We start from the raw sequence: 285564 nt of genomic DNA on the forward strand, positions 1-285564 counted from the left end.
GAACATGTTATGCCTTATCTTAATATTAAATTGTTAGTAGTTGAACTTTAGTATTGTGTTTTCGTCCCTGTTGCATGATTAGTCCCAATTTATGCATGTTTAGCATGTTTCTCAGTGTTTGCATAAATTAAATGGCTTTCATCACCCTTCGGGTGTCGGCCAGCATGTGACCATCCTGATGTCCCAAAGACATCGGGATCGGGGTGTGTCAACACCCATCTTTACACACTTCGACACACTTCATTGAATTAAACTTGGATCGAGATCACATTTGGTGACGGCTTGGTCCATTGGCAACGACTTCTAGGACCTCATCGTTAACATTTAGGCAATCAACATCTTCACAACCTTAATCTTGGAGAGCATGTTCGGCGTTTCCCTGGTGGTCTGGTGATACAAAGAACAGCGAGGTCTGCCTTGACATAATAAGGTTATAACCGAGGTGCGTCTATTGTTGGTTGAAAACTATTTCCACACCCCATCTTAGGCCTTGATTAAGCCTTGTGCCTTTGAGAATTTGTGGAAGGGGTCTCTCTTCGGAGTAGGCCCTACTATAAAGAAAAAAAAAATTTCCATTGTGCAAAAAGGCATTTAGACAACTTTTTTTTAAAATTAATTATTAAACCCACATCAGCACATAACAAATTTTTTTTTTACAGAATTGTGGCGAAATGATCAATTGATTTGTAACACATATTTTCAGGGACTACATTGTTTGATTTTCAATTTCAGGGACCATATTGATGGTGTGAGTTAATTTCAGGGACTGTCTTGATGGTGGGTCAATTTCACTGACCATTTGTGATAAAACCCGTAAATCTTATGGGGCCCATTTATATGCCACATTAGTACTTAACGAACTTTTTAGCAGAATTGTGACCGAAAAACCACATTGATTTGCGACACCTATTTTTAAGGACTACATTGATTGATTTTTAATTTCAAGGACCATCTTGATGGTGAGGGTCACTTTCAGGGATCATTTGTGATAAAAACCCTTACGAGCTGTCCCTGATGGATTGGTTGTAGAACAGCCTAAGATTATGGATTTGGCGTGGATTTGCTTCAGACGTTGAAGGCTTGTGCAGGTCTCGATTAGAGTTAGGAAGGATTTGGGGATTTGAGATTTCATTGGGAATCAATATTGAGAGTGTTAGTACGAAATTTATGCACCGTCGTAAAAGGTGGAGATACTGAAATTTGTTTACTTATAACAGAACAAACAACTGTGAGTAAGCCAAAACTGGAGGCCGATCAAAGACTCTTCGACAATCAAGTTAGTAAGCAATATTAAAAATTAAGCAGTAAGCAACATAATAAATTTGCGAACTGTATTACTAGAAATGAATCCTAAAATGATATATTTATACTAGTCGAAAATAGAACATTTTAGAATAGTAGAATCACATAAAAAATCTTAGAAAATATCTAAAGTAGTTATTCCTACTCGTGCTCATCTAGGGTTATTCCCAGCCCATGATAATATAAATAGCCGGCTATAATAATTCACTTCACTCCCGTTCTCGTTCGACCCAACTTCTCTGTCTTTAGCCGATTCTCTCCAACTCTCTTGCGGATCGCCATGGCCATCACCTTCTCAGATCTCTACACCGAGGCCGGTCTCAAGTCCCTCGAGGAGTTCCTCGCCGGAAAATCTTACATCTCCGGGTAACAATTTCTTCTTTCTTCTTACTTTTTTTTCTGTTCGATATAATATATATATATATATATATATATATATATTTTTTTTTTTTTCCGCTTGGATTTTACTTTATTTTTGGTTTTTGGGTTTTTGGTATAAATAAATATAAAAATTTGACGAATAATTCACTTCTCATCCCAATCTCAGAGACAAGCTGACTTTCGATGACATCAAGGTGTACGCCGCCGTGCTGGAAAAGCCTGCCGGTTCATTTGACAATGTGAGCAAGTGGTACGACGGCATTTCAGCCCAACTCGCTGCAACCTTCCCCGGCAAGGCTGCCGGAGTGAGAGTCAGCAGCGGCAAGGCTGAGGCTGCTGCTCCTGCTGCCGCTGCTGGAGGCGATGACGATGACGATTTGGACCTTTTTGGAGATGAAACCGAGGAGGACAAGAAGGCCGAGGCGGAGATGGCGGCAGCCAAAAAGGCGTCTACCAAGAAGAAGGAGAGTGGGAAATCCTCTGTTCTTTTGGATGTCAAGCCTTGGGACGATGAGACTGACATGAAGAAGCTCGAGGAGGCTGTTCGGAGTGTCGAGAAGGAGGGTCTGTTCTGGGGCGCATCGAAATTGGTTGCTGTTGGTTATGGGATCAAGAAGTTGCAGATCATGCTCACCATTGTCGACGACCTTGTTTCCGTCGATGACCTCATCGAAGAGCAGCTTACCGCGGAGCCCCGCAACGAGTATATTCAGAGCTGCGACATTGTTGCCTTCAACAAAATTTAAGTCTACTACTTCGGTGAACTACTCTTCGTTATCATAATTACTTGTTCGACTTGGATTTGTGGTACAATTTTCGCAAGTCAATCCACTTTTGATCTTATATGGATTTACTTAGTGTTTCTAGTTGTTGGCTTGTGCTATTTTGACTTTTGTAATGCCGAAATTTTACCATTAACGTGGGGGGTTTTAACATGAATGCTTAATTTCTATCCAAATTTTACTTCTTGGTGAATAATTGCTCAAACTGTTTTTACTTTTCAATCGATTGTATATCCAATCAAGACGAAGTTGGAAGTCGGGTCTGCTCCTTTGTATTTAGTTTCACTCTGTTTGGATGAATAAATCCGTTGTCTAATTAAATGGTATTTGTGAATTGCCTGGGAAAATTATGGGATATATGCATCAAGTTCGCTCATTTTTGCGAATTGTTTCTTTGATCGCTTTCCAAGTCATGATTGTTAAGGGTGGAATTGCTTGCTGTTACTCCAAGTGTTCAGTTAAATCGGGTTATAGCTGAAAATTAACTAGGTTTTGTGGATAATGTTTTAAGTAACTTTGAAATATTAGGTCATTATGTCAGTTGGCTAGTGATGTATATCTCTTCTCTGCGTAGTCAATATTATCATTCGTTCTTTCCTCTCTCTCTCTCTCTCTCTCTCTCTCTCTCTCTCTCTCTCTCTCTCTCTCGCTCTTGTACTTGTTATTAGCGATTATTCTCGAAAGTCTTGTTTTTAACATCGTGGTGCTGCCATGCTTTAGACTGATGTTTCATTTATTACCCTGTTCATAATGTGCCTTCCGACCATGTTCTAGTCAATTGCTGGGTTTTTTATTCGAAGGTGATGGTGCATGTTTGTTCTCTAGCCGACTGCATCTGTCCAACGTCTCTGGAATGATTATCTTTGGTACCAGAATGCAACGAGGTTGTATTTTCTGTCATAGTGAGTTTATCATACATATTTTAGTGAGTTTTCCTGCTTAGCTCTACGTTTCAACTTCATTGTGCAAAGTCGATAGGAAGCTGGCAAGTTTCCTTATTTTGTTTTCTGCTCTCTGATAGATGCAAAAACTGTATGAAAACCCATGAACTAAAAAAATTGCGTAGAAGTAACGTCACCAAACCGAGTTTCTTGTGTTCTACATGGTGTTTCTTTCTGTTGTTTGTGCAACAGTTTGGGGCTCAAACTAGATTGTCTGAGAAGTGTTGCATCTTTGAGAAGGGAAGTGCAAAATTTGCCGTTTTGGAACATTTGCATCTTTTGACAAGTACTGTTATATGAGTATGGCTGCCCAGCGAGGCTGCTCGGTTCGGGTTCTTCTACCAATGACCGATTCCGAGGGTCGTCTCCACAGTCCTAGCGAAGAACTCTTGTTTAGGTGATGGCTACTTGTCCTTTTGTCGAATGGGAGCGTTTCAAAGCGCAACCAAGTACATTTCGCTTGATACATGTTATATATTATGTACATCATGGTTTAATTCTTTAATTAATTACTGTGAATAATTTATATGCATCCTGGTGCCAATTTGCCTTTTTATATTTAGATTTTATCTATTTCCATTTATTTTACAGTTTTAGAACCAAGCTCGGGTCTGTGTTTGGAAAAATGGCAGGTTCCATTTGATTAATTAGACTAATTGATGAAAGCTTAACAACTCTGATTTGAAGGGATGGTATCAATCGCCATCGATCGTATTTACTCTTTATACCTTCGACTTCCAGGGCGCAGGTTGGTCTAAAGAACGAGAGTCAAATTTTTTTTGAGTGACGTCACTATTTATTTTCTTTTTAAGAAAAATTAATATAAAGAACTTCTAATTTTTACATTTTTAATCAAATTAAATCATCTAATAATTTTATTTAATAATAAAAACAAGAGAATAAAAATATAAAAATAAAAAGACAAAAAAGAGCAAAGCCCGGCGCGAGCACACACCTCCTCCCGTCCAAACTGTTGGAAAACTTCAAACTACGATCTCAAACGTACCTAAATTTAAACACGAGATTTTATCCACCACATGAACCCTAGCGGGAAAACTAAGTCTTGATGGGGGAGAATTGAGCACATAGCCATGGAAGCTATCTTGAAACCTCACCTCACGGTTTTTCATTGTTGGGAGGGGAAGAAAGCACAAAATGGAATTGGAAGCAAAATGGGCTTTTACTTTATTTTATAATTTACTAGATTCAAATATAAAAGTTAAAAAAAATATATATGAAAAGGAGAAAAGTGGGAGAGAAATGATTTTATTTTATTTTATTTTTTTCTAAATTAAAATGCAAGGATGACGAGGTTTGAAAAAAAAAAAAAAGGCTCTTCAAACATTTTCGATTTTGTGCTAAAAGATTAATATCAAGGATTTAAAGAAAATCCCCCTTTTTGAGTGGCTTCACCTTGCTCCTTAATGTATTTTCATCCCAAGTTTGTTATAAAAAATTTTAAAAACTGTTATTAGCACTCCGAAAATTTCATTTTGCATTATTCACAAGAAGGGGTGCAACATGGGTTGAGTCAACCCAAATTCGCTCATGCCCAACCCGATTTCAAACCCGATCGAGAGGTTAGAATGAAGTAAAAACCCGCCCAAACCCAACCCAACCTCAAGTTAATTATTTATTAGGTTGTACGAGCGGGTTCGGTTCATTTCTGTTCGGTTTTTTTACCGAAGCCGAAAACCGAACCGAAGTTTCTATTCGGTTTGATTTTTCTTTCATTTTTTTAGTTCAGTTTGACTTAGGTTGGTTTTTGTCGGTTCAGTTTATATTCGGTTTTTTTTTTAATTTTTTTATATATCTTTTTCAATAAGTCTAACACCGTTGCTTGGTACACTATATCACTAATGTATGCATTGTTGAAACTTCAAGGGGAGGTCATATGCATATTTATTCCATTACCAAAAATAAGGGAAGATGCATATATTTCAGTACCAGAAATGATAAAACAATGTAAATAATTATATGCAATGGGAAATTAACATAGAATCCATTTCATACCGTGTATTAGTTAAGCAATTGTGACACACCCCGATCGAAATCAAGGCGTGACGGTCAGCACGCCTTGATTTCGGTCGAGGTTGGGGCCCAAAACAGACAATATCGTGCTACGATGGAGTCGAGCCTGGGATGTGGTTGGGGCCCGGACTGGGTTGTGACAATTGGCTCCTGCCAAAATCCATTTCATCTTTAAGCAGTTGGCAATAAAAAACAATAGCAAATCCTTAAACTAATTGCACATGTACACAGTGTAATGTATTTGTTAGTAAGGGTTAGTTAAATATCATAAAACTTGTTTAAATGGGTTTAGAATTCGGTTCAGTTTGATTTTTCTTCGGTTCGGTTTATTTCGGTTTCGATTTGGTGCTAAGTTCGGTTATTTTCAGTTTTCAGTCTTTCGAACCCACCCCTATTGGGTTGGGTTGATGATTTGCTCGTCCATGTCAACCCAAACCCAGTCAAATTTTTAACCCAAATTACTCATGCACATATTACCCATCTCACTTTGTATTAAATACGCTAGATACAAGTTTGGGATGGCTATACCTGAAATTTATTGTTTGCTTTTCATTTGAACAATGAACAATAGTGTTGCTTTTATGTTTCTTTTGGTTAAAACATTAGTATTGTCTTGTCATTTAATTTTAACTTTGTATGGTTGAAACTTTAGAAATGTGTCCCACTCTATTTGGTTTATTATTTTTATGGATGGTGATGTGTAAAATTGAATTTTAAATAGTTTTGCATTACTTGGTTCAGAATTTGAGATTTATCTTATAAAGTAATGTGTTAGAAGATTAAATTTGATAAAATTGGGCAAACGCGAACCCGAATAAATCCCCATGAAACCGAACTCAACCAAACCCGAATTAGAAAGGTTGGGTTAGGGTTGGGTTGACCATCTAACTTGCCCAATTTGCCCGAGTTGCGTCTCTACTCGTAAATGTATTTTTCTTAAATATAGAAAGTTTGGAGTGTACAGTGAGAATTTTGAATAGCTAATAACAATCCTTAAATTTTAAAAATTGTATTTAATAAGAACAAGCATGATGAAAGTTGTTAGGTGTGCTTAAAAGTGATGTACATATACCCGAACTTGGATTGTCTGCCCTTCCCATTTCATACCCTTCCTATCCCCTCCTATTTCTATGGTCACGGTTAAGCCACGTCAACATTTAACATTGATATTTTTTTTTTAATTTTTTTTTACAGAAATAATAAAATAAAAAGCAATTGGAATATTAAATGTTGACGTGGCTTAACCGTAATCACAAAATATAGGAGGGGATGAGAATGGTATGTGATGGGGAGGGCAGACAATCCAAGTCCCATATACCCTCACTTAATCACTGTCTCTAAAACCCGTGTTGGATTCCATCCGGATCCACTTTGTGTGTATCCTAGAGATACCCCACATTTTAGCAGTTCATTGTATATCGTACGGTCATAAATTATTTAATTTTTTTTAATTTAAAATTAAACACAAATAGTATCTGACGAAAATTGATCGTACAATATACGATGAATGGATAGGATATGGAGATCCCCACAAAGTGAATTCGAAAGGATGCTTTTCCACAAAAGTCTCCATCTCTAAACCCGCTTTCTTTCCGGAGAATCCAAGCGAAAGCAAAAGCACAACCATCACGATTAACTCAGAAGCCGAAAGGCTGGTGAGGAGGACGGACGGCCATGGTGGCCACTTTCCCTGCTGCCTAACAGCGAGAACATGAAAAATTATTCTTTGGGTTCACAATTTAATTTCTAATGTGTGCAATTTGAGCTCACAAATTTTGGGTTGTGCAACTGGCCTAGTTGGGTATATTTTGTTTTCGCTTTTAGTCGATTTTGTTCACGTCTTTTTAGCAAAACGACAATGTGAGCGAGATTTTGGGTAGGTTTCTCTGCTTGTGTAGTTACCACTCTATAATTACAAATGTTTTGGTATTTGATTGCTCAAGACTCCCAAAGCGATCTTTCTACCATATAGATTTGACTGTTTACGACGAAGCCAAAGTTGCGATTGTAAAAACCTGGAGAAAATGTGATTTAAGAAAAGAGACTCAACTGTGCCTTTATTTATAAACTTATAGGAGTACGGAAAGTAAAATTATTTATAATAGTAGGGAATGTAAATTCATTATCCTAATAGAGTTACAATTCTAATAAGATAAGATCCAGTCTAAGAGATATGATAAGATTTGCACGATCACATTCATAATCTAATAGGACTGCAACAAATGATAACATGTTTTCTTAGTTTTTTGTGCTCACCTGACATCCATGAAAATATTTTTATTTAAATACAACATTGTTTTTATCAACTTTACCCCGAGAGCATAGTTCAACTGTTAAAAATCTTCACGCAATTGTTTCTAGATCTATATTTTGGTGCAATCTTGTAAGCAATATATTCGTATGTTATCTTCTTTTCACTGGACTCAATCTGACCAATTTGTGTAAGCTCGAATCTAACTATCTACCGATTCATTATTTGTATTAATACAGAACCTTGTACCTTGTATCCCACATGGTACCTCCTGGTCTTCTCTTTCACCACTCAGTGAAGCCTGCTCAGGAAGGGATTTGACTGCTATACATGATATCCTAGAGAATATCGGCTATAAAGACGATGGATTGACAAATGAGGTCGTATTTTTGTTTAATTAATGGAGAAGTATCTAATAAGTTGTGTTGTATATATATTTAGCCTTCTCAATAGTTACGTTCCACTGCAGCTCTCGTTCCAAATGTGAACTGACCAAATGCAGGAATCATTAGATTCAAAGAAATGTGGGGATTCTGCTTTTAAGCACTAGGACTTCAGAACCACAATTGAGTGTTATTCACAGGTTAGGTTCTTATTATGATACTTGTGGGAAATTCTGAGTAGAGGTTTGATAAGAGTTGCTTTCATGTTCCTACCGATATCCGAATTTGGCCTTCAATAGGATGTTCTTTACCTGACCTGTTAAAATAAATTACTAAACGCAGCTTCGTACGGAATTTTGTTTGGCGTTAGATTTCCAGTTAGAATACGATCGTTACATTTTATCTTCTAATTCATGATTGGAAGAATTGAAGAAACAAAATCGGTAGTTTAAGGTATCTTAGAGTATCTGAACTTAGTAACTCTACTTGCATGACCAATAAAAACAACAAAACTGAAAGAAAAGAAAAATTAGTAAATCCTTAATTGCTGCTTTCTCTGCATGTTTTATCGTTGCTGACGGTTCTATTTCGCTTTCAGTTCATTGGTGTTGGAACGATGGTTTCTCCAACAATTTTTGCCCGCCATAGTTTGTCTTATCTCATGAGTGACAAAGCCTCAGGAAGCTACAAACGATGCAATGCAAGCACTAGTAGTTTCCCCAGTTTGGCCCATTGCATGTTATCTTAGGCTGTTGCCCTTTCGGCCCTTGGAATGGACATTGAAGCGTAAGCTGCACTTAAGGAGGTACTATGCTTGAATCCAAAAGGAGCACAGCAGCTGGACAGAAGTGAAAATCTAGGCCGCTCGACCAGGTGCCTAGTTTGCCACTTCTCTCGGTTTGGCTCTCAGCTTATGTATCCTTCGATCGATCATACGGTTTAAAACCACTGGAGCCAAAGCTTCATCATTTCCACGGTTTAGATTTTGTCATTTACCAGCAGTAAATATTGTATTTGAATTGTTTTATTTGAATTGATTTCCCATGCGTCAAATGATTCGAGCATATAAATTTCTTTGACAAAATGGAAAGGAAAAATAGAAAGTCGTAAAAAACGTTGGTAGGAAGGATGTCATTCAAAAGCTTGTAATTTGTGTACAGAAAGCATATAGGGTTCCTGGTGTATTATTTCTGATGAAAAAAATAATAATTAGTTTGTTGATCGTCGTCTGATCATTGATAGACATATGCCCAAGACTGCAACCAATCCCTTGAACTAAAATTTACGGCAAACAAAACAATCATATGCAATCCAGAATTAACTGAATTTCTTTAGTAAATATCATGATTCAAAACATATACTGCAGAAAGGTCTTGATAAAGTAAACGTAAACATAAACTTCGTACAAACAATTTATACTAACAAATCATCTGCCAAGGACATTTAGAAGTAAAGTTCCTTATTATGACAACTCAATACTTGAAAACTTAAAACAGATAAGGCCCGTGAAGCTCTTCCAGTGAAGTGAACCCTTTTGTGTTGTCTCAGAAGGCGCTGAAAATAAAAATAAAAAAGCATGCATAATTAAGTTTTGAAGAACACAACCAAATTAATCAGAAAGACCTTATGAAGACATGCATGCATATCACTTAATTTAAGAAAAATAAATAAATCACATTTACGTACCATTGCTTAATTGAAGTGCCGCTTGATCAAAATCACCCTCACATAAAACCAATCATTCAAGGTATTCAAGAACCTGAAGTACGAGTATCTCCATGGCCTGATAAAAATCAGACTGCCACAAACTCCCCAAAATCCAACAATAAAGCCAAGCGCCATGTTGACGTAAAATCCCCATGTTATAAGCTCATCCTTTTCTTCTTCGTTGCTTGAGATTGGAGTTTCCTGTTGATCACCACACATCTTTGGAAGTGGAGGTCCGCACAGCTGGGGATTTCCAGCATAATCAGAGGGATCAAAACTTTGGAGCTGAGTGCCTGTTGGAATTTTGCCAATAAAGTTGTTGCATGACAAGTCCAAGACACTAAGACCATATATCTGAGCAAGGCTTGTTGGAATTCTGCCATGTATCAGGTTTCTTGACAAATCAAGTGCATCCAATGATTGCAACTTTCCAATCTTTGCAGGTAACTCACCTGTCAATCCGTTTCTCGATAAGTTTAAAGAAACTAACCCAACAAGATCCGTGATTTCACTTGGAATCTCCCCCGTTAATCTATTGCTCGAGAAATCAATTCTCTTCACAAGTCCCAAAGTGTTTCTATACGAGTGCATTCTTCCCTTCCATACGAATGTTGCATCATCCATATAACCAACGCCATCAAAAAAATCATCTCTTTGGTACAAATGTTGAAGGATCGGAGATGAATTTCCTTTTTGTGCCAGAACAGTCAAATCGTTGAGGCATTTTGGTATTGTTCCAGAGATGTTGTTGTTAGACACATCCAAGTTTTGAATGTTTGTTAGACGGCATAGTTCAGACGGCATGCTTCCGTTGAAGTTATTAGAGGAAAGCATCAGGATAACCAAGTTCTGAAGGCTAACCCCTAACCATTTTGGTACGTGTCCTGATAATTTATTGTATCCAACATCAATAACCTGTAAACTGGTGCAGTTCTTGAAGGATGAAGGAAACTCTCCAACAAATCTGTTGCTTCTTAATTTCAACGTTTTCATTTGATATAGTGAGCCTACTGTGGATGGAATTTTCCCGGAAAAAGCATTGTAACTCAAATCAAGCATGACTAGATTGTCCAAATGTGTCAAGCATTCTGGAAGTTCTCCAGAGAGATTGTTGCTTGAGAGATTAAGAAACAATAATCCATTGTATGCTTCACACAAGATAGAAATCGACCCTGAAATTTTATTATTAGAGAGATCCAAACATGACGCACGTGCTAGAGTTGGGGGAATTGGACCTTCAATTTGGTTCGAACTCAGCTGTACTTTGGGGTGATATACGAAATCCACTGTCAAATTTGCAAACATTTCTCCAATCTGGTTATTGGATAGATTGATATATGTCACGTTACGAGTCATACCCCAAAACCAGCTTGGAAGGATATCCACAATTTCAGCGTCAGAAATATCGAGGTATGCATACTCGTTCTGAGTTCGAAGCCATTTTGGAAAATATGGACCCATTTTGCAAGACCTCAAACATATATGGACCAACTGAAAAGGAGGAATCCAATCGGAATGGAAGTTTAAAGCTAGCAAGTTAGAGGACAAAGCCAAATACCTTAATCTGGAGAGTTTAGAGAAATGAATTTCTGAAACCACACCTTCCAGAGCATTCATACTCAGGTCTATACGCTCCAGATTAGGCATTTGCCCAATGCTTTCAGGTATTGTTCCACTTAATTGATTGTACCAGAGAAGTAATTCTTTCAATGATGAATATTTTGTGAGATTAGGAATTGATCCAGAAAGATGATTGCTTGAAAGGCTTAGAATCTCCAATGAGTTTTGATCAGGACATGTAGACATTAATATTTGAACCAACCAGGAAAGCTGTCCACTCAGATTGTTGCCAGAGAGGTCCAATATTTGCAGATTACATAACTTGGAAAAAGATTGTGGAATCCCTCCTTCAATTTGGTTAGAAGAGAGATCAAGATGAACAAGGCTGGCATTGGTTTTGGATAACCATACAAATATGGAAGATGTGAGTTGGTTGAAACGGAGATCAACATGAGTAAGATATTTTGAAGAATTCATGTTAAAAAGAGTAGTGGAATGAATTGCAGGAGAAGGAAGACCACATTGATATAATGTCAAGTTTGTAAGTTTTGGGAGCTTGCTAACTATTTCCAGCCAGTCAGGAACATTACTGAGATTGTTCCAACTCAGGTCCAGATATGTTAAAGAAGAAAGATGAGGTAGCCATGAATTGAGATTTTCTGCGTTAGCAAAGTAATTGAAGCTGAGATCAAGATATTGCAAGTGGGTAAGGTTTCCAACTTGACTTGGAAATCGACCACCAAAAGAGGCAAAAGAGAGATCGAGGTGTCTTAAATTGGAAAGAGAACCAATGAAATCTGGATGTCGGGTCCCATTGAAGTTAATCCACGAAAGGTCCAAATATTTCAAATGATGCAACTCAATCAGTTTAGGACTCATCATCTTACCTTGAAAAGCATAAGTGATATACTGCGGGTGTCTTTTCTGTTGAAGTGACTGTGAGTAAGCTTCAGGCGAAGAAGACCATCCAAGATTAAGTTGAGTAACATGGTTGGTTCGGTTGCTGCAGTGGACGCCTGCCCATGTGCAACAATCTTGCTTGTGGACTTCTCTTCCCCATGAAGAGAGGAGATTGTAGTGATCCACGAGGCCCTGTTTGAAGGCAAGGAGTGCTTCTCTTTCCCTCTCAATGCACCTCATCACTCCTCCTGAAGAAATATTTTTGAATCCAAGGGAAAGGGAAGGGTTGACACATTGTAGTAAAGTTAGCCCCAGAATTAAAGCACGAAGGAGTTTGTTCAAGCACCTGATTCTGTCACCCTCCATCTTAGTTCAGCTAGGGTGGTTCAAATGGTTAGGACTCAGTGTGGTATGGAAAAACCCCCGACAGTTTGTAAGAATAATGTATGTTGGCTGTGAATAAAGCTTGGTAATGTGTTTGGTTAAATAATAAACCAAATCAAAATGTAATATACTATGACTTGCATACTTGTATTTGACGCGTTTTCACTGTTTTTGTTTCGATTGAATATGAGTTATGTTTTTTCATTTCGTTTATCATTTCGTCTCAATTATGTTACAAAGAAATGTTCACAGTCACGTAAATTACCAGTTGAGGCAACAAGTGACGAACAAAATCAATATTTCCAACAAATGGAAATGTATTAACTTGACTTAGTGATTTTTTGTCTTTCTATTTTTTTTAATAAACGATATTATCTACACTAGCCTAACCCTAGACTGTAGTACTAAATGACAGTGATTTTTTGTCTTTAAAATTGTTATATGTATATGCCTTAGCCTTTAGCATAAATATTTCATGTGCTGCTTCCGCAAAAGTCAAGACTCAAAAAGGCAGGCATGATCAGTGATATAATTACTCAAAACCGTGTTTTTTGTTTTCTTGTTTCTTTCGGTGTAAATAGGAATTTCGTTGAATTGGGAGATTTATCGTTGACAAGACTTGTGGAAATTTGGTATGGGAAGCAAGAACCAATTTGTGGGAGTGCATCAGGGTCAACATTATTGCTCACTTTTCCACGAAACTGACAGGACTTGTGGAAATTAGTACAGGAAGAAAGAATCAACGACTGATAGGACTCGTGGAAATTGGTATAGGAAGAAAGAGCCAATGCGCGGGAGTGCATCAAGGTTAATATTATTGCTTGCTTCTACTAGACTGACTTCTCTTTTCGGTGGAAAATTGTTTTTCATTTTCATTTTATTTTTTGTTTTTCAAACACACAATTTTACAAGATTTGAATTTAATATTTTCAACTTATAAGTGAAAAGAAATATCTCTGGTCTGTAATACTAACTGTCGTGGGAATTGTTAGTAAAAAACCGATCATGCCACAAACAATCTATGACATAGTATGTTTGGGTGAGAGATTTTCAAGCCATGGAATTGAAAAACAAATTATAAAGGAAACGATAACAAAATGAGAAAATTCTTCAATAGTGCGAAGTAGTGAATGATACGAGATGAATATCTAAGATGAAAATAAAATATCTAAAAGTTGTTGAAATTGAATTGAACGGCTAAAACTACTGTTCTAAAAATCCCCGCCTAAGCACTATGCGGCTAGCCACCGCCTCGATAAATCACTAGGCATTGGGAAGATTAAGATTGGGCGCCTAGACTCTCTAAGTAATGCACAACTCTAAGACCGTACTTGTTACAAAACTATGTAGGATATTTTGCTCACTTGTATTCTGCAATCTCAAAAACTCGGGCAGTTCCATCAGTAGATACTGAAACAAGAAACTCTTGGTTGGCAGAAACGGAAAGAGACTGTATAGTTTCGGTGTGGCCGCTGAAGGTTCTAACACAATCCCCAGAGCGACCGTCCCAGACTCGAACCTTTCCATCCCCACAACCTGTTGCTAGGTAATTTGATTGACCAAGCCATGTCAAGCATGTCACTCCATCCTGCCAACAAATAAGATTTTTCCATTAGACAGTTGCAGCAATTTAAAATCTACAATGATACTGGCTGGAAGCTAACATGCTTGTAACAACTCGGAATGTTAGAACGAACCGGAAAGGTACATATTATACAAGAAGAAACTCCAACAGACCTCATGTTCACATGTAGCACGGGCCGATGAAGAAGGCAAGTCCCAGATAACAAGCTTCTTATCCATGCCTCCTGTTGCAGCCCAAGGGGAACTGCCATACCCAATTTAATTTATGAGTATAGTGAAAGATTACTACATGCTTTAGAGTCACATTGATTGCAACTGCAAAGATATATACAACACAAAGTTTCCTTGTAATTTAGGACGAAGGAGGGAAATGATGGAGGTGAGAAGTCAACAAGTAATAGCTTTTTATCAATCCAAAATTGCAGCAGTCTATCATAATTAATTGCAGTTCAATCTGACTGTCCGAGAGGCTTGGATGTACCTTGGTGCAAGCCCGATGCATTCGACAGAATCTGAATGTGAAGCCAGGGAATTAACAACCTGTTGATGGGGAAAAAAGGAATTCTATTAAAAGCCTGATAATTCTAGATGTGAAACCAAGGAACTAACCAACTAAGGAATCGTAGTGTAACAAAATTACATCATACCTTTCCGGTAGTTATGTTGACGATACGGATAGAACCATCTTCAGCACCAGTATAAGCTAGAGTTGAATCAGAGCTTATTGCCAAACATGTTAAACCAGCAGTATGGTATGGGTGACCTAGAAGACAGAAAAGGTCAAAAGTTTACAACAAGAGGACAAACAAATACCGTTTTTGCGACAAGTTTCAAATAGACAAAACTGCTGAATATCAGAAAAAAAAACAGTTCAGTCTTTCATTTCCTGTTAACGTTACCAGCTTTTAGCAAGATAAATATGGCACTACTCACTAGCGTCAGATAAAAACGAGATATTGAGACCAGCATAAGATGACAGATTTAGTCTGCACAGTTTATGCAAAGAAGCTGAAAACTCAGGACTAGCATGCCGAGCTGCACAGGAACTAACTCGTGATACATAAGGATGATAGACGCTAGCACCATGATAGAAAAGGTACTTAAGTTAGCTGATAGAACTAAACGAAGATGAAGGTAATCAAATTTGGTGAAAGAATGAAAAGACAGAGCTTCAACCCAAGTTTCTGTGTTGACAGTGACACCTAATGAAAACTCAAATTTTGGCCAATATAACTCAAATTTCCGCCGATAAAACATGTATATTGGCCGAAATTCAGACCTTGTATGTGAATGTCATTCTTCTCAGATATAATACAACAAAACATCTGAGTATCATCCTTATCATTGTTTGGTTTAGGGGTTCTCTGCTCTCATATTATGGTTACGAACTGGTAGCTTCTTAATGAAGTTGGAACATTGCAACATCAATTGGTCACAGGTAGAGTAAGCAAACAGATCAAGCACATTCATATCTTCCTAGGTGTTTTCAAAAGTTAAAACAATCAAGGGTTCATACTACCCATTTTCTATATTGTTTTGCTCCAAAACTTCAACTAACTTGTAAGAGGAACAACATAGGAAGGTTATCAGATAACTACCTTGTATGACATGAATGTTTTCGCCACTTTTTGGATTCCATATTCTCAAAGTTGCATCAGCAGAACCAGTGCATATTGTTTTACCTTAAGCAAGCGGCAAAAGACAATAGTGACAGTTTAAACAACGTCGAAATGCTTTTTGAATCAGTTAAATAAATTAAATGCATGAGAATAGTTTACAAAAAATAGAGCAAGGGAGTGAGAGAGAAGCAGACAGATAGAAGTACAATGATGAAGAATAGTTACCATCAGGGGTAAAATCACCACAACTCACGTTACTACCATGGCCTGAAAACATATTAAGATAGGAACCACTGTCAGCATTCCACATCCAGACCGTGCAGTCCTCCGAACCAGCGAGGACCAGATGCCCTCTAGGATGCCACCTGACCCACTGTGAATCACAAAGTTCATATTAAATTTTAATAAAGTAAAGTATAATCACAGTAAGAAATAGAGCCTAAAAGTTTTACCTCGATGCCCCCTCCAGGACCTTCAAGAGTTCTTTTTCCAACTCCGTAAGCTACATCCCAAATTTGAATAGTTCCATCCAAGCTTCCGGATGCAAGCAACTTCCCATCAGTACTAAATGATAAACTAGAAACAGAATCCTTATGACCTGCAGAGTAGCGTAGATGAAGTTAAACTACGGCATAAGATCCAATGAGTACATAGTTTGGTACTTTTGAGCTAGGTTTCTAGTATAAAATTGGGTTCAGACAAAAGCATAAGAGCACGTAAAGTATGCAGACATTCTCTTGTACACCTACCTTGGAGCTCAAAAGCAAAATCTCCTACTCCAATTCTCCAAAGAAACCCTCTGTCATCTCCACCCCCGGTTGCAACAAAAGCAGGATCTGTTGGGCTGCACACAACTGTGTAAAGCTCACCTGTCCCAGAAAGGAAAGGAAAATAGTTGAAACCCTAAACCTTCAAGTAATCCAAGAAATAGAATTGCCCGACCTAAGTGGAAAAGCATCAAGCTAGATCCAAATCTAATACAGATTTTATTGAAGAAGTTGAGGTTCCACCATAAAACCAATAGGCAATAATGGGAGTAGCCCAACTATAAGCACAAGCAAGGTCAATCTTCTCATCAATGTGGGATTCATTCTCAACACGCCCACGCAAGTGTGGCGAATTTTCAAGCCTAACACGTGGACAATGCAAACTAGGGTGACGTGGACAACGCAACTTGGGTGACATTGAGCATGTGTGGCCATTGGGCTTCACACGGGGGACAACCTGTTCTAATACCATGAAAAAGTTGAGGTTCTACCATAAAACCAATTGGCAATATGGGGAGTAGCTCGACTACTTATAAGCACATGCAACGTCCCTCCTCTCATCAATGTGGAATTCATTCTCAACATTTATTTCCTAACCAACTCATGTGCAGATAAAATAAACAGCAACATATCATATATATTTTATTTCCTATTCCTAGCACAAGAAAGCAACTGTCAATAACTCCATCGAGGGGCAGAATAATCTACAGTCCCAAAATCAATGCGGCTAGAGAGTGAAATAAATGTTAACCCTTGCATCTCATCTCAGTGATGTCTACAACAATCACCTTAAGAAAATCCCTTCAATAGAAGATTCTGACATCCCTCCACAATAGTAAGTTATAAAAATGCAAAAATATAAAACATTTCTGCCTAAGGCTCTAACTATTTGCCGCTATCGCGGTTGAGTTTCACTCGAAGTGCTTTTTGAAAGGCGTACAATTTATATGCTTCTTGCAAGAAGCACTTCAAGTGTTTTTCCAAGATTCACTTGCATTTTTACTAAAGATTGGTCTCATAAGCACTTTCAAACACACCCATAATGTCTGTAGCAGCTGAAACGCCGAAAGAAGCACAACAACTGAGACACTTACCCGTATGGCCAGTAAACGTGTGAACGGAGTCATCGTCATCAGGCTCATCTGAAACCACCATAAAACATTCATACATACCATACCAAATCAATGGAATTAACCCACGAGGAAAAACAAAACCAAACCCATTTCACACAAATCATTAGTGTCGGAGACAATATCGGTTCTAGAGAAGTAAGCATACCAGCACTTTGATCATCTGCATCAGGAAGATCTGCAACCCACCACAAATTAACAAAAATTTCACATATTATTCTTTACACAAAATATATTAATGCATGCATACATACATTTACATATATATTATATATAGAAAGAGAGAGACGGGGATGAGGACCTTCGTCATCAACAGCGGATTCGCGGATTATGTCATCTTCATCAAGAAATATGTCCCCCTGGTCATCTTCTTCTTCATGAAAATCATGAGCTGGATCGTTCATCTTCGTCTCTAACACACAGACAAAGAGAAGCTAAATAGGGCTTGAACGTCTAGAAAATAGCAAGGCGGAGGAGGTTGGTGGAGTTGTCACGTCTGGGCTGCAGCGGCGGGGGCGCAGCAAGAGACGGAGAGAGAGAGAGTTGGAGGAGGAAGAGTTGTGTGGCCTTGAAAGTGAATGTTCCAAAGGCCTACATTCCTTCTTTCCAAACACCAGTTATATCCCGACACGTGTAAAATATTTCTTTTTTATTAACTTTCTATTTCAATGGCGGTTCAGGTTCTGGGCAATTTTCAGGTCTGCCATTTTTCTTCTATTTTTTCAATTTTTTTGCTCCGATTTTTGCTGGGAGCTGAAGCAAAACTCCAATTTCAAACCCCAATTTCAAAATTAGGGTTTTGCAGAATCATCATCTTCTTACTGTCTGTTGGTTGGAGAGATGCTGCCAGTGTTAAATATCAATTGAAATCCGCTCTCGTCAACCATGTCATGGTCTAGGGTTTGTAAGAGAGCTCTTCCCCTCTCACCCTACCTCAACAGCTCACACCTTTTCACTCTCCACTTCAGGTAAATATCTCCGTTGCTTAAAAGGACATGATTTCCGCACACCATTTTTCTCGTTCCGCAAGACCCTGTTTATTTCTGTCCCTTGATTCTCGATTGGATTATTCAATTAAATGGCAAGGATTAAATAGCAGTATGCAGAATCCGGGAAAAAAAAAGTGCGGAAATCGCTTCCGGGATTAAAATTGCAGTTGGTGAAGATAACTTGTGTGAATGCCATGTATCAAGTTTGAATCTTTTGCTGTTTCATTGATTTGATGATCCAGATGCATACCCAATTGTAATTTTAGTGGAGGTGGAAGTAGCATTAGTGCATATCAGAGGCATTTCAGCCATGGTGGTAAGAATATGTGGCAGCGCTTTGAATTAAGCTCGTTCAACCAGTGTGGCAGTCAACTCTCACCATTTGCATCTCAGTCTCTGTTGAGAAGGATCCAGAGACCCTATTCTTCTCTGGCTGCCACGCAACGAAAATCACGCAAGATGCTTTACTACTTGACGGGTTTGGTTTTTGCAATGGTGGCTGCCAGTTATGCAGCTGTTCCTCTCTACAGAAGATTCTGCCAAGCTACAGGGTATGGAGGCACTATCCAACGCCGTGAGGTCTGATTCTTTTCGATTTTTCGGGCTGTAATATGGGTTTCTTTCATTCCGAATTTGTTTGATTTAACAGTGGTTTGCTCCTTTGCTTTCTTTAGAGTGTTGAACAGAAGATTGCTCGGCATGCTAAGGATGGCACAGTCACAAATAGGTCCGCGTTCTGCTTCTAAAGTAACTGAGCTTTGTCCTCTTCTTATTTTTATGAAATTAGTAAATCCTTAAGTTTCATTTTGTTGTTGCTTTTTACCCTCCTGCAAAGCCTTAAGTATTCATAAATGAATTCTTTCGGTCACTACCCGTATCCCAATTACACACGAGTTTCACTCACTTTCAAAAAAATAATTATGAAAACCTTTGTTTCTTATTCTAGAATCATGAGTCGGAATTTCATTAGTGGATTCATCTTTGGAATGATGTTGTTCTCAAAGATGTGTAATTTTGTGACTTATGTTGAATAAATTTGCCAGCATTTAGATTTCTATATGACATCCTTTTGCAGGGAGATTGTGGTGCAGTTCAATGCTGATGTGGCTGATGGAATGCAATGGAAGTTTATTCCTACACAAAGAGAGGTTTTTCCTTTCACAATATATTTATTTATTCGTATATGCATTATTAATCTTCATAACATTTTTTTCAACGAAAAGGCTCACTTTACAATTTTGTTGCTTTACCGTAACCTTCTTGCTTTATTTCTGGAAGGTAAGGGTCAAACCTGGAGAAAGTGCACTTGCTTTCTATACTGCTGAAAATCGAAGTTCAACTCCAGTAGTTGGTGTCTCCACATATAATGTTACCCCTATGAAGGTACTGCTTGATAATCTATCTTTTAGTGCTTTGTCATGCTTGTTTGAATTGGATTTCTAGACTCTAGTATGAACAGTGTCTCAATTTATTATTCTTATTGGGTTCCATAAACCTTGATTATCTAGATCTTATGGAAATGAAGTTTTCACTTATTTTTACTTCTGATGTTGATTATCTTGAGAGGTTTGATGGTCTAAGCTTCTTGACTAAATTTAGATGGCACCTTTGGGGTAATTAAGCTGTTGAAATATGCTGTCATAAGAGGGTACCTGAAGGTTGAAGTGTGCTGTTGTTTTAGGATTTCTTGAAAATTACAACAGTTTGCAACCAGAGACAGGTGGTAACACAAAAAATGGTTTTTTTGGATGAGCTTGAGATAGCTCTATACAATGCATTGAAAGTTTCCATTTTCTTGGCTTTCAGAAGATAGTTTATTATATTGATGTAATTTCTTGACATAGAGAGTGGTCCGAGGATAGTGAAGGAACAAATAGAAACACTGTATGAAATCAATGCCAGCCTAACAAAACATTTGAAAGATGCCTTGACAAATTGTTGCTGTATCAATTGATAATATGTGTCAATGTGGCCTTAGAATTGAAAGCAGATTTGTGTGGGGAAAATGACTAGTCATGAGAAGCATCTCGTGAAATCAAGAGCACTTATGACAAGCCAAGGGATCATGGGTTTGTGCCAGTTTCCATCGAATATGCAGCTTTTGAAATCATGAGGAAGAAATTAGTTGGGTTGCACTTGATCCTGGTAGGGGCTAGTGAGAACCTGGTCCAGATGGTTTTCCCATGACAGTTTTCCAAGATTGTTGGGATGTGTTCAAGGGTGATTTCTCGACTCTTTGCCGGGATTTCTTTTCGGGATTGTTAATGCTTACAGTAATATCAGTTGTATTTGTTTGATTCCGGAGAAACCCCATCTTAGCAGTCCATCAGCTTGGTTATAAGTTTGTATAAGATTGTGGCAAATTTGCTGGTACAATGTGATTTAGGAGTCGTCTAGTGTAAACATATGTTCACTTTATTTCGGTTCCAAAATCATGCCTATTGTTTTGGTATTACATTTTTCAATAACCTTTCCGATCTGACAACTTAAAAGCCAGCTTCTAGGAGTTTCATGCACTTCACATTAGAATGTCTGGGTTCTGATAACGTAATGTTCCCTTTTCCCAGGCTGCAGTTTACTTCAATAAAATACAGTGCTTTTGCTTCGAGGAGCAGCGACTTCTTCCAGGGGAGCAGATTGACATGCCTGTAAGTAGTGTGCCTTAAAATACTAATTGCTTAGAAGCAAAATTGATGTACTGAAAGACACGTTACATTTTGCAGGTGTTCTTTTATATCGACCCTGAGTTCGAAACAGATCCGAGAATGGATGGCATCAATAACATAATTTTGTCCTATACATTTTTCAAGGTTTCAGAGGAATAAAGACGGTCTGCCGTCCGCCACTTCAATAACCGCGAACATGATTCGCATTAAGTTATAGAAACGACCAGACAACGACCAAACTCGAAATGTCGAGGAAGAATAGGGCAAAAAAGATCATTTATATCAGTTTTTGGTGTATTCTTTTCCATATTTAAATGCAGATCATGTTTCCTCAGCAGATTTCAATTTATTACATGAAATCTCATGACATCGACCAACCGAGGGCAGGGTTTTATTTGGATGAAAAGATTTAAAGGAAGGGGTCTTGGTTTACATGCCCTACATTGGTTATACATTCATTTGTTTCTTCTCACATTTCAAATACATTGTTAGTTTTATGAGCTATTTGTGCGTTATATTTAGGTCGAATAATGAAAATAGCTACCACTAATACCTCTTCGTTCTGTTTAAGTCAGTACATTTGCACGACAGCATACACCTGCAGTCGAGGTCCCTAATCCGATTCCCGCCTCCCCAAGTATTGCTTGTATGGTCCCCTAGAAAGAGGGATACCTGAGGCCCGATCTAACAAGTATTGCTTGTACAATGTGCCGTCTTTGAAACTCTTGATGAAGAGACGTCTCGTCTCGTCTCCCTCGTAAAAAGGATCTTTTGAATGCTCGACTTTGGAGGAGCGATGACTGATATTAACCTCTCTTAAGTCGGACTTGCCGTAGAAATGGCATTGCCTTTGGTGGCAATGACGGCCATCCGTTGATAAGGAGGAATGCCCTCGCTTGCCCTATTTTTGCATTAGCATAAGTGGTATAGTAAAGCATTTCCCAAACTCTTCCGTCCCAGAACATAAAAGTAGTGTTCAACATGAACAAAGATTAACAAATTAAACACCAACAAATACAACTAGCTTTTCTCACTTCACCACCCAAATCAACAAAATGCAAATGACAAATATACAGATTTTAGAGAAGGAAGGGGACTGTATTGGCGGACGCAATGAACACATGGCAGAGCTGAAAAAGGGAAAAACGGGTGGAAAAACTACAACCGCTATTTCGGGTTTACAAGACGCATCAGATAAACGGTGACTGCAATCTTTAACTTTCAAAAGATGCAGCAAACAACGTGACTCTTGCAAACACTACATGATATTGAACCTGCAGATATCTTGTATCTGTACATGCACCTCCAGAAACCCGCCAAACATGAGTCTTCTTGTAAGCTTGAGAACTATACACCCTACGGACCCTAAAATTGGGATTGACAGTTACTTCCACCACCAGAACTGTCTAAACAAGTATATTTTTCTCATCCGAGCATCGTATGTCATGAAAGCTCGAGCTTTGACAGGGTCAGCATTCAAATACTCAAATGCATACATCTGTTTAGCCTCTTCCAAACCATCAATCTCCATCACAGCCTGTAGTAGTTGAGAGGCATCAATAGGGTATTTGCTTTGCTCCATTGCATCAGCCAAGCAACGAATGCTTGATGCCACAGTCATCAGTGCATCCTGAAGGGCTTCTGAGTCGCGAGGGCGTTTTGGAAGTTGTCTAAGTGGCTGGACCAGAGGGGGGTCTTGACTACCATCTGGCAACTTGGTAAATTCTTCTTCTGGTCCACTATATGACTCGGTTCCGTCTGTCTCACTTAGGTCATCTGAGCTTGGAGAAAGAAATGAGGCAGAATCATCTTCAAAATTCTTCATCTCACTTGGATGGCCTCCATCCTTCATCTTAGCCCAGCGACTAGGGACTTGATAGTTTCCACAAACAATTTTGAGTTCATCAAACATCTCTATCGGCTTTCCTCGAAACCCTTTTGCATCAGGATGTGCCTATTTATGGAATTAACAATATCACCAATATGCAGACAATAAATATAAGCATGAACAATGAAAGAATAAAGAAGAAATCCGCTCACTGCAATGTATCTCTTCCAAAGTTCTTCATTGTCACACTCGATCATCTTTGTAGTGGGATTCCACCTGAACCCATCTTGACTCAGGATATCCTTCATTGCCTTATACCTCTTCTTTATGGTCTTAAGACGATTAATGACTTTTTGATTGTTTAAATTCAAGTTGAAACGAGAGTTCACAGCAATACAAGCAGCAGTGTAAGCATGTTCATTAAAGCTCTTGTCAATTTTGTTTCCATGTCTAGCTTGAATAGCAAGGCAATCAATTAAACACTTATCCATTGCAAGTGACCATACAACGTTTCTTCCAACATTTCTTCCTTTGTGCTTCAAATCCCTTCTCTGTCTATGCAGGTCGTAGTGATCCATCTTTAACTCCTAAAAGAAATTGATAACAAATAAATAAACCAATAACTAGTATGGTACTGTATGAAAAAAATACGGTGAACATAAACTTGCAGGTGGAAAGTAATTATATGAAATCCTGAGGAACTCAAGCATATCAACACAAGAAAGAAAGAAAAACAATGCATATTGGTTTTCGAGATCAACTACTACTTGCAGTTTTTCACCCACCTTTATAATCTCCCGAACTGGCCATCATGATGACCCTAGTATAAGATATAACAACTATAATATATATTTAATTCACAAGAAAACGACCAAAATATGTAAGATTTTCAATCACACGTCTGCCAGAGGTCATGATGGTCAGTCAAAGGGTTATATGTTCAGCAAATAGACTCTAGATTTTGATAACTCTAACCACTAAAAATCCACGTACGAATTAACAATTCCATGTAGGAGACCGGAAATGATACTGAACTATGTTCCCTAATCCATTGTATCGGGAAATAATTGTGCTATGAATCAAACTTTTACTTCTAAATCACATATATCTCCTACTATTGAAAGTGTATTTATTTATTAATGAGATATGAAATCATACAACAAATAATAAAATTACGCTCAGCATACAATGATGATAACTACTACTTACTGCTCCTACCCATACTCCTATTAGATTAATCTCACAGGTAATGATACTTTCACTCGAGATCAAGGGGAAAAAAAAAAAAAGAAAAAAAAAGATAGGGGCCAATTAACAAATGTGGAGGTGTCCCAGGGATTCATACACAATGGTAAACTTCCATCAAACATCTCATAGGAACTCATACGCAATGGTAAACTTCATCTAACATCTTGTACCACAGAAACCAAGTATTTACTATCAAAGACAAAATAAAAGAGAAAGAATGCACTTTTTTGGAACTGAAGAATGAAGATAAATGTACAGATAAAACGGAGGTCAAGGGACAAAGGAATTGTAAATGTACAGATATTTCTAGCCTCCCACCCTCCCACCCTCCCACCTCCCCCTAAAAAAAAAAAGCACTGGTCAATGAAAAGAAGAAAAGGGATGGGGAGACCTAAATAATCAACTACATTTTACAAAGTCCTAGTCTTTCGTCTACGTCCAGTATAAAATAACAATTCTTCAAACTACACAGACTACATTGAGAAAAGCAAGTAAGAGTTTGATTTCCTTACAGGAGAATTGCAGGTTGTAACTCAAAATTGGTCACAATTGCGTGTTTCCATTCTGCGAAAACGAAAGTAAAGTGCATATTCATATAGATTGGTGGTGACTTCAATCTTTTCACTGGAAAAAATTCATTACCTATTCATATGAAAATTTGCATATTATCTAAACAAGCTCCTAACTGCAAGCAATTAGAATAACAAGCTATATTATACACTCGCACACAGTGATATACTGTATGCATATATACAAATATACATCTATACATACAGAGAGAGAAAGGGAGAGATACCCTGGTCAATGGAGAGAGGAAGTAGCGGTCTCTGAAGTGGTGGAGCTCTCTCGCCGGTCAGATTGCCAATTCCCACTGCATATGATCGCCGGGAGATGCAGAGACGGCGTTAGGATGAGGAATGAGGACCGCTACCACACTTCATTTGGGAAATTAGGGTTTTCTGTTTGTAATTTTGGTTTTATTTTTCTCGAGAAAAGTTGGGAAAAATTTTCCCGAGTATTGACACTTTCTCGAAAGCCAAACGCTTACGTAAGAGTTTGTAGATTTGCAGGAAGGACTTATCATGAAGTGCCACGTATACAGGAAGATTTAGTTAAGGTCAGAATGATATTTTTCATGAGAAATATAAATGCATTAAAGAAAAAACTACAAATACAACCAGTAGTTAAGTGAAGAGGATTTATGTTTGATTTTTATTAGAGACGAGTTTGAATCATATTATTGTTAACACATTGTAACACTAAGTCCACCCCCTCCTTCTTAGCGTAAATAATATCGTTTGTTAAAAAAAAAAAGACTCTAAAGCAGGGAATAGTGCAACCCCAAAAATAAGAATTGGAGGTACCCATTTCTACATTAGTGACATCTGCAAGAAAATTGTCCTCCCGAAAGTTGTGACTCCACGTAATGTTTTGGAAGGAAGACATCAAGCTTCTAATGTACATAATGATAGATCGGATTCTCCATGGTATTTTGAATCTCCCTTCAACCACATTAATGACCTGTTTAGAATCTCCCTCCACGCAAATATTTTGAAAGCCTCTATTCCGAGCAATTATCAGAGCATCTGAAACTTTGTTTTATGTGAAAATCTCGAGTATATTCATATATTGGGGTATGTTTAATAAGCATGTGTTGTAGATCCAAAAATTTCAATAAACCTAATCCAAATTAGATTCGTTAAATTTAAGAATCTTGAGTTGGAGGTAAATTTTTCGTAGATTCATTAAATTTAATAAACCCAAGACGGTAGTAAACTAATATTTTCACAATAAACTTGTGTTGTAGGACATTTCTAAAGAATTGGCTTTTGCATCCTATATGTTTTTAAGAGGGCGAGTCTTAGCGTAACACATAAGTTGCTCCTTTGTGACTGAAAGATCACGAGTTTAAGTCGTGAAAACAGTCTCTTTGCAAAATAAAGATAAGACTGTGTACGATAGACATTCCCTGACCCTCGCAAAGAAGACAGCCTTGTTGGCTTGAGATCACCCTTATCATAAATGTTTTTTTTGAAAGAGTTTATCAAAAAAGTTATTAAGTAGTCCTTTTGCAATTGGGTGTTCTTAAAAGTTAAGACCATTTACTTCCCCAAGATGAATAGATGAGAATGCAAGATGCATAGCAAAGTGAAAAAATTTGATGAAAATGGGGAAAGATGAAGTATGAAAAAACTTGTGTAACTGCAAATTAATGGCTATTTGGTGGGGAGGAGTTGGCGGAGCGCACCATAGATCTTGAATCTCTCAAGATCAAAATGTTAGTGTTTCGAATGTGAACTCTTTTGGCACCACCCCGAATGAACTCACCAAAGGAAAAAGGAGCCGGTGTCAAAGCCATCCCGAATGAACACACCAAAAGAAAAAGGAGCCGGTGTCAAAGCCGTTGAGTGAGTATGGATAAAAAAAGCGTGTGAAAATCACTTCTCTTTTAAATTACTAACAAATCCTTCGAACCAACTTCTGTACAGTCTACGGCAGTTTTCTCGTCAAACTTTAATCAAACAGTTACGAATGGCCTTAATCAAATTTCTGGAACAACAAAATTCTCTTTTATAGAACTAAGAACCATACTCCTTGTGTACTGGTGATACCATGCGATTCTAAGCCTGCCTCGAATGCACTAAGACTCGTATATTACTATACCGTCGAAACAAACTTACTTTCGATTTTCTTCCTTGTCAAATGATTCTGAGGTGGCCAATTACTGGTTTCTCAGTCCGGGTTTGAAACTTTAAACTTTAAAGCATTTCAACAACATACTGTTCATCCTGCCAAAGAGGAGCAATGCAACAATATTAACTGATATCAAGTACAAAAGAGCAAATAGATTCACTGCAATTTTATTTTCCTCGTTAAGAATAAAAAGAACTGACCGAATAAGGGATTGCACGGGGCTCACTTTCTTCTTCCTCTAAGCTATACAAATGGAACATACCTGCCTTTGATCTCAACTCTTTTCAGTTTCCCGGCAGACTGAGGAAGAATCAAGTGCAAGAGAATATTGGATTAACAGTTATAATGTCAGTACTAATGAATGCATGCAAAGGTTCATGATGCTTAAACTTCCAAGGTAGTGAGCGAAATACTTCAAATACATGATTACTATGGAACCGGAAAGTACATGCTGACTTTACCAGTATGCTAGTACATGTCCAGCACAGTCAAAACATTTTTCACGCTTCGTTTGTTGTGGAATAAGCTGTTTAGAACGCCAACTGCGAACGCTTCAGCATGAGCTTTTTCTTCCTGCGTGACAATACAAGCAGTTGGAGGCCAATAAAAATAGTGAAATCCGGAGATATATAGATCATTTGTTGTATACTGCTGACTCCTGTATAGATGTCCGACCTTTTAATTCTTTACTTTATATTCAATTAAATGTTGGACTATAATCTAAAGATCGATGTAACATGAGAATAAGGGATAAAAGCATAAGCAAAACGAAGCTCTGTGATCTGGTAGGAAAGTTAGATCAGATAACTAGGGATTTTGATAAGTTGAAAAAGAGGACCATTCAGATGTCAAATACATATAACAGGATTAAAATGATAATGATTACTGATTTGTTAAAGGCTTGACATAATGACTATGAAACAGAGTACAGAATCTAACCGGTCTACAGCTTCTTTTCCATGCAAAGCTGCGGCCTTCGCAAGTTGATATATTCTGTTGAAATTTTTTCGATCCATGGCCTCTTTATCAAATATGGCATCTGATAAAACAACTGATGATGCTCCCTCAGCAATGTACTCCCCAACTACATCTGTATCAATCAGAAGAACAAAGTATCAGAATAATAAGCCAGGTGTCCTTTCTCAAATCCAATCATTTACTTCCGGAGGATGTTGAACAACACCTGAAATATGAGTAATAATTTCATAACTGGAACTAAATTCAGCTAAATATAATCCTGAAAGATTTCGATCTCTTTAAGTTATAAGTTTTAACTAACGTATACCCAAAAAACAGCTAACATGATGAAAGGCCTTCTTGTCATCTCCTAGGAACGTATGCTTTTCACATAAAAGAAAAAAGCTACCAGCCAGAGTGCTGGAACTACTGAATTTGCATTGATCAGATAGCTTTTAGGACCTTATGTTTCTTTCATATGACATAAGCTAAAGATTTTCCGAGTACTAACAGGACGTGATGGCCGCACTGAAGCTTTCAAAGAAACAGGAGAGTCAAATTACCAACCTATCTTTATGCCTTGAGAAGCAACCATTGAGATGTGAGGAAAAGGCTTTTTAATGGCTGATATATATTGTGTGCCACCTAATGCAGAAACAGGATATACCTGCTCACCAATATAAGACAGTTGATTCCACAAGTCTTATACAGAGCTGAACAAGCATGCATAAGAAATTGAACTTTATGGGGCAGTGCAATACACAATTTGCCATGAAAAGTTCACTACACTCTACAATTCATTTTTCAACTGAAAAGAAACATTTTGTTCACTAAGCTCAGTGAAGCTACTAAAAGATGCTTATAATTAACTTATGACCTCGGATGTTTAATTTGGTTTTGTTTTTTTTATTAAAGTTGTACCAGAATGTTGGTGGACATCTTTTTTGCTGAGTCTTTATACCGTGTTTTATAATGATTATTCACTAATATTTGGTTCTCATATTCCTAGTTTTTGTCTGAGGACTCCAAACCGATAGTCTATGATAAAGATGTCTGTCGTGAAGCAACTTCCATGTGAGAAAGATGAATGCAAAGAATTACCTTGACAATCTTGGCACCAATGTTATATGCAGACAATATCTGCAAGTAGCAAATTGGTTAAGGAAAAGTTGATCAGTCTTTGCAACGTCCATCACAATACCATGATATGTAAAATGCATTTAGATTTTCCGGTATAATTACAAGAGTAAAGATTTTAAAAATTAAAATAGGTCAAACAGGTTCAACTGTAAATCCATGAAGCTTCAGAGATTGAAGCAAGTTACAGTTTTAAGTATAAGAAATGGCTTTACCTCTGTTGGGGTCATAACACCAGGTATGTATAAAACTTCACTATACCGTAAATCATCCACAATATCCTGATGCAAATTTTTTGAGTTATTAAAACTGTTAACTGAAGCAGCCAGCCATTGTGGACTTAAGCAGCCATAGCAGCCAGCCATTGTAGACTTAAGAATTAGGAAATTAGACATGAGTTCCATTGTAATTAATAAAGTAGTTGTAAACAGTAAAGTTAGGTATAGGCAGTAGTGTTTTTATGACTTCTTGTACTGGTTTCATACCTGATCATCATTGCTTGTATTCCTATATAAATCCTCCAATTGGGAGATGAATACATCAAGAAATTAACTCTATTTTGGCATGGTATCAGAGCCATTCTGATCCAAAAGGAGTTTCTATTCTGATTAACCTACTGGCACTACTGCCATCTACCCCATAAGACCTGCAGAATAGCAGGCCTTCTACTTTCATACGAATCCGATCTCTCTTTGGCCATATCTGCCAACATCACTACCCATATTGAGCTTGTTAACCATATATATTCCGCTGCATCTCTACCTAAATACTACCCCATACCCTATAAACCATACCCGTTGGAATCACCCAACAAACCCGTGCCATTGCCTCTTCCTCCTTGCATTTTGTTCCTGCATCTCTCTCAGTGAGACTGACTCTCTATTGTTTCAATAAAGAGAATTCGTTGCAGTAGTAATGGGTGACTCCAAGACCACTGTTTCAGCCGCTGTTACACAAAATGATATGTCTCTGCATATCACCCCAGACAAGTTGGATGGGTCCAACTATTCCTCGTGGTCCCAAAGTGTCCGCATCTACATCACTGGCAGAGGCAAATGGTCTTATGTCAGTGGAAAAAAGAAGGCACCAGCAGAAGCCGATGCATCGTATGCTATATGGGAGGAAGAGAATGCCATGGTTCAATCTTGGCTTCTCAACTCCATGACTAGAGATTTGCGGGCCATTTTTCTCCGACTCTCTACTGCAAAAGATGTTTGGGATGCTGTTACCCAAACTTACTCAATTGAAAAAGATGCATCAAAATTATATGAACTTCGCCGTCAAGCACTGGCGACTCGCCAGAATGGTGAGCCTTTATCTGCATATTATGGTAAACTCCAGCAAACATGGCAAGAAATAGATTTCTTACGTCCTGGAAAATTGAAATGTGCTGATGATGTTGCTGCTCGAGAGATAGAAATTTCAGAAGAAAGATTGTATGATTTTCTGGCTGGCCTTGATCCTCATTTAGATCATGTTCGCAGTCAAGTTTTGACTCAAACACCTTTGCCATCTGTTCGTGCTGCTTATGCTCTTGTGAATGCTGAAGCAAGTAGGCAAACCATTATGTTGGTTGGCCCACAAGTGGAAGGATCAGCCATGGTAGCTGCTCCGTCTCGATTTCCCCGTGGAGTCTCGAATTCTCGATCAGGTGGATCTAAAGTTACTGATACAAGGAAGTGTACTTATTGTGACAAGGATAAGCATACTAGAGACACTTGTTTTAAGTTGCATGGATATCCTGATTGGTGGGTTCAAAAGAAGGAAAATCAAAAGAAAAGCATTGTTGGATCACAAGCACACCTGTCTACACCAACGCCTTCCGTGCCTCGAGTAGATCAATCTGCTCACTCAGTTTCTCCTACTACTGCTTCCACTTCCTTAGTCGACGCAGGTAACTTTGGTTTTGCCTTGAACACCACATTTGGTGCTCCAAATAAACCTTGGATCATTGATTCGGGGGCTTCTGACCATATGACCAATAACTCTTCATGGTTTGCTTCTCACACTACTCCACCTTTAAATACCGTTAAAGTTGCTAATGGTATTTCCACTCCAGTGCTTGGAGCAGGCTCCATCTCATTAACACCATGCCTATCTCTCTCATCTGTTTTACATGTTCCTAATCTTTCTCACAATTTGCTTTCTATTGGTAAACTCACAAATCAACTAAACTGTCTTGCCATCTTTTCTCCTACTCATTGTTGGTTTCAGGATATTCGAACGAAAGCGTTGATTGGTCATGGTAGAGAGAGGGGAGGTCTATACTACTTGGACTTACCACCAGATTGTGAGAAGACAAGTTACAGTTGTCAAGTGGAAGCTAAACAATTTGAAGCTTCTGAAAAAATTTGGTTATGGCACAAAAGATTGGGACATCCTTCCTTTCAGTACCTGCAATATCTATTCCCTTCTTTATTTTCTAAAGTCAAGGTTTCTAATTTCCATTGTGAAACTTGCATCTTTTCTAAAAATCATCGTGTCTCATTTCCTTTAAGCTCCAATAAAAGTGATGTTCCTTTCTCTCTTATTCATTCTGATGTTTGGGGACCATTTCATATTCCTACTCATACTGGTGCTAAATACTTTGTCTCTTTCATTGATGACTGCACTCGAGTTTCTTGGGTATACTTACTAAAAAATAAGAGTGAGGTTATGTCTGTTTTTCCAATATTTCATCAAATGATTCAAACCCAATTTAATGCTAAAATTCAAGTTGTTCGATCTGACAATGGGAAAGAGTATTTGAATTATGGACTTGGAACATTTTTTCAACAAGAAGGTATCATTCATCAAACATCTTGTCCACATACTCCTCAACAGAACGGTATAGCAGAACGTAAAAATCGTCACCTCTTGGATGTGGCTAGATCTTTATGTTTTGCTATGCATGTTCCTAAACGTTTTTGGGGTGATGCCATTCACACAGCTGTTTTTCTTATCAATCGCATGCCATCACGTGTTCTCCAATTTCAAACACCTATCCAAACCCTTTCCCAGTATCATTCTCTTCCTTCACTCCTTCATATTCCTCCAAAAGTGTTTGGTTGTGTCTGCTATGTTCATGTCCACATGCAAAATCGTGATAAGTTGGATCCTCGAGCCATCAAATGTATGTTTATTGGCTATTCTGCTACTCAGAAAGGGTATCGATGTTACTATCCTCCCAATGGGAAATTTTTTGTCTCTATGGATGTTACCTTTCAGGAACAAGAGGCTTATTTTTCAGACGGAGATTCGGTCACTTCTCTTCAGGGGGAGATGGGGAGTAAGGAGGAAGAGCAGTGGCCACTTGACATTGGTGGTATGCATTTTTCGGATGAACACTTGTCTGATGCCGGTGATGGTCCAAATTTGCCTAATGATGAGGCAAAGAGTGGAAAAATATTGAAGGTATATGAGAGGACAAGAAAAAGGGGAGATAAAGGAAAAGAAAAAGAAAAAGTGGCTGATGAGATAGACCACCCACATATAGATCCCCTCATTGACCAACTCTCTGACCAATCAGCTGCTACTCATACGAATTATCCTGAGGTAACCACTCATTCTCCTTCTCTTCAGCCTACTATATTTGATGAGTCCAATCATGAGATTTCATTAAGTGCTGATCCAAATGAACCACATCATGAGTCTGGTTCTCGTTATCCTATTCGAGAAAATCGAGGGATACCCCCTGTTCGTTATGGTTATTCTTCCACAAAGGGTATTCAATATCCTATATCTAATTTTGTTTCATCTCATCGCTTGTCAGACTCTTATATAGCTTTTGCAAACCAATTGTCATCAGTCTCAATTCCTAATAAGTTACAGGATGCTCTTAAAAATCCAAAATGGAAAAAAGCTATGATTGAAGAGATGGAAGCTCTTCGAAAAAACTCCACTTGGGAACTGGTTAAACTTCCTGAAGGCAAGAAATCTGTTGGGTGTAGATGGGTGTTCACAGTAAAGCATAAAGCTGATGGTTCAGTGGAGAGGTACAAGGCCAGATTGGTAGCCAAAGGTTATACTCAAACCTATGGCATTGATTATCAAGAGACATTTGCGCCAGTAGCAAAGATCAACACTATTAGGGTTCTTATGTCATTGGCAGCAAATCTGGGGTGGCCTCTACGACAGTTTGATGTGAAAAACGCATTTCTACATGGAGACTTGGATGAAGAGGTATACATGGATCTTCCTCCTGGATTCACTACCACTTGTGATATTGGCAAAGTATGCAGGTTGAGAAAGTCCTTGTATGGATTGAAGCAATCACCAAGGGCATGGTTTGGCAGGTTCACTCAATCCATGAGAAGTTATGGGTTCAAGCAAACTCAGGCTGACCATACCTTATTTCTTAAGCATGATAAAGGTAAACTTACAGCCTTAATTGTTTATGTGGATGATATGGTGGTTACAGGTAATGACGTCGAGGGAATTCAAAAACTTCAAATGTATCTAGCCAAGGAATTTGAAATGAAGGACTTGGGTACTTTGAAATATTTCTTGGGTATTGAAGTTGCAAGATCAAAGCATGGCATTTTTCTTTCTCAAAAGAAATATGTTATAGACTTATTAACTGAGACTGGGATGTTAGCTTGTAAACCTGCAGACACACCAATTGAGCAAAATCATAGATTAGGAGACTATCCTGATCAAGTTTCGGCTAACAAGGAAAGATACCAAAGATTAGTTGGGAGGTTGATTTATTTGTCTCATACACGACCTGACATAGCCTATGCTGTAAGTGTGGTGAGTCAATTTATGCATAGGCCAAGTGAAGCCCACATGGATGCTGTACAACGCATTCTCAGGTATTTGAAGTCTGCTCCTGGAAAAGGCTTGATGTTTTCCAATCATGGACATCAAGAAGTTGAAGGATACACTGATGCAGATTGGGCTGGGTCAGTAACTGATCGCAGATCGACTTCTGGATACTTTACATTTGTTGGAGGAAATCTAGTTACTTGGCGCAGTAAGAAGCAACATGTAGTGGCTAGATCCAGTGCTGAAGCTGAATTTAGAGGTATGGCACACGGCGTGCAAGAATTGTTATGGCTCAATATGTTGTTGAGAGAATTGGGTTTCAATTCTACAAAGCCATCAAATCTTTATTGTGATAACAAAGCCGCCATTAGCATTGCTCATAATCCAGTTCAACATGATCGTACTAAACATGTTGAAGTGGATAGGCACTTTATTAAGGAAAGGTTGGTTGATGGTAGCATTAACTTGCCTTATGTGAAGAGTGATGACCAGCTAGCAGATATGTTAACAAAGGCAGTGTCAAGTAGGATTTTCCATCTTGCACTCAGCAAGTTGGGCATTCGAGATATTTATGCACCAACTTGAGGGGGAGTGTTAACTGAAGCAGCCAGCCATTGTGGACTTAAGCAGCCATAGCAGCCAGCCATTGTAGACTTAAGAATTAGGAAATTAGACATGAGTTCCATTGTAATTAATAAAGTAGTTGTAAACAGTAAAGTTAGGTATAGGCAGTAGTGTTTTTATGACTTCTTGTACTGGTTTCATACCTGATCATCATTGCTTGTATTCCTATATAAATCCTCCAATTGGGAGATGAATACATCAAGAAATTAACTCTATTTTGGCAAAAACCAATATGAGATAGATATTTGAAGACATGAACATGGAATATAACTGATAATAAATGGAAATAGTTACAAGTTATACGATGGTAAGGAAAGCAGAGTGATTGGAGAAGAACAGAGAAAAGTGAAGGAGGCTTTTCTTGGCCAAGTATATCAGTATATGTATGCTATGCCAAAAGGAATGGACATGTCTACAAAGATAAGTTGGTAGTCTCGCACAACAATAAGTTACTCCTATGTACATCTGTGAGACAACGTCCTATAAGCCCTTGCAAGGCTTGTTAAGAATCCAATGTGGAACATTTATTTCCAAGAACTTAGTAGATAAGCTCTAATGTGAAGATAAAAGGTTCTTCATTGTTATGGGTCCGGTTACCCTCATTCCAAATTAGAAGTTAGATTAGATGAAGATAAGGCAAGTTGAGAGATACACTTGGTGGTTAATACCTATGAAGTTCAATATTAAGTAAAGAAAAAGCGTACAGAAACTTCTAAATGCTTACCTTCACCATAGCAGGACTCATAAGAAAGTTAGCTCCAGCTAGCATTGCCCTTTTGGCATCATCAACATTGAGTACAGTTCCTACCTGCAGGCCCCTTGGCAACTTCAGAGAAACTAATTTATGATGGTTCCAATTACAGTTTCTATTATGGGATACAATTTGATATTGTCATTTCTAGAAAAATACAGAATTTGCATTTCGAATGCTTAGCAGAAGATGTGACTGGAATTTAGAAAGAGAAGCTATCAAGGGTTAAAATCCAAATTTCCCATCTAGAGCATATATGCTACACAAGTCACATTTCAGATTACATCCAAGAAAAGGATAATGTATGACTCAGACTCACCCACATGAACCAATATTTGTGTTAGATGATGCGGACAAGGGAATAAGTGCGTAATTTTGTTTTTAAAGTTTTGGTGATCTATTGTGTCAAACACCATGACATAGAGTGCACAAGCAATTGAAAATGAAATGTCAAGATATCGAGGAGGAAGAAGATGATTACCCCCAGGAATCTTGTAGGATGGTCAAGTACTAGCTGCTGTAGAACCTGTGCAGGAAGGGTGAAAAAAAAAAGGCATGAGCACCAGAGCTAAGCAACCATTTTAATGAGGAAAAAAGAAAGTTCAAAACTTTAAACAACCTCAAAGACACCTGGGGTCGACATCACAATCTCCAGCTGCATATGAAAAGATAATAAACTATCAGCAACCCATCATTGGTGGTTATATAAAAAAAAAAATAACTATACTGTAGTCTTATAAACAATGCAAACATGCAGCAGATATTTTTCGTACAAGGGTGTTGCGCTCCCTTGGTGCTTTTTCGGTAAATGTCATGCTTAATGTCAAGTGAGCAAAAGAAAGAGAAGAGGGGGTTGATAGAAAATGCTTTGTCTCCCTAGCATAAGAAAACAACCATTATCTAACAAAAGCATATTTATGCAGAATAAGAAAACTATCGTTATTACTATATGAGAGACGTAACACTGGTGAAAAAAGGGGAATACGACAGGTATTTCTTCCGACCATATGAAGTTGGCAATAGTTCCCTAAATGCAAGGTACTTGAAGGATTGTAAAGAATTTAAAAAAACCACGACCAGGGAGCTTTAACCACCTGATACAAGTACTTGGCAGATATTCCACTGTGAGCTAGTAATATCTTTCAGACATTTGAAACTGATGCAACTGATTCGATTACTACACAAATATGAGAATATTATATCTCTAACTCATAGACTAAAACATTAAGTCAGCTATTTTTGAATTTTAACGTTTCTTAAAAGCTTGAGTTTTTCCCTAACATATTTAGGAGAAGATCTTGGACGGAAACCAGTTTCAACTTCATCTAAGAAATTTAAGGCAAAAATAGAAAAGTTACGAACAGAGAACTCACAACTGAAATGCCACCACGAAATGCAGCAGTAGCAGCTTCAAATGCCAGTTCTGCACTACACAAGGCGAAAAACAAAGAGTAAGTCTGAAAATCTGTTATAAAATTCACTCCTTTTCGACTAGAGAAAAAGTACACCAAAAGAAGTCAAATCGAATACTATTATCCCTTTAGATAAATAAGAAATATCATTCACAATGCAGAACAAGCAGGAAAGGTTGCATAGTAAATCCAGTAGCAGCTTTCCGTGCGCAAGAAGCATAACAGAAACTCAAAAACAAGCGAATCACAAGCTAAAACGTCAGCTGCGCACCCCTAAACCTCACAAATATTTGACTCTTGCTACTATATAATACACATTAAAAAGAGCCGCCCCCATTTGTTTCTTAGTCTTTCCAGTGCAAAGAAGTCATATGCTGCAGTTTCGGAGGAAGGTTGCCTTGTTTGGATTGCCGAAAATTTATAATCCGATTAGATTTGCTAGTGTTTGAATTTCCGGAAAATGGTATTTCTAAATCACTCCTGACTTTAAAAATCCCATATGAGACCCAATTGAGCATGCATAAAACTACATAGCAACACAGGCTGCGCTGTGATCGAAATTATTAACTTCTCTGGGGAAACTAGGGAGAATATCCCGTCAAAACCGTAACAGAAGCCTTCGTTATTTCGATCTTTATGCAAAATCTTACTTGTTTGGAGTTTATGCCGTAATTTGAAACTAGTTGTAGAGATATTTTGAACGTTATTATCTTGTTTATGAGGAGAGTGAGTCACCTGTTGGCGCGAAGGCAGGCGATGACACCAGAATTCTCAATCTCCGCCAAGGTTTTGTCAATAGAAATTGCACGAGACAAGCAACGAAGGCCGAGGCGGTGGGGTCGCCGCCACTGAGGTGGTGGTGGTAACGGTGGTGGTGGGATTTGAAGGCCAGGAGAAAACAAAGGCCGTATGATGTTTACACTCGCACTCGTGCTCGCCATATCCGCTGCTCCCTTCAACTGTGAAAACACACGAGTAGATAACTTTGGGCGGGACGTATTAATTAATAAAAGATAATACTTGTGTTCCCTGGTGGTAACATGATTAATGAATGTTTATTTAAACAGAAACTAGCATTTGCCTACACACTTTATATGTATGAACACATTTGTTTAGAAAATGAGGAGAGAGGGAGAGAGTGAGAACGTGGGGAAGTAGTGGGAGGTTTTTTTTTCTTTTTAAAATTTTTAATATTAAAGGTATTTTAACATCAGTTGTAAGTGATGCTTCAATAAAAAACAGTAAAATTTGAACCTGTAAAATTACATTATTGCCCATTATTTTTTTTGTGTGATAAAAGATTAAGTAGTATTTTCACCATCTTTTGGTTGGCAAAAAAAGGTTTTATTAATTAATAGAGATTAACACATTTATTTATTTTTATAATTTTATATTCCGTTAATTAACACATTTATTTTTTTTACTTTTGAATTTTTTTTATAGGATAAATTACACAAAACTATCTTAATTATGAATCCACGACAATCTCATCTTTTAAATATTGCAATATCATACATCGTCTTATGAATTTATTTCAATGTCAGACTTCTATTAAATTTTCTATTAAATTTGACATTTAAATGATGAAATGGTAAGTGCGGGACTCACATCCTCACCTATTCAAATTAAAAAATTAATTAATATTAATTAAATCACCTTCACTCCCCCCCCCCCCCCCCCCCAAAAAAAAAATCCTTCCGTCCCCCCTCCACCTCTCTCATTCCTTCACAACCAAAAACACAGATCCTACCCACGCCAACATTCCCCCACCCTCCCCGACCACCCATCCCACTCCCCCATTCTTCTCCTCTTTTCCCAAAAACCAAAAAAACCCATAATTTTTTTTTTTTTTTTTTTTTTTTTTTGCAGGTAATTGATTCACCCTCTTTAATCTCCAGATTTCGCCATCAATGGCTTAACTGGCCGATTCCACCGTCCTTCCTCACCCTCCCCCCCTCCACTGCACCTCAACGTCACCCCCTCCACCCATTTCGTACGATTCTCCTTTGACCTCCTGACCCTCATCTTTGTCTCTTGTCCCCGCGTGTCACACCCTGATCCTGACATACGACCAAGATCGACACGTGACGTCACTACATTCTTGTTTATCTATCATGTCTCGCCTCTAAGACAAGACCAAAGCACAACCAATGATTTAACCACACATTCATTTTCTTTTATTTCATGGTTGCATCTAACCTTAGGGTTAGATTGCCTACATACCCTGAGAAGGGATCAAGCCATTCGTAGTTCAACATTCACTAAACTCAGACATTTATCCCAGTGCGTTTTAACAGGAAGGCATAGTATTCCTCAATCAATTATTGGGACTTGACAAGCATGAATTACTAGATAGTGGGCTACATAACAAACCCAAATGGCAATCAAGATTTCAATTTCATCCATCATATAAATCACTATGTTTCAACATAATACCGCAATTTATAGCATGCAACATCTCAAAAAAAACAACCAATGAAGCACAATATTATTCTCTAGCCACATTGGTCAACGAATCTGATAATAGTAATAAAAGTCATATCCAACATCATTCCACAATCACTCCAATTAATCAATCCCAAGAATCAAAGATGCACGATATTAACATTTAACTACGTTAATCAATCAATAAGATCACATATCAATTCACAAAATTTAATAAAGGAAATCTACATAATTCCCTACCTGATTCCAAGTAATAACATGATAAATCTAATTTATAAACACAATGTCTACTGTGAGCAATTCCTATTCACTCGAATCTAGGGCTGGTGTTACACCCGCCCCTGCGTATAAAAGTAATTCTGTAATTCTCCCCAAAAAATTTATAGAATTTTCAATTTAGTCCTTATTCCTTCACCCAATTAGGATCTGGAAAAGAGATTTGTTGTCATCCTCAAACTGCCACGTGGCAGCACCCCAACTCACCTCTCTTTTCTCTTTCTGTCCCCTACTCGTGACTTCTTCTTTTTCTTTTCCTTTTTCTCTTTTTGTCTTTGCACTCTTTCTTCTCTCTTTCTCGAAAACTCTCATTTTTCTCTCTTCTCTCTTACACTGTGACCACGCACACACCCATAGTTGCACCTACTCGAGGAAATCATCACCATCATCGCCATCAAAACCTCGTCTTTCTCTCCCTTTCTCTCGTTGCAGTGAGGACAAAGGAACCCGAGAACTCTCCTACAAGTTTCCTTTATTTTTCCGGTTGGGTAAGCCTCAATTCTCTCTTTATCCGTATTAGATTGTTGTCTGGATGGGATTCTCTCTCTATTCGTATTAGATTGTTGTCTGGATGGGATTTACTAAGTTGTATCTCGTTATTTCCAAGGTTTTAGAGAAAGATCGGCTCGGGTGAAGGCACACCCATCTCCGGTGAGCCCGTTGTTGTCGAGGGGATTTCCGACCACCACCGGCCGTTTCACGGCGAATTAAAGGTATAAAAACACTCATCTCACCTTGTGCTTCCTTTTGGTACCTAGATCGGGGTTTAGAGTACACGTTTGCAGTTGACCGGAGCTGCAGAAGCTCCGACGTTCTCCTCCGGTTCACACCAGGCCCTTCAGGCCGTTTCCAAAACCCACGGGCCTTAAGCCCGTTTTGTTTCAGCCCAAAACCTTAACCCATTTCCTTTTTCATTTTATTTTAAAAACCTTAAAACCCAAAGGCCTTAGGGCTATATCAGTAAACCCAAAACCCTTTCTAAGTAGGCCCTCGGGTCGTGTGGGTCTGGGCCGAGCCCAGAGAGTTACTAACCCATTTCCAATACCCAAACCCTAGGGCCTAAACCGGACCTAATACCCAAACCCTAAATTGGGTTGACCCGGGTTGACTCTGACGGGTTGACTCATGACCCGCTGACTTTGACCGTTGACTCGGTCAATGGTCACCGTTGACTCGATCAATGGTCAGCGTTGACCTTAACTTTGACCCGTCAACGTTGACTTTGATCTGTCAACGGTCAACATTGACTTGATCGTTGACTTTGACCTTCAGGTTGACTTTTTGGGTTTTTTTGCGGGACTTCTTCTAGGCTAATTTCGACATTCTGGACCCGTTTTTGAAGTCTGTTTTCCCAAATTCAATCGTTTGAGTAGAGTTTGATTGAAGGCATCCTTTGTGTGAGTAGGTGCAAGTAATAGTAGTGATTCCGTTATTCCTTTTTGGTTCGGCTTTGCACCAACAGTGTACGGTGAGTGGACCCCTTCTAAAAATGAATATTTTGATAGTAGAAATGCATACATGAAAAGCATGCTTTGATGACTATGTTTTATGAAACGTTTTATGAGATAACATGCTTACTGAGGCTGGTTTGAATTATTACTATTTTTCCTATAACCTGTGTTCTTATAGAATATCCGATGGATGATGATATGATATTTAGAATATGTTTAGAACACCTCTTTATAGTATAGATGATGGATGACTTTATACTATGAAGTTGCTTTTCAATATGTATGTTCACTGGTTTTGTACTTACCTAGTGGTCCCTTCCTCTACGGGACGTAGGGATAGAGCCTATCCATCCAGGGCGACGATTTGGTGTTGGCATAGGGCCTGAAGTGTGTTACCTCTGGCTATTTAGCACATGGACGGGGAGTCGGCGTGGGGCCTAAAGTGTATTTTCCTCTGACTGTTTGCTCAGAGACGGGGAGCCGGCATGAGGCCTGGGGTGTTATCGAACATTCACTAGTGATTATTATATATACAAGTTATGATTTGAGACATTGCACGACATGCTAGGTTTCGGAAAACCTATGTTTATCATTATATATGTGTTTCATAAAACTTGGGGGTTAGTACGTTAATAACTGTTTTGTTATATATATATATCAACTTGGTCCACTCATGTTTGTTTTGCGCCCCCTTCAGGACCTATGAACAAGGAATTTGATATGAGCTACGAGGCATTTCCCTACCAGTGATTTTGTGCTATATTCTCTCTGCTTCAACATATTGTAATAGCACTTCTCTATCTTAATTTATGCTTGTACTCTGTAATAGACCTATGCTCTGGACATGTCATGTATTTTCCTAATTTTAATACTTGGTAGTTGAACTTTTATTTTGTGTAATTAGCACCTATTGCATGTTTTAGTTTATTTCTCAGCATTTGTGTACTTTAATTGGCTTCATCACCCTTCGGGTGTCGGCCAACACGTGACCATCTTGATGTCCCTAAGACATCAAGGTTGGGGCATGTCAGCTGGACTAACCTTATGGAAATGAGCAAGAGTAGGGATTCCGAACCACTTAACTGAATTTAACTAAAATATGGTCGCTTATCGAAATGTACCAAGTACAACTAATCCTCATCACTCCTAAAATGGGTATGGTCCCCCATTACAGATATACCAAGTAGAAACATAGGAATAATTTAATCGTGGAGGCAATGATCACCCATCGCGGATATACCAAGCATGATCACCCCTGAAATACATATGGTCCCCTATCACGAATATACCAAGCAGGAATAATTATAACAATCGACAACCGTTAGAGCGTTTTCACAGAAATGATGAAAATCATATGTGAAGTAGCCTGAAAACGCCTTAATTCGGCAAAAACCCTAGAAATGGTGAGCTTCGATTCGTCAAATTTGCAACTCTGCCACGCCCATACTTGTTTGGGGTTTGCTCATGGGTTCAAGGGAAGCATTTTGGTGGTGGTAGTCATCGAAATACCTTTCATAAACGGCGGATCGCCGCCGTGCACCCTACAAAGCCCTTGGCTTCAATTCTCATGAAATAGGACCAATTTGTATCAGATTTTTTATTAAAATGGAAGAGGGAAGGCTATGGAGTTGTCCCCAGGTGTTTTTTCACTGTGAATCACAGGAGAAACGCCGATGTTGGCATCAGAATCTATAGTTGCAGTCGGGTCGGGTCACTCAGGAAACGGGTCGAGGAGTTTTTATTTTTTATTTTTATTTTTTATCAAACGATAGATTTTGTTAGACTAGATATTAGATTAGTCACAAACAAAGTTTAAACCTACGCCGTCATATAAAAACTCAATACATTTTCACCACTATGATAAAATGTCACTTGCATAGTCATCTTTGATGATGTTGTGGTTTTGGTCTTATTATTGCGACGGCATTGAAGGCATGGAAGACTATTGCAAATGTTAGTTTTTGTTAAATTTCAAGCATGTATTAGGGTTTTTTTTTTTTCTTTTTTTTTTCTTATCTCGAAGTTTTGCTTCTATTGGTCTTCTTGGAGAAAGTTATTTTACTGAGGCCTGTATCACCAACGATTTTTTTCAGTTTGTTGTCTTTCTCAAAGTATATGCACTTACTTTTTTTTTGTTTGAATATGCACTTACGTTTAGTGGTACTGGTGTAAAAAATAAGTACGGCTTTTTCTCTGTGTGAATAGTCATGGATTGGAGTCTCCTTTCCTTAGACCATCTCTAATGGTTAGGCTAAAAGCTAAAATTTTTAGTCCAGAAATAATTTTTTTGTTCCAACCGTTCTAGTCTAAAATTTTAGCCCGGGATTATTAAAGAATGAACTTAGGCTCTTTTTTTCCTTAAATTAATTTAAAAAAAAAAATACATATGTAGACTATCGTAAATTAATTTTATGAACATTTTAATCTAAAAATATTTAAATTCCGATAAATATTGAAAAATCACTAAATTTTCACAAAGCAAGCCTTCAACTTTCAATTCACCAACCGTTCCGCCGCCATTGCAATTTTCTTGAAACTTTGCAATGATTTTATCCCACAAAACTTTCTTATTTTGATTTGTGCCAGCCACCATCTTCGCTAACAGAAACTCATGCCAAATATAAAGTAACATCTTCCTTACAGGTCAAATTACAACCTCTAATATGCTCTTTTGCCATATTGAACAATTTGGAAATGGTAGAAAGATAATTTGGAAGAATTGTAGGAGAAAATTGAGTTTTGTGTGGATGTTTGAACAAATATATAGATATTTATAGAGTTTTTTGAAGAATTTTGAGTTAAATAATTTTTTTTAATTATTTTAGCCGTTGGATTTAAATTTGGGTCGTTAGATCTTTTTTTTTTACTGTTAGATTTGATTATATTCAATCTTAACCGTTGAATTCAATGTATTTTAAAATAACATATTTAAAAAAAAAAAATTAAATTTGAATTTGGAAAGCAACCTATTAAAAAAAAAAAAAAAAAAAAAAAAAAAAAAAACGCGCTGTTGGCACTAAACGAGGAGAGGGAAACCTTCGAACCTTCCCTTCAATTTCTTGGATAAAGGAAGGAAACTTTCCTCCTCCTGCAAAACAAAACAAGTCTCCGTTTACCTGATCTCAAGACGATCAATCGCCTCACCCCGTCCGCATTTGATTCATTGCTTGATACGCACGCAACTCACTCAAACCCAGTTTCTACAAGTTTCCAGGTTTGATTTTAAATTTCAACATCTGTTTTTGCAATTCAAAACTTTTATAATTTTGTCTGAAGGTATGTATTTTACGGTTGCTGCTTAGAACAGAGCTGATGGATTCAGATAACGGGACGCCGCGGCCTCGGCCTCCTCAAGGTGATGGATTCAGAGCAGGCCAGGGCGATTGGAGGAGTCAATCTCTGCCGTGTTCACGACAAGAAATTGCCATCAAGATGTAAGTTGTTTTTTTTTGTTTGTTTGTTTATGGAGTTGAGATTGTAATTCGATAGATAATATTCTACTAAGTAATATTCGTTTACTTACATGAATTCCGTGAACGTGAATATACGTTCATACAACTGTACTTTAATTCGAATCTGTTGCATGTAAAGATTCGATACATTGAAGACGCATCTTTCCTCATCTGGCCAAGAGGAATTACCAGAACTCATGAAAATTGCTGCAGTCTTTGAGGAAAATGTTTATACTTCTGCCACAAGCCAGGTACTTGTGTAAATCTCCGGGTTACTTCTTCATGGTATAAATCTCGGGGTCCTACTTATCATGGATTTCATTTTTCAGTGGGATTATCTACAGAAGATTTCTACAAAGATGTTTACTGTGGAGGCCAAGTCTCCGAACACAATATTGGACACTTCTTTACAAGCTAACTCTTCTGGTAATCGAAACCACCCCCTTTGTCTTCCTGCTTGCATGCTTTTTGACATGGAGGTACTGTTATCTTTGTAAATAATGGGTTAAGGTCGAAAGACACATTTTTGATACACATTTTCAGCCTTGAGATTGAACACATATTAACCGTAGCGATTGAATCATTAGAACTATAATTAAACATTCATGTTGTTACGACGAAGGTAACATAAGTGCACAACTTACAGAAACAGACACTCTGTCTCTTCTTTAAATCGTAGGTTCCTCTCTTGCTGCTCAACTTTCTTCATAGTTCTTTTCCTCTGAAACTCTCTCTCATCAATTAATTATGGTATGTTTGGGTGACGGATTTTCAAATTCCAAGAGATTTAGACAAAGTGAATAAGAAATATGGATCACAGACAGTTAGATAGCAGGTATTAGAAATGTACCGCATGAGGATTACGAATGTATGTAAGAGAGATTTATAAATAACTCTTTTCAAGTAGTCATTTGCAAATCCTCTCACATGATTTTTGTAATGCTTATGTGATGCATTACTAATTCCTCATATCTAAACTTTTTGTGACCTATAACTTCTTCACTTTGCCTAAATTCCGTGGAATTTGGAAGTCCCTCACCAAACGTACGCTAAATCTAAAGAAACTGGAAGAAAAATCTTATCTGAAATGTCCATGCATGATCCTGGTTTCTTAAGCACTTGGGCACCCAGTGTGCGCTCAAAATTTTCATGTGAGTTAGATTGATTCTTTAAAACATTACATTGCATGTTTTTGCAGGATCATTATTGATACATTTGGTTCGCATTTTTCTTGACCAATGTTCCGAAGGTAAAGCTGTTCTGAAATTTTTTCATATGACCTACAATATTTTTGTATAACTTTTTACCGATTCTAGATTCCCCAGCACTGACAAGACATGCAAATGAGGCTGTTTGGCAGGGGGATGTCTATCAAAAGGTAAGCTGCTTTGACATGCCCCTAAATGGCTAGGATATGTAGAAGATGCTATTTTGGCCTTCCTCTCGGGTGGGGATTATATACTGGTGTTCATATGTGATGAAGGATTAAAAAGGAAACTAGAAACAGCCTTTTCAGGATTCATCCTGCTTTATCAGGAATGGTGACTACAGCTTGAACCAGACGACATGGTGCTAATACCGTAGGAATACATTATTCAATGGTTGAAGATGAAAGAATTCTATTATTTTCATAAGTTCGCATTGGTGTGTTCTATATTGCTTAAAGAACAGGCAATTGGTAGTAAACTAGGAATTTACTATGAACTTTATTAGTAATCGAAAATAAGTTTGAAAGCCCTGGCTACCGATCATCACGTGAAGCTTAACTGTGTTACATAAGTTATATGTGAATTCATGCTTTCTGGACGCATGGTGGCATGCACAAGCTCTTGATATTGGGTTGGTTTTTTATTTTTTATTTTTTATTTTTTTTATTTTTTATTTTAAATCAAGTAAAAGCTTTAATAGATGCGGTAAATGATGAGCTAGTAAGAAACAAAGAATCTTAGTGCTGCTATGGTGTTTGGAAACATGTATCTGTTTCTAATCATATTGGCTTGCTGTATCTGATTTGAAGATCAAAGACATGAAGGAGATGTACTTACCCGAACTGAGTGAAATGTATCAGAAGATTGCTAATAAAATTCAGCAGGTATGTAATCACTCCCTCATAATTTGTTGCTTTACTTTTGTAGTTTTACCCTTAAATAGTCTTTCCCTTCAAGGTTATCGTCGTGGTGGTTATGGTAGATGCCTTGTAATGACTGCTCTCCTTTTTAACTGTTGCTGCAGTGTGGAATGGCTACATGAAATTTTTTTAACATACCAAAAATGCCTTGTTACTTCTTATATTGCTTTTCTTTTGCTTACTTATGTCTTGTATTCTTTCTTATTTCGCATTGCATTATTTTCTGAAAGTCTTGTTACCATACCAGCACGAATATTGTCTTTCAACGCAACCAAAATCAGAGGAGCTTGAGAAGCTAAAAATGTTCAAGACGATGTTGGAGCGTGTTATATTAGTCTTGCAGGTTTCCAAAAGTAGCATTTCACCTAGTTTGAAGGACAAGTTGTGCTTATATGAGAAGCAAATTATAAACTTTATTAATACAAACAGACCAAGGAAGCCAGTTTTATCTCTGCAGCAAGGGCAGCTCTTCTCACCTCAAATACACGACATGCAGCCGTCACAATTTCACACTACTCAAGTCCATCTTGAAAATCAAATGAACCCATTGCTGCAGAACAACATGACTAGGTTGCAGCAAAATTCTGTGTCTTCTGTAGCTGGGGTTTCAAGGGCACAGAAGAACATGTTGACTGTGGGCATAAAACGAGACAGGGAAGAATGTCTTGAAGCATCATGTCAGGTATCAGGAACCACACTTCAACAACAAAATTCAAGGGATCAACAAAAGCAACTGCATCAATCACAAGGAGCCCTTCCTGAGACGCCATCAAGTATGTATTTGTTCTTTTTCTTTCTAATTTTTTACTTTTTTACAGTTATGCAGCTCGTGTTGTCCTTTTTATGCATCTGCTTTCACGTTATTCAGATTATCATGTATGAGTGTTTTGTAATTTTATTTTGCTTTTATATTACTTTTCAATTTGGGCCTGTTTTATCATATTACATTATGGTTAACGTTGTCATTGTTATATGAATTTATCTGGTTGTGTCAGTTGAACAGGCTACTTTATTTCTTATGCCTGCCTCATGTACATATGGCTGTAAACCGTCTGGAAAATAATCAAAGTTTGAATGTTATCTTCTCATAATTGGACTTCTGATATTAAACAACATTGACCTGAATTTGGCTTGGTGAACCGAATATCTTTCATTCCTTTTGATAGCGTGAAATATGGTTGTTTTATAGATAAAGCATTCCTAAAGGAGGCTTATTATTAGGCCGTTTTGATCAAGCGTTTGGTGGCCATTTACTAATGTAGTTTCCCATGACCATAACATTGACAATCTAGTGAATTTTTAGTCCTGTTCTGCTTTGGCCTGTGCAGTTTCTAGTTTGTCTGCATACTGCTCATATCTTTTATTTACAAAAGTACATTTTTAAATTCCGGCATGACAGTTTTCCATACATTTTCTCCCAGACTAATGCTCATTATGAAGTTTTTGTACAATCTTGTGTGCAAACATTGACGTATATTTCTGCAATTTATATGGACATCTCTAGATTGCAGGGTCCAGACTGGGAATGCAACTGTGGGTGATTGGCAAGAGGAGGTCTTTCAGAAAGTAAGACGTTTCGCTTGTTGTCCATACAACTATACTGATGCAAAATTGCCTTGAATAGTGATTTTCATTCTAGTCTTATTAAGTTGCCTATCATCGGCTGGGAATTTAACTAAAGCTCGCTTCTCCGGGCACTCTTGTTGATGCATTAAACAGAAAAACTTAGATTGATGCAGGAGTGAGCGACTAAGAAACCCAAAAATGTTGTGATATTATTATGCTGTCACCAAGCATGCAGCTGCAACAATGTTTCTAATCATCTTTGACTTGCTGAATTTGACATGCAGATCAAAGTCATGAAGGAAATGTACTTGCCCGAGCTAACTGGAATTCATCAGAAAATTATTACTAAACTTCAGCAGGTATGCAATTACTTTATCGTTTTTCCTCATCATTTGTTTCTCTACTTTTCCCATTAATTAGTAGCTTTCCATTCAAGGCTATCATGGCAATGCTTTGTGAATCTGTGATAGATCCCTTCGGTTGGATCTCCTTTTTAAGTATCGTCCCAATTTAGACTGTATATGGCATTGTCACCACACCATCAATGCTGAAAACATTATTTGCTACAAAGTCTTGTTACTTCTTATATTGCTGTTCTTTTGCTTACTCGTGTCTGTTCTCTCTGTTTGGCAGCTCGTTTCTGTTCCAGAATATTCAGAACGGAGTGATAAGCTAAAAATGTTCAAGACCATGATCGAGCGCCTCATATCAACCCTACAGATTTCCAAAAATTACATTACACCTGGTTTGAAAGACAAATGGGGCTTATATGAGAAGCAGATACTAAACGTCATTGATGCAAAAAGACCTAGGAAGCAGATCCCCTCGTCTGATTTGCACTCCACCCAGCAGCCATACTCTCAACGCCTTGCCGCAGAAGTAAAACTAGAGCAAATAGAAGGCGAGGGTTACTGAGCTATGTGCCGTGGTATGAATTTGCTACTACATCTGTAGAGAAGACAAATGTTGCTCCATCATTTTCGCCATCAAGAAGTGGCCTATCGAGCTTAGTATAATCTCTTGTTAATATGTAGTACATTTACAGCCCTATCTGGTGTTCCCCTCCTAAGGATAAGCAGTCTCTGGTTAGAAGCAATTTTTTTGTAGACAATGATGTAACACATGCATCCTTAGCTAGTGAAAAAATGATTTTTGAACTCTCATATTTCTCTTCTAGCGTTAAGGTTGAATATGATCAAAGGAAAATCAAGGAACAAAACAAGCTGAGGAGTGCAGAAGGAGAAAGCGATGTGAAAACAGTTGGATAAATTAGACGTAGGAAAAAGTGGTATCGTGAATTTACTAACAAAGGAAGAAAAATAATGAGATTTTTATGTAATTAAAATTTAAATTTTGAGTGCTAGTAGAGTACAAGCGGCATGAAAAGAATTGAGAAGGCTGAAATGAAAAGGTAAGTGAAAAGGTTGCTAGCATTTCTCATTACAAACATGTCAAAGGTTTGAGATGTGTAATTTGAAGGGATTCAACAGTTAAGCTAGATCCCTTGAAACTTAGAAAACGCTCGTCTAAACATAGCATAAGGGAAAAATCCCCAGCTGTCTAGAGCAAAAACCAAAGAAAAATTCTCTGCTACCGGCTCCCACTTTGGCTTTGGAGTCGGAAGCAATTATTTTGAAATCATTCTTAGTCTCTTCCCTCTCCCCTTCCATTTACTTCGGTGTAGAATTATCTCCATGAAACAATGTAGTTGCCATGATAGTCATCGTCTTTTGGCCCACGCACACAGTAAACACAAGGTTTGGATCCAATTATCATCCTCTATTTAGGGTTGAAGTTGGAAGCCATGAAACGGATTGCGTCGGAATTGGATTCAAGCCAGAATGACACTTTGAGTTTAGATTATCATGTTTTTGTTGTCCTTTTTATGAAAAGTGATTTTTGCATCCACATATTTCTCTTCAAACAAGTTTTTACAATTTGTAAACATACTTGGATGGTCAAAGATTTATAATGTGACAGAATCAGCAACACTTAATTTAAATTACCAAAAGGTAAAATGTCGAAAACACATGAAAAAAAGAAAGGAATCCTCATCAAGAACACAAATAAATAGATTACAAACATCCAGAATCTGCACACTTGGCCCAGAATCTGAACAGGCACAAAATTAATTGATCAAGCAGCACTCATACAGTCTTCCCACCCTCCATACTTGGAACTCAAGTTTCCTCCCCCATTCTGCTCTGCATATTCTGCGACAACCGCTCGCACACACATGTCCCACGTCCTTGCTATCTCCCCAAGTGACAAGGGTTCCGTCAGCCTCCGGAGCGACATATTCAGCTTTGATTTTACCTTTGCTGAAAGATCTTCTAGCTCATCACTGCCAGACCAACAATGGATTAAATCAAAAGGACAAATGGAAACTGTACCTTCTCTAAGTACTACAAGAACTGAAGAAACATGGCAATGTTATTGTGAACAACAAGAACCGAAAAAACATGGCAAATAATTAGCGGTAGGTTCTCATTCTAATAACTGTGCGCTGTATACATGGAGGATGATAGTTGGTTCGTCGCTGTATACATGGAGGATGATAGTTGGTTCGGGATGTAGAATGATACTTATAATAAACAGAACAAATACAAAGAAAAAGTCCTGATGTCTCACCCGACTTCCACTCTCAATTTGTCTAGAAATATGGGAGAGCACAATGGATAATTTGCAGGAACAAGCAATCGTAAAGGCTGGATTGGAAGCTGCATAGACATTAACAGCAAAATCAATACAGGAATAGAAAAATCACATGTATGGTTTCTCATTCACATCTAGACTAGTGTGTAAAAGTAAAGCATACCATTTGAGCTGAAGGGTGCTGTGACCTCAGATTGGGATTGATGGTCACGGGAATGAAGGAGCACCGGACAATGGTTCCTTGACCACCTCTAAATTGAGCTGAGACTACTGTTGGAGGGGTATCTTCGTCACTGACATCTAATACAGTGTCTATTAGTTGGTGGTTAATTGCTGTAATTTCTTCAAACAGGGTTTGATTCACCTGAAACATGTAATATACTGTAACTGTAAGGATCATTTGATTTGTTTACCGACTAATAAATTCAAAACTAAGACTTGCCCCAGTAACCCTACCGGGAGTCATACTTCATGAGTTGCACAAAGTAATCAACTCTCTCTGCCTCAACAATTATGAATCAATTTCAAAACATTATACCAATTGATATGCTGAGAAACCTATCACAAAATGCAACTTTCCTGGCTTGAATATGGAGAAAATATAATATGCCAATAATGTTGAGAACCGATACATATTTTACAAAGATGACCGGGAAAAAGAATCTCTAATCTACATTTCAAACATACATGGATAAGAGAGCGATTGTTAGAATCTAAGCTTAAGAACTATAACAGAACACATAAAATGTATATATGAACTTTAATACTTTTATGAAATTAGGTTAAGCTATGGGTTGCTATAATAAAAACAAACCTAAAGGAAATGTGAGATACGACGAGAGGTTTCCTGTCATAGAAGTCAGACAGTTATTGAAAATGAAAGAAAGAAAATAGAAGACAAAAGTATTTGGGTCCTTGAGTAGAAGACAAAGAGGGAGATGACTTTTTTTTTTTTATCAGAGGGTGAAGGCAATAATAATGACCGAACCCTAAAAACCAAAAGGATAACTCTGATGATAGTTTCTCAACTAAATTGATGTTCTGTTGAAACAGCATCCATGAGATGGCATTACTATTAGATAAAATTATAAGCTTCATAGGATTTAGAAAAGAAAAAGAAAACTCTCAGAGTAGCATCATACCTCAATCTTAGGCCTTTTGATATAAGATATTGCAGTTGATTCCAAGTCAAATATCTCCGTATCACTCAGCCTTGAACTACCATAGATACTTCCAGTTGCTGAGGCATCAACATTAATTGGTGACGTACTTCTGCAGCGTTTCATATTTTTTGTTCCAAAGGTCTTATCTTGCCATGCCAAATAACTCTTCTGCAAACGAGAATTAGTCATGCCCACAAAATCCTCACCAACCAAACCTCTAGATCCCGTAAGTGTTGCTGATCCTGATATCCTATCAGTTGTACAAACTACAGAGCCAATGTCCAAAATAGCAGCACTTAGTGCTTTAGATGACATCATGTTCACCTGAAATGGAAAAGAAAATAACATTTCATCTTATAATCCCAATTTTGATGTTATGCAGTAAATCCAACACTTTCTAAAAGACTAAAACAATCAAAGAGGAACTTGCAACAGTTCAAACTAACCACTTCAATTAAGCGCTGAATAGGCTGCTTAGAAGCACTTAACTCATCAGACATTATTGTAGATGTATTACAATGAATGTCGTTACTGGATTCTTCAAGTAAGAGTGAAGCAGATATCCCAGGAGTGCTGATGGCAACGGGTGATGTGGATTTTGGTGCACCATCTATTACATGATCTCCAATAGTTCTAGCATTCAATAGGGATGAAGTATCAGACATAGGTATCTCAAAATCTCCTGGGACAGACGATGAAGGCAAGGGAACCAAACAAGAAGTTTTAGTAGAGGGTGTGTTTATGGGATAGAAAGTGGTTCTAGCTTCTGTAAGAGGCACCAGAATATTTTTCTTGTCAATAGTAGAAAACCTAGGAACTTGTGAACAGGAAGAACCATGAGTTTTGGGCGAAGCAGTAGGAAATGAAGCTCTGGATTGAAACTTTAGCAGCCCGCTATGATGTTGCTCAATTTGCTTTTGTACTGACTGCTGCAGCATCTCATGCCAATCTTGAGGTTCTTGCTTCAGGGTCTGAGTCTGCACATCCCGCTCCTCTTTAGGTTGTTTCAGGTGCATCTCTTGGAGTGTATTACAACTTGACTCAAAAGCATTCACATTTGACTGTGGTCCATGCACCGAGCTATGTGACAACAAGGTCTTAACATTTGCTTGTTGGAGATTGGTTCTAGGAATATTTAAGGTTCCTGAGGAGACCTGCTGCACTACGTTAAATGAGTCTATCTTTCCTGAATATGTCTCAGTCGGCTGCAGGGTTGGGCACTCAGATACAGAATTAGAATCGTTAACCCAGTTTGTTGCATTGCTCCGCTGCATTGTTGTTGCAGAATCCTGTGAGTTCGCTGACTGAAATGTTGGCTTCTTTTTGTCTTGCTGTGTCTGAACTGGAGGAGTTTGAGAATGAAGTTGCACAAATTGACCGGTAGAGTTCACATCAGAAGAACATTGTGCATGCTGCTGTGAGGGACCAGAATTTCCCCTTCCACGTACGCTAAGAATAGAAGTAATGAACTTCTCATATACACCCAGGTTCTCCTTGGACGAAGGTACAACTTTGCTTTTAGGCAAATTTAGATTAGAAATGATTGACTTCACCCTATTCCTCAATGCATTAAGTTTCTCAATACTGACTGTTTCTGTCTGTTGAGAGACAGAGTTGAGCTGGAAAATTAAGAGAACTTTAAAAAAATAATCATAGAAATTTGTCATCTATGGAATTTTAATGTAAAAGAACAAAGCGATTGATCTCATGTTGGATACCTAAAGCAGAAAATTTGAAGTGAAGGATAATTTACCTGCTGGAGCCTACATGTTATTGTCTTATACATATCAGCCAGAGGTATTAAATACTTGCTTTTTAGACTTTGAAGCTGCAAAGTTACATTTCAGAAAATTATTCAGTCACAGCTTTAACTCTTTGATTAACTGCCCTACACAACAATGGGCAGATAGTAATTTTACTGACAAAATCAGGAAGAGAGAGAGAGAGAGAGATTACCATCTGATAGGCTTCCTCTTGCCCGTTATCTGTACATGAAACCCTTCCCTCAGATGTAGAAGTTAGCGTTCCTGTCAAACGAGTATATAAAAATGGCGAGCAAGTCAACTGAGAGTAGATCTGACAGGATGAAAGCGGAAATAAGGTGATGATGGGATGTAATTCTACAAAGGGTTTGCAGATAAATATCCATACAGAAAGATATATAGACATCCCAAGAAGTGAGCCCTTCTTCGTTTTAACTAACAATCAAGGATGATTTCCAAAATCCACAGAATTCCAGAAATTGGCAATGAGTTTAGAAAGACCGAGCTTGTAACATATCTTTATTGCAGATAAATATATTTCCTAGAAGCCAGCTAATATAGTTGGACATATTTTATGGTTTGTTAATAGATCATTCAAAAATTTCATAATAATATTGCAACTACAAACGCATAATCACATGAAGATGTATTATTGCGCTGCTAAAAGATATGAGAATCCAGAAAAACTGCAAGACAAATGAACCAACCAGGGCTCATACCGAAGAGAGAGTCATGTCAATCAATAGATAACAAAACCAATCAACAAAATAATAAGAAAAAAGGCAGTCAGAACATAATTTTCAAGTATCTATCCCAAATGTTACAACAAAGTTAGAACTAATTTTAACAACGAACTACATATGTTTGTGAGGTAATTTTGATAATCAGCTTGATTAGAACTAGCCTGTACCAGTTAGAAGTTCATCACACATCCGGAATAGGATCATAGAAACTAGCAACTCAATAATATATCAATGATGTATCTAGGAAGGTGTTTCTACTTATTTTCTTATTTAATAAATCTACTTTTTTTCTACTGAAACATGATTCAGTTTCACAGTAATTTTACCTGATGTTTGATATGCTTGCTGCTGATCTTGTGCTGATGGATTTGGCAATTGTTTCAACTTCTCTGGCTGTGTTTGAGTGTTCAGTCGTCTCTCAAGAGAGTGTGGTTGTGGTTCTTGATCTTTATTTGGTAGCCGTGAGCTTTGTTGTAGCACAGAAATATTGTTTCTTTTGCCCAATTGCTCGTGATGTGCACTTGAAAGATTTGTTTTCTGTACCTGAAACCATTGTTGTACATTATTCTGTTGGCATGGTGACCTGGACTGTTGCTGCTGCAAGTTAAGGACGCCATTTGGTTGCCCATCTAAGTGACTCTGTTGTGTATTAGTAGCAGTCAACTTTCTCTCTATCAAATGTGCTTGCATTTGTGATTGCATTAATGGGTTCTGTGAACTTGATGATACATTTTGATGAATATCCGGAATCACTTGTGATTGGTTTGTTTGCCTAAAGGCTATCTGTGACTGATTCTTAATCCTCGACTGTATTTTCTGATGGAAAGAAGACATCGGATCCTGCCAAATATCAGAAAGTGGAGAAACACATGTCTCAGAAGGGCACATGACAGGAGTTTGCAACATAGATTGTTGAGAGGTCTGCTGCTGAGTAGGGTTTAAGAGTTTCTGTTGGTAGTGGTGTTGCGGCTGTAGTTGCTTTTGCTGGGTTACATATGAGGGTGAGATATTTTCCTGCCAGACCTGCTTACAAAGATGAGGATTTTGCTGCTCATGGTTCTGCTGAGTAACAATCTGGGGTGAATTTTGTCTCCCTTGCTCCTGTCTCATATTATTGGCAGTAATATTATAAGGTTGCCCACGCCCTGATAAATTTAGTATAGACCTCTGTGAATTACCAAAGACATTCTGCGAATTGGAATTTTCACTAGCATTATTTGGCAAAGGAACCTGAGGCGTAACACTGACAGTGGGCTGTGCAGATGCTAAGTTAGTAAAACCTCCACCAGATGCAATGTTATCTCGAACACTAGGCAGTGAATGTTGTTCATGTGCTTGAGACGGAGCTGTGGATTGAACAGAAATTGATTGGCCTTGCGCACCACCTTGGGGATGAATACCATAAGATGTTATTATAAAATAAGGATCAAAATATCAAGACGAATTAATTGAAATTAGGTGAAGAGTACAAGAAATATATGTAAAAGATCCTGAAACGGAATCCTAGTAGTTACAACTTTCCATTGTAAGTTCGATTCCTGATGTTAGGCATTATAATGGTGGGTTGAAGCACACATGCGACAAGTATTAGAATATAAAATAATTATTGTCTCGTGTCGGAAAGCATAAGCTTCTGAGAATATGATGACCAACAAATTCATCAATATGTATCTGTCACTACTGGAAAATAGTATAACAAACGTGGAAAGCAAATGATGGGAATGTGTGTGTGTGTGTGTGTGTATAGTGCAAGCATAGACCAAACGAAAATGTTCATAGAAAGGATTTTGTAGCCACCAAAGATAAAAAAAAAACAGTTCTTAGATTTTCCCTACAAAAACCCATAAGTAATCTTCTGTTTTATGATTTTAAAAAGTTGATTATGCAGATAAGGAAGATGATATCATGTATATGTATATCCAACGAAGATATATAAAACGACAGAACAAGCTAACATCACACTACATGTTAACACCATTCCAGGTTTAAGAGAAAAATATAATGCACTTAAACAGTCAATTTAGAAGCAAAAAGTTGAAGAAGATGATATTGCTAAGCTCAATAATTTAGTTTCCAAAATAATGTCATACCTGGATTCAAGTTTTTTGACGAAGATTCCAATTCTTCCAACTTTGATTTGATCCGCAGTATATATTCTTGCTAAATTAAACAAGAAATGTTTATTTCAGACTGATAAAAAAAAAATTACTCAACTATGAAAATAAAAAAAGACGTCAGTGAACTGCAAAGATGACTTCTAGGTTTATTTCTAAATTAAAGAGAGGTTCTTAGGTTCAAGAAGGGCAATACTGTGAAGAAAAGAATAGAAATATAAGCTTGAGAAGAAGGCACTGATAACTTAAGGTACCTGGTCTCTGGAAACCATATAAACCTTTTCCTCGAAATTTACAGAAATCCTCTTGTAATCAGACATATGTTTCTCGTGCTCAGAAAATGGAACACGCTTCATTAAGGTATTTAAACTGCATGAGAAATTGTTCTAGAGTCAGAATGTATTGGCCATGCCTGATCAATTAATTTGGGAATTTTATTTGTAAACCAATTAGAACTGAAACAACAGTGGTAATACATATCCAGCCTATCAGAAGATAAGTTAAATATTTGCTTTCCAGGCTTGCCAATTGGTCATCCTGAAGCTCTCCCAAGTTCAGCCTTCATAAAGTGTAGCATGTCTAAATTGAATTTTCTCTCATTTTTTTAAGTACTAAAACAAATTTTAAAGTACTAATCCAAAAATGTAATAATAAGACAAAATCAAAGTAATAAAAAAAAAAAAGGACAATCCTAACGGGGGAATTCAAATGATGCTTTATATGAAATAATGAAATTCAACTTACACTTTATTCACAACTTTTTCTCGAGACTCTGCAGGAAATTTAGTTCTCCAATTGACTGGATCCATATTGAGTTCAGCTTGAGCGTGCCCTTAATAATGAGTATCCATAAACAACAGACATTGAGTTAGTTATAAAGCTATGTAAAGGACTTCACAAGCAATAACATTTAAAAGAACAAATAGCACATACAGAAATGCAAACACTAAGGAGAGCTAAATAAACTTTAAATAAAAAACCCTCCCAAATGACAAACTACAAGTTATTTATAGCACAATAAATACATGCCTTTGTCTCTGTTAAACATTTTTATCGGTTTCAGGTAATTAAAGCCATCTACAAAGCAAATTTATAGGAAGCATCTCCATTGACTAGAATTAAATAAAATCATTTGCACCTCCCTCAATCAAATGATAATTATAAAAGACCATGCTTAGGAAAGACAGGAGCCAAATTTATCTCCCTATACAATGGGAGACCAAAACTTAGAAGCAACTGGTTTTTATCTTCTCTAATTATAGAAGGCAGATAGTAATTCTTCATTTTAAAAAAAAAAATTAAGATAGTAGGTCTTACAAGATCGCATCCTATGTTTATGTTTTTTGTGATGAAATTTTACTTTTGTCCACGACTACATCATTTCAGGATCGCATTAGATTATTATATGGTTAACTGGTAAGTTTCTAACACTATTACATACTTTGTCTCATGGAACCACAGTGCATTTTAGGTTCAGGATGGAGTTATGACAAAATAAAGCATTACTACAAACAACTAAGGGGAAATATGAAAGATCATAGGAAAATTTTTTAGCAGTTTTTTAAAACGAACTTGAAGCTGCAGTGCTGCACTACATTAAAACCAAAACAATTCTGCAGAAGTGTCTCAGATTCTGCAATGTATTACCAATGATAGAATCCTAACATTCAACCTTGACTCATCTACTCAATAGCAGAATAATCAATCAATCAATATATTTCAACAACGAACTATTACATCGGCGTCACTAACTAACAAGTATGTTAGCAACAACTTAACAACTTGTTAGTTAGTGAATACCCACTAAAAAGAAGACACCTGCACAACCAATATGGCATGAATACCTGACAACCAATCTGCCAGTCCACAATAAACATCCTCTACTGTATTACTAGCTCTTTCTTCGACTTGTAACAAAAGTAATCTAATTCATACAAGCAGCAAGAGTTTTGTCGTTTAAATTCTATTAAGAGAAGCATTGGTGAATGGCTTTCCAACTATATCATATTACCATCATCCCAATTTAGTCTAAGGCCATAGATGAGCAACCAACACTAAACCTCCAAAGGGAGCTTTTTCCAAAATGCATTTTACCCTATTTTGAGTTTCACTTTGTTTTTTCTTTTTAAATCGTATAGACCCTCGACCCCCGCATCTGGATTACAGTCTCCTGAGTCTAAGGCCATAGGTAAGCAACCACCACTAAACCTCCAAACGGGAGCTTTTTCTAAAATGCATTTTACCCTATTTTGAGTTTCATTTTGTTTTTTCTTTTTAAAACGTAGAGACCCTCAACCCTGCATCTGGATTGCACTCCCTCAAGCTCTTCTTCTTCCTCTCCGCTTTCTGTTGTTGAATTAATAAATAAATAATTGGCAAACGGGTTGTGGCTTTGGATTTCCCCTTCTCCAAAACCCCAACAGTTTTCTGATTTTGAAAACCAAAACAAATAAAAAAACTCTAAAAACTGGACAAGTTGCCAAACGACATCTTGATACGTTTCATACTTCTGTTATATAAGCATGCTGCCTAAGGTCTAAAGGTACATTAACTTAAGTGATTTTTCTAATTGCAGGACAACATCGCAGGAAAAACTTTCAACAACAACAACTCTTACCCAAAAAAACAAAAAAATCAATTTAACTAGACTGATAGCAGCATTAACACGAACGGAAACATAGCATCCCAATAAAACCTCAAAACAAGAGCAGTAAAAATCCCAAAAAGAAAAACCCAAATTCAACCAATCGAATACATATTTTCAATATACACATAACCAATTCATAGAATCATCACCCAGAAAATCCCAGAAAAATTCACCAAATTAACAGAGACAAACGAAATCCCCATAGCCAGCCGCAGGTACCCAAATAAAAAGTTCAAAAAAAAAAAAAAAAAATACAGAATTAAAAATCTATAGAAAGATTTTATACCTTTTTAATCAGAAAAGGGTTTTGCGGAGGACTCGCGGCAGAGGAAAGGGCGACTGATCATCGACTGTGTGCTCAAAAGATTCTTTCCTTTCCCGCCGCTGTGTGAAGTGTACGAGTGTGTGCTTCTCATATATTAGAGGCTGTATACGTGCGTAGGTTGGTAAGCTTGACAAGCAAGGAATTAGTGTACGTGTAGATTTGTCACCGGTCATCGGTCAAGGTCATTAAATATAAATCCCCGCCAAGTGTGGATACCGTTCAAATATGGAAGTTGGGTCACATATTGGACATTTTCCCTTATTTGTTCTTTTTTTTAAGTACATTGCACATGTCCTAAGAACGTTTCGCATCTTTTCTGTCAGACGTTGTTTTGCGTTTCTAAATAACGTTAAGCATCTTTTTTGGTTGTATATTTCACATCTCGTATGAGCGTTACTTGTCTATTCTGTTTCATTGCACATTTTTTAAGAACATTAACCAGTCTGTCAAGGTTCCATGTAAATTATTTTTAAATGACTGAGTAATGGTAAGAACATCAATGGCGCAGATATACATCTTTTCGAATTGGGTACATGCACATGTACTAAGAGCATTATGCATCTGTTCTGTTAGGTTTCATTACACATCTACTAAGAGCGTTACGACCACTCGGTCAAATTTGTTTAAGGTAATATTCTAAACTATTCTAATTTAAAAAATGGACATGACATCCACCAAGTAGGGGTGCAACTTGAGCAGGTTGGACGGATTGGATGGTCAATCCAACCCTGCCCCAACCTTCACAATTCGAGTTTGGTTTGGGTTTGGATGCATACGAGTTTAGCGGTTCGGGCTTATTCAAGTTGGATTCTGGTCCGCACAAATTTATCGAGTTCAATCTTATAACATCTTATTTTGATTTTTCAAATTCTAAACCAAACAACGTCAATATTAGTTAAAATTTCATTTACACATCATCATCCGCACAAAAGTTAAAGCAAACTACTTGGTGACTATTTCTAATGTTTCAACCATGCAAATTTACAAGATGTATGCCAAAGCTTCAACCAAAAGAAATGCAAAAGTAACACTATCATTCATTATCCATATGAAAACCAATTATAGCTCCAAGTATAGTCATTCCTAAACTTATACATAACTTATGTAATGAAGTGAGATGGGTAATATGTGCATGAGGGAATTTGGGCTCAAGATCGGATTGGGTTTAGGTTGACATGGGCGGCCAAGGCATCAACCTAACCAAACCCAGTAAATGATTGGGTAGGTTCAAGTTGGATTTAGGCAGGATTTTTCTTTCATTTTAAACCGCCCAATTGGATTTCAAATCAGGTTGGGTATGGACAAATTTAGATTGATCAAACCCAAGTTGCACCTCTATCACTGAGTAGAGAACACATTATCTTTTAAAAAATTTGTACAGGTACCTTTTATTTTAATAAAGTTATATTATAACTGTCAAAGTTTGATTAATTAAAACGAATCACTTAGGTTAGTTGAATCACATTAGGGGTTCGATACCAATTATCTATACTGTGGATGAGAATGGTCGTATTAAATTGGAATTACAACTGTATAGGTTTTCCAATATATTCTATCTTATATGCATCTAGGCAAACTCATGATCAGTGAGGCCCTCGACAATAATTAGAATAGTTGTCAGTGAAAGGGTGAATTAAAAATATGTTTTAAATCATTCACTTCCTCGCGGATAAAAACATAATGGATTGCACACAAAAAATGATAGAGCAATAATTAATTTGATTAATTGGATAGATGTAGAAATTAATTGAAACAATTTCAATTAATTAATTTGACATTTACACGTTTAAAATAGGTCTCAGAATAGTTTTTGTATTGGCTGAGCACATAGGGCCCTAACCCATGGTGTTTAATTTGAGTTATAAGATGACTAAGTACAAAACGACCCAAAAGGCCCACTAACCCATTTTACCAAAAAGAGTTTTCTGGAGAGAAGTTCAAGCTCCGTCAAGCTTGAACTCAAAAGAGTAAAAGTCGAAGTCCTCGTTCCTGCTATCAAAGAAAGAGCGAACTCGCTTTAACTCCACCATTGGGTTTATCTTTCATCTCAAACACTAGGAGGTGTGGAAACTTTAGATAAATTTTTTAAGGGAGAATCTAAACAAATTGAAACCAAGTACTAGCTTTTGGGTGAGAGGCATTGGTAGAACACCTACCTATACAAAGTTGCTTCCACTTGCCATATCTAGCATTGCACGTTGATTTAATTGTTAGATTTTGTCATGCATGTTACATGTTAAATTTTGAAGTCTCAAGCATTGAAACTCCCTATGAGACACAGTAATTCTCATTTATGAGCGTCTTATAATTTGAATGAACGGCATAATTGATATGTCTCACTTTTATAGTATATTAATAAAAAGTAAATACAAGTGTGATACTTTAATTATAATATGAGTGGACAACATAGTTGAACACCGCCCTAATGAATTCCAAACAAAACATAATGCCTCCAAGATTTTGGACATAGTTGAAAGTTGAAGAAACTTGCAAGAGTTTGAAGCCTTCATATGTATAACAAATTAAGTCAAAAATAGATAAAATTATGTGTAGATTAACTACGAACTGCAAGAGTTTGATACAAGTTTCTTGCAGAACAATGAATGCTAAAAAGGATTGAGGAACATAATTTCTCTGCTCTCTCTCCCAATTTCAGCAATGACCCTCGTCCTGATTTTTAATTTTTGTGAGGACAACTGTTGATTCGATATAAATTAGTTGATCGTAGTGTATACTTCGTGCTTGTTTCGATTTTTGTACGAACGGGTGGAACTCTGTAATATGCTAGCATTGTTGCAGGAAAGAACATTTGTCTAACTCCTTCGGCTTTAATAATTGGGAATATGATTCCTGATGCACTCTGGAAAATGAAAACCAAAACGTTAGTTTCATTAAGTAGCAATTCATATTTGTATTATTTGTAATATGTCTTAAGTAACAAGCTTGCTGATGAGACAGTAATGGGAAGATCATCAGTAAACATACCAAGATCAATCTAGCCCCCAACCACAGGCGTTTTGGTGTAGGGAATGGAATCATTAAGCGGCCGACTCCATACACAGCAACAGCAAAGAAATGGAGAAACAGGCTGATTGGACGAGGATTAAGACCGGAGAGTAGAGATATTGGGCCGTTTGAACAGACCCCTCCAAGGCTCAAATAATCAAAACAAGCTTCACGCATTTCTTGTCTTGCGGGGTCAGGCGACGTACAAAACACCTTGTAAAGAGCACCGGCCAATGTGTTTATGGTAGATGACACAGGCTGCAATGAAAATTAACCAATTCCATCAGCCACATTTTTGAATGCTTGATAACAAGCTCTTGCCTAGATATATATATCTGACATGTTATATTGTTAGATTGAGAATCGATGCCTAATATAACAACATAACATGTCAGACTGTCATATAAGAGAAATTTTAATTTTCATATTGCAAATATGGCTATATACCTTACGCAGTGTGTAGAATGATTCGAGATAATCGCACAAAGCAGGTGCATCATTGAAATCACTTAGCGGTCTCAGAAGATCCCTTAGAAGAACAATGTCGGAAAGAGCGACAGTCATTCCTCCTCCAGTTAAAGGATGTCTCATGTTGAATGCATCCCCCAATAAAATTGCACCAGGTGTGGGTTGAGGAGCAGCAGGCATGCTTTTGTTTTGCATTGTTCTGATGATTCCTTTATCAACCGCTGCTAGAAAAGCCTTTAAGAGTTGATGGGGAACCTGAAACAACGAATTCCTCAGTTCAGTCCCTTTTGATCGAAATGACTGGAAATAGGAACATAATTGAGTCATGTAAAATAATAGATACCTGAGGAGCTACGACAGTTTTCAAATAGTGAGCCATTTCGCCGTTAGCTACTGAAGGTACTTTTGTGCCGGGTACATCTACCAAACAACGAACCTCAGTGGTACTAATAGGATAAAACAGGATAGGTGAAGGGTCTCCCAAGATCACATGTCCATGGTTTGCATGAGGAAGCTCATAGTTCTCCAAGATCAGCCCGACAAAGCAGGACGGATTTTCAATCTGCAGTATTCAGACAATTTAGTCTTGATCTCATGAAAGAGCAAATAAATCCATGCTAAAACTTTAAGGAAATGCTTGAGTTTCTAAAGACCGAATAAATTACATTTGGAGAAGAGATAGCGCGGCGCAGATTTGAAAAGCAGCCATCGCATACTATTGTTAGGGGAGCATATGTTCTCATCTCCTCTCCTGCCTTGTTCTTGTACATCACTCCTTGGATGGTGCCATTTTCTTCAAGAAGTGTGGTAACTGTTCCTTGTTCCAGTTTCACATTGTAGAGAAAACATTGTGATAAGTAAGAGGTACAAAACAGATTACATCAAAACAATCAAAACCAAGAAACATGGAAATGATCTTCACATCATTATATTCTGAAGGAAAATGGAAATTACGTACTTTGGAAGGGCTGCGGCCCTTTCGCGCATTCTTTGGATGAAACGCCCGTTGTGAAAACTTCTCCCTGCTATCTCTGAACTATATGTTTCCAAGGGATATGACAGTTTTGTGTTATTGCCATTTTTGTAAAGGGCATAGCCAAACACTTTCTGAGCATCAATGGAGTCATTAGCACAATCCTCAAGACCTAATTCAATCAACTTGAGATAGCCTCCAGGCTGCAAGAGTTCACCAACAATTCTGTTCGGCTCGCTCAAGTCTCTTTCGATCACATGTACCCGCCGTCCTTCCTACATATTTATCAAGAAGCAAAACTCCTGATTAACTTAAAAGGCCACATAATTACAACTTTGAGCTCCACCAGGACAACAAGATCCGAATGATTAATTAGCCAAACTAATGACAAATACAAACTGCCCCAAAACCAGAGTTTATCAGTGTGAACAAGATTAATATTGACTGCACTATTGGAATTAGCTCGCCATATTAGAGCCAAATCAAAAAGACAAAAAACAAATAAATTGGCTTTGACAAAATCATCTATTGACTGAATCCTCATTTGTGTGGTTTATTTAAAATGCTAATTAGTTTTACTCTCTTGGACAAATGTTAGTGAGAATCATTTAAAAGCGAGTTTAGGGTTAATAGTAAGATTTATTTATTTTTTCCATGGTTGAAAATGATGCTTCAAGTAATTTTAACTCTGAAATTAAGTTTTAATTAAGGAAAAAACTAACCTGCATGAGGCAATTAACTCTTTTGTAATTATTTTACTTAAAAACATTAATTAAAATTTGTATAATTTTTTCTCAAAAAATTTTTTTTATAATTTAAAAGAATGAAAAATTAAATTTAAAATTACAATAACTACCCAAAGTAGGAGTTGTGATATTTTTTTTTTTTTCAAAAAAAAAAAAAGGGAGACAACTGGTGGCAAGTCACGTTAATCCACCTCTTACGGGGATTGAGAAGACTCATAAAAGCATTTCAACCCTTGTGTTACTTTTAAGATTTCATTAAAATGTATTAATTTATTATTTTACCCTTTAATTCTTATGTCTTCTCCAACATGTATAAAAAAGAGGGACACTTTTTGGTATTACTGAAAGTTTCCCTAAATTGGTCTTCTTCCTATATTGAGATGAATCAACAAGAAATAAGAAAAACTAGTAAAAAATTATTTCTTATAGAATATTCAATCGTCTTAAAATAAAAAAAAAATAAAAAAAAATTAGAAAATGAAGATTATGAAGATAAAGAAAGTGAGAAATAATGATCACCTTCCCAAGAGTGTAAGCAAGAGCAGCACCAGCAACTCCGGCGCCGACAATGACAACATCCGTACTTTTCTCAATCTCCGGCGTCAGAAAAACACCGGTTGCTGAAACATTCGCGATGTCATTGTCCTTCTTGTCGCCGTAGGTGGTGTTTATGAAGACGAAGAAAACAGAACTCAACAAAGAAACCAAGACGCCAGCAAGAACATACTCATAAACCATCTTAATTTAAGTAATTAATCTCTACGATATAGTGTTTTTTTTACGTCTGGAATTTGGTTGTGAATATTTTGATTTGTGAATGTGAAGTGCTTAATGCTTATGATGGGCGCTGAAGGGCAATTATATAGGAATGGGATACTGCAGCTGGTAGGCAACTGCTGCGGTGTTTCGGGTGCTTTTTTTTATTGAATGAATTTTTGGTGCTTCGGGTGTTCTTTTATTGAATGTATTTTTGGTATTGTAGTGCTTCTTTTATTGAATGAATTTTTGGTAGTGTGCGGATTATGTGAAAATATTGTGGGATAGAGGACAATGATAGTCACTTTGGGACAATTTAATGGTGTCACACTCAATCATGCATTATTTTATATAAAAAATTTAGCCTTTATATTATATTAAATTGCATTCGGTTTGCATTTTGATTACGGCTAATCTTTTTGAATTTACATGTTCAAGTTTTATATAATCATTATATATATACATATATAAGGTCTGTATTAGGAGTTTACACATGTTTTGTTACATATTTTGTTTCTTGTAGTACTCATTTAGTAATTTTTTATTTTTTAAATTTGAATTGTCTATATTTCAATTCATCACTTATTTATAGTGAAAAAAAATAAATGAATACGATTATACAATGAAGGAAAGGGATCCTCTTTGGATCCCTTCCTCCTAATCCACCAAGTTCGGGGATTCGAACCGTTGAAATTTAATCCAACTTCTAAAATTATTATGACTTTTAAAGTGACCTCCTATTTGTACCTGTTGGATCAAATTTCAACGACCCGAACCTTCAGACTTGGTGGATTAGGAGGAAGGGATCCGGATCCCTTTCCTACAATGAAACATTAAATGACTACAATTTAATTTAACGATCATATCGTTTTGAATTTAAGTAAATTTTTATATAAATAATATTTGAAAGAAGACACACAAAGTAAACAATTAAGTCGTTAAAATACATGAAAATGTTCCGAACTTATTAAAATAACACATGAGTGGATTAAAGGTAACATATGACAATGACATAGCATGATGACTGGGTCAAAGAGTGTGGCATTGCCACTGAGACCGCTTGCTTGCACTCCCATTGAGACTAAGTTTGGTATGAGGGCATTAAGATGTCCGACGCATAAAAAATTACAAAGGAAAACTAATGAAAAGAACTTAAAAACTTTGAGTTTTAATGATAAGGACAAAATAAAGGGTAAAGTGAATTGTATTAGGATTGATTTTTTAAATCTTGCGTCTTTATTTATAGTAAACTAAGTAGAATTGTTTGTCATCCAAATAATACAATTCTGTAGAGAATGACTCTTCTAGTACCTTAAATACAAGCTACTATGCATGGACGGAAGGAGTTAAGGCCTAGGGGGCACATGCCTCACCCATTTTTTTTCATTAAAAATTACTTCATTAATCATATTAAAATAGTGAAAATTTCTCTTTTAGTTTTTAAATGCCCCTTCTTCTTTTTTTTTTCTCTCGTACTAATGTCTAAACTTTGTTGAGTTGCATAATTGGTTAATTAGTACGAATGAGCATTATATTATCAAAATAATAAACAAAAATAGAAAATAGAGTAATATAATTAGGCATTTTATAGCTATATTTTTCAGCATTTGTAAAAATACTATCTTTATCCAAAAAATGAGCTTAAATTTTTTAAAGTGTTCCCTTTTAATTAAATTTCTGGCTTTGTTCCTAGTAATATGCCACAGAAAAGATGAATTTTTTTAAGAAGGCAATGCTTGAGCAATAAGTATGATACACACACACGCACACTTTTATTTATGCATATGCACTACGTTCGATAATTTAAAATTTTGTACTTCAGGGTTGACTGTTGATGCATTTCCATAAAGATCCAAAATTTTGTGGTATATTTCTTTTTGAATGCACAAATACAGTTAGGTTGTACAATTTTCTGCTTTTTAGAACTTCTTTTTTATTTTTCAGGGTTTCTGTTTTTAATCCGCATCAGCTCAGGTAATTTACCATTCGCTCCTCCACCTCGCGTGTGTGGTCGCAGTCTCAGATCGAAGCTCTTACTCCAGGTAGTTGACCAGTCGCTCCTCCACTCTCTCCCCCTTTCTCTCTCTCTCTCTCTCTCTCTCTCTAGCCTTCTCTCTAGAATCAATTCAAAGTTGTACAAATCTCCTTTTGATTTTGGGTTTTTATTGAATTTTACTGTTTTACAATTGAAATTTTGTGTGGATTGTAAAGTTTAGAATTTTTTTAGGTAGGTGTTCGCCTTCCAAATTCGTCATGGGTCTTGTGGAAATTTACTTGAACAAAAAATTAATGATTGTGAGCGTGCCACTATTAGTTGCCGTTAGTAGACGGGATTTGAATGATTGAGATTGCACCTTGACTTCTAACCAAGAGATTGTAACGTTAAGTGGAAGTAGCCCAAATTAAGGTTCTTCCCTTGCCTTAATGATAAGGACTAGGGCTGGGTTCGGTTCAAATCGGTTTGATTCATTTTTTTTGCGATTCGGTTTTATTTCAGTTCGGTTTGGTTAAATTTCGGATTTTTTTTTTAGAAAAATGAAAAAAAATTGAAAATTGAAAATTATTTTTAAAAATCTAAATATTCACAAGCAGCGGCTGAGGGAAAGTTGAGAGTTCCCAAAGTTCTCTACCTATATACGAATATATGTGTGTGTGTGTGTATGCTTGTATGGCGCTTTATTGATTTGCAGAGGTGTATGCAATAGCACAAGGTGGAGCTTTTTGCCTTGCAAATGCCTATTGCCACAATTGCAGAAACTCTGGAAAACAATGGGATGGCTGGCTGTTGACAAAAATAAAAAATTAAAAAAATGACGACATTGGTTGTTGGTTTAAAGGATGATTCTAGCTAGAGAGTTAGTCCAAAAAGCCAAGTTGAAATCATCTCCAACCGAAGGGTCCAGATGTAACATCCCACATCGTCTAAGGGAGTGGATCCTCTATGCCTTATATGTATATTCCCATCTCTACTTAGCACGAGGCTTTTTGGAAGATCACTGGCTTCGGGTTCCATGAGAACTTCGAAGTTAAGCGAGTAGCGCGCTAGAGCACTCCCATGATGGGTGACCCACGAGGAAGTTCTCATGTGAGTTCCTAGAAATAAAACCATGAGGGCGTGGTAGGGGCCCAAAACAGACAATATCGTGCTACAGTGGAGTCAAGCCTGGGATGTGGGGGGGCTTGGGCCGGGATGTGACACCAGAGGTCCAAAGGGCCAATTTTGAAATCATCTCTAAATAGTCGAAAATCGTCTCCAACTAAGGGCTAGGCCAAAGGGCTCGTGGGCCCCATTGGACAAAAAAGGGCCAAAAGGCCAACCGACTGGCCCAACTTAGCCAGCTAGCTAGCCTGGGGCTGGCTAGAATTTTCATTAGACTATCTCCAATCGAAAGGTCTAGAAGTTCGAAAAACACCCAAAAATCGTCTCCAACCTAGGGCTAGGCCAGAGGGCTCGTGGGCCTCACGAAATCTAAAAAGGCTAAAGGCCCATAAGGCTAGCCCAAATAAGCTAGCCAGACCATGGTTGGGCCAGAAAACTCACCAATCCTGTTGATTATATTCGACAAGAATTCTAGGCCAAAATTCAAATGCAACGGCTAACTGACGTCAACTAGCCATTATTTTTTAATTTTTTTTATTTACAGTTTTTTTTAATGTTTTTTTTTTTACAAATTTTTTTTCCTATAACTTCATTTTTTAAATTCTATTTTTTTTCTATAACTTCCCATAACTTCTATTTCACAACATTTGTTTCATATTTTTTTTAAATTCTATTTTTTTCCTATAACTTCTATTTAACAAAATTTATTTCATATTTTTTTTAAATTCTATTTTTTTCCTATAACTTCTTGAGTCATTATACAACATTAAATTAACTTAAGTAACATGAAACAACATTATACAATATGAAACAACATTAAATGACATTAACCAACAAAAAATTTATACAACATAAAAAAAACATTTAACAACATAAAAATTATAGCCCAATATCCAACCTATTTATAGCAAAAAAAAATTCAAATCCAAATTCAAATCCAACGGTTAGCTGACGTCAGCATGACATCAACTACCAATGGCTAGCTAACGTTATGCTAACATTAATTAGCTGTTGGATTTGAATTTGAATTTTTTTGGGCCAAAATTTGTACAAAAATTCTCATTTTTTCCTACAAATTTAAGTTGTTGTAGTTTTTAAATTTAAGTTGTATTTTTAAACATAAGTTTTTAGTTTTTAAATTTAAGTTGTTGTAGTTTTTAAATTTAAATAATAAATTATGTTTTACCCTATGGTCCTTTGGCCCTTGGTTGAAGACGGTTTTTTGTGGCAAGGCTAAAACGAGCCCTATGGCCCATTGGCCCTTGGTTGGAGATGGAGGCAAATTTGACTATGTACTGTTCATTAAAATATTAATACTCGTTCAGTTGGAGATGGTCTTATTCATGTTGGTTATATTCGACAACATTGTACTTGTTTTTGGAAAATTCTAGTGTGAGTTCCTAGAAACAAAACCGTGAGGGAATGGTCGGGGCCCAAAGCGTACAATATTGTGCTACAGTGGAGTCGAGCCCGAGATCTGGTGGGGGCCCAGGCCGGGATGTGACAAATAGACTTCTAATGAAATAAAATTAAAGAACCAAAATTGTAGAGAAAATGTTTAATCAAATTTGCAAAAGGAATAGATGCTTAGTCTATAACATTTAAAAACGAGACATCTAATTCAAAACGTCCCTTTAAAATAGGTCTCAGAATAGTTTTTGTATTGGCTGAGCACATAGGGCACTAACCCATGGTGTTTAATTTGAGTTATAAGATGACTAAGTACAAAATGACCCAAAAGGCTTACTAACCCATTTTACCAAAAAGAGTTTTTCTACAGAGAAGTTCAAGCTCCATCAAGCTTGAACTCAAAAGAGTAAAATTCCAACTCCTCGTTCCTCCTATCAAAGAAAGAGTGAACTCGCTTTAACTCCACCATTGGGTTCATCTTTCATCTCAAACACTAGGAGGTGTGGAGACTTTTGATAAATTTTTTAAAGGACAATCTAAACAAATTGAAACCAAGTACTAGCTTTTGGGTGAGAAGCATTGGTAGAACACCTACATAGGCCTTAAACAAAGTTGCTTCCACTTGCCATATCTAGCATTGCACGTTGATTTAATTGTTAGATTTTGTCATGCATGTTACATGTTAAATTTTGAAGTTTCAAGCATTGAAACTCCCTATGAAACACAGTAATTCTCATTCATGAACTTGTTATAATATGAATGAATGACATAATTGATATGTCTCACTTCTATAGTAGATTAATAAAAAGCAAATACAAGTGTGATACTTTAATTATAATATGAGTGGACAACATAGTTGAACACCGCCCTAATGAATTCCAAACAAAACATAATGCCTCCAAGATTTTACCCAAGATTTTGTCCATAAGAAAAGTAGTTGAAAGTTGAAGAAACTTGCAAGAGTTGGAAGCCTTCATATGTATAACAAATTAAGTCAAAAATAGATAAAATTGTGTGTAGATTAACTACGAACTGCAAGAGTTTGATACAAGTTTCTTGCAGAACAATGAATGCTAAAAAGGATTGAGGAACATAATTTCTCTGCTTTCTCTCCTAATTTCAGCAATGACCCTCGTCTTGATTTTTAATTTTTGTGAGGACAACTGCTGATTCGATATAAATTAGTTGATCGTAGTGTATACTTCGTGCTTGTTTCGATTTTTGTACGAACGGGTGGAACTCTGTAATATGCTGGCATTGTTGCAGGAAAGAACATTTGTCTAAGTCCTTCAGCTTTAATAATTGGGAATATGATTCCTGATGCACTCTGGAAAATGAAAACCGAAACATTAGTTTCATTAAGTAGAAATTCATATTTGTGTCATTTGTAATATGTCTTAAGTAACAAGCTTGCTGATGAGACAATACTGGGAAGATCATCAGTAAACATACCAAAATCAATCGAGCCCCCAACCACAGGCGTTTTGGCGTAGGGAATGGAATCATTAAGCGGCCGACTCCATACACAGCAACAGCAAAGAAATGGAGAAACAGGCTGATTGGACGAGGATTAAGACCGGAGAGTAGAGATATTGGGCCGTTTGAACAGACGCCTCCAAGGCTCAAATAATCAAAACAAGCTTCACGCATTTCTTGTCTTGCAGGGTCAAGCGACGTACAAAACACCTTGTAAAGGGCACCGGCCAATGTGTTTATGGTAGACGACACAGGCTGCAATGAAATTAATCAATTCCATCAGACACATTTTTAAATGCTTGATAACATGTCAGACTGTCTCATAAGAGAAAAATTTAATTTCATATTGCAACTATGGTTATATACCTTACGCAATGTGTAGAATGATTCGAGATAATCGCACAAAGCAGGTGCATCATTGAAATCACTTAGCGGTCTTAGGAGATCCCTTAGAAGAACAATGTCGGAAAGAGCGACAGTCATTCCTCCTCCGGTTAAAGGATGTCTCATGTTGAATGCATCCCCCAATAAAATTGCACCAGGTGTGGGTTGAGGAGCAGCAGGCATGCTTTTATTTTGCATTGTTCTGATGATTCCTTTATCAACCGCTGCTAGAAAAGCCTTTAAGAGCTGATGGGGAACCTGAAATAAGAAATTCCTCAGATTAGTACCTTTTATTCGAATTGACTGGAAATAGGAACTTAATTAAGTCATGTAAAATAATAGATACCTGAGGAGCCACGACAGTTTTCAAATACTGAGCCATTTCGCCATTAGCTACTGAAGGTACTTTTGTGCCGGGTACATCTACCAAACAACGAACCTCGGTGCTACTAATAGGATAAAACAGGATAGGTGAAGGGTCTCCCAAGATCACATGTCCATGGTTTGCATGAGGAATCTCACAGTTCTCCAAGATCAACCCGACAAAGCAGGATGGATTTTCAATCTGCAGTATTTAGACAATTTAGTCTTGGTCTCATGAAAGAGCAAACAAATCCATGCTAAAACTTGAAGGAAATACTCGAGTTTCTAAAGACCGAATAAATTACATTTGGAGAAGAGATAGAGCGGCGCAGATTTGAAAAGCAGCCATCGCATACTATTGTTAGGGGAGCATATGTTCTCATCTCCTCTCCTGCCTTGTTCTTGTACATCACTCCTTGGATGGTGCCCTTTTCTTCAAGAAGTGTAGTAACTGTTCCTTGTTCCAGTTTCACACTGTAGAGAAAACATTGTGATAAGTAAGAGGTACAAAACAGATTACATCAAAACAATCAAAACCAAGAAACATGGAAATGATCTTCGCATCATTATATTCTAAAGGAAAATGGAAATTACGTACTTTGGAAGAGCTGCAGCCCTTTCGCGCATTCTTTGGATGAAACGCCCATTATGAAAACTTCTCCCTGCTATCTCTGAACTATATGTTTCCAAGGGATATGACAGTTTTGTGTCATTGCCATTTTTGTAAAGGGCATAGCCAAACACTTTCTGAGCATCAATGGAGTCATTAGCACAATCCTCAAGACCTAATTCAATCAACTTGAGATAGCCTCCAGGCTGCAAGAGTTCACCAACAATTCTGTCCGGTTCGCTCAAGTCTCTTTCGATCACATGTACCCGCCGTCCTTCCTACATATTTATCAAGAAGCAAAACTCCTGATCAACTTAAAAGGCCACATAATTACAACTTTGAGCTCCACCAGGACAACAAGATCCGAATGCTTAATTAGCCAAACTAATGACAAATACAAACTGCCCCAAAACCGAAGTTTATCAGTGTGAACAAGATTAATATTGACTGCACTATTGGAATTAGCTCGCCATATTAGAGCCAAATCAAAAAGACAAAAAATAAATAAATTGGCTTTGACAAAATCATCTAAAATCCTCATTTATGTAGTTTATTTAAAATGCTAATTAGTTTTACTCTCTTGGACAAATGTTGGTGAGAATCATTTAAAAGCGAGTTTAGGGCTAATAGTCAGATTTATTAATTTTTTTCCCCCGTTGAAAATGATGCTTCAAGTAATTTTAACTCTGAAATTAAGTTCTAATTAAGGAAAAAACTAACTTGTAGCCACAAGTTTACGCATGCGGCAATTAACTCTTTTGTAATTATTTTACTTAAAAATATTAATTAAAATTTGTATAATTTTTTCTCAAAAATAATTTGTATAATTTAAAAGAATGAAAAATTAATTTAAAATTACAATAACTACCCAAAGTAGGAGTTGTGTTACTTTTTTTTTTTTTTTTTAAAGGGGAGACAACTGATGGCAAGTCACGTTAATCCACCTCTTCCGGTGATCAAGAAGACTCACAAAAACATTTCAACATTTGTGTTACTTTTAAGATTTCATTAAATGTATTAATTTATTATTTTACCCTTTAATTCTTATGCCTTCTCCAACATGTTTAAAAAAGGACACTTTTTGGTATTACTGAAAGTTTCACTAAATTGTTCTTTTTCCGTTGTATAATGAGATGAATCAACAACAAATAAGAAAAACTAGTAAATAATTATTTCTTTTAGAATATTCAATCGTCTTAAAATAAACAAAAATAAATAAAAACTAGAAAATGAAGATTATGAAGATACATAAAGTGAGAAATAATGATCACCTTCCCAAGAGTGTAAGCAAGAGCAGCACCAGCAACTCCAGCACCGACAATGACAACATCCGTACTTTTCTCAATCTCCGGCGTCAGAAAAACACCGGTTGCTGAAACATTCGAGATGTCATCGTCCTTCTTGTCGCCGTGGGTGGTGTTTATGAAGACAAAGAAAACAGAACTCAAGAAAGAAACCAAGACGCCAGCAAGAACATACTCATAAACCATCTTAATTTAAGTTATTAATCTCTACAGTATAGTGCTTTTTTTACGGCTGGAATTTGGTTGTGAATATTTTGATTTGTGAGTGTGAAGTGCTTAATGCTTATGCTGGACGCTGAAGGGCAATTATATAGGAATGGGATACTGCAGTTGGTAGGCACCTGCTGCGGTGTTTCGGGTGCTTTTTTTTATTGAATGAATTTATGGTGCTTCGGGTGTTTTTTTATTGAATGTATTTTTGATACTGTAGTGCTTCTTTTATTGAATGAATTTTTGTTAGTGTGCGGATTATGTGAAAATATTGTGGGATAGAGGACGATGATAGTCACTTTGGGACAATTTAATGGTGTCACACTCAATCATGCATTATGTTATATAAAAAATTTAGCCTTTATATTATATTAAATTGCATTCGGATTGCAGTTTGATTACGGCTAATCTTTTTCAATTTACATGTTCAAGGTTTATATAATCATTATATATATACATATATAAGGTCTGTATTAGGAGTTTACACATGTTTTGTTACATATTTTGTTTCTTGTAGTTCTCATTTAGTAATTTTTTATTTTTTAAATGCGGATTGTCTATATTTCAATTCATCACTTATTTATAGTAAAAATAAATAAATGAATACGATTATACAATGAAGGAAAGGGATCCTCTCCGGATCTCTTCCTCCTAATCCACCAAGTTCGGGGATTCAAAATGTTGAAATTTAATCTAACTGCTAAAATTATTATAACTTTTAAAGTGACCCCTTGTTAGTACCTATGAGATCAAATTTCAACAGCTCGGACCTTCAGACTTGGTGGATTAGGAGGAAGGGATCCGAATCCCTTTCCTACAATGAAACATTAAATGACTACAATTTAATTTAAAGGTCATACCGTTTTGAATTTAAATAATTTTTTATATAAATAATATTTGAAAGAAGACACACAAAGTAAACAATTAGGTCGTTAAAATACATGAAATTCCGAACTTATTAAAATAACACATGAGTGGATTAAAGGCAACATATGACAATGACATAGCATGATGACTGGGTCAAAGTGTGGCATTGCCACTGAGACCGCTTGCTTGCACTCCCATTGAGACTAAGTTTGGCATGAGGGCATTAAGATGCCCGACACATAAAAAATTACAAATGAAAACTAAAAAAAAGTTTGAAAACTTTGAGTTTTAATGATAAGGACAAAATAAAGGATCAAGTGAATTCTACTAGGATTGAATTTTTAGTGTAAAAATGTGGTTTTTTGTTAAAGTGAACAGTACCGTGGACTTTTCTTAAAAACTCTCAAATTACAAACCATTTTTTTAATTTTTGATGGGAGAAGAATCTAGGAGCTGATTGAAGGCTGAGACAGTTATCAGAAAATAAATTAGTTATTTGTATTTGTATTTTTTTTTATTAATTCTGTTGCAGCCTATTTTATTAAAAGAATAAAAAAAGGATACAACATTAAGAGATGAAGAATGAATTGTGGAATCTTTTTACATCTTGTGTCTTTATTTATAGTAAACTAAGTAGAATTGTTTGTCATCCAAATAATACAATTCTGAAGAGAAAGACTCTTTAGTACCTTAAATACAAGCTACTATGCATGGACGGAAGGAGTTAAGGCCTAGGAGGCACAAGCCTCACCCTTTTTTTTCACTAAAAATGACTTCATTAATCATATTAAAATAGTGAAAATTTCTCTTTTAGTTTTTAAATGCCCCTCCTCCTTTTTTTTTCTCCTCATACTAATGTCTAAACCTTGTTGAGTTTCATAATTGTTTAATTAGTACGAATGAGCATTAGATTGTCAATATAATAAACAAAAATAGACAATAGAGTAATAAAATTAGGCATTTTGTAGCTATTTGTTTTCAGCATTTGTAAAAATACTATCTTTATCCAAAAAATGAGCTTAAATTTTCTAAAGTGCTACCTCTTAGTTAAATTTCTGGCTTTGTTCCTATGATTATGCCACATAAAAGCTGAATTTTTTTAAAAGGCAATGCTTGAGCAATAAGTATGATACACACACACACACTTTTATTTATGCATATGCACCACGTTTGATAATTAAAATTTTGTGCTTCAGGGTTGACTGTTGATGCATTTCCATAAAGATCCAAAATTGTATGGTATATTTCTTTTTGAATACACAAATACAGTTAGGTTGTACAATTTTCTGCTTTTTAGAACTTCTTTTTTCTTTTTCAGGGTTTCTGTTTTTAATCCGCATCACCTCATGTAATTTACCACTTGCTCCTCCACCTCGCGTGTGTGGTCGCTGTCTCAGATCGAAGCTCCTTCTTCCATGTAGTTGATCAGTTGCTCCTCCACTCTCTCTCTCTCTCTCTCTCTCTCTCTCTCTCTCTCTCTGTAGCCTTCTCTCTAGAATCAATTCAAAGTTGTACAAATCTCCTTTTGATTTTGGTTTTTTATTGAATTTTACTGTTTTACAATTGAAATTCTGTGTGGATTGTAAGGTCTAGAAATTTTTTAGGTAGGTGTTCGCCCTCCAAATTCACCATGGGTCTCATGGGAATTTACTTGAACAAGAAATTAATGATTATGAGCATGCCACTATTAGTTGCCGTTAGTAGACGGGATTTGAATGATTGAGATTGTACCTCGACTTCTAACCAAGAGATTGTAACGTTAAGTGGAAGTGGCCCAAATTAAGGTTCTTCCCTTGCCTTAATGATAAGGACTAGGGTTGGGTTCGGTTCAAATTCGATTCAATTCTATTTTGGTTCGGTTCGATTAAATTTTGGTTTTTTTTTTTTTTTTTTTTTTAGAAAAATGAAAAAAAATTGAAAATTATTTTTAAAAATCTAAATATTCACAAGCAGCGATTGAGGGAAAGTTGAGAGTTCTAAAAGTTATCTGCCTATATACGAATACATGTGTATATATATGCTTGTATGGTGCTTCATTGATTTGCAGAGGTGTATGCAATAGCACAAGTTGGAGCTCTCTGCTTTGTAAATGCCTATTGCCACAATTGCAGAAACTCTGGAAAACAATGGGATGGCTGGATGTTGACTAAAAAAAAAAAAAAAAAATCATGACATTGGTTGTTGGTTTAAAGGATGATTCTAGCTAAAGAGCTAGTCCAAAAAGCCAAGTTGAAATCATCTCCAATCGAAGGGTCCAGAGGTTCATAGGGCCAATTTGGAAATTATCTTTGAATAGCCCGAAAATCATCTCCAACTGAGGGCTAGGCCAAAGGACTCGTGGGCCCCATTGGACAAAAGAGAGCCAAAAGGTCAACCAGCTGGCCCAACTCAGCCAGCCAGCCAGCCTGGGGCTGGCCAGAATTTTCATTAGACTATCTCCAACCGAAGGGTCCATAGGGCCGAAAAACGGACAAAAACCGTCTCCAATCGAGGGTTAGGCCAGAGGGTTTGTAGGTCCCATAGAATCTGAAAGGGCTGGCCCAAATGAGCCAGCCAACTAGCCCCAGGCTGGGCCAGAAAACTCACCAATCCTGTCGGATATAACCGACAGGAATTCTAGACCAAAATTCAAATGTAACGGCTAACTAACGTTAGCTAGCCGTTATTTTTTAATTTTTTTTTTTTTTACAAATTTTTTTCCCTATAACTTCATTTTTTAAATTCTATTTTTTTTTTTCTATAACTTCTATTTTTGCATATATATTTTTTTAAATTCTATTTTTTTCCTAAGACTTCCTAAGCCATTATACAACATTAAATTAAATTAAGTAACATGAAACAACATTAAACAATATGAAACAACATTAAATAACATTAACCAACATTCAAATTATACAACATAAAAAAAACATTTAACAACATAAAAATTATAGCCTAATATCCAACCTATTTATAGCAAAAAAAAATTCAAATCCAACGGCTAGCTGACGTCAACTAGCCGTTGGATTTGAATTTGAATTTTTTTGGGCCAAAATTTGTAAAAAAAAATGTTTAAAAATTCTCATTTCTTTTCTACAAATTTAAGTTGTTGTAGTTTTTAAATTTAAATAATAAATTATGTTTGGCCCTATGGCCCTTTAGTTCTTGGTTGGAGACGGTTTTTTATGGTAGGGCTAAAACGAGCCCTATGGCCTTTGGTTGGAGATGGAGGTAAATATGGTCATGTACTGTTCATTAAAATATTACTATCTTGGAGGGCGAGAGGGCTAAAACAAGCCCTCTAGCCCTTGTTCGATTGGAGATGGTCTTATTCCTGTCGATTATATCCGATAACATTGTACTTATTCCTGTTGGTTATAGCCGATAGGAATGGTAGGCCTTTATATATATATATATATATAACGAAAGTTAAATTTTTTTTTTTAAATTCTATTTTTTTCTATAACTTCCTAAGCCATTATACAACATCAAATTAAATTAAGTAACATGAAACAAAATTAAATAATACGAAAACTAATGAAAAGAGCTTGAAAATTTTGAGTTTTAACGATAATGATAAAATAAAGGGTAAAGTGAATAGTACTAGGATTGATTTTTTAGTGAAAAAATATGGTTTTTCGTTAAAGTAAACAGTACCGAGAGCTTTTCGTTAAAGTTCCCTTAAATAACATTAAATTTAAATAATAAATTATGTTTGGCCCTTGGTTAGAGACCCTTTTTTGTGACAGGGTTAAAACGAGCCGTATGGCCATTTGATCCTTAGTTGGAGATGGAGGCAAATGTGGCCTTGTACTGTTCATTAAAATATTAACATCTTGGAGGGCCAGAGGGCTAAGCCCTCTGGCCCTCGTTCAATTGGAGATGGCCTGAGACAGAACATATTTTGGTCTAAAATTAAGCTGATGATTGACTTGAATTGGGTAGAGAAAATAAATACCTAACTTAAATAAGCAAATAAAATTAACATATATTTAAATCAGTTTCGTTCGATTTTTCAAACCACCAAAACCGAAACTAAACCAAAAGATTTTGATTCGGTTCAGTTTCGATTTTTTTTCGGTTTCGGTTCAGTTTTTTGTTTTTTGAACCCATCCCTAATAAGGACTTTATTCATGTGGAGAAATATAACAACACGTAAATTGCCAGTTTGTTGGAAGTGTAGATGACAGAGGAAATCAAAGAAAGTGAATCCCACCACCCATCCGTTAATCCCACTTGCAATGAATTAATATTTAAGAAGCAAGTTGGCTTCCTTCCTTCTTCTTTCTATCTCCCATGTTTGCCATCATCCCTACTTGCAATAAAGGCACCGTTTCAAACTTTGTGGACAAACATTCCCCGTGCAGTTTTTAGTATATTTTCACACTAATCTTCCAAAATGTCATATTTAGCTTTAAATACAAATAAGTAAAATTGTGCATATTTTAGGTGCAAATAATAGGTGATTAAATTTTTCTTGCATTTGACAAAATTTAATAAAATTGAAGTTGCTTTTAAGTGCTTATGTTTTAGACTGGATGTTATGGCTTAGAGAATATCTTTTTTCCTAATATTTAAATTCTTGATGCACTTGAAGCATCTGTCAATGAATTCAGCTTTCATATATCAAGTTAATCAAGTCCATCTTTTCTTAATCACTCAATCAATCAAGTTCTTAATTTTGTTTCGTTTTCAGATTAATTCACATAGTTTAGACAAATAATGACAGTACACGGAGCCTTCGATCACTGCTTCATGATTGAATTACGACTTTCATACATATTAAACCGAATTGATTTAAGCATGATTGATTTGATTGCTTTGAGTATGAATGGTTTTGAAAACATGGATTCATATAAGATTTAAAGCTTAGGGCCTTTTAATGCTTAGTTAAGGCAATATTTTTCAACTTATTTTCATTGTTATCATCCGTAGTTCAAACTACACATATTTTATTCGAAAAACATCTCAGTCCTGTTGATAAAAGTCAATAACTAAAAGCGTTAAGTGGTTAGACACCAAATAATTGTAAGGAAACCACCCACTTTTTGTTTTGGTACATATTACATGACAGTCGGATTCACAGAAGCATATGCAAGCAGCTCCTTATCGCAATCAAATTTGGCCATGTCTTCATCAGTCAAAGTCACCAATGCTTCTATGCCTTCCCCATCTCTTGTATCCGTAAACATAGCTACATTCTTCATTGTTATAGTCTGACAAACCCACAACGGCTTTCCCCATCCGAAATTGGCTTCGTAGAACGGAAATCTGCACCAACTGCTGCAGTGGTAGTTGTCTACCCTCTTAATGCGATCCCCAAAGTCTTTCATGAATCCACATGCTTCCTCCCCACTTACTCCATTCGCATATTTTTCTTTAAATTCCTCAATCCCTTTCCTCAGTTTAGCAACCACGCTTGGATAATCAATATCGACAACTTCACTTGCTTCAATTTTTACTACAAACATCCCCACAAGATTTCCCATTAAGTTTTCTGCCAAGGGCCGCTGCACTATTTTCCGTAAGCTGGCATTGGTAGACCACACAGATTGCCTTACAACACCTGAGTTTGATCTCGACGCTGCAGTGGCACACTTCCAAATCAGGGCTGACACTGATTCAAGGCGCGTTGGGTTTGGTACGGAGGCACTTACAGCCTTGGACTTAAGAGCAGCAAACTTTGAGGCCTCAAACACAAATCTTTTGCTTATGCACTTTTCTTCAACGAGCTCCATGGCAGGAGGAGGTGAGTTCAAGAAATCTAGTTGTGGGAAAAGGGAAACTGCAGCATCAAATTTAGGAGTAAGTAAAACATGATCACTACTAACAGTACTGGAGGCAAGGGCAACTGCAGCCCAGCTTCGAATGAATGTGCTGAGCGTATAGCCATCAATGATGATATGTGAACTGCTGACTGCAATCGCCAACCCGCCACATTCAAAGAAATTGGCCTGGATTAGCAGAAGATGGCCTGTATCTGCTTGTGAGGATCCTTGACTGGCTGGTAGCAGTTGTCTTAGGATCTCAAAATCTGGTTTTACCAAAATCTTCGACATGGGACAGTTAACTTGAGCCTGAAGAAATGCAACCCCATGGTCATCGCAAGAAATGGAAACATTATATTGGAATGTCCCTGCAAAGGGGTAGAAATGAGTAAGAGCTTCGGATAAGGATGCTTTCAGAATGTTCGATCTTTCAGCAACCGAAGAATGGTGATCAATACTATCAACGGCATCACTGTTAATGTTGCTGGGATAGAAGAGAAGTAGTGGGACAAAAACATCTGGAGCAAGTTGATCGAAAACAGAAAGCTGGGTGGTTTTGAGGTGTGGAGGAGTTGGAGAGGATGGTTTAATTGTTTCCTTGTAAATGACTTCAACCTTCATCTCTGTAGCCATCTTTTTCTGTTTTTCTCCTTGATAACAGTCACCCTTTCTTTACGAAAGGAGAATGGGATGAACGGAAACGGAATTCGGGAATCACACTGGGGAATTTCCCGGAATCAGATTCTCTAACAATTGGTGGTATTTGGATTCCTTGAACTGGTGTCCTCCAGGAATCAGACTTTTCTTCCAAAATTGCCCTCTCGTGTTCTCCAAATCCACCAGTTGGGAGGTCGTCAGAGATGGTAGGAGGACCTGTGAATACGGGAGGCGGTGGGAGGATTGAATATGGGAGATTGTGGGGGTTGGCGGAAGAAGAGGATATGAAGGGAAAGGGGGCTCTTGGACGACCTGTGAATATGAGAGGCGGTGGGAAGGGCTGGGATAGAAAAGAGGGAGGCGTGAGAGGGCTGTGAAAGGGGGAGGCGTCGAGGACTGTGAAGGTTGGGGAAGGAAAATGATTGGACAGGATGAGAGCCTACGAGGGAGATCGGGAAGAATTTAGTAAACATTACCATTCCAATTCCCGTTAGTTTAGTAAACATTTTAACAAGAATTTAATTCTGTTTTCTCCACAATATAATCCTTTATTAATTCAATTCTTAATTTGATTATGAATTAATAAACAAGTCATTAAATCTGTTGTCTTCCTCACACAACACAAACAGGTCATACCCAATCACTGTCAACTTAGTTGATTGATTGTCAACCATAAAATATAAAAAAAAACATGATGTGCCGCTTCAGGATTCCACTGGATAAATATCTTTAGTTACCCGAGTCGAATTCGTCTTAGTTTCTTCCTTTTTATTCAGCAAATTGGTGCAGTTTATTTGGTTATATTTTTGTCTTTTTTCTATATAAACAAATTACATAGAAAAGTCTTATGAAAATGAGGAATGGTATGTTGTGTTTGGCTCATATAAGTTGTTTATATTTTTGTATTTTTTTTTGTTCTATTATTGGAGTATGAGTATGAGATGGAAGAGTTTTAGGGCCGGCTATAAAGTATTCAATGTTGTTTTTGCCTCATATACTTATGAGTGGGCAGCAAGTTTGCATGTGTCACTTTGTGTATTCCACAAGGAAATGGCAGCAGCCATATGTGACTTTGTGTTTTCTTTGAGTCTTCGTCCAATAAAAGACTGATGACCGACACAAATAAAGGTGGAAGCAAGTCTTGACTTTTTGGCGTCGTTTGTTGAGAGGAGAAGATGAAATAGGAACATAGATAATCCTAGTCTCCTGAGGTTTGTTACTTTATATCTATTTCAGAAGATAAGTTAAATATTTCCTTCCCAGGCTTGCCAATTGGTGAACGTGAAGCTCACCCGAGTTCAGCCATCATAAAGCTTAGCATGTCTAAATTGATTTTTCTCTTATTTTTTCTAGTACTTAAAGTTTTAAAATACTAATCCAAAAATGTAATGATAAGACAAATTTCAAGTAATGAAAAAAAAACTAATGAAAATGGTTTGAAAAAAAAAAAAAAAAAACCTAATGAAAATGGCTTGAAAACTTTGAGTTTTAATGATAAGAACAAAATAAAGGGTAAACTGAATAGTACCATGATTGACTTTTTAGTGTAAAAATGTAGTTTTTCGTTAAAGTGAACAGTACCATGAGCTTTTTGTTAAAGTTAAAAAAAAAAAAAAAAAAAAAAAAAAAAAGAAAAAGAGAATCCTTACGGGGGAATTCAAATGGTGCTTTGATATGAAAAATGAAATTCAACTTGTTGGATCCAAATGAATCTCAGCCTTTGATCTTGGATTGGTGAGCAAGAAAGCATAGAAGTCTAATGACTAGTTTTCATTTAAATGAAAAAACTGGTTAGGTGATGAGTTTTGTCTTATAGCCACATGTAAGCCTTGGATTATTATGTGTTGTAAGGCATAGGCTGAATTAACAACTGTAAATGTGCATTTGTTGTATTGAATTATTTCAAACTGGATTAATTTTAAATTTCAATTGCTTAGACTAAACAGGATAAGAATGGTAAAATATTTAGCGCTGTATCAGATTATGTCCTAGACTAAATATCTTTTGCTCAAAAAAATAATTTCAATTTTCTTTTATTTTTTACCTTTCTCCATTTTGCCTACACACAGGTGCAGATCTTTCAATGGATCGCGGTGGTCCCAAAACCCTCCAAAATCTCGAAGAAGCACTTGTGATGACGTTTGAGAACCACTCGACGTTTTGGACAGTTCGTGGTTGTAGAACTCCATGGATTGCAGAGGTTTACCAAAGAAGATGAAGAAGATCTAATTTTTTTTTAATAACTTGGTGAAAACAGTGTTGCTTTGAGCTAGGCAATTTGAAAAAATAGTAATATTAGGGAAACTAAATTTGTAGACAAAATTTACAAACTAAATGATTTGTCACCAAGAAAAATGAGCACAGTTATCAACACTTTTGTCATAATTTTTTTTTGGTGCAACAATATATTTTTACACTAAGGCGATGAAGAGTTTGGCTAAGTCATACAATGAGCAACTTAATTTGGTATCAAATTTTCCATCCACGAGATTCGAACCTAAGACATCTCACTTATAAGTAAAGAGGAATACCACTAGACCGTAGTACTGAGTGGCAACACTTTTGTCATAATTTAATCGTTAACCCTTGTAAAAAAAGAAAGAAATCATCTCTAGATCTCTTCCATCAATACCATCGGATCAAATGATCTGGGCCTTTGAAATTTCATCCAATGATCAAAAATTATTATAGCTTTTAAGGGATCAAAACAAGTGAGCTGTTATATAAAATTTTAAAGGTTTGGATCACTTGATCCGGTAACTTTGATGAAAGAGATCCGAAAATGATCTATTTCATGGAAAAAAGAAAAAAAAAATAACTCTCTTTTGTTTACAAACCCGAGGCCCAAGTACCCTCATTAATTAACGCAAAGCCCTAAATCTATCCTTTCAAATTTCAATCCTAACCCAACGAAACCCTACCACCACTGGTCCACCTATGTCCACCATCACCTGACTACAATATTGAAATTCAAATAGATTTCAAAGTTGGTCTTATACGTATTAGATGATAGTTTTGATATGATTATGTCATATAGTTTATGGCTTTTTTATTTTATTTTTTATTTTATATTAATTTGATTAATTCGTATGTATATTTTTATTTCTTTGTTAGTCCATGTGATTGTTATTTTGATTAGATAAAACAATTTGATCGTGGATAATTTCGTTCTAAGTCCAAATACTTCCTTCACAATTTGGATTTGGGTTGGGTTTGGATGCATACGAGTTTAGTGGGGTTTAAATTTTAATTGAGTTCGGGCTTATTCAAGTTGGGTTCTTGTTTGCACAAATTTATTGAGTTTAATCTTGTAACACCTTATTTGATTTTTCAAATTCTGAAATGTAAAAGTAAAACTAGCAATAACTTCAAGTATAGTCATTCCTATACTTATACATAACTTATGCAATATGAAGTGAGATGAGTAATATGTGCATTAGAATTTGGGCTCAAATTCAGTTTGAGTTTGGGTCGACATAGGCGTGCAAGACATCAACCTAACTCAACCCAATAAAAGATCGGGTTGACTTAAGTTGGGTTTAGGAAGGTTTTTTCTTTCATTCTAAACCAGCCGATCAGTTATGAAATCGGTTTGGGCATGGACGAATTTAGGTTGACCCAACTCAAGTTGCACCTCATCACCAAGTAGAGAAATTCTACATTATCTTTTAAATTTGTATAGGTGCCCTTTATTTTAATAAAGTTATACTATAACTGTCAAAGTTTATCATCCAACATTACCTAATGATGATGAGGTTATCGAATGATATTGGCATTAAACTCCCAACATTGGTGTTACACCATAAACGGTTGGATGTATGACCTAAAAGTCAATCATGAGATGATAATTTTAGAAGAATTAATCTAAAAATGTTAAGTTAAGGAGAGCTTCTTTTTGCATGTATTTATCCTAAACTTTTCCCATCAAGGGATTATTAAGTGGATATTAATAATTCAATAGATCAGTACATTCTAAGTACGCTCAATTGGGAGGATGGTTTGTCTCAACCATTTGTTTAGTTGACAGTAAGACATAATCAAACAAGAGTTATTGCATAAATTTTTATCTACATATCAATAAAGAAACTCAAAATAATGCAGAATAAGCCGTAAGACTTAAGAGATCAAGATTGTCTTTTGGATGTCTTTGATTTTGGGACATGCGTCATGGCCAAGAGGCTTGTTCAGTGCATCGTCTAGGTCATTGGGCTACTCATGAAGTCATGTGAATGTAAACATTCAATATGAGAAGGTATAATACTGTAAGATGTGTGATTCGAAAATATTTGACTGAAGTATTAAGTACAGGAGAAATCTTCTTGATTAATTAAATCGAACCATATTAGGGTTCGATACCAATTATCATACCCTAATAATGTGATTAAATTTAAGGGTATTGTGATAGTACTAAATTGCAATTACAATTGTATAGGTTCTCTAATATATTCTTTATTAGCTTGGGAACCATGATATGCATCTAGGCGTATTCACTATCTGTGAGACCCTTGACAATAATTAGAATAGTTCTCATTGAAAGGGTGAATTAAACGTACACTGAAAGGATGAATTAAACGTATATTAAAGTGGTGAATTAAATGTATATTTTAAATCACTCGCTTCCTTGCCGATTAAAATAGAATGGATCTTGCACACACAAAATGATAGAGCAATTAATTAATTTGATTAATTGGATAGATGTAAAAAATAATTGAAATAATTTCAATTAATTAAACTGACATTTATACGTTTAAAGTTGGTCTCAAAATAGTTTTTGTAATAGCTGAGCACATAGGGCCCCAACCAATTGAGTTTAATTTGAGTTAAAAGGTGACTTAAAGTACAAAGATGACCCAAAAAGCCCATTAACCCATTTTTCATAGAGAAGTTCAAGCTCCATCAAGCCTGAACTTAAAAAAGAGTGAAATTCTGTGTCCTCGTTCACCATAAAACCAGCTCCTCCTATTGGAGAAGAGTGAGGTAGCTTTAACTCCACCTCTAGGTTCATCCTTCATCTCAAAAACTAGGAGGTGTGGAGCTTTAGAGAATTTTTATTAAAACAGAATCTAAACACAGAGGTTCCAAGCACTAGCTTTTGGGTGAGAGGCATTGGTAGAATACCTCCATAGGCCTTAACAAAGTTGCTTCCACTTGCCATATCTAGCTTTGCATGTTGATTTAATTGTTATATCTTGTCATGCATGTTAGATTAGATATTAAATTTTGAAGTTTCAAGTGTTGAAACTCTCTATGAGATAAGTAGTTCCCATTCATAAACGTGTTATAATATGAATGAACGACATAGTTGATATGTCTCACTTTTATAGTATATTAATTAAAAGAAAATACAAGTGTGATAATTTTAATTTTAATATGAGTGGACAACATGCTGGAACACAGCCCTAATGAACTCCAAACAAAACATAATGCCTCAAAGATTTTACCGAAGATTTTGCCCAAAAGAAAAGTAGTTGAAAGTTAAAGAACTTGTAAAGAGTTGGAAGCCTTCATGTGTATAACAAACTGAGTCAAAAATTGAAAAAATTATGTGTAGATTAACTACGAACTGCAAGAGTTTATACAAGTTTCTTGCAGAACAACGAATGCTAAAAAGATATTCCTTTCGGGGTCGAACAAATGCTAAAAGAATTGTGAAACATAATTTCTCTGTTTTCTCGCCTAATTTCAGCAATGACCCTGATCTTGATTTTTAATTTTTGAGAGACAACTGCTGATTCAATACAAATTAGTTGATCGTAGTGTATGCTTCGTGTTTGTTTCAATTCTTTATGAACAGGAGGAACTCTGTAATATGCTAGCATTGTTGCAGGAAAGAACATTTGTCCAACTCCTTCAACTTTAATAATTAGGAATACGATTCCTGATGCACTCTGGAAAATGAAAAACCAAAAGATTAGTATCATTAAGTAGCAATTCATGTTTGTATCGTTTGTAATGTCTTAAAGTAACAAGCTTGCTGATGAGAAAAATTGGGAAGATCATGAGTAAACATACCAAGATCAGTCTAACCCCCAACCACACGCGTTTGGTGTAGGGAACAGAATCATTAACCGACTAACTCCATAGATAGCCACAACAAAGAAATGGAGAAATAGGCTGATCGGACGAGGGTTAAGACTGGAGAGTAGAGATATTGGTCTGTTTGAACAAATGCCTCCGAGGCTGAAATAATCAAAACAAGCTTCACGCCTTTCTTGTCTTGCAGGGTCAGATGATGCACAGAACACCTTGTAAAGGGCACCGGCCAATGTGTTTATGGTAGATGACACAGGCTGCAAAGAAAATTAACCGATTCCATCACACATTTTTGAATGCTTGGCTCTTGCCAATATATATCTCTCTCTCTCTCTCTCTCTCTCTCTCTCTCTCTCTCTCTCTGTGGCATGTTATGTTGTTAGGTTGAGAATTAATGCCTAACGTAACAACATAACACATTAGATAAGAGAAAAATTACAAATGGCTATATACCTTACGCAATGTGTAGAATGATTTGAGATAATCGCACAAAGCAAGTGCATCATTGAAATCACTTAGGGGTCTTAGAAGATCCCTTAGAAGAACAATGTTGGAAAGAGCAACAGTCATTCCTCCTCCGGTTAAAGGATGTCTTATGTTGAATGTGAAAGATATTATTTCTGAATCTCAACTCAATAATTGAGTGAGCCAATTATCATTGATATATATAGGGTTACATAGTAATCCAGGAGAGAATCATCTGATCAGTTTGGATCCATTCACCATACAAAGGATTGACCTTGTCCGTAAATTTGCCGTTGTCATCAAGAAGGAAGGCGGACAGACATTTATTTTCACCGGTAACAAATGAGAGGAGTTTGCGGCTGCGCAACAAGGGGAGAAACTGAGCACGCCAGAGGGGATAGTTGTTGTGGTCTAGTTTGATGGTAAGAAAGTTTGTAACAGAGGGAGTAGCAGTAGCAAAAGAGGAGGAGGAGGACGCCATGACTGAAAAGAATCGAGAAAAAAAAAAAAAAAACTATGAACCTTTGTCGTGATACGCTGGCTCTTGATACCATGAAAGATATTGTTTCTGAATCTCAACTCAATGATTGAGTGAGCCAATTATCATTGATATATATATATATATATATATATAATTACAATTAGTATAGGAAAAGAACTACTAAACAATCTGGGACTAGGCTGCTGCTTTAGTATTACACAGAAAATCCAGCTTAGATAACATTAGATATGAACAGGTCTTAACTTTCAAGGTTGTGAGTTGATAAGTTCAAAAATTTAATCAAACGCTTGCAGATAAGTTCAAAAATTTAACTAGAGGTTCATGCATGCACAGTGAAAATTAGATGTTACTTGAGTAACGTTAGTATCACAAAAAGATATATAGTATTTTTCCTAAACCGTGTCAATAGTATTCATTGTAAACATGGAATTAAGATGCATGTATATCAACTTAAGTGGCATCCAATTTTGAAAGATAAACTGTCCATTTTGGTCTTTGAAATTTTGAAATTTCATCTATATTTCGAATGTTTGATTTAAAATTTCTATATTTTCTTAAAGAGAGTAATCAACTGAAAGAATTATTAGGCTGCTAAGAAAATGGAAGGGTTCCATACTAACATGGATTTAAAAAAAGAAAAAAAAATTACTTTGCCCGACGATGTTCAAATAAATAAATTAGTTTTAATTCTGTTAATCTCAAAAGAAATTAAAATATCAAAATATTTAGTTATATTAAAACTGAAATATTCATAGAAATTCATGTGAAATATCCTAAACTAAGTACTCCTAGAGTAGCTGCTGGGATGGCGGTTGAAGGTCGCTCAGAGGATCGATGATATGAATGCCAGAGGCTGCCATTGCATGCACCATATCTCAGATGTACGCTGACAGTCATCCTCCTGAAGGTGCCCAGCTTTTTCTTGAACTTCTTCTTACTGACGTGCAACTTTTTCGGAGTGGCGCATGGCCTTTAACTCTATCTCTAATTGTTGCAGTGCAAAAGATGTCATGCTTGCAGGCTAAGAGCTAGATGAAGAAGATCCCCTAATTGAGGTCCCAAACCAGACCCTCTCCTAGGTCGCGGATCTCTCAGCCTTCCCGTCGCCAAAACCCCTTCCATCAGCAATTGTAGAGACACATGTGGATAAGGTGGTTAGTTGCTCAAGTGGCATGTTCGGTTATTGCTAGGAAAGGTTGACGAGGTACTTGTCTTTCTTATGCAACACGTAAGTCCCAAAAAAAAAAAAAACATACTTACCTAGATCTTTGTCATCATCGCCTCTTTCACTTGAGGGGCGAGCTTCTTCCATGTAGGAGCTTTCACAACGCACTTTGTGCAGATGATTGCTCTCATGTCATGGGTCAACATGTTGTTGACTTTGACATCCACCCGTCGATATTATGGGTCATACATGATCACGATCATTACTTGCATTATCTGAGCGATCCCTCTCACTTTCACCTTCTTCACACCCTAAAAAGAAGATTTTTGTCTCGGCCCGGGGCATGGTCACCGATTTGGTATCGGCCTGTGGGGCATTAACAGGGACTGGGGCTGGCACAACGCCAAGTTGTTTCCAGGTGTGAATACGTTGACCAGATTGCACTCCCATACCTATAAAGCTGATGCAGTGGTGTAACGACCCAAAATTTCTAATTCGGAAGTAAATTAATCAGATAAGCCCCAAATTCATTTTCTTAGTAAATTTCACTAAAAGATTAATCTCAGGTATTTTATTATGGCTGCATCTAACTTTCTCGTTAGACTACCTACGTACCCTACGAAGGAATCAAGCCATTCATAGTTCACAAATTCAATTTCTAACTCATTTCCGAAAATCATTTAAGTGACTAACAATCACTAACTAGGTTCAACACATGAATCACACCAAATGCATATCAAATATGGTTTCAAAATATTGAAATTTTCTTTAAAAGACAACATCAGCTCACTAGCCACGCGCCGCTACATGCGCCATTGCGCATGGCAATCGGCCGTCCCGACTAGTCGGAAAATTTCAACTATTTTAAAAATTCTCAAAAATTACAGGGATAAAGATCTCAAATAGTAGAGCAAACTTTATACCTATGGCCAAGTCCAATTTGGCCAGGAAAAGCTCTAATCCCGCTCACACCTATAGGAAAGCATGGGTGTTTGTCAATTCGCCACCTCCGGTGCTCCGCCGCCCCTACAAGTAAATGGGCTTTGTTCTAGGCCTCATGGGGAGTCTAATGGTGGTGGTAATTGGTGGAAATAACTTCAGGATTTTAGGATTTTTCGCACAACCCGTCGCACACACCGACGGTTCTCCACCTGTTTACAACAAATTTTCTTCTAAATTGAGGGTGGAAAAGGTAGAGGAACGGGCTAGATGATGTTTGGGAGTGGTGGCTTGGTCTAATTCATGGGAAATCCGATGAAAAACCATCGGAAATCATGGAGGAACGGGTTGAAGGTACGGGTCGAAAGGAAACCCAGTTCTCCTTCCTTCTTCCCCCCTTCTCTCCTTTCCCTCCTTCCTTCTTTCTGATTGAGCAGTGCCCATCTTCCTTCCCCCACAGCCCTCCATGTGGCACCTCAAAATTATCTGGAGAAATCCAAATAATGGTTAAATGACCATTTCATCCCTAACTTTGATTGTTTATAACTTCTTCGTTATAATTCCGTTTCACGAACGATTTTCGCCTATGCGCTCATAGGATCAAACTCTATCCATATATGTCAAGAAATACAATAAAATATACGAGGATAAAATACATCCTCGTAAAATTACATTTAATCAATGAGGGGCATTTTCCACTTACCGATAATTTTTCTACATTTTCATATATTTTAAATTTTCTAGGGTATTACAAGTGGGCTCAGCTGCCAAGGTATAGCTAGTCCCCACCAATGGAAAATCAGCCATCTCCACCACAAAGTCATTATAACTCGAACTAGAGGCAAAGCAGGGGCCATTGGTGATCATTCGAGATGACATCTACGAAAAAAAGCACAATAAGAAACAATAATTTACAAAAATTCTTATTTCATAAAATTCATGATATTAGTAAAAAAATAAATAATAATTCTTAAGATTCCTATGAAGTTCTAATATATTTTTTTTTAATTTTAATATTCCAAAACTTCATATGAATATTTCTAATATATCTAATATTTTCTCAAATTTTTCTATGTTTAAAAAAATTTCCTAAGAATTTCTAATATTCCTAAAATTCTTAATATTCTTGAAAATGAATAATTTCTAAAAATCCTACAAATTTCTAATATTTCTAATATTTTCGAAAAATTTAAAGTATTTCTTCAAAATTCTAATGTATCTAATATTTCCTACAAATTTCTAATATTTCAAAATTTTCTTATATTTCTTATATTTCTTAAATTTTTAATATTTTGAAAATCCTAAAAAATATAATATTTCATAACAAATTAAAAAGAAAAAAAAAACAACAACAGAGCCCACCCAACCCCAGCACACCCACTGAGCCCAACCATCCTACCCACCCGAGCTTAGCCCGCCCCCATATCCACCCTACCCCACAGTCCCCTTCCCTGAGTCCCAACCCCTTCCCCCTACCTAAACCTTAAACCCACCCCACCCCACCCTCTTCCCTGCACCCACCTCAACTCACCCCACCCGCATAAATTCACAAATATTCATAGCATTTCACATGTAAATCAAAGCATTTCGTATTATAAAGTTTATAATATCAAACAAATTACATATGAAAAAGTTTTATATCATACTTCTATGAGAGCTTGAGAGTGAGAAGGTGTGAAAGAGACAGAGAGCAAAGATGACGAGTGACAGAGAGCTAAGAGGGGATGGGAGTTTGTAAAGGGGGAGGGGAATTTCAGAGAGAGATATGAGAGAAAAGGTGTAAGGAAGAAAGAAGAAGGCTCTCGATCCTGTTATAAAATCTCAGGACCTTTCCCCGACGAACCCATTCATCAAGCAAACCTAAAATATTCATCGGGCAATCATAAAATAATGTGACACTTATATTATGAACTTGATTTTTCGTCGAGCAAAATGACCAATTTATCTGACAAAGATTGCATCGAAATGTTCACCCAGTTTAATTTTTATCCTAAACAATAGTGGGAAAATAGATTTGCTCAACGAATTTCACAATATTTCGTCTGGCAAACCTTTTAATATGGGGGGAAAATTTGATTTGTTTAGAAGATAAAATGTGGGTGAAAGTTTGCCTGACAAATTTAGACTTCTTATGTATTTACCCTAAAGTTGTTCCCGATCAACGAATTGATAAATTTCAGAAAGATCGATAAACACTATGTTTGCATATAGGGAGGTGTATGGCTAGTCTCAAAGACCATTCGAGAGAAAGTACTAGACAAGTGTGTTGGGGCTCAATAGAGATTGAGTACACTGACCGTGATCAACTCAAGTACTTGCGTGCAATCTTGAATGTCAAGCAAGTAAACTCTTAGTTGAAATAATGCAAATTAATCATTTTAGGACTCAGTCACCTCTATGAACAAGAGACAGGTAGGCCTCAAAAGGAGTTTTGGGACTCATAAGGCCCATTGGGCCGAAGCCCACTTGATCCAACCTAAGTCATAGAGTTGACAAAATGTGAAAAGAGCCCAAAAGGGGGGCATTCCTGATTTTGGCGTTATGGATGCTAAGGTTTGGGTTTTGCAACACACCTTTATGGTCTATAAGATGCATGCACTCATGGTTCATCCTTCTCTAAGAAGGAGATGACCATTTCACAATGAGTTTGTGGGGAAGTTGCTCTTTAGAAAACAAAACTTGCATGTTAGAGTTTAAGAATATGTAAGAAACTTTCTATTGGGAGTTGTGTTCATCTTTCTGAAGAGATGAATGCATTCAAGCCTAGGAGAGCTTAGAAAACTCAAAAAGAAAAATTGAAACACCACCACAACCACCACCACCACCACCGCCACCCTTGTCGTCCCCTCCCCTCAAAAGAGACCAATAGAATAGTTCACGTCTCTCTTATCTCATCCACCACCATCTTCGTCTTCCAAATGTGTCAAAAGTTAGAGGGTTCCTAACTTGGAACCTAAGAGAACACATACAAGGAATATCAAGAGCTTGGAGCTTGGAGAGGAGGCTAGTGGCATGGAGCTTGTAGCTAGAAGCTTCGAAGAGCGTGAAGGAGGGCTCAGAAAGCACGCTACAAAGGTAAGCTTGGAAACCTTCTCTCTGTGTTGGTTTCAAGCATGCATGTAAGAAAATTAAAATGTTTCGACAACATTGATCAATCTTCAACCTTAGAAACCAAAAGAATGATATACATCAATTCATGCACTTTAAGATAAAAAGTCTTCTATTAATTGTTAATCCATTCTATATAAATTAAAATGTTTGAACTTGTTAGCTTATGCTTCATTTAGTGATTCCCATTTTAAGTAAATTTATTGATTCACCTCTGCGTGTAAGAAAATTTAAGCTACAAATAAGTACGTCGAGTTATCGACTGGAAACTATATTTTTCACAACACATTGTTTCTTCTTAACATTGTGGGGATACCCAAATGTGATGGGTAGACATTTTAGCTTTCCACATTCGTTTACCCCCCCCCCCCCATTGTACATAAACATTACCATATTGCAATTAGAGAGCACAAGAATCCAAAACCAAGTACTTGGCACATTACATTGTCAGGTTTCGAAAATGTCAAGAACGGATCGTAGAGAAGACCCCAAGAGCATTCACAAATGCTGTGCTTTTCTATCCATTGCAAAATTCTCATCCCTATCTCTATCACTTGATGACTAATCGTGACTGTTGGATATAAGTCAACAATCTGTGATAAAATTATATTGCTAATAAATAATAAATGCGAATAGGAAATTAACAGAGTATGAATAACGAAATAATATTGAACAGAAATATTGAAGATCGAGGCTTGCGTACCGCAATGTCCTTGAAACAGAAATTTCGTCCCTACTCAGTGTTTGTGGTTCTACGGACGTCTGCTTCACCAGGATTCAAAGATCAAGTCAAAATTCCAGCACCAGAAAAATTGACTTATGGCGAATTTCTATATGGTTCTCTCAGTAAGGATGTTTTGGATTATAGAAGAAGAATTGTTTTTTCTATTTCTAAATGTCATGCAGATGGATGTATATATAACATGATTATGCCTGTTCGCAACAAATATGAGGAATGATGCATCTGTTGGGAGACATCTTCTCAGAGGGGTGTTTTCTTTCTGCGCTTTTTCACACTTCAGACTTCATCCTGAAAAGATGAGTCTGTTGGTAAAAAAATAATTAATTAGTACATCCTAAAGCCCAACCCCAAGGGTAAGCCCAATTTTAGTCTCCAAGGCCTATCACTCCAATTACTTTTTATAATGGACAAAGTCTTACAAAGTGAGGAAACCTTTTGAGAATGACCAATATGGGACAATGAAATTTCTACTCAAAATTTCCAACAGTGACTAAGCTCATTTTTTACGACATCTGAAACTCTTCTGCGCTTGGCAGCACCAGCAGCCTTCAGTTCCATTTTCTTCTTTTTCAACAATTCCACTTTCTCCCTATATGCCCTACAAAACAAAAGGAGAACGAAGAAGGTAAACACTAACAACAAACACAATTGAGTTGCAAAAAAGAAAAGAATGTTTGCAAAGATAGCACATTATTGCTGCACTGCATTACCTTTGCTCCACTGATTCAGCCTCTTCTATCGTCTCAGCAGCATCAATATGCAACATAATTGCAACAACAAACGAATATATCAGTATGTGCAAGTCAACATCAATCTCAAATGCAATTGCAGTAAACCCTCACCTCCTTTTCTTCCATACAATTATCGACCTCCTTCAAGTCCTCTTGTATCAACTTCTCAAATTCTCTGTACCCATCTCTGCCATATTAAATCAATCAGCAGTTTTCATACTTAACTAGTGCACACTTCAACTTGAGCCCGTGGCAACATAAACCATGAGCACTATAAAAATAAAGAATAGCGAAGAAAACACAGGAAAATCCAGAGACAATAAAGGAGGGACGGCTACCATTAGGTCAATGGAAAACCATGTGAAAGATAAAATTAATTTTAGGGTTTCAATCTATATCACACTCTATTCTTCTCCCTCTTAGAGGTAATATATATATCAATCACATCTCTTGTAGTACAAATAATAATTAATGACTCCTAACCAAACTAGGAAATACAATAATAACAATTATATTCCTAATCATAACTAGGGCTCACGCCAACACTCCCCCTCAAGTTGGTGCATAAATATCACCTAAGCCCAACTTGCAAAGTGAGTCCTGAAATCTTCCTGCGGAAACTGCGTGTGTTAGAATATCTGATAATTGATGTTCCGTCCTTACAAACGGAATATCAACTAGCTTAATATCCAACTTTTCTTTTATGAAGTGTCTATCTACCTCAACATGCTTGGTCCTATCATGTTGTACCGGGTTGTTAGCTATCTCTTTTGCTGCTTAGTTATCACAGTACAACAACATAGGCTCCTTAGGCTTGAATCCTATTTAAGTAAGTAGAATCTAAAGCCACAAAAGCTCACAAATACCATGAGCCATGCCTCCGTATTTGGCCTTCGCTGATGATCTCGCTGCCATATTCTGTTTCTTACTCCTCCAGGTCACAAGATTACCAGCAACAAACGTAAAATAACCTTATGTAGACCGCCTATCAGTAATATTTCCAGCCCAATCTGCATCGGTATATCCTTTCACATCTATGTGTCCATGCTTTCTGTATATTAGCCATTTTCCAGGAACCCCTTTCAGGTAGCTGAGAATCCACATTACTACCGCCATGTGATCCTCACTCGGTGCATACATGAACTGACTTACTACACTTACCGCATAAGCAATATCAGGTCGTGTAAGTGACAAGTAAATCAATCTTCCAACTAACCTCTGGTACCTTTCTTTATTTGTCGGGACTTGATCCTGATATATTGCAAGATGATGATTCTGCACAATCAGGGTATCCGTCGGTTTAGAAGCTAGCATGCCAGTTTCTGATAACAAATCCAACACATACTTACGTTGTGATAAGTATATGCCTTCTCGAGACCTAGCAACTTCAATTCCTAGGAAGTATTTGAGTCCTCCTAGATCTTTCATTTCAAACTCGAAGGACAAGTACCCCTGTAATCGTTCAATCTCCTTTGTATCATCCCCTATGACAATCATATCATCCACATATATAATAAGTAAGGCCACTTTACCATCCTTACGCTTGATGAATAAAGTATGATCTGAGTTCCCTTGTCGGTACCCATACTTCTTCATAGCTTGAGTGAATTGCCCGAACCAAGCTCTATGCGATTGTTTCAACCCATATAATGCCTTTCGAAGTCTGCACACGTTTCCACTAGAGTTCTCAGTGCTATATCCTGGTCGAAAATCCATATATACTTCTTCCTTTAAATCTCCGTGCAAAAAGGCATTTTTCACATCACACTGTCTCAGTGGCCAATCTAGGTTAACAAGAAGAGATAACAGAACTCTGATTGTATTCATTTTGCAACTGGAGAAAATGTTTCTTGATAGTCAATACCAAAAGTTTGTGTATACCTTTTGGCTACCAATCTTGCCTTGTATCTATCGATCGTCCCATCCGCCTTATGTTTGATGGTATACACCCATTTGTATCCCACAGATTTCTTTCCATTGGGGAGTGTGACCACACTTTATGTTTTGTTCTTCTGTAATGCCTCCATCCCAATTTGCATTGCCTCTGTCCACCTCGGATCTCTCAATGCTTCTTCCACTTTGGTAGGTATTTTAATTGATTCCATTTGTTGAACGAGTGCACAGTATTTTGATGAAAGTCGATGAATGGATACAAAACTCACAATGGGGTACCGCACCTTTTCTTCTAGAGAGTACCTGTCTGGTGGTTTTCCTCGATTTTGTTGAGGAGGTAACACATAAGATGATTTAACAGTATCTAAGTGAGAACTTACCTCAGGGATATATGTTGGACCCTGGACGTGCACTTAAGGAGTATGAGAAGGGTTGACATGTTCTTCACTATTACTGCTCATTTGTTCATTTAATTGTGGAGCCGCAATCATCAAACCAGGCTCACTTAGGCCAACATCAATTATTCCCATATTTGGTGCAACCTCTGTCTCTAATCTAGGCCCATTTGGGCCGAAGCCCATTATCCCACTAGGTGCAACTGCATGCTGAAAATTTGCAGCAATGGTCGATTTATTAAGCCCACATGGGCCGTCACAATTTGAGCTCTCACAAGGCCCACGTGAGGTGGCAACAGGGCTGCTGCCTTCTGAGTTGCCAAGCCTACTTAGGTTGGCACGGTTTTCCTCACTTAGGTTGGCATAGTTTTCTACAGGGAAACTCCCCACTATACTGAACCCACCATAATCGTCACCTAAGGTTGTCTCCCCTTAAGAAGTATGGCTAAGAGGAAAAAATAGTTCGTCTTCAGAGAAGGTAACATCCATAGTGATGTACATATGTCGAGTGGATGGATGATAACATCAATAACCTTTGTTTTGTGGACTAAACCTAAAGAACACACATCGTACCGCACATGGATCAAGTTTGCTTCATTGATTTTTGTGGAGATGCACGTACGCCACAGACCCAAAAACTCGTGGTTCGAGATGAAGGGTGGAAGGAAGTGAAACATGATTAGCAAGCACAGCCAAAGGAGTTCTAAAAGAGAGAACAAGTCGGTTCATGAGATAAATGGCATAAGTTACAACGTCGGCCCAGTAAGTTTTAGGTGCACACGCACCAATGAGGAAGGAACGAGTAATCTCAAGTATGTGTCGATTCTTTCGCTCAGCTACACCATTTTGTTAAGGGATCTGAGGACAAGTAGTTTCGTGGAGAATACCCTTTTCTTTGAAAAACTGAGACAGGTCCTAATTAAGAAATTCACCACCATTGTCGAACCGAAGTACTTTGACTGATAGCGAATATTGAGTGTAAATAATATGATAAAACATTTTGAAGATGTCACCCACATCATTTTTATTTTTCATAAGATATAGTTAAGCCATCTTGGTGCAGTCATCAACGAATGTTACAAACCAACGCACTCCATGTTGAGTAGTAACTGGAGATGGTCCCCACACATCAAAATGAACTAACTCAAAAGGAACTACTCTTCTATCAGAACTTGGAGAATACGAAGTACGGTGACTTTTAGCTAATGTGCAAACATTACACTGTAGAGAAGAATATGAAATATTACCAAAACAATGACAGAAGTAATTTTCGTAAATAACCAAAGGAAGCATGACCAAGACGACAATGCCACAATTGAACAGTCTTAAACTTTTCACTATGACGACCTTGAACTTGATTAACACGGCCTTGTGCAACATCATCAACGTAGTACAACCCCCTCCTTTTAATAGCACTCCCAATGATCGCCTGAGTTCAGATATCTTAAAGTAAACAGAAAGACGGGAACATTAGCACAACACAATTTAATTGTTCGGTAACTTGTCCCACAGATAATAAATGACCAGAGAGTGTACAAAGATAATAAATGACTAGAGAGTGTAGGAACAAGTAAGCAGTTGTGTAAGGAGATAGTAGGAGTGAGTGCAATTGAACCCGCTCCTGTAACCTGGGCCACTCCGCCATTAGCAGTGACAATGCTATCTCGAGGTGGAGGTGTTGTAGAGTTAAAAAGGGACCGATCATAAGTCATATGATCAGTGGCTTCGGAGTCAATAATTCATCTTGTGTCAAGATCAACAGATGCAATTAAAGCTGTGCTCGTGCTACCTGGATCATTGGACTGCTCTTGAGAATTAATTAAATTTAAAAGGGACAGCTCCTGGCACAAACCGTCTGGATTGGGACCAATTGTACTGACTAAATTATGATAATTGTCTGCTGGTGGGCTCGACATGCCCATAATCCCTGCGATGGTGTTCCTAATGTCAGAAACTGACCCAGCATGTGTGTCAGCGTGCGCTGCTAATTGCCCCACTTGGGTTTGGGCTTGATAATCAGCCATGGAAGAGTGTCGGTACTTCGGAGTCCAGGTTGGCAGCGTCCCTTTGCTTCAAGAGAGTGGGCTTTTGTTTTCTTAGGTTTTGTTGCTTTCTAAACCTTTCGAAGCAGCAATGTCTCTTGCTTCGAGACACTTGCTAGAAAAAAAAGTTTCTTTTGAGTTTTAGAGATTTGCAGCAACGGTAAGGACAAATATTCAGGATCAGAACTGGCTCTGGTGTCAAGATAAAATTAATTTTAGGGTTTCAATCTATATCACACTCTATTCTTCTCTCTCTTGGAGGTAATATATATATATATATATATATATCAATCACATCTCTTATAGTACAAATAATAATTAATGACTTCTAACCAAATTAGGAAATACAATAATAACAATTATATTCCTAATCAAAACTAGGGCTCACGCCAACAGTGAAACCACTGACATGGAGAATTCAAGGGTAACTACTCTTATTTTTTTAATTAATCATAATAATTATGGCTTCTTTCACAGTAGAACTCACACACCTTGACCACGAGCAAAGGATTGCTTCCTTTTTGTGTAGGAAGTGAAGCAGAATCTTAATAAAACACTACTGTTACTATTCATTTTTAACGTTAAAAACATTTTTAACTTGAAAAGTTACTTCTTGTACTATTCATTTATACCTTTATTTTGTCCTTTTGATTACAACTAAAGTTTTTGAGGACTTTTCGTTAATTTTCCTAGAAGGGAATTGGCACTGGATTTTCATTTTTTCTGATGTATTTAACTATAAGCTCATATTAGGTGCAGAACCTCGAATGTGTACTATCTTCGAGGCAATGTCTTTATGTATAGCTCATTTACAAATAGCTCTGTTCCAATTTTCTCAAGTTCAAAACAGCCTATACCTTTGTCCTTCAGAAAATACCAGATAGTAATTTGGTGAAGCGAACTTGTGTCAACAGCTGAGGACTATTGGAAAGAGCCAAACCAAAATGAATTCCCAAGAATGAACCGGAGGCACATTTTCCATCCTCTCTATTAAATTGAAAATGCATCAAGAACAAAATGAAGGGAGCCTCTCTGTGAACCTTTCCAGCCCAACCGCCTCTCTTTCTCTCTCTGTGAACCTTTTCACCGTTATTTTATCCTGAACAAGTCTATCTAGAATGGCATTTGAACCATTGCAACGACCTCATACCAGGCTACAAAAATGAAAACGAAGAAGACAACTTTCAAGAAATAGCGCCTTACAATCTAGGAGTTAAGGAAAAATGTGCACTTATTTGACATCTGGCTTAACAGGCTTTATTCCCCGTGCTGATAAATCAGCTTCCTTGTTGTCCAAGAAGCCTTTCAGGAAGAGCTCCCTGATGTGTATTTAAAATAACCTAAATAATAGATTAATTTAAACCAAATTAAGCTCGCAAGCACACCAATCAATTGTAGTAATATATGCAAATACGAGGTCGATCCCACAAAGATTGCTTTTAATACCAATTCAACCAGTTGATTATGTGAAACTTAACTAGGAAACAAATGATTGATTAATTGATGATGAAAGATAATTAAAACTTCAACTTAAGATTAAACCAAGAATGTGAAAAACGAAAGCACACAACGAATGAAAGTTTAAAAGAAATTAATGTGATGAAAGCCTAAGGTTATGAATCCACCAATAACAATCCTATTCGCTTTTCTTCAAATTGATTACTATCCAATTACCATACCAATGTTTAAGGTTGTTCTTTCTAAAATATGAATTAATCCTTGGTCAGGCATCACTCGTGTGTCTCTATGTGGCAACTATATCCTATTGGTTAGGCATACAGTTAAACACACAAAAACCCCTTAAGCACTGAAGAATTATGTCAACCAAGTAGGACTAGTTTGATATTGGTTATCTTCACTAGTTTGTCTACTCTTCCCAATCTTAGTTCCAATAAATCTAATTGATATTGGTCATCCTTTTAGACTTATCTAAATATCTAGAAACAAGTTCATAATGATGGCCAGTCACAAGAACATTCAAAACTAGAATAGATTAAGCACAAAGATTAAGAACTAAACATGGCCTATAATCAAATAATAATCAACAAAATACTTTGGGAATAATCATGTCATGGCTTCATCATAAACCTTAGAAAAGTAATTTAGTTACACATAGTCATAATAAGAATCGCAAAAGAAGTCATGGAAAAAGATAAAACCCGGAAAAGAATGGTAAGAGCAGGCTAAGCTTTTCTCCTTCACTTTCGAAAAATCCTCTGTATTCCGTTCCCCCTTTAAGATCGCCTAAACTGCCCTATTTATTCTAACAAAATCCTAAAAAGTCTGATACAAAACTCTCCTAAAAGAGAACAACTTCCTAAATAATCAATGAAAAATAAAAGGAAAGAATCCTTCTTGACTTGGGAAACACGGCATCTGACTTGCACGCCAAATTTGAGGTTGATTTCTTTTTTGAAAAATTATGTAAAAATATGGGAAACGTAGCTTGATCTCTTATCTTTCCAAGCATATATCGCACACCACTAGGAAAAATTGGGAAAGCCTTCAAATCTTCATTCTCCTACAGCTGCGCAGTTCTGACCGGAAAACTACTCCTGCAGGATTAACTTTGAAAACTGGAACGTTTGGCTCCATAAAAAATTATGAAATTTGGATACAATGATCTTCCGCCTCTTAACTTCCTTCTCCAATTGGCGTTGCATCAAAACTCCTCTGGAAAGTCGAATTATCACTAAAAACGTCTTGCATGCACAGATTGGCTGAAACAGATAAAAGGAAAGTAATAAAGCTCTTTAAGACCAATTCCTTAACAAAACTTACGAATAATTAACATGAAAATGTGATAAATAATGCACCTGTCACTCCCTTTATTATTTGCTTGGCCTCTGAACTGGCAACTTGTGATGATGTCTGTGTAAGGTCCCTGGCAGGCTCAATATTTCTTGTCCGCACCTTTTCCCTTCCTAATATGATATTGTTAAGTCAGAAAGAATAATAGATATCATAAAAAGAAAACGATTGACAGTAGAGAAATTTTTCTTGCAAAAGTTGCATGTGAAAACCCTACTTCGGGGTTTTTTCCCATCACCACCACGCGGGTTCTCGTCTCTTGGCTCGTTGCGTTGAGATAATAACCCTAATTCCCCCGGGTTCGATGATGAACCCTGATTCAGAGGGTTGAACAGAACGAGTTCCTTCGAGGACAACACCCCTGACGAATGATCAGGGTCGTTGTTGGAAAGCTTCAGATCAAGCAAGGGACGAGAACTTGGTGTCGGTGATGAGGATGATCCGGCTGCCGGGGATGGTTGTTTGGGTTTGGGTTGTTCATCATCAGAATCATCGATAATTACTTTTTCTTTCATTTTCATCTTCATTTTTTGGTCAGGAAGATCAGGAGGAGGGAGAGGATGAGGGATATCTCTTTTTGGTGGTGGAGTGCCATCTGAGGCGGCTGAGATATTAAAGGCTTCAGAAGGGCTTTGATATTCTTCTGCCATCTCATGAACTAATTAGAAAAGAAATTTCGGGTTTGATGAAAATATTTCGAGACATCAACTCCATTTTATTAAGGGTTTGAGTTAATGCTTATCGTTCATGTTTGGGAAGAAATCTCATATCATAGTTGTAATATGCACTATAATAGCAAAAGATTAAAGTGGTGAGTAAGCTTTTGCTGAGATTTGGCTTCGAGGCCAAGACTTTGCCAGAAAAATAATTATATCGTTCAAACAAAATTTGCAAGTACAATGTAATTCCGGCTATTTATGCAGATATACATGTCAAGCTTCTATGCTGTTTTCATACGGGTGGCAATCAGTGCATCACTTTTTAAGTAGCTATATATACTGGATTTGAACAACCAAAAACCCTACTTGTTGCTTAATAAGTTACAACCATGCATGGAAAATAATAATAATATTAGAGAATCGGTAGGCTTTCCTTTTTAAGTCAATTGCATATACATCCATCTAGGTGTAAAATTGTACGGAGAAAATGCTAGCATCGGTCCTCCATGTGTACCACATCAATTAATAGACAATTTCTATTGAAAATCGTTCATGTGGCACACGATCGACTATAGGTGTTGAGAAAAAATAAACCTCCTCTTTATTAAACAGAGATAAAATAAAATAAAAAATTAAAAAATAACAAAATATAAAGTTCTTTAATGTTACTAAACTCAAATGGTATTACAAAAGAAATTATACTTGTCATTGTCACTAGACTCACATAATATTACAAAAGAAGAAAATAAATAACGGAGAAAGACCTGCAATTTATTTGTAAATTGTTCAATATCAATAAAAAGATATGTTGCATTTAACTATTAATTTACCCTTTCATTATAATTACCATTTTATATTTCCAGTCCAGAGTTTGAACTTTGAAGTCTACTCGTTTTTCCTTCTACCTAATTTGGCTTAGCAAAAATCATGCAACTTATTACAAGGAAAAAAATTCCGGCTTTGATAACATTAGATATGAACAGGTCTTAACTTTCAAGGTTGTGAGTTGATAATTAAGTTCAAAAATTTAATCAAACGCTTGCAGATAAGTTCAAAAATATAACTAGAGGTTCATGCATGCACAATGGAATATTAGTTGTCATTTGAGTAACGTTAGTATCCATAAAAGATATGTAGTATTTTTACTAAACCGTATCAATAATATTCATTGTAAACATGGAATTAAGATGCATGTTTATCAACTTAATTGGCATCCAATTCTGAAAGATAAACTGTCCTTTTTTGTGTTTGAAATTTTGAAATTTCACCATCACAAGTTGACTCTATTTCGAATGTTTGATTAAAAATTTCTATATTTTCTTAAAGAGAGTAATCAATTGAAAGAAATATTAGGCTGCTAAGAAAATGAAAGTGTTCCATATTACCATGGATTTTAAAAAAGTTGGGCTTTAAATCATTCTTTAATCAATGAATTTCGTATTTTTTCACAAACCATTTTTCTTATAACAAGTAATAATATATATTATGCGGGCCCCTTCTATAATGTGTTTCACCGATTCGAACCATATATCTATCTTTTAGGTCATTCTCTAAAATCATATGACCATTAGATTAGCGTTTCTTTGTAAAACCGTATTTGTTCATTTTCTTCACTATAAATGAAAGTCTATGGTTTTGGATTTGTCAAATTTTTTTTGCAAGGATGATCTATGAATTATGTTCTAAAAAATAGAAGATTCATATCGTTAATAGATTATGAAATGGGTTTTACAAAAATGTATGTTAAAAGTTCAAAAAAATTAGTGTCATAGATCCGTTCCCTATATATTTATAGTGAGTTAATTGTAGCCAGGTCCGTCTATATATGGGTTGCCTCTTCCGTTTGTATGTGCGTTATCCCATTATAAATTTCTTTTACAAATGTTGTATGACTTTTCATCAATGTTTTAAAAGGCTTGCCTCAGGGCGCACTTAGGCGCCCTTTGAGGCTGAGCTTGAGGGTTGCCGCCTCTGTTTTGAGGGAGTGGGCGTAAGGCATGCCTCAGGGCTTCTTTTTTTTTTTTTTAACTCCCAAACCCAAATTTTGGGTAGGGTTTTAACTGCCTCATACCTCTTCCTTGCACTGTCGTCTCTCTGCCTTTTTTTCTTATTTTTATTTTTTATATAATGGATGCGTGTTCTATCTACATGCATTGTTATATGTGTGTTCATTGTGTTTTTCAAACTCTATTTTATATATATATATATATATATATAATATATGTCTATATATGTATGTATATAGATTTATAATATATGTGTGTGCTCAAGGTGATTATTGGTTAGTAATCTTTTTTTTTTAATATAATATATATGTATACGCTTAGTGTATATATCAAAAAATTTAGGTCCAATGAGGCTTTGCCTCACTCCTAAGCCAGGCTATCCCTCAGACGCCTCGCCTACACCTCACACTTTTAATACAATGCTTTTCATTAAGAAAATAAATAAATTGCTGTAATGAAAGGGCAATCCTAGAAAAAAGGGAACAAACCAGTGCAAGAAGGGGAAATAAGTTTATGAACTCACGGATTGTAATATACAGAATCCTTGACACTGCCTAATCAGATTCCTTTCCTACATTTGTAGTCTGAGTTTAGATGTGCACTTGTCCTTACGCCTTACGGTATATTACTTTTCACAAGTTTTTATTCACTAATGAATATTTTCACCATTTTAAATATTGTTAGTTGTTTACATTTAATCAATAAAAATGTATTAAAAAGTTGGTTAAATTCATTTATGGATATTTAGGAGGAATTCCTGCCCACGTATATTTAATCAATAAAAATAAAATACACGTTGGTAGGAACTCCCCCCTACATTATAGTAATAGTTTCGTACTCTCTCATCTCCCCTTATAATAGTGAACTTATTTTTTTCGTAAAAAAAAAAAATACCTCCTTATTCATCATGAGGACAAAATGAATATCATCCTTCTATGAAAAAAAGAAAGAAGAAAGAATATGCTATAGGGTCAGCGTAAATTGATTTAAAATTGTATATTAATTAAGAGCCAGTGCGTTAATTTCCCAGTAGGAAATTAAATTTCTGGCCACAACTCAGTTAGAGTTGTTATGAATTACGTGAGAAACAACTTTCCATTTTAAGTTTAAACTACCAGTAATTATTTCTTTGTGAAATTAAGTGACAAACAACTTTCTGTTCTTAAGTACTTTTTGGTTAAACCCCTAAAAAATGGAATCGAGTCTGGGTTCGACAAAGTAATACTTGACTTGGAGCCTAATTCAAATCATTGTCAAAGCCTCTTGAATATCAGTTTGGACCTGATTGACCTCCTAGGTTGGAGATGACAATGAATAATAACTTTGTTTTCTGTGATTTAGGATAATCCCAACTAAGTAATTACCATATTGTTATATTAATTCATGGAAAAACAATGATAAAAGAATCACAACAAAGTGCTAGCTATATATGCACCTAAGAACTCAGGGTTATTATACAAAATGGTCCCTAACATTTGCATGATCAATAGAAATGGTCTCTGAGATTGAAAATTAATGGGAATGGTCCTTGAGATTGTCCACCATCCATGATTTTGGTCCTTCCGTTAAAAACTCTTTGGTCAATTTTCAAAGCTTTTTATAACTTAATCGATTCTTAACCAAATTCGACCCATAATATATCAAAATGAAGATAAAAAAGTGTAGAATAAGATTATACCTATTTGGAAGCCCAATGATTGCCGGATATGGCCGGAAAATAACCTGAAAGATGACTGGTCCGTGGGAAAACTGGAAAACTCGCCGGAAACTGGTTAAACTTTAAACATTCATAACTTCTTCAATACTCAACGAAATTGAATGATTCAAAAAGAAAAATCATACTTCTCAACGAGGCGAAGAGAATGGTACCTTTATTTACTACTAAATCGCCATTATTTGGCCAGAAAACTGCTCGAAAGTGGCTAACTCGAAAATGGTTAGCCACTTTTGAGCAGTTGTCCGACCAAACCATGACAAGTTAGCCTTCGAAAAAGGTATCATTCTCTTCGTCTCGTCAATAAGTATTATTTTCATTTTTAAATCACTCGATTTCGTTAAGTACGTATTGAAGAAGTTATGAACATTTAAAGTTTACCCAGTTTCCGGCGAGTTTTCCAATTTTTCCGCGGACCAGTCACCTTTTAGGCTATTTTCCGGTCATTTCCGGCAACCATTGGGCTTTCAAATAGGTATAATCTTATTCTACACTTCCTATCTTCATTTTGATATATTATGGGTCGAATTTGGTTAAGAAACGATTGAGTTACAAAGCTTTGAAAATTGCCCAAAATTGTTTTTAACGGAATGACCAAAATCATGGATAGTGGACAATCTCAGGGACCATTTCTGTTGATTTTCAATCTCATGGACCATTTCTATTGATCATACAAATCTCATGGACCATTTTGTATAATAACCCGAGAACTTATGATTTCATATGCAAGATTCAATGAATCAAAGGCTCACAAACAAGCATGTCAATCTTAGCTAGGTTTGTTTGTTGACTTCGCTCTGAACTCCACGTGTTTGTTTTACCGTCATTTCAATGTGCACATACACTCAAAAAAATCTCGTATCTATTAGGGTTTAGGCTTAATTAACCTTCTTAGGAAAAGGAAACAAGTTAGCTGATTATTTTGTTAAAGAAACATTAATTAGCCTTAGTTGTATGTGTGGGACACTTTTTTTCCCTACGTTCGGATTGAAATTTCTGGCAAAGTTTTTATCGAGACCCAATAAGCACCCTATCCTCATTTTGTACGTTTTTTTTTATCAATTTAATGAATATCATACTTTTTTCTAAGAAGAAGAAAAGGGAAAAAAAATAGCCAATCCACTTAGTTCATAAAACTTTTCATTATTAATTTGTAACGTTTCGTTGAGGACTAAATTTATTTAAGCTTATTAATAAAATTTCTTTATAAAAAAACATGATCAGCTTTAATCACATGATCTCAGTTTCGAAAGCCATAAACTTTTTAATGATCAAATGAATAATTGAATAAATAATTTCCAGGACATTAAATTTAAAAGATCAATATTATAAGTTTAAGAGAGGTTTATACTAATATAATAATTTTTGCAATAAATCGCATGATTATTTGAGTGCAATCAAAACGTACACACTGACACACAGACTCATGATCTATTCAAATCATTATGTGATAAAAGTTTTATCATGCCTGCATCTTCCTAAATCACAGTTAGACATCAAACCCCAAAGGACATCTAAAAAGCCTGATGATGAATTAAATTATTTAATCAAGTCATTTGGAAACCAGACAAAACCCAGAAGACAATCAAAATATAAAAAAAACAATAATCTTATTTAATTTTTCATAACAATATTCTAAAGAACAGATGATCGAACTTAAGTTCAAACAAACTAGCATCTAATCGAACTTAAACGAAACACTGTGACTGTGTTCTACATATATAAATAAAATTCAACAACAACAAACAACTAATTTAAAGCTTAAGAGACAAATCAAGTCCAGAAGTATCTGTATCGGGTTTTGGAGGCTCACGGCCGAGAACATCACCACCAATGATTGGCCTGTTGATTCCGAAGTTTGAACCACCAAAATTGCGAGCAGATCCAATTTCCTGAACATACCTTGAAGCACTGATGCTTCCTGGAAGGCCTAATGTTTCACTGGAAGTAGTATTAGCATGAAGGCCATCAAGGTTGAGCCTATCAATGGAGGATTGAAAATTATTCATGAGGTCCCCTGGCCTTGATGATGACCAACCCCCGGAACCAACACCATGGCCAAAGCGTCCAAACCAGGAGGTCGAGGAGGACCATGGATAAGGCTTGTGAATCATGGAGTCCATCCTAATCCCAAGAGATCTACCATATGATCCATAGAGAGGGTGTTGAGTGATACTTGAATATGGGCTATAATAAGGATGGGAATGTCCGAAGAAATTATGGTCCATTCCTAGTCCTCCTTGATGCCTTTTGGCCAAGGCACGCTCTTGTTTGTGAGCGTTTTGATGACCTCCCAATGCTTGGGAAGTAGAGAAATCTCTCTTGCAAAAGTTGCATGTGAAAACCCTACTTTGGGGTTTTTTCCCATCATCACCACGCGGGTTCTCATCTCTTGGCTCGTTGTGTTGAGATAATAATCCTAATCCCCCGGGGTTCGATGATGAACCCTGGTTCAGAGGGTTGAACAGAATGAGTTCCTTCGAGGGCAACGCCCCTGACGCATGACCAGGGTCGTTGTTGGAACGCTTCAGATCAAGCAAGGGACGAGAATTTTGTGTTGGTGATGATGATGATCCGGCTGACGGGGATGGCTGTTTAGGCTTGGGTTGTTCATCATCAGAATCATCGATAATGACTTTTTCTTTCATTTTCATCTTCATTTTTTGGTCAGGAAGGTCAGGAGGAGGGAGAGGAGAAGGGCTATCTTTTTTTGGTGGTGGAGTGCCATCTGAGGCGGCTGAGATGTTAGAGGCTTCAAAAGGGCTTTGATATTCTTCTGCCATCTCATGAACTAATTAGAAAAGAAAATTTGGGTTTGATGAAAATGTTTGGAGACATCAAGTCCTTTTTATTAAGGGTTTGGGTTAATGCTTATCGTTCATGTTAGGAAAGAAATCTCGTATCGTAGTTGTAATATGCACAATAATAGCAAAAGATTAAAGTGATGAGTAAGCTTTTGCTGAGATTTGGCTTCGAGGCCAAGACTTTGTCCCCAAAATAATTATATCATTCAAACAAAATTTGCAAGTACAATGTAATTCCGGCTATTTATGCAGATATACATGTCAAGCTTCTATGCTGTTTTCATACGGGAGGCAATCAGTGCATTGACTTTTTAAGTAGCTTTATACTGGATTTGAACAACCAAAAACCCTACTTGCTAATAAGTTACAACCATGCATGGAAAATAATAGTATTATTAGAGAATCGGTAGACTTTCCATTTGAAGTCAATTGCATATACATCCATCTAGTTAGGTGTAAAATTGTACGGAGAAAATGCTAGTATCGGTCCTTCATGTGTACCACATCAATCAATAGACAATTACTGTTGAAAATCGTTCATGTGGTACATGATCGACTATAGGTGTTGAGAAAAAATAAACCTCCTCTTTATTAAACAGAGATAATATAAAAAATAAAATAAAAACAAATTATAGAGTTCTTTATATTACAAAAAATAAAATTATACTTGTCTTTGTCACTAGACTCAAATAATATTACAAAAGACGAAAATAAATAACAGAGAAAGACCGGCAATTTATTTATAAATTGTTCAATATAAGTAAAAAGATATGTTGTATTTAACTATTAATTTATCCTTTCGTTATAATTACCATTTTATATTTCCAGTCAAGACTCAAGAGTTTGAACTTTGAAGTCTACTCGTTTTTCCTTCTACCTAATTTGGCTTAAGCAAAAATCATGCAACTTATTACAAGGAAAAAAATTACACAGAAAATCCAGCTTTGATAACATTAGATAGGAACAGGTCTTAACTTTCAAGGTCGTGAGTTGATAATTAAGTTCAAAATTTTAATCAAACGCTTGCAGATATGTTCAAAAATATAACTAGAGGTTAATTCATGCAAAGTGAAAATTAGTTGTCACTTGAGTAACGTTAGTATCAGAAAAAGATATATAGTAGTTTTCCTAAACCGTATCAATAGTATTCATTGTAAACATGGAATTAAGATGCATGTATATCAACTTAATTGGCATCCAATTCAGAAAAAGTTTCCTTTTTGGTGTTTGAAAATTTGAAATTTCACCACCACAAGTTGACTCCATATTTCGAATGTTTGATTTAAAATTTCTATATTTTCTTTTTGAAGAACAATTTCTATATTTTCTTAAATGGAAGTCTTCCATACTACCATGGATTTAAAAAAAAGTTGGGCTTTAAACCATTTTTCAATCAATGATATATAGTACTTTTTTTTTAAAAACCATTTTTCTTATAACAAGTAATTAATCAAGACTGTCCAATCAAATGGATGCCATTAGAGTTGGCCCTGAGGGGGTACAAGTGGTGCCACCGCATAGGACCCCCAAATCGGAAGGGCCCTTGATTTTTCAATTTTACATGCATAACGTATATATAGTAATATGTGTAGAATATTGCAAACTTGAGTCTTGGTGCAAGTGTAATTATTGCTTCTTTACATCGGCCTAGGGGATGGTTCGAAACTCGTCTCCATCATTTTTTTTAAGTTTATTTTTATTAAATGCATAAGCTTCCACAAAATAATATAAAAATTCCACACAATAACATAAAAATTAGAACCTGGCCCTCTAAATAGTTAAGGAAAAACAATATGCCACAGTTCCACCCTTTGATTTGGTAAATTTGTCTGTGCTATTAAAATTTATAGAAGCTCAATTGAATGAACAAAAAAACTAAATTCTTAGTACTTTTTATGGCCTCCAATTCACTTTCGCACAGGACCCATCAAATCTTTGGGTCGGCCGTGGATGCCATGTTTGCCAATCTTCTATATTGACTTTCAGATGGGTGGCAATCAAGGAGTATGATTCTCTCCCATCTTTTTTTCCCTCCCCTCCCCTCCCCTCCCCTCCCCTCCTATTTGAACGATCACGATTAACAACATCTTATATTAATTTTTTTTATAGAAAGAGAACTACAAAATAGAAAGTATGAGATGAGGGGATGGAAGGGGATGGAAAAATGAGGGGAGAGAATCCTAGTTCGGCAATCAGTGCATCGAACTTTAAGTAGCTTATACTGGATTTGAGTATGCAAATCGAACTTGGTAATAAGTTAAGCTGGCATGGAAAATATTATGTATATTCTGTAAGATCCCACATCGTCCAGGGGTGAGAATCATGTAAGCCCAGGTTGGGATGTAACATATTCCCCTTCAACGCTACAAAAAAATCCTCTCCAGACGAAATGATTTTGTATGGCCAAATAAGTTTAATTATCTAATGTTTTGTCTGAAGAAACTTCGTCGGGCAAACGTCGTCTCACAAATGTATATGCCCGATGAATATTAAAACTCTTCCAGGCAAAATACTTTTGCCCAATGGAATCATTGACGACAATTTCATCATGTCAAGTGCCTTGACCAACTTGGCCCGACGAATATAATTTGCCCGCCAAGAGAATTTCGTTGCTCAAACCCATTTGCAGAGCTAGAATATAGTATCCTAAACCATTGCGGACAAATTTTTCACTATTTCGTCGAGCAAAGTGATATTTTTCAGAAATAAAAAAGAATTGCCCAACGACATTCAAATAAATTAATTAGTTTTAATTCTATTAATCTCAAAAGAAATCAAAATATAAAAATATTTGTTTATATAAAACTGAAATATTCGTAGAATGCATGTAAAATATCCTAAACTAAGTACTCCTAGGGTAGCTGCTGGGATGGCAACTGAAGGTTGCTCAGAGGATTGATGACGCGAATGCCAGAGGCTGCCATTGCATGTGCCATATCTCGCATGTACCGTTGACAGTCATTCCCCTAAAGGTGCTCAGCTTCTTCCTGAGCTTCTTCTTGCTGACGTGCAACTTTTTCGGGATGGCGCATGGCCTTTAACTCTATCTCCAACTGCTGCAATGTAGAAGACGTCATGCTTGCAAGCTAAGAGCTAGATGAAGAAGATCCCCCGATTGAGGTCCCCAACTAGACCCTCTCCTAGGTCGCGGATCTCTCAGCTTCCCATCACCAAAACCTCTTCCATTAACAACTGTACAAACATATGTGGATCAGATGTCAGCTACTCTAGTGGCATGTCCGGTTGTTGCTAGGAGAGGTTGGCGACGTACTCGTCCTTCTTATGCGGCGCATAAGTCTACAACAACAACAACAACAACAAAAAAAAAAAAAAAAAGGATTAAAATTATCGACCGTAATTTTAAAACTAATCAATTTAAAAAGAACAAAACATACTTACCTAGATCTCTGTCATCATCGCCTCCTTCACCTCGGGGGTGAGCTTCTTCCATGTGGGAGCTTTCACGGATTACTTGGTGCGGATGATTGCTCCCATGTCATGAGTCAACATGTTGTTGACTTTGACATTTACTCGTCGATGTTGTGGGTCATACACGATCACGATCATTACTTGCATATGCGAGCGATCCCCCTCACTTTCACCTTCTTCACACCTCGACAAGGAATTTTTTGTCTCCGGCCGAGGCATAGACACTGATTCGGTATCAACCTATGCAGCATTAACAGGGGCTAGGGCTAGCACAATGCCAAGTTGTTTCCAGCAGTGAATGTGCTGGACAGATTGCACTTCCAGACCTATAAAGTTAATGCAGTGGGCTCAGTTGCCTAGGTACAGCTAGTCCCACCAATGGAAAATCTACCATCTCTGCCACCAACGCCAAGTCATTATGACTCGAACAAGAAGCAAAGCGGGGGCCACTGGTGATCAATGGAGATGACATCTACGAAAAAAATCACAACAAGAAACAATAATTTACAAATTTTCATAAAATTCATGATATTAGTAAAAAAAATAATAATAATAATTCTTAAGATTCCTACAAAGTTCGAATATTTTTTTAAAATTCTAATATTTTAAAAATTCATATGAAAATTTCTAATATATCTAATATTTTCTAAAACTTTCTATGTTTCAAAATTTTTCTAAGAATTTATAATATTCCTAAAATTCTTAATATTGTTAAAAAATTAATAATTTCTAATAATCCTACAAATTTCTAATATTTCTAAAAAAATCAATATTTCAAAAATTTCTAATATTTTCAAAAAATTTATAATATTTCTCAAAATTCTAATGTATCTAATATTTCCTACAAATTTCTAATATTTCCAAATTATTTTGAAAATCCTAAAAAATATAATATTTCACAGAAAAATTTTAAAAAAACAACAGACCCCACCCAACCCCAGCACACCCACTAAGCCCGACCATCCAACCCACCCAAATCAACCCACCTGAGCCTAGCCCGCCCCCAGATCCACCCCACCTCCATATGCACCCCACCCCACCGTCCCCTTCCCCGAGTCCCGACCCCTTCCCCCTGCCTACACCCTAAACCCACCCCATCCTCTTCCCCATACCCACCTCAACTTACCCGACCCCTACAAATTCACATATATTCACAGCATTTCACATGTAAATCAAAGCATTTTGTATTATAAAGTTTATAATAAATATAAAAAATATATGTATGAAATTTTTTTATATCATACTTCTACGAAAGCTTGAGAGTGAGAGGGTGTGAAAGAGACAAAGAGTAGAGATGACGAGTGACAGAGAGCGAGTTTGCAGATTTTTTTTTGTGGGGTGGGGGGGGTGGATTTCACAAAGAGAGAGAGATATGAGAGAAAAGGTGTAAGGAAGAAAGAAGAAGGCTCTCGAGCCTATTATAAAATCTCAGGACCTTTTCTCGACGAACCCATTCATCAGGCAAACCTAAAATATTCGTCGACCTAAAAGAATGTGACACTTATATTATACACTTGATTTTTTGTCAAGCAAAATGACCAATTTATCTGGCAAAGATTGCATAGAAATGTTTGCCCAATTTAAGTTTTGGCCAAAACAATAGTGGGAAAATATGTGCTCAACGAATTTCACAATATTTCATCGGGCAAACCCTTTAATTGGGGGAAATTCGATTTGTTTAGAAAAAGTGGGTGAAAGTTTGCCCGACAAATTTAGACTTCTTATGTGTTTACCCTAAAATGTAAGCACAATATTTAGAACAAAGTGGGAAAATATGTGCTTGACGAATTTCACAATATTTCGTCGGGCAAACCCTTGAATTGGGGGAAATTTGATTTGTTTAGAAAAAAGTGGGTGAAAGTTTGCCCGACAAATTTAGACTTCTTATGTGTTTACCCTAAAGTTGTTCCCGATCAACGAAGCTATTAAGTGGATGTTGATAAATTTCAGAAAGATCAGTAAACACTATGTTTGCATATAGAGAGGTGCATGGCTAGTCTCAAAGACCATTCGAGAGTGAGCACTAGACAAGTGTGTAAGTGCTCAACAGAGATTGAGTTCACTGACTGTGATCAACCTGAGTACTTGCATGCAATCTTGAATGTCAAGCAAGTAAACTTTTAGTTGAAATAGTGCAAATTAATCATTTTGGAACTCAGTCGCCTCCATGAACAAGAGACAGTTAGGCCTCAAAAGGAGTTTTGGGACTCATAAGGCCCATTGGGCCGAAGCCCACTTGATCCAACCTAAGTCAGAGTTGACGTAAGTGTGAAAAAGGCCCAAAAGGGGGGCATTGCTTATTTTGGCGTTATGGATGCTAGGGTTTGGATTTTTCAACACACCCTTATGGTCTATAAGATGCATGCACTCATGGCTCATCCTTCTCTAAGAAGGAGATGGCTATTTCATTTCACAATGAGTTTGTGGGGAAGTTGCTCTCTAGAAAACAAAACTTGCATGTTAGAGTTTAAGAGTTTGTAAGAAACTTCCTATTGAGTGTTGTGTTCATCTTTCTGAAGAGATGAATGCTTGCAAGCCTAGGAGAGCTTAGAAAACTCAAAAAGAAAAATTGAAACACCACCACCACCACCCTTGTTGTCCCCTCCTCTCAAAAGAGACCAATAGAATACTTCACGTCTCTCTTACCTCATCCACCACCATCTCAGTCTTCCAAATGTGTCGAAAGTTGAGAGGGTTCCTAACTTGGAACCTAGGAGAACACATACAAGGAAGATCAGAGCTTGGAGCTTGGAGAGGACGCTAGTGGCATGGAGCTTGTACCAAGGAGCTTGGAGAAGCACGAACGAGGGCTCAAAAAGCACACTACAAAGGTAAGCTTCGAAACCTTCTTTGTACGTTGGTTTCAAGCATGCAAGAAAATTAACATGTTTCAACGACATTGATCAATCTTCAACTTTTGAAACCAAAAGAATGATATACATCAATTTCATACACTTTTGAGTTTGTTAGCCTATGCGTAATTTAGTGATTCCCATTTTAGGTAAATTTAATGATGCACCTCTGCTTGTAAGAAAATTTAAGCTGTGAATAAGTACGTCTAGTCGTCGACTGGAAAATATATTTGCCACAACGCATTGTTTCTTCTAACATTGTGGGGGGTACCCATATGAGCTGCGTAGACATTTTAGCTTTTCACATTCGCTTACTCCCCATCGTACATATACATATACCATATTGCAATTAGAGAGCACAAGGAATCCAAAACCAAGTACTTGGCACATTACATTGTCAGGTTTCGAAAATGTCAAGAACGGATCCTGGAGGAAACCCCAAGAGCATTCACAAATGCTGTGCTCTCCAATCCACTGCAAAATTCTCATCCATGTCGCTATCACTTGATGACTCATCGTGACTAGGCTCTTTTTTTACGACATCCGGAACTCTTTTGCGCTTGGCAGCACCGGAAGCCTTCAGTTCCATTTTCTTCTTTTTCAACAATTCCACTTTCTCCCTATATGCCCTGAAAAACAAAAGAAGAACAAAGAAGGTAAACACTAACAGCAAGGACAATTGAGTTGCAAAAAAGAAACGAAGGTTTAGAATGATAGCACTTTATTGCTGCACTCACCTTTGCTCCACTGATTCAGCCTCTTCTATCGTCTCAGCAGCATCAATCTGCAGCACAATTGCAACAACAAAAGAATATATGAGTACGCGCAAGTCAGCATCAATCTCAAGCAAAAGTGCAACAAACCCTCACCTCCTCTTCTTCCATACGATTATCAACCTCCTTCAAGTCCTCTTGTATCAACTTCTCAAATTCTCTGTACTCATCTCTGCCATACAGTAAATACAAAACACAAGATCACAATGCCTTCATATTAAATCAATCAGCAGTTTTCATGCTTAGCTAGTCTCACACTTCAACTTCAGTCCGTGGCAGTACAAACCATGAGCACTATAAAAAGAAAGAGAAGCGAAGAAAACACAAGAATCCAGACACCATAAGGGAGGGACGGCTATCATTGGGTCAATGGAAAACCATGTGCAGAAACCACTGACGTGGAGAATTCAAGGGTAACTATTCCAAGTTTTTAATTAATCATAATAATTATGGCTTCTTTCACAGTAGAACTCAACACTTTGACCACCAGAAAAGGATTGCTTCCTTTTTGCGTAGGAAGTGAATTGGTACTGGATTTTAATTTTTTCTAATGTCTTTTAATTTTTCTATAAGCTCATATTAGGTGCAGAACCTCTAATGTGCACTACCTTCGAGGCAATGACTTCATGTATTGCTCATTTACAAATAGGTCTGTTCCAATTTTCTCAGGTTCAAAACAGCCGATACCTTTGTCCTTCAGAAAATACCAGATAGTAATTTGGTAAAGCGAACAGCTTCAAATGGGCAGAACTTGTGTCAACTGCGGAGGACTATTGGAAAGAGCCAAACCAAAATGAATTCCCAAGAATGAACCCGGGGGCGCATTTTCCATCCTCTCTATTACATTGACAATGCATCAAGAACAAGCATTCAAATTATGATATGACTAATAAAGGGAGCCTCTCTCTCTCTCTCTCTGTGAACCTTTGCAGAGTTATTTTATCATGAACAAGTCTATCTAGAATGGCATTTGAACAAGTCTCTCTCTCTCTCTCTCTCTCTCTCTCTCTCTCTCTCTCTCGGTGTGAACCTTTTTCACAGTTATTTTATTATAAACAAGTCTATCTAGAATGGCATTTGAACCATTGCAACGAACTCATACAATCTAGGAGTTAAGGAAAAATGTGCACTTACTTGACATCTGGCTTAACAGGCTTTATTCCTCGTGCAGATAAATCAGCTTCCTTGTTGTCAAAGAAGCCTTCAGGAAGAGCTCCCTTTATTTGCTTGGCCTCTGAACTGGCAACCTGTGATGATGTCTGTGTAAGGTCCCTGGCAGGCTCAATATTTCTTGTCTGCACCTTTTCCCTTCCTAAGATGATAGTGCTAAGTCAGAAAGAATAATAGATATCATAAAAAGAAAACGATTGATAGTTCAAAACTAATTCCAAAATAACGCAAATATCAAATCCTCTACACAGATTTTCTGTTTTGATATTGTGCTTATGACCAAAACTTAATGATCAACTCATAGAACCCAAAACTGTGTGATCATACAAGAAAAAAAAACAGTTTATTGTAGTCTAATGACATTAAGAAAAAGCCCAAAATGAATTAATGGTGAGGACTGTTAAAGAAAGGTTGTGTGCTTATTTTTTTTTCAAAGTGTAAATTTGTATTTAAGCTCCTAGCTTCCTTCAGCTAGATTACAAGCGATCAAAGAGGCTTAATGAGTGGCATGCCTCTCCTTTGGTCAATTTTTTAGCATCTCAGTCTTATAGATCCTGAGGTTAAATAGATTGTGGTGGAAAGATTTTCAATTCCATTTACTTTTACAGAACTGATGCAGTGATTTTAGGAAAATTTATTGATGATGGATTTATATTCCTTGCTTCTTTCGACTGCATTACAAATGAAGCAAGAGGCTTAATGAGCAAGGATCTAGTAGAGAAGCACGTAAACCTATATTCAGTGCTATATCTATTTTAGTATTCTGGAAAGAAAGAATTGAATGCACTCACCGTTGCCCTGCTTTCTTAGCCTTCCCCATCCAAAGGAGTTACATAATCTACTAATAATTTTATACCTACCGAGGAATTTGACTAAAACCTTCCCACTAAATTCTGCATCGATCTCCTTGGTAAAACTACCTTTTCTTTGTAGAAATAAATAAAACAGCAAAGCTACACCCATGCAGAAGGGCTAGTGCATATATTCGCTCCCTTACGTATAAGTCTATAGCCTCTATACAAGTTCTTATAAAAATATTTATAAAAAATGTAATTCTCTGTGTCAAACTGATCTTGTCATTACCGCCTCAAAGCAATGAGAAGGTGGTAACAGTCATATAGAAAAACAAATAGAGTGGATATTCTCACCTGTATTTTGCTTTTTTGCATCATGGTTATCAAAAAAATCTGGAGGAAGCCCAGATGACGACTGCTCTCTAGGCAATTCTGTAGAGCCTTCAGGTCCTGGTTTAAGCAACTCCACAGAATGTTCCGGCTTAGGTTTTGGCAAATCTGGACGGGCTTCAGCTTTTGCATTGTTGACTCGGTTTAGTCCAGCAGCTGTAGCTTTGAAATTACTTAGTGCCTATTGCAATATAAACATTCTGTTAGTAATACTCATTCAGATAGATATATTAAAGAAAAAGAATAAGGAACTGCATCTAAGATTAATGTAAGTGGAACAGTAACGTCACCTACTTCCCAGGCCCATCACAGTTTCAAACCTAGAAAGTGTAAAGGAAATGCTTCATCTTTCTGCCAAATATGGATTAAATGTATGTTGACGTATGGGATATCCAACCCAAATTAGTATACAAGAAGATGTACTAACCGAACAATATCAGTTATTGCCTGGTTGAATTCAGCAGTATTTTAAGTTTTCAACATCACAATACATAATTTGATTGAGATCAAATGAGTTAATTTGTTATCTTTCAAAAAGCAGGTAAAATGCTGCATTAACCCTTTCATAATATTTGAAAAATTTGCATCTTTCATATCAACTTCGAATTTTCCACAACACAAGATGTTTGTTTAGGTCTCTTAGTTTCTTAATTTTACAAATAGGGAAGTACTATATTAACAATGATCACCTCACGATGTTTACGAGATGCTTGATGTGCGTCCCATTGTGATTCAGATTTCAGAGCAATGTCACAAACCTTGCACACAGGCTGCTCAGATTCATTGTACCTGTATGTATCACAAAAAGGGGCATAAAGAAGCAGTCAGGAACTCTGGCTTAGCAATCTATATATACCAACACCAGAACGGAACCAGTAATACGAAAAAGTTCAAATAAAAGGTACAGCAACAATAGCATACATAACGAGAAGGTCGAAATAAACAATGTCAAGATAAATCTCTTTGGTTCCCATATGCATTCCAGAAAATATAAATTAGTTCGTTCCCTACTCAGCATTTTCTCAGCTAATTCCTACTTCTAACCCAAACCAGCTCTCATAAGTTTCATTTCAAATCATAAGTTTCGTAAAAAGAAGAAACGGACTGCCAAACCAAATTCATACTTGTGCTTGATAAACTAAAAGTTTTTGACACGATCAAACTCCGAGAGCATGATTTTCACCACATCAATCAATTAAACATTGAGGAACACTATGATCATAGAACCAACAACAATACACATTGCTTACAAAAAGGGTTCTACAGAATCCAATTGAAAAACGAAATTCACGAAACCGGTTCTACAGAATACAATTTAATAATGATAATTACATTACACTGAAACTCCATAGCCTCTAGTTTTCAATTCTTCATAAAAATCTAAACCCCAAAGACAACAAACATATAAACACTGAGAAAGAAAAAAAGCAAAATTTGATGAGAGAAGGCATGGGCACTGACTAACCGTACGAGCGGAGAGTCTATGCGCTTGTCCTTCTTCTGGGCATTCAATCTCGCACGAAACAACGCCTTGTTCCTGGCTTTCGCATCCATCTCTTATATCTATGAATTATATATCTGCCGAAGGATGAGAGAGAGGATTCGGCGGTGATTGAGAGATCAGAGATGGAGGTTTATGGAGGTGATGGGGATATGAGGGCGTGGGCGGCTAAGGACTAGGTGAGGAGGACGGTGGAGGTAGGCGGAGCGATAGACTGAGCGAAGGAGATGGGAGGAGGAAGGGTTGGGACGTGCGGCGTGGAGATTAGTAATCAGGTGTGTGAAAGGACTAATGTTTCTTCCTGCCCATAACAACTGCGTTCTCGCCACGTGACAAAATCGAATAGGCATTGGGATCCGTCTCCCTTTTTTTTTTTTTTTTTTTTCCGAAGATGATCCATTCCGTATTGTTTTGGATGGTTTGGTAATTATTTCACTTTTTGAAAATTGGAAATATAAAATTTGTTTGTTATCTACTTTCAGTTTTAAGTTAAAAAATGAAAAATGAAAAATGAAAAATGAAAAAATGAAAAATTAAGGTTAAAGTTTGAAAACTCAAGAAAGTAATTTTCAATTTTTGATTTACAATTTTTATAAACTCAAAAATGAAAATAGTTACTAAACAAGATTTCAATTTTCAAAAAAATGAAACAAAGGTTGAAAACTGAAGAAAAAAAAATGGCCCTTACATTATGTTTGGATGAGGGAAATAAACTTGGAATTTGGATAAAAGTCAGAATTTGTAAATTAACATGCACGAATTCTCTTGTTTGGATTCATAAACATAGAAATTTAGAATTTCCGCGTGAAAAAAACCTTGGAATTTGGGACCTCCAATTCCCAAGTTTAAATTTCATGTACGTAGATGTCATTTTCCAATTTTTATGATTGAGAGCTTAAAAACAACAAAATTCCGTATTCAATTCTATTGTTCTTTTAGGCTAACCAAACAAAAAAATTCACAAATTCTAGAAAATAAAATCTCATCAATTCAATTTCCATCATTTTGAAATTTCTTGGTAATCTTAAATTTCTTTATCCAAACATAGTGTTAGTTTATGAAATTATAGGATTTTCTGTATTAGGAAATCTCAAACGACTTGAACGGTCTAATGTTTAGTGGGCTTGATGGGATTGGGTCTTTCAAATAAGATTAGATTTAAGTTTTCTCGATTGACCTCAAAAGTTCACATTTAAGTTTACATATGAACAAGAGTCGTTAGATTATTTAACCTAACACAATCTAACGGCTCTTGTTCATTCATGGATTGGTGAGGCTTGAATTCAAGTCCATTATTTGGTGTAACACTAAGCTAGATGAGATTGGATTGGACTTAAATCTAACTCATTGTTTGATACAAGACTGGATTGAACTTAAAAAATTCATTTTTTTTTATTTTCATTATTCAGTACCACATACAATAAATTCAAACAAATAAAAAAAAATTTAAAAAAAAACTATGTAGGACTGTGAATTTTTCTGCATCAAAATAAGGTGGATGAAAATGGGAGCGTCTACATAGTCTGGTCATAGACTAAGTGGCTTCGCTTTGGCTGGGCCGTGAAACAAACCAACATTGCGACCACACTTTGTTGGGCACTAGAATGGAGGCAAGGCCCATAAGCCTTGTCGAGATCGATCATGCTTGCTTCGCAACATACGATAACCTAGATTGATTGGGGATCAGGATTAGTTCCTATAATCTTGGAGATTCCTACAATCTAGAAATTGGTTTAGGCCACAAGTAATCTCAATCCTAAAAAGAAAGCGTATCTATTAATAGATTTCCAGTAGGATTCTCTTAGCTTTATAAAGATTCACTATCCTCAAAGGACTATCTCCGGCTAGTATAAATACCCCATTTAGGGTTCGTCAAAGGTATTCTAATATTATGCACCTTGTATATATTTGCTTTCTCACTCTCTAGCCCACTACTTGAGTTTTAAGACCTTTACTTACTTGACCATCAAAGATTCTTTCACCGATACCACATTGGTGCCTAGGAATTCAGGGTTGTTTACTCTCTTTTGTAAGTGGCCGTTCTTGCACTTCACCATCTATAGTGGTGCACAAATTTGATTCCAACAATGCGTGCTGAGGATTAAAGCATGACAATTGGAGAATAAAAGTTAGGTTTTCCAAAGACAAAATATGGTGATAAACATTATGAAACTGACGAAGAACACCAGGAAAATGGCAAAGCATGCCCAAAAAACAAGTTACCCATGAAGAGAATAGCCTGAGATTCTAGCGAGAAAAAGGATAAAGAAAATTGCATAGAATAAGGGGTTGCCAACTGCTCCAACCAAAGGAAGAGGTCGATGGTGAGATGGTCTTTTTGTTATTCGCAAGAAAGGAAGAGAAGGAGTAGCGATGCTAGGATTTGAAGTCAATTTGTGATAAAATCTTTGATTTATGGGATTCATTTAAATGAGACTATTTGATCCATGCCCCGTAATCACTCTTCACTATGGGTTCTTAGTTTGTAAGTTGTTGAACCACGCTTTACATCCTTGCCGCATCACCTGGTGAAGAGCTTCCTAGCAGACTACCTTCACCAACTGAAAATTCAATCATGTGGATACTAGTAGAGGTCTAACACTTGAGAGCCTCAACAACATTGAATTCGCCCGCATATAAAATCTAAAGGCTGGAACTCTAAATTAATACAAGTCATACATGTGTTCTCAATTTATTATGCTTGAATATGGATTCTTAATTTATTTTTCATAAATATAAGTATGTCGATTAACCACAATCACATAGATTAATTAATATAATTAACGGAATCCAATGTTTCACTAACCATCACGTTAATATGATTATTTATACTTACAACACCTGCCACGCTTCCACACACCTATACTAAAGTAGTCCACTACCCAACATATCTACCTTCATGATTACCTCGAAGGTGATAGATTCCTTCTTGTGCGTTCATGTATCTCCATATTAATGCATATGATCCCAAAACTTCACATTATAATGCTTCAGTATCGTTTAAGAACTTCGAGGTGAAACCAAAGATCATATTCATTAACATGAGATGACAAGTGATGCCTCAGATCGAAGAACTAGTTGCATTCACAACTCAAAAGTTTGATATGATTGACAAGTAGGTGATCTTCCATTGGTACACTTATATGTCAATGTTTAGTGAACTTGATCTCATAGATGAGCACCTTTGTGTTTATTCCATGTCACTACATGGTTAGTCTGAGACTTACTATTGAATATGACATAAACCAGCCTTAGCAGATGTTCAGCCATCCATTCGATTATCCAACGACTAGGAACATAGTTAAGGACTTAAAATCTGTAGAGTACGTATCTTAAGATTAGAACTTCTTTGCAATCCGGTCCTTACAACTTACAGTAGTCATTGGACTCACCCTAATCAATAATGAACATTTCTAATTTGTTATTAGGTCACAAACATTATTGACAAATGTCCTCACTTACCCTTACCGTTGATGGCTTGACATTTGGTTGCCACAAATAACCAGTTACGTGTTACCACATCAATTGCTTTTTGAGCTATTCAAAAGGTGCCCTAAAGTTAATCATGATTACATACATTTCACATGAGACCTTAGACTCATGAGAACTTGACCTAAATAAGTTAGATTCATGAGAGATTCATGAGATATTTCTCTTCCATACACTAGCCTAAATGTTCTTGATCATAGGATTGCCAATTGGGTATTGACAATTTGGAGAGATCAGTACGTACTATATCTTCTCTTCAAAAAGTGACCGGTCTTGAGTATTGGTGTGAAAGACAAGACACCAATGATTGTGTTGCGGGGTTAAGTGATCTCATTTTTTCATCAGGTTGAGTTAAAGACTAAAAGTCTTGACCAACCGATCCGACAAAAGTGACCGATCCAACATAATAACTCAAAAGATAAAGAAGTATCGTTAATTTCTTCATGTTCATTCCAATTTCGAAGTATTGTACAGGATACCCGAGCAGGTTGAAAAGAAAGACCAAACAATTACGTCTCTTGCAATTAATGAATTAAAGAGGGTTGTGGTGGTGTTATTTACAAGGGCAACCCTGAGATTTCAAGATCCTTATGCAAAAATTAAAATGGGTCTTTTTCACATACAAGGCCTGTTTGTTTGGTTTTTTGTTTTTTGTTTTTTTTTTTTTTTTTTCTAAAACATATGTTTTCTTCATGGTATATTTGTGAGTACGAAACCTAGTATGAAAGTCAATTTTTAACACAATATCATCTATTAAACAATAAGTATAGATTTTTTTTTTTAAATGGTACATGTCAAAGAAATTTAATTTTTTAATAAAAAATAAAGTATATAAAAAGATACAATATTCTTTAAAACAGAAAATAACTTAGATATTTTCAAATTTGTACTTAATTAAGTATGCTGGAAAAAAAATTATATATATATATATTATATTCAATCAAAAGTTAGGGGCTCCTTGGATATTGGGGCACTGTGTAGCTGCTCCACTGATTATCTACTAATTGTCATTGGTTATCTACTAACCATTGTGGTGGTGTTACCCTCATAATTCAAATCACCGAAACATAATTCAAATCACTGATTATCTACTAACTGCCACTGGTTATCTACTAACGATTAGTGCAAGACAACTCCAATAAACTACAACCATACATGGCAAAATCCCAACCATTGAAGATAAAACGGTCAAGATTGAATAGCCAACTACAATCATAGTCTTACACTTTGAATAAACTGACCACTCACAACGTGACATGTGGAGTGGCCCTACAATGTTATGGGAGTTCATTGTTGCTCACCTTCCTCAAATGGTGGTAATCACCACTCTATTTATAACCGTTAAATGAGTTTGAATTTCGAAATTCGTGGTAAGCACCATAATTTATAGTGGTGAGTAAGATTTTTCAATGCAACTGGAACACGAGGTGGTACACACATATAGTGAGATATGTGTGTTAAAAAAATTAATAACTTAAAGGCTAAATAGCTAAAATGGTTCCTAAGATTTGCATATCACATCACTTTGGTCCCCTGAAATTGAAAATCAATAGAAATGGTCCCTAACATTGTCCACCATCCATCATTTTGGTCATTCCGTTAAAAACTCCGAGCTCTTGGCTGGAAGTTTGGACAATTTTCAAACCTTTGTAACTCAATCGTTTCTTAACCAAATTCAACTCATAATACATCAAAATGAAGATAGGAAAGTGTAGAACAAGATTATACCAATTTGAAAGCCCTATGATTGCCAAAGATGGCCAGAATATAGCTTCAAAGTTGATTGGTCCAGGGGAAAATTGGAAAACTCGCTAGAAACTGGGTAAACTTTAAACGTTCATAACTTCTTCAATACTCAACGAAATTGAGTGATTTAAAAATGAAAATCATACTTCTCGACAAGACAAAGAGAATGGTACCTTTCTAGATGGCTAATTCATTGTGGTTTGGCTGGAAAACGGCTCGAAAGTGGCTAATTATTTTTCAAGTTCGCCACTTTCGAGCTGTTTTTCGGCCAAACTACAGTGAATTAGCAGTAAAAAAAAAAAGTACCATTCTCTTTGTCTCATCAAGAAGTATTATTTTCGTTTTTGAATCACTCGATTTCGTTGAGTTTTCAAGAAGTTAAGAACGTTTAAAGTTTACCCAGTTTCTGGAGAGTTTCCCAATTTTCCTGTGGACTAGTCAACTTTGAGGCTATTTTCCGACTATCTCTGACAACCATTGGGCTTTTAAATAGGTATAATCATATTCTACACTTTCCTATCTTCATTTTGATATATTATGGGTCGAATTTAGTTAAGAAACGATTGAGTTACAAAGATTTGAAAATTGCCCAAACTTCCAGCCACCGGGACACTTAACAGAGTTTTTAACAGAATGACCAAAATGATGGATGGTGGACAATCTTAGGGACCAAAGTGATGTGTTATGCAAATTTTAAGGACCATTTTGGTTATTTAGCCTAACTTAAAAAATAAAATTTTCCGCCACTTAGTACTACGGTGACACGCCCCGACCCCGATATTCCCCGAATACCAAGATAGGCACGTGCTGGCCGACACCCGAGGGTGACGAAAACCATTTATTGAGTGCAAATGCTGAAAACAAGGGGTAAATAAGGCTTATAAATATAAAAGAATAAATAATATGCAAATAAGGACCGTGTTCAGAGCACACCTCTAATCTAGAACACTAGAAGAAAATAATATAAAATTGAATGAAACCAAGGAATGGGTCCTACACCAAGAGGACTCGAAGATGCCGATGCGGAAGTGCCTGGACGTCGGGATTGTATGCCTCGATTCTAAGTCCTGAAGGGGGCGCAAAACAAACATGAGTGGACCAAGTTGATATATATATAATAAAACAGTTATCAACATACTAACCCCCAGGTTTTATGAAAACACATATATAATGATAAACTTAGGTTTTCCGAACCTAGCATGTCGTGCAATATCTCAAATCATAATTCGCATAAATAATAAACACTAGTGAATGTCCGATATAACACTTCAGGCCCCATGCCGGCTCCCCGTCTCTGAGCAGACAGTCAGAGGAAAATGCACTTCAGGCCCCTTGCCGGCTCCCTGTCTCTGAACAGACAGTCAGAAGGAAACACACTCCAGGCCCTATACCAACATCAAACCGTCGCCCGGGACGGACCGGATTTATCCCTACGTCCCGTAGCGGAAAGGACCACTAGGTAAGTACAAAACCAGTGAACATACATATATTGAAAATCAACTTCATAGTATAAAGTCATCCATCATCTATACTATAAAGAAGTGTTCTAAACATGTTCTAAATATCATATCGTCATCCATCAGATATTCTATAAGAACATGGGTTATAGGAAAAATAGTAATAATTCAAACTAGCCTCAGTAAACATGTTATCTCGTAAAACGTTCATAAAACATAATCATCAAATCATGCTTTTCATGTATGCATTTATACTATCAAAACATGCATTTTTAGAAGGGGTCCACTCACAGTACTTTGCCGTCGAAAAGCCACGCCATCTAGCGAAGAAGGAAACGCCACAGATAATCGTCCCTAAGCACATAAATGGTACATTTAGTCAAACTCTACTCAAATGAATGAAATTGAGAAAACGGACATCGAAAACGGGTTCAGGACGACGAAATTCGCCTAGGAGGGGTCCTGCACGAAAACCCAAAAAGTCAACGGTTAAAGTTGACCGTTGACTAGTCAAAGTCAAAAGTCAACGCTGACCGTTGACTCAATCAACTGTCCACGGGTCAAATTCAACGGGTCAGGGTCACGCGTCAACGGGTCAGGGTCACGGGTTTGGGCTTTAGGGTTTGGGTTAGGGTAAATGGGTTTAGGTTTTAGGTGGGCTGGGTTTGGGTTAGAAAGGAAATGGGTTTAGGTTTTAGGTGGGTTGGGTTTGGGCTTTAACCTCACGGCCCAATGCCCCAATTAAAAAGGTTTTGGGCTTGGCAGGAAAGGCCCAAAGGCCTTTGGGTTTTTAAAGTAAACAAAAATAAAAATAAAAACAGAAAGGGTTAGGGTTTTGGGCCAAATACCAAAACAGGCCTAAGGCCCGTGGGGGAAGGAAACGGCCTGAAGGCCTGGGTGGTTTCTTGGGCTGGGTTTCACACCGGAGAAGAAGGCCGAAATTCGGCCGGAATTTAGACAAACTTCAAACGTCCATAACCTTGTTAATACTCGACGAAATCAAGTGATTCAAAAATGAAAATCGTAGCTTTCGAAGAGACGAAGAGAATGGTACCTCACACGACGTCTAACTCGCCGTGGTTTGGCTGGAAAACACCTCGAAAGTCACTGAGGTCGCCGGAAACTGGGTAAGATTCAAATGAGTATAACTTCTTCCATACTCAGTGAAATTGGGTGAAACAAAAAGGAAAGTTGTAGTACTCAGCGAGACGAAGAGATTGCTACCTTGCACGCCGGCCAACTCGCCGTGGTTTGGCCGAAAATTGCCTCGAAAGGGGCGGTGCTCGCCGGAAAACTGTGAAATGTCTCCGAGGTGGTTTCTTCATGGTTTGACGTCCAAAACACTACCACGGGGTTAGAAAAGAGCTATAGGTGTGGGCATGGGTGTGTGTGTGTGTGTGTGTGTGGGTGTGTTCTGCTCGGAGAAATAGCACCGAGAGGGGGAATGGAGAAAGAGAGATGAAGAAAGAGAGAAGAGAGACTTTTAGAAGAAATAAAAGAAAGGGAAAGGGAGAGGGAACCGGGGACAAAACAGGGGGTGGGCCCCTTGGGCTCACCAATTAAGGCTCAAAAACAATTTAAAAAAAGAAAGTATCTCCAAACTTAGTGAAAATACAAAAATATCCATTTTCTTACGTAAATCCCGGGACGGGTTGTTACATACGGTTTAATGGTATTCCTCTTCACTTAGTAAGAGATCTTATGTTCGATTCTTGTCAACTGCGAGTTTGAACCACATAATTGCTAACCTATTGTGAGGCTAAATCCACCCGTGTTCATGTCACAATTAAAAATTTACGAAAACTGATGAAAATGGTTTGAAATTTTTTATTTTAACGATAAAGACAAAATAAAGAGTAAAGTAAATAATAATAAAATTAATTTTTTAATATAAAAATATAATTTTTCTTTAAAATAAACAGCATCAAAAATTTTTCGTTAAAATTCTAAAAAAAATTTCTCCACGTTCTTAAGGCCATCTTCATTCATCATCTCTCTACGTTTCTATTTGATAGAAACTCGTACGGACGGATATTCCGTTGGAACAAAAAACCTGTTTTATTTGTTTGTTATTTTTTTTAATTATTAAAATTTGGACTTAAATTTTATTTTTCTTATTTTATTTTCCCCGAAGAAAAATAAAATAAGAAACGTTTCGGATCTGAGAGGGGTGCGATGGATTTTATACGACAATGATGAAATCAGCAGCAAATATTCTTCTGTGGCTCTGAAAATTCGATTCTCTTTCGGTTTCCTTGTTGTTGTGTTGCCTTTTCGATTTAATTAATGTTTCAAATCTGACGCCATGAGGAAGAAGCTCGATACCCGTTTCCCTGCCGTAAGTCCCCTCTTCTTCTCTTTCTCTTTCCGCTCCTTCTAGGGTTTATGCTATTCTCAGATCGAGTTTTAATTTGTTTGGTTGACAGGAAAATTAGGAAAAGGAGGGAAATTTTAGATTATTGGAGTTTCCTTGTGCTAATCGTGTGATTAATTAGCGAGATTAATGAATTTATGTTTCGGTGATTTGAATTGTTTGGTTAAAAGTTTCAATTTTTTTTTGGGATTTTTGAGATATTCGATCTGGGTCGGGTTTTTCTAGGCCGTATTTTCCTTTTGTTTGCTGTGATTGTGGTTTTAGGTAGAATTGGGTTATGGGTTTGTTGTTTTTGGCTATCTGATTTAGTCTTGGGATTTGTTTCGTATCGATGATTTCATCTAGGGTTTGTGGATAGGTACTTAAATCATGGGGGTTTTGTTTCTGGGGATAACATGCTTCTTTGGTCTTGTGGTGATGTGTTTTTGCTGATTGGTCAAGATTAGGTGATGACTTTTGAGGCCCCTTAGGGCTAAATCTGATCTTGTTTTATTAAATATTCTTTTTCAATGAGTGTTTAGATTTGGGATTGGATTAATTTTGAAGATTGTAAAACAACTAGAGAGTTTTGTATCGTGGGTTGAAAGAAAACGGAAGTTTACACTTCCTTAATTACTTTGTGATCCATATACTATGCATGGTTTCATGAATACCTCTGTAAGGCGCTGGTTTGGGCGACCAACAGTCGTGAAACTTATGTTTGTAACTTTCTTAAAGAAAAAAAGAAAGAAGGAATGGAAAAAACGTTTTTTTTATTTTTTATGCAGATTTAGTTATGCATTGGTAATTTCATGATTGAAAATTTGGATGATCGACATATAATTTGGTACTTTATGAAGTGCTGCTGCCTGTTGTTTCAGTATTTAATTGTTCTCTTATGTGGACCTCTCCATAAAATTGTAATCGCATGTATTTGCATGTGGAAGTTGTGGGTGAAGACTGAAATGTGAAAGAACAGAGTCCTCTTTTATACTTTTTGTATAGCTCCTTTGTATACACTTAAGAAAAAGAGATTGTGTCAAGAATCATGGTCTACGCCTCGTTGTTGTTTGCCATTGTTGTTTGTCAATCCGTGACTTTTCTTTCACTAACAAATCTTCTGCTTGCTGGTTATCGGGTTTTCATGTAGCAAATATTATTTAAATTTCCCCCAGTTTCTTTTGTGTTTTGTGTTTGTGTGCCAAGTGTGGGAGTATGTTATATAGGATATCTTTGATGGCACTTGTCATTTACCTCAGAGTGTCCATGTATGAAATGCACTAATTTCGGGAGAACCCCTCATCTTTTAATGAAGCATGTTGATGACTATTTTTTTTTGTTAAACAAGTACTAAGTAGGATATTTACCTTGTGCTTCCTATTTGAAGAATGACAAATGAAGTTTAGTTTATTAACTGTAGTTTAGCTCTGAATTAATGCATGTCCCCTATTCTCATACACAATTTTAATTTGGCAGGCCCGGATTAAAAAGATTATGCAAGCTGATGAGGATGTTGGGAAGATAGCATTAGCGGTGCCTGTTTTAGTGTGTCAGTACTTCTAACTTTCGGGACTAATAAATTACCAGTCACCAGGTTATTTTATTCATTATTTGGTTGCTTATACTTCTCATCTTGCATGTTATGCAGCAAAAGCGTTGGAGCTATTTTTGCAAGACCTTTGTGACCGTACCTATGAGATAACCCTCCAAAGAGGAGCTAAAACCATGAACTCACTGCATCTGTAAGTCAAGGATTGAACAACGTTTATCTGTTTACTTAATTATTTTTAAGGTATCAATAACAGAATGAGTTCATAGTAAAGAAAGTACAACAGTAGGGAATGATTACTCCAACTGTACAGGAAAAAATTCTATTGGCATGCTTAATACAACGTATACACTGTGCAAAAGGACAACAGTATCCAGAAACTGCAGTTTCCCAATTTTGCTAAATTAGAGAGAGATGCCCTATATTTAAACTCTTGAGCACCTTATTACCACAATGAATTTTAGAAGCACACTAAACTGACCTCCTCCCCAACTTCATGTATTCTAAATATAGGTTACATAACTTTCTTCTAAGCACATAAGTTCTCAATGAGCAGAGGATCCTAAATATAGGTTACATAACTTTCTTCTAAGCACATAAGTTCTCAATGAGCAGAGAAACACGAAAGACTGAGAATTACCCAGATTAACCTTTTGTAGTGCAGCAGAATGATAGAGGAATATTAGAACAAGGTTATGTACAAAAATTATGTTTCCTGCTTTGGATATCAGAACAAGTGTTAATTTGTAGACAAATATCAAAGCAATTATTTGTACTTTGCATGGTATTCTATCTTTCCAAATCATTTTGGATGGTTCATCAGTCAACCCCGTTAGAACAAGAGTTTGCAGGAATATTCTGTAATTCTAGAATAGTCAATTCACCCATCTTTTATGGTATTTTCTAACGAAATAAGAAAAGAAGAGAGCTCATCTATCTCAAGATCATTTAAATTTCTTCGGATCTAGCCTAATTAATGGAATTAGCAATTGATACATTTTGAATGGATGACAAGCTCAGAAGACATGGATATAAATGAAATTATGAGAGAATGAATTGGATCCACTTGCAGTATCCTTCCAACGACTTTGTGTTCAACCTCTAACCTCTAAATTAGATTCCTATCCATTAGCATTGACACATATTAGGTTGGATGGTAACATGCTATAATTCTATGCTGATCGAGTGAGCTGTAATTCCTAGATACAATCATTTTGTTCAGGATAAGTACAACATTATTAGAGAAATGCACATCAATAGTAATATGCAATTAGTATACCAAACTTGATTGCGGCTCCCATACTGAAGAATGATCTAATTAGCTAAGGGAAGAAAAGCTTATATTTTCTAGTACCTGAAATAATTAATTTAAGCTTGTGCCGTTCGAATACCAAATATTTTTATTATCTAGTTGCAATATTCTCTCAAATCTGTTTACTGATGTATCTTTTAAAGAACTTTTTGCACCGGGAGTTGAATAGAAAATACCATGTGGTCCCATTTATGTGAGCCAGATCTAATTTCTCTACCTTGTTTGCAGAAAGCATTGTGTACAGAACTATAATGTGTTTGATTTTCTGAGGGACATTGTCAGCAGAGTTCCGGACTATGGTCATGGTCACTCTGATGCTGCTGCTGATGACCGAACCATTTCAAAAAGAAGGTATATCAGATGGTCTATTCTTGTTATTTTGCATTATCATTAATCTACAAGAGAGTCAGTTGAGTCTACTTGCTGACGTATTTTTTTGCAGAAAACCACCAGGTGATGAATGCAATGACAGTGATGAAGAATTGAAGAGGAGCAAGATGGTAACTCTAATGGCACCCTGCAATTAATCATTATCTTCTTGTTCTTAATGTAAAACCAACTTCCTTTTACCAAAAAAAAAAAAAAAAAAACGTAAAACCAACTTCCATGCTCAATATGCCAAATCCGTTTATTGAGCTCTTTGTGATGTTATGTGTTTTTCATTCTAATTTTTCACAAGGGCTTTTAACCGGAGCGATGCCTCTTTTGGTTTCTTTAGGATGTCCAGGTTGAGCATGTAAATATTCTTTGAATTTATATATACAAGTTTGTTTTAGAGGTTCTGAGTTGGTTTTATTTGTACTTGGGCTGAATGCAATATGCAAAGAGTTCTCTGATGTCAAAAACTTCGTTTAACTTTTTACTTTCTCTCTGCAGCTTGAGATAAACCATGGCAGCAGCAGTGGCAGAGGAAGAGGCCGGGGTCGGGGACGAGGCCGTGGACGTGGTCGGACAGCTGAAAGAGAGATTTCACACCATGAGACTGAATCTGAACCCTGCACATCTCTTCAGCAGACCATTAAACCTAATCCAAACCCTGGAATGGTGGTGGATGATGTTTCCGAGTCGAAGGATGTATTGAAGGAAAATGTCACTGTCCCTGATGAAACTGATCCTGCAGTTCGAAATTTTGATCTGAATACTGATGTAAATGATAGCGAGGACACAAAAGCTGCAGCAACAGCAGCGCAAGCTGCAGCAACGGCATCCCAAGCAGCCCCAGCGGCATCCCAAGCAGCCCCAGCGGCATCCCAATCAGCCCCAGTGGCATCCCAAGTTGCCCCAACGGCAGCCCAAGCCTCATCAGCTGGACCTATTGCCGAGCCTAAACATGAAGAATATCCTGGGTGGTCTCCTGCTGATGTGAATAGAATGGCCATTGATCCTCTTCAACTTGCAAATCTGAGCAGAAGGCTAGACGAGGATGAAGAAGATTACGACGAAGAGGGCTGAATTCCACTTGATGGCTTATTGTCCCAAAGTAGGGTAGCGGGAACAAGATCAGTGGAAAGCTCGTGAAGGAAAATTAAATAAAAGTAATACAAAAGCTGGAATAGTGACCTAATTGGAGATGAAATGGCCAGTGCACTTGTCCCAACGGAGAGTCGGAATTTCTTATCCTGTCCAATGTTAGTGTCGTAGCATTTGTTAACATCCATTTCCAGAGGTAGCTTTTCCGTGACGATGACAGAGAGGATAGCCTCTGCAGTATGACTCTTAGCAGTGTATGATGAATCTGGCACCCTTGAATAGCGGTGGATTGCCCTATGAGTGGTTTGCCTTTTAATTTACTATGTTTCTCATAGATTTCTAGGACATTTAGTAGGTTACTCGTCGTTCTGTTAGGCTTTTCAATTAATCTTCTGACCCGTGAACTGGATTTTGCTTCCCTTGCTCTCTTACTCTTTTCGCTCCTAAAGAAGTTCCGCAATGAAACGGGATGCGTATGCGTTGCTAATGGTTTGTACCATCGCAATGATGGTAAGGAATCGGCAGCGATGGTAAGCCAGCCTATTTGATTCTTCCTTAACCCTAACCCACATGAAGTGCCTTTTGGAAATAACAAAATAGCACAAGAAAAAGATGGTCCTAATTAAGAACAGGGAGAAGCATAATGTGTTGACAAAACAAGCACGGAAATAATTATTGAAAATTATTACGGAGCTATAGGATATAATCCTGATTACAGCTACACACAAACTTCTTTTTATACAAGCGAATGAATCTACTGTAAATTAACGCTGGAAGATTCAAACTTGGATGTATAAGGGGGAGCATAAACATCTAGCCAACTTGATTATGCCAAACGTCACACAAATAACTGGTGCTACATTATCCCATCAGCATTCTGAATTAAACTTTGTGACTCTTGGATGTCATCTTTTGATGGTCCTGATGACCACGTTGTTTCTGAATCATCTTCATCATCCACCACTGGTTTCTCTTGTGGGTATAGGAAAGGCTTTGGAGGCATTTCAAGACACTCAATTTCTCCTTCGAGCATCTCTACTACTTTGTTCATCGAAGCAGGACGGTCACTAGGCTTGAATTGGATGCACCATAGAGCAACAATAAGCATCTTCTTTGTTATCTCATTTTCTTCTTCAGTCGCATCTTCAATTTCTATGTCGTTTCCTTCGCTGAATTGGTCATAAACCCATGAAGGAAAGTAAATTTGGCTCGAATGTGCTGCATCTGCGTTCAAATTCTTTCTATTGCCTGCAATTTCCATCAGTAACATTCCGAAACTATAGATGTCTGCTTTGTTAGACACACCTCCAATATTTTTGTAGAACAACTCAGGAGCTATGTATCCGATAGTTCCTCTTGCTGCGGTCAATGTTAAGCTGCTATCATCTAATGGACAGAGTCTAGCTAGCCCAAAATCAGAGACCTTTGGAACGTAATTGTCGTCGAGAAGAATGTTGTGAGGCTTGATATCAAAATGCAAAATCTGCATGTCACACCCTTGATGTAGATAACTGATTCCATGAGCCACACCAAGTGAAATTTCAAAAGCTCTCTTGCAACTCAAGGAGACAGGTCCTTCTTTTGAAAATATGTGTCTATCAAGAGATCCATTTGACATGAACTCGTATACAAGAGCACGCTTTGACCCCTCAACACAATAGCCAATTAGTTGTACCACGTTTACATGATGAATCCTTCCAATGGTACCAACTTCATTGATAAAATCTTGTCCATTGGCCTTGGACTTACCCAACATCTTAATCCCCACAAAGCGGCCGCTACGAAGCTTTCCTTTGTAGACAGAGCCGTAACCTCCTTCGCCCAGTTTGTCCTTGAATCCTCTGGTCATTTTCTTGATGTCGGAGTAGGAGTACCTTATTGGCATAAGGTTATTGTGACTTTGTAAGAATTCTTCAATTAGGACATACATTGATAAGTGCCGCTTTTTCCATTTATAGATTAAAAGCACAATCACTAATGGAACACCGAGTACAGTTCTTGTTGGAAGGACAACTATTGCTGTAACGGAAACAAATCAAATGAGAATGAAGATAAACCTTTGGAAGCAGCCTTGAACCATCACAAATTTGAAATTCGTTCTGTATATAGAAATAAAGACTTGAAATACTTACAAATGAAGATAAGCCAACGGATAATACCTGCAAGAAACAAATTTAAGTAAGCAGAGAGATAATTTGGAAGGGTAAACCGTAAGTAAGAAGTGAAAATACTAAGATTTCTCACTTGATAGGATGCCACGAACGATCCGATTTGTGATACCTGCATCATTCAAGAAAACAAAAGTATCGATCAAGTGAAGAACATTGACATGAAAAAAAAACTTTAGCAAACAGGACAAGGAGACTGATTTTTCCAAATATAAGAAAATACGTACTGTTATAACTACAATCAACTTTTTTTGTCCGTAAGTAAGAAGTGAAAATACTAAGATTTCTCACTTGGTAGGATGCCATCAACGATCAGATTTGTGATACCTGCATCATTCAAGAAAACAAAAGTATCGATCAAGTGAAGAATATTGACATGAAAAAAAAACTTTAGCAAACAGGACAAGGAGACTGATTTTTCCAAATATAAGAAAATACGTACTGTTATAACTGCAATCAACTTTTTTTGTGTCGTAGTCGATGTAGCAAGTACTCAACCCATGATATCTACTTTTGCTCTGCAACCATGAAAGTTCAAACCCATAGACTAGCTCTTTGTGGATGTCTATGTAGGAGATGTTTATGTTTTTTTCCTTTGCACCAGGCCATGATGTCGCAACTGTAAGATCTATTCGGCACAAATCCCTCATATCTGAGGCATTTAAATGATCAATCTTAACAAAAACATGCCCACTTGAGCTACTCATAGGACTACTGCAAGGAGCAGTATCCAGATAGAGAGGAGAATTCACTTGGGTTTCACAGGTCATGAAAATTATAGGCTTCGATAATTCTACACAATCTGTTTGATCATAGAATAAAAAGTTCATCCATCCTGGTTTACCTGTGATTTGACAAATGCTATATGGATGATCTCCACCAATTCGGTTATCCAATTTATATTCTGCCAATGAATGAAGAGGCATTGAAGAGCAGTCATCCTCACGAAGATTGGCATCCACAACTCGGATTGTGTAGTTATCATAATTGATTGCTTGGACATAGTACTTTCCTGAATACAAGTACAATACCGTTCGATTGTTCTCGCAAGACAGGTCATACCTTTGGTCACCACAATTGTCCGGGTCATGTTTCAGTCGGAAAGGTTTGCTTATGTTGGGATGTTTCCACAGGAAGAAGGTGGACAGTGATGACGATCATCCTTAGCACTGCAAACAACACAGAAAAAACCAACAACTAGAAATACTACGAATAAACTAGCTGTAAGGGGTAGCACTCCTTTTGCAGCCATGGTAAGAGAGGAAACCGGACGTTTCAAACGATAATATCTTCCTCAGTTTGTGGTTAGGAGCAGATGATTGTGAACTTCATTAACCACTACGGTGGAAGTAAGGAAAAGTAGAAGAAAGCTCCCACATCGTTTGTTGCAACCGGATGTTTATAGAGAAAGTTGAGATTCCACCATAAAATTAATTGACAATATAAGGAGTAGTCCAATTACTTATGTTTACAAGTGTAAGGCCCTCCATTGTGTGGTAATAAGTGGTACGTAACATTTCCTAGATTAAGGTTTTGGATTGAGGTGCTTTAAAAAGAACAGCTTATTAAAAAACCTGGAACATTAAATGTGTTTGGTAAAATAAAAAAAATATTAAAAAAAAAAAAAAACTGTTGTCAATGAAAGTAGAAAAACATAAAAAAAAATAGCAGAAGCAGGATCTACTATGCTTCTAAAAAAAGTGTTTTTTTTTTCTTTTCAAAGCATAGTAATCAATGTTTATTTAATGAACTTTTCAAATAACAAGTATAACCCCCCACATGTTACAAAATTACAATCATTATTATTGTCTTTGACATTATTATCACATTTAATACTATATCCTTTTTAGTCATTAACATATTCAAAACAATTTATATAAAAGTTTACTAAACGCTCATACACTGTTTTTTTTTTTTTTTTTTTTTTTTTTTTTTACTAAAATCACTTTTACAAAAATAACGTTTACTAAACACTTAACAACTTTATTTTACAGTTTTTTATTCTCACAGCATAGCAGAACATTTTTCTTTAAAAAACACAGCAATACCAAACTAGCTATTAGAGTTGTATAGCTAAATATATTTCCTCGGGAGAAGAATAGTATAACAAAGTAATCACGAATTGTAACTATGCATGCATGGCAATTGATGTACGTAGAACTAGAAATTCATATTCGAAGAAGGCTCACAATTAATTATAAAGATAATAGGAAACTTCGTTCTAACTTCTAATAAAGATGACTTTTAGACTAAAGTTATGAGTAAGTTCAAAATCTAATTTTAGTCATTTGATACGTTAATCACCTCATTTATTACTTATATTTTGATATTTTAATTATTTCTCTTTTTCTTCCTAATTTTAGTATATTTTGTTGTAAATAATTAGATAAACTAATTAAGATGAAGTTTAGAAAAATGTCTTATACAAGATTAAAAATTGATTTTAGTCCCTAGACTCTATTTAATGCTAGTGTGTGTGTGTGTGTGTGTGTGTGTATATATATTTAATGTTTTTATTTATTTATAATTTTATGGTGTTCATAAATAAATTTTAAGATTATATTATAAATTTTAATTCTCATTATGGTAAGTATCTTATATAAGAAAATATTTTCGTACAGATTTTTCAGTACACTTATATTTTTGTATATTGTCTTATGTGCCACTAATTCATTGTAATATATTTAGGTACGAACATTTTGGTACACTAGTTTAGTATAATATGTTTAGGTATAATATATTTAGGAACAAACATTTCAGTATACTAGTTTAGTATCATATATTTAGGTACGGAATTTTTGGTACACTCATATTTTTGCATATTTTCTTATGTGCGACTAATTCATTACAATGTATTTAGGTACTACAATATATTTAGGTACAAACATTTCGGTACACTAATTGTGACATCCCACATCGCCCAAGGGTGTGATCCTTATATGTATATTTCATCCTTACCTAGCACGAGGCCTTTTGGGAGCTCACTGGCTTCGGGTTCCGTAGGAACTCCGAAGTTAAACGAGTAGCGCACGAGAGCACTCCCAGGATGGGTGACCCATCGGGAAGTTCTCGTGTGAGTTCCCAAAAACAAAACCGTGAGGGCGTGGTCGGGGCCCAAAGCGGACAATATCGTGCTACGGTGGTGGAGCGGGCCCGGGAAGTGGTTCGCCCCGGGCCGGGATGTGACAAATTGGTATCAGAGCCTAACCCTGGCTGCGTGTGTGCCGACGAGGACATCGGGCCCCTAAGGGGGGTGGATTGTGACATCCCACATCTCCCAAGGGTGTGATCCTTAAATGTATATTCTCATCCCTACTTAGCACGAGGCCTTTTGGGAGCTCACTGGCTTCGGGTTCCGTCGGAACTCCGAAGTTAAGCGAGAAGGGGGCTAGAGCAATCCCATGATGGGTGACCCACTGGGAAGTTGCTCGTGAGTTCCCAAAAACAAAACCGTGAGGGAATGGTAAGCCCAAAGCGGACAATATTGTGCTACGGTAGTGGAGTCGGGCCCGGGAAGTGTTCCGCCCCGGGCCGGGATGTGACACTAATTTAGTAAAATATATTATGATATGGACATTTAGGTACACTAATTACAAGAAGTTAAAATAAAATTAATGAATTAAAATGTGTATAATAATAAATTTAAAATTTAATGTAATGACATTAAATAAGATATCTATTAAATATTAAAACAAAAATATAATATGAATTTGAATTAAGTACACATTAAAGGACTAAAATCAATATCCAATCTAACACCAGATTTTTATTAAATTTTAATCTTCTTCTGGATTAAAGTTCAAAACCCCCCTAATTTTTGTTATAAAACATATTTTGATATACTTTGTTCTTCATTAAGGTACATTAAATTTAATATAATACATTTCAGTGCACACATTTTGGTACATACATTTATATACAAACATTTTGGTACATTATTTCGATATAATACATTTCAGTACTAAAATTTCGACGCATACATTTTGGTACACACAGTTAGGTACATTAATTCAAGATAATACATTTTGGTGCATACATTTAAGTACATATGTTTCGGTACATATATTTTGCTACTAACATTTATGTACATTAATTCAATATAATACATTTTTGTACAAACATTTAGGTACATTATTGAGTCTTTCAAGTTTAAAGAATGTTAAATAAAATTAATAAATTAAAAAAACTTTTTTTGGTCAAAAAATAAATCAAAATGAATATATTAATAAATTAAATATTTAATAGGAAACATTGAATAAAATACACGTTAATTAATGTAAATTAAAGACACATCAATGACCTATAATCAATATGTAATATACCACTAAATTTTTATTAAATTTCAATTTTTCCAAGAATTAAAGTTAAGAAACTCCATAAAAATCCTGTTGTAAAGGGTAGTAGTACTAAAGTGATTTGATAAGTCGACATGCACCGTCGCCTACTCCTAGTCTTCCGTTGTGGGCAAAGGGACTAAAAAGGAAAAAAAAATTCCTAAAAAATTATTGTGAAAGTCGTTCTGCCAAGCAATACAAGGGATGTTCATATCCCTGTGGCACCCACTGCTGCTTCCAAACAATTTCTGTGAAAGTTTGTTACAATATATAGTCAAAAGAAAAACAAAAAGATGGTAATGAAATGGTGTGGAGATCATCATTCACATCTTTATAATTTTTAAAGAATATTTCTTTTCTTTTGTTTTATCATTCACACCTTACACGTGCTTGATGCACAAAATAAGCAGGATTAGGAAGTTAACCTAACTAAAAGGTGTTTCAAATCCACCCATTCAAAGTCAGTTTGATAACGATTTTATTTTCAGTTTATTTTTTTTTCTTATTAGAAATAAACTAGGTGGAAGAATGGAATGATGCGTGAATCACGAATGTGAATGCAGTGTGGCGGGAGGGACGAGAGAGATGCTTATGGAATGACATCATTGCATGTGCATTTTATTGCTTTTGATTTTCATGTTGTGCATCATTGCATTTGCATTTTTTCGACATTCTTCCCACCTGCAATTTGATTCCATTATCGATCCCTCATTGCTTCCCTGCCTTTCTTCTTTATTTTTAACCATAAAAAATGAGAATTAAAAATTTAAAACAAGAAAATTATCAGATGGCTCTTAAGTTATTCATCGACTTGTTTCTACTTTATTATAAATGGGGAATTACTGCACAAAAACTGGCCTACAGGCATGAAAGGGAAAACGTGGCCATTGCTGGCAAAGGGAACATATTTTTGTTGCAATTAGCAATAGGAACGGTACAGTTACAAATAGTTGTTCCATTGATCGCCAAATATCCCGCGGAAATATAACGCGTGATAGCCTTTCAATGAGGATTTGGATCCTCTCCTGAGCTAATGGAGAGGATCCTCCTCATCAATTATCCTGGGTCGTTGGATTTTTATCTGACGGCTACAATCATTATAACTTTAAAGGGATCCCCCTGTTTGTAACCGTTGGATAAAAATCCAACGGACCAGGATGATTGATGAGGAGGATCCTCTCCATTAGCTCAGGAGAGGATCCAAGTCCTTTCAATGAAAAGGCTAACGGGCCCCACTCTGGAACGTCACATATGTTTTTAAATTACCCTTAAACAATAACACACCACACCTCTACACACGAAACGACAACCCCCATGTTTTGTCCAACGTCAACGTAGAATCAACCTGTTCGGGCAGGAAATCTCGCTGGGAGGGTCCCTGGCTCGAGCACACAGCTCTCCGAAGAGTTGGCACTTTGGTTGATTGTTGGGCTCCGACTTGCCGAGATGTTGCAAGAGGAGGACAAAATTAGTTCTGAAAGGTGCTTTTGTGGGGCCATAGGTGTAAGCCTGGAGGCTCAAAATCAAAACTAACTAAGTGCTTAGGCGTGTCGCTGCCATCTTAGTATGACAGATGTAGAACAAATGTGTTTAAGCCGATTACTTGCGCCCCCAAGTTATTCTGACTTCTTGTTATCAAAGGATTGTTGTGGATGTGTTAAGTCTACATTAAGTTCTTTTCTATGCCTTGAGATCAAGGACCTTTGGTTGGTTATCTTGTATGCTTATAGGGTGAAGATCCAGATTTGACCAAGTCATCAGTTTAATTGACATTTAGTCTTCTTATGACAGTAAAACCACTAAGTAAAACAGATCTGAGAACTGATGAAACTTTGGTTAATCAAAGGATTGGAAATGACTTGAATATATACTGGGGAATACATCATAACACTAGATCAATTAACTTCAAGACAAAACAAAGAGAATCGGGCAAGATTTCACCTTGTCGGGCAAGGTTTAATCGTCTTGCGATCTCTTCTCTTTGTGGTTACAGGGGATTGAGTACAAAAGCAGGATGAATGGCGAACAAGTTTACACAAGAGAATAGATACTACAACATTTAGAAAAAGGTAGCAGAGCTTTTACACTAGACAAAAAATGTCTTTCTAAGGGGAGTCTAAGGCTAAAAAGGTACAGAATCTGGACAAAGCACAACTTTCTGGGTATTTGCTTAACGGAGAGGCAAATTGTATGTTTATTTGTTTGATTGGTTGAGTCTCTTTATCTCTAGGCCCTCTTCCTCCTTTTATAGGCGAATTAACCCGACTGTACTGTTTCTACTCTTGCCCGAAAGTAACTGAAGGGTAGTGAGTCATCAACATTTTTACATGTTCTACCATTCAGAAAGTGCTTTTACGCCGAGAGTAGGTGGGTTTCCATCAGTTGTCAATTCTCTTGTAAGCACCTAGCCTTTGCTTTAAATGGGGAGCCGTCATATTGTCTCGAGATGGGTATCTGAGCTTAACTTTGGGCCTCGGGCAAAATCTCCTTTATTGAGTTCTTTTTTTCTTCCTTCTCTTATTCTTTAACTCTCTCGATTGTTCCGGGAATCGGACCACCACCTTCTTGCCGGACATCCTCGTCGCAGTCATCTCTTGTCGAGCTTTCTCATCGTGGTTTTGAGCAGCCGCTTCATGCAGTGGCGGCAGATGCTATAGCACTAGTCCCTAAGGCCGAGTCCAAATTGTGTCCCAAACTAGAAGAACAGCTCCCACCACCCGTGGCTGCGCTGCTCAAAATTGAACACGAAGAGGCCTGCAACTGCCTATCTCCACCGCCAACTCTCCATATCTGATTACTTCACCTTACATTAGCTTCACATCGATTAAATCCAATGAATACCCAAATCGAAAAAAAATTGAATTGCTAAAGAAATAAAATTGCAGAAGAAAAATGAAACAGCGAAAGTACTTTTGGAGGTCCATAGAGATGACGTCGAGTTTTGAACTGGCAGAGACACCACCCAATACTTGCTCGCCATTCAAATTCAATCCACCATAATAGAAAACCCCAAAATCAGTTACCCTAAGCCCTAAAACAACACAATTGACCCTAATTCCCAAATCAAAAACCCTAATCCAACCGAATCCCCAAATTTTGATCCTAGGCCTTGAGATCGTCCTCGGAGATCTTCTCGTCGGGCTTGGTGGTGTCTACATGTCGTTGTTGGCACAATCGTCCTTGATCATATGCTTGATGGTCTGCGACTCCAGCGCCACTGCCTCCTCAACCTCGAATGACTCACCATTTGAGCTCTTGAGGGTGATCTTCTTCGACGACGATGACATGGTTGGTGACGGTGATAACGATGGTTTCAACGATGACGCCGCTTTAAAAACCCGAAAGGGTTAGAGAGAGAGATTTGGTTTCTGGTTGTAGTGACTGGTGAGACTTGAGAGGGGTGACTGGTGAGATTGGGTTGTTGCTCTAGTCCTCGCAGTGCCACCAATCGTCGATTGGGTTGCCCACAAGGCATTAGCTTTGGAGAGAGACTGTGGGAGACAAAATCGAGTTCAAGGACTCGAGTGACAAAGTCGAGGTCCAGGACGAGGAAACCTAAAACTAACAGTGAGAGATGATCTCTTCAAACTTGTCCGTCCATTTCAACTACAAACAGGCCGGTCCGGGTATCCACGGTTCCTATACTTTGGGAACCGACCCAAACCAAAAATTACAAAGGCCAGGCCCGCCCCGCCCCGCCCCGACCCGCGGTTCCTGTACCCGTTTGTCCACCCCTTCATGGAATGACATACAAAAATGAAAACCAAAAGTTAAATAAACTTGCTTAAACCTGTTTTCATTTTTTTGCTTTTGGTTTTCATGTCGTGCATCACCCCATGTGCATTTTTTTTTGGCATCTTCCCACCTGCCTTGCTTTAAAAAGGTTAATTTAAAAGTCTAAAAGCAAGAACACTACCTAGTACCTGCAATTTGATCAATTTCCATTTGGAAACGCGTGAAAAGTGGGGAGGACTGGCTCAATTTTATGGTTGTGGGTAGGGGTGGGTTCAAAAAACCGAAAACCGAAAAAAACCGAAAACCAAACCGAACCGAGGCCGAAAAAAACCGAACCGAAAAAAAAACCGTACCGAAACTACAAAACCGAACCGAACCGAATTTGGTTGGTTCGGTTTCGGTTTTTGAGGCTCGGAAACCGAACCGAACCGAACCGATATATATATATATATATATATATAATTTTTTTGAATATTTATAAATTGTTTAGTCATACAATCATAACAAAACAGAACCTATTGCCAAGTTGGTTTCAATGAAACTTTACAAGCTGAAGGCATGGGTTCGAACCCTCATGCCTCCAGGATTTGTGAGGTTATTTTTAATTTTTTAATGTTTTTAACAAAACCCTTAAGCCTTAACAAATAACAAAACCCTGCCCTGACTCCCTGTAACTAAAGCCGCCGTTGTAACCCTAACCCTTAAGCCTCTTCTCTCTCGTTCCCTACTTCCCTTCCGGCCTTCCCTGCCTTCAGTTCTTCTTCTTCAGTCTCGCGCAGCCTGAGGCCCTGAGCCAGTGAGCCTCATCTCTCTCTCGCTCTGTCTCTCTCAATCTCTCAATCTCTCACACGGTCACACGACTCACACCTTGCCCTCGCCGCGAGCGCCAGTCTTTGATCTCGCCGTCAGCTTGTTCTTGCCGTGGCTATCATTAGGCCTCCAGGACATCATGCGGAACAAAACAAAGCTATGGGATTTTGTCTGTACAACAAAGGTATGACCTGCCTTGTAGTTATTCAGAAATTAGAACTTCACTTTTGAGCCTTGCAGTTTCCTTTTATTTTATTTTCTTATGAAACGTGGAATACTTGCAGTTTCCTTTTTTTTTAGCTGGGACAGGCCATTTCTGTTCTGGGTTTAATCTGAAATTTTCTCATTTTTTTTTCTCTGAGCCCATTTTTTCCCTCACAAATTAGCTTCACATTTCCACACTTTCCCAATGAGTCTCTGATCCCACTTTCCTGCATTGGTTCTATAAACCTGGGCTCAATCCTCCCCAACCCACTTCCCTGTAAAGATGAAGTCTTCAACTCGGCTGGACTCGGCTCTGTTCCAACTCACCCCAACTCGGACCAGGTAATCCTTTTCTTCAAATCAAATGAGTCTTGAATGTTTTTTTATTTTTTATTTTTACAATAAAGGCTGGATTTGGCTTTTTTATGCAATTGGTATAGTATTGGGTTATATGAAGTTATGAGCAATGTCTAAGTTAGAATTTTATTATTTTTTGGATGGTTATTCTTGTTGTTTTAGAATTGGATCTTTTGGTGTTTTATTGGATATTTATGTTATGTGTCTGTTTTGTTATGTCATTGCATGTGTAAAAGTGTTTGATTATTTGGTACTCAATCTTTTCTGAGTTGCTTTGTTATTGTTCAGTTTGCATACCTTGATGAATTATAGTGTCTTAAATTCATTTGGAGCTACATTTAGTGGAAATGTGCAGATTTATTGATCGAGAAGCCGTATTTGTACTCGAATCTAAACAAGGAAAGATTTTGATGAAAATGCACTATTTGTTAGTTGTTGTCTGCTTTGTTTCTTGTTTATTATACGTAAATGTGATTGTGAAAGTTTCGAAGATGCCATACTGTTCATCATTTTGATATTTTCTGCTCCTAAACCTTCGTCTTGATAGGTGCGATCTGGTTATATCCGCAAATGGAATGACGGAGAAAATAGCTTCTGGTTTGTTGAATCCGTTTCTGTCCCACTTGAAGACTGCGCAAGAACAAATGGCCAAGGGTGGTTATTCAATTATTCTTGAGCCTATGTTTAACATAACAAAGTTGAAGTTAGATTCCATCATGTAGTGTTTTGTTAAGATGTGCTGCTTGGGATTCCTTTGTTCTTTTCTTGAATTTAAGTTTCCTAACCCTCCTCCTTATTTTTCATTCCGCCTGGCCTCTTAATATGAATGTGAACTTTCATATTTCCTTTTTTTTTTTTTAATAATTTTGGAGGGAGAAAAAAAAAAAAAAAAAAAAAACCGAAAAAAACCGAAACCGAACCGAGAAAAACCGAAACGAAAAAAAACCGAACCGAAAAAAAATTGAACCAAACCGAACCGAACCGAAATTTCGGTTCGGTTTCGGTTTTGAGAAAAAACCGAACCGATTAGAACCGAACCCAGCCCTAGTTGTGGGTCTCTTTCCCCAAATTTATGTCTCCATTCTAAATTTTTTGACATCTTTCTCAACTTAATTTTTAGTTTGACAGTGTTAAGATTTAATTAAAATAAAGTAAAAACGGAAAATAAAGGAAAAAAAGTTAACAGGTACCCGCATTGGCTTGTAGGATACTGCAGAAGTGAAAGTGATGTAGGATATTGCACAAGTGAAAGTGAAGTATTTTGATTGGACAGAAAGCAACTCAATTATCTACCAGTCAGTCTTAACTTGTTGAGTAGCCTGCAAATGGAAGAAGAACTATCCTGGGGAAATACAGGAAACCTTTTCCAAAGATGACAATCTCTTTCTTCATCCTGTTGTTCACGGTAGGTCTCATGATTAACCTTGGAGCATGCCAAAATAAGTGCACAGAATCACGCTGCGGAGACGATGGTCCGCCTATCCGATTCCCATTTCGACTCAGAGAGAAACAGCCAAGCCACTGTGGCTATCCTGGATTTGATTTATCCTGCGATCGAAGCAACAACACGGTGCTTGAGCTGCCAGTTTCCGTTAAGTTCTTCGTCATTAGTATCAACTACAAATCTCAGGTGATTCAAGTATCTGATCCAGATCATTGTGCTCCAAGACATCTTCCGAAACTTAATTTATCTTCCTCTGCTTTCATATTCCAAAGGCCGGACCTATATGACTATACCTTATTTAGTTGTTCACCAGCAAAAAGAGATCTATATTATGATTCAATCCCTTGCCTTAGTGGGACTAGCCATCATATATATCCTATACCTTCACATAGTTTCGTTGACAGTCTTCCCCTTACATCTTGTACCAAGTTGTACAACTTTCCATTCAGTGTCCCATATGATATATTCGAACCAAATTATTTTCTTCGTTTGGAATGGTCCAAACCAACATGTAACAGATGTGAAAGGAGAGGTAAAGGATGTAGACTGAAGGCCAACAATCGCACCAACTCCGAAACTGAGTGCTTCAATGTAAGCAAGCAAAACGGTATGGCCTTTCATCCGCATCATGTTTTTACTTAGCTTCTTCACATTTTTGAAGCATTAATCATGCAGTAGTTAGTCAGGCATCACCTCTTTGCTCCCGATGCTGAAGTTCCATAGATAAAAAATGTTCCTTTCGCAATCAAGAACTTGAGAATGTTCTGTAAACAAATATGCAATGATTTAATGATTTGGTACACATGAAGAACTAATGGAATCGAATTCTTTCTACAGGAACCGCGAAAAAACTAGTTGTTACAGGTTCGTTCTATATGCATTCACCATGAAAGAATTTTTTTTTTTTTTCCATTTTCAATTTGGAAGTTAAGTGTAGAGGTTCTTAATTGAACTTAAAATATGCAGGTGCAGTCCTTGGTTCATTTTCACTTGTGCTGATACTTGTCGGACTCCATCGTGTATATACTTTTGACCGAAAAGAAAAGGAGCGGCAAACCATGATCGAAGAATTTTTGGAAAACTACAGAGCTCTCAGGCCTACAAGGTACTCATATGCAGATATCAAGCGGATTACAAATAAATTTAGAGACAAGTTGGGACAGGGAACATTTGGAACAGTGTTCAAAGGAAAGCTTTCGAGTGAGATCTTTGTTGCTGTAAAGATGCTCAACAATTCCAAAGGAAATGGAGAAGAGTTTATCAATGAAGTGGGAACATTAGGTCGGATCCACCATATTAACGTGGTTCGCTTGGTTGGATATTGCGCTGATGGATTTAGGCGAGCCTTAGTTTATGAATTTGCACCAAACAGTTCACTGCAAAATTTCATTTCGTCAGCAGACAGCAAGAACCATTTCCTTGGTTGGGAGAAGCTGCAACATATTACACTCAGCATAGCCAAAGGAATTGAGTATCTTCACCACGGATGTGACCAACGAATCCTTCATTTCGATATCAAACCTCACAATGTTCTATTAGATGACAACTTCAACCCAAAAATCTCTGATTTCGGTCTTGCCAAGTTGTGCTCCAAGGACCAAAGTGCAGTTTCCATGACAACTGCTAGGGGTACCATGGGATACATTGCACCGGAAGTGTTCTCAAGGAACTTTGGTACCGTGTCTTACAAGTCAGATGTTTATAGTTTTGGAATGTTGTTACTTGAAATGGTTGCAGGCAGGAAAAATGTTCAAGTCACAGTGGAGAATACAGGGCAAGTTTATTTCCCCGAATGGATCTATAATCTTCTAGAACAAGGGGATGACATACGCATCCACGTTGAGGAAGAGAATGATGCTAAAATTGCCACGAAACTTGCCATTGTGGGGCTATGGTGCATCCAGTGGTATCCAGTAGACCGTCCTTCGATGAAAGCTGTCGTTCAAATGTTGGAAGGAGAAGACAATGTAAAATTGCCTCCTAATCCTTTCTCCTCTGCCGCTTCAGCAAGAAACGATATCACTATGCTTGCAAAACGCCATCGCCAAGAGTTACCAGTCATCTCCGAATTAGAATGACTGGAAATGATTGATTATAATTGCTATTGTGCTGCAGCTTGTAATTCATATTAAATAAATTAGAGTTCTGAGAATAAATTGATAAGAACATAAACTCAAATTTGGAGGTTAAACATATTCAAAAAAGCAGTATTGTGAGTGTAATACATAATTAAACAAGAAAAAAGGTCATTTCATCTTGTTTTCTTCTGTTCTATCTCCTAGTTATGGCTGCATTCGGTTTTCTCTTACTTATACGTTGCATTCATAGCCCGATTGCTTATATTGCGTACGAATTCATCCTAGTTTACATTCGTTTTTGTATCTGTAAAACGAAAAAACTGTTCTGTAAAACTTTACCAAACAAGCCCTAATGCGTGCATGGATTACAGTTTATGCGAGTAAAACTAGACATTCATATTGGCCAAGCGATTACGAAGAAGGTTCACAATTATTGATCATGATCCTGTTGTAAAGTAGAGCACTTAACTCGCAACCACGATAAAGAATGGAGTATTCGACATCCACAGAAATAGCTTGCCTCGGTCCAATACGTTTACGTTAACTTGTGGTGAGGAGCAGATGATTGTGAACTTCATTGTCTACAGTGGAAGTAAGGAAAAGTAGAAGGAAATTAGCTCCCCATACCTTTCATATAATTTTGTGGGTTGAGTTTATTTGTCTAACTTGTAGAACACGATTTGGAAGTCTTTTGGATGCGGACAGAATTGAGGGCCATTGAACCTCCTCTTCAACTTTTAAACCTGTACTACAATTTTTGGCATAATGGACTAGTTTGCTGTCGTCTGTTGTTTCGTAGAAGAGCAGATGATTGTCAATCACCCGTCAACTAGGACACACTCAGATGACAGTTTCACAAGAAATTTGTCGTTTCATCACAAACTTTTTGAACAAGTTGGTTTTCGTCTTCCTAATGTTACCAGACGACAAGTTAAAGATTAAATCATTGTTCCTTGTACTACCAGACCATGACTTATAAATTAAAGTAAAAGTATACAAAGTCTGAAATTTAGTCCGCCTAGCATTATTTGTTAGAGCAGTAATGTTTTTATTTAAATATTTAAATATATTTATGTTTTTTTTTTATTACCAATATTAAAAGTCAATTAATTTTGGCTTAAGGAGTTATCTCCCCTAAATATGAAACATGCAATCGAACCATTTTATTTTCTTTTTCAGTTTGAATTGACTTACGTTTTGTCCCGTTGTGGTTTTTATCCGTTTTGATTTCAATTGCCATGATTCCTTGCGGTTTGGATTTCAATTGCTTTGATTCATTACAGATTGCAATCTCAACGTATTTTTTATTATAATATATATTTACACACACCAACATAAAAATACACACACACACAAGTTATGCGGATGGAAAGAGGCTAAGAGAGAGAAAAAAATAGTTTTACATATTAATTTAATAACAACATTTCGAAAGGGTGTAAGTTTGAAGGTTCTTCCATTGTGCAAGGAAGAACCTCATCAGAAGAAGAGGATTCTGGGTTGTTTTCCTGGGGACAACGTGGTGTTTGTGAACTGTTTGCAAACTTTGGGCAGAGCCGCTAAACGTCTTAAAGAGAGCGACTTAGTCCGCGACTCATCCCAAGAATCATTCACCACTCAAGGCTTCTACATTTTTCGGGTAATTTTGTTCCTTTCTATTTCAGTTTACAACAATCTAGTGGCTTTAATTTGTGTGTGTGTGTGTGTATATATATATTCACATAGATAAGACTATCAAGGATATTCTTGTAGCTAGATGTCCCACTCAACATAGAGTATAGACCTTACTAAGAGAAAAAAAAATCTCAACCTAAAAACGCTTCAAGATGTCATGCTTCTTAGGGATGGACATGGAATAATATTCCAAATTAAAATTAGCAAGACTTCACTCATATCACTTGTAACTTGTTATTACCCTTTGAACCTCTTTCTTGGGATCTCCAGTCTATAGGTTGGGTTGCTATCATAAATGACTCAATTTTCTAAGGGCTTTAGTCCCATCCTTTTCGAGGTTTTCCAAACCTTTTCTCACACTAGTTCTTTTGTCAAAAGATCAGCCAAGTTTCCCTCAGACCGTATATGATCCACTCTTATAGCTCAATTAGAGAGATAATCTCTTACAGTGTTATGCTTACGATGTATTTGTCACATTTTCCCGTTATAATAACAGTTTTCCACTTTAGCTATTGTCGCTATGCTATCGCAATGGATCCAAATTGCTGGAATCGGTTTCTCCCATAAAGGGGTATCTGACAGTAGGTTTCTCAACCATCATGTTTCTTCGCTTGCCGTAGCTAGGTAAATTGAGCCAAAATAGTCTGTTTCTTCGACTTCCATGACACGGCCCCGCCACCAATACTAAAAATATTTTCACTAATGGCTTTAGAGTCATCTGACAGGGTATTCCAATCAGAATCGCTGTAACCTTCTAGGACAGCAAGAAACTTCTCATAGTGTAATCTGAAATTCATCGTCCTTTTAAGGTATCTCATAAGCCTCTCTATAGCATGCCAATGCTCTAAACTAGGTCTGTTAGTGAACTTGCATAAAACTCTTAAGGCATAAGATATATTAGGCCTAGTGCAATCAGTAGCATAACGAAGACTACCAATAATGCTCGCATACTCAGATTGTTTAACACTGTCACCAATGTTCTTGAACAATTTTACACTAGGATCATAAGGAGTACATGCTGGTTTACAATCAAAATAATTATATTTTCTTAAAAAAATTTCTATGTAGTGGGATTGATCTAAAGAAAACCCATTTTTAGACCTAGTTATTTTCAAACCAAGTATTAGACTAGCTTCACACAAGTCTTTCATATCAAAATTAGCACATAATAAAGTTTTGACATTAATCACAACATGAATATTTGAACGAAAAATAAGTAGATCATCCACATATAGGCATATTATCGTGCATATATTATTTTTAGACTTATAATAGATGCATTTGTCACTTTCATTTATTTTAAAACTATTCGAAGTAACCAAACTATCAAATTTTGCATGCCATTGTTTAATAGCCTATTTCAATCCATAAAGTGACTTATCTAACTTGCAAACTTTATTTTCTTGTCTTGGAATTATAAAACCCTCTGGTTGATCCTTATATATTTCTTCCTCTAATTCACCATTTAAGAAAGTTGTTTTAACATCCATTTGGTGCACAACAAGATCATGAATAGAAGCTAAAGCAAACAATACACGAATAGATGTTATTCTAGTCACAGGTGAATAAGTATCAAAGAAATCAATATTTTCTCTTTGTCTATAGCCTTTAGCAACTAGTCAGGCTTTAAAATTTTCAACTGATCCGTCAGGTTTTAATTTTCTTTTAAGAATCCATTTGCAACCTATTGTTTTGCAACCAGGTGGAAGATCCACCAAGTGCCAAGTTTGATTTGACTCCAGGGAGTCCATTTCATCATTTATAGCTTCTTGCCACAAATCTGCATCTAAAGAAGTTAAAACTTTTGAATTGTATTAGGATCTTCTTGTAAGTTATATACATGAAAATGGACCTGTAATGTCAAAACGGACCCATAATGTCAAAATGGACCCATAATGTCAAAACGAAGCTTAAGACGAGAGGAATAATATTATACCTATTTGGAAGCCAAAAGGTGGCCGAAGATGACCGAAAAATGCCTGCAAACATATGGGTCTCGCCGGAAAACTAGGGAAGAGCCCCTTTGCCATTTATGGGTTCATGGGGTTCACAAAGAGGGTGAGGGATGGTGGTGTGCAGCTGATGTTGTTGTTGTTGTTGTTGTGTTTGTGTGCTTTCTTAGGGAGAGAGGATAGAGACAGTGATGAGAGAAAGTAAGGGAGAGAGATGAAAGTGAGTTGTGTGTGTGTGTGGGGGGGGGAGGGGGGAGGGGAGAAAGGGACAGGAAAAGGAAACAAAAAAAGAAAGTAGGCCCTACTTGGCACACCAAATAAAACCCAAAAGTAACACTTCAAAATATCTAACCCAACCAAAGTGAAAATATGAAAATACCCCTTTTCATTCCGTACATCCCGGGATTGGTTGTTACATAAGAATTCAGTGGGTATATGAGTATAAACTAGCTTGGCTTTATTCAATGAGGTTTTGAGATAAATTTTTGGGTATGTATCTAGTGGGTTATCATACAGCACATCCATACAACATGGGTATTAGATGTTTTTGGCCATAGAACACGGTGATGAGGAGGAGCGAGATATATGTTTTACCCCTTGCTTCATGCCGAAAGCAGTGTTGGACAGCTTCACTAGCCACGGCTAGTGTTGGTGTGAGATGTTATAGATTCTTTTCCACTGTAACCCCGAATCATACAGCATCACCCGAAGGTGATGGGGCCTACCATGTTTCTTCACTGACATAACCCAGTGTCGTACAGCTTCACCTTCGAGTGATGGACATGTACTGCCTTCGGGCAACTATAATATCCCTAGAAAGTACAGGATTTACGGATTTGCCTTCGGGTAGCGATACTATCAGTTCAAGTAATGTTTTATACACATGGTTTTTATGATTGATTTCATGGCACATTAGAGCTTTCAAAAAACTTACTATGTAGTACTATATATGTATTTCAAAACCGGGGGTTATTTTGTTCAGAAATAAAATGGTTTTCATATGATTAGTAGTATTATAAACTTTGGTCCACTCACCTTTTTTTGTTTTGCACCCCCTTAGGGTTTAGATCTGAGGCACATGATCTCGGCATTAGGATAATTCTGCATAGTTATTCTCAAGTCTTATTCAGATAGGTATTATTCCTTTGTTTGCATACTTTCCTAGAAATTCTTTCATATTATTCCTAGTAGTTGTATGCTCTAAACAAGTTTTTGCATTAGTGTTTTCATTCTAATTACATAATTTTATTCGTAGGCATACTTAAAAATGGCTTCGTCACCCTCGGGTGTCGGCCAACAAGTGCCTACCTTGGTATGTGGGGAGATTAGGGTTGGGGCATGTCAGTTTGGTATCAGAGCAAGGTTGTTCAAAGCATACTTAGGATTTTCTTCTATTCTAGTAGTGTGTCTGCTGTGATATCACTTGGATGTCATGACTTCCGTTTATTGATGTTATTCGGCACGGTTGTGTAACTTTCATTTTGCTTGAATTGTCACATTCTATTGAAGAATAATAAATTTGTGTCAAGATTTTTCTTCAAGTTGACGTAATTGATTTATGAATGACATTCAATATCAGATCAATACTCTGCGACATGCGTCCCTTAGGGATGGCGAGCAGAGTTAGATTTGTATCTAAGTGATGGGAATTAGAGGAAATTTTAGTAGGAGAAAGTCTAGTTGGGACCAGTTAAGGATTAGAGGCGGTGATGGTCTTCTACAACATGCGTTCCTCTGGAATGGTGGGCAGAGGCATAGCTGTTAGGAGACTGCGCACAACATCGGAGGTTCATGTAGAAGGAAATTAAGCAAGCACTAGTCGTTGGTAATGTTAGCTTGTACCGGTGGGGTAGACCAAATCAGCTTTCTTTGGCTTGTTGTTTCCACTGAAGGAATTTGTGTAGACCCTCAAGGAATTTCTCAGCGATTGTTCACTGATAATATTATTGTCTACTCCGACCACGAGATTTGTTTAGTAAACACCAACAATCAAGCTTATATCAAATTCCTCAAATGTCGACTTTGCGTATATTTTGTAAATATCTTTATTTGGGAAAAATGAGCGTAACAGAAGGTCTTCTTATCAAATCCAAGGTTGTGACAGTTGGAAATCAAAAATCCTCTTGAGTGTCATGAATTATTAAATATTATTAGTCTTGTCAAATTCTATTGATAACTACTAGTGATTCTTTGACCATAACCTAAACTCTCATCTTCGAATAAGAAACAAGTTAGTTTTATTCAAGACGTTTCCTCACCCTAACACTGTTCTTACATCCCTTGAGGACACCAATAAATTTTGAATCCAACAATGATGGTTACTGCATAAATGGTGATGCGCTGATGCAGCATGGCTGAGTAATGCTATGTCATTTGACATTGGCACTACCTGAAGTGAATTGTCCTATCTATTACCTAGAGTCAATAACTACCACCCTTACTTGAAAACCAAATGACACTTCTCTGTGGAGACTTAGGTGATGATTGTGGTTTATTGATCATCTCGCCCGGTGTACTATCCATCCGTTCGTGAGACTTATACCCTGAACCATTTGGTCGAAATTTTTATTTTCAAATCTTTCAGACCCTCTGACACTTTGGTTTGCATTAGCTCTGTTCACAGTCTCAGTTTCACCTCCTGGTATTGCAAGAAATTTTAGTAGTCATAGGCTCTCTTACTGCTCTTTACAGTATTCCTGAAGTAGATAGACTGTTCAGGAGAACCATTCAGACGTCAAAGTTTTAGTTGGGATAGTCCCTCCTCCAATTACTCACTCAACACCTGACTGAGTAACTCTTCACCACTGGTGATTTAATGTTTCTAGAACTACCGTAGTAACAAATTGCTATGAATTTTGGGTTGAGGAAAAAATCTAAATTTTCGTTCATCAGTTTCATTGGATTATCGTCCACCCTCGTAAACTTCTTAGTTATATTCTTAGTTGAAATGAGCTAAGTCTCTGACGACGGTGATTGATAGAGTATACGACTGCACCATCATGTACCACCTAATTGTGCAATTGTAGTTATAGACGCCCGTTGTAGAAAAGCACGTAGGTACCTGAATCCTCTTCGATCCATATATTTCCATATTATGTTGAATCCCCGAATACTGTTTTGACATTATCTCTCGATCATCAGAAAACTGTGTTAGCCAATTTTTATTTCTAAATTGTTATCAACCAATCAAGTGAGGTATTGTATGCATGCAAGCATCGTAATAACTCAGATATCTTGTACTCTAGATTTGATGGACTTGTCTTGACCCTCAAATTATTGGGTGTTCTTTTAGCCTTCTCGACATGGTTCCTTGTTAGCTCCGTGACGAATCCATGATGGATCAACTTAACTGAAATGTGCACCCAGTTTCATATCGATTCTAATGGGAACATTAGGAGCATAATCTTTTGCGAGCCTACTAGACTTACCAAGAAGAGTTTCATGTGGTCTTGAGGATTGAGCAGGCTTCCAGCATGGAATTGGTGAATGTAAAAATGTAAGTTTTGAGCTTGGCAGTTATGGCGACAATTTCTATGTATGGTTCGAAATGGTAACTGTCAAATTGAGGGAAGTAGTAAGAGTTATGGTTCTTCTAGTATAAGTTTTGAAATTTCTATCTTCTGACTAGGAGAGCAACGATTTTGGTTCGTCATAGAGGAAATGTGTTACTACAAGCGTTCGTCTTTACGCATCGTTCGATTAGTTCAATTCAGGACCTTATTGTTTGGATCTACGTGAATGTTGAAGTGTACGCTTAGTTCATATTGATTTGGACATGAACGTTAAGAGCATAACCTTTCCACAAGCTTACTTGACTTACTAGGAAGAGTTTTAAGTGGTTTGGAGTTGAGCCGTCTTTTAGTAAGGAATTGGTAAAGGTAGAACTGCAGATTACGAGCTTGGTGGTTGTGGGGTCAATTTCTATAATTGGGTTGAAGTAGCAATTGTTACTCAAAGGAAGTGGTTAGAGTGGGAGTTCCTTTAATACTGGTTTTGAATCTTATGTCTCGCGATCAGGAGTGCGATCATCACGGTTGGACACGACAGTAATGTTTTATGACATATGTTCGTCTATACGCATCTTTCAGATAATTCATTCCAGGACTTTGTTGTTCATGTATGCGTAGATGTTGAAGCACCTCTAGTAGCTTTGATTGGTGTGCTTTGGAGTAGTACGGCAACATGATCGAGGCATAGATCGGATGATCTAGACACATTCTCACTGTGAAGAGTAAAATGGTATTTCGGTATCTTCGGAACTCGGGAACTTCTCATTTGCTTACCATGACAACGATGATTTATCGGCATTATAGGTTGTAGACTGTAATTTCGATGGCTTAATTGTTGGGTTCGCTAAGTAAGTGGGCAATTCGGCCCGTCTACAACATGAGCTATTAGTTAGCTATGATGAGGACTCGACTCAAGACACACCCATTCTCGAAGTACGTGATCTGACAAATGTTTGGGCATGCTTATTTTCATTTGTGGTTTCGATTTTCAGTACAAATATTTTAAATTACATTATTTTATTTATATGCATTTTGGTTTTACAAAATTTTGGGTGAATTAATTTCATTTTTGATTTTCCACTCTGTACAAGTATTTGAATCTTAGGTTAGTATATATATCTATTTTTGTCGTCATCCTATATTACGTATATATATTTTTGAATTATGTTATTACATAATAAATCCTATTTTCAACTTAATATTTTTATATGAGTTTTATACTATACTATCGTATTGAGGAAGGAAGAAGGTATGAGCTTGGAGGCATGAAAAATGAGTCATTGCAATCTGTTCGCGACGAAAATGGCATGCTCTTTTATGCAGCCGCTCTACTCGATTTCTTTCCTATATGTATACATATTTTATCTCTCTATTTTCAAATATTTTACATATAGCAAGTTATTTCAAATTTCAGGGATGAAATTTTTCTTAAGGGGGGTAGATTGTAATAACCCAGTCTTAAAATATGCTATAAATTACAACTTTGCCATCAGATTGGGCTGTGTCAATTCGGCCCAAAGGTTGGGTGTGGGATTGTTAGCCCAAAACCAAGCTCAAGTCGCGTTTCATTTCTTTCCCCGTGACCCATAACTCTCTCTTTTATTCTGAAAATAGTTTCCTCTCTAACACTCTAATTCTCTCTTAGCTCACATTCTCTCTAAGCTCCGAGAAGGAGACCACCATCACCCACGCCATTTCTGTCCAAATCAAACCCCAAAAATCTCAGGGACATGGAGAATCTACTTGCAGCTTTGCATGTGTTATTAGAGCACCTCTGTTTGCTCTGCCATTAATGCCAAGAGCTTGAGCTTTCTTGAATTTCCATCTCAGGTTAACTACTTCTCTTAGGTTTGGTGAATTATAATATATCTCTGTGATGAATTATATGTTGAAAACCTTTGGGGTTTAATCTGTATTTAGAATCTGTGCCTGTATGTCACCCCATCAACGAATTCTGGCGTAGATCGTCGAGTTCAAAGCTGGTTGGTGATTGTTTCTATTGGGATTCAGCTTGATTTTGAATCATAATGTTTGTGGGCTAACCTAAGATTGATGTTGTGGGTGTAATTCTCTACATCCATTTCGCCAACCTTTTTCCAGATTCTGGCGAGTCTCGTTGAGCTCCAACGATCGAATTTGAGAATGATTTCACCTCTCTTCACCCTAAAAGGATCCTAGGGTTATTGCTAGTGAGTTTTACGACCTAATTACTTGAATTTTGGCTTTGAAATCGATGAAATCGAGCTCGGAAGAGCCCTGATCATATTCTGGAATTTTATGTAGTTTGACGGCGAGGCTTTTCAACGGCGGAACCTCGAGATCTGTTAACTTTAACGGAATTTCCTAACGGCAAGGTATATTTCGTTATCTCGAACTTGAATCCAAACCCGGATATAACTCAGTAATCCAGCCTAAGCCTAATTCGAAAACCAACCCAAAACCTAATATGAACCCAGCCCAATGAATCAGACCCAACGCAATTACCCTATACCCTAGGTCTGATCCCTTGGGCTTAAACCCAAGCCCATTACCTTAGGCGCAAAGCCTCTCGACCCAATACTATTACCCAAAACCCAGGCCCAACCCCGGATCCGACTAGGACCTAAACCCAAACCCTTGGGCTGGCGCATCATGCCCAGTGCATGGGGCACACACGCCTCCGTCGAAGGCACTGTGCTCTGCCGTCGTCAACTTTTTCCGGCGACTTATCTCGGCGCGTGGAGGTGTGGTCGTCCGGCCGCTACCCCGTGGCGGCGTGTGCAACAACGCATGGGGTAACTCGAGGTCCTTCCTTAGGTTATTCGACGTACCGAATCCGAATCCGCTATCCGTTTTCCCAAATTTTAACGTTTTAGTAGAGTTTGACTAAGTGGTCTTTTTATGTGTTTAGGTACATTGGTGGGAAGTGGCTACATCCTCACTAGTTGAGCGGCTCCTCGGCAATAAAACATTTGTGAGTGTCCCCCTTCATAACTTGCATGGTTTTACAAATCTTAGGAATGCATGCATATGATGTTTTTATAATTTGAGCATGTTTTAAAGTACATTTTTAAGGATATACATATGGTTGAGATTTAGAGAATTTACGATTTGGTTTCATCGCTTTAAAAATTATTTAAGTTATGAACAAATGGTTTTATACGTAAGAATTCAGTGGGTTTATGAGTATAAACCAGCTTGGCTTTATTCGATGAGGTTTTGAGATATATTTTTGGGTATGTATCTAGTGGGTTATCATACAACACATCCACCCAACATGAGTATTAGATGTCTATGGCCATAGGACACAGTGATGAGGAGGAGTGAGATATATGTTCTACCCCCAACTTCACTGCCGAAAGCAGTGTCAGACAACTTCACTAGCCATGGCTAGTGTCGGTGTGAGATGTTATAGATTCTTCTCCGGCATATCCCGGAGTCGTACAGTTTCACCTTCAGGTGATGGCCAGGTACTGCCTTCGGCCGACTATGATACCCCTAGAAAGTACAGGATTTGCCTGGGGGCAAAGGATTTATGAATTTGCCTTCGGGTGGCGATACTATCAGTTCAAGTACTGTTTTATACACATGGTTTTTATGATTGATTTCATGGCACATTAGAGCTTTTAGAAAACTTACCATGTAGTACTATAGATGTATTTCAAAACAGGGGGTTATTATGTTCAGAAATAAAATGGTTTTCGTATTATTAGTAGTATTATAAACTTTGGTTCACTCACCTTTTCTGTTTTGTGCCCCCTCAGGGTTTAGATCTGAGGCACATGATTCCGGCGTCAGGACAACTCTATGTAGTTATTCTCAAGTCTTCTTCGGATAGGTATTATTCCTTTGTTTGCATACTTTCCTAGAAATTATTTCATATTATTCCTAGTAGTTGGCTCTGAACAAGTTCCTGCATTAGTGTTTTCATTCTAATTACATAATTTTATTCGTAGGCATACTTCAAAATGGCTTCATCACCCTCGGGTGTCAGTCAGCACATGCCTACCCTGGTATGTGGGGACATCAGGGTTAGGATGTGTCATGTAAAGTATAGTACTCATCTCGCAACCACGATAAGGAACGGAGTATTCGACATCCACAGAAATAGCTTTCCTCAGTCCCGCACGTTTATGTTGACTTGTGGTGAGGACCAGATGTTTGCGAACTTCATTGTCTACTGTGGAGGTAAGGAAAAGTAGAAGGAAATTAGCTCCCCATACCTTTCATATAAGAAATTTTTGTGGGTAGAATTTATTTGTCTAACTTGTAAAACACGATTTGGAAGTCTTTTGGATGTGCACAGAATTGAGGGCCATTGAATCTTCTCTTCAATTTTTCAACCTGTACTACAATTTTTGGCATAATGGACTAGTTTGCTGTCGTCCGATGTTTCGTAGAAGAGCAGATGATTGTTAATCACTCGTCAACTAGGACACACTCAGATGGCAGTTTCACTTTGAAATTTGTCGCTTCATCACATAAACTTTTTGAACAAGTTGGTTTTCGTCATTCCTAATGTTAGGAGACGACAATTTAAAGATTAAATCATTATTCCTTGTACTACCAGACCACAACTTATAAATTAAAGTAAAAGCATACAAAGTCTGAAATTTAGTCTACCTAGCATTACTCAACCAGTAAAGATTTCAAGCATTTTATGCCAAAAATGAACAGCAACTCATACCGGATCAGTTAAAGAAGATCAACGCAGGGAAATTTAGCCATAGTTGTCTAAGTAGCCTTTGTTGGCATATTAAATAAATTAGAGTGTTGAAAAGAAACTGATCAGATGGACGACTCAAATTTGGAGGTTAAAAAAAGGCCAGTCAATTTGTTTACATCTATTCGATCTCCTTATCTGTGGCTGTGTTCATCATCTTTCCCTAGATTATATATGTTGCAATCGTACCCCGGCTGCATTTATCTTCAATGCTTGAGTTGAGTAGCTTTGTTTTGGAAAACATTTGATGATTAACTCTCTTTTTTTTCCCATATTGACATCGCCACCACGGTTTTAATGTGGTTTAGATTAAAGTTTAAAATTCTTAAATTTACGTACACTCGTTTTTGTATTTGTACAGAAGGCTGTTTTGCAAAATGTTTCCAAACAAGCTCTAATGGATGCATGAATTACAATTTTTGCGAGTAAGAAGGCTCACAGTTAATGATAATAATCCTGCTGTAGAGGGTAGTATTACTAAAGTGATTTGATGAATCGACATGTACCATCTTCTAGTCTTCTGGTAGGCAAGTCTAATGGACTTGCAAAGAAAATAGTGGTTTAGGTTTGGGCACAAGGCTAAGAACTAGTCGATTAAGGGTTGGCATGGTTTGGTTTGGTCTACTTTTACCTCAAAACTGTGGACCAAACCGAAGACATGCACTCGGTTTGGTTTGGTATTAAAATCAAAGTTTGTAAGGTAAAACCAATTTTTCGCTTTAGGAAAGTTTTGGTTGTCTTAACATATATTGTAGATCTCTATTGATCTAAATAGGAAAAATCTTAAGCCTATAATAATGAGAAAAATGGGGATGCTTATTTTCTCCTTTCAATTCCGCTCGTGTCCAGTTTGGTATCTTTTTTTAGATTTAATTTCTTGTTTTAAATAGTTATGAATGTAGCTAAATTTCTTAATATTTATTAGTTTCAAGAAAAAAAATATAAATACCAAAAACCGTTGAAAGTCCGGCTACTTGATTTGGGGTAGCAACTAGTATTTTCCAAGGACCAATTCTCCTTGGCTTCCAAACTATACAATGGGAGTTCATATGCCTCTACGTGGCACTCAGGGCTACTTTGAAAATTCAACCCTCTTGATTTGACCACTCGTAATTTGTGTGCATAAAATGGTGTGACAATCCTAATTTGTATCTTTATAATTTTTCATGAATCACGTCTTTATAATTTAAAAAAAAAAATATTACTTTCCTTTTGTTTTAGCATTCAACTTTACACATGATGCATATGATAGAATTTCTGATCTCTATAAAATAATTCACCCACACCAAGGCCTTACGGGAAGGCTTTAATATATACACTACAACATACAAATTTTACAATTTTAAAATACAAATACTGCACGCCACACATGCAGCAGCACAGCAACAGCACACCAGAGCACTCGGAGCAAAAGCACAACAATAATAAACTGTCCTCCCTGCTGTCCATGAGTCAGCAATCACATGTCCACTATAGTTGTAATGATGGCAGGCACTTTAGAGTTTAAACATGAGCTGGATTCTTGTAACTCGGACTTGGTCTAACAGCATATATAGAATAACATGATTAGCAGCAGTTGCATATAAGTTATTCTCTTGAAGAGCGGAGAGACTAGCTCAAGTTTTGTACCAGTAACTCTTTTGGTGGGACAAATATATCCTCAAAGCTCATGTAATTTCAACCATTTTTCTACAATCCACATAATGTGTAAAGCATAAGGAATACATGTTTATTTTAGGTTTTTCTTTTAAATTGAACTATAATTAATTAAGCTACAAAACCATATGTGCCAATTTACCTCTTGAACTCCTTTTCCCAAATTTACCTCCTCCTTAGACTAAAATATTCTAACAAATGGCTCCAAATGTCAAGATTATTAGGTTGGCTTATTTTCTTTTAATTTTTTTTTTAAATAATTAAGAAAAGATGAAAATTTAAAATTATTACAATAATTTAAGATAAGCCGTGTTTAAAATTATCAGGTTGGCTTATTATTTGTACTCTACATAAAAAAATTGGAAAAACAAATATACAACACCTTAGTGACTAGTTTGGTACTAATTAGGACATGACAGATGTGCTAACAGACACCAAAGCATGAAAATACACCACCGATTTGGATTCAGATTGAAGGTACCTTCAGTATTCTTATGTACCTCAACTTTAAACTACTCTTTTTTCCCTCCCCTATTCACCTTCACAAGCATGTTATAAAATTGGGACTTTCGAGTACTTCGGGTATTTTAACTGCTGAACCTTTATTTAAAAATATAGAATATCAATATTTAATGGTTAAAACATTTGATACTCTGGAGAACCCAGAATTTTTTATATAAACTATGTATAATTTCGATCCCCCGTGCCCACAGTGCAAACAAATAGAAACAAGTACCAAGTAACATTTAAGTGAATCTGTCCTTAATGTTAAATGTACAAATCTTAAAGATCTGTAAATAAAAAGTTCACAGGACACAAAATTTAAATGTAAATTTAAGAACACGATAAAATTTATAAATTTCTGAATAATGTATCACACCAATATAGTAGTGCGATTTGGATGCTCACCTTGTATTATTTGTCAAAAAGACTAGGTTCACTAGAAGAACCTCTTGATTGATTATGAAGTTAGAACTAAGTGATGCTTGCCTGTATGAATGGTTGTTTAACAAATTCAGAAAGTCACTTGATCTTTTCTATATGAGGAAGATTTCCAATTTTTCCTCAATAGTACGTAGCATTGCGTGCCACGGAAAATATAAATGGTTGAGATTGAAAATACAAGATTCAAAAGCACCCATAGCACTGAGTGCTACGTTTCATTGAAGCCACACCTAAATATTTCTGCATGAAATAACTAATCAAGAACATTATTTCCTTCATCGTTATTTACCAAGTTCAAAATCTTGAAACAAATTTCTGCAGTACATATCCTCTGTCTCTCTTTCAACGTTTGGTTTGTCTTTGATTGTCCAAGATATTGACAAACATCGGTGTTGGACCGAACTTCATTTTGGTCAGCAACGCGTGTTTGCATATCTCCTTAAATGTATTGGCAAATAAAGTTTGAAAGGAAGTGTTTACCCACCATGAGCATGCTCTGTTTTCCCCACTGCTTAAAATCTTTCTTCCATTTTTCAAAGCCAACTTATTTGATTCTTCCTACCCTATAACCCACAATTTCCAACATTCTGAGCAAATATTCGTCAGAAGATAGTTTTTAAAATTTATCGTCTGCAGGAAAATCAATTATTGATGAATGGAACTGGGGTAATATATACTACTTGAGTAAAATCTTGTAAAGACAATGGAAAAGTGCTTAATGAGGAATAGCTTTCCTCATTCCCACGCGTTCACATTAATGACTTGTGGTGAGGAGCAGAAGATTGTAACTTCATTGTCTACTGTGGAAGTAAGGAAAAGTAGAAGGAAATTAGCTCCCCATACATTTCATATAACAAAGTTTTGTGGATAGAATTTATTTGTCTAACTTGTAGAATACTGCATTAGTAGGTCAATTTGATTTGGAGGTGTTTTGGATGTGGACAGAACTAAGGGCCATTGAACCTTCCCTACAATTTCCAATCTGCACTGGTATAATTTTTGGCTTAATCGACTAGTTTGCTGTCGTCTGTCGTCTCATAAAAGAGCGGATGATTGTTAATAACCCGTGAACTGGAACACCAGCCGTCGTCTGGGACACAGTCAGATGACAGTTTCACATTGATCACAATTTAAAGATTAAATCGTTTTTCCTTGTATTACCAGACCACGAGTTATAAATAAAAGTATACAAAGTCTGAAATAGTTGATAAACCAGTAGAGATTTCAAGTATTTGAAGTCCAAATGAACAGCCAACTCATACCAGATCAGTTAAAGAAGATCAACATGGGGAAATTTATTCATAGTTGTTTAAGTAGCCTTTGAATTGAATACACTTTAATTTGAGAGTCAAGCGAAGTCCATCAAACTCCTGACGCAATACCCCCCTCTTAGTCATTGATTTTCTGTATCATTTCAATACTACATACCATTGAATAATTTTCCCAATTTTATACCAGTAACTCAAAACTAGCTCATGATGAGTTCAACCACTTCCACAATCCACATCATTTGTACAGCATAAGGAAAATGATTTCGGTACATCTCATTTCTCCCTTCTCTCGTACATACCTGTCTATATCTGGCTTTACTTTTAAATTGAACTAATAAACTAAATTAAAAGCCCCAAATGCATAAAGAAACACTTAGCTCATGATGAGATATTGAAACGAAGATTAAGAAATAGAACCGTAATGCCAAACATACAAATCGGAAAAGCAAGTGCACAACACCTTAATGTATAGTTTTGGTACTAACTGGGATATAACATATTCCTTCCGGCACCAGTCCAGCCTGCACTTCCGGCCCCAGTCCAGCCTGCACTTCTGGCCCACTAATTGGCACACAATGTTCTTTCTTCTGACACACATTGGCGTTGGACCAAACTTCATTTTGAACAACAACGCTTGTTTGCATATGTCCTTAATGTGTTGGCAAATATACTTGGAATTGAAGTGTTTACCAACCATGAGCATGCTCAGCTTCCCAATATTGTTTTGTTTATTAGAAATTATTCCCCAATGCCTAAAATCTCTCATTCATATTTTAAAGCCAACTTATTTGATTATACCTACCCTCTAACCCACAACAAATTTCCAACATATGTGCCAAAATTCATCACAAGATAAAATTTTCAATAGCGGACAGTCGTGAAATTTAATTTAAGAAAATGAGAAATAGAAAATAGCACACTATATCTCACAGTAGACTTCAAATTAAGCACAGGAAGAAGCAAAATGTGTCGACAAAAGAAGTACAGTTGTGCCTAAGAAATAGGCCAATTACTTACGCAGATTAACTTTTTCTTTTATTCCAGCGAATTAAGCTATACTGTAAACTACGCTGATGGATTCAAAGTTGGCAGAAGGGATAGCATACTGTTCTGTCAACTTGACTATGCCCAGGCATCATGCAGACTAACTAGAGCTACATTATTTCATTAGCATTTTGAATTAAACTTGGTGACTCTTCGACATCATCTTTCGAAAGTCCAGATGACCACGTTGTTTCTGAATCGTCTTCATCATCCACCACTGGCTTCTCTTGTGGATATAGGAAGGGCTTTGGAGGCATTTCAATACATTCAATTTCTCCTTCGAGCATCTCTACTACTTTGTTCATCGAAGTAGGACGGTCACTAGGCTTCATTTGGATGCACCATAGCGCAACTATAAGCATCTTCTTTGTTATTTCCTTTTCCTCTTCAATGGCATTTTCAATTTCCACATCGTTTCCTTTGCTGAATTGGTCATAAACCCATGAAGGAAAGTAAATTTGGCTAGTATGTGCAGCAACTGCATTCAAATTCTTTCTTCTGCCTGCAATTTCCATCAGCAACATTCCAAAACTATAGATGTCTGCTCTGTTAGACACACTTCCAATGTTTTTGTAGAACAACTCAGGGGCAATGTATCCAATAGTTCCTCGTGCTGCAGTCAAGGTTAAGCTGCTATCATCTAATGGACATAGTCTAGCTAGCCCAAAGTCAGAAACCTTAGGAACAAAATTGTCGTCAAGAAGAATGTTGTGAGGCTTGATATCAAAATGAAAAATTTGCATGTCACATCCTCGATGGAGATAGTCAACACCACGAGCTACCCCGAGTGAGATTTCAAATGACATCATGCAAGACAAGGGTATGCTCCCTTCTTTAGGAAATATGTGTCTATCAAGTGATCCGTTTGACATGAACTCATATACAAGAGCACGCTTTGACCCCTCAGCACAATAGCCAATTAGTTGCACCACATTTACATGATGAATCCTTCCTATGGTACCAACTTCATTGATAAAATCTTGTCCATTAGCTTTGGACTTATCCAGCATCTTAATTGCCACAAAGCGGCCGCTACGAAGCTTTCCTTTGTAGACAGAGCCGAAACCTCCTTCACCCAATTTGCTCTTAAATCCTCTGGTCATTTTCTTGATGTCGGAGTAGGAGTACCTTATTGGCATGAGGTTGTTGTGACTTTGCAAGAACTCTTCAATTAGGACATACATTGATAAGTGCCGCCTTTTCCATTTATAGATTAAAAGAACAATCAAACATGAAATGCCGAGTAGAGTTCTTGCTGGAAGGACATACCATACTGTAATGGAAATAATTCAAATTAGAATCAAGAGGGAACTTTGAAGCTGCATGCAACCTTCTCAAATTGAAAATTCGTTGTGCATTTAAAAATAAAAACCAGAAATACTCACTAATGATGTCAAGCCCCAAAGCCATATTAGCTGCAAGAAACAAATTTAAATTAGAGAGATAATTTCAAAGAGTAAACTGTAAGTAAAAAGTGAAAATGATGGGATTTCTCACGTATTAGGATGTTGTAAATGATCATATTCGTTAAGCCTGCATCATATAAGAAACAAAAGTATCGGTTATGTGAAGAATATATATAACAAACAGATTTTTCCATTAGATGATAGCAGGAAACCGATTTTTCCAAATACATATAACAAAATACTTACTACTGCCATAATCGCAATTGACTTTCTTTGTATCGTTGTCGATGTAGCAAGTACTCCAACTATGAGGTCTGCGTTTGCTCTGCAGCCATGAAAGTTCAAACCCATAGACTAGCTCTTTGTGGATGTCTATGTAGGAGACGTTCATGTCCTTTGCACCAGGCCATGATGTCGCAACTGTAAGATCTATTCGGCACAAATCCCTCATATCTGAGGCATTTAAATGACCAATCTTTACAAAACCATGGCCACTTGAGTTACGCATAGGACTAGTGCAAGGTGCAGTATCCACATAGACAGGAGAATTCACTGGGGTTTCACAGGTCATGAAAATTATTGGCTTCGATAGTTCTACGCAATCTGTCTGAGTCTGGAGATAAGGGAAACTCCATCTCGTTTTGCCTGTGATTTGACAAATGCTATATGGATGATGTCTACTAATTTGGCTATCCCATTTATTTTCTGCCAATGAATAATGAGGCAATGAAGAGCAGTCACCCTCACGAAGATTGGCGTCCACAACTCGGATTGTGTAGTTATCATAATTGATTGCCTGGACATAGTATTTTCCTGAACACAAATACAATACAGTTCGATTGTTCTCGCAAGACAGATTATACCTTTGGTCACCGCAGTTGCCTGGGTCATGTTTCAGTCGGAAAGGGTAGCTTATGTTGGGGATGTTTCCACAGGTAGAAGTACAGTGATGACGATCATCCTTAGCACTGCAAACTACACAGAAAAAACCAACAACTAGAAATACTTTGAATAAACTAGCTGTAAGGGGTAACACTCTTCCTGCAGCCATGGTGAGAGAGTGGGAACGTTTCAAACACCCCACGGTCTTAATGTGGTTCTGATTAAAGTCTGAATTCTGAAAAACTAACGTATCTTACCCTCACAAAACGTCGTTACCAGTTAATTATGATGATAATCCTACTTGTAAAGGGTAGTAGTACTCAAGTGATTTGATCAGTCGACATGGACCATCTCCTATTTCCTTTTTTTTTAACATTTACTAGCAAACATGTCCGCGGTTTGCTGCGAGTTTTGAAATCGTAACCGCAATAACACATCTATTTCTAAGTAATTCAAAAATCAATCAAAGTATATGAATCCACACAATAAAATAAGTCTTTTTGTTTGCATCTATATTCTATTGAATTTACATTTAGAGTCTATGCACAACCAAAAACGCAAATTTCTAACTCAAGATGTATAAAATTTAAAAAAATGTTCAGATTCACAATGGCTGAATTATCAATGAAATTTTGAAAAGACATTTAGAAAAGTTCCATGCTGCTTCTCCAAGTCCTCTGAAAAATTAAATTGGATAAAAATTACAAAATACATATAATAGTTGCTAATAATTATAAAATCACAAAACAACCTCCACAATTCCATCTACTTATTTTTCAAAAGTAAAAAACTACATGACACACCTCGATCCCAGTATCATCCCGACACCAGGATGCGCACATGTTGGCCGATACCTGAAGGTGGTGAAAGCCATCATAACATGCTTATGCTAAAAACATGTAAAACATGCATGCAATTTATACCAAAAAAGACAAACATGAATAAGGGTACGTAACTTAAATATTAAACATATGAGATGAACACGTTTAGAGGATACCACTAATCGAGAATAGAGTGAAAGGAAATTCTATAAAAAGGTACGATTACAAAGAAAGGGGTCCTACACCGAGAGGAGGACTCGAAGCTACTGATACGTAAATGCCTCAATGCCGAGATCAAACTCCTCATTCTAAGTCCTGAAGGGGGTGCAAAATATACGGTGAGTGGACCAGAGTTTATAATAATAAGTAATTTTTCTTTTGAACATACTAACCCCAGTTTTGAAAATATAATATAATACTACTTAGTAGGTTTTTTTTGAAAACTTTAGCATGCCATAAAAACATTCATAAATAATAGAACCATGTATTTAAATAGTAGTATTGTAATCGCCCAAAGGCAAATCTGTAAAACGTTCGTAAATCATATAACCATATACTTAAATAGTGGTATCATAGTCACCCAAAGGCAAATCTATCATTGAAGGTGAAGCTGTATGACATTGGGTTACGCCAATGAAGAAATATGGTAGGCCACATGATCACTCAAAGGTGAAGTTGTACAACATTGAGTTATGCCAGTGCAGAATTACATATCATACTGACATTAACCAATCCATCACCCGAAGATGAAGCTGTATGACACTGGGTTACACCAGTGAAGAAATACATATCACATCTTAGTCTCCCAAAGATAAATCCATCACCCAATAGTATGTCATAAAATATCTCAATACGCGTAAATTGAATCATATAACCATAGACAAATACATACTCGTTTGGTGTATGTGTTGTATGATACCAACTACGTAAGCACATAAAACATGAACATTAACTTTCATAGCTAGCTTAGGAGCTCAATAGCTCAACATCATATCATCGGAGCTCAAAAGCTCGAAATATCATATCATAGGATCTCAATAGTTCGAAACATCATATCATAAAATCATGGGAGCGTTCTAGCTTAAAACGTCATCACCATAAATCATATTCATAAATATTTCAATAAAGCATAACATTCTCATAAAAGGTAAATTCAATAATCATAAACATTTCATAAAACGTAAATTTGATAAATCATAAATATATTTGACGAAATGTAAAATCATGAAATCATTACTTTTCATGAATGCAAGCCTAGTATTTTTATAAAATCATGCAATTTAAGAAGGGTTCCGAAAATCCTTGATATGTGTTTCACTTGGAGTCTATGCTACAACCTCCTAGCATGAAGATCAATGCATTTACGAACAATTGTCACTAAACAATTCACAAGTTGCGTCTTAGAATTTTAGTGATAATACACGTAACTTCACGTTGGACATGTCTTCTAGGACAATCCAGATGGGTTCGGGACACGTTGATCAAACGTTAACCGTTGGTTAAAGGTCAACGGTAGGATCAACAACCTGATTGCTTAAATTGGTTTCAAATTCATCCTAGTTTACATTCTTTTTGTGTCTGTAAAATGAAAAACTGTTTTGCAAAACGTTATGTAACAAGCCTTAATGCATGCATGGATTCCAGTTTATGCGAGTAGAACTACACATTCATATTAGCCACACGATTACGAAGAAGGCTCACAATTATTGATGATGATCCTGCTGTAAAGTATAGTACTCATCCCCCAACCACGATAGGAACGGAGTATTCGACATCCACATAAATAGCTTGGGGTGTGCTATCCACACACTCATTTTTACTTCTCACACATCCCTTGTTAATTTCCTTTTATCTTTTTCAATTCATCCAATTCGACAGTAAAAAATAAAAAGAGTATGTGAGAAGTAAAAAAGGATGTGTGAATATCACACCCCCAAATAGCTTTCCTCAGTCCCACACGTTTATGTTTGACTTGTGGTGAGGACCAGATGATTGCAAACTTCATTGTCTACTGTAGAGGTAAGGAAAAGTAGAAGGAAATTAGTTCCCCATACCTTTCATATAAGAAATTTCGTGGATAGAATTTATTTGTCTAAGTTGTAGAATATGGCATTAGTGGGTCAACTTGATTTGGAAGTCTTTTGGATGTAGACAGAATTAAGGGCCATTGAACCTTATCTTCAATTTTTCCTCCTGCATGTACTACCATTGTTGGCATTATCTATTCTAAAGTTGAGGAGTAACAGTCAAATTATCTATTCTAAAGTTGAGGAGTAATTTGATTGTAGCTTAGCTATAGTCAAATTTTTGCCCCTTAATTTTGCTTTATTTACACACTGCTGCCACCAAATCTGTGTTGGGCTGGGGTTTGGGCTCCCCCTTTCTCTTCGTGATCTTCGTTTGGTTTTCGGTAAAAAGCCCGGCGCTTAGTCTGGCCCTCAATGATTTATAGGTTTGCATTTGTTGTCATTCAATGAGGGTTTTAGGGATGGGGGCTTTATGAGAGAGAGAGAGAGAGGGGGCAAGGGTCTCTCAGAACAACTTCAGCGTTACAACGCCTCTAGGGCAACTCACTATTGAATTCCTCAGTGAACAGTAACTGCATTTTGCATCTTCATCCTTAAACTGAATAGCCATGACAATAGGTAATAAAATATTAGTATTTTTTATTTTATAAAATAATAAAAAATAATTTTATTTATTATTTTGGATAAGATTTTTAATCAGTCTCGTTGTACCACGTGTCATTAAATAAGAAATTACAATCCAAAGTATTTAAGAAAATATAAAATTGTGATATAAGTTGGAAGATAATGATAACATATTTATAGAAAAATTAAATCAATTTTTTTTTAATTTAAAATTAATTAAAAAAATCTCTCTCTCCCCAGAACCTCATCTTCCTTCTCCTTGCCGAGAACCTCCACACCCGTTGCAATTGCCTGATACCCTCCCTAACCTCAAATACATTGATCTTTTCAATTCCTTTTCAATTATTCTCAAATCCAGGCCTCATTTTCAATTGCTTTCAAACCTAGAAAATCATGCTATCCCAAACCAAACCCAGAAAATTCCTAAAAATCACCCCATCCCATCCCAAACCCAAACCTAGAAATCTATTTCCAAGTTCAAACCAAATAATTCCGTAAAAAAATATCAAATCAGCTCACATCCCACCTTCCCTTTCTCCTCCACCTATTCCCTCCATCACCAAAACTCCGACTTTTTGAAGCACTATCCGAAGAAGGAGAAGAAGCCGTTTCCAGTGCCCATTGTAGAGTTGAGGCGGCGGCATGTGGGTTTTTCAGTGACAGAGGAGTCGGAGAGAAATAAGAAGAAGGCGCGCGGGAGGTGGAGTGGTCGAAGGTCGGGGATCGAGTGTGGCGGGGTGGTAATGGAGACGAAGCTGGGGAATGAAAGGCCCAAATTGATATATAGATATATATATATATATATATATATATATATTTTTTTTTTTTTTTTTACATTTTCCCCTTTTTTTTATTAATATATATATTTTTTTATAAATTTTATAACGTGGCCTTGCATCAGCTCGCCTCATGCTCTCGAGCTGTGGATTCTCGCCTCCCCTGAGCCCAATCGCCCGCATAGGCTGGAGCAAGGGGAGGCTATTGGGTGTTTTGGGTCACCTGTCCACCGGGCTAAAGCCACCGGTGGAGTTGCTCAGCACCATTGCTGCAGATAGATTTCACAAGTGGGAGAGAGGGGATGGTCAGAGAAAACCATAAGAGCAACTCCAGCATGTGAAACCTCCCCCAGACAATACATTATGCTATCCACCTAGTGAACAGTAACTGTTCTTAATGAACAGTAATCTACTTTTACATACCATTGAATAATTTTCCCAATTTTATACCAGTAACTCAAAACTAGCTCATGATGATTTCAACCACTTCCACAATCCACATCATTTGTACAGCATAAGGAAAATGATTTAGGTACGTCTCATTTCTCCCTTCTCTCGTACATACCTATCCATATCTGGCATTACCTTCAAATTGAACTAATAAACTAAGTTATAAGCCCCACATGCATAAAGAAACACTTAGCCTTGTTCCAAATGTGGAGATTATATCAGGTAGGCTTATTATTTGTACTCTGTGTTTCAGATCACTTACCAAATGATACTCCTACAGGCTACATTCTCACTATTAAGTGTTAAATTCCAAGAGCGGGAAACGATGGCCACTCTCTGTAATGACTTTGTTCATCTGTATGTTTTCTCCAATTCTACCATGGAGGTGTTAAATATACTAGCACAATAATTCTATCTGATGTAAAGAACCGCATCTTTGTTGTTCATTATCGAACATACACAGCAGAAACCTGCGTTGTTTGACGTATTCTAGTTGTTAGTGTAGGAGAATCTAATTAGGATTCTTATGGGCTAGGTCTTGTAAATCTTAATGGGCTTAGGTTTACTTATACATCAAGTCAATCGACTTGTATATATATGTATCCTTATGAGATCAATTGTATCAATACAATTATAATTCTACACTTGTACATTCTATAATCTATTTAGCTGGGGAGAGTGATGAGATATTGAAACGAAAATAAAGAAATAGAACCGTAATGCCTAACATACAAATCGGAAAAGCAAATACACAACACCTTAGTGAATAGTTTTGGAACTAATTGGGATATAACAGATTCCCTCCAGCACCGGGCCAGCCTGCACTTCCGGCCCACTAATTGGCATACAATTCTCTTTCTTCTGACAAACATCGGTGTTGGACCCAACTTCATTTTGAACAACAACAATGCTTATTTGCATATCTCCTTAATATGTTGGCAAATAAACTTGGAAAGAAAGTGTTTACCAATCATGAGCATGCTCTGCTTCCCAATATTGTTTTGTTTATTAGAAACTATTCCCCAATGCCTAAAATCTCTCTTTCATTTTTTCAAAGCCAACTTATTTGATTATACCTACCCTCTAACCCACAACAAATTTCCAACATCTGCGCCAAAATTCATTGAAAGATTAAATTTTCAATAGCGGACAGTCATGAAATTTAATTTAAGAAAATAAGAAATAGAAAATAGCACACTATATCTTAGAGTATGTTAAAGAAATCAACCTCATCTCATTGAAGGACCTACACAAATCTAGAATAAAGAATTCTAAAACATTCACTAAAGTTGATTAGTTAGATTATCCAAGTTAAAGTAGTCCTTTGTAGAAAGGACTAGAAGGTTGTTTCTTAAGTTGGTGGAAGAATCTAGAAGAATGGTGAGGTTTCCACCAACATGCAAGATTAGTGTAGATAATTCTAGCTTATGAAATTAGTGGAATTATCTAGATGTCTCTAGCATGATGTTTCCATGCTTCTCCAAGGTTCCATCCAAGCCTATAAAAGGAGAAGGCATCCACACCATTTGTATCAACCAATCAAGAAAGTAGTCAAGAAGAGAGAGCTAAGTAAGAGAGTGAGAAGCCTTGTAAGTGAGTAGTTTTGTGAAGAGTATGAGTGGTCTAGAGTGTGTCTATAGAAAAAGTGAGTGTCTTAACTTCTAAAGAGTGTCTTTGAGAGTTTGTATGTTGTAATATTTTGTGTGTGTAATACAATTAATTTGTTTACTTGTGTTGTCTCTCCAACACTTGTGTTAGAGTTATGTACTCTAATTTTTCATCAACAATTGGTATTAGAGCGGTACAATCAGGGACCTTCTCTAGTGAAGCTTCCAAGAATTGTGAGAACTTTAGTACTTCACAAGATTGTTGGCTAATCATGTTTGGTGTATCGAAGTTATGCCGATACGATGGGAGATCTTCAAGTTGTTGGAGGAATCAAGAAGCTGAACAATAAAAATTACAACACATAGGAGACATGTATGAAGTCTTACCTATGGGGCCAAGACCTTTGGGAGATCGTTGGAGGTACTAAAGTTGCACAACCAAAAAAAGACGTCAACGATGCTCTGCGGAAGTGGAAGGTAAAGGCAGGTAAGGCTATGTTTTCCTTAAAAACCACAGTTAAAGATGATATGTTGAAGCATATACAGAAGGCCAAGACACCAAAAGAAGTGTGGGACACCTTTGCCACACTCTTTTCAAAGAGAAATGATACAAGGCTGCAGCTTCTCGAGAACGAGTTGTTATCGGTGGCTCACGAGACATGACGATTGCCAAATATTTCCACAAGGTAAAGTTTATTTGCCATGAAATTTCTGAATTAGATCCTAGTGCTACCATTGTAGAATCCAGGATAAAAAGAATAATTATCCATGGATTGAGACCTAAATATCGAGGCTTCGTTGTCGCTATACAATGATGGCCGATCCAACCATCACTTGTTGAGTTTGAGAATTTGCTTGCCGATCAAGAAGCTTTGGCAAGGCAAATGGGTAAGGTCTCATTAAAAGGTGAGGAGGAAGTGCTATACACCGAAAGTAATGGCAGCTTCAAGCAACATGCTGGTGGAGGATCTAAAATAAATGTATGTGTGAGTGTATGAGTGACAAGTGTACACTCCAGATTAGATCACTTAAACCCAAATGAAGGGCTAGGATTCAATCTAGAGTAGTAAGGCTGAAATGGTTGTTAAGCTTCTTGTCAATCACTCTTTAAACAAGTATGGGTTATGGCAATGCACCATACCTTACAAACATTCACCTACTTAATGAAATCAGTGTTGATGCATTTTGCACAACCTTGAAGCTGTAAAACACAATCCAAAAATCTTCTTCATTCTCTATCAAGTCCAACCAAAATACCTAAACAAACAAACTTTATCATGGCCTTAGAGCTTAGTTTCTGATCTTACAACTTTCTGGGCGTAATCTGTGCAAGTTGAGATCTTTGGAAGCACCTACGTAGTGTCCTCAACAACAACAAACAACCCTGCAAATGAAGGGATCTAGCAGTAGCAGTGTACTAAAAGCTCCAGTCTTTGATGGGGAGAACTATGACTTTTGGAGAATAAGAATGACAACCATTTTCAAGTCTTATGATCTATGGGATACGGTTTAATACAGGTATGAACTACCTGAGATGGAGATCGATGCTCTAAAGGAGAACCTCACAGAAACACAACTCAAAACACTGAAGCAGAACCGGATGGAAGATGCTAAAGCACTTGGAATCATCCAAGGTGTTGTCTCAGACACCATTTTCCCGTGGATAGCAAATGAAGAGGGTGCAAAGGGAGCTTGGGAAGTTTTACAACAAGAGTACAGATGAGACACTGAAGTCAGAAAGGTAAAACTTCAATCCTTCAAAAAAGATTTCAAGTATACAAGAATGAGGGAGAATGAGCTATTAAAAGACTACTTTACTAGGCTATTTGATGTTGTAAACAAAATGAAAACATATGGTGAGGAACTGCTAATGAAAGAATTGTCCAGAAACTGTTGATGAGTTTGACTAAACCCTATGATTCAATAGTAAGTGTCATTGAAGAAACCAAAGGCACTGAAACTCTTAGTGTGCAAGATGTCATGGCATGTTTAAGAGCTTTTGACCAAAGGCTCGAGAGGTATGCTGATTTTGCACCTGAGAAAGATTTTCAATCACTCAATGTTGGATCTAGTAGTCAAGCCAGTGCAAGCAAACAAAAACCACAGTGGAAGGGCAAGAACAAGAAATGGGAAGAAAAAGGGTATCAAAACCCTAGACCTACCAAGGCAGCTACTCAAATGAAGGTCCAAGAATCAAGCAGCAATACAACCACTGTGACAAATTCCATCTTTGAGAGTGTTGGTTCAAGTACAAGCCTAGGTGCCACAAATGCAACAGGTTCGGGCACATCTTGAAGGATTGCAAATCAAAGAATGTGCAGCAAGTAAATTGTGCAAATCAAGTGGAAGAAGAAGCAAATGTGTTTTGTGCTTTTAGTGCAAAAGTGGAGAAAAACAATGAAGTATGGTACACTGACAGTGGTTGCAGCAAACATATGACTGCACATGAGTCATTACTCATTGATATTGACATAAACTTCACTGGAAAAGTGAAAATAGGAGATGGAAACATTGTCAAAGCCATTGGAAAAGGAACTCTGGTCATTAACACTAAGAAAGGAAGAAGATACATAAGGGAGGTGATGATAGTGCCTGGATTGGATGAGAATTTACTTAGTGTGGGTCAAATGATGGAGCATGGCTATTTCCTACTCTTTGAAGGGAACTGTGGTTGAGATCTATGATGATAGGTCCCTATCAAACCTAGTGACTAGAGTGGAAGTGAAAAACAAAAGCTTTCCACTTATGCTAAAGTACCTAGGGGAAGTGACAAGGAAAGCAAGTGTGACAGGTTCTATGAAGCTATGGCACAAGAAGTTTGGTCATTTAAACATGACAAGCTTACAAAATCTGCAAAAGCATGAAATGGTGCAAGGTATACCAAGGATAGATCAATACAATGAAACCTGTGAAAGGTGTGTGTTTGGCAAGCATCACAAAGATCTATTTGAAGCTGGAAAGGCTTGAAGGGCAACAAAGCCACTCGAATTGATTCACACAGATGTGTGTGGACCAATGAAAACAACAACAATCAATGGAAACAGGTATTTCCTAACCTTCATTGATGACCACTCATGGATGTGTTAGGTGTATTTCATGAGGTTCAAGTCTGAGGTATTCACAATATTCAAGAAGTTCAAAGCAATGGTGGAATTGCAAAGTGGATATCAAATCAAAAGACTGAAAAGTGATAGAGGAGGTGAGTACACCTCGCATGAGTTCAATGCATTCTGTGAAGATATGGCGTTGGAGAAGCAACTCACTGTGGCATATTCACCACAACAAAATGGGATTGTAGAAATGAAGAATAGGACTACAGTCGAAATGGCTAAGTCTATGATGCATAAGAAAAACCTGCCCCATACATTTTGGGGTGAAGCTGTGAACACCTCAATGTACCTATTAAATAGGTGCCCTAATAAAGCACTAGATAAAAAGACACCATTTGAAGTGTTCAGTGGAAGGAAGTTTTCTGTGAAGCATCTAAGGGTGTTTGGCTCAGTGTGCTATATTCACATTCCACAATAACTAAGGCACAAATTGGAGAAATCAAGCAACAAAGGTGTTTTTATAGGTTATGGAACTAGTGAGAAAGGGTATAGAGTTTACAATTTGTCAGCTCAGAAGATAATCTTATCAAGGGATGCTATCTTTGATGAAGACTCAACATGGAATTAGGAAACAAGGGTAGAAAAGAAGGACAGTGCCTCTCTACAACTTGACCGCAACAAAAGCCAAACAAGGGAGCCTATGGAAACCTTAGCTTAAGAAGAAGTCACAGAGAATGGTGATATACAAGGGACTCCACAGCAAGTAAGCATGAGTTCATAACCAAGCCAATCACAGATAACAACTCCGTCGCATCTTGCTCGAGGCCGCCAAGAGCTTCACCAAGAAGATGCGCTTGCAAGTTTGCTTCTTTCTTCTGCAAGATCGATTGACGTCGATTTGAAGAGGTTGGTTGAAATGAATTTGTAGATCCGACGATCTAATTGTCTTAATACTTGATCAACATTAGGATCTTTAGAAAAGTAATTTGATGCAATTTTGGTCAAAATGTTCCTTGAAATTGATGTTGGCTTCTTTTGGTTAATAATTGTAATTTCACTTAAAATGAACACCACGTCTTAAGGGTTGCATGGTTTTTCAAAGAGTTTTCATAAAACATAATGAGTCCCTCATGTTCATATTTGATCCGAACGTCTGGACGGATTGCATGCTAGATATATGTTCTATGTTGGAGGTTCCAAGTAAAATATATATTAGGAAAACAACTTTCAAAATAGCATGTGAAGATCATAAATAATTGGTAAAAATACATAGGATTGCTAGGTAATGGCGGAATCCTAGTGCTTTTATAAATTGATATTTAAAATCCTTTTCTTTTATCGTATTAGTTTTGGGTGAATTTACTATTTGTTTTTAATTAAAATTCGTTTTTAATATTATCCAAATTCAAAATCTCCTTTCTCAAGTTTTAGTTTTAAGTAGTTAATTAAGAATTGTTTTTACATAAATTATTCAAATAGTCCATTGTGGAGAACGACCTTGCATGAACATCTATACTACAATATCCTTGTACTCTTACAAGTTTTTTGTGTGATTTTAACCTTCTTGTTGTAGGTACTATAAAATTCCATCAATACCCCTTATGGTAAAAATATCTAGTTCGGCCGCCGGTCTAAGTAGCCTTTGTAGGCATATACTGTTCATGTGGAACTGTCAATGAATCTAAGGATGATCGGCATCATTACGATAACATAACACAAACTCGATGCGGAACGCTGACTTCAGTGACCAGAACTAATTTACTACTACTGTTTCTCAAGTTCATAAACTCGATATCAGATGGGGTGTCAGCTTCGCTTTGAAGAATATGGATCCGATTGAACTGCCAAAGCCTATAACTTTCACGACCTGTTTCGCATAGCTGCGTGTGTCGATACTTCCCCTCGCATTGATGCTATGTGTAGTTCCAGTGCTCTCTCTCATCCCGATTCGAGGGATAAGTGCCGAGTTGAGCTTATAGTTATGACATCATGACCTGGTACAAAGAATATGAACATTTCCTACCATAGACATCGATTGAACTCTCATGGTTGCAGAGCTTTGATATAGGTCGAAAACAGATTGATTGCTATGTGACAAATATACCAACAAAATTAAATCAGCGAAGGGGACGAAATAATTTAAAAGCAGTTATAGTTGTCGGGGCAGCTAAGTTGGGTTATGACCAATTCAGCATAGACGACGGCATAAACTGAAGGTGCCACGGAGGAGGTATTAGAGAGATATTTAAACAAAGATCATAAGCAATAGAATTATAATACCTTATACAGTACATACAAATTGGAAAAACGAGTACACAACACCACCGTAGTGACTAGGTTTGGTATTGATTAGGACACAAAAGAAACACTAATAGCAGCCAAATCATGTATATATAAGCAGAAGTTCAAATTAACCGATCTTGCAAATGTTTAACCATATATAGCACGAGATTTGAGCGAAACAAAACAAAAGTTTATTGAATTACTAGCAAGCTAATGTGCATGAAACAGATTTAAATGCAAATTTAAGAACCTAAATACTGATTTTAATCCTTTGAACCATTTAAAACACTAGGGTCCATTTGGATGCAATCATGCAAGAGTTTGAAATGGGACTCGATCCTCTCTTCTTGGAAGCTTTTGTCCTTGGGCGTCCTTGTGTTCCAATATAGATCATCTATACGACTACATATATGACATGCCATCCCCTAAGTTTCTAATGGGATATGGTTCCCTTCTTTTATGTAAGATACAGCTTTTGTTCAATTAGGGTGAATACATTGTAACCTAATTTTTTCTTATAAGATATCCTACTTCCCTGTCGAGCTGTCTTGTACCTGTCTCTAGGGTCTTGGGTCAAATTCGTACATTAAGGACCGTTCTTATCCGTCTTTTCAACAAGAAGATTAATAGTCTCCTTGATGTTCGCATCTATGACAAGAATACGGAAATGCCCACCACTACAAGGAAACTAAAAATAACTGAACAAATTTGGAAATGTTATAACCGGGAATCGCTCAAGAGTCAAGGAGGAGAAAACGAGTATATTCAAGGTTGGACCCAAAGAAGAAAAGGAGCCCAAGGAACTAAAAGCTTCTCCTAGACATGAGCATATGAGTTCATAAACTAAGGTCACCTGGTTGATGCCCTTGTCATCCTTTTACGAAGAAAATTTTCAGTTTTTCTTGGGGATAACCTTGTTAGACGAAGTCAAGCTCAAGCTGTTCTTGTTAACCCAAGTATTGGAAGAAAGACAGCAGGCCAAGTTGTACAGACAGCACAGCAAGCATTTACTGACTCATGAACAGCAGGGAAAGGAATGTGCATGTGCATGTGTGCTGTCCGAAGTCTTCCCATGCGTGCCTGGTTACTGTTAAAGCTTTTTCCCATGTGTACTGTCAGAAGACAGCAGATGGTGCTGCTGCATGTGTGTGTGTGTGTTACCTAGTAGTTTAATGTGTAAAGGTGTATAGATGGTGCTGCGGCATGGGTGTGCATACTGTCACCTAGTAGTTTAATCTGTAAAGTTGTTGTTGTGGTGTATATAACAAAGCCTTCCCGTAAGGCTTGGAATGGAGAGATTTTGAAGTATTATAATTGAGATCAGAAATTATTACATGGTATTGAGCCTCTCATTGTCTAACGACTAGATCCTGTTTGTTTTTTTTTTTTTTTTTTTTTTCCCCCACGCTTCAATGGCTGAAAACAATGTTAGTTCTTCCACCAACCCACCTACCACCAATCAGTTTCATCCGTTTTCCACTATTGTTAATATCAAGCTTGACAGAACCAACTACCCACTGTGGTTGGCTCAAATTCTCCCAATTCTCAAAAGTAGAGATCTGATGGGGTATGTTGATGGTACTTTGGTGTGCCCTCCAAAAAACTTGCCTGGTGCTACCACTGTCAATCCTACATACAGTGCGTGGATTCAACAAGATCAAATGATCTTGAGTTGGATAAATGGCTCATTGACAGCGTCTGTTTTAGCTACTGTGGCAAGCAAGAAAACTGCGCGTGCCACTTGGGAAGCTTTAGAGCAAAGGTATGCCTCCACTTCTCAGAACAGAATTTTGTTCCTGCGGAATGAGTTGCTGCAGACAAAGAAAGGTAATCTTTCTGTTGCGGATTACCTGGATCGCATGAATGCGATTGCTGATAATCTTGCTCTCGCGGGTCAACCGGTCAGTGATGATGAACTCGTGCAGATTGTGTTGAACAATCTAGGACCTGCATTTGAGATGACAGTAAGTGCTGCTCAAGCTAGGGATACCCCGATCACCTATCCCACCCTTGAGGCACTTCTGTTGACAACTGAACGACGAATGGTGGATCAGAATAATTCCTTGGCTGAACCTGCACCTGTCAACGCCTTCGTTGCCACTAGAGGACGTGGCGGTGGACGATCGCGTGGGAATGGAAGAGGAATGTCTTCCTTCACCCGTGCTTCTCCGTCAAATCAGCGTGGCAACAATCCTCGCAATCCCACCAATCAGCGCAACCAGCAGTTTAATGGTGAGAAATCCTCGTTTTCTGGTGAGCGTATTATTTGCCAAATATGTGGCAAACCAGGTCATCCTGCGCTTGATTGCTTCCAAAGGATGAATTCTGCTTATGAAGGTCGGATTCCTGCTCACAAACTCACAGCCATGTCCTCCTCGCCTATTACTCTCAACAAGCAATCCAATGGTACCTGGCTGTTAGACAGTGGTGCGAATGCACATGTCACTCCTGACCTTCAAAATTTGGTTAATCCCAAATAGTACACTGGTAATGAAACTATTGGGGGTGTAGGTAATGATTCTGGCATCACTATTTCTCATTTTGGTTTCCAACAACTAAATACTAAAGCTTGTTCTTTTGATTTGAATGACGTTCTTCACTGCCCAACTGCTTCTCAAAACATCATATCTGCTCATAGGTTTACTTTAGACAACAATTGCTACCTGCTAATCTTCCCATATTTTTTTCTTGTTAAGGACCTCAAGACTTGGAAGACGCTTTTCCGAGGGAGATGTGAGAATAGGTTATACCCATTTCCAAATGGCAGTGGACGGTTCCAGTCTTCAATGTCAGCTTTGGTAGGGGTACGGTGTTCAGTGCAAAAATGGCATGCTAGACTTAGTCATCCTGCCAACTCAATAATTAAGTTTTTAATTTCCAATAAACTAGTACCACTTCATGGTCCTCCTCATGTAAGCTTTTGTGAGTCATGTCCCTTAGGAAAGAGTAAAAATTTACCTTTCAATTTGTCCGAGTCTGTTTCTACATCTCCATTGGAACTTTTGCACTCTGATGTCTGGTCTTCTCCCGTTATTTCTAATGAAAATTTTCGTTACTATGTGTTGTTTGTGGATGACTACTCTAGGTATTCTTGGATTTTTCCCATGAAAAATAAAAGTGAAGTTTTTGAGATATTTGTAAAATTTAAAGTCACTATCGAGAACATGTTTAATCTTGCCATTAAAACCTTTCAATGTGATGAAGGGGGGGGAATATAAAAGTCGTGCTTTTCAACAGTTTCTTTCTGACAGTGGGATTTCACAACGTTTTTCCTGCCCAAAACATCCTGAACAAAATGGACTTGCAGAAAGGAAACATCGCCATATTGTTGAAACCAGTATAGTTATGCTTTCTCAATCTCACGTTCCTAATCAGTTTTGGTTTGATGCTTGTTCTACCGCTACGTACCTGATAAATCGCATGCCAACAAAACTTTTATCCAATATGTCACCTTATGAGAAGTTGTTCAAAAGAGTTCCAAAGTATGACATGTTGAAAGTGTTTGGTTGTCGATGTTTTCCATGGTTAGTCCCATACACACAACATAAACTGCAACCAAAATCAAAAGCTTGTGTTTTCTTAGGTTATTCACTGAATCACCAAGGCTACAAATGTTTGGAATTGTCCACAAGACGAATTTACTTGTCTCGCCATGTCCTATTCGATGAGGACTCTTTCCCTTTTAAGGGACTCACATCTACCTCAGAAAATGTCGTCGATTCAGGTACATTTAACTCTCCCGTGGTATTATTTAATTTTGATGATATTAGCACGTCTCCTTTATCTCACTCACCTAATTTACCTGCTATTCCTCTCCGTCAAAATTGTCCTTCTAATGAAATTCTTTCCTTACCCTCCACTGCACCGTCTGAACCTGTCCCCAATCCTTCAATTGACTCATCCCGTCCACCCTCTACTACACCTGTGTCGGCCTTACCTCTGTCATCACCCATACCTTCACATGAACAAGCTGTGGTATCCATGGAATCAGTACAAGTGCTGTCAGAAAATAATGGCCATCGAATGACTACACGATCAAAGTCTGGCATCCAAAAACCTAACCCTAAATATGCTATGCATGTAACTGTTGACCAGTTTCCAATTGAACCAACTTGTTTCAGTCAAGCTGTCAAGTCTCAGGAATGGAGAAATGCCATGGTATAGGAATTTAATGCGCTACAACGATGTGGCACGTGGAGTTTGGTCCCGTTTCATCCAAAGATGAATTTGCTCCCAAATAAATGGGTGTTCAAATTGAAAAGACGTGCAGATGGAACAATTGAGCGCTATAAGGCTCGCCTTGTCGCAAATGGTTTTCATCAGAAGGCTGGTGTGGATTATAATGAGACTTTTAGTCCTGTGGTTAAACACAGCACTATTAGGCTTGTTTTAAGTCTTGCAGTCTCCAAAGGTTGGCAAGTTAGGCAGCTTGACGTCCAAAATGCGTTTCTGCATGGTTTCTTGAACGAAGAAGTTTACATGCATCAACCGTCGGGTTTTGTTGATCAACAGTTACCCAATCATGTTTGTAAACTTCAACAGAGCATTTACGGTCTTAAACAGGCTCCGAGGGCATGGTTTCAGAGGTTTTCAGATTTTCTGCTTCAACTTGGTTTTCAGGAATCAACTTGTGATTATAGTTTGTTTGTGTTCAACCAAAAAGGGGTGTATCTTATCCTGCTCATCTACGTGGATGATATTCTGATTACTGGCAACAGTTATTCTCACATCATTCAGTTAATTCAAAAGCTGGGTACTTTGTTTTCCATGAAGGATTTGGGACTACTTAATTATTTTTTGGGTGTAGAGGTTAAGTACGATGGAAATCGAATGCATTTGTGCCAATCCAAGTATGCTCTTGACTTATTGTCACGCACACATTTCACTGATGCCAAACCGATTTCTACACCCATGTCTTCTGGTCAAAAACTCAGTGCATATGTTGGAGATCCGTTTGATAAACCAGAAATGTATCGTAGTGTTGTTGGTGCTCTACAATACTTAACGATAACTCGTCCCGATTTATCTTATGCAGTTAACCAAGTATGCCAGTTTATGCATGCTCCAACAACTCTTCACTGGATGGCAGTCAAACGGATTCTACGATACTTAAAGGCGACGCATAGTCATGGTCTCCTTTACAAGCCAGGTACTACCCATCTTTCTGCTTTTTCAGATGCGGACTATGCTGGGAATCCGGATACTCGGCATTCAACTGGGGGGTTTTGTATTTATCTTGGTTCAAATCTGGTTTCATGGAGTTCAAAAAAACAGAAAACTGTTTCTCGATCGAGTGCTGAGGCCGAGTATAGGCAACTTGCCTACACCGCAGCTGAGCTTTCGTGGTTGAGGTCTTTATTTCGGGACTTGCAGTTACATCTTACTCGACCTCAAATATGGTGTGACAATGTGTCTTCAATTGCTCTTGCTTCCAATCCGGTGTTCCATTCTAGAACCAAACATTTAGAGGTTGATTATCACTATGTCAGGGAGAAAGTGGTTCGTGGTGAACTGTTGGTTAATTATATTTGTTCACAAGATCAGCTTGCAGATTTATTTACCAAAGGTCTGTCTTCGTCTCGATTCAATTTGTTGGTGTCCAAGCTTCCAGTTGTTCCTCAACCTGTTAGCTTGCGGGGGGGTGTTAGACGAAGTCAAGCTCAAGCTGTTCTTGTTAACCCAAGTATTGGAAGAAGGACAGCAGGCCAAGTTGTACAGACAGCACAGCAAGCATTTACTGACTCATGAACAGTAGGGAAAGGAATGTGCATGTGCGTGTGTGCTGTCCGAAGTCTTCCCATGCGTGCCTGGTTACTGTTAAAGCTTTTTCCCATGTGTACTGTCAGAAGACAGCAGATGGTGCTGCTGCATGTGTGTGTGTGTGTTACCTAGTAGTTTAATGTGTAAAGGTGTATAGATGGTGCTGCGGCATGGGTGTGCATACTGTCACCTAGTAGTTTAATCTGTAAAGTTGTTGTTGTGGTGTATATAACAAAGCCTTCCCGTAAGGCTTGGAATGGAGAGATTTTGAAGTATTATAATTGAGATCAGAAATTATTACAAGCCTCTGCAGTATGACTCTTAGCAGTGTATGAAGAATCTGGCACCCTTGGATAGTGGTGGATTGCCCTATGAGTGGTTTGCCTTTTAATTTACTATGTTTTTTATTGATTTCTAGGACTTTAGTAGCTTGCTCGTCGTTATCTTGTGGAATCTAGTCGTTCTTTTAGGCTTTTCAATTAATCTTCAGACCCCTGAATTGGATTTTCTTTCCCTTGCTCTCTCTTGCTCTCTTTACTCGTTCCGCTCCTAAAGTTCCGCTACGGGATGCATGTTAATGATTTGCATACTCTCATTGATGGTAAAGAATGGGCTGCAATGCTATAACACAACATCCTTGATTCTTCCATTGTTTATATTGAGGAAACTGTGGTGCCTCAAATATTTATTTGTACATATTATTTGCAAATCTTTATATTTCTTAAAGGGATCTGGATTGAAGGATTTAGAAGTAGGGATTTTTTATTTTTAAAGTTGCCAATCCAAATATCAGATATATTTGTGCTGCATTAGAAACTAATATCGAATATCGTGCTCGGAGTCGAAGGTACCAGTTTAGTTAGACGGTACAAGCACTTGCACCCGCGCCCACCAAGGTTTAATGGGTAGGGTCCTGTGTGTACCCGTTCCTGCGATTATTTTGCCCATCCCTAATTCTCTTAAGAGGAGCTTCACTCTTTGCTCTCAGGGGTTTTGCGTTGGAATCTTCTCTGGTGGAAAAATGTTTCCAACATATAATGATGCATGCATAGACCTAAGGTTGTTTAACCAATTCAGAAAGTCACTTGATCAGTTTATCCTGTATATATGAGGAAGATTGTGCATGATATTGACAAACTTCGGTGTTGGACAGTACTTCATTTGATCAACAACGCTTATTTGCATATCTCCTTTGCGAATAAAGTCTGGAAAAAAAAAAAAAAAAAAAAAAAAAAAAAAAAAGGATTTGCATAACATCCCTCGGCCATCTTTCTAAGCCAACTTATTTGATTGTTTTTAAATCATTAACCCACAACAGGTGCCTAATGAGGAATAGCAAAGCATATAGGCTATTGGAAATAATAAAATAGCATGAGGAAGAAAAAGATGGCCTAATTAAGAACAGGGAGAAGCATAATGTGTTGAAAAAACAAGTACAGAAATCATAAATGAAAATTTATTACTTTGCTATGGGAATAACTCTGATTACTACTACAAACTTTCTTTTTATTTGAGTGAATCAATCTACTGTAAACTACGATGGGAGATTCAAACTTGGCTGTATAAGGGGAGGCACAAACTTCTACCCAACCTGACTATGCCCAGACGTAACGCAGACTAACAAGTGCTACATTATTTCATTAGCATCTTGGATTAAACTTTGTGACTCTTCGACTTCATCTTTCGATGGTCCTGATGACCATGTTGTTTCTGAATCATCTTCATCATCCAGTACCGGTTTCTCTTGTGGGTATAGGAAAGGCTTTGGAGGCATTTCAAGACACCCAATTTCTCCTTCGAGCATCTCTACTACTTTGTTCATTGAAGCAGGACGGTCACTAGGCTTCATTTGGATGCACCATAGAGCAACAATAAGCATCTTCTTTGTTATTTCATTTTCTTCTTCCGTGGCACCTTCGCTTTCTATGTCATTTCCTTCGCTGAATTGGTCATAAACCCATGACGGAAAGTAAATTTGGCTTGAATGTGCTGCAACGTTCAGGTTCTTTCTTTTGCCTGCAATTTCCATCAGTAGCATTCCAAAACTATAGATGTCTGCTTTGTTAGACACACCTCCAATATTTTTGTAGAATAACTCAGGAGCTATGTATCCAATAGTTCCTCTTGCTGCGGTCAACGTTAAGCTGCTATCATCTGCTGGACAGAGTCTAGCTAGGCCAAAATCAGAAACCTTTGGAACATAATTGTCATTGAGAAGAATGTTGTGAGGCTTGATATCAAAGTGCAAAATCTTCATGTCACATCCTTGATGTAGATAATCGATACCACGAGCCACACCAAGTGAAATTTCAAAAGCTCTCTTGCAACGCAAGGAGATGAGTCCTTCTTTCGGAAATATGTGCTTATCAAGAGATCCATTTGACATGAACTCGTACACAAGAGCACGCTTTGATCCCTCAGCACAGTAGCCAATTAGTTGCACCACATTGACATGATGAATCCTTCCAATGGTACCAACTTCATTGATAAAATCTTGTCCATTAGCTTTGGACTTACCCAGCATCTTAATCGCCACAAACCGGCCACTCCGAAGTTTCCCCTTGTAGACAGAGCCATAACCTCCTTCGCCCAATTTGTCCTTGAATCCTCTGGTCATTTTCTTGATGTCAGAGTAGGAGTACCTTATTGGCATGAGGTTGTTGTGACTTTGTAAGAATTCTTCAATAAGGACATACATTGATAAGTGCCGCCTTTTCCATTTATAGATTAAGAGCACAATAACACACGGAACGCCGAATACAACTCTTGCTCCAAAAACCAATATAACTGTAATGGAAATAAATCAAATAAGAATCAAAGGGGAATATTTCGAAATTGCATTCAACCATCTCAAATGGAAAATTCCTTTTGCATTTAAAAATAAAGACTAGAAATACTTACAAATGGGTCCAAGCGCAATAGAGAAACCTGCAAGAAACAAATTTAAATAAGTAGAGAGATAATTTGGAAGGGTTCACTGATAGTAAAGAGTGAAAATTATAAAATTTCTCACGTAGTAGGTAGCCGTAAACGATCAGCTGCATGATGCCTGCATCATCCAAGAAAACAAAAAGTATCGTTCATGTGAAGAATATAGACATGAAAAAAAAAATTAGCAAACCGGACAAGGAGAATGACTTTTCCAAAAATAAGAAAGAACGTACTGTTATAACTACAAGCTGCTTTCTTTGTGTTGTAGTCGATGTAGCAACTACTCCAATGATATCTGTTTTTGCTCTGCAACCATGAAAGTTCAAATCCATAGACTAGCTCTTTGTGGATGTCTACATAGGAGACATTCTTATCCTTTGCACCAGGCCACGATGTCGCAACTGTAAGATCTATTCGGCACAAATCCCTCATATCTGAGGCATTTAAATGACCAATCTTAACAAAAACATGCCCATTTGAGCTACTCATAAGACTAGTGCAAGGAGCTGTATCCACATAGAGCGGAGATTTACTTGGGTTTCACAGGTCATGAAAATTATACTCTTCGATAATTCTTTGCAATCTCTTTGATCAAAGAGATAAGGGAACCATTTTCTTGTTTTACCTGTGATTTGACAAAGGCTATATGGATGATATCCAGTAATTCGGTTATTATATTCTGTCAATGAATGATGGGGCATTGAAGAGCAGTCATCCTCACGAAGATTGACGTCCACAATTCGGATTGTGTAGTTATCATAATTGATTGCCTGGACATAGTATTTTCCTGAATACAAGTACAATACTGTTCGATTATTCTCACAAGACAGGTTATACCTTTGGTCACCACAGTTGTCCGGGTCATGTTTCAGTCGGAAAGGGTATCTTATGTTGGGGATGATTCCACAGGAAGAAGGTACACAGTGATGACGATCATCCTTTGCACTGCAAACTACACAGAAAAAGCCAACAACTAGAAATACTGTGAATAAACTAGATATAAAGGGTAGCATTCTTATGGCAGCCATGGTGAGAGAGAGGAAACCGGAGGTTTCAAATGCTAATAGCTTCCTCAGTTTGTGGTTAGGAGTAGATGATTGTGAACTTCATTAACTACTTATAAGCACATGCAAGACCCTCCTTTCCTCGATGTGAGATTCATTTCTGATGTGGAATTGAGGGCCATTGACCCTCTCTTCAGTTCATGAGCACAAGGCAGGCTACCAGAGGACGTGCCGAAGATATATAAAATATAAAGTAGAAACTTCATCGAAATTACAATAATCCAAATTTACTAAGTCAAAAACACATACTATATTAAATATCGGTCTAGACGTGAAGTAGTGAGTAAAATAGACAAAAGGATTGTTCCTTACTTTTGCGAAAGGGTACAACGAATTAGTGAATAAAATACACAAAATGATGCATTTTGGTGTGGAAAGTCAGGAAGGGAAGAACTCTTCTGGGGAAATGTATTTTGATGTGGACAGCCAGCAGTTCAGTCGTAACTGCTGAAAAGTCTGCAAATGGAAGAAGAATTCTTCTGGGGAAATGTAGGAAAACTCTTCCAGGGAAGCCAAGACCATACATTTTATTTTAGGTAGATTTTGGGAGAGTATGAGAAATTCTGGTGTAAACTCAAACATGACAATCCCTTTCTTCATCCTGTTGTTCACGGTAGGTCTCATTATTAACCTTGGAGCATGCCAAAATGAGTGCACAGAAGCACAATGCGGACACCATGGTCCGCCTATCCGATTTCCATTTCGACTCAAAGACAAACAGCCAAGCCACTGTGGCTATCCTGGATTTGATTTATCCTGCGATCGAAGCAACAGCACGGTGCTTGAGCTGCCAGTTTCCGTTACGCTCTTCGTCACTAGTATCAACTACAAATCTCAGGTGATTCAAGTATTTGATCCAGATCATTGTGTTCCTAGATACCTTCCGAAACTTAATTTATCTTCCTCTGCTTTCATATTCCAAGAGCCGTACCTGTTTGACTATACCTTATTTAATTGTTCACCAGCAAAAAGTGATCTATATTATGATTCAATCCCTTGCCTTAGTGGGACTAGCCATCACATATTTTCTGTACCTTCAGATAGTTTCGTTGACAGTCTTCCCCTTACATCTTGTACCAAGTTGTACAACTTTCCATTCAGTGTTCCATATGATATATTCGAACCAAATTATTTTCTTCGTTTGGAATGGTCCAAACCAACATGTAACCGATGTGAAAGGAGAGGTAAAGGATGTAGACTGAAGAACAACAATCGCACCAACTCCGAAACTGAATGCTTCAATGTAAAGCAAAACGGTATGGTCTTTCATCCGCTTCATGTTTTTACTGCTTCTTCACATTTTTGATGCATTAATCATGCAGTAGTTAGTCAGACACCGCCCCTTTGCTCCCGCTGCTGAATCTCCGCATTTATAAAATGTTCCTTTTGCAATTAAGAACTTGAGAATGTTCTGTAAACAAATATGTAATGATTTAATGATTTGGTACACATGAAGAACTAATGGGATTGTAATCTTTCTACAGGAACTGTGAAAAAACTAGTTGTTACAGGTTCGTTCTACATGCATTCACCATAAAGATTTTTATTTTTCCTTTTTAAATTTCGAAGTTAGGTGTAGAGGTTCTTAATTGAACTTAAAATATGCAGGTGCAGTCCTTGGTTCATTTTCACTTGTGCTGATACTTGTCGGACTCCATCGTGTATATACTTTTGACCGAAAAGAAAAGGAGCGGCAAACCATGATCGAAGAATTTTTGGAAAACTACAGAGCTCTCAGGCCTACAAGGTACTCATATGCAGATGTCAAGCGGATTACAAATAAATTTAGAGACAAGTTGGGACAGGGAACATTTGGAACAGTGTTCAAAGGAAAGCTTTCGAGTGAGATCTTTGTTGCTGTAAAGATGCTCAACAATTCCAAAGGAAATGGAGAAGAGTTTATCAATGAAGTGGGAACATTAGGTCAGATCCACCATGTTAACGTGGTTCGCTTGGTTGGATATTGTGCTGATGGATTTAGGCGAGCCTTAGTTTATGAATTTGCACCAAACGGTTCACTGCAAAATTTCATATCGTCAGCAGACAGCAAGAACTATTTCCTTGGTTGGGAGAAGCTGCAACATATTACACTCAGCATAGCCAAAGGAATTGAGTATCTTCACCACGGATGTGACCAACGAATCCTTCATTTCGATATCAAACCTCACAATGTACTCTTAGATGACAAGTTCAACCCAAAAATCTCGGATTTTGGTCTTGCCAAGTTGTGCTCCAAGGACCAAAGCGCAGTTTCCATGACAACTGCTAGGGGTACCATGGGTTACATTGCACCGGAAGTGTTCTCAACGAACTTTGGTACTGTGTCTTACAAGTCGGATGTTTACAGTTTCGGAATGTTGTTACTTGAAATGGTTGGGGGCAAGAAAAATGTTCAAGTCCCACAGGAGAATGCCGGGCAAGTTTATTTCCCCGAATGGATCTATAATCTTCTGGAACAAGGGGATGACATACGTATCCATGTTGAGGGAGAGAATGATGCTAAAATTGCCACAAAACTTGCAATTGTGGGGTTATGGTGCATCCAATGGTATCCAGTAGACCGTCCCTCAATGAAAGCTGTCGTTCAAATGTTGGAAGGAGAAGATAATGTAAAATTGCCTCCTAATCCTTTCTCCCCCGCTGGTTCAGTAAGGAACGGTATTACTATGCTTGCAAAACGCCATCGCCAAGAGTTACCAATCATCTCCGAATTAGAATGACTGGAAATGATTGATCATAATTGCCGCTGTGCTGCAACTTGTAATCATATTAAATAAATTAGAGTGTTGAGAATAAATTGGTGAGAACATAGACTCAAATTTGGAGGTCAAAAATATCGAAAATCAGTGTGTTTGTGTAATACATCTATCCTATCTCTTAGTTATTGCTGCATTCAGTTTTCTCTTGCTTATATATGTTGCATTCATAGCCCGATTGCTTATATTGCTTACGAATTCATCCTAGTTTACATTCATTTTTGTATCTGTAAAACGAAAACAACTGTTTTGTAAAACGCTACGAAACAAGCTCTAATGCATGCATGGATTACAATTTATACTCGCCACACGATTACGAAGAAGGCTCACAATTATTGATGACAATCCTGCTGTAAAGGGTAGTACTCATCTCGCAACCACTATAAGGAACGGAGTATTCGACATCCATAGAAATAGCTTTCCTTAGTCCCACACGTTTACGTTGACTTATGGTGAGGAGCAGATGATTGTGAATTTCAAGTATTTTTATGCCAAAATGAACAGCCAACTCATACCAGATTCCCTCCTGGATTCACAGCTCGAGGTCTGATTCGATCGTTGTCGTGCCGAGGTTGAAGAGCGAAGATTGAAATGGCGAAGTTCGGAGTGTGATTGGGAGACAGTGATAAGGGTGTTATTGGAATGTAGAAAGTTTCATTATACATTTGCTCTGCATGTTTTGAAAAAGGATAATATTAAGTGTACCAAGTTTTTTTAACTAAATTTGCAAATCAAATATTTTGGTTGTTAATGATTGAATTATTATTTAAGCATTGATTTATGTGTTTATTTACTATTAGTTACACATCATTTGATTTGTAAATTTAATTTAAAATTTTGATTTCCCTAGCATATTTAAAAAAAAAAAAAAAGAACTGAAGCGGCTGCTTTGACTGTTCTACTTCATTCACCAAAACTTCCTAAAAATAATCAATTTTGTTAAGTTTACTAACCACCTTAAACATAAAAAATTATAAAATAAACTGATTTTTCCACAATTCCAAATCAGTACTTAATCATGGTTGTCCAAGTCAATGCCGGAGCTTGCTAATGCCAGAAGAGTCAACTGACCCTCGTCACTCCTCTTAAATATATATGTAGAGAGGGAGAAATTTTTCATTATGATCAAAACACGGGAGATACACTACGTGTTTTTATAGAAGTGATGAGAAATTTTTATTTTTTTAAGTTATTAACTTTTTAACACATATATCTCACCATTTGTATAATAACACATAATGCATTATCCTATGTACCAATCACATTGAAAAATCTCTCCATATGAGGGTCTACTAACCAATTACATTTAATTTGCTGAGCTATTTGGTGACTTTTCCCCCTCTAATTTTGGTCCATCTAGAATTTATTTAATTTCATATTTGTTTGATTTTGTCAAATACTTTAAATCAACATCTACATCACAATTAAAATTATAAATATTTCAAGACGATATTGTTTTTTAGTAAGGGGGGACAATTGGGGCAACACACGGTTATCCACCCATTTTGGGTCTGGAGAGGTTATAGAGAATTTCATTCTGTCCGTGGCCACAAACAAGCACAAGATGATATTGCTTGGGCAAGCGGATTCCACCACAAAACAACTAGTGGCAAGCCATAGTTATCCATCCATTTTGGGTCCGGAGAGGCTATGGAGAATTTCATCCTAACCATGACCACAATCAAGCACAAGATGATATTATTTGGGCAAGCGGATTCCACCACAGGACTACGAGTATAAGATTAAACACTTTTAAACACTTGAGCTACAAGTCCATTGATAACTCGTAAGATATACCAAAGTTTTCATTTAGGATAAACAAGTTAAAATTTGTGATTATACCTAAGTTAATATCTTTTTAATCTTGTGATAATTTAAAGATCATTCTACGTAGCCTTTGTTGGCATATACTGTTCATGTGGAACTGTCAATGCTGCTAAGGACGATCAGCACCATTACGATAACATAACATAAATTCGACGCGGAACGCTGACTTCAGTGACCAGAATTCATTTACTAGTGTTTCTCAAGTTCATAAACTCGATATCAGATGGGGCGTCAGCTTCGCTTTCAAGAACATGGATCCGATTGAACTGCCAAAGCATATAATTTTCATGACCTGTGGGCCTTCGCATTGCTCTCTCTCAACCCGATTCGAGGAATAGGTGCTGTGTTGAGCTTATAGTTATGACATCATGACCTGGTACAAAGAACATGAACATTTCCTGCATAGACATCAACAATGAAACTGGTATACGGATTTGAACTCTCATGGTTGCAGAGCTTTGATATAGGTCGAAAACGGATTGATTACTAAATGACAAATATACCAACGAAATTAATTCAGCGAAGGTGACGAAAGAATTTGAATGCAGCTGCAGTTGCAGGCTTGCAGCCCGCTGGGGTTTATGACCAATTCAGCGAAGGAGACGACATATAAACTGAAGATGCCACAGAAGAGGAAAAGGAAATAACTAAGACGATGCATACGGAAGAGGAGAGTAGAGAGAGTTTGAAACAAAGATAAAAAGCAAAAGTTCAAGGTAACTTCATTATTCTTAATTCTTACTCACTTCGACTTTAAACTTCTCTCCTTACCCTCCCTCGTGCACCCTTAGTAGCATGTTAAACTTCACTTTATCGTCTATCCCCTGCGTTCACAATGTAAACATGTAGAAATAAGCAAAAGTTCGAACAAACCAATCTTGCAAATGTTTAACCATATATATATATAACAAGATTTGAGCGTATCTACTATGTTCAATAAACATTACAAAAGTTTACTTACTTGCAAGCTCATGTGCATGAAACAGATTTAAATGCAAATTTAAGATAGGGTCCATTTGGATTCAAGAGTTCAAAACGGGACTTCGATCCTCCCCTCTTGGAAGTGTTAGTCCTCGGGCCTCCTTGTCTTCCAATATAGAATATCTACGCGACTACAAATATAACGTGCCAACCCCTACTTTTTAATGGTTTTTTTACTTTACAGACCTTTCTTATCATTCTTTTTTTTTCAACAAGAAGATTCAGTCCTTGACCTTCCAAACTATGAGACGAAGAAGAATACAGAAATGCCCACCGCTACGAGGAAACTTACAATAACTGAACAAACTCGGAATGTAACTACTGGGAACCACTCAAGAGTCAAGAAAAAGGAGGACAAAAGGAGTATATTCAATGGATATACACGGCTAAGATGAGAAAGCAAGGTAGCAGGAAAACCTACGCCGGAGAGAGGATCCAAGTTCCAAGTTTTCAAATTGAGGGATCGATTCTATTTCTGGGTCTACATTGCTTATAATTGAATTTTAGAACATCTTAAACGATCAAATTTCTGTGTAAACAGAGGAACTTAAGATTCTTATTGTCAACTGCCTCCATCGAGCCTTGAATCTCTCCGTCAATACATTATTAAAGCTCTCAAAATAGAGTAATCACCCCAGTAATATTCTAAATCCTAATCTACAACCTTATATGCTTTCTATCAATATCAATTCTCCGAAAACAAGTAAACATGTAGTTACTGAGATTAAAAGACAACAAAAACAAATGGAAGGGCAGAAACCTTGAAGACAAACTAGGAGTCCGAAACGAGCTTGAACTCCTGCACTTGCTTGAAGTTCTCCCATGGCTTTACCCACACCTTGGCTTCATAAACATTCTTCTTTCCGCCATCGGTGGCCTCAATTTTCAGATGGTGCAGAGAGCCTGAAACCACTCGTACCTTTTCGTGCACTACCCTCACAAACTCCAGCAAAGCATTCTGCACAATATTCAACAAATCAATCAATAACTAATTAGGACTCTATTCAATTACAAAGCCATAAGCGCTTCTATTAATATTACTTTCATTACAAAGCCATCGAATTTTCTTTAAAAATCCGGGCGTTTACTAGTAAAGCACTTCATGAAGAAGCATCCGGCAGGTGCTTCTAGAAAGTGCTTGTATGACTCAGTGGCTATTCAATTAATCAATCAATTTCTTCATTCAACTTCATTAACAATCCAAGAAAAAGCACTTGATGAAGAAGCATATGGAAGGTGCTTCTATAGAAAGTGCTTCAACGACGCCCCAAACAATCCATGGACAATTTTGATGCGAAGAAAAGGGTATGTAAGTGGAATGTACCTCCTTGTTGTTGTGTTCATCGATGGCAAAGCGAGCGAGGTTTTCGGTCTCGACGCTGTTGGCGAAACCTTCGTTTTCGCGGACTATACCAGCTGCGGCCATATTTGATTCTGCGGCGAGCTCTCTGTGTACTTTGACTTTCATATTTTTTCCTGTAGAAGAAGAAGAGGACTTTTGTGGCTGACACACCATGGCCGCAGCCATGGCTGCTACATACTGTGTGTTGCGCCATGCTTTATCTTCTTCGTTAGTATCCTCATCTTCTCGTCTCATTTGCGTCCATTTTTTTTCAATTCGGAATTGGACGAGGACTCTGAGTTGGAATTCAAAGAGAATTCAAAGTTGGAATTCAATGTGAACTTGAATTGAAAGAGATTGAATTCAAATGTGTGTGAATTATAACCCAATATCCATTCTATTTATAGCAAATAAAAATTCAAATCCAACGACTAGGTAGTTGATGTCATGCTGACGTCAGCTAGCTGTTGGATTTGAATTTGAATTTGAATTTTTTTTTTTCTACCAAATTTTTTTTAAATATTAAAAAATTCTCAATTTTTTCCTATAAATTTAAGTTGTTCTAGTTTTTAAATTTAATTTGTAATTTTTAAACATAAGTTGTTGTAATTTTTAAATTTAAGTTGTTGTAATTTTTAAATTTAAATAATAAATTATGTTTGACCCTTTGACCCTCGGTTGGAGATAGTTTTTTGTGATTGGGCTAAAACAAGCCCTATGATCCTTTGACCCTCGGTTGAAGATGGTAAGAAATATAATCATGCACTGTTAAATAAAATATTAATTTCTTGGAGAGTTAAAGGGATAAAACGAGTTATCTAACCCTTCTTGAGTTGGAGATGGCCTTAATACACTCTCTCTGGAAGGATCCTCTGATATCTTGACACGTGTTTGCTTTGTCTGTAAACTTTGTTTTCTTCTTGTTTTTGCTTTTGCGTTGCTTACTGTCAACTCAGTTCGATATTATGTCATTGGTTTTATTACACAGCATTATCATGTCTCTCATGGCTTGAATCGTGCTAGATTTACAGTTTTCTTTACATTCTTATACCTCACCTAGTCATGTTATTTGGCCTGTGGCCAATGCATTTCTTCTCGAGAATAGTATTCCTGTTTTAGCAATGACGTGATTAAAACCAATCTTCCTTCATTTCACTTTTTTTATTTACATTTGTTTTTTTAATAAACGATATTATCTATACAGTTAAGTTTAGCCTCATAATAGGATAGCAATAATATGATTCAAATTCGCCTCTCGTGAAAATCAAACCTACCGCCTCTCACTTACAAATGCAGAAGAATACTGCTAGACCGTAATACTAAACGACACTTTATTTACATTTTAGGCAAGCATATCACACATTTAGTTCGAAGTCCTCTAGTCTTCGAGGAATAAAAACAAAACTAATCGAACCAGCGTGGCATTCACTACTCACTTGTTTCGTTTAGTTAAGAGGTTAAATATAGCTAGACTGAATCTATTTGCAAGTTCCCTACGAATGATTACATTAAGTATCAATAAGGGTGATTGAAAAATGTAAATTGACCGATAACCCGGCAGCGCGGGACGAAGCATCATTTCAGATAGAAGAAACTGTTCATTACCTTGCATTGTTTTCCTGTAAGTGCATTCTCAACTAGAGATGGTTTATCGGAGCTTAATGTAGTATTAGCATTTAAACACACACATTATTTAGATGCACAAAAGAGCTTAGTCTTCGGTATCGGGACATACAAGGTGTACTAAAGGTAAGCAAAGCATGTGCACACACATTCAGTTAGTTTACTTGGATTTAGGAGTGATCTGCCTCCATCTGATTCAGACTGAAGGTGCCTTCCATATTCTTATGCACTTCGGCTTTAAACTTCTCTTCTTTGCTTCCCCTCTTCACCTTCAGAAGCATGTTAAACTTTGCATGCTCTTCTGCCACCTGCTCCCCATAGTTTACACACAAACAATTCAGTATATTGATCCCACTGAGCTCAACGATGATGTCCAGAGAAAGCATTCACATTTAACCGAGTCTATTATTTTTGAAGTACAACACGGCAAGACCTCAAAACAGAAAAGAGCGAAAGAATTGACGTGTGTACTGAATTCTAAATTGACAAGGGAACAATGTGTTTTAATCTTCTGAATTGCCTAAAGGCTAATCCAAACCTCCTATCCCAACAACAACAACAACAACCACTTATCCCACTAAATGTGGTCAACTAAATGAATCCTAAAACGCCATTGCACTTGATTTTGCGCCAGGCGTTCCGTTAGCTCCCAGTACTTTGTGACTTCTCTTAAGAGTTTTTTTCCAAGTCTCCCTAGGTCATCTTCTACCACTTTTTGCCTTGAGATCGTATCTTCTAATACATTTAATGGTTTTTTCGTACTCAATTCGACACATCCAAATATTGGACCCATTACACACTACTCAAAGTGCATTTAAATGAACTTGAACCCCATTCCAACACACTACTCAAAGTGCATTTAAATGAACTTGAACCCCATTCCAACACAACCAAATACTATCCCCCAATCCCCAGTTCTCCAAATTGCAATGAAATTGATTTTCATACTCGATCTCAACACAAAATAATACAATTCTCCAAACTGCAATTAAACGCCAATCTAGCACAACCAAACACTATCCCAATACCCAATTCTCCAAAATCCATTTCGAAAAATTTTAGCATGCAATTCAACACAACAAGAAACTACCCACAATACCCAATTCTTCCAATTGCATTTAGGTAGATTTTAATACCCAATTCAAAACAAATACTAACCCCTAATACTGAAATGGAAAATGAAAGGGCACAAACCTCAGCCTGAGCGTGAACAACTTCTTGAAGCTCATAAGGCAACAAGGAATTAGACTTCTGCTGGAGGGACTTAACAGCATGGTTAGCCGCATCCTGCACCTGCGGGTCATGCGGCGGCACAGATTGCCACCCAGGAGGATGACCGCCTTGCTTGACGCCAAGATCGGAAGAGGTAACCGACGGCGTTTCCTCCTCATCAGCGTGCTTGAACTCCTGCACTTCCTTGAAGCCCATCCAAGGCTTCACCCACACCTTTGCTTGGTACAGCTTCTTCTTGCCGGCCTCGATCGCCTCGATCGTCAGATGGTGCAGAGTTCCGGCAACCACCTGTTCTTTCGCCTTCACAACCCTCACAAATTCGAGCAGAGCATTCTGCACAATTATAATTTAATTAACCAAATCGTTAAATTAATCGAAATTGTTGCATAATTAGGTAAAGAAAAAAAGGGAAGGAGGGTAAACTAAGTACCTCCTTCTTGTTGTGTTCTTGGACTGCGAAGCGAGCGAGGTCTTCAACTTCGGCGCTGTTTTGGGCGCCGTGGGATTCGTGGACTCCGCCGAGTGTGGCCATGTTGCGGTGGGAGGTGTGGCCGCAGCCGATTCGGGTTGATGATTCTTCGGCGGTGGATGAGAATGCGAGGAGGAGGAGGAAGAAGAAGGAAGCGATTAATAGTGAGAGATGAGATTCCGATTTCATCTGCGTTTTGTGTTTGGGGGTTTTTTCGAGGGCTTGCAGATTGGAATTTATTGCTTTCGGCGCTCGGGATTTTTGTGGTACGTGTCATACACGTGTCGATCCCAGCACCAACTTTGCTTAGTCTGTAAGCAACCCCAACCCATGCGGTTTTGGACACAACCACATTTCTGTCGGGCATTTCACCAAACGGACAAGGATCATCTCCTGATCCTCTATGGAGGGATGTATAATATCGTGCGTTGTGCGATTAGAAAGTATTTAAAATTTAAATTTTAAAATTGAATATAAATAATATTTAATAAAAATTGATCGTATAATATACAATGAACGAATAAGATTAATTGATTCTTATGATTCGTTTGTGGATCCGGAGGGGATCCTTGTTCGTTCTCACCAAACACCTTGTGGGCACTTTGCAAAGGGGAAGTGACTTTGTTGGGAACGAATGCTTGGAAGAGGGTGCAAGAAAGACATATGGGTCTGACCGTACCTGTCGAAAACTTATGACATGCCGAGCGAGTGATAATTGTTCTGTACAAGACAGACTGTTTTGATGATAGTATTTGTGGGCGAAGAGGGTCAGCCATGCAGTGTTTGTACATCGTGCAATTAGTTTTTATTATATAATATTTAATTTTAATTTTAAATTTTAAATTTTAAAATAATTTCTGATCGCACGATATACGATAAACAGTTACGATCACGGAATTTCTATAGTTAAGGCTATCTTTTCTAAAGTTAAGGCTATCCAGCAAGATTCTTTTCTAAAGTTAAGGCTATCTTCAAACAGAGCTTGCTCAACCATTTATATTTTAAATTAATCATTAATTTAATTAAATTAAAGTTGGATATTTTTAAATTTTGGCATTGAAATGAAATAATATTACAATTGAAGAGTTGGTTCTCAAAAAAAGACTAATAGGAAGCTACGTTTGACTAGCTTGATACCTCTTTGGCTAGAGATGAGTTTTCCTAACAAATCAAGCTTTTTTTTTTTATATACCTTTAAAGCCCTCCATTAAAGATGACCTTAAAAATCGAAGAGTTGGGAAATCGTTTTCAGCTTTGGGGGGTATTTAACGGGTGAATCCATGTCGCTTAAACCGCAATGCATACCTGCATTGACGTACAGAAGAACGAAAGCTTGCGAACCATTTGTGTGAACCCAAGATAATACAATTTCTATGCGGAGGAGGGATGAAATTTAACACCAAATTGTATGCAACTTCTCCGATGATCGGAATATGAGAAATTGGTACCTTTCGCCATGGAGGCGAGTCCAGGGAAGGAGGGCGCACTCACAAACAACGCTAAAGCCGGGAACATATAACGCAGGGGAAAGCCATTTGTAACTATAAAATTTAGTAGTACAACATACATATTTACTGGGTTCTTTCCCAGCTAATTGAAAACACATGAACTCCCTTTTTAGGCCTTTTGGTTTCGGGAGAGAAAAAAGTTCAACATACAAGCTGAAGCTGCAAATTCAACGATAGGGGTAACGATAAGGCTCTGCTACAACGGTAGTCCCAGAGTACTTACAGAAAACATTTTAAAAACTGGCACGTCCATAAAACAAGCGCTTGTGCTATTACAAAGATGGAGGAAAAAAACACGAGCCACAAAACTTACTCGCGTAGCATCCTCCGATGTAATAGCTAACGAGCGGAAAAGAGATCCCGTCATCAAAACCCGGGGTGGGGAAAAGTTAGACAGGAGACGTCTTCCTATTAGTGACCTGGGAATGCAGAATCGTACGACGAAGCAGCAAATATCCACAGCACAGACTTTCTGCTCCCTCGTTCTTTCAGCTGTCCCTTCTTACAAATACTATCTGTGAACTAGAACGAAGCTGGAACGCAAAGTTGCTTGGTTTCGGCTTCTCCTCAGCTTCTTGATGGAGCTTTATCTGTAATATATTAACAACTAAACAACATTAGACAAGATATACGGCAAAGGCAAAAACTACGCAGTTGTTACTAAGTATACATCTAAGACAAACATATAAACGAGATATGAACCCCAAAATGTTTACGTCGTGTGCACATCCTTGCAACAATCTTTGTATAGAGTGTGAAAAGTAGGTTAGTAAGACAAAAAAATTGAGAAATAGATGAAAAATAGTTTCACAAGCTAACATCAGAATTCCTTCCTTCGTCCACAATTCCTTCTCTCCTAGGACGAAAGTTGTTTCGTGTCCAGTTTAAGCATGCAAGTGCTTTTTGTTTGCCACGTAAGACACAACCTTATATTATTAACAGTTATAGGGCGACATGAGTTCATCTCATGGTGTTTCTCCCAGATGGAGAATCTAGATAGTAGGTCGGTTCGTAACAAATTGTATTACAGAAGGACCACAGGTACTTTTATAAGAAACAACAGTTGAAGTGATAGTGCAGCATTTCCACCGAAATCATCAAACTGATCCATTTTATGATTGATGACCTTCTAGATAAGAAGAAACCAATTTGTGCGGGAACCAATTGAAAACGATCTGACAATTCGGAATGATACTCAATACCTAAGAAACACCGATTATAAAACCCTCCCACCCCCATGGGCACATCAGTCTCATAAAACAGTATAGTGGTTAGGTCAATGTTCAGTATCAAGTTACTAATGAAAGTGAATGAAGGCAAGATACAAGAGATGAAAATTATTTTCTTGGAAAATCTTAAATGGTTGCTGACAAAATAAGGTATTCAACATCGCTGTTGACAGAAATATTCCAGGTCAAAAATTACGAAAAAATTAAGTTAAAACTCAATGTAAGAAAAAGGTAACTATGAGAAGAATATCACAATTTAAATTGAACTTAATAACAATTTTATTGTATAAATTATTTACTTTTAACTGAAAAATGTGATTCAAGCCCCCAAGAGCCCATCTGTGAGCTCACCTCTGTATCACAATTTTAAATATAGTTGTCATTGGACGTCGGGAATTCAAAACTAGTGTAAAGATACAGGGACTTAACACATTCAACTCTAAGTTCATTATCCCAAGTTTAGCATTGAAAGTAAATTTCTTTCTGCAGCAAGTTTTAAAACAAAAATTGCTTATAAAGGAAGTTAAAGAGAAACGGACAGAGAGTTAAAAACAAACAGTACAAACCTCATAGAATTCAAGCAATGAAGCGAATAATGTTGCAACTCCTTCAATTACAAATTTCTGGCCAATGCAGGCACGCATGCCAGAGCCAAAGGACAGGAACGCTGGATTTTTATCTGGATCATTCAAAACGAAGGAGCTCTCTCCAGTATGCACAATTTTTTCAGCAGGCCCTGAGAACAATTAAGAACCAAGTTTTGTCACACACAGAGCATGTTATAACATATTATAGAGATTAAACTCCCTATCATGTAGTTTAGGATAGTGAATATGTCAATTCATATCCAAGCTAACTCTAAATTCGCATGGAAAAAGCGGGTTCTAATTCTATAGAGATTAAACTCCCTAGGGTTATTAAGGATGCTTCTATCAAACAAAATTCTCTCTACGGTTATTTTGTACAGAGTAAACTACCTATCATTCAGTTTAGGACAGTGAAGCGTCAATTCATATCCAAACTAACTTTAAATTCGCGTGAAAAAAGCAGGTTCTATACAAGAATAAATTGAATATAAAATCCGCGAGTCGTGTAACAAAATAGGATAAAAGATTGGAAAGGGTAAATGATATAATAAAGTAAAAGCCATATACTGCTGCTGCATTTGCAAAAAAAAATGGGAAGGGCAAAGTATGATTAGTTAATACTGGTATAACTGAAAATGTACTGTAGGGAACTTGAAAACTATATACACATCATGGGAATGGGTAGGAATGAAACCTGAGAATGATTTATTGAGCAATATATCAGATCCCTCTCTAGACTTCGCTAAAAAGCGATATGGATTAAATTCACCAGCATCACTTCCCCAGTTGTAATCATCCATCTGTACCAGCTGTACGGGTACAACCACCCCTGCTCCAGCTGGTATGGTTGCACCACCTTTAAGATTCAAGTCTTCAAAGAGAAAAGAAAGAAAATCAATTTAAACACCTATTCTAGTAAAAAATGAAATCACAACCATCATGGAAGAGGGAAGAGGGGGTAGATGATGTTGAACTTAGCACCACAATTGGGTATGCTGCAACTAAAGATAAGTAAGAATCTCAAGGAGCATTGTCTGAACGGCATTCACACACAACACACAAAAACAGAGATGTAGAGTGAGTGATATCTCGATACAGAAAATTAAGCTTCTAAGAAATTGATTAGAAGTTTTACCATGTTTGAGAGAACATCTCTGTATCAAAGATCCAGGTGGCACAAGACGAGCAGATTCGTAAACAGTTGCCAGTAATAAAACCAACTTATGAATATCCAGTTGGCCTTCTTCCATTGAACTATATCGTGCCATAGTTATCTCCGAGTAGATCTTTGGAAACATAAATAAAGAAATTTAGGACAATAACAAGTTAATGCTTGTGATGCACACAAAAGCACGATCATCAATATCACAAAAACCCAGTAGATTTTCTAACATGTTTACTTAAAGGGGTCTCCAAAGTTACAACCAGACTAGCCATGAATTTCCCTGTGCCACTATGAAAGACAACTACCCTAGCAAAGTTATGATATATGTCAAGAATTCTGATTGCCTGCACAATGTCACAGATACGTGATGTCACATGGCACGGGTGATCAGCACCCTACATATCAATACATGGGTTAGTAGTGTTGGATAGGCTTTTGATAAAATAAAGTAATCCATTCTCAGTTCTGCAGCCCAAGTGACCATTTATACAAAAAAGTACCATATAAAATTGCCGGTTGTCCCACCACAACCTCTGTATTTGACTCAGTTTGGACATGCCAATCAGTTTAATTTTCAAAACATTGGTCAATATATCATTTTGAGTTTTCATTCCTACAATGATGAGTAGTGATTGTCTTATATAGTCACTCAAACTGATACTGCTTAAGATGAATACGTAATAACACATGAAACCTATCTACTATCTAATGAATAGAATTGTAATAAGAATAATAAATTATCATTATAACTCAAAAAATTATAATGAACTATCACTATTATTCTCATTAGCGAGAGCCATCTCTAATATGGGGAAGCTTTAATTTTTTTGGTGGGGGGTGTGTTGAGGGACTTCAAAAACGGAGACAGAAAAATTGTAAAATGAAGACATGAAGCACAATGAGCCAAGAAAGAGAACGTAAAGAGGTGCCTTGTCAACTAGATCAAATGTCAGTTTTGACAGGATAATTTCATGCAGAAACATTAACTAGAAAGGACTCAGACAGAGACAGACAGAGCAATGGAGAGAGAGGCAAAAAGAAGACAGAAGGGCAGATTACCTTATCTTGTATCTTTGGATGTGTAACAAGGCTCACCAAAATATTATTAATCAAACCAGCTGTGGTAAGGCATCCATGAAACATAATGCCCATAAGATTCCTACATGGTTCTTCTTCCCTTGGATTAAGATGGCCATTAAGTTCCTGAAAGATTAGGTCATTTACTATTACAACTTCAGAACAAGATGGTCCATCAGACGCAAACTCCTTTCCCCAGTTTTCTGTTTCACTACGGTGACTATGATCCTGACCAAATAGCATGCAGTTTATTTTGCACTGTCGAATAATATCTTGCGTTAAGCATTTCAGCTTTGTGCACAGAGACTGGTACTTCCAAAATCCACGCTTCCAAACAGGAGTAACATTATAAGAAGCCCAAAGACGAGCATCCTTAGCTATCTTCATAAGGAGCTCCTCATAGATAGTTGCGTTAGACCAAGCTAAAAATGCATCTCCAAAGAGTGTGGCTCCTAGCATGGTAAAAGCCATATGTTGAGAAACCATTTTACTGTCAACACTGGCTTTCGCCATAAAAGTTTGTATCCTCTCCAAGATAGAATCCACAGCCTTTCTACGGATCACATTTTCACTCTCAAGAATTTTTCCGCTTAATTCTGTCAATAGTGCTTCCTGTCCCTTTTGCACCTGCAAATGAGAATATCATTCAGCAAACAACAATGAATGTTGCCAAATGGAATTGGGAATAATCACACAAGAAAAGTTGTGGAGTTTTTCATTCAGTCTTTGACAAACCATCATACCTGATAAACAAATATTGATAATAAATTATGTTTGGGAGATAATAAACTTCTCATATGAATATAAACAGTATGCAGATAGTATCAATTAGCTCCCGCTTAGTTGAAGTTACTGATTCCATATGTAACATGTATAGACCAATCAATGTTCAGGAATTGGGACTACATTAGGGAAAGAAAAAAAAATCGTGCTTTCTACAAGGCAGTAACATATCTAATTTTAAAATCGTTTTAGTATGTTAGGGGAGGACTGTTATTTTACAGTTAAACTGTAGGAGAACCAGCGGTTAGATCAACAAACTAATCGTTCTGTTACATCCATAAATTCGTTTATTTCTTTCTTTTCCTTCCCTTTGTCCTTTCCCAAGTGTTTCAAGTAAGACCTGCAGATAAGCTGATGATAATTGATAAGGCAGTCATTTTACTGCTTTCTTTTCGTTCCCTTTAACATTCCGTCAATAAAATGCCACGGAGTAATAGCACCTACGTGCAGAAACAGAAACACAGGCTTTTTTCTCTTCTGGCATTAATGTTTTACAATCTCAATGCAGACACAAAACACCGGTACAACATAGTAAGCTTCTAAGCATCACAAATACAAAAGTAAAGAAAGCAGAGAAAGAGGAGCCATAAAATGGGGCTCATACCATCTCAAAAGAAGAAGCAAAGAGGCTTGACTTTCCAAAGGCCAAATGGAATGCCCTTCCAGTCAAAGGCAATTTATCAGCAGCCTTTAGTAGCATCTCTTTGATCAGAATTGGATCCTTTATTGACACTAATAGCTCAGTAGGACCCAACCACAACTTGACAACAGACCCGTATTTCTTGTGCAAACCGGATAGCACATCTGATCAACGCCAAACGAAAAGAGTAATCAGTTACATTGTTCACTCTGTCATCCAAATCACAAATTCATAGTCACCAAAAAATAAATGTATTTTCTACTACTCAACCTCTTCATGTTTAGGGGAACCTAGGAAAACTCAACAAAATCAACGAAATTTGTATCGATTCTCCTTCCTTCAACTTATATTCCAAGTGTTCAACATAAATTTCAAAATTTCAACTTATATACGTAGTGCCCTACATCAATTTCAATTTTGATGAAAACCCAGAAACCTTTTTTACACATATTACTACTGCTCTACTTCAAGTTCAAAACTTTTTAGAAAACCCAAAAACCGTGTTTGCTTATATTCCTGGAATTCTATTTCAATTTTAAATTTTGATGAAAACCCAGAAACCTTTTTTTACACATATTACTACTGTTCTACTTCAAGTTCAAAACTTTTTAGAAAACCCAAAAACTTTGTTTGCTTATATTCCTGGAATTCCACTTCAATTTTAAATTTTGATGAAAACCCAGAAACCTTTTTTACACATATTACTACTGTTCTACTTCAAGTTCAAAACTTTTTAGAAAACCCAAAAACGTTGTTTGCTTATATTCCTGGAATCCCACTTCAATTTTAAATTTTGATGAAAACACAGAAACAGGAACAATAAGCAAAACTTTCACTTCCATTAACATCCCAGCAACCAAACGCAGAAGTTGAGCCGAACCCAACAGCAAAGCTAATCTACTATACATAACCAGAAAAATTCCAATAACAAAAAATGCATTAGAGATAGAGACCGGTAAAATTTTCGCGGGAAAGGAGCTTGTGGTGGCCGTAGAAGGAAGGGCACGGCGGGCCGGGGATGGACCTGGCCTTGACCCACAAGCAGAGCAGCTTAAAAACCCTTGCGAGCAAGAAAGCGGTGACGACGATGAGGGAAACCCAAAGGAAGGCATTGAATTCTCTGGCGGCCAAGTCTCTGAGAAGAACTCGGCAGCAACTTTCGTCGGAATCGCAAGCTCCGGATCTCGAGAAATGGAAGAGAAGTGTGAAGAGGGTGTTTGATCCGCACGAGGAAGAAGAAGAAGTGGATGTCATTTTCTCATAGCAGAGGAGAAGAAACTGGGCAAGATCAACAGAAATGGTGCGATCGTAATCGGAACAAGTATAAAGTATCAAGAAATACAGGGATGGAAAGTTGGGAGTTGGACTTTTCAAGCGTAGCAGATTGTGTGCCCTCCTGATTGGGTGCATTTCTATCTTCTCCGTTAGCCCACATTAATATTTTATAAGAATGTAATATTTACGTATCTTATTTTACTTGTCGCATATTTTTGATAATTTATGTTCGTTAATTATATTCAATTCATCTGATTCGACGGTTATAAATTAAAAAGATATGTGAGAAGTAAATTATAATGCGTGGATATCAAATCTCATTTTATATTAATTTTTTATAAAAAAAATATATATATAAAATATTACTGTAACTTAATCGTGACTGGACAAATAAAATAAGACGGGAAGACAGACAATCTGCCTTTTCAAGTGCCGATATGTCTGACTTTTGTTTCAGTGTGCGCGTGTCGTTTTGTTTGGTTGTTTGGAAGCGAGAATAATGGTGCTGCAAGTGCCACGTTTGTGTACGTGTATTTTTCTTTCCCTTTTTTTATTACGAGAAAATTGAGCATTTGAACCAACATGACTGACATGATTGTTTGAAGTCTCAAAAGATGAAGCAAGAAATGCACATTGCCAAAAATTGTAGAGTTATAATCTTGGAGACAAGACTTGATTGGTTTCAACCTTCCTTATATTTATTGATTTGCTCTCTGTACTGTCTTTCAAGAGATCCGCGTCCAACATGAATTTGGCCACTCTCTAACTTTAATTTTTGTTTGACATTAGGACGGTTTGTAACTTAATTATTGTTTAACATATATTAAGTCTATGACATTAAAATTAAGAAAATGTAAGTTTATAAATACATGTCAGTCAACAATTAAACCAAAAAGAGATCACACTCATTTCGAATAAAAAAATTTGATCTCGTCTTTTAATCTCACTTTATTTTTTAATACTGTCAAAATTAAGTTATTTGACGTTATTTATGTCCATACTGATATAAATTTATCAATTTTAGAGTTATAAAATGTACCAATTTAATCTCACTTTGTGTATTGTAAAATGTACCAATTTTTGTTTTTGTAAGTACCTTTTTTTTTTTTTATGTAAAATGTATCCGATTTTTAATGTAAAACCTATTTTTCAATCTTGAATGTATACATTGTTTATATATATATATATATATATATATATATATATAAAATGTACCAATTTTTCCATATAAAATGTACCACCATTTTTGTATAAAATGTACCAACTTTTAGTATGTAAAATGTACCGTATAAAAATTACCAATTTTTTGTATGTAAAATGTCATTAATATAAGTAATGAAAAATCATGGGTTTTATTTCAATATAATTTATCTTAATGTATAAGTATAATTTATTTTAATATTTTCAATTCCACACAAATCATGTATTTTATTTAAAGTCCCATTAATATAACTACAAATATCAAATTTTAATTTAAAATTATAATAACCTACATAGAAATGTATTATTATATTAATTTCAGAAACTTCAATCAAAAATTGAAAACCAACAAGGTTTCAATCAAAGAATGTTGATAAATAGGGACCACATCCAAAGTCACCCTTAAGTTTATGACAGTAAAGTTAATAAAAGGTAAGTTTTTAAATACTTGTTAGTCAACAATTGAACCACAGAGAGGCCACACTCATTTTGGGTAAAAAAAAAATTGAATTCGTCTTTTTACCTCACATATCTTTTAAAACTATCAAAATTAGGTCATTTGACCTCATTTATGTCCACACTAATAGAAATTTAACAATTTTAGAGTTGTAAGTTTGAAAATTTCATACCTCGTCAATAATAATGACTCATCTCTACTAGCATGATATGAAATGCCTGCACTGCCCTTTCATTTAACGTCTACATGTATATAGGGCAAACTGACTCGATTTTTGACAATTTCAAATGATAAAGTAAGAAATCTAGCTTCAGATGGTAAAAGGCAGTTTCAAAGGACAAATCAATAAATATACCCTTCAACTTTTGCAGTATTAGTGCAATCCCAAATTGAGTTGTTTTCAATGGACGCAATTTTAAGTGACAAAACTTTAAAATTAGAGTTAAGCAGCTTGTTTTGAAAAGAAAAAGGTAGATTACCGACCGGGCCTTACTCTAAAACGTATTATTTGACTTGTAAGTTTTGAAAAGTTAAATTAAAACCTAATCAAAACTTAAAACTTAATTACCAGCCGGGGCTAATCCGAGCCCAGCCCATTTGGGCGCCGGCCCTTCTTAAAAAGGCGGATTTGGCAGTTGTCCTCTTTGTCGAAAAAGCTCTTTCATTTTTCCATCCATCCCAATTTTTCCAGGAAAAAACAGAGATAAAGGAAAAAAAGCTTAGAAGCAAAGAAGAGAGAGAAAGCACACTCACAGAGAGAGATGATGACGTACGCAGCCACAGCTTCAAGGCCGCCGTGTTCTTCACAAACCCAAGTGCCCATTGCACGGATTGTGAGGGGCACTGCCCTCAACAGCAGCAGCTGCCGCAATAGTATTACCAGTTGCCGTCGGAGAAGCAATGGCTTCTGTGTAATTAAGGCCATGAAGAGCTCGTCTCCCCCAAGACTGACCTTGTCGAGCAGTTGGGATTTTCCGTCAGCTACTACTTCGGCTCCAAGGCTGCCCAGATTTGAAGAGCTCGATACCACCAACATGCTTCTCCGTCAGAGAATCATCTTTCTGGGTTCTCAGGTTTTCCCTCCCTCCCTCCCTCTCTCTCTCTCTCTCTCTCTCTCTCTCAATTTTGGTTTTCTTGCATCAGTATCTAATTTTTCGACATGGGGTTTGCTGCTACTTGTGAAATTTGCACTCTTTACTGTTTTTTGAAAGTTAAAAGTTCAGAATTTTGATGGGATTACTGTGTGTTTGTATTTCTTATTTACTAGAAGACTGAACTTGTATGTAAATTTGCACTTTTTTCTGTTTGTTGAAACTTGAAAGTTAGGAGTTAGAAATTTGAGGGGATTACTGTGTGTTTGTTTGTGTTTACTAACTTATGAAGAAGAAGCGTTGCTTTATTTAACTCTCTCTTCATTTTCCGCCCGTGGGCAGGTAGATGACATGACCGCGGATTTGATCATAAGCCAACTTCTATTTCTAGATGCTGAGGACCCCAAAAAGGACATTAAATTGTTTATCAATTCGCCCGGTGGTTCTGTTACTGCTGGTATGTTTTAAATATATTCGGCATGTTTGATCCTGGCACCTCTCTTATTTCATTGCCTTTGATTCTAATATATCCCTGGTATTGGAGATAACAAGACATACAAAAAACTACATATTGTTATTACATAAGTAGGTAAATCAATTTTCAATTGTACAATTGTAACATAACTTAAAGCATTGGCATGCAAGTTAAATAGTAAATGAGAGCAGCATATCATAACGCCAGGCTTTGGTAACAAAGCACAAAGGATTGCATATATTTACTACCTTATTTTTGCAACATAATGGATGAGGAAATGTTAAAAGGAGAGCACTGGAAGAATAAACTGCCATCAATGTAAAGGAAGTAATATATTGACTTGAGTAAGTGTGCTGCAAAACCACGAACGGTAAACTTTGATGTAATTTCTACTTACTTGTAGCTATTGATCATTACAATTATTATCTCGGATTGGGCTGTACAATGTCTGATGGCTTGGCTGGTAGCAGCAACTGTTGAAAAAACCCCGCACACTGGACCTTGTTCTTTGATATAACCAACGGCAATAGACTAAACTAGCAAATATAGAAAACTTAGAAACACACAAGAATTATACTGGTTCGGCAGAACTTATGCCTACATCCAGTTGTGATTTCCCTAGGTAGAGAAATCACCGCTTCTTTGATTAATAATAGAGATTACAGAACTTATGCAAACCCTAGAACTAATCTCAAACCTCTCTGCTGTTTGGCTGTTTTCTCTCTGCTGAAAATCAGCCTTGCCGCACCCTATTTATAGATATAGGGTTGGCTTACATGTCCTTTACAGATTATAATTCCTATTCTAAGTGGAATAGGAATTTAGACTTCCTTTCCAATTCCAAATAGACTTCTAGGATTTCTAATCTACATTGAATAAGGAAACTAAGATTCTTTCCTAGCCCTTTTAGGAGAAGAATTGGCGCACCCTTTCCCTAAAACAATCCTAAACAGAAAAGGACACAAATTGACGAGCCAAAAACTAACAATCTCCACCTTGGTGAGTCAAACCAAGTCTTGATCGTTTGCACCCCAGAGTATCTTTGAACCTTCTTGAAGTAGCTCTGGAAAAACTTCAAGAGTCTTCACCTTGGCAACCTCCTTCTTGCCTCATTGCACCTCAGGTGAGGAGGTGCTCCACTTTAATCAATCAACGAGATTGATCAAGTTCAAACAATGCTTGAACTTCTTGGCTGGCACTATCTTTGTAAGGAAATCTGCGGCATTGTCATCCGTATGAACCTTTTCAATCCAAATTTCCTTAGACTCCACCCAATCTCTGATTCTGTGATATCTTGCTTCAATGTGCTTTGATCTTCCAGAAAAAACCTGATTCTTTGCCAAGTGAATGGCACTTTGACTATCACACTTAAGCTTCACACAATCTTGAGTGATTCCCATTTGACTTACCAAGCCACTAAGCCAAATTGCTTCCTTTCCAGCTTCGGCCAATGCAATATACTCTGCCTCTGTGGTCGATAAAGCTGTAATTGGTTGCAGTAGTGCCCTCCAACTGATTGGTCCTCTTGCGCATGTAAACACATAACCAGAAGTTGACCTTCTCTTGTCCAAGTCCCCTGCATAATCGGCATCCACATATCCTAACACCCCTGCATTTTCCTTTTGCTTCTCAAACATAATCCTTTGTCGCCAAGAACCCTTCAAATAACGCAAAATCCACTTGACTGCATCCCAATGTTGCTTTCCTGGATTTGCCATGTATCTGGAAACAACACTGATTGCTTGAGCTATGTCAGGACGTGTGCATACCATTGCATACATGAGGCAGCCCACGGCATTAGCATAAGGCACCTTCTTCATTTCTTGTTGCTCTTCCTCGGACGTAGGACACTGTTGTCCACTTAACCTGAAGTGAGCTGCCAAAGGAGTCGAAACTACCTTTGCTTCTTGCATGTTGAACTTCTCAAGAACCTTCTGAATATACTTGGCTTGTGATATCCAAATCCTTCCAGCGGTCCTATCTCTCTGAATTTCCATGCCAAGGATCTTCTGTGCGGCACCTAGATCCTTCATGTCGAACTCCTCGCTCAACATCCTTTTCAAGTCTTGAATTCTAGACTTGTCTTGACAAGCAATTAACATGTCATCCACATATAGCAATAGCAATATGATCATCCCATCTTGGAACACATGATAGTACACACAACAGTCATACAAACACCTTCTAAAATTAATTTTCAGCATGAATGAATCAAACCTCTTGTACCACTGTCTTGGAGACTGTTTCAGGCCATACAGGGACTTCCTTAGCTGACATACTAGGTTTTCTTTCCCATATTCAACAAACCCTTCTGGTTGAGCCATGAATATCGTCTCCTCTAAATCCCCATGAAGAAACGCTGTCTTCACATCCATCTGCTCAATCTCCATGTCATGCTGAGCTGCCATTGCTAAAAGCAATCGGATAGAAGTATGCTTGACTACAGGTGAAAAGATCTCATCATAATCCACCCCTTCCTTTTGTGAGTACCCCTTAGCCACGAGCCTTGCTTTGAATCTCACGGCATCTTGTTCATGTAGTCCTTCCTTTTTCCTAAATACCCACTTGCATCCAACTAGCTTTCTGTCTTTGGGTTTAGGAACCAACTCCCAAACAGAGTTCTTGTAAAGAGACTCCATTTCCTCTGTCATAGCACTTATCCAACTATCTCGCTCATCACTTGCTATAGCTTCTCGATAAGTAGTCGGATCTCCTTGACTAATGTTAAGAGCATAATTAACTTCGTTTTGGTCAAACCCAAACCTGTCAAGTTTCTTCTTGTTCCGCTTAGGTTTGTCCAGTGCTATGCATCTTTGGAATGCAGGTGGATTGTTGGGTGGAGTTTGACTCCTTTGGGATATCTGGCGGATTGGAGTACCTTCAATCTGTCCTGTTTCTTGCTCCACCTGATTCCTAACTGGTGAATGATGCTGATGCTCTTCTTCTTCCTCAAAACCATCAGATTCGGCCTCTTGCTCAATTTGCTCCACCTAAGCTTCTTCTTCATCTGAACTGATTAACGGAATCTTTGTTGCTTCAATTCCAGCATCATCCTTCTTCTCCCTACTGCTCTCGACTTTATTCAGAGGCATGGTTGTCTCATCAAAGACAACATCTCGACTGACAACCTTTTTCCTGTTGTTGAAATCCCAAAGCTTGAAACCCTTCACTCCTTTCTCAAAACCTAGGAATATGCAATGTATAGACTTCGGTTTGAGCTTGGACCTTTCATCACTTGGAATATGTGCATAAGCACTACAGCCGAACACCCTGAGCTTGGAATAATCCACCGGCTTCTCAGACCATACCTCTTCTGCACTCTTAAAACCGAGAACTGTAGATGGTGATCTGTTAATCAAATAACTTGCATGATTAACAGCCTCTGCCCAAAAACCATCAGGCAATCCTGCATGAAATCGCATGCTCCTTTCTCTCTCCATGAGAGTTCGGTTCATCCTCTCAGCAACTCCATTTTGTTGGGGATTCTTCTTTACTGTGAAGTGCCTTATGATGCCTTCCTGCTTGCAGTAATCGGTGAACTCATTACTTGTATATTCACCTCCATTGTCACTTCTCAGATACTTGATCTTTCTTCCAGTTTGATTCTCGGTTTCTGTTTTCCATTCCTTGAACTTTGCAAAAACCTCGGATTTCTGCTTCATGAAATAAATCCAAACCTTCCTAGAAAAATCATCCATGAAAGTAAAAAAATACCTGGCTCCACCATTTGATTTAGTTGGAGCAGGACCCCAAACATCTGAGTGAATATAGCTGAGTTGCTCCTTACTTCGGCTATCTGCACTGCTACTTGCGAATGATACCTTTCTTTGCTTCCCAAGAACACAGTATTCACAAAAGTCCAGTTTGCAAGCTGACACGCCTTCCAACAGGCCTTGCTTGTGTAATTCTTGCAATCCCTTCTGGCTTATGTGCCCGAGCCTATGATGCCATAGTTCAGTCTTGTCTTCTATACTTTGATTTACAGAAACAGCTGCTCCCCCGACTATAGTGGTCCCAATTAACTTGTACAACTTATTGGGTTGTAGGTCACCCCGCATTACCACTAGCAATCCTTTGGTTACCCTGAGTCTTCCTTTTTTAGACTTGTACCCATAACCGGCCTCATCTAAAGTACCCAAGGAAATCAAATTCTTTCTTAGTCTAGGGACATACCTGACGTTCCCTAAAGCTCGTATCATCCCATCGAACATTCAGATTCGAACAGTGCCGATTCCTCTTACAGGACATGAAGAATCATCCCCCATTAAGACTTCCCCGCTGCTGACTCCTTTGAAAGTATCGAACCATTCTTTTACTGCACACATATGAAACGTGCATCCAGTATCCAAAATCCAATTGAAAGCCTTGGAGCCCGATGTTACCGAAAGAAGTTCCTCGTCACTCTCATGTTCGGTGACTGCACTAGCGGAACCTGAGCTTCCTTCCATCTTGGCTTTCTTTTCTTTCCAAATCTTGCAGTTCCTCTTCCAATGATCGGCTGAACCACATTCGAAGCAACCTTCCTTCTTTTCCTTTTTCTTCTTGGATTTTGAAGAGAAAAAAATTGAAGAGAAAAAAAATGAAAGAGAGTTGAGAAGTAGAGATAACTATCTGTGTCATTGTTGATATTCTTTAAAGCCTATGGAATCACTAAACTTTCAGAATGCAGACACAAAGTAATTGCATTATGTTCCTTTGATTTTAGAGTTTTCTACAAGAAAAAAGTGTTTAGATTTCTTTTTCCCATCCTACGTGTAAAAATATTTTGAGTTTTTTCCTACTAGAAAAGTGTTTCAACTGTTTCTCCTAAGTTTTCTGCCATATATGGTGCCTTTGGATATGAGCAATGTCTATGGCTTATATGAAAAAGTCATTACCAAAAAAATATCGTTCGTATAATTTTATTATAAATATATTTTGTGTGCCTTGTGAAGATAAGTTTTGACTTTTTGATCCGATTGTCCATTTCTTTTTATTGATTTTCTTTTCTTCTGCTTTGGATATGAGAGCGTAGTTAAAACAATACACCATTGATTTCTATTGACATGTAACAATAACAACTTGATAATTAAAAGTAGGGTATGAATTGACCAGCCCCTAGTGTTGTTTATTTATAAAATCTGTCAATTTCTAATTATGTGTTGAATCCAAGCAATTGCATATTTCATAATCTTTTTGTCTAATTTAATTGAGGAAGCTCAAGGGTGTGTGCGCATGGTCATTGATTATGCAAAACGATTTAACCACCACACTTTATAACTAGGATTTGCATCAAATTTTTTTTTTCTTGATTTTTTTTTTTTTTTTAATATTCGAGTCAGTAGTATGTAGAAGCTATGATATCTTTTATATTAAATACTCATTTTGAGTAACCTCAAGGATATATATCATGCATACTCTTTAGTTTCTACAAAAACACTTCAATAGCACCTACCACGGATGGTGGATAGTTTGTGCAATGGAATCGATATATCCATATATTATTTTGAACTTTTAGTCCAATTCTTCCCAGTGTAAACCACTACACGACAGGTTTTGGAAATCTATAGTTGCCTGAAGTACATAGTAAAAAAGATTAATGTAGGTGAGCAAGGTGTAGCGAGCAAAAGGTTTGGTTGGGAATAGACTAAATTTTGTTTATAAAGTTATAAAATGATGATAGTAAACAAGAACTTGACATGCTAGGGAAATACAAAGAAAAACAAAGATGATTAGCTTGGGGATAGAGTGAGTCTGCTCCCCAAAGGCATATTCTATATTCTTATAAAAACCAATGTGAAGACGATTTTAGTGTAAGGGACAAAAATGATTACCTAGGGGAATTAGACAAGCAACAATGAATTAAAAAAGAAACAACAACACAAGAAACTAACAAGTGATACTAGTATGAGGAGGGAGATTCTAAGTTGATTACTGTGTGGAACAAAGAAGATATGTATGGTTTGATGTTTGGGTACATTTTGTAACATCGAACAAAATTGGAGTGAGATATATGTTTGACGTGGGGTTTTGTTTTGAGTCCACATGGTTCTTTTATCTGAAAGTCCAACAGTTTATCCGTTGTTATGCATAATGCGTATTGAAATTTGAATGAGATAGAGGACGGGAAATTTTTGTGGAAAGGAAAGAGGACAGAGGGCTGAGTAGGCTAGTGTCAATGAAAAGATTGAATGAGTTTTGCTGAAAACAAATAAAATAATTGAAAAAGTTTCTAACTATTTCTGCTTTTGGGAAGCAAAGTAGCTGTTCTCCAGCTTTAGCCTCACCCCCCTCCCTTGTTATTGTGATGCGACGTGTGTTGGATTGAGTTGTTTTTTTCTTTTTAAAGTTCTCCACATTTTTCTTCTTTTATGTTCTTACCAACCTGCCCCATCTTGTAGGAATGGGAATATATGATGCAATGAAATTGTGCAAGGCAGATGTTTCAACTGTTTGCCTGGGGCTTGCTGCTTCTATGGGGGCCTTTCTCCTTGCTGCAGGTTCTAAAGGAAAGAGATTCTGCATGCCCAATGCAAGAGTGATGATCCATCAACCCCTTGGAACGGCAGGAGGAAAAGTAATTGCTTGTTATCTGCTTCTGTTGATGTCCATGTTTATGAGTACTGTTTGTTTTCCATAATGTTTTCAATATGATTATAAATCTGGCTTTTCACGGATACCAAAATCTTTATCCTTGATTCTACTGCATGTAGATGATGTTATCTAGTGTTTTTATTAGGAAGTTGTAGCTGACCATTAATTGCTTAAGATGCATTTACAAACTTAGTTTCCCCAAGCCTGATAGTCTCGGGCTTGAGGCATGGTATATATTATCATATGTTGTTCTTGCAAAGTTATAGACGACCATTGTTCTTTAAGTTTGTATTAGCTCACCCCAGCCTGATGGTCTCTGGTTTGAAGTATGGTCTATGCTAGTAAGCATCTTCTTTCAGAACATTACTTCATCAATTTGATTTTTTGTAAGAATCTACGTTCTATTTTGATTGGAAAATTTGATGTTCTTTTTAATGCACAGGAAGGTAGAACAATGCAGATATGCTCTTAGATTATGTACTTGGGAAGTTCTCATTTAGATTTATTTTATTTTTACAACGATGGCCAAACTTTTGGTATTTAACATATGATGCATGCATTACCTATTTCATGGAGGACGCATACATATTGTTTGAATATGCTGTTAAGATATTGTTTTTTGTTTACAAGGCTGATACATTTATCGGCATTTCATGTGAGTTCAGGCAACGGAAATGGGTATTCGAATCAGAGAAATGGTGTACCACAAGATTAAATTGAACAAAATATTTTCAAGAATCACAGGGAAGCCTTTAGAGCAGGTCAGGCATCAGATAAGATCTCTCCATAGTAAATATTCTGTGAGGGTCTCCTTCCCCTTTTTTTAAGTTTATTTTGTTGGTGCAGATTGAAGAGGACACAGACCGTGATAATTTCATGAATCCTTGGGAAGCTAAGGATTACGGGTTGATTGATTTCGTTATCGATGATGGAAAGCCAGGCTTAGTTGCGCCCGTAGGAGATTTCACACCACCACCCAGAACACGAGTCTGGGATCAATGGAAAGTTGAAGGGAGCAAGAAATCGAGAAAGAACTTGCCCTCAGAGCAAAGATTTTCCGACAATGGGAGAGAGGCTGAGAAGGAAAAGGAAGCACCCGCTGCTACATGAAACATTACACTAGTCTTGTGCTTTTTACCTCTGGTTTATTTTGATTATGTTGTAATGCTCACTCCTCATAGTATTGTAACGTAGGTCATTTGTCAAATAGTGAAAGTAGATTATTCAATATCTGCTCGGAGATTGACATATTTCTCAATTTTACGTGTCGGAAAGGGCACATTTAGATGTTTCACAGAATTTCTTCTCGGATTTGGATCCTCTCCTGAGCTAATGGAGAGAATCCTCCTGACCCATCATCGTGGACCGTTGGATTTTTATTTAACGGCTACAATTATTATAACTTTAAAGGGACCCCTCTGTTTGTAGCCGTTGGATAAAAATTCAACGGCCCACGATGATGGGTTAGCAGGAACCTCTCCATTAGCTTAGGAGAGGATCCAAATCCTTTCTTCTCCGCCCTCTATCTTATCGGTGGTGCATACTCCTCGTTAGTGGCGTAGAGTTTTGGCAAGAGTAAAACGGCAAACTTGTTAAGTGTTTGGCTATGTTCATTCGGTACTTTGCTGGCTAAAACCCTCCGGCTAGAGGAATGGGGATGCGTTTGGACCTTTTCTTGTTTGTCTATGTTCATTCGCACGAGTTTTTTCTTTAGAGACAGACCAAACTAACGATACTCCGATATCTGGCTCGCCAAATAGCGTCGCCAGTCACAAGTATAGCAACATCGGCGATAAGTGTTCTGGCGTAACACGCGAAAGGCCTAACCCAGCAAAGAAGTATCTAAACGTATCGCTTTGAGTTTACTAAACAAATTACAATTTGAGTGAATATGTCAGTTTATGATTTACAATTAAGTAGTTGTGAGGAGCTGAGCTGTGTTCAGTAACTCGCCTCCGTAACTAAACCAACATGAAGATTGATAGCAAAACCTTTCATGCAACATCAAGATCAAGTTGCGCTTGTGATGCCATATGTGGTAACTTCAAAAGAACCTCCAAGACAAGAGGACAATGCCGGTGGAGTAAGGTCTCAAGGTCTCGTCTAATACGTACAAGCACGGTGCTTCAATTCAACTAACATGTTGATTACTTTGCAGTATAGAGTTGTTGTACAAGTTTAGGTTAAAACCTAAAACATATAATGCGAGCTGCGTGCGATAACTAACTGGTACAATAAAATATAACACACTTTACATTGATCGCTTAACAAGCCCTTGTTTCAATACGGAAACAAAAAGTTAGAGTCGGGATGAACAAGATCTTATCACACTCAATTTACCCTTCCGCACTCCTTTTGCAAGTGCAGGGAAATTGCGAAATATTCGGTTTGAAACGCATGTTGCTAAAGAGGAATTCCAGAATTGCAACCCTAAACAAATGTCTCATTAAGTTTTATTTTATGGGAGTTGTGTCATTGAAACCTCATAAAGGTCATCATTGGTTCCAAAACTGACAAAATCACGAGAAAATTCGTATACGAAAAAATGTAAAATGACATTTTCAGAGTGCTAATAACAACACTGTAATGTAATTTGTTTGAGTTGTGAAACTTGTCCCCCATTAAATTTGAGTCATATTCTCTTCATTGAGCCTTTTCTCTCATGGTCTGGGCCTGGCTGACCCATTTCACTGATGGAGGCCCCAAAAAAAAGGAAAAAGTTAAAAGAAAAAGAAAAAAACAAACCGGAAGCAAAGGGCACCTTTCTTGGCGCCAACTTTTCGAAAAATACATATCCCTCTCCCCTTTTGCATTCATAACTCACAGTTAACCATATCTCTATCGATCTCTAGGGATCTTCTAGGTTCCAATTCTAATTCGTTAAACAAACCCAGAAAAACGGTGTTGTAATCGTAATGCCACCACATTTCTCTCCCTCTCTTTCTCTGGGGTTTTGTTCGTCCCTTTTATCCTCTAATATCAGTTACTGCTAGTCTGCTACTACTCAGATCTTCAAAAAGACGTCGCGTCAATCCTAACATTTCGTCTCTCGCGATGATCGCGAAGCCGTCGTACCTCTCTCCGTCTTGTACCACATGCGCTTCCCTCCTCCGCAAATTGCAAGTTCCATTTCTCTATCTCTATCTAGTTTTCGTTTCTTTTTATTTTCCAAGTGAATTTTGGTATTCTCGGCAGAGGCAGATGAGGGTTTAATTGGAACTTTGGATTTTGAAAATTTCACATAATTTGGGATGAAATTGGGGAGAGTTACGATTAGAGGGACAAGATGCTTCTACAGCTTGAGCAATAGTGTCTTGATATTTACCGGAAGAAGATCGTGTTTGGGTTAATATTTGAACATTGGGCTTGAGTGAAGGAAAGTCCAAGGGTGCCAAATTAAAGGAGATTTGCCCGAAGCCCAGCATCAAGCCCAAAGGCAGATTGAAGCCTTCTCAAGCCACGTGCTTACATTGAAATAACAAGTGATGTAGACTAACCTAGGGGTGGGCATAGGCCGAGCCAGGCCTAAATTTGGAGGGACTGGACCAGACCTGCTTAAAAAGGAAATGGGATGGGTCGGGCTGGGTATTGCAAATCTAATAACTGGAACTGGACCTAACCCGGCCCATTTCAAATGGGCCGATTCAGGCCAGGTACAAGGGTCCTCTGTGTTTTTTATTTTTATTTTTTTGGAAATTACCTTAATGAAGTAAATCACATCAGTTCATCTGAAGGCTACAATTAGTTCATAAGCTACAATGCTTTACAAAATTTTGTACGTTAACAAGCACTAAATTTTTTGACGACAACCAACTTCCCCAATAAATTAAATCCAGACCTTAATAGTTCTCTAAAAATTATAACCAAACATAGCATTACATTAACATTTAAATATCAAATAAACTTCAAATAACCAAAAAGACAAATAATTTCATAACAAGCAAACTAAAAACAACCCAAAAAATAACAAACAATCAAAACCCAGAAACAAAACACCTAAAAAAAGAACAAAGTTTCAATTTTTCAGAGAGGAAAAAGAAAGAGAATTGAAAAAGGAACCTGTATTCCCAAGTTTGGAAACCAGATTAGTAAAGAAGGAAATGGAGAGGCTCCCAATAGTTGAAGACCTCGTTGCAGTCGTGTATGATGTTTGATGTGGCGCTCATGTAGCTCAGCATTCTCAGAGCCACCAGCAAAAAGAACCATCCAAACCCTTTGTCAACGACGAACGCAAACAAGTACGGTGAGATTGGTTGCTCCATCACAAACTCATCGATGACCCTGTCGTCAGTGTTCCACAAAGTGTCGCCAGAGATCAGCGCCGAACAAAGCGTCAACAGAGATCGAGGCTTGATGATGTTGGTAGCGGACGGAGCGAGGAAGACAAGAGTGAATCAGGAGGAGAGATTGAGGTCTGATGATGATGGTGGCGGCGAGAGAAGAAAGGAGATTCAAGGAGGAGAGATCGAGGGAGGAGAGATCCAGAAAGGGGAGAGTTGAGTGAATTGGGTATGAGAATGGAATGGAGTCAACGGTAGGAAATCAACAGTCCGGGCCGGGGACCTTTTTTTCCAATTTCTAGAACCGGCCCGCCCCGTTATTTACCTGTACCCGCCTCGCCTCGTCCCGTTTTGTATTTATAATTTTTGGACCCGCCCTGTACCTGTACCAAACCTTGATTACCCGTCCCGACCCGCGGTTCCTATACTTGTGTGCCCACCCTTAGACTAACCTACTACCAGCCAAAGAACACTTTCCAGTGGTATTATAAGTATAAAGTTGATGACTCACTGCCCTCCAAGTGCTTTCGGCCAAGAGCAAAGTTACAGTAGTCGGGCTAAACTGCCTTTAAAAGGAAGAAGAGACAACAAAGATAAGGACACTCAACCAAACAAACAAACATACAAACTTTGCTCTCAAGCCAGATTTGCATCCAAAAGCCGAAATCAACCCAAATTCAGTTCTTTTAGCAATAATTTCCTTAGGAAAGCTATTTTTTGTCTAGTATAAAAGCTCTGCTATCTCCCTTAATGGTATAGTATCGATTCCCTCATGTAAACTTGTTTACCATCCACCTATTTTTAGCATATAACCCTTGTAAATTCAAAGATAAGTGACTACAAGAAGTTCAACCTTGTCAAACAAGGTGAAATCTTGTCTGAAGGTCTTTGTTTGTTTTCTAAATTAGTAGATCTATTACTTAATACATTCTCCAGCATGTATTCAAGTCATTTCCACCTGTTTTTCTATTTTAAGAGTTTCATTGGCATCTGGATCTGGTTAGTATAATGGATATGTTTTCATTAAGAGTAATCTAGGACCAAACAAATGATCTAAGGGGATAAGGACTCCCTTCATTCGAACATACAAGACCATGAACTAAAAGTCTTTGTTTATAAGGCAAGAAAAAGAACTTAATGTGGACTTAACCCATCCACGACAATCCTTTGATAATAAGAAGTTTGAAGTAACTTGGGACGCAAGTAATCAACTTAAAACACATTTGTTCTACGTCTGCTATACTAAGATAGCAGTGGCACGCCTAGCACTTAGTTAGTTTTGACTGCAAGCCTCAAGGCCTACACCTAAGGCCCCACAAAAGCACATTTTAGAATTAACTTTGTCCTCTTCTTGTAGCAAATCAACAAGCAAGAACCCAACTACACATCCAAAATACTAATCCCTTGGGGAGCTGTGCTAAGATCCGAGGAGCCTTATCTAGAGAAATTTTTGCCTGAGCAAATCGAAATGACCAGGAAGCACAGGGCATATTTGCACCGGTACTTACCGGACGGTCAAACCCAGATCAAGGCCATTATTTCGGCTTTTGGAGAAGTCGACTCCTTTTCTCGCGAAAGAGGGACCCTTGAAGACTAATTGTCTACCCTCGAACCTATTTTGGATGAATTGGAATCCTGTATGGTTTATTAGGTGTTTTTGTTTTTATAAATTGTATATTTTCTTAATCTTCTGTGCTTAGTCAACACCTACTTCTATTCTAGGTTCCCCTGTTACGGAGGAGTACACTGCACAACAACAGGAAAGTGAGGAGGACAAGCGTAAGTCTCGGGTATGCTTAGACTTGCTACTTCTACGCACGCGTTCGCTAATATGCAGATGAAACACCTTTCCATCTAGAGTTTCATGCTTTCTGCAGTGCAAATAACATTCAATGCCCATCTTATGATCCTTTAGTTTAATCTGTTGCGTAAAATGCTAAATGTAGCCTAATTGCTACCAGAAAAATAGATATAATATCATTCTTCTATGTCAATTTGGCAGTTTTAGTCTCCTCATATCCATGTGTATGTCCTAAGTCTTGGATATGGTAGATCATCTTGATAATAGCTATAAAAACATGTTGTTATCACTATGTATCACCGTTCATTTGGCATATTCATTGTTTCTGCTGCTCTTATGGATTGTGCGGGGCATGCCAATCGAAATTAGGAGAAAGATAATAACAATTTGGCCTATGGTTAATCTTTACAGGAGAAAAAACGGCTTCTAGAACAATTTAATGCAAAACAAGAGGCAATTTTTGGTTCAAGGCCTTCTACAAAGAAGCCATTGGGACAGAGCACCAATGCTAACACCATGGTTGGCACACCAATCAGTCGAGTACACCCTTAGGCTGTCATGGAGTCTTAGATGGAAATGAACGCAGAGAAAGCGGAAGGGCACATAACGCAATGCCCATTAACTATGTTGTTCTTCAAAAGGACGATTCAGTTCCTCAAAGAAACTAAAGAGCACATCTCAATCACTATTTTCGATTAACCAAATTCCAATCGACAAATTCGTCGAAAGGATGTTGATAGTACTAAGGACAATTCTCTTGTAAAAAATAAAACCTAGCTTGGTTTTGATTCTGTTATTTTCTTGTAATAGTTTGTTAGTTTGTTGAGTTAGTTTTGGCTAAGTTAGTTTTGTTTGTTAGGCTGAGCTGTCCACACAAGTGTGTGTGTTGAGTTTTGTATAAATACCACTTGTAAGATTATTATTATTCAATCAATGAAAGTACCACGCTTCTTCTCACATTAGCAGTTCAATGTGATTGGTTTTTGACCAACTTGATGTTAGCAAATACCTTCTTACATGACAATCTTTGAGATACTGTTTTCATGAAACAACCACCAGGCTTAATTAAGCCTCATCATATCTGTCAACACCATAAATCCCTCTATAGTATGAAACAAGCTAAATTACATGGTGCTTTAAATTCTCTTGGTTTCATTGGTTCCCAGAATGATCACTCATTATTTGTCAAAAAGGTTCCCTCACTGGTTTTTGTTCTAGTGTATATTGATGATATCATTGTGACTGGACCTTCTTCTTAAGAATGTCAAGATACTATCTCTAAACTTAGTGCCATGTTTCCTATTAAAGATCTTGGACCATTACATTACTTTCTTGGTCTTGAAGTTAAAAGATCCACCATTGGCATCTTTATTTCTCAGACCAAATATGTATGGGATCTTCTCAAGAAAGCAAAAATGGATGGTGCGAAACCTTGCTCTACTCCACCGAGTACTTCAAAATTGGATCATTCATCTCCTCTGCTTATGAATCCTGCAGAATATAGATCTCCTATTGGTGGATTGCAGTATCTCATATGAACCAGACTTATCCTTTGCAATTAACCTTGTCTGGCAGTTCATTCACAGTCCAGTGCATCTCATTTCCAAGTAGTGAAACGAACTCGTAGATATCTCAAAGGTTCTTTGGATCTTGGACTATGGTTTTCTAAATGTTCTACACCTCTCATTATAAATGCATTTTCAAATGATGATTGGGCATGTTGCTCCATTGATAGAAAATCCACAGGTGGGTTTTGTGTTTTCCTGGGCAACTCCATCATTAATTGGAGTGCCAAGAAACAACTCACAATAGCAGGACATCAACTGAAGCAGAGTATAGATCATTCGCTAACATTGCTGCAGAACTTACTTGGATATGAAAATTGTTAGTTGATGTTGGTCTGATCCTTCCTTGTCCTCCCAAGCTGTTACTTGTAAGAATAAATGAATATGATATAACTGTTACTTGTAAGAAAATAAGTTGTCAAATATTTAAGGCTTTGAATCTAAACTAATATGATTTTGTAGTTAATATGCATTTGGTCCTCACAGGTCCTAGAAATGAGAACCTTAGGAGAGCAGGACTATTGTATTTGTATCCTCACGAAAGAATATTAAGATAGAAAAAAACTAGAATCGTATTTTCGACGAATCCGGAAGAAGTAACTCTTATTCCTCTCATTTTTTAATCATTAGTATTTTCTGTTATGTTTTTAATAGTTAATTGTTCTTTCCTTTTTTTATTTTGAAGTTTTTAATTAGTATTTTGAAGTTTCGTACATTAGGTTTGATGATGGAGATAGTTTAACGGAACCCACGAGGCCAACTCACAGCCATATGTCTGTAAACATTTCGTATTGGATTCTAATACTTGTTAAAGTATCAGAGTTTGCCTCTAGACCAAACTTTTAGTTTATGCTAGATATTTATTAGTGGGTTCTAAATACTTCAATCGTTTTACCTTTTCGTGCCTCTCCTCCTAATAATCATATATAGAACTCGACCAAAATAAAGTTTCTCCAAACTAATTATGAACAATTGCTTTCTTAATATTTTATATAAACCCCTAAGATTGATAGAAACACGAATGCGCGCGATATACATAAAAATTTGCAAAGAGAGCTGATTTTCGTACATATTTTTTAATTTTTTTACACATTTTTTTTATCATCAGATTGAATAAATTAAATAAAAATGATGAATAAAATTAGCATGTAATAAAAAGAGGGTGTGTTTATTATTTTCCATTTGAAAATGAGAAACATAAATCGAATAGCATATAAGTTAAAGTACGTCGCAGCTAGTGGGAATAATTTAAACAGATTTGGTTTTGATGAATGTAGAGTGTCTCCACGATACTTAGCAACATTGACTACTACAAAAAGCAGCACACGGCAGCTACAACTAGTATGTGGAGAATCAACAGTTGTTGAATATGATTAAACAAACCCTAGCGGTTGCCATGCATCATGCATGCATGCAGATAATTACGCTTGTAATTGTATTATTTCAACTCTGAAAAATGGGTGGATACTCGAATGGCATGTCTACCGTGTGTGAGACAATATTATAATAACTTATGTTAACAAACATATTAATATTATATTGTGCGTCTAAATGGAATTATTTAACTAATTGATACGTCCATTGTAAACACATTACTTGAGTTTTTTTGTTTTTGGCTTTGTTAACCATGATTTGTATAGTTGATGAGTAGGATCTGCACCACAGCATGATGATCCCAAATTGGTGCTCATGCTGGTCATGCATAGATTAGGATCCAACTAAAAGCACAAGAAGGAATTTAGGAATTAGCTCTGAACTTTTTTCTTCTGTTTTTATATATTTTGTGAATTAAATGTCTCCTTTGAATCAATACCAATTCAAATACTTTAAATAATAATAATAATACAAAAAGAGATTCTGAATTTCTGAGTGGAATGAAACCTGTTTGGGGCATTTTCAGAACCAAGTGGGGCACATTTTTGTAGAGACGTCTAGAACTAATATGGTGAAAAGATGAAAATTGAATACTATAAGCAGCCAAAAGAACGTTTTATTCGATAAACTTTCATTGAAATACTGGCATGTTTAAAAGCTAAAGCACATTCATGTCCATATCTGCATATTTTAGTGCACGTAAGAGATAAAATTAATATAATATAGTTCACAAAAGTAATAGTAAATACATTTTTCTTTTTGATAAGTTTTGTTTTTTTATTTTTATTTTTAAGTAGAAAAAAATTAAGCGAGTTATAATCCAGAAAATTATCAACCATTTTGTGCGAGGAGAGAATATATTGGGGTAATCTTGCGTAATTGATGATGTGAAAGCAGATAGATATCCGCATATCTACATGGCTGTGGGTGATATTCTTTGTAATAAGGAACTGATGCAATTTGTCCACTTAAAATTTATATGCTGTGTGGAGAGTGACGGAGTGCAGTGGATAATGGGAATTAACTACAGATCCTTTGGAATTACTATTTCATGGAATTTTAAGCACACTTTATGAAATTGGTCGGAAAGATATATACAAATTTAAAGGGCTTTGGAAGCTGAATGCATTGCCGACTGGGTAACCAAAATTAAGTTTAATAATATCAAATGATTACTTTGTGTTAATTGTACTATGCATTGAGACAATTATTGGTATATATAAAACTGACTAAAACAAAAGCATTATTGGTTGCTTGAATATTTATATTACAAACTTCTCCTTTTCTTTTCCTTTGGAAAACTTAAATATTGAGAGCAACAAGACTTGCAAACTTAGGACTCGTTTGTAAGTGTTTTTAAAATGATTGAAAGCTTTTGTGGTGAAAATGTTTTTGGAACTAATCCTTGGTAAAAACGCAAGTGAATATTGAAAAACACTTGAAATGCTTTTTTATGCTTCTTCGCAAAAGCACTTGAAGTGCTTTTGAAAATAAAAAAAAAACATTTTCTTTTAAAGATCTTTTAGGGCTGGTTTGGTGTGGCTGTGCTTTGAAAAAAACTGATTTTGCTGTGCTGTGAGAATAAGCAATTGTGAAATAAAGCAGCAGAGTGTTTGGTAAACTTTTTTGTAAAAGTGCTTTTGAAAAGAAAAAAAAAAGCAGTATTATAGTGTTTGGTAAACTTTTATGTAAAACAGATGTGAAAAAAAAACTGGTTTTTCAAAGCTGGGTTTGCAGCTTCTTGTTTTTGGCTTTTTTTCACCCAAAACTGTAAAAAAAAGCTGAAGCTGAATGTTTACCAAACACAAAAACAGCTCCTAGCTTTTTTTGATACCAGCTTTTTTCAAAATCACCTCAATACCAAACCAAGCCTTAGTCATTTTAAAAGAACTTATCAAATCGGTAAGTACTTTGGTGGTGCACTTAATTATCATCTTAATAATTTTATAGAAAATATTATACACATAATAATTTACTATTTATTTATTAGGTGCCAAGAGATGGCGAAAGAATAGCCATTGCAATAGAAAATGACAGCCATGTACGACGCGTGCATCATCTTACAATATGACCTTCAACTTTGTTAGTATGCAGTCAGATGGAATTTTAGAATTCGTAGGTTAAAAACAAGAATGGGACTTTTAACAGTACTGTCTTCATAATGGACACACAAGTTTGAAGGAAACTGATCTTTCTACAGTGTGTTAATAACCATACATATACATATGTATATACATAATATTTTCCATTATTAACCACATATATTTTTATAGGTGGTGCCATCCACATACCTTTTTTTTTTACCTTTCACATATTCATGTTAACTTTTGTCATCGATCATCTTCAAATTCATTTGATTTGACTACGAACATTAAGAAGAAATGTGTGAAAGATAAAAAAGGATGTGTGAAAAGCTCAACCATTCTTATATTGCCTCTAACATTGAGAAAGTTATTGTCTATAAACTGATACATATATTAATTAAGTGGTAGATCTCTTTCAATTGTGTTGTGGCATTTTAAAACAAAATCCTAGCTATATCCTCATATGCTATTTTAATATAGTTATTCCTTTGATGGTTAATTTTGGGATAATATTAGTTCAACGCATCATAACTTCTTACAAAAAAGAAGTTTTGTCTTCACAATGGAAGAAAGATAGAGGAACTAATTCAAGACAGTGCTAAAGTGGATTTGATTTCTCATCAAGCAACGTTATGCATGCAGTTAACTAGCTATTTCGAACGTATAGTGATAAGCTATACATGATACGCCTTCGAACGTATGTAGCAATAAGAAGAAAAAGTCAGAAAACATATGCATGATTAATTTGTTCTTTATCAAGTTCCTATTCATCCTTTTAAGCCGCTAAATCAAGACTCAAATCATTTAGAATCTTTTGTTTATTACTATCTATATATAACTAGAAATACAATAAATATAGGTCATCCAATTGAAATATTATGCTCTATAGTTTTTTTTTTTTTTTTTGAATTCATACAAATTAGAATATATATATATATATATATATATATATAAAACACTTAATTTATGCAAAGAATTGCAACTCAAGTTAAAGATTAATAGTGTTTATATCTTTGCAACTGTGCAAGAACCAAATATAAGAGTTATGGTTTATACAACAACAACAACAAAGCTTTTTCTCACTAAGTGGGGTTGACTATATAAATCCTAGAATGTCATTGCGTTTGGTTCTGTGTCAGCAAGAGTTATGGTTTATATAATAAAAAATTAAATGAAATAAACTAAAAGTAATTTTGTTTATACATACTACATAAGCACACGAAGTACTAAACAAAATATCTGAATGAGTCCTAATATATAGCATACTGTATATATTTGTTATATGATTGATGAAGGAATCAATCATTTGGTAGCTGGTGTCGTGTTTATATATATATTCTGCACTAGAAATATTATAATGGTGGAATTAAATTGTATCAAGGGAATGAGGCATCGGATGCAAATAGTGGATACAAATCAAATATGATTCTGGGAACATGAACTAGCCAATATGGACTCAACTAGCTAAAAGGGTAGCCCCAACATATCTCAGTGTCGACCACGCATGCATGCAGTATCCCTTAGTGGAATCTGAATCACACGTAAGCAACTATGCCACGCGTCACAAACATACAAATATTCCAAATGAGAGAGAGAGAGATACCAATTGAGAATTGTAAAAGAGGCAATGCGATTCTCTTAATTCCATTAGCTCAAAATCATTACAATAACACAGTACATTCATGATAAAGCTAGCACTGCAAAACCCCATAAAATTTAAATACTAAAACTCTTAAGAAAATGAGGTGCTGAAAAGACAAAAAAGCCCATTGCCATGCATGCATGATGATCTCTAATTTAGGCAGTTGGCTTTGGGTTGGCTTTCATGGGGGGCTCCGTGATAGGCATTGAAATAGCAACGGAGGAGAGCTTGTTGTGAGCTCCAACATCTCCGTTAATGGTGGACATCGACACGCGGTTAACTTGAGAACCCTTTATTGCTTCAGGGATCTCCTCCTCTTTCTTCTCCAGTCGTTCTTTGTGTTTACCCCACAGGACTGCATAAAGCCCGAACACGATCAACACGGCTCCTAGTACACTGCACGCACAGGCGAAGTTAACAAATCAGCCAAGAGGGGATTAGAAATGTTAACGAAGACTGAAAACAAAATGTTATAGTTATAGGCTATTATTAACAATGTTACAGAGGTAATCAATAACGTGATCAAGAAATAGGTCCCAAGTAGCATCACTCGAACAAATTTGTGTGGGTGTGTGTATTTACACTAAGAGAATGGTGTTTGTGGATAAGGGTGCTAGAAAGCAATAGAAATGTCCTACACAGGCATATATGCAAAGACGGGGTTTTTAAAGGGAATAGAAAATTAATTACCTTCCAAGAAATATTTTTTCTGCCAGGATGAAGGAACCCATGATTGCTACAATGATCATCATCAAAGGGCTAAATGCAGTTGCAAATACAGGACCTCTTGTCTTCATCACTAGCCCTTGTACATAGTATGAAATGCTTGATGTGACAATTCCCTTTAACAAAAGAAAATAAAAAACAAAGTTAGTTTCACTATTCATGAGAGATAGAGAGAGAGTGAGAGAGAGAGAGTTGTTATAACATACAGCATAGGCAGCAGCTAGGAGGTTCATGTCAAACCCAATTTTCCAGACGGAGGGTTCGTGTTCCATCACAAAGGTAACAGCAATAGCCTGAAGAGTTCCTATGCCGCATATCATTGAAGTGAGAGACAGCTGATGGTTCTTGTAGGTCTTCAACGCGTTGTTCTGCATAAATTCAACAAACAAATTAAACAAATTTTTTAGATTTTAAATAGTTTTCAACTAAAAAACGATCGAAATGCAGAATTTGTTTGTTCTATAACCCTTACTTGCAACACAAACAAAGAAGCCCAGGCAAGAGTAGCAATGGTTAGCATAATGGATCCCAAAAGCCAGTGTTTGTCACCAGTTCCAGTGGTATCTGTGACATATGATGTTCGTGGATGAATATACTTAGACCACAACATCTCTACAATAGGCCCCCTGTACAAGGTCATCAGCATGGCCCCCGCCACTGTCAATACGGTTCCGAGGACCTTTGCTTGACACCTTACTTTCTTGATGTCTAGCACTTCCATCCTAATTTTCATTCAAAAAAATCAAATTAATTAATATATACTATATTAATCATGATCATTAACAACTAAATTATAAATTAATGTGCGATTATTGCATGTATACGTATTTGATAGTTATTGTGCCCTTACCGGAATATGACGGCCAGGACAAAAGTCATAGCCGGAAGCATGTTGCTCATGGCACAAGAGAACGTTGGAGACGTAAACTTCAACCCGGCATAGTAGAAGTTCTGGTCAATCACCGGACTACACAATGAAAGGCGTAGGGTTAATAATGTTGATATGGTTGGGGGAAAATATTAATCAAATTTTCTGACAAGAGAAACATATTAATTTGTATAACTGATCTAACATATATAGTAACTAACCCGAGAAGACCGAGGATAAATATTTGAATGAACATTGAGAATGTCATTTTTGGTTGCTTCTTCCTCTCAAAAAAGAAGGCAAATGGGGCTATAATAGCAGTAGCAAAGGCATGTCGATAAACCACAAGCACATAGTGACTCATTCCTCTGTTGAGAGAAACTTTGGTAATGATGTTCATACCGGCGTAGCCAAATTGTAGAGAGATCATCGCAAAGTAGGGTTTTGAGCTCTCAAGAAAGCTGCCGAAGCAACCAGCCTTCTCCATTTTTGAAGAGAATAAAAACTAAAGGACTTAGCTAATTAAAACCAGAACTGATATATCTCACTGAGAAAAACACAAGGCCGGAGAGGAAACAAACCACTACTCAAGGAGGTTATGTGTTTCTCCCTAGAGAGGAGTAAGGGAGTGGCCACACCTATTTATATCAGGTGGGAGGGAACTGTTCGTATTGATATATACTGTTCCATTCACCGTCACTCTCAACTTGCTACCCAGCTTTCACAAATTTAACATCCACTATACAATAATGTCAGAATTAAAGAAATGAACCGTACTTCTAGATCGTCTTCTTTTCTTTTCTTTCCATTAAGTATTTCTTTTTCTTTAATACTCTCCGTCTCTCTATTTATATTCCAATTTTTTGCTAAAGATTCCTATATAAGAATCATATCACTTTTAGTATTTTCTTTGGTATAAAAAATCCCTCCTATAGTAGTAATGGAAAATGTGTAGTTTCATTCCATTCTTTTTTTTATTTATATTATGTTCTGCACATACATATCAAAATATTGACACACACACACACACACAGAGGTACATATCGATCGGATAATGTTTCGATTCTTCACCTAATTACCTGCAGGTACATAAACTTTTCTATTAATTTTGTTGTGCTAGAGTTACACGCACGTCGCTAGAGTTAGAGACTGAGATTTTACTTTTCTGCCAAAGAAACAAAAGATTGAGATTTTGCATTTCTCAAGAATCTAAAAATGAACAAAGACATTTTCTTCATATACACAATACCGGCCCTTTTTTTTTAATTTTAAATACGGTCTGGTGGTATTTCTTTTCACTTAGAAGTGAGAGGTCTTAAGTTAGAATATTGTGGATGACGAATTCGCTACCAAATTAGGCTTCCCATTATGTGGCTTAGGCGAACTCCCCCTCCTCCTACCGTAAAAATATCGATGTATTAAAAAAAAAAAAGTTTACAAGCACCAAAAAAAATAAAAAAAAAGGCATCTAGCAACTGAAATTTCGTATTCTTAGTTAAGCATGTAGACATGCAAATTTCGGTGAAAATTAAATGTTCACTAACATATTAAATTTCGGCATACGAGGGCTTACGTGGCATGTGAGGGCGGATGAGTCATTGATTTGCTTGATTTTAATTTAATTTTAATTTGATTTATTTGATTAAATCAAATATTAATTGATGGAGTAAAATCACAAATCACGAATCAAGACACAAATCAAGTCCTGGTTCTTTTATAAGCAAAGCTTGGAGAGTTTATATATACAAGGCTCAAAGACAAAGAAAAGGGGCCAAAAAAATCAATCACGCCCAAATGCTGAAGCTTTGAAACTCTGAACAAATACTCAAAACACCCAAACACTAAAGGAGACTCAGAAAATTTTCCGTATTCATCGTCAAACCCGTGAGATTGTAACCCTACATTTACATTAATACAAATAATATTACTTTATACACATTTTCTTGTTTGATTTGCTATAGGATTTTCATGTTTACAAAGCATACTTGTGTTAGAATGTCATGGTATTTTTAAATTTGTGTAAGATGCTTTTCCTCCAAAAGTTTGGTTTAAAAAGTATGTGGTTTTAGTCGACACCTTAGCCTACAAACTAAAGTGCAGTATCCTTCTTGCGGTATCACTCTATCAGATATTTCTCCCATAAGACATTTTCACCAATGAAAATTTATGAAATAAAACTATAATTACTGAGGTAGATTCCATGTTCCACTAGATCAAATGTAAGTGATATAAACTTTTCTTAAAAGATAATATTATCGATCAATAGCAACGTTGTTCCGAATACACGAAATACTCCCAACCTATAAGTTTGACCTTATTTGAGCTAGGAGAGGTGGAAAACGCGTGTCATTCTCTTGACAAGGCAATCAAAGTAATCAAAGTGGTGAGGGTGTCGTAAGCTTTTGATGACAGAGAACTAACCCCATTTGCTAGTAAATTAATAAGGCCGACCAATTGCATTGCGAAAGCTAACATCGGTTCCTTGGCGTGCTTATTTGTCTCAACAAATCAACACCCTCCGATCAATCCAACTTTAAATTTTTAAAAAGCCAAATCGTCATATAAAAACTTCCATTCATCATGATCAACTTGTGCATGGACATCTCATTTCTTAATGCTAACCATCGATGTTGTGGTTTTTAATTTTTTTCTCTTTTTCCAATATCCTTTTAGCTTACTTCTCTCTTACTCCTTAGTTATATATCTTCATTTAGCAATTTAAAAAGCGAACGTGTTAATTGCATTGATCTATTTCTTTTTAATGAGTTTTCCAAATTTTTACAACATCCTAATGGGAAGGTATCAAATTCGAGCTTAAAAGTGATGATAGAAAGGAATGAGATATAGAAAGCCAATGCTATATTATTGAATGGATATTAGTTGACGAAGAAAAAAAGATATTTAATTGATTGATTGATTTATTATTATTATTATTATTGTTATTATTATTATTATTCACTGTGGAAAACACAGCAATTAAACCTGAGTCCATCCCATTAGTATTTTACGGTAAAAATTTCATAATTTTCACGCTTTATTTCTTTAGTCGCTCCACCGCTGGTTATACATGTAAACACATAAGTTGTGAACATTTTTATTTGAAATCATATAATCTATATATAGTTATATACACTCAACTTAAATTTTAAATGTGAAAGGTTTTTATTACCCTCTTACATAGTTACCATCAAGTACAAGATGAAATTAACGATAAAAATAAGATTTATTAATAAACTCACACTCAATAATCAAACCCTAACAAAAAAAGACAACAACCCGTACAAATCACGTTATTAAAACTTGATCAGCAACACAATTTTTATGTTTATGTTCATGCTTCTTTCTCTTACACAAAAAATAACAGCACCCAGTACAAATGAACAAGAAGTTTTCTCACCAAATGGAGTTTCTCTCAACTAGCTTTTCTTCTATCTTCCTTCGAACTAGTTCTAGGTGCAAATAAATTTATGTAAGAGGGCAGTTTAGAGGGACGGCTTGTTTGACATGGTCACACAAAGCAACTTAAGATTTATCAAGAGCAACATTGTAGAGAGGGTGATAGCTAGAGACTCCATTAAAAGTAACTGTTGGAAGAAGAGAATGTCATATGAGAGAATGCTTTGATTTTGGTTTTTTATTTTTCAAATGAGTGTAAAGATAAATTTACATGTTGAATTGGGTTTATGAGGGTAATTTAGTTAGTAAATTGAGCTTAAAAAGATTTTGATTGTTTAATTAAACATAATATGCGTGTAAAGAGTAAGATGAGTGTAGAGAGACATTTTATGGATTCAAAGAAAATTTCAATTTCTCTTAAGTTTTATACTAATAAGATCATACTCCTCATTTATAAAAGGCTTTTTATTCATAATAGTTCATGCGATTGACATCACTTCTCACTTTGGTTCATGAGATTGAAATCAATAGAAATGGTCCCCGAGTTTGTCGATCATCAATCAATTTGGTATTTTCATGAAAATTTTGTTAAATAAGGACCAAAATGACAAACATACCCTTAATTTAATAAACAATGGGCCACAATGATTTGATAACATTTCAGGTATTTTTGTTATTTTATCTTTTATTTAATGAAGATTTTTCATGGAATGACCAAAATGATTGATGGTGAACAAACTCGGGGATCACTCCTATCGATTTCAAATTTTAGGAACCAAAGTAATGAGTTATGTCAATCTCAGAAACTATTTTAGCTAAATAGCCTTTATAAGAGCATTACTTGAATAATAAATGTGTTTGATTTAATATGTAATGAATAACTATATCCTAAACTGACAATGAACACGTTAAAAATGTAAAACCTGATTATAAGATACATACAATTAGTAAATAACTATAAAAGTTCAGAATATATCTGATCAAATTAAAGTGTTGCAAAATATAGGAAGAAATGGGATTAGAAATTTAAAATACTTCGAATCTCTAGATACATTCAAATATCCACCTAGGTAATCTAACACGTGACATGCTAACATGGAATGACGAGTCCACCCAAATTATTACTACGTTGTTTCACTATACGTAGTGTTTGTAGTGTCTAAAATATCGATATGTAAATTTATAAAAATATCGATCGGCTGTTGTTTAATGGAAATTATGAAAATTTGCAATGAGTAGGTCTAACAACTTACTCAGATTTAATCAAAATTAGAGAAAAATTTCTCAAAAAAGTTCAATTGCAATAGATTCTAGCAAAATTTCTTATGTGAATCGGTAAATAATGTTGATTTTTCTATATATCACCATATTCTTACTGTCATGAACAAACTGGATTTGATACATATATATACATATATCTACACACACACATATATCCCAGCAGATAACAAAATCAAGGAAATTAATTTTTAAATGATAATGGTAGACTGTGGAGGTATATACTTTGATGATGGCAGCAAAACTTTCAACCTTATCCACATTGACGATATAAGCAAGCATTCTACGCCACAGCATTATATTGGCACAACATTCCCTTTTGTTATATTTAAGAAAAATGTTATTCACACATTTATTTTTAATTTCAAAAGACCTTTATTCATTTTTAGTCATTGATCTTCTTCAACTCATTCGATTCGATGACCAAAAATTAAAAAATGTGTATGAGAAGTAAGAATGAGTGTGTGAATAACACTACCCTTGCATCTATTTTATGTAGTGGTTAGCGAGGTTGATAATTCAGTAATCTTATTTTTCTATTTTGGTGCAATATCTGAAAATTTTGGAAGATTTTAGAGATATTTCAGTGTAAATACTAGTAAAGTTTTGATGAGTTTCAGTAATAAGGTTTCTTATATTTTCTAGTCAATAGATCATATCTAATTTGAATTGAAAGACAGGATATATAATAGTTGTTGCACCCCTCCCCTAATTCATTTGTAATAATGTTACTTTAACGAACAAAACTAATGTTGTTGTTACAATCTATAATATAAGTAGGCCTTACTACCATATGTAGATCTCACTTTTGTTACAGAGTATGTTAACAATGATAATCTTTAAAGAGCATTACTCAAAAGCTACATAAACTTTCATAACTTATTAAAAACACATGGAGGTAGGATGGCCACTGGGATAGGTGTCTCATAGACGATCAATATCGAAGAACTAATATAGGGTGAAGTTTTCATTTCACTCTCCATTTCAAGTTTTCATTTCACTCTCCATTTCCATATCGATCCTTGATTTTTCTTGACATTTAGACGGAAATATCGACAATTTCGTGAATATTTTAAACACTAAGTGTATGACGTCCACTATTGCTTTTCTATACATCCTGAAATATTTGAAATAGATACAATGCATTGGGCTCGCAATGTCCATTTGTTCCTGATTGCAAGTGAAACTTGGTACAGCTTCTGCATTTGGCCACTACATAGTACTAGTCTCACTGTCAGCTGGTAACCAAGTCTTGGAAACTCTCAAGTGGAGCATCAACCAAGTGTATAAATGGGCGTCTAATCACCCCCCAATCATCTCAAATGATTTGTGATCGCATACGGGAATTAGAGGCCTCTGAGAATCATATCTGCATAACATGCACAGTGCACACACTAAAATCTCATCGATACAATCTTTTTATACTTGACCACTGCATATCAATTGTGGATCATACGTGACTCGACAAATTTCCGAGGGGACCTGTACATATGGATAATGGAGAAAGAAAAACAAATAAATGAGTAGTAGCTAATATTAGTGGTTTGCGCAATTTGTTGAAATGAAAGGGGATCATAAGCATCGGTCTAGGGAAATTATAGCAAACAATATTTCAGGGGGAGGCAAAGGAGTTGTCGTGGGTGTTTGAGTGTTTCACACCTTCAAAAAAATGTGTGATTGGACTCCAATTGAGTACAAGTGCAAATGTGATGTGTGCCGGCCAGTGAAGTGTGGGGAGAGTGGGTTTGGGAGCATGTCCCACAAAGGCTGTAAATGTGTTGGAACTTGCCAGGCGTTTCTCAAAGGGAGAAAACAAAGCTGTTTCTTATATCTTTCTTTGTCTGACTTTTCTTTTTTTCTTTCTTGATTTTCTTCTACGGACATAATTTTTACACATATTTTTTTAAACTTCTCACATGTTCTCTTTATTTTTTGCCATCGAAATGAATAAATTAAATGCAAATAATTCACATGATTAAATAGTAGTAAATGACATGCTTAAAAAAATGTGTATTTATCATTTTCCTTTCCTTTATTTCGAAGCTTTCTGATGTTTTCTCTGGTCGACATAATTTCTCTAAATTACTACCAAAGAGTATTTCTAGAATGTCTTCATTTGAATAGGATTTAACTTTCATGTCGCCTTATCCAGAATCTGTGAAGCACTTATTGGAGAACAATTTAGAAACAACAAAATAACAGAAATATAGAATCGAAATACTTTTACTTTATTATTCAAAACCACTTGCAATACAGAATACAATTACACAATAAATACAAAGATTATAATAATACTAACTTGAATGAATCGAAAGTAGAGGCTAGCGCAAAAGCTATGTCCTTCGAATAGTATTTCCGTCCCACTCTTGTGCTTGTGGTTCTACAATGTCTGCTCGACTAGGATACAACTACCTAATTCTGCAACCCGCATTGGATTATAGAATTCTAGCGAATTGCTTTGTATGCTTACTCTCTAAGAATTTTGTATGGAAGAAAAAGATGAAGAAAGGATATCTATCAATGGAACTGAGGACTCCAGTTATAGGCTCTTTCATACCTCTTCAAATACCTTTTGGATATATTTGAAGCTATATAACTCTTTCCAAAGAGTTGTGTCTATTAATCAAAACACTTTTAATTAATTTAATTCAAAACTTAATTCAAAATTAAAACTAATTGATCAGATTAATTTTAATTCCTTGGCCCCAAGTGCCCCAAGGTCAAAGACACTTATCTTGATTAATTAATATTAATATTATAGTATAATCATCAAGCCAAATCCCCATAATTAGTGGTCCAAACCTCAATCCTCATTCCAAATGACCGAACACCTAATCACTAATAAAAAAAACTTGACCTATATAAAGGCCTTCGACAAATTGTTGTTTCCCGATGTGGGACAATAGGAGCTCAAAACTCCATCAGCACTATCCCTTGCTAGCTAGCTAGCGTCATGAAGGTAACTTACTATATTTTAATTAGTTTACCTAGCAAGAAGATAAAAAACAAACTGCATATATATTCAGTTTCCCAGGCTTCTAGTGCCAAGAAAACCAAAAGCAAACTAGTTTTCTCGTCATGGTCATGTATTAATGCGTATAAAATCCAATATGTAATTACGAAAATATGCCGGTGAAACTAAATAGTAGAGGAAATGTTGCCACTTAATACAACGTTCTAACGATATTCATCTTCACTTGTAATAATTATATATTACTAAGATTGAATCACAATTGTAAGTGAGGGTAGTTTGGACAAATCACTTACCGAAATAGACAAGTCATTTTTTTTAAACATAGATGTGTCGCTTAGTTTAAATTATATTTTAATGTGATTGAAATGGTGCAAAGCTATTCTTACCACATTTTTCATGTCATATTTGTGTGAGAATGTGAGGTAAAAGAGTTTCACATTGGTGAAAGGAGAAACCTTGCAAAAGCTTATAAGTTGGGCTACTGTCCATATTGCCAATTGGTTTTATAGTGGAACCTCAACTTTCTTCATAGTATAAGAGCAAGTTATCCCCAAGTGTGAAGCCAAATGACCATACATGCTATAGGTCACCCAAGTTGTGTTGTCCATGTGTTAGGCTTGAAAATTCACCACATGTGTCAGGAGCTTGTTAAGAATGAATCTCACATTGATGAGAGGAGAGACTTTGCATGTGCTTATAAGTAGTTAGGCTACTCCTCATATTGTCGATTGGTTTTATGGAGGAACCCCAATTTCTTCATGATATCAGAGCCAGGTTGGCCCATGTATGAAGCGCAATGGCTACATGTGCTCCACGTCACCTAATTCATGTTATCGACGTGCTTGGCTTGAAAATTCATCACACGTGAGGGAGCATGTGAGAATGTGGGGTAAACAAGTCTCACATTGGTGAAAGGAGAAACTTTGCAAAAGCTTATAAGTAAGTTAGGCTACTCCACATATCACCAATTGGTTTTATAATGAAATCTACCATCTCTAATAAAAATGTGACCTACATTTGTTAGTAAATCTATCTTTAATAAAAAGATGATGCAAATGTAATATGAAAAATGTGAAAAGTTTAACATTATTCCTCGAGGATTTCCCGCTTGTTGTGCAGTAGCTTTTCCGTATTAAATAAAGGTAAGATTTATTTCATAGGTGAACTTTATAGCTTGTCGATCAAGGCATGTTCACCTGATCTGCATGTTGGTTCTTGTATGTCAAAGCCTAGTTGTTTTCCAATCAAAATGTAGGGGTAAAAATGTCCATATATTTGTATATACTTCTCTAACTAATCACCTCCCTTCTTCTTCTCTTCTTTTTGCAATGAAGTTTGACATCCCAACTTCAGTTTTGATGCATCGCGCAATAGGTGAAATAGTTAAAGCTTACAAATACACAACCTTCCGTTGATCTGTTTGATCGACCTCATACGTAGAGAACCAGAGCAAAGGCTGTCTTGTTCATGTAATTTAGTTCATGCGTATGTTGCTTCTATCTTTGATTACCAAACAATTAGGGCTTAGAGAAAAAATGTGATTTGTTACCACTTAATTAATCAACAACCTACCTGAGGTATTAGGATTTAAATTCTAGAACACTTGGAAGTTGGAATGAAGCATAGTTGGGCAAAAATAAAAATGCACTAATATATTGAAGATCGTTCGGAAACAATGAAAAATGTCAGAGAATACCAACATGGCAGCACATACTATTGCTTCCTTTGCTGCTAGCTAGGGAGAATTGGTTAATCATGGGATCATTTTAAACCCATAGGGCTTTTATTAAATATTTTGGCTACCGATGTCAATGTATCTTCGTTTTTTAAGTTAGTATTTAACAATAAATAAATCATTCATTCTACCTTTTGACAAAAGAAAACTTAAATAAAAAATAATTGACAACGTAATGAAGGCGAGCAACTGATGATTTTGTTCCATCATACTCCCCCGTTTAATAGAATTTTGATTCTAATGTATAGGGCTTCTGCAATTGGTGGATTGTCCATGTATATCTCATAATTAATTCCAATAACTTTTTTTAGTGAGATAAAAGTCCATTACTTAGCTGATCAGTGATCACTATCATGTTTTAATCAATTTACTTGAATGACATCTTCTTCTACTTTGGACCTACACCTTTTAAGTCTATGGTTTTAAATTTCTTGGAAATTAAGTTGCTTTTGATTAAAGTGTTACTTTAATTTTTTCGTTTGGTCCAAAAGTAGTTTTCAGTTAATTGAAATAAGGGTAATCCTATTTGCACAAGGGTCCTTCCCTCTTCCTTGACTCATGCATATACACGATCATGCATGCATGGTTCATCTTAAATTCGAAATGGTTAATTACCAACAATAATAATTACGTTCACGTAATTCATGAATACAGGACAAAACTGGGAAAGAGGGAAGCAAATGAGTGAGGGGATGGATGCGTATCTGCCCAATTAATTTTTAGGTCAAAATAGAACTAATCCGACCTTTAAATAAAGGGAGCATTTTTGCTCACCATCATTTAATGTGGTGTATGCTCACCATCCCATTTGTTACTATTAGATGAGTTTGAATTTCGAAATTCGTGTAGTTATTAAGCACAAATCTCAAAATTTAAACTCATCTAACGATGATAAATAGAATGGTGAGTATACACTACACTAAATGGTGATGAGCAAAAATGCATTCTTAAATAAATCAGTTGTGTGCGCTTAAAATTTCCCATATACATTTACTTAGTTGCGTCTTAGCTAAGTTGCTGCAACCATTTTAATTTGTATACAAAAAGTACGTACAACAACAATGACCTAATACACCATTATGATCTTCTGAAAATTGAGCATTTTTTTTCCTTTTCTCAGTTGGTAAATGTTTACAGTAGTACTATTTGAAATCTATCATTTATCATTCATTACATCCAATATAAAAAAAGGATTTAGGTTAATCATTTCTCTTGGGTTTTCTGATTATCAAGTAATTAGATGAGGTTTAGCTGGCTCCTTTAAGTTAAAGACCTCAACCTTTCATCGTAATCAAACTCATCTTAGCACCAAGCACGCCCTCAAATGAATTATATGGTCAAATCCTTCTTGTACTCTCATCATCAAATAAGTATTCTGATTAATACAATGAACGACAGTCCACTGATTTTTTTTTTTACATTAATTTATGATAGAAGTGGAGGAACTTTCCATCTCTTTAGCTAGAGTAGGCTTTCCGATCCAATAGACCCAATTCCTTAATCTTTTTAATTGATGTACAAATTTGTTGCCTACAATAGAAGCAAATGTACTCAAGAGTCCACCTACTCTTCCACTCAATAACTTACTTTTCTTGTACAACCATATTGAGAGTGGACGTTGAGTTATACACAATGAGCCAGTAATAATTTGGTATCATTCATTATTCATAAGAGTCGAAACTTAAACTTTCAACTTGGCAGTAGAGAAACTACCACTACAGCGTAGTGCTTAATTGGGCTTTAAGAAAAGGACAAAACATTTTGTGTTGGGTCTTTTTGCAACTTTGATCACGCATGTAGAGGCTAAGTTATAGTCTCTTTGACCAAAAAGCCTTGTATTATTGAATCTACAAGATCATCATCACTTTGAAAAGTGTCTGGTCAAAGAAAAATTCATTTCTCTAACCCCGCATTTGACGAATATCTTTTCATGAAACCAATTACGTGCAATTGCTTTACAGCTTTCTCTGTTTTGGCTCATCGAACAGCTTTGCAATTGCTTGCACAAATGGCGTATTAATCGAAAACGCATGCTCCAAGAGAAAAAAGAGAAGCACTTAACTTATAAACATTTTCCCTTTTTGTTAAAGCTTTGGTTGATAGCTCTATTAGTTAAACATTGTGGAATTCATTTAGATGAAGGAGACCACATTGGTCAGCAAGAGACCAATAAAATGTTATAAATCAAAAGGGAATCTAAAGGCACAACCATTTTTCTTTTAATTGAAGTGAAATGCATGTTTAAAATGGAACTTCGGGAAATTGGAACTACAAGTATAGTTTAGACTAGGAATATTACTTATATTAAAAATTTATGTATGTATAACTACATAGGGTGACAATAATTCGGGACAAAAAATGGCCATCTTACTAAGTTGTAAATTTGTCCAAGTTCTAACTATACTCCCCCTCAAATGGATTTGTCCAATTTGTTGTTAATTTGTCATTCTCAAGCGCTTTGGGGTGAAAATGTATAAGAATTGTTAATCTACTTCTTTAATGAAAGTGATATATACTTGATAATTAAAAAAAAAAAATTGAAATTGATACTTGATAATTGATTAGAAAAATGAAAGTGATTTACTTGATGGCGATATAAACATATTTTTAAAGTTTTTGATAGCGATATGTTTTGTGCTATATATATCATGATTGACGCAATTTATTTGTCATGGATCAAAATTTGTTGCTTGCCACAGTAAATTTGTCTAGCTTTAATCTTACTTTTTAGTGTTTCTTTCTACTCAATTGCTTGTGAAGTCAAAGTTGTCTTTCCAATCCTCAGGCCACTTTGTTCTGAATTATCCGCAAGAAAGAACAGTCGTAAGCCAAAGAGGGAGAAAACATAGCGTGCTGTGCTAATTAATTTGATGATCGATTAATCAATAGGATTGTGTCTTTTGTTGCTTTGTTAATATTAGAAATTGCATAAGGGGTGTGCTATCCACACCCCCCATTTTACTTCTCACATACCCCTTGATAATTTCTATCCGTTGATCTTCTTCAATTCATCCAATCCGACAGTCGAAAATTAAAAAGATATGTGAAAAGTAAAATGAGGTGTGTGGATATCACACCCCCATTGCATAACTCTCTCAGTCCGTAGTATGTAAATGTAGTTATTCGATTCATACGTTACTAGTTTTAGAAGCAACTAAGTTACACTTTTGTTAGAAGCACTATTACTAATTTTCATTAAAATATCTACTTCTTTGAAAAATACTCCAAAGTACTTTTTGAAGACGACTTGTTTTATTTTTGAAGAAGCACTTGCTACTTGCTAACTGCTTCTTTATAAAATACTTTTTTTTTTTATTTTTTATATAATATTTCATGTGTAATTTAATTTTAGCCCTTCTAAATCATTGCGAAACATGCCCAAAATATTTGTTTGAATTTTGGCCGACGTTTGTTCATTGTCCTTGTGGTAACAGCTTATTTTTAAAATGGCTGATGTAAACAAAGCTGTTAATCATTTCTATGTTGTGGGCAAGTGACTTGTAGCTCAATGTATTCGCCTTTGCACCTAAAATCTTGTGTTCTAATCTCTTCCTTATAGTTTAGATAAGTATAATGTAGATTATCCTATCATTTGTTAAAATAAAAAATCTATATGGTAGAAAGAAAAAAATTGGCTTACTTTTAGTCTAAGTTTAATTTGAATTTTTGTTTCAAGTAAACCTAATTATTGTTATAAATAAAGTAATAATTGTTCCACCCGAGGCTTTGCTTAGTAATCGGGCCAGTCCTGTCTGATCAACAGTGATTTTTGCGTCAAACGGTAGAGTTTTGGCATGGGCCAGGGTGGTTAATTGGTTTCATAGCTTTTTTAGCTTGAGTAAGTAAGTCCTTAGGGGTGTTCTACACCTAGGATCCTAAAGCCCTAGTGGTTTGGGAGTCATTCACCTAAAGCCCACTACATGGGTTGGCTCACTACATGGGTTGGATTGAAAGCTTAAGGGAACTGTCATTGCACAATCACTACTGTTACTGAAAGAGAAAAATGTGTGAAAAAGAAAAAAAAAATTGAAAAAAAAAAAGAGAAGAAAATTCGAAAAAGAGAAAAAAAAAATATATATATATATATATATATATATATATATATATATATATAAAGCTAGTACGTGTGGAATAAAAAGGACAAGAAGAAAGGGTTTTAGTTGAGTCTTTTTAACTATGTTGGTTCACTTTTACACTAAGGGAAGTTCATGAATTCTTTTCTAATTGATTCTAAATAGCTTAGACTCTGTGGTGGGATTAGTTGGAACTTTTGGAAAGATGTTTTAATTTTTAACGTTTTCTATGGATTGCAACTTGAAGATGAAAATTTTGTCTTAGTTGAGTTTTAATAAAGTTTGCTAGTTTGCTAGTTTTTATCTTTATTTTTTAGTTTTGTTTTGCTTGAGGATAAGTAAAAAGTTAAGTTTGGGGGTATTTGATGAGTCCATATTATACCATATATTTTACCCTAATCTTAGTATTAATTTATTGATTATTTTGGTAGAATTTTGATACTTTGATATTTATTTTTAATGTAGGACATTTGACTTCCTCTGGAGCAAAAAGTGATCAAAATGATAAATTTTAGAGTGATTCTAATTGGAGGATGTTCGTGTGCCTTTCAAGATGATTGTATCAAAATTCCAGATTTTTCTACCAAACTGTTTGACCGTGACGATAAAATAAAGACCTAGCGCACGGCTTTCCCATATTCACATTTCTAGACATTTTGGGTATTTTGGAGGTCAATATGGCGTATTTTGAGGAAGATTCCTTCTGAGGATTTGTAGGGGACTTCTTGAGCTTTCAAAAGAGACCTTTTGAGACCAAATCGGAGTTAATTTGGTTGGTCAAAAGTGTGATTTTCTGGGAAGTCCAAATTTTAGTTTAAATAGGAAACCTTTTATTTTCTGTTTTATTATTTTATTATGTTTCCTAGTTTTATTCTAAGACCCTTTCTAAGGAGGATTTTATTTTGTAATAGTATAAATAAGGCTATTTAGCCATTAGGAGGAGAAAAAAAAAGAGGGAGGAAACGCACACACTTTGGCTTTAGAGAGCCTTTGAAGTGTATTTTCAAGGTGTTTTCTATCTATGTTTTTAATAATATTTTGTTTTATGGTTGTTAGTAACTAGTTTTGTTTGCTAGTGCAAGGCCACGAGCCTTAGTAAGAATATGTAGTTTCTTTTCAATTTGCTTATGATATTATGCATGCAAGTTTTGAATTAGTAATCACTGTGCTTTAAACTATCTATTTGTCTTGATGATTGGCCACCATTAGGGTATTTAGAAAAGTAATTGGATGCAATTTTGGCAAAGAGCTATTCCTAGAATTGAATAAGGCTTCTTGTGTTTAATATGTGTAACTTCTTAGAATGGACAACATGTCTTATGTGGTTTTTCAAAAGGTTTTCATAAAACTTAATGAGTGTTGCATGTTCACATTTGATCTGAAAGCCACGGACGAGTTGCATGTTAGATATACATTCTATATTGGAGGTTCCAAGTAGGGCATACCTTAGGAAAACCTAACCTTCAAAATATGCATGTGTAATTCATAAGTAATTGGAAGAACTATTTAGGATTGTTAAGGTGACAGTGGAATCCTAGTGCTCAAATTGATATTCAAAACTATTTTCTTTTGTTTTCTTTATTTTCCTAATTTATTTAATTATTTTTAATTAAATTCGTTTTTAATATTTTAGGTCATAAAATCAGCACTTTCCAAACTTTATTTTCAAATAGTTAATTAAGATTTGGTATTTACATAAATTATTCATTCAATCCCTGCAGAAAACGACCTTACTTGAGCAATTTATACTACAACTACTTTGTTCTCTTGCAAGTATTTTTTAGTGTTTTTATCCCTACTTTTGCAGGTAGTAAAATCTCTATCACATGCCCTTCAGTACATCCTTGCCAAAGAAGGGCACCAGCATTCGATAGGTTTTGACCGAACTAGGTTGAGTCATTCGATAGACTCCAACCGAACTGGATTTATATCGATCGGTAGACTCCAACCGAAGCTGGGTCTATACCTTTCTCTTAAGTTCGTGGTAGTAATCAGTCCGAGAATTTGGTAAAATTTTGCTTTCTTCATTACTGCTTCACAAGCGAGTTAGAAACATGGAATGACATCAAAAGTATTCTCTAGTCAAAATTCGATCGGATTTATAAGCTTCAGAATCGTACTCATTCATGGATGTAATCATGGTGTGCTTTAGGCAATGTTTCGCATGATCATACGGTCAGTAGGAACGAGCCAAAGAGCCATGAAATTCTCTTTTGGGAGGTACTTTTGTGGGTAATGCTTCAGGCATAAGTCTTTGAATGAAGATCATGGCAAAGACTTATTCAACTCTAACATGCCATTGTTGGCTACAATGGTTTCTCAGCTTCTTGATAGTCAAGTGGAGATTCACGTCTTATACCCCACATAAGGTGGTTTATATTAGAAACGTCTAAACAAGGGAAATCAAACTTGTGACTGTTTGACAGTCCACTGAATTAGAGGGAACTAGATTGTGATTGGTGCTATGGGAATGAATCATCCATAAGCATCAAAGTTAGAACATTCGAGTTCTAAGACATGGTTTTCATGAAAAACGTTGGGTTTTCATGGGTGTATTTGTTTTATGAAAACTTCAGGTTTCAAAAGCACTAAATTTGAAACCACAGGTTCAATTTAATTTCTGAACGTTTAGTTTATAAAAGAGAGCTTCCTGCAAGAACACAGAATGCAGTATGTTGATTTAAATGTAGTGGATTTCAGTTGCTTCAGGAACTCAAGTGTGAGAGCTTCGGAATTACGAAAGGATGTCAACGGCTCAAAGAAGAAAAATAAATTTTTGAATCGTTAATGTCCAAAAGTGATTTTCAGATCAATAATTTTGGCTTTCTTGTTCGATTAATGGACTAGTGGTCACTTTTAATTAATTCAATAGATTGAAACCATACGATATCGATTGTAGAAGCAAAATAATGACATGCTGATCTTATTTGCTTCAATTAGCGGTGGGCCAAATGACAAGTGAATTATAGGTTTATTAGCATTAACCAAAAACGTTCCAAAAATATTTGGGTATGGTTAAGAAGCACGAGATGCCAAAATATGGCATCGAGTTGAAAAGAGGAATGCAACCTAGCACATGTGGGCTGGTTGCATTACACGGCCTTGCAAAAAAAATAAAAGTTGTTGGCCTTTGGGCTTGGGGACACGGCTGCAAGGCAGCCCAGTCCACTGTAAAGGCTGCTGGAGTTGGGCCAATAGTGTTGACAGAGCAAAAGCCCAACATTTGCTGGCTTTGGGCTGGTTGCAGGAAAAGCCCAGCTTCGTTGGCTTCAGTTTGGCGCGGGACAAGTTCAGCAATGCTGTCTTGGTGGGCCAACTGTGACTGACAAGCCTAGCAGCGCTAGCTTGGTCATGCGTGGGCTGAAAGGGGGGGCCAGCAAGGCTATTATGTAACCTAGAGAGGCTACAAGCCCAGCAGGTTCAAACCCAGGCCAGGGGCCTAGTCCACACATGCAACAAAGCCCAAAGGGCTGTCCTTACGGTTTTAGCTCCCAAGCCTCGAGCTACAGGCTCAGCTTGGGGTGAGTTTTGCCTGACGACATGCGGCTCAACCGCAAATTTTTTCCTAAAAATTTAATTGTTTTTTCTTTCGACAATCTTAGGGTTTGAAAAACCCTAATTGCTTTTAATTTTTTTTGATTCTTTGATTCACAAATTCCACATAACAAAAATTGCGTAATGCATGAACATATATATATATATCGGAACAAAAATATAAACATAGAGGGTTCATGCATCATGGGGAATGGTCGTTTCAAATATCTTCCTTTATTTTAAGCGTACCTGGTTGGCAGAAAACAACAAAAACCTTTGAATTTGTAGAAGATCCTTCTCGGAAAGCCGGAATTACATTTCCAATGCGTTGTATCACGTTCAATACATAAAAATTAAATTGAATCAATATCATGTAGATCAATTCAAAATAATAAATTAATCATAAAAAGAATGATTAAAACGTAATACTCCTCTAATTGAAAAACAAACTCTCTTAGAGCAGCGTCAAGAGCGTGCTGATAACGTTTTGTAGGCATAATTTACTGAACAATTATGGAGGCCATAGAGTGAAGGTGCGACACATAGAGAAAGAAGAGAGAGATGTGTAATGTGAGGTGTGTTATATTTTATCCCATTATGCCTTTATTTATAGTAGTGGGGAAAGTTAATTTCTTACCCTTTTAGGATTACAACTCTAATAGAATTTTAACCACTAAAGGGAACATTCAAAGATATCCCTAGATACACTACGAATTACACAATCACATTCCTTACTACAACAGTATTAGTATTTTAATTAAATTTATGAAAAATTAGCAATGTTATTTGTGAAGTTAAGTTGGATGACACTGTAGACATCGAAATTTCAGTAAAACAAATGTTCACCAATGCATTAAAGTTTTGACGTGTCAAGGCATACATGGCATACGCCACGTGTTGTACAAATTGTACACATGGCGTGTGACTCAACAAAATAGGAAGAAATACCCTTGAAGGATTAAACAAGTTTTTCTTCTCATTTTGGGTAATGACAAGGCAAGTACATTTCAATCCATTAAGGATCAAAACAAGTTTTTCTTCTCATGTTGGGCAATGACAAGGTAAGCACACTTCAATCCATTACGGATCAAAGAAAGTTTTTCTCATTTGGGCAATGACAAAGCATACACATTTCAAGTTTAAAATGGTATTAAGTGGGAAATTAGGCCATAAGTTACACCACTTCAATTTCAATATTGCATTAAGTGGGAAATTAGGCCATAAGTTAGACCACTTCAATTTCAATATTGCATTAAGTGGGAAAATTAGGCAATGGTGCTTGGAAAGGAAAAAAATATTTTGTGGTGGTGATTCATTCTCAAAGCCTATAAATAGGCTTCTCCATCAAGGTATCAAGCATCAAGGAATTCACAAATACATTTCTCTACTCCCAAATTGGAAGAGAATTCCCCAAATCCTTGAAGCTTTGAAACTCCAAAGCTTCCAACCATTCAAATTCCCAAGAATTCCGAAGGATCGAAAAAGCTCTCTTCGTTCTTCGCCAAATCCTTGAGGTCCACCTTCAAGATCAAGCCCCGAAGGCCCTTGAAGAAACTTCCATCCACCTTCAAGATCAAGCCCAACGGCCCTTGAAGAAACTTCCATCAAACTTCAAGATCAAGCCCCGAAAGCCCTTGAAGAAATCCACACAACCATTATTCAAGATCAAGCCCCGACGGCCCTTGAAGAAAGTGTTCATCCGTTCATCCTAAGATCAAGCCCCAATGGCCCTTTGGATCAACAACCTCAACAAATCCACACATCCAATCGTTCTTCAAGATTAAGCCCAAAAGCCCTTGAAGATCCGCTCATCCATCAACCTTCAAGATCAAGCCCAAAAGCCCTTGAAGAAATCCACACAACCATTATTCAAGATCAAGCCCCGACGGCCCTTGAAGAAAGTGTTCGTCGTTCATCCTAAGATCAAGCCCCAACGGCCCCTTGGATCAACAGCACAAACAAATCCACACATCCAATCGTTCTTCAAGACTAAGCCCAAAAGCCCTTGAAGATCTGCTCATCCATCAACCTTCAAGATCAAGCCCAAAAGCCCCTTGAAGAAATCCATACACCCATTCTTCAAGATCAAGCCCAACGCCCCTTGAAGATCCGTTCATCAACTGTTCATCCTTAGATCAAGCCCCGACGGCCCTTTGGATCAACAACTCATCCACAAGCCTACACCCTACGAAGATAGAATCAGAGGACCAAATTTGAGAGATATCGTAACCCCAAAATCATAAACACAAAAATATTATTTTGTACACGTTATTCTGGTTTCTTGTTTCAAGGAATCTTTCGTGTTCACAAATTTGGCACGCTCGGTGGGACCATCTCTACCTCTCATCTCTATCTCCGTTCAAGATATTTAAGCACAGTCCATGGCTTCAAACAAAGAACAAGTCATGACTATCGGCACTACCTCCATTGAAAAACAGTTGGATCAGATGAAGGAAACAATTGCAAGGCTGCTAAAGACTGTAGAGGAGAAAAACTTGCAAACCGCCGGACTCATCAACCGTCTGGAGGCGCAACATGGCGTCAAAGTGAAACCAAGCTCTCTTCCAACTAAGAAGACCGAAGAAGGCTTTAACCCAAATGCCTACGAACTCATGTCAAAGGCTAGGCATGACTTTGCTTCCTCTTCAAATCTTGGAAAGAAGGTTTCAAACACCGTCAACGACAAAGATCGTGACCTCACCAAAACTCAAAAGAAGTTGAAGGAGCATGGTTACGGAGTTGACAACAACCAAAGCACACCTCCAAAATCAATGGCATCAAGCAAGGGACAAGCTGTTCTTGCAACCACCAAGGGAAGAAGCATAAGCACTTCCGCCGCAAATGGAGCATCCATTGGTGCCACAACCACTTCTCAACATGCCGCTGCAAAGTTGGTACTGCTAAGCAAGCAAGAGCAGCATCAAAGGCGCGAGTCGGTCATCCACCTGACCTTGATGGGGGCACCAAAGCATGCTATTGAGGCACACAAGATGACACCCCAAAATGGCCAATGGGGTTCTTCATCAGCATTATGGATGTCTGAAGGAAAGTCATGTCTATTGGTTGCACAAGTCATGACCATCGGCGTCACCTCTGTTGAAGAACAACTGGCTCAAATGAGCAAAGCAATTGCAAAGCTTACACAGACTGTGGAAGAGAAGGACTTGCAGATTGCCGCACTTGTCAACCAACTAGATGCGCTGCCCGACGTGAAAGTCGACCCAAATGTTGGCCTATTAAAGAAAGAAGTCGACGAAGAAGAGGAGCCTCCAGTGGAGAAAGTCGAAGAGAAGCTGAAGCTAGACCAAGCAACGGCGTTCATGGAATCTCTCTCTATCCAGCAGCTACAGGAGATGATCGCAAGCACTGTCAAGACACAGTACGAAGGAAGCTCGCATGACTCCGTACTGTACTCAAAGCCTTACTCCAAGAAGATTGATGCTTTGAAGATGCCAAGGGGTTATCAGCCCCCAAAATTCATGCAGTTTGATGGAAAAGGCAACCCGAAGCAACATGTCGCCCATTTCATTGAAACTTGCAACAATGCTGGGACAGAGGGAGACTACCTTGTCAAACAGTTCGTACGTTCGCTGAAAAGTAACGCTTTTGACTGGTACACCGACCTCGAACCCGAGTCTATCAACAGTTGGGACCAGCTAGAAAGGGAATTCCTCAACCGTTTCTACAGCACTCGTCGTACTGTAAACATGCTAGAGCTGACCAGTACGAAACAGTGGAGAGATGAACCTGTCATCAACTACATAAATAGATGGCGCTCCTTAAGTCTGGATTGTAAAGATCGGCTTTCTGAAATCGCTGCCATTGAGATGTACGTTCAAGGCATGCAGTGGGGACTACACTACATCCTTCAAGGCATTAAACCACGAACATTTGAGGAGTTAGCCACCCGCGCCCATGATATGGAGTTAAGCATCACCCGTCATGAGAAGAAAGAACAGATCGCCGACTACAAGAATGACAAAGTTTTGGGGCCCAAGGTGGATAAGGCTGCGTGGAAACCCACCAAGGAAGCAATGACGGTCAACACAACTCCAGTCAAAACCCATACACGAGGCAAGGCGATTCAAACCGAAGCTTTTCGTGATCAAGAGATACTTAGACGCACTTTGAAGGAGCTTGAGGAGAAGACATATCCATTCCCCGACTCTGACGTGGTTGCCATGTTGAAAGACTTGCTTGACAAAAAGGTGATCGACCTACCTGAGTGCAAACGGCCGGAAGAGATGAACCGTACTGACAGTCCAAGGTACTGTAAATTCCACCGCTTCATTGGTCATCCGACGGAAAAGTGCTTTGTGCTAAAAGATCTTATCATGAAGTTAGCTCAGAAAGGGATCATCGAGCTAGATCTTAATGATGTGGTGAAGTCAAACTATACCACCGTCACTTCTGGCTCTTTGAACTCAAAATCTTCACCTCAACCGCTGGGGGCATGCTCCAAAACCATGTCAGTCACGTCAAGTGAAGTTGAAGGATGGACTTATGTCACTCTGAAGAAACTGCACGAGAAACATATGTCTTCTCCACAAGTGCACCAATCAGAAAGGAGGGAAAACAGCTTTCGCCAACCTCCAAAGCAATGTGAAAATGTTGAAGATAAGAAAATTTCAACACAAAGATCGTTCATGCGCGATCTCTTCTTCATCGAAGACTTATTCAATTTCTCGATCAAGGCTCCTTGCTATGAAGATTGTGAGGAATGCTTTTCGAAGATCGCTTCGAAGAAATTGGACAAGCAGCAACCATCTTGTCCACAAGCTCCTCGTTCGCACGAGCCTAAAAGGCGACAACCAAACGCTCCTCGTTCGCACGAGCCTAAAAGGCAACAACCAAAACGCTCCTCGTTCGCACGAGCCTAAAAGGCGACAACCAACGCTCCTGGTCCGCATGAGCATAAAAGGCGACAACCAAAGCTCCTCGTTCGCACGAGCCTAAAAGGCGACAACCAAAAGCTCCTTGTCTGCACGAGTTGAAACTGCAAACGACACCACAAGCTCCTCGTTCGCACGAGCCTAAAAGGTGACACCAAACGCTCCTTGCCTGCACGAGCTGAAACTGCAAACGGCACCAAACGCTCCTTGCCTGCACGAGCTGAAACTGCAAACGGCACCAAAACGCTCATTGCCTGCACGAGCTGAAACTGCAAACGGCACCAAACGCTCCTGGCCCGCAAGAGCATAAACTGTGTACGGCAAAATCATCAAAAAAAAAAAAAATCATCACTCATTTGAACTGCGTCATGACTTGATCCCTCCTCAACCAAGGGTACGTAGGCAACTTGAAACTTCAAAACTTCAAGTACAGTCACATCATCAAAAAAAAAAAAAAAAAAAAAAAAAAAAAAAAAAAAAAAAAAAGGAAATAACACATCTTGGTGATGTATATGTTTTATCTGTATTTAGCACAATACACTAAATAAGTAAAGCATGTTCATTGACCTCCGAGAAATTACAAGTGCGTACAAAAAAAAAAAAAAAAAAAAAAAGAGATGGAGCTTTCATAAAGGTTGTTCACGTGAAGCCCCACTACTTGGGAAAACTACAGAAGCGGGAGGCATCAAAGAAGAGGCCTTAATACTTGGTGGAACGCTAGATGAGCCAGGAAAAAGGTGCCTCTGGAAGAAAGCAACAAGCCTTTGACGGTCACTTTGACGGTCACTTTGAATTCGACCACTGGATTCTTGCAGCTCATCAAGCTTCCTCTTCATGCCCGTCGAATAGTTATTTGCAAGCACATGCAAACTTCTATTCTCGTGCTTAAGCTGTTTGATCTCTTGCTTAAGAGTTTCCACCTCCGCCATCAATGATTCCACTTGGCGGGATCGAGCAAGTAGGCGTTGGCCCATGTTGGACACAGAGCCTGCGCACTGAACACTGAGAGTTAGGGACTCTTGAACGGCCAACTCATCGGACCGTTCTGAAAGCAGCCTACTATCTTTTGGAGTGAGGAAGTTCCTAGCTACTATCGTAGCTGTTGTTGCGTCCTTCATCACAGAATCTTCACCTGTCAAAGGGCCATTAGAAGATAAGAAAGAAGGGCACCATACATTTACTTGACGCGGCGCACTCGGATCACTGCTGAGACTCAAATCTAAGCAAATGTTAGACGGGTTAGCCATTGTCAAAAGGTTAAAAGAGAAAGGTGGATGGAGTAAAATCAGAAAGGGCCGAAGACGATTTTCACAAACGGGCGATCTTCAAAGTGTGCATGTTGGAGGTAATCGATACCTCTATAAAAAGCCAAGGCGACACGACCACCGATTAAAAAAATCAGATTTTCCTGCGTGAAGTTCGGCGACGCTTTCGCGGCTTTTCAGATAACGCGTTCAACTTTGTCAAAAGATCTCTGACAAAGTTGAAAACACGTGAAGGTTATCATCCCAACTACGCGCCTTTGCCAACAAGTGTGGTGACAGAGCCGCACCCGTGACTACTTTTTCGAAGAGGCGCTCGCTCAGAAATCGAAGAGACGCTTGTTAAAAAATCGAAGAGACGTTTGTCGACAAGGGTAAAAGAACATAACCACCACTTGCTATTGGGAAATCCCTATATATGTCGACCTTCATCTTTTATGGCAAGGCAGACCTGAAAAAAAAAATGCCCAACTCTTCCTCACCTCTGAGGGCGCACTCCCAGCAAAGCCTTTCGAAATACTCAATTTCTTCTTCTTCCCCAAAGAAGATACCAGATGCCTGGAATACAGATGACCCAGGAGGAAACGGTAGATTGAAGTATGTGGAGACAAGCACAACAAATACATGTGCTGATCCATTCGCCGCTTCTTCAAAAGCAAAGGTATCTCATATCATCAAGGTCGAAAGCAAAAGTATCTCATATCGTGCTTTTTCCTTGTCTTTTCCTTTGTCCTTGTTCTTACTCGCATGACAAAGTGAAAGAAGCAATCAGCCGGCACTTGGAGTCAGTCTTCCGATCTGGAACCGACTGCCTGGAATCTATTCCCTGGTTGCTTACCTAGCGTTGCTCTCGAGTAGTCATCTTCAACGGTTGATACACTTCCAGAGAAGGGACCACTTCTGCAAAGGGGAGCAAGTAAGGCAAGTGAAAATGATACATTAAAGCATGTGGAGACAAGCAACAACTGCATATGCTGAGCTATCCTCTAACCCTCTTCAATACGAATTGGAGAGATTGAACAAAGAAACAGAAAAAAAGAGTAAAGCTCAGACCTTCGGGGGAGACCAAAAGAATCCTGCTGCCCAGTTCAAGAGTAGCACAAAGGAAAATCAACGATTGGAGGAAACCAGAAAATCTTCCAGTCGAACTCAAGATCAAGCCTCGATGGCCCTTGAAGAAATTTCCAGCCCAGTTCAAGACTAAGCCTGTGGAAAATCAACGATTGGAGGAAACCAGAAAATCTTCCAGTCGAACTCAAGATCAAGCCTCAATGGCCCTTGAAGAAATTTCCAGCCTAATTCAAGATCAAGCCTCGACGGCCCTTGGGTTGACATCTACATTAAGGGACTTCAAAACGCATCTACATTAAGGGAAACCAGAAAATCTTCCAGTCGAACTCAAGATCAAGCCTCAATGGCCCTTGAAGAAATTTCCAGCCTAATTCAAGATCAAGCCTCGACGGCCCTTGGGTTGACATCTACATTAAGGGACTTCAAAACGCATCTTCTACACGTGACAAGCACATGTCTACGACGCGCCTTGAAGTGGGGGCATTTGTAGACATCGAAATTTCAGTAAAACAAATGTTCACCAATGCATTAAAGTTTTGACGTGTCAAGGCATACATGGCATACGCCACGTGTTGTACAAATTGTACACATGGCGTGTGACTCAACAAAATAGGAAGAAATACCCTTGAAGGATTAAACAAGTTTTTCTTCTCATTTTGGGCAATGACAAGGCAAGTACATTTCAATCCATTGAGGATCAAAACAAGTTTTTCTTCTCATGTTGGGCAATGACAAGGTAAGCACACTTCAATCCATTACGGATCAAAGAAAGTTTTTCTCATTTGGGCAATGACAAAGCATACACATTTCAAGTTTAAAATGGTATTAAGTGGGAAATTAGGCCATAAGTTGCACCACTTCAATTTCAATATTGCATTAAGTGGGAAATTAGGCCATAAGTTAGACCACTTCAATTTCAATATTGCATTAAGTGGGAAAATTAGGCAATGGTGCTTGGAAAGGAAAAAAATATTTTGTGGTGGTGATTCATTCTCAAAGCCTATAAATAGGCTTCTCCATCAAGGTATCAAGCATCAAGGAATTCACAAATACATTTCTCTACTCCCAAATTGGAAGAGAATTCCCCAAATCCTTGAAGCTTTGAAACTCCAAAGCTTCCAACCATTCAAATTCCCAAGAATTCCGAAGGATCGAAAAAGCTCTCTTCGTTCTTCGCCAAATCCTTGAGGTCCACCTTCAAGATCAAGCCCCGAAGGCCCTTGAAGAAACTTCCATCCACCTTCAAGATCAAGCCCAACGGCCCTTGAAGAAACTTCCATCAAACTTCAAGATCAAGCCCCGAAAGCCCTTGAAGAAATCCACACAACCATTATTCAAGATCAAGCCCCGACGGCCCTTGAAGAAAGTGTTCATCCGTTCATCCTAAGATCAAGCCCCAATGGCCCTTTGGATCAACAACCTCAACAAATCCACACATCCAATCGTTCTTCAAGATTAAGCCCAAAAGCCCTTGAAGATCCGCTCATCCATCAACCTTCAAGATCAAGCCCAAAAGCCCTTGAAGAAATCCACACAACCATTATTCAAGATCAAGCCCCGACGGCCCTTGAAGAAAGTGTTCGTCGTTCATCCTAAGATCAAGCCCCAACGGCCCCTTGGATCAACAGCACAAACAAATCCACACATCCAATCGTTCTTCAAGACTAAGCCCAAAAGCCCTTGAAGATCTGCTCATCCATCAACCTTCAAGATCAAGCCCAAAAGCCCCTTGAAGAAATCCATACACCCATTCTTCAAGATCAAGCCCAACGCCCCTTGAAGATCCGTTCATCAACTGTTCATCCTTAGATCAAGCCCCGACGGCCCTTTGGATCAACAACTCATCCACAAGCCTACACCCTACGAAGATAGAATCAGAGGACCAAATTTGAGAGAGATCGTAACCCCAAAATCATAAACACAAAAATATTATTTTGTACACGTTATTCTGGTTTCTTGTTTCAAGGAATCTTTCGTGTTCACAGACACATCAAAACACTAAAAAGGAGACACAAATGAGAGATGAAATTAGGGACATCAAAACCTCTGTCCCAACGAGTGTGAATGCATTAGCATTTAGGTTTCCCAACTCATCCATTGTCAATTAGCATTTACGTTTCTTATAATGTGGATGCAACTAGTGCACTTCAAAAGTGGGAAAGGGATCCGAAATTCATCAAATTCGAGGATCCGGATCATTGAAATTTGATTAAACGGTTACAAATAGGGGGCTCCTTTTAAAAGTTATTATAACTTTTAAAATGAACCCTTATTTGTAACCGTTTGATCAAATTTCAATGATCCGGATACCCGAATTTAGTGAATTTCCGGATCCATTTCCTCAAAAGTGCAGAGACATTAATGCCGTATGCATCGGTGGTTTAAAACATTTGGTTTTTCTTTATCGGCTGTTCCTTTTTTTGTTATAACCTTTACTAGTTTCATTCACACACCATGTGCATGGCTTACTATTCATGCTTATGATCTATGCGCCATATTTGATCTTAATTGTATAACTTATTCCTCGTGCTTGTAAGTGAATATCTACAAATTTACGATTTTATTAGCGGCTACTTTGATACTTTGAAATGCATAAGAGGAAGATAGTAGTGTATTGCTTACATACTATAGTTTTAAGAGGTGAACTACTTAAATTTTTTTTGTCAATTTCATTTCAGTCTATACCCAAAGCCCATTAAGAGTTAAGTATTTTAATTTGTTAACCTGTAAATTTTGAGGATTAACAATACTCATTAGTGTAAATATTTTAAATTGATGATCGGGTTCTTTCATTGTATTCTTCGAGGGTCTACAAGTGTATTTATAAAATAAATAAAAAATCAAAATCATAGCTAAAATGACCGTTAAATCATGGTTTTTTTTATTCTAACCATCGAAGGATTTTATCCCGTAACCTAATATCTGAATGTTTTCTTTTGTAATTTTTGGTGTATCAGATCTCGAAGTATATTAAAATAAGTTTGACAATTGGATCGTGGAAACTAGTTTCGTAAATGCGTTCCCGTCAAAACAATAGATTTAACAAACACTTAGAGTTATTATGTACTTCTATTAAGTAGAATGTAAGCTTCGTTGTATCCAGTAGTATTTTAAATTGATAATCGGGTTCGTTCATTGTATTCTTCTAGTGTAAAGGAGTGGATTTGTAAAAAATTATCAAAATCTAAGCTAAACTAACCATTAAATCATGATATTTTTTTTTATAACCGTCGAATGATTTCGTCTCGTAACCTAATCTCAGAACGTTTACTTTTGTTGTGATTTTTTACGTATCAGATCTCGAAGTATATTTTAAAAAGTTTGTGGTTGGATCGTGAAAATTAGTTTCGTAAAATGTGAAAATTATCGAAAGAATTAAATATGCCAACCATGTCTCTCACTTTACCCGACGAATATACCAACTTACCTAATGAAATGAAACCTTAAACTCTAAACCCTAAGGCTTTGCACGACAGAACCTTTATGGGTCGTCGAGCAAATGTTTACACAATATGCACCATTTTTTTCGTTTGGCACCAATGTAGCCTGACAAATTCATTCTTGCCCTCCATAAAATTTTTGTCACGCAAAGCCTTCAACAAAATTCAAAATGTTGATCAGTTTTGTGCGACCATCTAAACATTTTGTCGGATCAAATTGTTTTCTTTAACAAAATGTGGCTCGTCGGGCCAAATCTCGTAGGGCAAGGGCTTTATTCTAGTAATGTATCAACTCGATAATTTTTAGAATATTTTGACTCTCAAAAACCTTATTAACTTACCAAGTGATTCGATGAGTCGACATGCACTATCTTTCTAGTCTTCCGTAATGGCCAAGTCTAAAGGACTAAAGAAAAATATGTACTAAAGAAAAATATGCACTATCTTTCTAGTCTTTCTAGTCTTCTGTTGACACAAAATTCATATTTTGTCATAGAAATTGTACTGAAAACATGAAGTAACGTAAAATTTATAAAGCATTCCACTTTAAAATAGTTTCTTTTAACATTTCTCTAAAGTTTATATGCCTTGACGTGGCACCCACGGCTGCTTTCAAAATTCAACCCTTGTGATTTGACCATCTGGTAATACTCTATCACTCGTAATTTCTAATAAAATATGTTATACTAACTTTCGATAGTCAGAAGAAAAAAACAAAAGATGGTGAAAAATGGTAGGGACATTGTGGTTCACCTTAATTTTTGGTTTTCATGGTTTTTTGGTTTCATTGGATCAAGTTATCCGGATTTTTCAAATTTCATTTAACGGTAAAAACTTATCACAACTTTTAATTAGTCAAAACAAATGGACCGTTAAATGAAATTTAGAAAGTTCGGATCACTTGATCCAGTGACCTTGGTGGAAGATATTCGAGAGGATATCTTTCCCTTAATTTCTACTATCACCATTGATCTCTATTTTATTTTTCTATGCTATTTTTTTTCCACGTGCTTCCTCTTCATTTATAACCGCAAAAAATGAAACTAAAAACCAAAAAAAAAAAAAGAAAAAAATATTATTAACAACCCTTTAAAGTAGCTTAGTATTACAGTCTAATGGTATTCCTCTTCATTTGTAAATGAGAGGTCTTAAATTCGAATCTCGTAGATGGCGAATTTGATACCAAATTAAGTTACTCATTGTGTGACTTAGCTGAATTTTCTTCTTCCCTTATTGTAAAATATATAGTTATACTAAAAAAAACCACTAAAATTTGTAACTTCAAACAGTTCTGTTCACCTGAACATTTTGGCAATGGCATTACCCTTATATTTTTAAGGAAACTAATGAAAATGAATTAGAAACTTTGAGAGGTAAATAAATAGTACCAAAAGTAACTTTTTAGGTAAAAAAATATTCTTAACGTTAAAAGTAACAATATCAGAACTGTTTCCTTCATATTTTTTATTTTTGGGTTCTTTAGAAAAAGATCTTTGAAACTCTTATTTTCCAAACAAAAACCCACATAATATTAAACTTCCAAATAAACCCAAATTTCAAATAGAGTACCATGTAGACAAATATGTAACCAATTATTATCACATATTTACAACTTATGCCACAAAACTCTAGTTATGTCAATAAATATTATTACTCACCTTAATTATGATTAGCAATTAACCCCATATGAAAATTTTACCTTTCTTGTATGATAAATATTAGGAATATATATATATATATATATATATATATTTAGCCATGTTCATAAACAATTATGGGCACATTTTTCATTTGGAAAAAAAATCCTTTGTACAATCAGTTATTTTGCATCAAATAATAATATTGTTTTATAAAACAACGAAAAACCAATTAATATTCTTTTATGTTGTAGGTAAATTATTTTACCTAGATTATTACATACATTAGGCATTTTTTGTTTGTTATCATGTATGCTTGTTAAAAATAATTTATCTATATTTATATGTAAAATATAAGTAAATTAATTTTGAATCAAATAGTATTTATTTTGTAGGTAAATTAAAATAGTAGTTCCATTATTTTGGGAAAGTTAAACAGTGCCTAAATTATTTCGTAAAAATTAAACCAAGACAAATTATCTCCATTAAAATAAAACAATACATATTCGACATAAAAATAAATAAATAAATAAATAAAATAAAATAGTAGATACATTATTTTCTTATAAGATTAAACAATAGGTAAATTATATTGTAGGTACATTATATTTGTAATATAAAAAAAGAAATTGAAATTCATAAACAAAAAGTAGTAGATATATTAATTTTTAATCAAATTTCCTTTAGTTGTTGGTGAATTATTTTCATGCATTATTATATATCTTGGGCACATTTTACTACTAATGTATATGTGTGCAATAATTTACCTATATTATCATATAAAATATAGATAAATTTATTTTGAATCAAATAACATTTTGTATTCTATAAGTAATTTTTTTTTTTGAGTTGAAACGATAGCGACTTTATTAATGTCAAGAAGGCGACATACAATAATCCAAGAGGGTACCTTGGAGTAAATTATTTTGCATGTATCATTACATATGTAGGGAAAATTTATTACTAATACACATGTGTAACATCCCGTCCCAAGTTTCATTTTAACGTACATGGGAAATTACGAGTTTACCCCTAATTTGTTTGTTTACGTTTAGTGTTGTGTAGTGTGGTGTTGTAGGACCACACACACTCATACCCTCTCTTTCTCTCCCAGGATTCCCTCCCTCTTTCCCTCACTCTTTGTCTTTCTCTGTCTCTGTCTCTCTCTGTCTCTCTCTCTCTCCCCGAGTTCCCCTTCTTCTTCTTCAACATACAGACACACACACAAACATACTCAAATCTTCACCAATCAAGAAACCAAGACCACCCTCGTGCTCGTGAGGCTGAGAGGAGTTCAGAGGTACCATTTTCAGGTAAGGAAACTACCATTTTCACGTCGATATCACCATGGTCGATTTGAGCACTGTTCATGCAAACCTAATCTAGCTTGTTTTAGGAGATTCTAAGCTTGTAGTTGTGTTTGTGAGGTTCCCAGGAGCTTGGGAGTGTTTCGTTGGACGAGTTTGGACGTCGGGATCGTCCTGTTCAAAGTTGGCCGAACTTGGATCGTTGTTGCAGGTATAATTCCTTGATTTTTAGGCCTTAAAACTAGCCTATCGTGATTCTACTAGTCCTAAGCTTCATTTTGGTATAAAGATCGTGAAAAATGGTTGAAAAACGAAGGAGAAAACTAAGTTTGAAATTTTCCCAGTTTTCCGGCGCCGGAGTCTCGCCGGAGAAGAAAGGGGAATATTCCGTTAAGTTTAACGGAATATTCCTAACGGCAGTTGACAGCGTCAGTTAAGTTTAACGGAATATTCCGTCAGTTTAACGGAATATTCCTGACGGCGTCAGTTGACGCCGTCAGTGTGCATGGCACGTGGCCGCGCGTGGGGGCGCATAGGTCCGTGCCTAGGACGGCGCGTGGGGCGCGTGCGGGGTCCAAAAATTATTTTAAAAATTTGGGTGTGATCCTGAGGTTGTGTAGAGCACGTTGGTATATTCAATTGTCCAATTTGAGCAATGTATGAGAAGTTATTACGAGAAGTTGGTTATGTGCTTTTAAATTAACGTTTTCGTAGCTTTTTCGCGTATAGGTGATTCGTTTTCCGAGGACGAGCGTACACACTCGAGGTAAGGGGGCTACGACCCTTCCACTTATCAGTGAGTGGGCTTTTGTTTTCCGTATATACCTATATACATATTAATTCCCAGAAATTAAATAGAAAAGGTTATTTGTTTTATGCCATGCATCATATGAATGTTGTTTACGCATCATCGCATGTATTAGTAGTGGCATACATATATACATATATATATATATGTGTATTTGGTGCTGTGGACGCACAGGTAAGTGCCAGGTAAGCGGTATTCATGTTGTTATGCAATAGTAGTTTGAAATGCTTAGAGAGCTCATAATCTGCACCCCGGTGTTAGTGCTCCCGCCCGGGGCCAGGGCATAGTCCTTCACGTGATGTTCACCCGCACCACACGCTCAGCTTGGATCCAAGATAGGTGCATAGGCTTGTCGTACAGACCACATTAGGTGGTTCCGACTCGTAGGTGACCCGCGATTATTCGCACAGTCTTCACGTGATCGTAGCACTAGAGCGTATATATGATACACCCAGTCTTGTCGTACAGACCACGTTAGGTGGTTCCGACTCGTGTGCAGATTCAGTTATTGAGTTGAGATTGGAGCTCTATATGCAGCCGTACAGGTCACGTTAGGTGACTCCCGGCTGCCAGATTATATGTTATTGATGTGATTTACGCTTGAGCATTTACATTTGATTATGAGATTCTGTTGTGGCATATTCTCGAGCATGAATGGCATATTTTGGAGCATGATTGGCATATCTATACATACGTATATATATGTTCATTTTCTGGGAAGTATACAGGTTTTACGGCGAGGGGTTAGAATGTATTTTGCTAAAGAGTTTTCAAAGAGCTTTGTTTTTGCCCACTCACGCTTTTGTTTTTGCGCCCCTCCAGGTTCTAGTGGTCTAGCAGGTTCGGTGGTTTTTTCCCAGAGGGCGTCCCGACATTTCTGACAGACACTCACCATTGTAGGGTCACCTTCGGGTGTATTTATGTCGCATATTTTCCTTTTTGACTGCTGTAGACTTGCTCTGAAATTGTGTCTCACATACACTAGTACTTTGTATGCTAGTTAGTTTTTAATTATTCGTACTTTTATATTACTATCTTAATAGCTTCCGCACGCGCACATGGCTACGTCACCTTCGTGTGACGGCCAGCATGCCCTGATCTCGGTCGGGGTGTGTCAACATGTCCAAATAATTTACCTATATTTTTTAAATATAGGTAAATTATTTTATAGTGCTCTTTCAAATTTTCATTTGGTAAGAAAATGACAAGATTAAATTAAAATTGTCTAATTTTATGCAAATTTAAAAAACAATTACAAACTCTTAAGGAAAGTATTAACATTATTAGTTCTTTTTTGCCTTAACATACAATTTGTTTTGATATATTAATGCAATGATTTTAAACATTAATACATTTCTTTTCATTAATCTCTCCCTTCAAATTTGCATAGAATTAAATGTCTACATCAAAACTGTAATTAGGGGTATTTTAGGCATCTGGAAAAATGAAAAATGTGTAAAGGCAAACAAAATTAATGAATTTACTTATGTGGAGCCTAGTCATTGGGTTTTATTCAGATAAAAAGACTATGTCGGGTTATATGTAAAGAAACTTGAGTTTCACGGACTAAAGTCATATTTTCAGATTTTTGGGTTATTTAGAAAAAGACCTTTGAAACTCTTATTTTCCAAACAAAAAATGAAGATATCGGTCAACCATGCACAACCAGCACAGGAAGCAGCAGCCCACGTTATCAGGTTGAATGTCATATAACTCGTGGCTACCTGCGCCCACCCGTCAACCCACAATTAACACATCTATTATCTGCACCCTTCAACTTTTTCTGGGTCATAATCTCTCTGGTTTGCTGAAGATTGTCAAATCCGTACTGATAAAAGTTGAATGAACTACTCCGAAAGTTGAAGCTATTGCCACGTTCTCCTGCTTAACCTGTGGTTGAAATTTACTCGAGGCCCTTTCATCAAATTTTTTCAATCAACTAATTTAGATTCTTGAATCCTTTACTCTATAAGGACGACATATGTAACATGATTAAAATGATGTATACAAAACACGATAGCAATTGATCAACGTTTTACGTATTGTGGCATGATAAATGCGAATTGACACCTCCAAAACACGCCTCATTATAGGTTTCATAAAATATAATAATTACGTCACTTAATATTATAATTTAATGATAATTTTTTTTCTTTAGTAAGTGAAATATTATACATTCAAATTTGATAAATGCGAGTTTGTATTCATATTTTTCATCCTTAGTGTTAATATATAGTTGAATTATGCTCAACTAATAAATTCAGTGTAGTTTTGAAGCTTCTTTATCATTTGAGTATGTTAGAGAAACTAAATTTTATAAATTAAATAACATGAAAGTCAATGATTGGATTATAATTTAAGCGTTGATAAACGTGTTAATTCTTATTTGTGACATATCATTTTAGTTGTAAATTTTATCTATAAATTTAATCTCTCTAACATTATCTTTATCATTTTGGAGTCACACCTATGACATATTCCTATAAAAACTGGTAGCTCAATCCAAACTCTCTCACATTCCAACCTTTTTATTTCTTGATCATATTACAGTTGCCATATTACCATCACCATGGTCAGTGAAAATAAAAGGCTAGTTGAGGAGGTGTCTAGTTGGTTAAGAGTCTTCGACGATGGCTCGGTCGATCGGGAGTGGATTGGACCTCCTGAGATTCAGTTCATGGTGGAGCCCGTGCCAGCCCACGATGAATTTGTTGACGGCATTTCCACAAAAGATGTTGTTGCCGACAAATCATCCGGCCTTCGCGTCGGAATTTATTTACCGGAGCGAAAGCCGGAGTGTTATGACACCAAGCTACCAATAATCCTCCATTTCCACGGGGGTGGCTTTTGCATAAGTCAAGCTGATTGGTACATGTACTACCACATATACACGAAGCTATCTCGCTCCACGAATGCCATTGTAGTCTCTGTATATCAGAGGCTCGCACCGGAGCACCGTCTCCCGGCTGCCATTGAGGACGGCTATTCCGCTCTCCTTTGGCTCCGGTCATTGGCTCGACGGGAGCAAAACGAGCCACTCCTAAGCCATGCAGACTATAACCGTGTGTTTCTTATTGGAGATAGCTCCGGAGGAAACATTGTCCACCACGTGGTGGCTCAAGCGGGGACTGCGGATCTGAGTCCCTTAAGACTTGCCGGCGGGATTCCAATCCACCCCGGTTTCGTGCGTGCGGAGCGGAGTAAGTCGGAGTTGGAGCAGCCTCAGTCACCTCTCCTTACCCTAGACATGGTGGACAAGTTCTTAGGGTTAGCCGTTCCAACGGGGTCCACCAAGAACCATCCCATAACTTGTCCGATGGGTCCCGAGGCCCCACCGTTGGATAATCTGAAGCTTCCGCCGTTTCTTCTCTGCGTTGCTTCCATGGACTTGATCATAGACACGCAAATGGAGTACTTTGAGGCCATGAAGAAGGCCAACAAGGATGTGGAGCTTCTAATCAACGAGGGGGTGACTCATAGCTTTTATCTGAACAAGATTGCTGTCGACACGGACCCGGAAACAGCCGCAGAAACTGAGCGTCTGATTGAAGGGATCAAACAGTTTATCAAGAACCATTATGATTGAAGGACTTTGGCCTTCTCAGTTTTTATATAATTTTGGGTTTTGGTATCGATTTTATTTTATTTTATTTTTGTTCTTCTGGTTAATGCAAGAGACGGTTGGTGTGCCACACATGTTTTTTAGATCCGCATACAAAAGTGAGGGATCCCATGGATTAGATGATGAGATATATCTTGTTGGAACATTATCGGCTTTCTAAGTTTTTTTTTTCTTCTTTTTTCTTTACAGAAGTGTTTACTACCCCAAAGAGTGTCTTACGTTCTTTTTCTTTATTGTTATGCCATCTGATTGCTTTCAGACTGCAAATGTCTTCAATAAAATTACCGATATGTTCATGTTCTCACGTTTGTGGTTGAAGGGACTTTTGGCTATATTTATTATTTATCTATGATGTTTTAATAAAGCATTTTATGTTGTAAATATTATTTAACATGTTTGAGTGAATATGTAATTAGTTAGTATATTTTTTTTTTATGAAATGCTAAGGCTCAATTTGGTATTATTTATTATTATTTCTTTTTTTTCTTTTTTTTTTTTACCAAAAACTGCTTTACTATAAAATTAAGTAGTAAAAAAATGTTTGGAAAAAATAAAATATACTACTTATTTTAAAAGTAATGGTTTCGGTAACTTTTAAAAGCAGTGTATCTGTTGCTTTTAAAAACTGCTTTAATAAAAAGCAGAGTCCAACCTTTAGAATATTTTTAAATCTTGTAATAAGCTCATTAATTTTAAACAATCACATTATTTATCCTCATAGACATTGCTTTTACACTGCTTTGCATACTCACAACACTTTTGAAAATACAGTTTATCAAACGCTCAACTTTTTTATTTTATAGCTGATTATTTTTAAAGCATAACAGAAACAAATTATTAAAAAAGTACAGTAATCCCAAACTGACCCTAAGCCTATATATAGACGCCCTAATAAGAAGGAAATGATACTCTCATTTCTCCTCCCGTACTCTCTCTCGTTTGTCTTTATTCTTACTCCATATTTTTTTTTCAACACGTTATAACTCTTATACAAATTGAGGTTTTATTTGTGCCAAGTTTCATTATCTCTATACCTATGGATCGCTATCATAGCTATCATGTTTATATCATTATTCATGACTTTTGTCTAACTTGGTGAGCGAACAATTTGTGGTGCACATCAAGGAAGTCTTACATATTTAGATGCTATATGATAGAAGGATTAAATTTTTAAATCAAATTTGCAAATAAAATGATGTGTCATCTATAGAAAATAAACACGGTAATTAACACATAATAATTCAATCTTCAGCATTCACATCATTTGGTTTACAAAAATTAGTTTAGAAATTTGGTATTCGTAGCATTACTCAGTATACCCATTATATATAATATATACATCGTATACTTCTTATTTGTTGCAGTCCTATTAGATTAGGAATGTGATTGTGTAAATCCTAGTGTATCTAGAAATATCTCTTATATTCCTATTAGGAGTTGATTACCTATTAAGAGTTGTAATCTTAAAGGGGTAAGGATTTTACCTATCCTATTACTATAAATAAAGGCACAGTGGGATGAAATAGAACACACCTCACATTACACATCTCTCTCTTTCTTTCTACTATTGCTGCACCACTCTCTCTATGGCCTTCATAATCGTTCAGTAAATTATACCTACAACACGTTGTCAGCATGCTCTTAACTTTGTGCTAAAGAGAGTTGATCTTCAATCAGGGGAGTATTATGTTTTTATCATTCTTTTTATGATTAATTTATTATTTTTTTGAATTGATCTACATGCTATTAATTCAATTAAACTTTTTTTTTTTTGTTGAATGTGATACAACACATTGGAGATGCAATTCCGACTTTCCGAGAAGGATCTTCTCCAAATTCAAAGGTTTTTGTTGTTTTCTGCCAATCAGGTACGCTTAAAATAACAAAAGATATTTGAAACGACCATGAAACATAAAAACATTCTCCATGATGCATAAACCCCTTACATTTATATTTACCTTCTGATATATAATGTATATGTTTCATATATTTGTCAATATATATATATATATTTGTTCATGCAATACACAATTATTTCGGTATGTAGAATTTGTGAGTCAAAAAATCAAAATAAATTAAAAGCAATTAGGGTTTTTCAACCTTAGGAATTTCGAAAAAAAAAATTCAAAATTTATGGGAAATTTACGGCTGAGCAGCAGCCCGCAGCCGTTCCTAGGTTTGAAATTTGCATGGGCCTGCAGCCCCTCCAAGCTGCATAATAACCTTGTTGGGCCCCTTACTCACAAGCCAGTCCGCCCCAGAACAAGCCAGCGCTGCTAGGCTTGTCACGCCCACTCGGCCCACCAAGCCAACATTGCTGAGCTTGTCCCCCTCCCTTGCTTTAGGCTCGCCTCCAAAAGCCTATGATCTGCTGGGTTTTTTCCCCATACATTCGGCCCAAATGCTACAGCTTACCCTGCAATAAACTGGGCTGCCTGGCAGCCGTGTCCCCAAGCCTAATGGCCTGCAGATTTTGTTGCAGGGCCATGTGTAGCAGCCAGCCCACACATGCTAGGTTGCATCATTTTTTTTTCGACCCCGATGCCATATTTTGGCATCCCCCACTTCTTAATCATACCCGAATATTTTTTGGACGTTTTTGGTTAAAGCCACACTAGGCCATATTTTCTTCATTCTTTGGCCCAAAGCCATCTAAAGTGAATATGGCCCGAAATCATTATTTTGCTTATATGATCGACTCAGTATGGTCCCCGATCTATTGAATTAATTAAAAGTGACTAGTAGTCCATTAATCTAACAAGAAATCCAAAATTATTGGCCTGAAGCCCACTTTTGGACATTAACGATTCAATAATTTATTTCTCTTATTTGAACCATTGACTCCATTTCATAGTCCCAAAGCACTCACACTTGAGTTCTTGAAGCAACCTAATTCCACTATACTTAGTTGTATATTGTATTATGTGTTCTTGCAGGAAACTCTCTTTTATGAACTAAACGTTCATAAACTAAATTGAACCTGTAGTTTCAAATTTAGTGCCTTTGAACCCGATGTTTTTATAAAACAATACACCCATGAAAACCCAACGTTTTTTTTTTATGAAAACCATATCTTTGAACTCGAATGTTCTAACTTGGATGCTTATGGATGGTTCATCCCATAGCACCAATCACATTCTTGTTCCCTCCAATTCAATGGATTTTCAAACAGTCACAAGTTCAATTTCCCTTATTTGGACATTTGTAATAAAAACCATTTTATATATGGGTACAACACATGGATCTCCACTTGACTATCAAGAAGCTGAGAAACCATTGTAGCCAACAATGGCATTGAAGAGCTAAATAAGCCTCTACCATGATCTTTATTCGAAGACTTATGCCCAAAGCATTACAAACAGAAGTACCTCTCGAACAAGGATTCGATGGCTCTTTGGCTTGCTCTTACAGACCGTTTAATCATGAAAGACATTGCCTGAAGCACACCATGATTATGTCTATGAATGAGTACAATTCTGAAATTTATAAATCTTATCGAATTTTGACTAGAAAATACTTTTCTTGTCCTTCAATGTTTCTAACTTGCTCCTGAAGCAGTAGTGTAGAAAGCAGAAGTTTACCAAATTCTTGGATCTGATTACTACCACAAACGTGAGAGAAATGTATAGACCCAGTTCGACTAAAGTCTACTGAATGGTATAGACTCACTTCGGTTGGAGTCTACAAAGATGGCTTGACCCGGTCAAAGCCTACCGAATAGTGATGCCTTGCCTCGGCAAGGATGCACCGAAAAGTATGCTCTGCTTCGGTAGAGGTCACCGAACGGTACTTTCTGCTTTGGCAGAGACCTACCGAACAAACCACTCCAGCTTCAGCTGAAGCCTACCAAACCCAATTCGGGGTCCATCTCTCTCACAATCCAATTTCGAAATTGTTTTTACAACATATGGTAGAATCAGGGCCTGCCAAGGTGTGACATCATGCTTGAATCGTGATCCTTGGCACCTAAAACCTAAAACTTCAAGAATAAGGTATAATATTTCCAAACCTCAACCCTGCATAATCTACTTCCGTCTCGATGAAATAGATAATTGGTTATGCACTTGTTCATGCCTATACCATTGTCGTTGAGGAGTACCATTCTCATAGTCAATTTGTGAGACTAATTTTACTCCACCAAACATCGTTGGAAGAGCAGAATTTTGACATTGATAGCCTTGTTGGCCGAATCCCCTTAGTAAACCATTTCCTTTATGAATATTTTCCATGTTCTTGGATTCAAGTTTGGTGTATGTTTTACTTATGGATAATCTTATTGATATGGTCCTCGAATACGAATTAATTAAATCATGTTTCTTGTATATATGTGATCGAATTCAATTAAACATGTGATTAGGTATAAATGTGGGAAAGTCAATTTTCTGGATGAATGCGATACTACGCACATTGAGTTTATACCTAACTCACATCTCTAACAACGACTTCAGGTTTATCCAACCTATTTAAGAGCAATGGCACGCTCCTCGTTGTATAAATGGTACTGAATTAGCATTTAAGGGACCTTAGATTCTCCCCATCGTTGAGTTTTAAAGGATATTCGAGTTGACAATGATTATGAATGAAACCATTGAAGAAAATAGAGTGAAATATCTTTGCACCACCTTCACAAATGAGTCTGAAACTTTGTTTTGGGGCTAATGGGTTGTCTCCTAATTGGGAACACACCACATGTGGCTGGCCTGGAGCCTGGTGATTGAGTAGTTTACTTGCTTTGGCACGAACTTTTAGGACACTTAGGTCAAATAATGATGTCACAACGCATCTCCTTACCCGAAGTAAGGATTTGTGCCCACAAGCACCTTTTTACCAAGTCTGCTCATTAGGGAAATTGATTTTCTAAATCATTCCTCCCAAAGATATGAAATCACCCCTTTTTCTCAGTAGATTCAAGGGAATATATGTGGACTAATCCAACCAAAATGCGGACCATATAGATACTATGGTTTTGGTTGATGAATCGACAAACTCGTCACATGTTTGTCCACACAAATTGCTACTAAACCTCCTAGCCGATTAAGGGTTCATCACCCTACTTATCCCATAGAGTCTAGGAGTCTGGATAATGCCAAAGAGTTTATATCGACGGTTTTCAATAAAGTATTGCATGCATTTTGGGTTTATAATTAAACATCGAATTCCCATTATTCACCCCAAATAGCCTCGCCTAGCGATCATAAAGCACAATTTAAATGATTGTCCCGACCTTAGTGAACGTACCAAGTTTTCGGTTTCTACCTAAGGCTATGCAATCTTGTACGCAATTATGTTGGTCCGCTTTAAGGCCCATTGCCACCTAACCATTTTGACGTTACAGTTGGTTACTGGGTACGAACCGGTCTTTTTTGGTATTTACGCATTTGGGTGTGCATTCCATGTGCCAAGTTGCACCATCGCAACGTACCAACATGGGTCCTCAAAGAAGGATGTGAATCTTTGTCAATTATGATTCTCCTTCACACTAGCTCTCTTCGAGCCCTTGCGCACGATCTCTTTACTGCTCATTTGCGGGTTGTCACTTTAATGAGATAGTCTTCCATCCGTTAGGAGGAGATAAGAACGTCAACGTTACTTTATAACAACGCAAATTTGCATGGACATTGTCCACTATGTCCCGTCTCGATCCTTGTATTGCACAAGTGTAATAAGCAAGTGCAATGAATTCTAGCTTTCAGAATGTTGCTTCAGACGCATTCCTTTGATCTAGCTAAAGTGACGAGATTATTTACTAGCTACAAACATGCCTGCAAGGATAGACGTACTTAACGGACGTCGAGTCAACATCCCTAAAAGGTGTGCCGCCCCTGATGGACGGTTTGGCCACCTCTGTTGGACGGTCCAGCACATTGGCGGATAGCCAATCAATCTGTCTCGGCTTGAAGCATGGCATATCACTTGGTTCATATGATTTACTTCCTTAGAAGAGGAAGATCACGACACAAAATGAATACATACTCGATCGTTATCTCAATCATTTCCATCTCATGAGATTAATTCGGATTACTCTCGAGACTTGAAGTTATTGGTCCAGTATACTAGTTTGGATGAGAAAATGGAATTGAATTGAGATTATCATCAATGATGTTTTCACTTATATGGCAGCTACCGACACAAATGAAAAGCGATGATATCGAACCGTGTTCTGTTGATTAGTGACAACGTAAAACTGATTGGACAACCGAAATTATAATCCAAGTCAAATTCCTTACCATAGTGTGTTTTGGACCTATTGTTCTTACACTGTCCAAGGTAACCTTATTGTGTTACAAGTGGGAATGGAAGCGTTATAAGATAAATGAAATAGTACGATATAATGCATGCTTTACGGCACAAGGTTTCTCTCAAACGTCTTATGATTGATAACAACATTATGAAATGTGGTTAGTGTTTTCTCCATGGGGATATTGATACGGAGATTTACATGTAAGTTCCCAAAGAATTACATGGATTGGTTCAAATAGTTCTAAACCACGGAACACCCTCTTAACTTGTTTGAGGTGTTCACTTATGGATTAAAGCAATCCAGCGGATGTGGTATACCTGTCTAAGTGATTATTTGATCAGTCAGGGATTGAATGAATGCGTTTACGAGTTAAACTATGAAGTCTTATTCCGAATTGCTAAAGTTACAATTTATGTCGTTGACACGAATCTCACTAAGACTCTAGAATAGCTTTAGAAAACTGTCTCGCACCTGAAGACGGAATTTGAGATGAATGATCTTAGGAAAACTTATCTTGACTTAAAGTTCAAGCATTGTTCTGACGGTACTTTGGTCTACCAGTTGAACTACACCTTGAAGGTGTTACCTTTGAGTATACTTATGATCTTCCAACGCCATATGCAAATGAGAACCTTGAAGAGGTTATGAAACCTGAAGTTCCATATATGAGTTCAACTTTACGCTTGTTGTTCTTAGCTCATTGAAATTAGAAAGGACATCTCCTTCGCTGTTGATTTACTGGTACAGATGCAGCACATCGTCTACACGCAACAACTGAATTGGTATTAAAAACGTTTCTGGCTACCCTTAATGTACTACGAATTTGGGCAAATCCCGATGCATCTCGAGCAGATCCAACCCTTTGATCCTTGGAATGACGTTTGCCTTGTTTGTTATACTGATGCTGGTTACTTATCAAACCTGCACAAGGCAAAATTCCTGAATGGTTATGTCTTTATCGTTAAGGGATATCGTAATATCTTGGAGGTCCATGATATGACCTTAGTTGCGAAATCTTCGAATCATTCTAAGACTCACCTTTCTTCGCTACGCCACAAGTGAGACATGGTTAGGAGTTCGTGTTGAGCATATTCGAAGTACTTGCTGTTTTCATTCATCGTTGAGTCCCAAATGATGATCCATGAAGATTATGCCACATGTATCCACCCGACCAAGTCATGATACATCAACGAAGTTAATGCCCAGACATATTGCTTCTACATCACATCAGCAAAGCATCAGGATATTGAAGTTATGCAAGCCGATCCCAGACAACCTTGCCGACCTCTACACGATGTCACTGCCGAAGTCAACCTTCCAGAAGCTTGTCCGAGGAATTGGTATGCCTAAGTATCATATGCAATGCTTGTAGTTCTCATTTGGAAGTTCTGTCAAACTCATGGGGAGTATCCAAAAGTATATTCACTTGATCTTAATATACTCTTTTTCCTTACAATTAGGAGCATTTTTCCCATTGGGTTTTTGCTACCTAACTAGGTTTTAACGAGGCATCCATCATGGGTTAATCATACCCTTGTAAGTTCTTCTACTTGTGTCCAGAAGACGTATAGTTTTGACTTAATGCAACTTCTCACTTTTGTCCTTAGTCTATAGGTTTTCTCCCACCTTGGGTTTTACCATAGCGAGGTTTTGTGAGTTTTACTTTTTTTATGCATTGTTCTGTTGATTTGAAACTCGCATTCACTCATTGTGTTGACGACTTCATCAACTGTACTTACTTCATCGTTGAAGACTTGATGCGCCATTTACTTGAGTATTTACACACTCAAGGAGGAGTGTTGAAGTCCTATTATATTAGGAATGTGATTGTGTAAATCCTAGTGCATCTAGGAATATCTCTTATATTCCTATTAAGAGTTGATTACCTATTAAGAGTTGTAATCCTAAAAGGGTAAGGATTTTACCTATCCTACTACTATAAATAAAGGCACAATATGGTGAAATAGAACACATCTCACAATTACACATCTCTCTCTTTCTCTCTACTATTGCCGCACCCCTCTCTCTATGACCTCCATAATCGTTCAATAAATTATACTTACAACATTATTAATAATAACTAGCGTGATCTTATTTTGCAAAATAGTGCAAGAAATTAAGGCCACCTTTATAAATTTTATAAGGGAACACTTGATATGAGTCAAATTTTGTGAGCCTTTATGAGGTATTGTCCAATTTTGCTTGATTATTGACTTAGGTCCAATGATTCATTGTACAAATCAACTTATTTTTATTCTCCTGCCAAATTTATCCCTAAATTGACTAATTAAGTAATTAATATACTTATTAATTTATTTTATTTATGATGGTTTTTAATCCTTATTCATAAGATTATCTTATGCTTAATGAACGAATTAAGTATAGGAATTTAAATCTCTTTTATATTCTTTCATCCTCCAAAACGTTTCCTATTCTTCCTTGTCTTTCTCCCTCACGATGTCTCCTTCTCATCCCTCATGATATCTTCATTTTTTCCTTCCTCCCTGCTCCCAAGCATAGATGATCAAAGATGTCCAATCTTGTATGCTTTATTTTTTCTTTTCATGTTTCTGTGTTCTTTTGTTTTTTTTTTCCTATCCTAAAACTCTTTGTTTCCTCTTCGTGTTTTACTCCCTCAGTACCATCTTTTCATTCATCATTTTCAATGGACCTGCCTTCCCGGTCCCTGCATGCATGGGCACACTCTGGACCATAAGAATTAATCTAATTCTTGGACCTCAGGGGTCATCGCGTAGAACTATACGACTAGTCAAATTTTTTATATAACTACCAATCTCTAGTATTTTGGTCAGCATTTGGTTGATACTAGGTTGATATGTATTTGGGACATAAAGAAAGAATAATGTTATTTAACTATCAGTTCTTGACCGTCAACCTCTTTCATGAATCTCACTTATGCACATGCGATCTACATATATAAGAGAAGGGGTCAATATTATGATTAGTACATTAATGTGAGCCGAATAGCAGCACTCGTTTAGTAATATTGGCAATGTACCAAGTCCAATAGTTTGTCTCCCTCTAAACAATAATTGATTACCATGGATGAAATTAATAAGTTCTCAATCTTCTTTTGTTGAGTCATATTTTTCTTGTTCTAGCTAACTTTTAGGTTCTACATGTTGTAGTTCAATTTCAAGCGGATTATTTGTAATTTTCTTGTATATGTGTGGACTAGAATTTTGCGTGCGCATAAAGCATGGAATTTTGCAGTAGTCAAGCTTGTAACAGTAGAATTCTTCATCTGCCAATGTTTTTTATGGACAGTGATGGAAAGAATAGCTTGTTCAACTTTTGGGTGACAATTGAAAAGGCAAAAGAAAAATGAAAAACGGAAGAAAAAAAGAAGCACAAACAGATATGTGCTTCTCTATCCTCTCCATCTTCCGACGTTCTTTCGCACTGTATCAAACATCCGCTCCACCTTCCTCTTCTTTTTGCAAGCCTATGATTTGTTTTTTTTTTTTTTTTTTTTTTTTTTAAGGCTTGGTTGGCGGTTGTTTTGTTTCTGGTTGACTGTTGACAGCCTCCTAGTCATTGTATTTCCTTCGCTAGGCTCTGTTTTGCGGTGCTAGCTCTGTTCTTTCTACTGCACAGGTTATTGCTGTTAATGAATTGCGACAATTGCCTGCCGAAGATTTTTTTTAATTTTTAATTAGACCCCAAGGATTTAGCAAGAAAAATAAGTAAAAGTATTATTAACACATGGAAAGGAAAAAGACTAATTTATAAGCAGTTGGTTGATTGCACGGTTTTTACCCAACAATACGAATTAAAATAAGAAAGCTTTAATGAAAAGGGCTTGGGCCAACAAATATTTAACCAAAAATCATTCCAAAATGTTATTTAACCAAAATGGTCCAAAGTTTAATAAAAAATCATCCAAAATTATTATCCACTGATCAAACTTACAAGCCCAACCCACTACAAATCTACACTTCCGTAAATACCCCTAAATGATTTGATATTGTCATGACTCTTCGCCAACCTCGAGCCAGCACGAAACCTCTATAATAACTTCCTGTCTTCCTATCAAATCGAATTCCCCCATTTCAAAAACAGCCAAATCAAAGTTGAAAAAGGAAACATTCATCGGAACAAAGCCACCGAAACAAGTTCAAAGAAGTTTAATGGCAAAAACCAAGAAAAAAGTGTCTGAAAAAAAAAAAGGGAACCAAAACATAAAACTATTTTTGGATAACCTAAAACATAACACTGTTTCTGGAAAAAAAAAAAAAATCAGATACAATATTTGTTTTGTTTGTGCACAAACAAACACTGTGTCTGGAAATAAAAGAACCAAACTCCAAAAACAGTGACTTAAATTCCAGAAACAGTGACTTAGATTCCATAAACAGTGACTTAGTTTCAAAAACAGTTTATGTTTTAACATTTGACTGTTTCTTTTCTTTCATGCATTAGTTGATTATATTTAAGAAATATGGTGCTTATTCTGCTTTAAATCCAAATACAGTGAATTTCACTATTTCTTTTCTAGCTTACATTTAAGAAATAGTGTGTCTATTTCATTTAGATCCAGAAACAATGACTTAGATTCCAGAAACAGTAACTTAGATTCCAAAAACAATGATCCGTCGTTACTATTTAATAGCATGCAGATCTCAAATTTATTTTCTGGCGATGAAAAATTGAAAAACAGTATCTCAAATACACTATGAATAATAATAACGATCACATTTCAACGAAATAACACAATATAAATTAAATAGCATGATGATCTATATTTTTTTTCAAAGAAAAAGAAGAAGGTCTGCAAAACAACGATGAACTCCATTAATGACGAAAATCTGGAACTTAACCTAAAAAGGTTAGGGGTAAAATCGACAAATCATAATTATTATAGTTGGGTCATTTTTAGTTGGACTACTTTAATATGAGCCTTGTATATTTTAAACAAAACTTATAACATGATTTTTTATTAAAATTAAAACTTTTCAAACCATTTTCATTAGTTTCCTTTAAAATAAAGCCACAAAACTCACCTTCCCAATTCGATCCGAACGGCAAGCCACCATGAATGGTCTGCTTCTTCTTGTACAATAATCGAAATTTTCATGAAATACGGGGATAACTTTTTTGCGAACGATGACAAAAAGAGGCTAGGGGTGAAATTTACCGACGACGGCGAGGCCCTATTGTCGTCAAATTATACCGGAATCATCTTCTGCACTGAACAATAACCAAGTTCTAGATTTCCCACGCCGACAGGCTACAACCACTCAAGCCTCGCAAGCACCCAATCCTGCCCACCCTTTCCTCGGAAGCTTCTTACTGTCGCCGCCACCCCCTTCCCATTAGCTTATCTCTATCAAATCCACTGCACCAGTGTTTACTTGACTGTGAAGTTGTGTTGACCCTAAAAATTACAAAACCTACGTGGCACGCAGGCTGAGTAACTAATAAGCTAACTACATCATTCGATTGAATGCGGGGAGTGCCAACTCGTCTGCCGAGTTTGGCCGAGGAGTAAAATTTGTTGATGTTGCGTTGAGTGCATTGTTGACTTCTTTATCTTGCGACTGCGGCCGAGGAAGGAACAAATCTCAGCCTTTGGATTCTCGAGCCTGAAGACAAGGCTGCTAGTTCTGCGAAGTTCACAAATCATCGGCACTGGATTCGGTCACAGTGATTATATTCGTGAGAGTATAAGCACGTCAAATCGACACTAGACTGTACGGACACAAGTATTCAAAGGTGATGTATGTCTTGATGGTGAATGTGGGTCGGCCGTCAGAATGCCGAACCCTAAAACTCACTTGTGAGTATCCAATCATAAAATCACTCGCCATTCAATGTGCCGAATGTCGTAACTCGTAACACCTTACTTCGCCGAGAAGGCTAATAAGATGACCTCTGCCAATAAGGATTCGGAAACCCTTTTCGACCGAGACTTGGATAGGTAACCAGTCGACCTCGACGCAGTGCTGTTTATCCAAACTGAAGGTGCTCCTCGGTCGACTAATTCTACGACAACAGTGCTGTTTATCCAAACTAAAGGTGTTTGCCGGTTGCCTTCACAGTGCTGTTTATCTAAACTAAAGGTGTGTCGGCGGGGAAAAGAAAATAAAAAAATCTCAAGATGTTTAAGAGGTTTTGCACAGAGCAATTGTGTGTTGAATTGAGGTCCCGTGAATGATGCACTCCCTTCTTTATTTATAAGAGTGACTTCTCAGGCGTGGAAACATTCACCATCCTGATGCAACATCATAACTCATTTGAATCACTACGGAATGATTACCACACACATTCGTGATAAACATTCACCACCCTTAGCCAAGTAATTTTCCACGTGCTCTTCCTATAAGAAACTCAATTAGCATTGGTTTGAAATACTTGGCTAGAGATAATCCAAGTGGAATTACTCCAACAGCCTATGCAACAACATTGAAGTCCATGTGTGCGAAGCCCTACTGATCATGGCAAACTGACCTCAGATAGAACTCTCCCACTAGTCACACGGAAGATAACTTTTCGTTCCTCCTTTGCCAATTACCAAGTGCATGCGTTATCTCAATTCGTCCAGATGCATTCATACATACAACGCAAGTTGCAAAATAATTGCATCAATTCACTTGCATTATCCCATTTTTTTCAACTAAATGCAAGCCATGCATTATCAAAAGGCTCAATCTGATCTCATCTCCTAGCCCTTCATGTGTATGCATGTTGACTCATCAACTTAATATAATCACCATATTCTAAAAAAATCACGTGCAACAATCCTATCCATGAATTCTAAGTCAATTTGACTTGTACCACTTGCTTGGGATATAATCTGCATTCTATTTATTTCGTTTAAGAATATACCAAGATAATTCACATTAAAAGATAATTATTATGATAAAAACCATAATATTATCAAAATTATCCTCACTTTTCTATCCAACGGTTGGGAGCTATGTTCACTTAACAACGTTGATTGCACAGGCCGATGGTGTAAATTTGAGTCCAAACATTACCCCCCAGTTTCCTTGAACTTCATCTTGTAAGCCGAATGGTCAAGGAAATTAGTCATTTGTAACCAGTAAACCTCGTCGTACCACCGAAAAAGAAATTTTGTTCCTTGGCAATAACACGTATGTTCTGTTAACACTGTGGCCTTCCTCGGCTGCCACAATCCATACCATGCTCGGCAAAAATCTTTTGGGGGGTAGGTCAAAATTGGGGTCGAGGTCAAGATGCATCTTTCTTGGCAACTCGGCCGGCCTCTATATCTTGGCAGCTCGGCCTGCCTATATATATATGCACACACACACGCATATTAAACCCATTGTCAACAACCATGACTGTGATACTGCCTATATATATATATATATATATATATATATATATATATATATAACAGGCGGCAAAGCCGGCCATAGAATGTAAAGTGCGGAAGTAAAACATAAAATAGCAGCAGGAGGCATAGCCGTCCATATAATTTAAAGTGCAGAAATAAAACATATTAAGACAGAGTAGCATATCAAAATAATGAATTAAACGTAATGATGCAAGTATATTTGGAAAATAAGTTTTATTGAAAACTTACTGCAATGCAGATAACAAACAGGTATTGCCTAATGGCAGATGAAACAAGTAAACAAATAGATGGAGCTCGCAGGCATCCTGAATATATTGTATTACAAGTGTTTGAAAAATAATCTCAGAGAGATGTTGTTGAACTGAGTTGTTCTTGAAGTTAAAAACTTATGTCTCTTCTGAAGATGAATCCTCGTTATATAGAGCGAGGAGGTTGAATGAGACGTGGCCAAATGATCCGGGAATCCCGCTGACTGCTAAAGCTGGGTGAAAGAATAGTGAAGATGCTTTGATTCTTTTACAAAAGTTAAATGAATAGTGACCTTTTTGTTTTTCACTATTGTGAATAGTGACCTTTTTGTTTTCACTATTGTGAATAGTGACCTTTTTGTTTTTCACTATTGAAGAATAATTCTTTGTCTTTTGCGGAAGAGACGAAAACAGCTACTGCTGATGATGCTGCTGGGCTGACACAATCACATGGGCAAATAATGCTCTTCAGATATCAAATGGGTCCTGGGCATCTTGAAAATCTGCTTGATCAGCCCATTTGGCGGGAAGCTGAGACGAGGCATCAGAATTATCTGAATCTGAGTCTGAACCTTTTTTCTTTTGCAGCAATGCTGCTTCCGCCATTAGCAGCTGAGCCATATCCAGTAGTTGGGTAGTTTTTTCTTTCTTTGAACTGGAGGACTTGGCTGACTTGGAAATTCCTTTGAGAGAGGAAGATGGACTAATGTCTGATAAGGACTGAACTGGTTCCTGAGCTTTTGGTAATTCAGGAAAGTGCTGATTTTCTGGCAAAGCCTGTGAGGACGAAGTTGAAGCTTTGATTGGCAGTGCCTGAGAAGATGCCTGGGGAAATTCCACTTTTACAAGATCAATAATTTTTTGGTGGTTGAATTTATCCCACCATTTTACCCATCGGGTTCTGTAAAGACCACTAGTGTCCACTTCAAAGTTCCATTTGAGAATCCATGGGATCTTGTACTTGGCCATGAGCAGTGAAAAAATAGTAACTCTGTTGTCGAAACGACTTCTGTCAAAACTGGGCTGGAAGTTGTTTGTGAGAACATGACGAAGGTCATCTGGAATGATAGAAGAGCTTGGGCCATGGGAAGCCCACCAATCTGGAAACCATGCAGGAAACCGCAATCTGAAATTTTTATCAAAGGTTATGAACCATGAATGACTAAAGTCTTCTGTCTGGTGGAGAAAAATGTTGGTCCATGCTTGGATATAATCATAGTAATTGTAATGATTGTTTGGGATGAGAACATGCTGAGTATGAAGGGGTTTTGTGTGATAAAGGGGAATTCCCCATTCGAGTTCGGTAAGGAATTTTCCAATATGGAGAGAATGGTACAATATTTTGCTTTGATGAGTGGTGCTGTAAATGGGCTTAATAGCAATGCTTTCTGTCTCAGAGAGAATGGCCTGGTAGTATTTGAGGCTTTTGTATGATTCTGTTGGGAGATAGTGAAAATTTGGAGGAAGGAGTAATTTAGCAATGCGTTCTGGAGGTTGGTTTTTGTCAATATGAAGAGGAATGCTAAAAAGCTTTTCAGAATGAGGGTTCTGGACATATGGTGATGTTTTAGCATAGCTAGGTGTTTTTGGTTGTGAAGGTGCTGGAGAACGAACTGAAGAGTAGGGATCATAAGGGGTGGCTAAGGCCGTTTGGTAATTTGGTCGGATATTTCCTACTGTTGAACCTAAGGGAGTAAATCTGTTTGTAATGGCGAGGGCCGATGAAGAGTCGGGAATAGACTCTTGTTTTACTGGTGCTGGGGTTTGGGTAAGGGTGGCTGGGAGCCTTCGTTGCTGAGTAGGATTAGTACCCATTCTTCCCCTGCAAAAACTCTCTGGTTAGAAAATCTGGGATGCAATTCTGGCTGCCTTTAATGTATTCAATATCAAAATCAAAAATACTTAATATGGCTTGCCAGCGTGCAAAAATCTGTTTTGATGCAATATTTTGAACATCTTTTTGTAAAACATGTTTTGCAGATTTGCAATCAACACGAACTAAAAATTTTTGATTTAATAAATCATCTTGGAATTTGCTAATACATAATACAATAGATAAAATCTCTTTTTTAATAGTACTATAATTATCTTGAGCAGAATTCCAAACTCCTGAATGGAAACGAACAATTTGTTCAGGAGCTTCGGAAGAAATTTTTTGTTTTAGGATACCTCCATAACCGATTTCAGATGCGTCGGTTTCGACTATTTTGAGAGAGCCGGGAGTTGGAATGCCAAGGCAAGGCAAAGTCTTGACATGATTTTTGATCTGTTTGACAATGGAAGTATGATTTTGTGACCATGATGGAGGATTTTCTTTGAGACGATCAAACAAGGGCTTACATTGTTGACGCAAATGAGGATAAAATTCTGAAACATAATTGAGAGATCCAAGGAATCTTTGAAGCTGGGTTTTATCAATAATTTGATCTGGAAATTTATCAGCAAACTGGATGACTCGATCTATTGGTTGAATGGTAGACCTGTAAATATGGTAACCTAAAAATCTAACTTTGGTTTGAAATAACTTAATCTTAGATGCCGAAACAACTAACCCATTGGACCTAATGATCCTAACAAATGCATGCAAATGCTTCCAATGCTCTTCTATTGATTTTGAGAAAATTAATACATCATCAATATAAACAATTGAAAAATGGCTGTATTGATTAAAAATTTCATTCATGATATTTTGAAATTCACTTGGTGCATTTTTCAAGCCGAAAGGCATTACATTCCACTCGTAATGTCCGAAAGGAGTTACAAAAGCAGTTTTGTATTTATCAGATTCATGAATTTGAATTTGCCAAAAGCCTGATTTCATATCAAATTTAGAAAAAACAGTTGCCTGAGAAAGTCTCTTTATCAAGTCTCTTTTGTTAGGAATTGGATATCGGATCCATTCTAAAACATCATTCAATGGTTTGTAGTTAATAACCAGTCGTGGAGCACCGCGTTCTAATTCTGCGTTTTTCTGGACATAAAAAGCAGGGCATGACCATGGAGATTTGCTTTTACGGATAATTCCTTTTTCTAAAAGTTGATTAATTTCAGTTTTACAAAACTCTAAAACTTCTTGATTCATTTGAATTGGTCGTGCTTTTGTGGGGATTTTTGACTCAATAAAATCTTTAACATAAGGTAGTTTAACAATATGTTGTTTTCTGTGCCAAAAAGCATTTGGAAGATCGGAACAAATTTCTTTAGTAAGCTTATCGGAAAACTGGCGAATAGAATCTAATAAAGATTTGTTTGTTAATTGTTCTTCAATTCTTTTGTGAAGAATTTCTTCCTGTAAAAAAGCAATTTGTTGGGATTTTGCAGTAATCTGGTTGAGAGTTTTCGAAACATTATCTTTTTGAAGTTGTTTTAACTTTTTAAGATCTGTTTCCATGCAAAATTCAAAAGTAATTTTTTGGCCAAAAACCTTGGTAGAAATACAGTTATGATGAACTTTGAAAGGATAAATTAATGCAATGAAAGGGAGTCCCAAAATAACTGGATCAGAAATATTTTTGATTAAAACAAATGGAGTTTTAAAACAAATATTTTGTTGACAAACATGGGCTTTGGGAATTTCATATTTTAATTTCATCGGGGATTGATTTGCAGCGCTAAGTGTTTCCGTGGACTTGTGAAAATATTTAGTAGGTATTAACCCTTCTTGAATGCAATTTAAATCTGCACCTGAATCAATTAAAGCGATGGTTTCTAAATGAAAATCTTCGATTACTATCGTAACTTTAGAATACCATTTTCGAATTCTTATTTTGTCTAAAAGACTTAAAACAAGTTCTTTTGAAGAAGAAGATGTAGCCGAGTGAGCGTCGGAATCGGAATTTGAGGAAGAACCATTTTGTTCTTGGACGAGTTCTTGCGTACGTACTCTACTGAGTTGTGAACGAATTTCGGTATTTTCGGATTTTAAAAACTTAATTTCCGATTTGATTTGATTAACTTCTTTTTGCAAATCTTTGAGGGTGATCTCCTTTTTGTTTTTATTAAAACGTTCCAAAGTGGTACTGAGAGAAATCTTTTGAGAAGAAATTTGACTAGTGCCAGGTTCATGAGAAGAAATCAAATTTTTGAGTTTTTTCAAATAAAAAGATTTTAAATCAGGGTCATCAACTTTACTAATTAATTCCATTAAAAACTCTTCTTGTTCTTCTTGCTTATTAAGCACTGAAATTTTGTTACAACAAGTGTCCGTGCATCCAAACTTAATGTTTGGCGAGGAGACGTCGCTAGAACTGCTAGAGTCGGAGACGGAAAAATCGGGATTTTTATCAGATTGACTAGAGTCGGTATTTCTAATTTCTAAAGCCTGAATAAGTTGAACTTTCTCTTCTTCAGAGATTTTCAGTTGGTTAATAACCTTTTTAACCTTGCATTCATTTGCATAATGACCAAATTTGTCACACTTGTAACATTTTCCCTTTTTATTTTGAAAATCCTTTTTAGACTTTCGAAAAGGTTTTTTGTTTGAAGATGGTTTTTCATAAAATTTATTTGTCTGAAAAGGTTTGTTGGAAGATCTTTTGTTTTTATAAAATCTGGATTGATGTTTAGAAAACTTGCTGGTTTGTTGAGCTTTTTTCTTTTTACTCGAAGGAGCGATTGGAGGTAAACCATATTGTTC

At 37.0% G+C, this 285564-nt stretch overlaps 26 protein-coding genes and 2 long non-coding RNA genes across 32 annotated transcripts; 9 read left to right on the forward strand and 19 right to left on the reverse strand.

Moving 5' to 3' along the window:
• The first annotated feature begins 1511 nt into the window (after nt 1-1511).
• Nucleotides 1512-2646, forward strand: LOC137748371 (elongation factor 1-beta 2-like). Its single transcript, XM_068488518.1, has 2 exons — nt 1512-1668; nt 1850-2646. Exons 1-2 carry the CDS (start codon nt 1583-1585, stop codon nt 2427-2429), a joined length of 666 nt encoding a protein of 221 aa, XP_068344619.1. The 5' UTR covers nt 1512-1582; the 3' UTR covers nt 2430-2646.
• A 6749-nt stretch (nt 2647-9395) lies between these two features.
• Nucleotides 9396-12669, reverse strand: LOC137748882 (receptor-like protein EIX2). The gene is made up of 2 exons (XM_068489074.1): nt 9758-12669; nt 9396-9625 (listed from the first exon to the last, which is right to left on the reverse strand). Exon 1 carries the CDS (start codon nt 12602-12604, stop codon nt 9764-9766), a length of 2841 nt encoding a protein of 946 aa, XP_068345175.1. The 5' UTR covers nt 12605-12669; the 3' UTR covers nt 9396-9625; nt 9758-9763.
• A 1048-nt stretch (nt 12670-13717) lies between these two features.
• On the reverse strand, nt 13718-18291 carry LOC137746811 (uncharacterized). The gene is made up of 11 exons (XM_068486821.1): nt 18024-18291; nt 17871-17900; nt 17687-17734; nt 16575-16694; nt 16278-16423; nt 16051-16198; nt 15805-15888; nt 14854-14969; nt 14688-14746; nt 14360-14450; nt 13718-14210 (listed from the first exon to the last, which is right to left on the reverse strand). The coding sequence occupies exons 1-11, from the start codon at nt 18124-18126 to the stop codon at nt 13983-13985; spliced, it is 1173 nt and encodes a 390-aa protein (XP_068342922.1). The 5' UTR covers nt 18127-18291; the 3' UTR covers nt 13718-13982.
• A 128-nt stretch (nt 18292-18419) lies between these two features.
• LOC137746810 (cytochrome c oxidase assembly protein COX11, mitochondrial-like) lies at nt 18420-21795 on the forward strand. The gene is made up of 7 exons (XM_068486820.1): nt 18420-18690; nt 18954-19290; nt 19386-19438; nt 19787-19859; nt 19990-20094; nt 21279-21359; nt 21435-21795. Exons 1-7 carry the CDS (start codon nt 18608-18610, stop codon nt 21534-21536), a joined length of 834 nt encoding a protein of 277 aa, XP_068342921.1. The 5' UTR covers nt 18420-18607; the 3' UTR covers nt 21537-21795.
• Nucleotides 21463-25592, reverse strand: LOC137746809 (L10-interacting MYB domain-containing protein-like). 2 transcript variants are annotated; one of them, XM_068486817.1, is made up of 4 exons: nt 25250-25592; nt 24966-25017; nt 23418-23792; nt 21463-23331 (listed from the first exon to the last, which is right to left on the reverse strand). In XM_068486817.1, the coding sequence occupies exons 3-4, from the start codon at nt 23781-23783 to the stop codon at nt 22762-22764; spliced, it is 936 nt and encodes a 311-aa protein (XP_068342918.1). In that variant the 5' UTR covers nt 23784-23792; nt 24966-25017; nt 25250-25592; the 3' UTR covers nt 21463-22761. The 2 variants fall into 2 exon arrangements, with proteins under 2 accessions (XP_068342918.1, XP_068342919.1); XM_068486818.1 differs by lacking the exon at nt 24966-25017.
• A 1008-nt stretch (nt 25593-26600) lies between these two features.
• LOC137749052 (uncharacterized) lies at nt 26601-37715 on the reverse strand. Its single transcript, XM_068489237.1, has 10 exons — nt 37510-37715; nt 36736-36790; nt 35982-36017; nt 35844-35888; nt 35336-35419; nt 29457-29522; nt 29206-29244; nt 28672-28771; nt 28087-28237; nt 26601-27720 (listed from the first exon to the last, which is right to left on the reverse strand). Exons 1-10 carry the CDS (start codon nt 37713-37715, stop codon nt 27678-27680), a joined length of 825 nt encoding a protein of 274 aa, XP_068345338.1. The 3' UTR covers nt 26601-27677.
• An 8622-nt stretch (nt 37716-46337) lies between these two features.
• On the forward strand, nt 46338-49195 carry LOC137746541 (mediator of RNA polymerase II transcription subunit 15a-like). The gene is made up of 4 exons (XM_068486560.1): nt 46338-47299; nt 48031-48092; nt 48377-48451; nt 48726-49195. Exons 1-4 carry the CDS (start codon nt 46711-46713, stop codon nt 49005-49007), a joined length of 1008 nt encoding a protein of 335 aa, XP_068342661.1. The 5' UTR covers nt 46338-46710; the 3' UTR covers nt 49008-49195.
• A 1031-nt stretch (nt 49196-50226) lies between these two features.
• On the reverse strand, nt 50227-57339 carry LOC137746704 (mediator of RNA polymerase II transcription subunit 15a-like). The gene is made up of 11 exons (XM_068486711.1): nt 57275-57339; nt 56785-56899; nt 56507-56576; nt 54743-55801; nt 53867-53937; nt 53664-53738; nt 52357-53529; nt 51890-52234; nt 50930-51111; nt 50724-50816; nt 50227-50436 (listed from the first exon to the last, which is right to left on the reverse strand). The coding sequence occupies exons 1-11, from the start codon at nt 57337-57339 to the stop codon at nt 50229-50231; spliced, it is 3456 nt and encodes a 1151-aa protein (XP_068342812.1). The 3' UTR covers nt 50227-50228.
• Nucleotides 57340-58804: 1465 nt separating this feature from the next.
• Nucleotides 58805-65500, reverse strand: LOC137748028 (squalene monooxygenase SE1-like). The gene is made up of 8 exons (XM_068488132.1): nt 65215-65500; nt 63928-64224; nt 63642-63812; nt 63320-63538; nt 62956-63231; nt 62488-62766; nt 62267-62362; nt 58805-58957 (listed from the first exon to the last, which is right to left on the reverse strand). Exons 1-8 carry the CDS (start codon nt 65431-65433, stop codon nt 58805-58807), a joined length of 1710 nt encoding a protein of 569 aa, XP_068344233.1. The 5' UTR covers nt 65434-65500.
• Nucleotides 65501-70986: 5486 nt separating this feature from the next.
• LOC137748029 (squalene monooxygenase SE1-like) lies at nt 70987-74284 on the reverse strand. The gene is made up of 8 exons (XM_068488133.1): nt 74066-74284; nt 72783-73072; nt 72490-72658; nt 72168-72386; nt 71804-72079; nt 71414-71692; nt 71164-71288; nt 70987-70993 (listed from the first exon to the last, which is right to left on the reverse strand). Exons 1-8 carry the CDS (start codon nt 74282-74284, stop codon nt 70987-70989), a joined length of 1584 nt encoding a protein of 527 aa, XP_068344234.1.
• Nucleotides 74285-80032: 5748 nt separating this feature from the next.
• Nucleotides 80033-82015, reverse strand: LOC137748757 (BAHD acyltransferase At5g47980-like). The gene has a single exon (XM_068488937.1). It carries the CDS (start codon nt 81553-81555, stop codon nt 80218-80220), a length of 1338 nt encoding a protein of 445 aa, XP_068345038.1. The 5' UTR covers nt 81556-82015; the 3' UTR covers nt 80033-80217.
• Nucleotides 82016-108538: 26523 nt separating this feature from the next.
• On the reverse strand, nt 108539-109567 carry LOC137748030 (uncharacterized). Its single transcript, XM_068488134.1, has one exon. The coding sequence runs from the start codon at nt 109565-109567 to the stop codon at nt 108539-108541; it is 1029 nt and encodes a 342-aa protein (XP_068344235.1).
• Nucleotides 109568-116082: 6515 nt separating this feature from the next.
• LOC137747641 (protein ABA AND ROS SENSITIVE 1-like) lies at nt 116083-120785 on the reverse strand. Its single transcript, XM_068487786.1, has 7 exons — nt 120462-120785; nt 119686-119785; nt 118961-119177; nt 117777-117954; nt 116739-116814; nt 116607-116653; nt 116083-116498 (listed from the first exon to the last, which is right to left on the reverse strand). The coding sequence occupies exons 1-7, from the start codon at nt 120548-120550 to the stop codon at nt 116318-116320; spliced, it is 888 nt and encodes a 295-aa protein (XP_068343887.1). The 5' UTR covers nt 120551-120785; the 3' UTR covers nt 116083-116317.
• Nucleotides 120786-129200: 8415 nt separating this feature from the next.
• Nucleotides 129201-134292, forward strand: LOC137747566 (uncharacterized). The gene is made up of 6 exons (XM_068487697.1): nt 129201-129527; nt 131019-131091; nt 131191-131284; nt 132632-132754; nt 132846-132903; nt 133280-134292. Exons 1-6 carry the CDS (start codon nt 129495-129497, stop codon nt 133853-133855), a joined length of 957 nt encoding a protein of 318 aa, XP_068343798.1. The 5' UTR covers nt 129201-129494; the 3' UTR covers nt 133856-134292.
• Nucleotides 134293-134425: 133 nt separating this feature from the next.
• LOC137747565 (rust resistance kinase Lr10-like) lies at nt 134426-135962 on the reverse strand. The gene has a single exon (XM_068487696.1). The coding sequence runs from the start codon at nt 135801-135803 to the stop codon at nt 134730-134732; it is 1074 nt and encodes a 357-aa protein (XP_068343797.1). The 5' UTR covers nt 135804-135962; the 3' UTR covers nt 134426-134729.
• Nucleotides 135963-136005: 43 nt separating this feature from the next.
• LOC137747568 (uncharacterized) lies at nt 136006-137401 on the reverse strand. The gene is made up of 3 exons (XR_011069978.1): nt 136484-137401; nt 136333-136368; nt 136006-136032 (listed from the first exon to the last, which is right to left on the reverse strand). It is a non-coding gene; the product is annotated as an uncharacterized lncRNA (long non-coding RNA).
• A 9414-nt stretch (nt 137402-146815) lies between these two features.
• LOC137748147 (rust resistance kinase Lr10-like) lies at nt 146816-149182 on the forward strand. The gene is made up of 3 exons (XM_068488241.1): nt 146816-147532; nt 147763-147789; nt 147892-149182. The coding sequence occupies exons 1-3, from the start codon at nt 146854-146856 to the stop codon at nt 149001-149003; spliced, it is 1818 nt and encodes a 605-aa protein (XP_068344342.1). The 5' UTR covers nt 146816-146853; the 3' UTR covers nt 149004-149182.
• Nucleotides 149183-157774: 8592 nt separating this feature from the next.
• On the forward strand, nt 157775-161639 carry LOC137749057 (uncharacterized). Of its 3 annotated transcripts, XR_011070150.1 has the most exons (7): nt 157775-157965; nt 158236-158324; nt 158419-158489; nt 159026-159088; nt 159879-159952; nt 160071-160302; nt 161199-161639. It is a non-coding gene; the product is annotated as an uncharacterized lncRNA (long non-coding RNA). The 3 variants fall into 3 exon arrangements; XR_011070148.1 differs by lacking the exon at nt 161199-161639 and having other exon boundaries at nt 160071-160479; XR_011070149.1 differs by lacking the exons at nt 158236-158324; nt 158419-158489; nt 161199-161639 and having other exon boundaries at nt 160071-160478.
• A 3944-nt stretch (nt 161640-165583) lies between these two features.
• On the reverse strand, nt 165584-168579 carry LOC137748239 (LEAF RUST 10 DISEASE-RESISTANCE LOCUS RECEPTOR-LIKE PROTEIN KINASE-like 2.4). Its single transcript, XM_068488357.1, has 4 exons — nt 167406-168579; nt 167251-167286; nt 167139-167168; nt 165584-167026 (listed from the first exon to the last, which is right to left on the reverse strand). Exons 1-4 carry the CDS (start codon nt 168208-168210, stop codon nt 165864-165866), a joined length of 2034 nt encoding a protein of 677 aa, XP_068344458.1. The 5' UTR covers nt 168211-168579; the 3' UTR covers nt 165584-165863.
• An 18422-nt stretch (nt 168580-187001) lies between these two features.
• On the reverse strand, nt 187002-188230 carry LOC137749053 (rust resistance kinase Lr10-like). Its single transcript, XM_068489238.1, has one exon. The coding sequence runs from the start codon at nt 188135-188137 to the stop codon at nt 187067-187069; it is 1071 nt and encodes a 356-aa protein (XP_068345339.1). The 5' UTR covers nt 188138-188230; the 3' UTR covers nt 187002-187066.
• Nucleotides 188231-188448: 218 nt separating this feature from the next.
• Nucleotides 188449-189235, reverse strand: LOC137748031 (uncharacterized). Its single transcript, XM_068488136.1, has 4 exons — nt 189208-189235; nt 188996-189157; nt 188561-188804; nt 188449-188488 (listed from the first exon to the last, which is right to left on the reverse strand). The coding sequence occupies exons 1-4, from the start codon at nt 189233-189235 to the stop codon at nt 188449-188451; spliced, it is 474 nt and encodes a 157-aa protein (XP_068344237.1).
• Nucleotides 189236-189823: 588 nt separating this feature from the next.
• Nucleotides 189824-192289, forward strand: LOC137748905 (rust resistance kinase Lr10-like). The gene is made up of 3 exons (XM_068489098.1): nt 189824-190690; nt 190919-190945; nt 191043-192289. The coding sequence occupies exons 1-3, from the start codon at nt 189988-189990 to the stop codon at nt 192152-192154; spliced, it is 1842 nt and encodes a 613-aa protein (XP_068345199.1). The 5' UTR covers nt 189824-189987; the 3' UTR covers nt 192155-192289.
• Nucleotides 192290-193860: 1571 nt separating this feature from the next.
• On the reverse strand, nt 193861-196714 carry LOC137747192 (cysteine proteinase inhibitor A-like). Of its 2 annotated transcripts, XM_068487243.1 has the most exons (3): nt 196323-196714; nt 195759-195956; nt 193861-194841 (listed from the first exon to the last, which is right to left on the reverse strand). In XM_068487243.1, exons 1-2 carry the CDS (start codon nt 196593-196595, stop codon nt 195771-195773), a joined length of 459 nt encoding a protein of 152 aa, XP_068343344.1. In that variant the 5' UTR covers nt 196596-196714; the 3' UTR covers nt 193861-194841; nt 195759-195770. The 2 variants fall into 2 exon arrangements, with proteins under 2 accessions (XP_068343344.1, XP_068343343.1); XM_068487242.1 differs by lacking the exon at nt 193861-194841 and having other exon boundaries at nt 195039-195956.
• A 1168-nt stretch (nt 196715-197882) lies between these two features.
• LOC137747191 (cysteine proteinase inhibitor 6-like) lies at nt 197883-199902 on the reverse strand. The gene is made up of 3 exons (XM_068487241.1): nt 199627-199902; nt 199158-199529; nt 197883-198271 (listed from the first exon to the last, which is right to left on the reverse strand). The coding sequence occupies exons 1-3, from the start codon at nt 199852-199854 to the stop codon at nt 198134-198136; spliced, it is 738 nt and encodes a 245-aa protein (XP_068343342.1). The 5' UTR covers nt 199855-199902; the 3' UTR covers nt 197883-198133.
• A 1275-nt stretch (nt 199903-201177) lies between these two features.
• On the reverse strand, nt 201178-208062 carry LOC137747609 (uncharacterized). The gene is made up of 7 exons (XM_068487747.1): nt 207608-208062; nt 206619-206818; nt 205214-205858; nt 204125-204275; nt 203684-203860; nt 202969-203138; nt 201178-201763 (listed from the first exon to the last, which is right to left on the reverse strand). The coding sequence occupies exons 1-7, from the start codon at nt 207906-207908 to the stop codon at nt 201662-201664; spliced, it is 1746 nt and encodes a 581-aa protein (XP_068343848.1). The 5' UTR covers nt 207909-208062; the 3' UTR covers nt 201178-201661.
• Nucleotides 208063-210250: 2188 nt separating this feature from the next.
• LOC137747368 (ATP-dependent Clp protease proteolytic subunit 3, chloroplastic-like) lies at nt 210251-219021 on the forward strand. Its single transcript, XM_068487467.1, has 5 exons — nt 210251-210659; nt 211020-211134; nt 217533-217708; nt 218391-218486; nt 218572-219021. The coding sequence occupies exons 1-5, from the start codon at nt 210348-210350 to the stop codon at nt 218833-218835; spliced, it is 963 nt and encodes a 320-aa protein (XP_068343568.1). The 5' UTR covers nt 210251-210347; the 3' UTR covers nt 218836-219021.
• An 11434-nt stretch (nt 219022-230455) lies between these two features.
• On the reverse strand, nt 230456-232687 carry LOC137748804 (WAT1-related protein At5g07050-like). Its single transcript, XM_068488991.1, has 6 exons — nt 232287-232687; nt 232048-232164; nt 231670-231919; nt 231404-231565; nt 231162-231313; nt 230456-230867 (listed from the first exon to the last, which is right to left on the reverse strand). The coding sequence occupies exons 1-6, from the start codon at nt 232550-232552 to the stop codon at nt 230627-230629; spliced, it is 1188 nt and encodes a 395-aa protein (XP_068345092.1). The 5' UTR covers nt 232553-232687; the 3' UTR covers nt 230456-230626.
• Nucleotides 232688-266021: 33334 nt separating this feature from the next.
• On the forward strand, nt 266022-267401 carry LOC137746459 (carboxylesterase 15-like). Its single transcript, XM_068486472.1, has one exon. The coding sequence runs from the start codon at nt 266042-266044 to the stop codon at nt 267056-267058; it is 1017 nt and encodes a 338-aa protein (XP_068342573.1). The 5' UTR covers nt 266022-266041; the 3' UTR covers nt 267059-267401.
• Nucleotides 267402-285564: the final 18163 nt, after the last annotated feature.

Source organism: Pyrus communis, chromosome 10 (genome assembly GCF_963583255.1).
Source record: "Pyrus communis chromosome 10, drPyrComm1.1, whole genome shotgun sequence".
In the NCBI taxonomy this organism is placed as follows: Eukaryota; Viridiplantae; Streptophyta; class Magnoliopsida; order Rosales; family Rosaceae; genus Pyrus; species Pyrus communis.

What these genes read in the sequence shown, in the direction of transcription:
- LOC137748371 (XM_068488518.1), top strand. Translation starts at nt 1,583, where the DNA reads ATGGCCATCACCTTCTCAGATCTCTACACCGAGGCCGGTCTCAAGTCC. An exon ending in GGAAAATCTTACATCTCCGG is followed by an intron (nt 1,669 to 1,849) that starts GTAACAATTTCT and finishes TCCCAATCTCAG; the next exon opens with AGACAAGCTGACTTTCGATG.
- LOC137748882 (XM_068489074.1), bottom strand. Translation starts at nt 12,604, where the DNA reads ATGGAGGGTGACAGAATCAGGTGCTTGAACAAACTCCTTCGTGCTTTA.
- LOC137746811 (XM_068486821.1), bottom strand. Translation starts at nt 18,126, where the DNA reads ATGAACGATCCAGCTCATGATTTTCATGAAGAAGAAGATGACCAGGGG. An exon ending in AAACATTCATGTCATACAAG is followed by an intron (nt 14,970 to 15,804) that starts GTAGTTATCTGA and finishes TCTGTCTTCTAG; the next exon opens with GTCACCCATACCATACTGCT. An exon ending in TGCATCGGGCTTGCACCAAG is followed by an intron (nt 14,451 to 14,687) that starts GTACATCCAAGC and finishes TGGGTATGGCAG; the next exon opens with TTCCCCTTGGGCTGCAACAG.
- LOC137746810 (XM_068486820.1), top strand. Translation starts at nt 18,608, where the DNA reads ATGTCATGGTCTAGGGTTTGTAAGAGAGCTCTTCCCCTCTCACCCTAC. An exon ending in CTTTTCACTCTCCACTTCAG is followed by an intron (nt 18,691 to 18,953) that starts GTAAATATCTCC and finishes TTGATGATCCAG; the next exon opens with ATGCATACCCAATTGTAATT. An exon ending in GGGAGCAGATTGACATGCCT is followed by an intron (nt 21,360 to 21,434) that starts GTAAGTAGTGTG and finishes TACATTTTGCAG; the next exon opens with GTGTTCTTTTATATCGACCC.
- LOC137746809 (XM_068486818.1), bottom strand. Translation starts at nt 23,783, where the DNA reads ATGGATCACTACGACCTGCATAGACAGAGAAGGGATTTGAAGCACAAA. An exon ending in TTTGGAAGAGATACATTGCA is followed by an intron (nt 23,332 to 23,417) that starts GTGAGCGGATTT and finishes TTCCATAAATAG; the next exon opens with GCACATCCTGATGCAAAAGG.
- LOC137749052 (XM_068489237.1), bottom strand. Translation starts at nt 37,715, where the DNA reads ATGGCGAGCACGAGTGCGAGTGTAAACATCATACGGCCTTTGTTTTCT. An exon ending in TGAGTCCTGCTATGGTGAAG is followed by an intron (nt 29,523 to 35,335) that starts GTAAGCATTTAG and finishes AATTTGCATCAG; the next exon opens with GATATTGTGGATGATTTACG. An exon ending in TTCTCAAGGCATAAAGATAG is followed by an intron (nt 28,238 to 28,671) that starts GTTGGTAATTTG and finishes TGATTGATACAG; the next exon opens with ATGTAGTTGGGGAGTACATT.
- LOC137746541 (XM_068486560.1), top strand. Translation starts at nt 46,711, where the DNA reads ATGTCTTGTATTCTTTCTTATTTCGCATTGCATTATTTTCTGAAAGTC. An exon ending in AAGAGGAGGTCTTTCAGAAA is followed by an intron (nt 48,093 to 48,376) that starts GTAAGACGTTTC and finishes TTTGACATGCAG; the next exon opens with ATCAAAGTCATGAAGGAAAT. An exon ending in TTATTACTAAACTTCAGCAG is followed by an intron (nt 48,452 to 48,725) that starts GTATGCAATTAC and finishes TCTGTTTGGCAG; the next exon opens with CTCGTTTCTGTTCCAGAATA.
- LOC137746704 (XM_068486711.1), bottom strand. Translation starts at nt 57,339, where the DNA reads ATGGATCCAGTCAATTGGAGAACTAAATTTCCTGCAGAGTCTCGAGAA. An exon ending in TTCAGCGCTTAATTGAAGTG is followed by an intron (nt 52,235 to 52,356) that starts GTTAGTTTGAAC and finishes TTTCCATTTCAG; the next exon opens with GTGAACATGATGTCATCTAA. An exon ending in TCAAAAGGCCTAAGATTGAG is followed by an intron (nt 51,112 to 51,889) that starts GTATGATGCTAC and finishes TACATGTTTCAG; the next exon opens with GTGAATCAAACCCTGTTTGA.
- LOC137748028 (XM_068488132.1), bottom strand. Translation starts at nt 65,433, where the DNA reads ATGGTTTATGAGTATGTTCTTGCTGGCGTCTTGGTTTCTTTGTTGAGT. An exon ending in TTGCTTACACTCTTGGGAAG is followed by an intron (nt 64,225 to 65,214) that starts GTGATCATTATT and finishes ATAAATATGTAG; the next exon opens with GAAGGACGGCGGGTACATGT. An exon ending in CATATTACAGAGTTCCACCC is followed by an intron (nt 58,958 to 62,266) that starts GTTCGTACAAAA and finishes TTTCAAAATCAG; the next exon opens with AAAACTGTTGGGGTTTTGGA.
- LOC137748029 (XM_068488133.1), bottom strand. Translation starts at nt 74,284, where the DNA reads ATGGTTTATGAGTATGTTCTTGCTGGCGTCTTGGTTTCTTTCTTGAGT. An exon ending in TTGCTTACACTCTTGGGAAG is followed by an intron (nt 73,073 to 74,065) that starts GTGATCATTATT and finishes ATAAATATGTAG; the next exon opens with GAAGGACGGCGGGTACATGT. An exon ending in CATTCTACACATTGCGTAAG is followed by an intron (nt 71,693 to 71,803) that starts GTATATAACCAT and finishes ATTTCATTGCAG; the next exon opens with CCTGTGTCGTCTACCATAAA.
- LOC137748757 (XM_068488937.1), bottom strand. Translation starts at nt 81,555, where the DNA reads ATGGCTACAGAGATGAAGGTTGAAGTCATTTACAAGGAAACAATTAAA.
- LOC137748030 (XM_068488134.1), bottom strand. Translation starts at nt 109,567, where the DNA reads ATGGCAGAAGAATATCAAAGCCCTTTTGAAGCCTCTAACATCTCAGCC.
- LOC137747641 (XM_068487786.1), bottom strand. Translation starts at nt 120,550, where the DNA reads ATGGATGCGAAAGCCAGGAACAAGGCGTTGTTTCGTGCGAGATTGAAT. An exon ending in ATAGACTCTCCGCTCGTACG is followed by an intron (nt 119,786 to 120,461) that starts GTTAGTCAGTGC and finishes TGATACATACAG; the next exon opens with GTACAATGAATCTGAGCAGC. An exon ending in GCTGAATCAGTGGAGCAAAG is followed by an intron (nt 116,499 to 116,606) that starts GTGAGTGCAGCA and finishes TTTGTTTTTCAG; the next exon opens with GGCATATAGGGAGAAAGTGG.
- LOC137747566 (XM_068487697.1), top strand. Translation starts at nt 129,495, where the DNA reads ATGAGGAAGAAGCTCGATACCCGTTTCCCTGCC. An exon ending in TCGATACCCGTTTCCCTGCC is followed by an intron (nt 129,528 to 131,018) that starts GTAAGTCCCCTC and finishes TTAATTTGGCAG; the next exon opens with GCCCGGATTAAAAAGATTAT. An exon ending in CGAACCATTTCAAAAAGAAG is followed by an intron (nt 132,755 to 132,845) that starts GTATATCAGATG and finishes ATTTTTTTGCAG; the next exon opens with AAAACCACCAGGTGATGAAT.
- LOC137747565 (XM_068487696.1), bottom strand. Translation starts at nt 135,803, where the DNA reads ATGTATGTCCTAATTGAAGAATTCTTACAAAGTCACAATAACCTTATG.
- LOC137748147 (XM_068488241.1), top strand. Translation starts at nt 146,854, where the DNA reads ATGACAATCTCTTTCTTCATCCTGTTGTTCACGGTAGGTCTCATGATT. An exon ending in CAATGTAAGCAAGCAAAACG is followed by an intron (nt 147,533 to 147,762) that starts GTATGGCCTTTC and finishes TTCTTTCTACAG; the next exon opens with GAACCGCGAAAAAACTAGTT. An exon ending in GAAAAAACTAGTTGTTACAG is followed by an intron (nt 147,790 to 147,891) that starts GTTCGTTCTATA and finishes TAAAATATGCAG; the next exon opens with GTGCAGTCCTTGGTTCATTT.
- LOC137748239 (XM_068488357.1), bottom strand. Translation starts at nt 168,210, where the DNA reads ATGGCTGCAGGAAGAGTGTTACCCCTTACAGCTAGTTTATTCAAAGTA. An exon ending in CAATTGCGATTATGGCAGTA is followed by an intron (nt 167,287 to 167,405) that starts GTAAGTATTTTG and finishes TATATGATGCAG; the next exon opens with GCTTAACGAATATGATCATT. An exon ending in TTTGGGGCTTGACATCATTA is followed by an intron (nt 167,027 to 167,138) that starts GTGAGTATTTCT and finishes TTTCCATTACAG; the next exon opens with TATGGTATGTCCTTCCAGCA.
- LOC137749053 (XM_068489238.1), bottom strand. Translation starts at nt 188,137, where the DNA reads ATGTATGTCCTTATTGAAGAATTCTTACAAAGTCACAACAACCTCATG.
- LOC137748031 (XM_068488136.1), bottom strand. Translation starts at nt 189,235, where the DNA reads ATGACCCGGACAACTGTGGTGACCAAAG. An exon ending in GACAACTGTGGTGACCAAAG is followed by an intron (nt 189,158 to 189,207) that starts GTATAACCTGTC and finishes ACTTGTATTCAG; the next exon opens with GAAAATACTATGTCCAGGCA. An exon ending in AAAGTCATTCTCCTTGTCCG is followed by an intron (nt 188,489 to 188,560) that starts GTTTGCTAATTT and finishes TGGATGATGCAG; the next exon opens with GCATCATGCAGCTGATCGTT.
- LOC137748905 (XM_068489098.1), top strand. Translation starts at nt 189,988, where the DNA reads ATGAGAAATTCTGGTGTAAACTCAAACATGACAATCCCTTTCTTCATC. An exon ending in CTTCAATGTAAAGCAAAACG is followed by an intron (nt 190,691 to 190,918) that starts GTATGGTCTTTC and finishes ATCTTTCTACAG; the next exon opens with GAACTGTGAAAAAACTAGTT. An exon ending in GAAAAAACTAGTTGTTACAG is followed by an intron (nt 190,946 to 191,042) that starts GTTCGTTCTACA and finishes TAAAATATGCAG; the next exon opens with GTGCAGTCCTTGGTTCATTT.
- LOC137747192 (XM_068487243.1), bottom strand. Translation starts at nt 196,595, where the DNA reads ATGAGACGAGAAGATGAGGATACTAACGAAGAAGATAAAGCATGGCGC. An exon ending in ATGAACACAACAACAAGGAG is followed by an intron (nt 195,957 to 196,322) that starts GTACATTCCACT and finishes AATATTGTGCAG; the next exon opens with AATGCTTTGCTGGAGTTTGT.
- LOC137747191 (XM_068487241.1), bottom strand. Translation starts at nt 199,854, where the DNA reads ATGAAATCGGAATCTCATCTCTCACTATTAATCGCTTCCTTCTTCTTC. An exon ending in AAGAACACAACAAGAAGGAG is followed by an intron (nt 199,530 to 199,626) that starts GTACTTAGTTTA and finishes ATAATTGTGCAG; the next exon opens with AATGCTCTGCTCGAATTTGT. An exon ending in TTGTTCACGCTCAGGCTGAG is followed by an intron (nt 198,272 to 199,157) that starts GTTTGTGCCCTT and finishes TATGGGGAGCAG; the next exon opens with GTGGCAGAAGAGCATGCAAA.
- LOC137747609 (XM_068487747.1), bottom strand. Translation starts at nt 207,908, where the DNA reads ATGACATCCACTTCTTCTTCTTCCTCGTGCGGATCAAACACCCTCTTC. An exon ending in ATCCAAAGATACAAGATAAG is followed by an intron (nt 204,276 to 205,213) that starts GTAATCTGCCCT and finishes ATGTTTCCAAAG; the next exon opens with ATCTACTCGGAGATAACTAT. An exon ending in CATTGCTTGAATTCTATGAG is followed by an intron (nt 201,764 to 202,968) that starts GTTTGTACTGTT and finishes AATATATTACAG; the next exon opens with ATAAAGCTCCATCAAGAAGC.
- LOC137747368 (XM_068487467.1), top strand. Translation starts at nt 210,348, where the DNA reads ATGATGACGTACGCAGCCACAGCTTCAAGGCCGCCGTGTTCTTCACAA. An exon ending in TCATCTTTCTGGGTTCTCAG is followed by an intron (nt 210,660 to 211,019) that starts GTTTTCCCTCCC and finishes GCCCGTGGGCAG; the next exon opens with GTAGATGACATGACCGCGGA. An exon ending in TTGGAACGGCAGGAGGAAAA is followed by an intron (nt 217,709 to 218,390) that starts GTAATTGCTTGT and finishes ATGTGAGTTCAG; the next exon opens with GCAACGGAAATGGGTATTCG.
- LOC137748804 (XM_068488991.1), bottom strand. Translation starts at nt 232,552, where the DNA reads ATGGAGAAGGCTGGTTGCTTCGGCAGCTTTCTTGAGAGCTCAAAACCC. An exon ending in GTCCTGGCCGTCATATTCCG is followed by an intron (nt 231,920 to 232,047) that starts GTAAGGGCACAA and finishes AATGAAAATTAG; the next exon opens with GATGGAAGTGCTAGACATCA. An exon ending in CTTCTTTGTTTGTGTTGCAA is followed by an intron (nt 231,566 to 231,669) that starts GTAAGGGTTATA and finishes GAATTTATGCAG; the next exon opens with AACAACGCGTTGAAGACCTA.
- LOC137746459 (XM_068486472.1), top strand. Translation starts at nt 266,042, where the DNA reads ATGGTCAGTGAAAATAAAAGGCTAGTTGAGGAGGTGTCTAGTTGGTTA.